The 288,358-nt window shown below is 36.5% G+C and overlaps 5 protein-coding genes across 10 annotated transcripts; 2 read left to right on the top strand and 3 right to left on the bottom strand.

The window, feature by feature from the left end:
• The first annotated feature begins 71,833 nt into the window (after window positions 1–71,833).
• On the top strand, window positions 71,834–106,224 carry CNGB3 (cyclic nucleotide gated channel beta 3). Its single transcript, XM_027659123.1, has 16 exons — window positions 71,834–71,841; window positions 74,247–74,401; window positions 75,829–76,017; window positions 76,587–76,795; window positions 78,636–78,686; window positions 79,145–79,231; window positions 80,904–80,968; window positions 85,594–85,716; window positions 93,056–93,197; window positions 95,050–95,209; window positions 95,569–95,666; window positions 96,708–96,791; window positions 97,247–97,365; window positions 101,787–101,933; window positions 104,339–104,519; window positions 105,636–106,224. Exons 1-16 carry the CDS (start codon window positions 71,834–71,836, stop codon window positions 105,867–105,869), a joined length of 2,052 nt encoding a protein of 683 aa, XP_027514924.1. The 3' UTR covers window positions 105,870–106,224.
• Window positions 106,225–108,934: 2,710 nt separating this feature from the next.
• Window positions 108,935–156,403, bottom strand: CPNE3 (copine 3). 3 transcript variants are annotated; one of them, XM_027659116.1, is made up of 18 exons: window positions 137,666–137,736; window positions 137,043–137,118; window positions 134,908–134,966; window positions 128,232–128,371; window positions 127,434–127,613; window positions 126,186–126,260; window positions 125,658–125,729; window positions 124,780–124,863; window positions 123,100–123,189; window positions 119,723–119,821; window positions 117,674–117,760; window positions 117,041–117,100; window positions 115,969–116,102; window positions 115,454–115,508; window positions 115,301–115,352; window positions 114,533–114,666; window positions 113,116–113,352; window positions 108,935–111,718 (listed from the first exon to the last, which is right to left on the bottom strand). In XM_027659116.1, the coding sequence occupies exons 4-18, from the start codon at window positions 128,361–128,363 to the stop codon at window positions 111,608–111,610; spliced, it is 1,602 nt and encodes a 533-aa protein (XP_027514917.1). In that variant the 5' UTR covers window positions 128,364–128,371; window positions 134,908–134,966; window positions 137,043–137,118; window positions 137,666–137,736; the 3' UTR covers window positions 108,935–111,607. The 3 variants fall into 3 exon arrangements, with proteins under 3 accessions (XP_027514917.1, XP_027514919.1, XP_027514918.1); XM_027659118.1 differs by lacking the exons at window positions 137,043–137,118; window positions 137,666–137,736 and adding an exon at window positions 156,385–156,403; XM_027659117.1 differs by lacking the exon at window positions 137,043–137,118 and having other exon boundaries at window positions 137,666–137,729.
• On the top strand, window positions 137,967–151,120 carry RMDN1 (regulator of microtubule dynamics 1). The gene is made up of 10 exons (XM_027659119.1): window positions 137,967–138,101; window positions 138,778–138,889; window positions 140,590–140,677; window positions 142,377–142,536; window positions 143,181–143,270; window positions 143,935–143,990; window positions 145,891–145,978; window positions 147,586–147,616; window positions 148,897–149,030; window positions 150,971–151,120. The coding sequence occupies exons 1-10, from the start codon at window positions 137,982–137,984 to the stop codon at window positions 151,007–151,009; spliced, it is 918 nt and encodes a 305-aa protein (XP_027514920.1). The 5' UTR covers window positions 137,967–137,981; the 3' UTR covers window positions 151,010–151,120.
• WWP1 (WW domain containing E3 ubiquitin protein ligase 1) lies at window positions 152,978–212,045 on the bottom strand. 4 transcript variants are annotated; one of them, XM_027659113.1, is made up of 24 exons: window positions 211,974–212,045; window positions 192,158–192,248; window positions 186,885–187,023; window positions 184,458–184,582; window positions 181,550–181,687; window positions 181,386–181,452; window positions 179,089–179,270; window positions 175,708–176,053; window positions 173,622–173,717; window positions 172,821–172,995; window positions 169,465–169,519; window positions 169,276–169,360; window positions 169,061–169,189; window positions 168,064–168,136; window positions 167,904–167,975; window positions 166,797–166,885; window positions 163,993–164,152; window positions 161,187–161,320; window positions 160,950–161,090; window positions 159,593–159,713; window positions 158,365–158,469; window positions 156,782–156,878; window positions 156,385–156,457; window positions 152,978–155,140 (listed from the first exon to the last, which is right to left on the bottom strand). In XM_027659113.1, the coding sequence occupies exons 2-24, from the start codon at window positions 192,225–192,227 to the stop codon at window positions 155,041–155,043; spliced, it is 2,772 nt and encodes a 923-aa protein (XP_027514914.1). In that variant the 5' UTR covers window positions 192,228–192,248; window positions 211,974–212,045; the 3' UTR covers window positions 152,978–155,040. The 4 variants fall into 4 exon arrangements, with proteins under 4 accessions (XP_027514914.1, XP_027514915.1, XP_027514913.1 ...); XM_027659114.1 differs by lacking the exon at window positions 211,974–212,045 and adding an exon at window positions 211,086–211,203 and having other exon boundaries at window positions 181,386–181,449; XM_027659112.1 differs by lacking the exon at window positions 211,974–212,045 and adding an exon at window positions 211,086–211,202.
• Window positions 212,046–232,796: 20,751 nt separating this feature from the next.
• ATP6V0D2 (ATPase H+ transporting V0 subunit d2) lies at window positions 232,797–251,332 on the bottom strand. Its single transcript, XM_027659176.1, has 8 exons — window positions 251,088–251,332; window positions 244,706–244,877; window positions 243,259–243,437; window positions 240,550–240,629; window positions 238,652–238,729; window positions 235,207–235,383; window positions 233,757–233,834; window positions 232,797–233,224 (listed from the first exon to the last, which is right to left on the bottom strand). Exons 1-8 carry the CDS (start codon window positions 251,215–251,217, stop codon window positions 233,063–233,065), a joined length of 1,056 nt encoding a protein of 351 aa, XP_027514977.1. The 5' UTR covers window positions 251,218–251,332; the 3' UTR covers window positions 232,797–233,062.
• Window positions 251,333–288,358: the final 37,026 nt, after the last annotated feature.

Here is a 288,358-nt window from a genome sequence, read left to right as displayed (position 1 = left end):
AGAACTGCAGTTCCAAAGCTCCCAAAGAAGCACCAATCCCTATTTTTTTGGGGTTTTTTTTGGCCTGTTAGTCAGGTTTGAAGGCTGACTTAGATGCTAAAACTGCTAGGGAGAGTCTTTATTGTTAAATATGTTTTATTAATTTATTTAATAAACTTTTTAATTAATTTGATTTGATGAATTTTTCTACATCTGTGATCTTAAATCTATTTTGGTTTAGATCCTGTTATGTGCAACATGACTGAATAAACAAGGCATTCCTCCATATTGAGTAGATCATTTTGTAAAACATCCTGCATCACCTTCTTCTGTTTCCCCTGAGTACTGAGTTGTAACAAGTTTTCCTGTCTCCCAGCTGCACAACCAGGCTCTGTACAGGCCCTACCATTCCAAGGGATGAAGAACCACAAGTTCAGTGTAAAAAGTGGTATCTCAGGGAAAAACTGTGGAAAGAATTGGTTCTTCACTACCCCATAAAAGCACCTAACACAGAAATACTCAGTGAATAAAAAATTTAATAAATCAAATACTGCAGATCTGCTGGCCTTTGCTACAGACAGCTGTAGGAGTGGGGCAGGAACCACACTACAGCTGACATAGAGGAGCAGTGACATTTCCAGTTTAGCCAGTAAACTTCCTCAACCTCCTAAACTTCCACGTACTACTGGGCTAATAAAATGTTTGTCTCTTCTTGTAATCTTTACACATCGTTAATCCCTATTCACACAAGAGTCTTAGCTCAGATCTCTCTTCTCTATGAACAAAGAGTAGTTCTGACAAAGTAAACGATTATAACAGAGAAGCTGAGATCATAATTAGGCTAATTAATGTGAGGGTTTCATAACTTTCATCAAAGTGCCAATAGTATTGCTAATGACTGGAGCCTCATTCTCCTATGTGTATATTTTTCTTGCCCCTCCCCACTTCCTTAGTCTTTAGTATGTGCAATCCGCTAAACTTCACCCAAATTTCTTAATCGCAATGCATCTCTTAATTGAACTTCATCCTAAAAAACTATATTCTTCTGTAGTACCTGTGAATACACTGATAGAACATTTGTGAATTCAAATACTTTAATCACATTGTTGCAGGGTGGATTCAGGGTCTAAATGTTTCATTTGAAAGAGCTTACAGATTCTCAGTGTTATCATGGAGCATCTCCTCCTAATCCACAACCCAACATCTTTCACCTCACATCTTCTATGATATCAGAAGCAGAAAAGGTTTCACTTTTAAAGTCTAAAGAAAATAGTTTCTCTTTTCAGGCAAAGGTTTAATGACAGTGTACTTGCACAAAGAAGTAGAAATATACCAATTTTTTAATAGTAAACAAATTTTGAAGAATGGAGTTGAATTTGTGCTTACACAATTTAAAAAAAAAAGCATTCTTTCAGCAGGAGGGTGGCGGTTTCATGTACTCTTTTTATCCCAGCAAACTTTTATTTTCTTTATTTTGAAATACATCAAAATCTTGTCCTAATTGATGCATTTGGCACACACTGAAAACACATATTATGACCTAGGTCAGGAAAGACAGTTGTCTAAGGCTTAGGTATCTAAGCTCTGGATCTTAACCAGACATGAAATGAAACTGAGTTTTATTGAAAAATAAAGTGTTTGTGTTCATTTCCAGACAAGTATTTATTAAAATTTGGTGCACCTAGGAAGCCCAAGTATCACAATCTAAGTTAAAAAAATCAACAAGTATTTTTTAGTCTTAACATTTTGATTTGAGATTTAAGTCATAGGTTGGTTGAGGAATGGCATAATTAACATCTAATTAGCTCCACAGAGAAGGCTGTTACAGATGAACAAGAGAGAATCCTTGACGTCAAGGACGATAAAATATAGATTAGTTTAGAAAGTTTAAGTGGTTTTTTTAGCTATTTTGAATTATAAAATATCTTATATGTGAGAGATAAACATTAATTAGTAGAAACCAGTTTCAGCAGAGGGTGAATAACAGTGCAATTATAGAGTTGCAGAGATCTAAATTCTCTTTATCTACTAATCTAGAAGGTATGCGCTATAGAATTGTCCAAATTATGTTTAATAGAAGCTCAAAGCTATTGCTATCAGAGGGGAACTTACTCTTTTCCAAAGCAGCTTATTATAAGTGAAATTAGTAGAACAGTGGAAGAAACCTGATAGGCTTTCTTTGGGGAGGAGGAGGATATGGTCTGGTGTGTGTCTTTTGGGGTTTTGGAGGGGCGTGCTGCATAAAAGTCAGGATAATTAAATTGATCTAATAAAAAGTGAAATTTGTTGGACAGATTAGGATTCCTTATGAGTGTTTTTATTCTGTGTTTGTTCATAAGTCTGATATTCACAGTCATCATAATCACCTCCAGCCAGAAGTGTTCACTTTTTAATTTCTGTAGTATCTCATGGCCAGGAAGACAGAGTTCCCGCATGGGTAAAAATGATAATGAAGGACATTTTACCCTGTGAAGTAGAAATATATAGGAGGCATATACTGCCTAAAAAGAAGCTATAAATCTCGTAAATTAATGCAAGAGAAGTAGAGGGGAAATCTAGGGAAAATAGAATTAGGTACTGGATTTTCAGCTCATTCAGTTTCGGGCCTCAAAGACCTTTTTCACTGTGTCAGCCACAGAAAATTATTATCCTGGACATTTGCTAGCATTTCAGAAGATTAACTGAAGAATGATCACAAATACCTTATCATGGAATCCCAAAGCTTTTTGGTATAATCCTAAAAGAGGTTCTAAAAATATACAAATATACTTCAAAAATTTACCAATAGCTTTGTGACTCATGTTGCATTTTGACAGAATAAGCCTGCTGTAGACACTTTTAATAATAGTTATTAAAATTTTACAAGCAAGTGCATTTAAATGAGCATGTTACTATGTTAATTATCTTAGTGAAGTAACTACCTTAGTCAAAGATAACCTACAGTTTCAAGATAAGGTCACAAGGAAGACTATATTCATAAGTTCATAAATAAATTTAGTAGATAATAAAATTAAATTTTTAGTTTAATGCCACAGGGCAAGGGATCCTGCATGTTCCTTTGCCTTTGCAGTGCACATTTTTGCATCTACTCTGCCTCAGGGACCACCCTTGTACCTTTGGATTAATCAAGCAAATGTGTTTGCAAAAAAAAAAAAAGAAAATAAACAAGCAAACAAACAAAGAACAAAAAAATCTCTACCACAAATCCAAATCCTCTTATGGTGTAAAGTATGTTCTGCTGATTAGTATCATGAAGTTTCATCATTTGAAAAAAAAAATCAACTGAGATTAAGAAATATTTGGAGAATACAAAATCTGAAACACAGCTTGGATACGCTCTTGGAAAACACACCTTCACCTTCTAGTTGACTTTAGTGATTGACAGTCAGTAGTAGTAGTTTGTTATTAAAAACACTTTAATTAATGCATTTTCTTTACACATTTTGAATATGTCTGTTAATGTGTTTTCAGCATTTGCCACCATGATCTGGACTTCTGACTTATGATGAACTAAGAAAAATAACCACAACAAATTCATTACTTCTCAGGATGGCATCTGTTCTGAAAATATAAACTGCCTTTTACATTTTATCAAAATGAAATCTGTACATAAACAATTAAAGTTCTTCTAGGTTTAGATCATATTGGACTCAAATTTCACAAGGGTATATATTAACACTAGAGTAACATATGGAACACCATCAGTCCCTGGAAATTTCAGAGAGCAACACTTCATAAAATTAAATGCAACACTTAAAATCCAACTTTCAGGAATGGAACTCACAAATACAAATTAGGACTCTCTTTCCCTCTTTAATAAATAAGAAGACTCAGACTCTTTTAAATATGGTTTGCAAAATACATTATCCTAAACAAGATTACATTTCCTGGTATGGTCTGGAAATGCTATAAAGCTGTCCTACCCTTTGTGTACTTAGAACATATTCTCTTTTCATGGTTTACCTCTGAAAGCCCAGACCTGAAACTAACTGAGAGATGGCAGACACATTTGAAATTAAATTAATGTTCACTAATGTTAGAATATATAGCATTTTTTTACAGGTTAGTTATATTCTCTCTTTAAAACCAGTCAAGAGAAACAGGTACTTACAAGCATGATTCACTGGACTCATTTAAAATGTTAGTATTAGCAATCAATGACCTATGCATTAAAGGTCAATCTAGTCAATTAGTTCCACTAGGAATATCTCAGGTTGGTTGAGATGAATGCTACATCACTATCAAAACCAATATGTGTGTCTCCTATTGTCTATATCCAAGTAAAGAAATTTAGAGAAGTAGCAAAAACTAGGTGATGAGTAATAGCAACTTTCTGTTTAGTAGATAATTCTGAGACTACTTTTCTTGTCAATTAACTGTTGTGTTAATTAGACTTCTGACAGATGTCAGAAAGCCAGTGAACGTATAAAAAGTTCCAGAAGGAACAAGTGAACCAAGGAGAATAGCCAACATTTTTTTTTATCCAGTCTGTCTTAATAAACTGGAACATATTAACTTTTCATATCTACCCACTAGGTTATGAATGGGGAATATGTATTTTTTTACCATATCTTTACCAAGTAAAAAGAAATCAGGTGAGAAAGGCAAGAGATTGGCATGACTGAGTCAGAACCAGATGGTCAAATTAAAGGGAAAGAAGCAATTGCACAGGAAATGGAAACAAGGACAAGGTGAAGCTAGAACTGAACCTGGCAAGGGTTGCAAGGAATTATGGGAAGGGCTTCTACAGATATGTTAACCAGAAAAGGAAGGTCAAAGAAGGTGTACTCCCCTCGATCAACAATGCCAGAAAACTGGCAACAATGGATGAGGAGAAGGCTGAGGTAGTCAACAACTTCTTTGACTCAGCCTGCAACAATAACCTCTCTTCCCACATCTCTCAAGTGGATGAACAGCAGGATGGGGACTGGAGTAATGAAGTGTGAGAGCAGAATGGGGACTGGGGAGCAAAGGTATCATCTTTTTATTCATATGGTAATCCTGTAGTTTAAGTATAATGACAAATACTTTGGGCATAAAATTTTATCTCACATCTTAAAATTTTAGTTATTTTAATTTATAAATTATTCATTGTGAATATTTTACCGCTTTGTTAAGCTGTTGGAATTTGGGAAGAATTTTTTTTTTAAGAAACTTCCTATGACATCTTCAACATTACCTTAAATAATTATGTTATAATCCATTATTTTTTAAGGTATGACCAGACCTTGACTAACTGTCAAGGTCCAAACTTATAATGAAACTACTCTTCATTGCTATTGTGTTATTGTGGTTTTTAAATCAGAGTAGAGAGTGATAATGTGGAAAAAAAGAATAGAAACATAAAGAGGGGAAAAAAGGTAGAAAATCTATATTCTCTAGCAGATGTAGTGAACGACCATAAGCAATCATATATCATTGATTACACTGCATGTATATGAAATCTTATGCAGCCATGGCACTCTCACAGACAATCTTAATAATTTGCTGTAGAGCTGAGACTATGTGAGTTATGCTCCCATAAACCAGGGTCAAACCGTAATTATTCCATATGACTAACCTGACAAACAGCTGTGGTCGTGGCAATTTTAAACACACACATGCACATACACCTGTGCACACCCCTTTTGTTTTTCTCAGTATTGTAATATCTCCCTTATGAATTGCAATGAGTCTTGGTAAAAAAAAATGAGCAGAGAAGAAGCATTAGTTTTGAAATGTAAAGATACAGGTACTTTGCTAGATTCTCTACATTCAGATCCTATTTTCAGTGAGAAGTCTATTCCCATATTTCCAGGACAGAATATAAAAAATAGTTTTGAAGCAGATGTAATTTCCTTAAGAAGTTCAAAAAATTGAAACAAAAGTGCCCTGAGTACCAAAGATCACTGTACTGAGTACGAAAGATCACTGTATTTAACTGTCTCTAACCTTGTACATTTCCTTGAAAATCAGGGAGAGGCACAAAGAGAATTCAAAGACCCAACAAAGAGCAGCTGAGATAGATAGTCTATTTTTACTGACTAATGTCACTACCTTAGATCCCTGCCATTAAAAATTCAACCTGTGTTGCCACCAGTCAAAAAAAAGAAATATAATGTGGGGTTTGAGCAATTACTTTGATTCAGCTGGTTTCTATGCTTGGATGTTTTTATGCTCTCAAAGAATTCCTGTTCACTTCTTGGTTTCCATCGGTAAGAATGAGATAACAAAGGGCGTTGCTGTGGTTTGTTTGGTTTTCTTTCTTTTATGTGCAACAAATACATTTCCACAAATAAATAACTCAAAAGCACCCTTCACAATTGGCTTTCAGCATGAAATAGCAGAACATACAAAACATTTTGGAACATTGCTTTCATTCAGTGCTTTTTAAACACTGTGATAAGAGGTCTTTTTAAAACTGAAGACTACATGCTGGAAGTTTATTGACTGAAGGCAAGGTCTGCCTTTTTTCTATTCCATATGTCATTACAAGCTTTAAACATCAGAACAAGTTTTACATAAATTAGGAACTATGCAAGAACTGCCCTTACTCTAAGAAAAATATCAGAAACCAGACAAGATAGCCAGGCAAAAAGCAACCTAATTTAAAATCTGTCAGAAATATAGTCTCCCTCCTGGTGAGAGACTCTGTGACAAGGTCTTAGATATGAAATCACATCCAAACCCCAAGTTCTGTATAGAAGTAACAGTTTCAGCTCAATTGCTTTTACAGCTCCTTATTTATACCAGAATGGAATCACATCTACTAAAGAGTAAACTTTATCAGTCTGTGTCAGAAGAAGCAAGTGCTTCTGGGTTATACAGAGACTTAACCAAGACAGTAACCAGGGCAATTCACTTATAAAGTGTTCACCTGGCAAAGACAGCAGAATATTGAAATTAATTCAATAGGATTACACCAGCAGTTACGACCAGTGAATTAGATTCTCTGCTAGGCTTTGCTTTCTATGATTTTGTACATCTACAGAATGTCTACATAGGGGGATTTTAAACACGATCTGAATAGTAGCATTTTATTTTGTGATATAAGGTATAAACGCCACATCACTCTAGACCATGTGCACCATCTGCAAAGCAGCTTGTCTCTTTTCTTTAGTGCTGTGATCAGAGGCAATTCCAGAATGTCCCGTCATTGCAAAGTTTGTTCATGGCCACTCTACACCTAACATGAGGTAAGATAACACAGAAAAAACAAAAGACGTTTAGAATTTGTCTTATATTTAACAAATACTTATTTCAGAAATTTTTTATTTAAATGAATACACCAAATTTCAGGCTTTACTTATTACATGACCTCCAAAGAATCTGAGGTTCATTAATGGCTGAGTCCTTCTACTCTTTCATGTTGGTATCTTATCATGTGGGTACCAGAGCCCAGAAGCTTCCTCTTCTATTGTATTGCAGAGCAGAAGTATTTTTCATTTGTCATGGAGAAAGGCAATTGTTTCGATGATACATTAAAGACCACATATTGAATGAGTAGCAGAGTTAAGGTGAGCTCTCCGGTATTCCTGTTTGATTGAAAGCTCTGGAAATCCCCACCATAGTGAAAATTCCTGATAAACCCTAATCTCATGGCACCATCTCCCATGAGGTTTACTAGGGCACTGGAGAAGGACATTCAAGACCTCCAGAATTATCTTACAAAATGACACTGTACTTTTTAATAAGAACTGTCCTTTCTCAGATTTCTCATTCATCCTCGGATTTCTCATTTTCCTCTGAACTCAGAAATGTTATGCAAATGGTATACGCCATTTGTCCAGTTTAAAAGAGTTGCCTGAGACCTCAGAACCACCCTTAAACAAAGAACAATCCCTCAAAGTATGACTTCCTATCTCTTAAAGTAGAATTAAGTCTTTAAGTACAGGAGATTCAACACTTTTCCACTTGTGAAGACAGAAGAGAAGGCTTAATAAATTTCCATGATGATTTCTTTTTGAGGAAGATGAAGTTTCACACATTAAATGAAACCGATGATGAGATTCATGTCAACTTACTTCATACACCTAGGCTGGTATGCACTCAAAGTCGTCTGCCCTGTTTTAGGACTTGAACCGGCCTGTAAAGGCACTTTTTTCTGTAATTATTTCCAAAAGAAGGAGCTGATATAGTAATCTCAGATTTAGATATCTAGGTTTTCAATGTCTAAGGTCTAAGAGGTGACTCATGGTCAAGCTGCTGTCACTTAGAGGAAGTGCCTGCAATGCTAGAATTCAGCTTATCTAATCACTTACCTTCTCCCCAGTACCCCTTTAAGGCTAACAGTAACATTGCCTCAAATGTTGCATATTTGAAGCCAGACTATCAAAAGGTACACCAGTGAATTAAAGGTTTGTAAAAATGAACACCAAATCTGGATTAAACCAGATTTATTTCTTTCTTCAGTTGGTTCTGTGCATACTCCTGTTGGTCTGCAGGCTTTTCGGCTGTCCCTAAGACTTTTTACAGGTCCGAAGATTTTAGTTCTTAGTTCGAATGTTTTCTCAAAGTTTCACAAATCTTCAGGTGACAAAAATCCATGTAAGACCTGGGACTGAAATTCAAATATCTGGAGACCACTGGCTTCTATGCTAAGTTTTACATCACCGCATTGTCATCACGGTCAGCAGCAGATACTGGGAAAAACAAGACCCTACTGTCTTCAATATTATGATTCTGTTCTCAAACTTAATAGCACAGGTACTGTCACCAAGTAATTTTAAGGCATAGAGTAAACCATAAACCAATACTCTGTCACTGGCAAGAGGACCCAAAGGAGATGTCAGATCTGAACTTAGATCTCCCTCTTTCAAGTTCTAGATATGAATGTGGTATGTCCCTGTATTTTACCCACATCAATTACTGATTTTTGTTCCAGCAGAGCAAAAGGAAAACAAGGAAGAAGGAGAAATCTGATCCCACTGTAATGAGACAACACCTTTCTACTTTCTTTTCACCAGATTTCTAGATCAATCCAGATCTCAACATCCAAATCCAAGAAATTACATAGATGTTGAGATGCATCAAGCAACCTGCATGACCATGTAATAGTCTCAGTGCATTTTGAATTAATTATAAACCCACCAGGAACTTGTAATGCATTGCACAGAACAGCAATGTAGGCCCAGCTGGCTCTCAATCTTAAACCAGTAAGAGTTTTGCTAATAACCATAGCAATACCAGAAAAATAAATACCTTTGCTCAACACAAGTATTATTTACTTGCATCCACCCCACTGATGTAATTTAACTTGGACTTTTTATTTCATCTGCTCTCCTCATGTTTCCCAGCCACAGTATGCAGGACAGTATATGTTGAATAACTGTACTGTTCAAACACTGCAGAAGATCCACCAACTAGATATGGGAGCACCAAATAGAAAAGAAACACAGGAAAATCTGTACAGGTCTCTCTTATATACTTAGTTTACCTCATTGATTGAATATAAAGATTGAATATAAATATCAATGCAAGGAATATTATCAGCAATGACAGAATTGGGGACTGTGATTTGTCTCAGGAAAGATGATCTCAGAGCAGGTCTCTAGAACTTAATTTTTATAAAATGAATAAAAAATAGAGTTTGTCACTCATAACACTAAAGTTTTCAAGGAACGAGAGGAAAAAAAAAAAAATCTGAGTGCAACTGAGTCAGAATGTGAAATTTTCATATCTCCAAACTGTTAATTTAGGAGAGGATGTAGACTGGCAATTGCTAGAAATTAAATGGAAAGTAAGTTGTGACATTCTGTCAAACTGCACTTCAAGTGCAGAATATTAATAAAAATAAACTCAGTTCAACCTTTCTATTTCCACAAAGCATGAAAAATAGAAGGTTGAGGCTATTTTCTCAGTGCAATAAAAATGAATCTGTTTAATAGATTCAAACTGAAAAACATGTTTTGCAATTCTAACAAGTGTATTAATTGCACTTACTATATTCAAGAATGTAGAGTAACATTTTCAAAAGTGTCCAAAATTTTCCACTGGCCAGACTTAGAGTTCCCTTTAAAAGTTTGGATTTAGATCAAATGAAATGTGAAGAACAGCAGTTCCCAGCCATCACTGGTCCTTGAGTAACAATTCTGTCAAAGCAGCATTTTCAAAGCAGCCCTGCATTGTGTCCATCCCACTGCACTCAATTTTAACCTTTGAGTTCCCTCTGAATGCGACATCACAGGATGTTATACAGCATTCCCCCCCAATGTACAAACTGTTGCTCTGAAACAGCTTCAAGAGCAATAAATGAATGTTAGACATGTTAGTTTTACTATAGATATCTTAGACTATTACAACTCTACTTTTTACTATATTTATTCGTTGTTCAAAATCCAGTCTTCCAAGCTGACACATGAAGATGTATTCCAGTTCTTCCATGAAACTCCCCTGATTTCTGTAAAGCTTTTTTCAAGCATATAGTCATATGACTAACACAGACTTACTGCTCTTGGCACTTCATTCTTTCTGAAGCAAAACCAGATAGGAAAGTACCATTTTTCTCTATATTTGTCTTTTATTGGCTCTAATGTAGCAACATTACTCTTCAGATTGATTGTACTACCTTATGTTTATTTACATGAAAAAAACATATGTAGTATAATGGAATTCTTCAAGATACACATCAACATGCTTCTCTTCATATAACACTTCTTTAACTCACTCTTGATCCTCCTTTGTGCTTTTTCCTTTAAAGATTTGCAAAGACATATATCGATTTTTTTGTATAATTGTTTGGCAGAATGCCACTGTAGTGACTTCTGCAATCTGTGAAAGATCTCTGAAAAGTATTATTAGCTCTGGAAAACAGGACTTTTTGTGACCCAGAGGAGTGAAGATCTCTTGTTTGTTTAAAAGTAAAACATATTTTAGAGGAAAAAAAATATTGCACTTTGTTTCTCACTCAGACTTGGGGAAAAAGAGCACACAGAAAGGATGTTTTTGAAGTTTCTGTCAGATGGTATGCACTTTGCAGCCATTTCTGGTAAGATGTTAATATGTGAATCAATTCTTCTCAGATAAGTTTTGACCCTCCTCTCTCTACTTGAGATTTTAATTTTCAGTAAAATCAGTCTTTCAGTTGTAAGTATAATGTACAGAATATGGGCACATCATTGCATTTATCTTACATGTTATTATATGTTTATAATAGGGGAAGAGAAATTGAAATGAGGGAGTGGATTGGTTTACCTACTGCACCAATTTTAAATCAGTATAAATTCCAAAGTAAGCAACTCTTTACCTGGCTTCAGCAATCACACTATAGTGTGTAGGAGCTTTTCACACTGCAGTAGGAGCCAGACTGTTCTAAACTCTTACAAGCTCTGAGAAGGCTTTGGGAAAGCTGGGACTGAGACTGAGAAAGCACAGCAATGAGCTATATGAGCAACCAACAAAACCCTGACTGAAAAAGGCCAGTCAGGGGAAGTAGACTATACAACTAAAATGCTTAGAAGGACTTTGGTTTTTTGTTTAGGACTAAAATCTATTTCAACGTACTAAAAAAGACAAACAAACAAAACAAAACAAATGAAAACAAACAAACAAAAACCAAACCAAAACAAAAATATTAAAGTGACTTGTATCCAAAACCAGAGATCTATCTTTGATTTACAACACAATGTCAGTGCCACAGCTTAGCTATATTCCTAAAGGATGATTAGATCAAATTGTCAGCATCAAGTGATCTAAATCTCTGTGGATGATGCTGGCAGTCAGAACTGCACTACTGAACAAGGAACATATCCTAATCATGCTAAATTTATGCGAAATTAGACAGGCAAGCATTCACTGCTGTTCCATTTCTTGAAAATAGACCATTAATGGCTTGTAAATAACAACTCGCCTCCCTTTAGAAGGAAAATTAAGAATAAAAATTTACATTAAAACACTCTAAAATAAAGAAATTATAGAATTAAGATTGTCCATAAAATCTTGATAGACCTCCCAGTGTATGGTGATAAGATCCCTTTGTCATCAGGTCATGTCTCAGTCCATCAAAAACGAGAGTACTAAGCGAATGAGCATATATACCGTGTCTTGTTTTGGCATAGCTGTGGGGTTTTTTCTAGCAATTTTTAATTCACTAACCTTAAAACTCTTATCAGAAGGGCATAATTAAATTATTCTACCCTTTCTGCAGCGGTCTTCCTTCTAATAGGTGTCTGAGAACTAATACTTCGTTTCCTTAAACTGTCCCTGACTGATCCTGAATGAGAAAGTCCCCATTTTTACAGAGAGAGAAGACAATGAGATATCTCAGCCAAATCTCCCCAGTTCTGCATACCGGGTTTGAGGTCCTAAATACTTGACTATCATCCTAGGGATCTCACTGAGGACTTGCTCGCACAGTCCGCAGCTCTCAGAGAGAGACAAGGGTCTGGAAACTAGAACCCAAGGCCTTCAGTCAGCCCCCCAGGCAACAAAATATGAGACATTTGGGTAACAAAATAAGACTGGGTTTAGTGGCTTACCTACTGTCAAAAGGAGATCTGTGTACCAGGCAGAATAAGTAGTCACTTCCACAAGGTGAAGTGCGTATCATTTGGAATAAGGCTCGGTTTGCAATGCCATCTGATTCAATACTTTCCTTATAATTGAGCTGGGGAAGCCATAGACTGTGGTATCCTTCACAGGCACTATAAACCTGAATCATGACAAAACTAGTCACAACCCAACACTACACACTGAATAATTAAAAAGCAATCTTAATCCTATCTTATTCTGTTTACCACTGTGTAACATAATAATATTCAAATTTAAGAGTTCAAGTATGAATGAATAAAAACACCTCAGACAAATCTCACTGTGTGACACCACACACAGCCTGTTGGTAGTGAAGAAACATTAGGACTTTCATGAAGTCCTGCATTAAAACAGTCTGTTTCCAACCAACCTAGTATATCATTCAGCATCTCTCAATGTATAGCAACAGTTTTTCTAAAAGATATATAGCAGTGATGTATATTGGTTTTCCACATCTGTAAAGCCCTGTAGCGACAGACGAGGGTTGAAATGGTAGGTGATAAAATGCACTGGAAACCGCAGACCCAACCCTGCATGCAGGTGGTTCATGGTCGCCTGAGACTGACCCTAGAGATGACAGTCTCTTTCGGCGCATCCTGAATGACCAAGCAGCTTTTTTCAGGGAGAGCACTGCTCGCTCCAATCTGAGAGGGGCCTAGAGAAGGTAGCCTAATCAAAGCTCATCTCCACCCTCCACCCGGTTGGTTAACCCCAGCCAAGGGGCATCTTCTAATTGTGGTCAAACAAAGATTAAAAGACAAAGGTACACACCTGCCTTCAAAGGTGTACCCAAATTAACTGTAACATGCTGGAACATCAGAACCATGCTTGATACTGCAGCTGGTGGACATCCTGAGTGTCATTCTGCCCTAATTGCCCACAAACTGTCACGTCTCAACATCGACATTGCTGCTCTCAGTGAAGTTCGTCTAGGCCATGTTGCTGAGAACACAGCTGCGCTGGGCAGGACACATCTCAAGGATGAAGGACCACCGCCTCCCTAAGATCATGCTCTATGGTGAACTTGCCACTGGTTACCACAAGAGAGGAGCCTTGAAGAGGAGATACAAGGACTCCCTGAAACAACATCTCAGCCTTGGCCATATTGATCAACATAACTGGTCTACTCTTGACCTCCAATCGGGAGGCCTGGAGACACACCATCTATAACGCTACTGCTTCTTTTTAGAATGCACACAGGATCACTCTCGAGGAGAAAAGACAACGCAGAAAGAATCATGTCTAGCCGATACCACCCAGGGAGTCCTTCTACTGTGCCTTTTGTAACCAGATTTATCTATCTCTCATTGGCCTCTTTAGCCACCAGCGCACTTGTAGCAAATGTGGGTAGAGTCCTTCCCAAATCTTCGTTCACGAAACCTAGCCATGAAATATTGGTTTTTATTCAATATAGGATTACCTAGTTGAGGAAATGTATTTTCAGTTCTTCCAAGCAGGTTTGGATTTAAGACTTTAAGGATTCATAGTCTAAAGAAACATGTCTCCCAAATTTTTCTCTGGCTGAGATATAATTTGAGACAAATCACGGGGACAATCACTTGAAATGGCCTCACCACAACCTCATGTTACTCTTCTGAAATATCCCTCAAGTATTTTCTTCAAGTCTGGCCTCTAAGCTTCTGACCATAAAAATCCCGTTGAAGCTCCACAGCAGGAACTGTGGAGTCTCACAAAACAGAAATCCAATTACTCAAAAGCCCATCAGTTAGAGGAGTAGGACTTTACAACAAGTCTGTAAAGCTCCATATGGCTGCTTTGTTTTCTCTCCATGCAGTTTTATCAGGTTTGTTTGTTGCTTATGGAGTTTACTTGTTCTGTTCTTGTTTTAGCACTAGATTAAAGACTTCTTAAGACCATTAATGATTTCAGATGGTCCACAGAGGTGCAGGCATACACTCTTTCATATACTATAGCAGATGCCATCATAAGAGTTGGACTCAACGATCCCTGTGTGTCCCTTTCAACTCAGCTTATTCTGTGATTCTGTGACAAACATTCCCCAGATCCCCTGCACAACACTGGATGACAGCTAAGTTGCACCCACACAGGCTTCTGCCTGAATATGCCCACACACAATAGAGGTGGTTACATTTTTTTTCAGAATCTTCTCTATCAACCTGTTAAACTGTGTGACAAGATCTCCCGGAGGCAGGGGTAGAAAGCTATACCAACATACAAAAGAGCAGATATCTTGTCTAGAACACAAATAAATCTATTACACTGAAGTAAAAGTTTTTCACATCCATTGATAAAAAACATGTCCCACTCCAGACTGACAATTATCTGAAGAAGTGGCAAGGCAAAATGAATTGATAAAATGTTATTTCTAATTCTTTTTGGGAATCAAATCTGTCTCAAATCATGTTAATGTAAATTACTGTGGCAAATGTGACATCTCTGTCTGAGAGCATGTTAATGTAATTTACTGTAGTGAATATCACATTTCCATCTGCTAAACAATCTGTTAAAATTCACCAAGATTATTATCTTCAAGAGGCAGAAATGTTTAATCTTTCAGGTTGTTGTTTTCAGGTTCCTTCTGATGGAAATAGTATCTAACATGTGATGCTGACTGACAATGTTCGATTAAATTAAAAATGGAGTGTGTAAATTCCTAGTTCTTACCAGCTCACTGTGAAATAGCAGCTAGTAGGAAGCTAGGGCCAGAATTTCAATAGTTCAAAGCATTTAATTTCAGACAGGATTTCTTCATGAGTGGTAGGTAGAGAGCCGTACTGCTAGATTAATATGATAAATTTCATATTTGTCTAAATTATGTCAACTTTTAACAAGTCTTTGCTTGCTGTCAGAGATTAGAATAACAGCTCCAAATCAAAATGTTTTACTTTAATAGGCTATGTAAAAGTAAAATAAAATCAGTGAAAGAATCTAACGGATATGTCTCTTTCATTATTACGGTTATGCATGGTTTAAAACATCAGAATGCATCCTGTAGGTACTACCTCTGTGTAAATCAGGAAAAAAAAGGCTGAAATATCTCAAGGAATCACTCATTTTTCTTGAGAGCTATCCGGTTTGTGCTCATAATGCTTAATCTATAGTAATATGGAAAGAAGAATATTTTTATGATTAAATGAAAAGGTTTCAAAACCGATTCTAGGAGGACATCATGTAACTACACAAAATGCTACAAGATTCCATTTCATGAAGGCCTAAAATGGGTCAAAAAAGACAGTACTTACACATGGTCATATAAATGCTGAAGTTTCACTTAATATTTTTTAATTTTAACACCTGACAAGTATTACAGAAAGACATCCATTACTATGTGTTAGAATAGTGCTTTTAGGAGAAAAATAGATAGGATGAAATAGTGCTTCAACAGCTTTGATTATAGTCCATTGCACTGACCAAAACAGCCAAGTATGCCACTGTTAGACACTTTTCCAATGTCTGGCTCTGGATCTGGTCCAAATGGCTAGGAAGCATAGAAGGGCTTTAAGACTGAAGTCAGAGAGCACAGAGCTTTTTGTGTGGATGGGGAATAAAAATACTATTACCAGGATCAGTAGGAAAAGAAACTAAGGCACCTACTTTAGGGATGGAAGGGTTGCTTAATTTCCCTTCTCTCTTTCCCCTCAGAAAATGGCTTCTTTCCTGGTGGTGACAAAGCACTTCACTAAGTCAGCTTTCAAAGTGAGACATCTGAAATACTTATACTCTCTGTTCCAGCCTCACTATTTCTAACTGTGTCTGGCTTCTGGGCAACTTCTTCACTTTGGGGTATTGACACCTGCTAGCCAGCATAAAGATAGCAAACTGTTTTTTCTCAGGAACACAGTCCCAGTGCTGGATGCATATGGTTTCATATTCTTTCTCTGCCATATGTTAGAAACTTTCAAATTGGTGCAAGTAAAAATCATAATTTTAAAACTATTAAATCTTTAAAATATGTCTGGATTTTGTTTTACTACTTATACCAACACACTCTGAGCAATGGAGGCATTACCAAGTCTCTCCAAGTTCTCTGATATGATATAAATGATAAAATTGTTCCTTGGTTTCCAATTTTCACAGATTCCAATAAATCCAAAGAACCATGTACTCTATATTTTGCTAGAAGACAATCTGAAATGAAAAAAAAAAAAGTTTCATATGTTGAATTTTAAATTTCTGATTTTCCTATATTTATGAAAAAAAAAGCAAAACAACAACAAAAACAAAAAAGTGAACCTTAGAAGTGTTACTTTTGTTGCTCTTGATCTTTAGATAAACTATTGTGTTCAGAAAGTATAAAAGTTAATTAGCCATGCTACTGAGGAAGACTGTAATATGATTGTCATCATACTTTCATTGCAGGCAAGATGGAACTACTCATTTTCCCCATTTCAACTCCCCTTATCTTACCCAGTCTGAGCTACTGCAAACTGAAATGGCACAACGCATGACTGAAAGAACATTGCAGTGCAGTACATTTGTAATGCCAGCTATTTTACATTTCAACTTATACAGAATTTTCTCCACCTTCTCTAGCATTAGACGACCAGTTTCCTACTCTATTTCATAAGAAGAAGGAGAAGGAATTATAGCCATTGCTAGACAACGAGAGGTATTAACCAGAATGAAATAAAACAGTGGATGGAGAAAACAAAAATATCTTTGTAACCTTCATAAATAATAGCAAAATGTTTAACTAAGCAAGCAATGTAAATCTACACTGTGAACAAATGAAAGTGTCATGTTTCTCATTGTTAAAAACTCATAGTCTAAGACAGGACAGGACAATAAAAATCAGTAATATCTGTGGAATATTGATGAGGTGGGGGAAAGCAGAATGCTAAGAAGGAAGACTGGTCAGCAGTGGGTGTGCTGACAGTCAGCAACCTGAACAATCAAAAACACTCTCTGTTCGTTGATGGAAGAAACATCCTTTCAATACCACACAGGGATTGAATAAGTTTATTCATCGTCATGGCTAAAGTAGGTTTTATATTTTATTCCCTTTTTCCAACATTGCTTTGGAGAAACTGTTCTTTGAGAGCAAGCCCCTCACCACAGCCAGGTGGAGGGTATAGGGGAAGGAGAGCGTATTGGCAATCCTGGTTCCCAGGGTGGAAGTGGAATTCTTTTCATCTGAAAGCCATCTCTCTTCCCTGGTACAGGCAAAATAAAAGGGAACAGCCATGTGAGCCCTGCCAGCCGTGCTGCTCCACACACCTCGGCCACTGTTGGAGACGAGAGTCACTGCTGCCGAGCCCGGATGGAGCTGAGCCCACCTGAGTGGTGCAGCGAAGCAGCCGCCACCACCTCATAATTCCTGCCCCATGAAATCTGTCTATGAACTCCCAGCTGAGAGGAAGCTGCCCAGAGCCGTCTGCTGCTCCAGGGCTTTTGCCCCACTCTTGGCCATTTCTGCAGTCCTGGTTGCTATTACTGTTGCCTCCCACCTCTGGAGAGAGCCAGAGAAAAGGAGAGAGAGAGCCTGCACCCATCCTTCTGCAGCACCAGGATCCATGCCAGCATCTCAGCAGCATAACTTCTTTTTGGACAAAATAGTCTTCCAGGTTTTTGCTTTGCCCCTGTTTCCCCACAGTTTTTGTGTCTAGCTGGGGAGGGTGTTAAACCACAGGAACTTGTCTGCCACAATACTTTCTTTGTTATCCTGGGGGAAGGGGAAGGGAAAGAGCACGTGTCAGCCTCATCTTCTCTGTTCACCAAGGGGGAAGAGACTAGGAACAATTTCTGCCTATTATTGGCCTAAATAACTTTGTTTATATTGTTGCAATTGTATTTCTTTTCAGTAAACTGTTACTTTTTCACTCATATCTCCTCACATTTTGTCTCTCTGTATTGGTGAAACAGGGAGAAGTTTTATTTATTGGAGTCTCCACCCCAGCATTTGTCATAATCATAAAGAAGATCTACCCTTATATATACTATTACAAATAAATGAAGAAATAAAACCCAGAAATTAACTGAATACTTGAAACATCTCCTCATGTGAAGAAAACACTGATTAATAGCTTAGCAAAAATACAAACATAAATATACAATGTTGGTTACTTTTCAAAATAAGTACAAATACAGAATACAGTATGTGATAAAAATGGCAGCCACTTAACAGGAAATATAGGTTGTTACTGATACGAATTACTCTGATGTTCATGATGCTCTACTCACTCATCTTAAATTGCAATTATTTTATTTACCTAGTCGACTATAACACCATTTCTCACACATGTTACCATCAGCTTCCAGGTCTTGCTGAAACCAACCAAAATTGTCAGGTTGGAAGTAAGGGAAAGTAAATGCATAACTATGACATTTGGGGAGCTAGCTCAATTTTCAGTCTGGTTTTAGAAACTCTCTGAACAGCCAAATGCTCTTGGTTTTCTTTCCTTGCTTCTTAGCTCAACTGTTCTTGCAAGAAATGGAGAGAAACAGCATTTGGTTGTGTGTCATAGCTGGTAGGGTCACAGATGACACTCAAATATTCACTGTTTAAAAGAAAAGAGTTCTACAAATGTCAATTTGCTAATGTTCCTATCATCCCTGTTACCACTCCTGAGACAAAGAAACGAGGTGTGAGCAAACAAGTTTAACACACTCACCTGATTCGAAGCTAACATACAACCTGAAACCTCGTAGCTTTCCTCTTCAGTTTGCAGCATATATTTCCACAACACTCTTTCACAATTGGAGAATAGTATTCCTCACATTACTGTACATATTCCTCAGAGTGAAAGCAAGCATCTGAATTGTTTGTAACTTGAAAAAAAAAATATATAAAGCACTGAGTGAAAATTAGCTGGTATGGAAGCCACTAAGTGAAAAATGCAAACTACTGACATCATACCTTACGAAGTATCTGCATACCTTAAGTACTGATAATATTTATGGTCCAATAAATATGGTTCCTATCTGCTGACAATTGTGCTCCGTGTTTCACATGCAGGCTTGTTTGGGGTTCACAAACTAGGTATCTCAGGCCTATAGAATTGCTAAATTTCAGCTGTTCCCATTACGTATATGAATGTAACCTTATACTCTAGACCAACACTTTTCTCTAGAGAGCAGTACAACTGGGTTTTCCAGATATCAAAGAGAAATTAAGTTCATATTTTCCATAAGAATACCCCAACCACCTGAGAGGTAAGGCTAGGGCTCTCCCCTCACCTCCAAAAGAATTATATGTTTACCAAATCTGTTCTCACTAGCATATGGGGGCTTTGTTCAGTAGTTGCTCAGTTTAAAATGCATAAAATACCCTTAGGAGCAGGGACTGGGGACTGGTTCAAGACCTTTCCCCACTATGTACCCTAATGTACCCTAACATTAATGCAAAGGCATACTCCTTCTTGCATGTCTTCTTTTACTACCCCTTGAATATTGTTCCTATCTGCATAATGGTTCAGACTTACCAAAAGACAGAAAAAACACCACCACTTCTGTCTACCTTGTCTGTGTTGGTACTCTCCTGTAGCATGGTAGGTCTGTCTAGAACACACAGTACCAAGGAGTGCACAGACCTTAAATTGACTGCTTTGCTTGATTACAATGAATCTGTTTCATGTCCCAAATAATATCACTTTGGTTTGCATTAAAGGAATCAGGGATGATCCAGACAGTTTAGACAGTCCTGCCCAAATGCATTTTCTCAGTACCTAAACTCAGGTGAGGCAGAATTTCAGCGGGTTCTACTGTGTGCTGCAGGCTGTTGACCTATTTAGGCCCCTGGCCCTTGGTATGTGCTTGTGAATCTCAGGTTAGATACTGACCTCACTCAGGGTTGAGATATTCATTGTTGGATCCAGCCTCCAGGCTGAATGTTTGAAAGCATGTGCATCACAGTACTTAAGCTTTTTTTTTTTATGCAGAACTTCTGAAACTTTTGTCAATGTCTATTTAGTTGTATCATCAAGTTGATTTAACAATCAGATATATTAATTTTAACTGCATTGTCCCATAATAGACTCTGAATTATCTAGTTTCAGTGGTTTGGAAGTTTAAAACTTGATTTTAACTACCCTTAGATTATAATTTTTATATCTTCTCTAATGTTAATAATTTGAAGAAATATGAGACAGCCAGAGGGGACAGAAGATTCTATTTACAAATGCAATAAAAGGACAACTTATGAAACAAGAAAGGTCTTTTGTTTAATTTGCATTTTATGTTTGATTACATATCTCTCTGCATGTAGGCTTTGCTTTTTACCTTTCTAAATTTCCAGGAGAATTTTGTTAATCTACACATTGACATTTGGCAAATAATGTAGGGAGAAAGATGGAAACATTTAATCAGTTTAATATTCATTTCAATCACTTCAAAAGTTTCACAAAATAGATATTAAAATGAAGGTTGTTAGTCTATATTGGTGACGTGTAAAACAACAGCTATATAAGCCTAATTTTTAAAATGTGGCCTTACACACACTATTTCTCTTTTTCCTGATAAAGAATACCATTTTAATGAAAGAGAAGTTTTTCATATTAATTTAGAGTTCTTGCTTTTTGAAGCACTTTACATTTAGTAAGAGAGAGAAGAGGAAGCTAAAGTTTACTCTGAGGTTTCAGTAGGTTAAGACAACTAAACCATTCTTGCAAAACTGTGTGAAGAGATGCCTGATGACCTTCATCATGTGATTCTTGGCTTTAGAAGTGTCGTAGGAGGTAAAGTCCAGTGTTCACAACAGGGTTGTGTTTACCTCTAGCTACGAGCCATTGAAATATTGCACAGAATCTGTGTGTGAAAATTTAAGAGATTTTTTTTATTATTATTACAAAGAAGCTTTAATTAGAGTGGAACCTTAACTTTTCACCTTCTGACATCACATAAAATCTTATACCTCTGGCTATGACATTTGGGGATTTGTGAACTCTGGTTAAGTTAAATGGTTGATATTTCTCTGTAAATGAAGTAGGACAGAATTATGATTATGTAAGTGTCTTGGATAAGTATTCCCATACTTTTACACAGCTGGATCTAAACTCATTCCTCCCTCTGAACTCCCTAGATAAATAACATTTGGCTTCCTAGCAACCCAATTTGTCCTCAGTCATTCGGACAAATTATTACAACTCAGTTCTAGAACAGTTTGATTTGAAATTTTAAAAAGTATTTGTTGCAGATGTACAATTTCTTTTGCTGCAAAGTTCTTGCACTACTCAGCAGAACTGAGGAGAAAAAGATTCTTCAGGTACCCTACTCTGTTAATTGCTCTCCTGCTCCTTACACTCAGTAAAAGGCTGTTGCAAGCATACCCTGAAAAAAACCAAAACCATTCCTTGACCCTTGTGTATAACAGAAACTTTAGGAGGGATACAGAGATGTCACAGTGAAATGAGCCCATTAGAGGCTAACCAGATGGACAGTGGGCTGAAGTTCATGGCATGCAGGGTGAAACTGAGAGCCAGGTTCATTCAGTTTTCAGGAGAAGGCGAATGGTGATCTAGCTCAAAATGTTGCCTAACAAGGCAGTGGAAGGATGGAGTCATACTGTTCTTTGTGGTACACAGCAATAGGATGATGGGTAAAAGGTGTTAGGAAAAAAATCAGCCACAAGAACAACTTACCCAGTTGATTAATCTTCCTCCTTGAAGTTATAGTCAAAACTTGACTGGACAAGGCCATGAGCAAATGCCTTAGGCCATCCCTGATTTGAGCAAGGGTTGGATGAGATAACCTCAAGAAGTCCCTTAATTATTCTGTAGTTCCAGCTTTTGAACATGCTACTGTTTCTGAGGCAGCTGTGTTTCAACTACATCGATGTGCTAGAGGATGCCTACTGTACAGAGCAAGTCCCCCATTCTCATCAGTAGAGTCAGTTTGGGGTTCTGCAAGTGACTTCAGCGGAAACAGGTCCTAGTTTCAGCTCCAAGTGGTTGCATTTATTCATTGGTGCAAGTTTACAAGTTTGGATGTTCATAAGGAAATGTTTTAAGTTGTTTACTAACTGTTCTACTTCATTGAAGACATATGTAAGAGCAAAGTAATCCAAAATCAAGTGACTTTAAACTGCCATTAATCTTTCTCTATGATGAAATAGTTTGTTTCATCTCAAAACCTCATTTAATAGCTTTGCTTTTCTGTCCTGCATTTGCCTACATCCCTATACTTCATTTTTTCCGTGTTTTTTCTCTGACACTTCAAAGAAGAAAAATAGAGCATGCAGTGTAAATCTGAATAAGTTTTTTCTAGGTACCTACTCTTCATTTAAAAAAAAAAAGAACCAGTACAGAATTTTACCATTTCCATGGCTGCTACTATCCTTTGAGTTCGATACCCCAAATGAACTCTTATAGAAAGCTCCAATAAATAACCAAATGCAGGAGTCTGTGCACTTCTAAGTCTGGGTTTATAACATTTGATAGTGCAATACTTGGGTTATTTGTTGATATTTTTTCATGTAGATATGCCTCAAAACTCAATCAGACTTAAAATGGTCTTTGGCAAGCCACACAGAATTTAGAATCTCAATTTTTTATGTAATGTCTTTTGCATCTTTTTTTAAGTCCTTTGCTTCACTGATCCTTAGAAAAGAACAGATGATAATTTAGATTGTAATGACACAAAACCACCTGAATTTCTCCCTATAAACATACACAAGGCAGAGAAGAATAAAAATATGTCCGTGACCAGCACAGAAGCATCCCCCAGTCATGCTGTCTAATGATATGAAACAGTATCAGTTTAGCAGGAGTCAGTTGTTGTTGCAGCATGTATAAATCAATGGGAATATGACCAATTGCTTTGGGAAGAAGAAAAAGTGGCATAGTTACACTGATAGTATTACACTCTCTTGTAAAGAACATCTGACTGGTTGCATTTGGACAGTGTAAATCAAAGTTAGCTTTTGTTTAAGCCCAGTATTATTTTCCATCTGAAGATGTCAGTAAGTAAGGCATTTCTGCATGAGTTAACAGCACTTTTAAGTAGCAGCTAATTTTTTCCTGGTTTGTTAAATCATATTTGGTTGAAATTTTACATTTCACAATTTCACGAGTTCACTAAAAATGATACTTTAAGGATATCTTTGTAAACATTTTCTCACTTCATCTAAACATCAGAATTTCTTGGAAATTATATGCAAACATCATAAGTGTAACTACAGTTATGGTTCTGAGTAGGCAATTAACATTCTACTGTCGAGGATTTAATGGAAACCAGATGGGATGGAGCTTTGTGACAGCAGATGAATAAGTGTGCCTTACGTGTGCAGATCCAGAGGAACATCCACGGTAGAAGACTGTAGTTATCTATGCATCTGTGTTTTCTGCAGTAACACCTGCTAAATTTTACTGCTTCAAGTAACTTTCTCATCCTAGTTCCACCACAGATATTCTGAGTATTTCTACATTGCTGTGGACAGATGCCAGCTTACCAGGTTCTCTGCATCAGGATCACATGCTACTAGTTTTAAGGATGAAAGTATTACAACTGTTTCTACTTACCCAAGCCTATTCCTGCACTGTGTGGAGCTTAGGTAGAAAAGAGAACATCAAATACTATTCTAGTGATAACTGAATTATTAATGGTGACAAATTGGAAATAGTTTTTTTCAGATGAGGAGGCAGAGCAATTACCCTACTCACACAATGTGAGGAAAATTGAGAAACACATGAAACCCTTAATGCTGAGGTACACAATTTATGCGCAAGACTACTGCTTTTCTAACCCTAAAAATTGGTAATAACTATCCTTCAAACGGAGTTACTGGAGACACCAAGGGAAAGTTGTCTTCAATCTGAGCAGGACTGATTTTCCCCTGATGTTTCATTCTCTTTTTCTCACTGAAATAAATGAGGAAATTCTTGTGTCTATCTGCCATCCTTTGGATCTCAGTATGCAGGGTTGCATACCTCACCTTTAAATGTTCTGAACACTGGAAACTCAAACTGCAAATAACTGTCTTTGGTAATTGTAATTTTCGGAACATGACCAGCGTATTTACTCTATTGACTGCACTCTCTGAAGTGCAGTAAGAAAGATATCCTGCAGAGACTAAAATAACTCTAGCTACCATCATCTTTTCCATATTGCCACTAACTGTCCTGATTACCCTCACAATGTAGCCAATTTTGCACTGAAACAATTCCACTATCTTCAAAGAAGGTTGTCTTCATTTATATTTAATCTGAGAAGGAGTGCTAGGCTCCAAGCATGATTTAATCCTCAGAAAATCATAAGAAACTGAAAATAGGTTGGTTTAAATCTTAAGGTATTTGATTCCATCTCTTTTAAAAGAAAAAAAAATCTTTCAGCACTGAAGAAGGTAAGTCAAGAGATTTACCCATCATAATCATTTGAGTTACATAGGTTGTTTTCTCTGCCTTTTGCTCCAATGTTATTAATTTTTTTTATCTTTCTGCTTTTTTACTCTACTTCAAGGGAAATGAAGTAGAATAGCACTACTCTACTTGTTCAGTAGCACTGAACAAAATCTGTGCTTTTCAGGCTTAAGGTCTCAGGGTTATAAAGGTATTACAGTAGTTTATCAAGGCAGAACTACAAAATAACTGATGTCGATCATTCAAAATAAATTAATGAAATTTAAACTGTAGTATTAGGATATAGCTTATATTAGATGTACTTATTAGTCTTCCAGGGTTTCCTTTCCAAAATGCTGATGTGCCTTTGCAATTGAAATCAGTGTGATTTTGAGCAATGAAGATATAACACTTGCTCCAAAACCCAAATTATTACAAAAATATATTAAACACATGATGAAAGTGCTAAAAATATTTCTAAATAGAAAAATGTCTGTATTTTTTTCAGGGGAAAAAAAAAGAAGAAAAAACCAAAAAAATAAATAAAAGAAAAAGATGTGGCCATCACTTGCCTCACACATTATTTTCTAAGCAGAAAGAGCAAAACTCAAGTGATCACTGTGTGTCACACAGCACCTCTCCTCTTACCCTCATGTCCTGTCAATTCTTGCCTGGGAAAAGAGATCAATACCCACCTGGCTACAACCTCCTTTCAAGTAGTTGTAGAGAGTGATGAGGTCCTCTGAACCTCCTCTTCTCCAGGCTGAACAGCCCCAGCTCCCTAGTCACTCCTCATAGGACTTGATGTCCAAACTGTTTATTGTCCCCTAGAAGTACTTTCATCTTCTGGTTCTGTGAAAATTTTTCATGATGTTCTAACAGCTTAATGCAATGCTCCATGTAACTTTAACCTCAAATGAAAGCAGAACAATGGAAATGCTATGTTTGCACTATTATTTATTTGACATGAGATTGTCTAGGGATTTATTGTAAATTTGAAGGTTGCAGAGCTCTGGAAGAAGCTTTTAGCAATTTACTTATTTACTGTCTTTGGACGTATCCTGAAAGGTAGAGATACTCAATTTATTTTTATTTCTTTGCTCAGGTTTGAGCTTACATTGTAAATGTATGCTTACATTGGCAAATATAAAACCACTTATAAGCAGAATAAAAAACAGTTTTCCAAGAAATTAGTGAGGCTCACAGATTGCATGCAGGACTATTATTACTTAATTTCACAGTGAGTGATGCCTTCAGAAAGAAACCCGGTTTTGCTCAGTATCAGAAAATAGAATAGTACACATTAAGAATTTTTAAATGTGTGATGAAAGGAGTACTGAAAACCAGCTACCCTTACATAAAGTATTATCCACCTTGTCCATGAGCATTTTTGATGGTCAACTGGCACATATTTCCCACGAGAACAGCTACCATCACTTCCTTAATCAATTCAGTTCCATGGTTGAGGCTATTTTTCTTGAAATTTTTTATCATAACTCAAGGAGACTAACTCATTTGAAAAAAAAATACTAAATTGATACTGACATAGCCTCTTTGCCTCCAGGTCTCTCTCCTGCTCTTTTTTGTTAAAAAAAATCTTTCTTCACTTAAATAGTATTTCCTGTCAGATTCTCTATGTGCTTTTCCAGCAAAAGTTCAGTTTTGTTGAAGCAACATGTTCTGATGTACAATGCCTTTCCCCTGGAAAATTCCTCACTAGCTCTAGTCCAATTCTGTTTCTTGAGGTCAGTAAAAGAGTTATAATAGTCATTCTTACTATGCTTTTACCATAATTTTAAAATGGCCATGCTGCTGTCCTGGAAGTTCTGGGTTCCTTAAATGGCTGTCTCAGAGGTATTTTGCCCATCTGAAAGTCAAAGATGAAGCTTTCAACTTCCCTGTATTATAAATACCTTTTCTTGAAGCTGATGTGAGCAGCCGCCACATGGTAGAAGTTTTAAGTTCTCATACGCACTGCACGTTCTTCATACCACCTCCTGCCACACAGCACGTGTGTAACTGTGCAGAGCTGCACAGGATCTCCTAGCAGCCACCCCATGCTCTCATCAGCCCTGAGAGTGCAGAGCATCAGCAATAAGGCTGATGAGACAAAGCACATCTGTCCCCAGCTGTGGTACCTCTTCCAATCCAACTCAGCTATTCTGTGGATTTGGGGGAAGTCACAGGGGTGAAGGATTCCTGCTCACCCTTACTTGCAGTTGTTCTTAGGGCAGAAGATGCTGCAAGGCAAGGTTCTGAAAAGACTTTTTTTCTCCAGAGCCTTCTTTCCCTCATACACTACTTCATTACAGTTTAATTCTGACTTTGTGCCAATACCAGCTCAAACAGGTTTGTGCTACCCATATACAATAGGTAGCCTACATGCCCCCAGGGGTATGCAGAAGATGGAGGGTGGTTAGGCTTTGTCTCTTCAAATTTGTGCCATATTTATAAGGAAGAGTTCTACAAGACACTTGTTCAAATTAATATTTTTTCATTATTCCCCATTCAAAAAAATTAAAAAACATCTAGTGTGAAACTGAACTGAGGCATATCACCATCCAAGTTCAATCAAAAAGACAAGAAATTCAGCATGCAATCAGTAGCGTTTTATCACTTTGCTTAGCTGGGACATATAAACCACTGTAAATATAGTACTTAATATATGTGGTATATGCAATAAAATGCCATGTAAAAGCTTATTTATTTGACAGGATCCTTAACGATAAATATAACAGACTTGACAGGGACAGACTTAATGAGGCAACACTCTCATTTAAACTACTATTCTGTCTCAGGACAATGGGTAAGAATTCATCCATTCCTAAATGGGTTCTTCTAGTAAGAACTCCTATTAACCTCTTGTGAACCTTTAATAAACAGAGGAGCATTGAAAATGTTCTAAACCAGTAAACGGTGAAAATGTGAAATAAATGTAGCAGAAACGCAAATCAGCTGGGATTTTTTCTTTGAAATCTTTCACCTTGCAGGGATTTGAAGAGAAGGACGTTGTTTCCTTTGTAATAGCTATAATTTGAATGATTGATTGCATGGTTGAAGATTGAACATAGTATTTTTGAAATATGTTTTGTTTAAGACCCTAATATATTTTAGCCTGCTTCTGTTTATAGCTCAGTAACTGTTCCACTAGCTTGCTATCAAAAATACAGTAATTTTTTCCCTCTGTTTGTTGTCAATTTCTCTAGAAAACTATCTTGTATCTTGTTTAATGATTTTCTTCTCAAAATATCTTTCAGGTAATTTAGTTGTTTTTCTTTTGAACTTACGTGAAGAAAATCTAAAAAAAATTCTTATCCCAAGGGACTGAAAGACTTATGTTTCTATCCAAATACAAATTCTCATCATGGACTCAGTACAGTCCATGATTTACAAATCCTATGGGATTATTGCAAAGCATTAAAAATACATACACACAACCATACTTCTAGTCAGTAAAAACACTGTAAGAAGAAACTACATAGAAGAGAGAAAGGATGCAATTTCAGAGTTCATGGCTTCATGGAATGAAACAGAATCCACAGAGAAATAAAGTCTTTTATTCCCTTAGTTTGTTCTTATTCCCAGGAAGACAATTACTGAACAATTAAACAAACTCCAAAACAGTGTGAGAACACACTATGGCTCGAAAACACAGCAGAATGGAGGGACAGTCTTTAAATTTAAGATACATTCCAGGATTAAGATGCCACTGTAAGCAGGTGAGAGGATAAAGAAGTTTCTTCCTCTTTTTCTCATTAGCAGACTTTGGGGCGTTTGAATCCATCATGACTGTGACATCGTTACATTTTCCTGTTTGTCCTAATGTGCAACCACGTATAATCATCATGTTCTCTACAGAAAAATCTCCCCTCACAATATGGAAATATCTCAATATTTTTTACCTTCAAAATTCTGTGAAAATTGCTCTCTTGTCTTGGATTTTTTGTACTAAACATCCAAATAGCCTCTTGGCTCTTCCAGTTTTTACAGTCTCATTTTCAATAGTTTATTTAATTGCTACTTCTATTCCCCTTTTAATCATTCATAACATGTTCAACTCTTGCATGGAACATAACCTATTCTCTTCAAATAAGTCTCTGTTAAAATCCTATTTCAAGTGAGAACACTCCATTAATTTTTCCACATATGCACATATTTCTTGAATTTATAAAAATACCCTGCCTCTTTGACTACCTTTTATACCATTAACTCTTCTTAGCAGAGACTATGTTTAATTTGTCTATTCAGAAGCTGAATAAATATTTGTACATCCTGTAAAAACACAACATCCTTTATATATCTTGGAACATAAACCAAGCTCAATATTTTATGTTCACATGGATTTCGTGTATTTTTGAGTTTCCAGTATGTATTTGGCACATTGTTAGGAAGTATGGGTCTGTTAACAGTCATGGTGACTTCTGAATAGCTCGTCAAATGAGAAGTGACATAACCTACCTGGATATTATGGGGATTTTTTTTAGTTCATGTCACAGACAATTACATTTTGGATGTCTGAGATAGCCAACCAACTGAGAGCTACATAAGCAAAAAAGGTAGTCATCTAAGATGGCATGGCACTGTCAGTTACCCTTCCCACACTAATCTATCCTGACTTCTCCATCTGAGGAAGCAATAAGGATGTATGTCAGTTACTAATGGGAGTGAGGAGAAATCATCTCCCAGCAATAAGCTCAAGAGCAGCAAACTCAACTATCTAATGTGCTTTTATTCTAATTCACAGCCTTGCCCTGGCAACATGGAGTAGATGAAGTAGTAAATTCAATCTTAACAACATTTCTGATAGATCATAATCCAACATTCCCACCCATTCATAATACATGTATCCAGTAACCAGTTCTGGTATCCAGAGTATAATAATTCATTAGATTAATCTAGCATCCAAAGTTAACAACCATTTTAGGATTTTTCCTCTCTACATAAGGAAAGGAAGACCCAGGGAACTACTGACTGATCAGTCTCAACTCCGCACCCAGCAACTTTATGGAGCAGACAGTCCTAGAAACTATGCTAAGGCATTTGGGAAGTAAGGAGATGACCAATGACAACCAATATGGTTTCACTAAGGGTAAATTGTGACTGACAAATTTGGTGACCTTCTATGACGGGGTTATGGAGTTGGTGGAAAGGGAAAAGCAACTGACATCATCTGCCTGGACTTGTGCAAAGTACTGGACACTGTCCCACATGATATCCTTGTCTCTAAACTGGAGGAGCATGGATTTATATTTGATGGATTGACCACCTAGTGGCTAAGGTATTGGCTGGATAGTCACTCTTAAAAGAGTTGTGATCAACAGCTCAATGTCCAAGCAGAGATCAGTGATGAGTGGTTGTGTGAGTTGACATAGGCAGGCAGCCAGAACAACCACAAAACCATGGCTGAAATGTAAACAGTAAATTTATTTCATTACCTCACTAACCAGAGGATCCCGAAGCAGCATTTGGGTGGAGACACACAAGTGGAAATGCAGGCACCATTAAGCTTAGTCCATCCTAGGAAGGCTGTGGACCTGCCGTCTTCACCAATTTATCAAAGGTTTGTGCACACATAGTTTACCACCATGCTGTGATCTCATCTGTGCTTTTTATGATCTCTGAGCTTTGATCTTCTCTCTTTAAAAACAGGGAGTTCGAGTATGTCCATGAGAGTGCCTCCGACGCTCTCAAAACACCTATGTTATCTCTACACAGAAGTTTTACTTCCCAAAAAAGACAGGATAAACAGCAGTAGACATAATATATGGGGTTTCCCACACTCTTATTCCCCAATGCCTTGGTATTCCCACTGAAAGATCACTTGACTGAATCTACTATCCTCACTATTCTTCCTCTTTTAACCCTTTCCTCCAAACAGTGGTGTTCCTTAGAAGTTGATATTGGGACCAATGTTGTTTAACACCTTTATTGGGGGCATGGACAGTGGGATTGGATGCACCCTCAGTAATTTTGCCAGGAACACCAAGTTGAGTGGTGAGATCAACACCTTGGAAGGAAGGGATGGCATACAGAGGCATAAAAACCTTGACAGGATTGAAAGGTGGGCCTGTGCAACTCTCATGAAGTTCAACAAGGTCCTGCACCTGGGTTGGGGCAGTCTTCAGTATCCATACAGGCTAGGGCATGAATGGATGGAGACCAGCCCTAGGGAGAAGATCTTGGATGTGCTGGTGGATGAAAAGCTGGCTATGACTCGGCAATGTACAATTTCGGCCAAGAAAACCAACTGTTTCCTGGGCTGCATCAAAAGAAAAGTGGCCTACAGGTCAAGGGAGAGAATTCTCCCCCTCTGCTCTGCTCTAAATGAGGCACTGCATTCAGCTCTGAAGTCCTCAGGGTAGGAAAGACACAGATCTCCTGTAGCAGGTCCAGAGGAGAGCCACAAAGATGATCAGAGGGCTGGAATGGTTTTGCTATGAGGAAAGGCTGGGAAAATTGGTGTTTTTCAGCCCAGAGAAAAGAAGACTTCAGGATGACCTTATAGCAGCCTTCCAGTACCTAAAGGTGGCCTACAGGAAGCCTGGTGAAGGACTTTCTAAAGGGCATATAAATGACAGGAAAATTGTGAATCACTGAAAACTGAAAGAGAGTAGGCTTTGGACTAGAAAGAAATTCTTCTGAGTGAGGCTGGTGTTGACAGGTGTTCCACTGGAACAAGTTGCCCAGAGAAGCTGTGGATGTCCCATCCCTGGAAGTGTTTAAGACCGGGTTGGATGGGGGTTTGAGCAAGCTGGTCTAGTGGAAGGTGTCCTTGTCCGTGGTAGAGTGTTGGAACTACATGATCTTCAAGGTACCTTCTAACCCAGACCATTTTGTGATTAGTAGTCTGTCTTTTCCCAGATAAGTGTACAGGGAAAACAGAAATCTCAACCCCATCACCGCTCCAAATTATTCTTTGAATTACCTTTGCAAAGGTAGCAAACAAGTGAACAGCAGCTGTGGTCTTACATGGTACAGAAGGGAAAAGGCATAAAAAGATGGTGCAGGAGAAATTTACACTGCAAATCATGCTAAGAGCAGGACTTGGTGACTCAGTCCAGAACACAGAAAAGCTGTACCTCTTCCAAGATGAGAAGGAAATAGAGAAGGACACTCATCCCTGAGCGCTACTGTGCCTTCTGTGCTATGACTTTTTATAGAGTTAACGTACATCCTTGAAGAAAACTTGTCCATCTGTTAGAGAAGAAATCTCTATATTTACATTCTTGTGGCTTTGCTTGCAAGACCTCTAAGAGACCATGTCAAGTAACTTCATGTACAGGCACTTATCTGCGTTATCCGGCTCAAGAATTCATTTGTCCTGATTCCTTTCATAATGTTGTTGGAAGAAATACCGCCTTTCAGGAGGTCTATAGCTCCCCCTTCAGATAGTCGAGATGAATCTCAGTCTCTGAACTGCTTTAAGACAAAGAAATGAGAATAAACATGTGTTTAGATGACCATATGCAGTTTTTGATCATAGCATTTATTGCCAAAAGAATCCTTTTCCACATTTTCATTTTCAAATTCATTGGTCAGGTCTGTGACAAAGAGTAAATCAACATAAAAAGGAGAGCAAGTAAAATACACAAATATATATACAAATAAAATACAACAAAAAGAGTTGGCAAGAAGGTGACAGATTATTTAGAGTGTGGTATTTATCAAAGGCTAAAGCATAGTAGATGGCTGAGATTATTGTATTTTGCTATCAATGGCATGTTTCCTTGGCAGATTCTGTAGGCAGTAAGCACCTCAAAGCCATTTTTAGCTTTGCATGTAGTTTGGCTGCTGAATCCAATGGGAATGCATAAACTCCTCTGTGTAGCTCATCCTACACAACATATTTATCTTATGTTACTGTGCTACAGAGCAGTACAGCAAAATTTACTTGCTCCTTTAAAAAACAAACAAACAAACAAACAAAAAACACACCAAAAAAACCCTTAAGAAACATCTATGTCAAAATGTCTGCGTATTTTGTATGAACTATTTATTTCATTTAGAAATAGCAAGATAGAATTTTCAGTCTACCTTAAAATAAACTGTAAAAATATGACATTTTGTCACCAAGTAGGCTGCTCCACCTGTGAGTCCAGGACCATACCTGCACACTTAGAAAATATTTGTTACTTTTTTTACCTCTTTCGGGCCATCAAAACCCATATAGTTGAGAGCATAAGAAAAAAATTACACTTTTGTCCAACTGACAGTGGTGCAATTATATGACAATTTTCCCATCACTTGTGCTTGAGAGCACCACTAAAGCAGGAGCAGTGCTGAAAGCAGAGCTTGGTTATTTGTAAGAAATGGCAGAACAAATCAGCAATTTGTCTGCAGGCTACACAGATTTTTTGAACAACTTTGAGATAGGAGAGTGAAAGTCGAAAGTTTGCCTAATGTCTAATTTCCAGAAGGTTGTAATACATACCTATCAACTGTAATAAGGAAGCAAGATGGGACAAGAGGGGTCATCTTATACAATATTATCTACTAGAATAAATTAATACATTAAGAGTCTTAAGTACTATCCAGCAGGAGAGTAGAGACTGCAGCGGGATCCTCTAAATTTATTGCATTTGGTTGCAAATTCACCAGACCCAGCACCTAAACATTCAGGGTTACAATCACAAAAGGTATTTCTAAGTGTCTTATACTGCAATAGTCATTCAATATTTATTGACTTAAAAAAAGGTAAGCAATGAAACTCCTTTGTAGGTCTAGTACTTAGCTCTTATCAAAGAGTAGAGCATTTCTAAAGTACTGGTATGAAAAGGATGTACGCAATCTTTTACTGGGGCTTTAGCACTACTTTCAAAACTGCTCAATGTGTGTATTGGTAAATAGAAGAACTCTTCAACTCATGATCTACAAACTAGTTTTGGTTAATTATCATAAAAACTTATTTGTCCCTATGACCATTGTCATCCCTTACTTTACCTAAACTAAGATCTCCAAACACCTACCTGAAGAGCTCTGGTGTGATTTGCTATGTACATTAGAGTTGTAAGAAGTTCCACTTGCCATTATAAGTTGCCATTGCTCTTGCTAATAGAGCACTAATTGAGGATCCCAAAAAAAGCATAACCATCAGCTTGTATGGGCTACTTTCCCTGTGACAGATTTGACAGAGCAAAAGTAAAAAGATTATAGAAGATTAACAAAAAATAAAGTAGAATGAGGAAGCAGCTGAAGGACACCTACCCTAACATCTAGTGTGATTTTTAAGCAGGACACAGCATTGGAGCTCTGACAGAAGAAGTCCGGTGATCTTGCAACAAAGTCATACTGGATCTCAGGATTCTCTGGCATTGGCATGGTAGGAATCAAGATAAAGTACCTAGGGAAGAATACATTGGTCAGTGGTTGTGGACAAGTTGAAGAGGGAACTTACAAGATTTAAGAGATATTTTGCATAATGAAAATAAGGAAAAAAGGAATTTTGGACCATTATACAAATAAAAATTAATAACCATGTGACTGATTGCAAGACTCCTGGGTTTTCTTGGTTGACATTAGGCTGGGAGTCAAAAGGGGGGAAGTTTTGCTAAACTAGTGAAGGAACATGTTTCTCACAATACCAAGGGGCTGTGGATGAAAAAGACCAGGGTAACTGCAGGTATGAGTAGATGACATTCTCTGTGCTCTTCTTACACATACACATAGAAGGAAGTAGAAGAATGGGATCATCCAGGAGCTCACAGCGATTTGCTTTTAATCCATCTCTATCAGTCAGATGCCCTTAAAAATAGGGTCTTTGCTAAAGAACAAACAGCCAAGTATAAATAAACCAGAAAGCTGTAACTAAGAACTTTTCCAGGATTTCAAATGAAGGAAAAATGACTACTGCTGCTTTACAACTCTGGAAAAACAATAATTTTAAAGAGAAATATAAATCTTCTCTTTTCCCTGATAAAATTTACTGTTCTTCATAAACTGTTTAATCACAAACTTACTAATGCTTTTGATTAATGACTGGGGAGAGAAAAAAAGTCATATTTTATCTGAATAAGAATTGGCAGTTTTGTAACAGTGAGAGCCATAACCATGCTAACTCTATAACAGAAAGGAAATGGCTTCTTTCCAGCTTTTACAGCACTGATTGAGTTTTAAAATACTAAATAAATCTATTTTCCTAAACTGCTAGAACATCATTTTTCCAAGAACAAACTTAAACCTGATATCAAATACACTAGCAAAGTATAATACACGGGGGGAAAGAGTGCCCTATTTTAACCATTCAGGTGTTCTTTAAGGTTTTTTCCCTCCTTAAATAGAAGAAGCCTTTCAGTACTAGTGACCTGAAAAAGCAAATGTTTTATTGCATCTTACTACCAAACATATTATACCACCATTGGAATTTCTTTATCTAGGTTTCTGTCCAGCACACAGTACTCTGGACTCTAAGAACATTCAAGTATAACTCCTAACACTTAAGATACAGTCTTTCAAAACTTGCGGACATGGTGAACTTTAAACAGATAAGAAATTCTATCAAATTCTTTTTTTTTCCTCACAATTTCATTGACGGAGTTCAGCTTTTTTAGCCATATGCACATATCTCAGCAGACCCAGAATCAAAGAACATGATAGATGATGGCAAGTAGAAGAATCACTAATGCAAGTAAGTGAAATCAGGTAAGTTTAAGAATATTGTTGAGGTTAGCAGGGCTCCAGTGGATGTTGTAGGATTTTCTTATCTATAGAATAGAAAAGTCAGAATTAGATTAATTATTTTTCATCAGGAAAGTATGTGTGAGTAACAATCTGTGAGCTCAAAATTTGCAAATAAAGAACATCTTTTCATTCACATTGACACCAAAATGCGTAGTAAAATGGGTATGTGAATTCTTCATAGCACTACCTGAATATATGTCAACCCATTCCTGCAAATATAAAGTGAATATAGTAGGTCAACTAAACCAATACAGAATATTTTTTTTACCATGAAATGCTCTTCCTTTTAAATCTACCTCACTATTTAGCGTGAGTGACTCTTAACAGTGCAACACTAGCCTTTACTTCTCTTAGATTTGATCACATGTTACCAGAAGTATAATCAATGTTATACCTGCAAACGAGAGGTCCAGGAGAAGCTGGAAGTGAAGCCTGACTTGCTCACAGAGTCATTACTCTTCTATCTTTTATTACTTCTGAATTACTGAATCAAATGAGTTGCCAAATCAAGTCCACCATTAAAACCTCATGAATTGCAAGTCAGAGAGGTCATGGGTGCTACTTATTCAAAGAATTTCCCTTTTGATTTTTCCCTCCTACAAGTTTTATGTATTTTATGCAATAAGTTAAAATGAAATTATTTATATAAAATTTCCTATCTTTACAAGAGAAGCTACCAACCTGCTCTGCTCTTCCCAAATGATGGAAGTGCCGGGCTAACATTTGCTCTGGTTCTTCTTCTAATTTTGTGTTACACTTAATCTTTGAGCTATAATATGTACAGCTATACTGACTCAACAGGAGATGTTGAGAGTATTTCTTTCGAGCTTTACTAAAGGTCAACCTAGTACTGCAGAAGAGTGTGAGTATGAATCCCTTTTTGTCCTAGGTCAGAACTGAAGATGGTTCCTGTATTTGAGTTTAGGATAGAATTCACTAGATAATTGCATTAAAATACTCTCACTGTTCTCTTTTTAAAAAAAGAGAAAAAAAGAAAGCAGAAGTCAGTACAACATCTGGAAGAATTTAATCATGTTAGACACTACTTTTCAGAATACAAAAAGTGATTGTTTGCCTAACATGAATGTTTTCGTAACAATCTCATCGGAGTGAACTGTAGTGTTAAGTACAATTAGTAATGGATTAAAAATAATAAGAATTCCTATTCCTTCTACCAGAGGTTTCCTCATCCAAACAACTAATTTTTCAATTATCACAACTACAAAAGTTAAAAAAAAAAAAAAGCTAGTATTGAAAAAATTAAATTAGTCTTGATCCGTGCATGATAGGGAAAGGTTCCTCAGACAGTAATTACTTTTAAGTGGAGAAAAATACACAAAGGAACAATTTGAAATTTCCATGGACTGGTTGAAACGGGGGCAAGTCCCAGTTCAATTTTTTATCAATTATATCAGACTACACCAATATTTAAAGAGATGTGTTTTTTCTTTTCTAAGAAAAACAGCACTGTTTCTGCAGTACTCACTTCTCAGCTTGTGGCTATGTTGTTGACAACATCAGGTAGTTTGTGTTGGTGGGATGCTTTAAATATTTATGTTTGCAAAAACATAAGGCTTAGCATCACTGCAATGGGAATAGGAAGCTCTGAGGGTACGTACAAAATATGATGGGTTTAGAGGAATACACTACACACTTCTGAGAACTTTCCTTCTTTTGATAACACAATGAATTTCAGCTTTCCAGAAGAGATTCAATTCATAACAAAATTTCTATTTCCCTCAGATAGAAGTGTTAATATATACAAGTGTTAACATTACTGACATGAAATATCCTAAATGTGTAACCCTCTCTTCCTCCCCTCCCTACAATGATCATTTGCTTGCAAAAGAGTATAGGAGCACAGTGGCCACAGATGTTTTCTCCCCACACTTATTTCTGTTCTTGCCCACAGGTATGTACCTTGCACCTCTGGGTCCTTTTTCATCTAAATTAAGCTATGTCATCATTTTCCCAGTCCCTCTTCAAGAACGTATGTCAATCTTTTATATCTAAAGTAATTGAGAGGCAAAGTAGTCTTAAGAAAAAAAATAGGGGGACTGCATCACTTAAGTTATCACATTTGTTTCTGTTTCTTAAATTTCTCATTTTTATTAAAAAGGGAATCTTCAAAAGCCCACAAATACTGATCCTGAAATTCCAGCTCTATCCTGATCACCTTCAGATATTTTTCAGTGCAAGAAAATATTTTTTTCTCTCTTCCCTCTCCACCTACCACTTTACTCCTATAGGAGAATGTAATTGAGGAATGTTGGGAAGATATTGGTCAGGAACCAGGTACCAAGAATGAGACTATATATTGGAAATATTCTGAACAAGAGACAATGTGTTTAATTGGTTTGGTTTGGGGCTTCTCTTTGTTTATTTGTTTGCTGCGAGTTTTGTTTGCTTTTCTTTTGTTGTGTCTTTTTTTAAAGAATAAAGTCCTTTTTATGGGGTCTCCTTTTCACCCCACATTAGGTGATTTTGAGTTACAAAATGCAAGAACTTAGACTTAAACCTTAGCAAAATTTGAAATTCAGTCACAATTCAAGAATATTTTTTCATGTACATCAAAGTTTCCTTTTCCTGATATGCTTACATGTACGAAAGATAAACTCCCCTGATGTTTTCATACAGATTTACTTAAGGGAGTGAAATTCCTTTCTACCACTCAGCAAAGATAAATGATACCATCCTTGTTCTCTGTGGGTATTCTACATATGAGAAGCAATGATAAGTGGTTAAATAAGTCAATGATAACCCGCTAGTTATGTGTGAAATCACACGAATGTAGTGACTAGACAATGACTCTTGCATTCTACTTCTGAGTATAAAGATATACGCAAAGCGGTGGTTCTGACCAACATCATACTATCTTATGTGAAAAAGATATTCAAATTTTTTACCAGAGAGATAAATTGCAGGTCAATGTTATTTTATAAGGCTAGAAAACAAAGCAGCAGAAACACAACTTTTTGGGTGTAAAGTGGGGTAAAATGCCAACAACTTGGCATTTTACCAAGCTTTTCGGCAGCCTACTATTTCAGTGTGTGTTTGCATGGTTCAAAGATCTTACTGCTCCTACTAGCATTTGAGGGAAAATAATTTTACCAAACTTTTCAACCTCTTAATGTAAATAGCCTTCAGGCAGAAAAACCAACTTGTCCAGTGGTTTCTAGTAAAAGTTTTTAAATTTGGTACAGAGTCAGTCCATGTAGTTCCTCACTGAAATATGGGTTCCAACCCAGGGGTTGTTTCCTCTTTCTGTATAACTTCTGAGGCTTCCTCCTGAAGACATTCAGTACAGGAGCCCTTGTCAACTTTCCTACTGTAAACAGCTGCAGTATGTATTCCAAAAAAAATGTAACAGTACAGAATGATGTTTGAGCTTCTCTCACATATTTTGAGAAAGTCTAGCACTTGAACTTCATATTTTTAACTACTCCACTCTCCCTTGAAGTGCCTTACACACAGAGGGTTTCCCCTGGAAAATATCTAGCAGACCACATACAGACAATTTCTCATCTAAATGTTGTGGCGGAGAATTTATTCCCTTTTATAGTAATCTATGGTTCTTCGTGGAGATGCATGTTCTTCGTGGAGATGCATGAAAAATGCATGAGATGTATGAAAAATGGGGGGAAAAAAAGGGGACTATGAGCTCAGCAGGATAAGATTACCAAATGGTTGCATGTGGCATGAGAGCTTTTTAGGTTTTTTGCTTTTGGCACAAGAATGACATTTTGCACATTCCAACACTGTACTGCTTACCAGTTAGGGTACTTGAGGAGACCTTAATTGTTGTTTTGAGATTATCTGGTCTTCCCAGAGGGGTTACAGGACACCTAAACCTTTCAGCGACCTAATCTTGGCTGAGAATCCTCCAGGTAGGTCTTGTGACTAGCCTTCTGGAGCATCTATTCCTTTTAGGCCCTAGCTCCAGAGATTCATTTTGGATAATCTTTTAAGTGGAAGAAAGATACTTTTGAGTACTACCTTAGCAAATAAAGCTTTCTCTTGTGACGAATCACATTTTAGGCAGTAACAATGTTGTTTCTAAAGAAATTCTGCCCATAAGAACATGTAAGAAATACAGGCATAAATATCCACTGGTGGTGCCTTTTTTGTTTGGAGAGGAAAAAATAAGACATCAAAAAGACAGAAAAAATAATTTTTAAAAAGTCAGAAATGTCAAGGTAAGTGTACCTTCTACGAGTAGACAAGAACCTTTCCTCATCTTTTATTATGCCTGCAGGTGAATGGCATAATTAAAGAAGCATAAATTTCTCTTCTGTCTTATGTCCCATTCCTTTGATTCATGTGTCACTTTCATCAAAACGGCTCAGTAACAAGAAGTGGTATCAGCCGGGATAATTTTGGCAGGCTGACCGTCAATTTTGTCACCACCTCCAATCCACCCATCCTGTTATGGCATGATTCTATGATCATACTCAAAGCCAGCCAGAATCTGGGAAAGGCTATAGCAAACGAGTCTTTGTGATATGGTTCCTAACTTAACTAAGCAACTTTATATAGAGGAATGCGAAAAGCAATAGGAAATATCAGCATTCTGTCTTTTTTCAGTCTATTGCCACAGAAGTGTTTTGATCTCTTTTTTAACTTTTTTTATAAGCTGAACAATCCTATTGATTGCATTTCACAAATAAAAGTGAATTTGAAAGGAAATGTTAGAGTTTGCATTTCTTGAAGGCCAAAGCAATCAAAATTATTGTGTATTTTCAAATTCCTTCAGACCATAAGACCTATTACTGCCTCAAACTTAGGATGCAGAGAATTTGTGCCAGTGTATAAACTGCAACCTAAGAAAAACATTATGAGCCAGTGCGAAATTAGATACATTAAAATGGTGAAGAATCATCTTTTAAGTAATCTTTGTAATTTCTAAAGATATCTCACTGAATTCTAGTCATAATGTATTAATCTGGTCATGACTGTAGATAATACACCTAAGAAGACATATTTCCATTAAAAGCAGGAATTAATTTTCTTTTTTTTAAGGTAGACTTAGTTAGATGATAATATCACTTCAGTTTAAAAAAGAAGACAATGAGTAGATAGGAACAATCTGAGCTCTGGAATGCTTTTCTTTCTGGGGAAAAAAAAATCTTTTAACAAAAACCTCAACATCAAGGAAGACAGATAAATTAGTTTTATAATTTTTGTTAATTCACAAAAATAGGGAAAATTGTCAAATCTTACACTGTGAAGAGGAAAAAAATCATGATGAGTGCTAGATTTGGCTTTTGTCTGGCTACTATCACAGAGCTCTAAATAAAGATGTATTACTTGTCATTTTCGAGATCTTTGAATCATGAAGATAAACTGAAGAAAGATACCTATGAAAAACATCTTCACACCCCATTTTGCCTCATAGGAATATCTGAATAGAAGATTCAGGCATTGATTTTTTAACCACGTTACACAGTATTTAATAAAAAAATAAAAATGTCAAATTATATCTGTTGATCTGTACATTCAAACAAATGGAGCAACTGACACTGCCTGCTGAGGAATGAAAAGCAATCCTTGGAATTCACTCTATGCCTGTTAAATACACTGATAGTTAAATCTGTGCTCACAGGACTTTCAAGCATTTTATAACTAGTATCAGCTAAAAAGATTAACACAAAGCAAACCACCTCGAAGAACAGCCCTGAAGAAAGGAATCCCTCCTCATTAGCAAGTGGCCTAATTATTCAGAAAAAAACTTCACACTTCCTTTTGTATATTCTTACGATTTAAGTACTGTACTTTTAAAGATGAAAAATAAAATCCCTCAAAGAAAAATGTTATCAAAAGTTTGGAAAGCTGATGTATATATCAAATTTTTTAATGGAGGAACAATATTTCCTTGAAGAAAAAAATGTAAAAGGAGGTACATCGTTAATAGGTATAGGATACACTCCAACTGTAGTGAGAGAATGTATGAGAGAGGCTTGAAATCCCTGTACCCTTTAGGGTTTACCACAAATACAGCATCTGATAAACACTGGTCAAAACCACTGTAGTTAAGAAGCTCACTGGACACAGGCTATGCTATCTTCTTTTCTGCTACTCTCTTAATCTTCTTACTTAACAGTACATCATGGTATTCAATTCACTGAAGTGCTCTTAGCATGTTCAAAGTGGGTAAAAATACCTCAATACCCATAGAACATAGAAGAAAAAACAAACATTGAAGAAGATTAATCATTTTACCAGGATAGGAGATGAACTTTTACCTCCATTTGTATCAGAATACCAGTTTTGTTTTGGTCTGCTTATTATTTACAAAATCAGATCATATGAGGGAGTATCGAACATTTATTTAATTAGTCACAAATTAAATGAATATAACATTCATTAACTGTGGATGCCAATAGTTATTAGCACAAACCCAAAGGCTCTTTCCTTTTAATGTCTGCTACTTTCCTTTTTCGTGCCTATTAATTATAACTTGAAACTGGCATAAACACTATATTAAAAAAAAAGAGAATTAAACCACATTGTTGCTTGGCATTTTTTAAAAGACGAATGTGCATAATTTTGCAGAAATTCTTAAATAAGATACATATTTTCCTTTGATATATATTTCATCATATTATGTTTTACACAGAACTTTACCATTTTAAATAAACAAGGAACAAAAGTACTTTTAGAATGAAGAGTTTCCTTTTTGTAATGAGAAAACAGTTGCCCTCAAAAAGGCTCAGTCTTCAGGTATAGTTTTTATGTGGCCGTTGTTTAAATTTTCCTGAATTAGTCGATTCAATCCCCTAAAATTTCACATAGAAAAACTAACTTGTTCTCTAAGATTTCTTGTAAGATTCTTCTGTTAAGAGACAATGTTAAAATTCACATCCTAAAGAAAAGTTACTTATCATCCAGACCTGCATAAACGAGGTAAAATACTTCAGATATTAATTTATAATTTAGTTATTCAAACACTAATTTTAAGAACAAAGTGAAAGATTAGCAAGAATTGTATTGCTTTTGAACTAAACCAGATCATAGACATTAATGAAAAGGGGAGGTTCCAACCATTTGCTACATCTAACAACTATGAAGTCATGTGTGGGAAGGTTCCCAGTTACAAAATTGAAGTCTGGTCAACTATTATAAAGTCTGATTCATAAGTGTCAGTGGAGGAAGACGGCTTGCAAACTAACAAAAATTGTTGGTTCATTCTTACAGTTACTAGTACAGTAGAATAAGGATTAGAAACCATTCTTGCCAGACAATAGAAGCCCCAAGGAGGGACATTTTCAATAGTTTCAATATGTAATATAAGGAATAGCTCAAAGGAGTAGGTTTCTGTATTTCTTGATGCCTTGATGATCAACATAAATTGGTTGTAAGATGTTAGCTCAAATTCAGAGCTCAAAGTGAAGGCATAGACTTGTAATAAATAAAGTGAAATTAAGGACAAAAGGAGACAATTAAGTTGTTAATATCATTGTTAAAAAGAACTTAATCAACATGGCACTAGAGGTACTTGAAATTGAATTTTACGTATAAACTAAACCATGCTTGATTTTATAGACTTACATAAGATGACCCAAAGCCTTTAGAATCTCAAAATCATATCTCAGTTATAAACTCTATAAAAATTTGTTTTACTAATTTATAGGATATTCACCTAGCACTTATTCTCATCAAAACTGTAGCTACCACTCTGCATAAAGTTGTATGGCCTGTAAATACATTGGAAAATCAAAGGCAAAATTTTTTCCATGTTTTAATAAGAAGGATGAAATAAAACAAGGTATAAAGTTGCTAAAACAAACCCCAACAGACTTTTTATTGTCATTCACTCAAAAAAAATACTAAAAAGAAGTTCGGGACTGCAAAGAAATTAAATCTTTTGAGATCTCAGGTACTGTAATGTTGATTATTTATGAATTAATAATTTTCATTTCCTGGTTAAGTTACAGGTATCCTAAGGACTTAAAACTTCATTTCTAAATATAAATTAAATCCTTAATATCCAATACATTAAAGATTAGACACTGGTTTACTCTAAACAGAAAGTGGTTCTTCTCTGAATTTTTGCATGAAAAGTTGAGTTGTATATAGTGTAACTGTCAGGACTAGAAATAACTTAGTCTACAATACAAAAAAGAAAGTATTAATGGTGACAAAAAAAAAGTCACTGAAACAGACTGTGCAAGGAATTTCTTTGAGGCACTAATCAGACCTGATCTGATTAAGTGTCTAATTGGCTTGATTACTGATGGCAACAAAACATGTGCTATAAACCTGTTCATGGTAAAAGAGTTATAAAAGCTTCAGTGCAGAAGCCTTGAAGAGGCAAGATGTTTAGAAAACTAAGATCAATTTTTTCTAGGCCAAAATTAGCACCTGAGATAACAGATCGCAAGAATGAAGAGACCCCTCCACCACCTAAGGCATCAACAGGCCAGGTATAGTTTTTGTTGTCTATTATAGACTCATTAATTCTACCTTTAGAAACTATTTATGTAAATAAATGCCAAAAGTTAGAATTTTAAATATACTGCATTTATTCTTCTCCTCCCTCTCATCTTTTCTTTATGAAGAAAATACAGATTTTCTCTATTTGCAAGTTGCTTTACTAACAGGGGTAACCTGAAATAGTACAAGTTTATAGAGGTCTTGATCAACATTGTAAATGGAGAATTAGAAGTACTGTTATTGCTGCTTTTCATATGCTGATGTATTCCTCTGCATTTTATTTCTTTCTGGCAAGAAATGTCAGCGTGTCCTGTCTGAATATTGCAATGACATAAAGGTATAGATCAGCCTGCTTCCTGATGACTGTTGGAAAGGCAAAGTAATTGAATAGTTTTTTTAAGAAGTATTTTTTTTTTCAGCTTTGTTTTGCTAATGTAACTTCTCTTTGAAAAATACAGAGTCATATTAGTCAACACTCTATATTTTTATTAAGTGTTTCTACTATAAAAGTTAATTAATTCTTTTCAATTTAATTAATGGAATATTTTAAACTTAAACAAAATATAGATACTGTTTCTCTTGTTGCCTTTGAATTTTTATCTTTGCCCAGTAATGTCCTAGAAAGTGTTCTGTTTTTTTCCAGCCTGACATAATCAAAATTTTACAAGACATAATGGCAACTATTTAGGGTTTCACCAAATAATTAGGAGAGTGAAACAGATTCTTTAGTACTAGCCTGAGCTATTAACCTAAATTCATGTTTAGTGAAACAATTTAAACTCCTCCATTATAAATTTAATTTTAATTAAGCAGTTTCTTTTAACACGTTCTCAACAGTTGAGCATACACAAAGACTCAGACATAACATCTAGGAGCCTTGATTTACATGTACAAGAGTTCCATAAATTTTTCAGTTTGTAGTAAAACTGATAGAAACATAAATATTTATAAGACTGAATCACTTCCTAGGACTGATGTTTTCCGAAGTTCACAGGTTTGTATAACCTCAAGAAGAAGTGCAGTTTAATCCAACCCAACTACAACTCAGATTTGATTTATCATTGTTATAAATAAGATGAACAGGCATATCTGCACTGCCATCCACACAAAATGGCAAAAATATCTGTGTTCAATAACCTTCATATGTTGCAGATCTACAGGCATTGTTCATGCTTCTTTTTACAGTACAATTTTCTTGTGTCAATAAAATGCTCTCTTGAAAGAAGAAAAATCCTGAATCTCAACAGGTGACTCCTGTGCAGGCTAATATCTCACTTGGCAAAGTGCTCTAGGAAAAGATCTCACTGGAGACATGAATTACTCTTCTGGTGAGAATAATTTCATACATCAGCGCAACACTCAGATCTCATCACCATCAGCCTCCACTATTCAAAATACTGTTAAGATAGAGGCAGATGAATGGATCAAGGATCAAGATATTTTCTGCCTGCAAGGAAATACTATCTAAAGAAAAAAAGAAGAAATTTACGTAATATCTGGTAACTGATTAGTGTACTAATTAATGCACTGATTAATTTACTTATGCTATTAGGAGGGGGCCCTGAAACAAAGAAAAGATCATATACAATAAAACATCATGCAAGTACCTCTAGTGTGCACAGAGATTTATTGGGATTTTAATTGTAATTTTTTATATATTGATTTTGTAGATACATATTAGAAATTCAGTTTCTGATTCTCTGAATAAAAATAGACAGGAAAACACAAATATTTTCATAGAAAAAGACAAACCCCAATTTAATCCCAGCAACGCACACAAAGAGAAGCTCACTGAGTTAGGAAAGGGGGGAAAAAAGTGCACGAAGACCTGAAAGCTCCTAAAGTCAAATAACTTTTCCATGTGTTGATACTGTCTTTCTCTATTAATCAGTATGATACCAGGAAAATTTATTTTATCTGGGATAACAAATGTTCATGGCCTTGATTAACACTATGCTAGTACTGTGAACACCTAAGACTTCCCATGTATTTCTCACTCCTTCCTCCAAAGATCACTCTGTCAAAGCCAAGATAAACCAAATTGCGGGTACAAAAGGATTTGATTCATGGATCTAAGTTAGTAAAAGTGGGAGAAAATTATTTTTTTGCAGTGAAAGTTGATACTGTCTCAGTATTTCGTTAAGATTGAGATCTGTCTTTGTGGTAAATTAGATCAAAACATACCAGGTGTATTTGCCCAACAGAAGATTTAGGCAGAAGTATGACTAACTCTGAGAGGCAAGTCAGCTCTGTGAACAGGCAGCAGCAGAACTCTGTGTAACTGAGTTTGCACAGAGGATGTGGAGATACTAGTTTTTGATTTCAGCATCCAAGTCCTTTGTGAATCCATTTGGAAACACAGACAGAACACCAAGGAGTGACAGTCAGTGTGTGTCAACTTGGTTAATCCAATTCCTACAAAAATGTTGCAGACTTCAAACCACCCTTATCATTCTCGACAAGAAGCATCTACAGTTTCTAATCCTGTTTATTTTTTTAAGGATGAAAATAAAACAACAGATGAACCACAGAAAGCAGAGGCCAATAATAAAGCAGAACCAGTACCAAACCAACAAGGTCAGTAATAAGCTATTTATGAGTATTCAAAGATTTTCTGGACAAAATGTATGTATACTATATAGCATTGTAAATAAAACTGTTGTTCTTCTAAGTGCTCTGGCAGGAACTCTTTTTTTTATTTTTTTGTGGAAGAAATTGAGATCTCTGAATTGTCATTGACCCCAGACCAATGATTTGTTACAAAAATAGGAGCAGTATCCAACCATAACAAAAGGCAACAAGCTTTTGAGCACACAGTCCCTTCATGAATTTTCCCACTTTAATCAGCTAGTCTGAGAAAATCTATTTCCTCTTATTGTAAGTTGACTTAGAAATCTTACTTTAATAGTAAAGGTATAAAATAAATATTTATAAAATAAGTATTTAGTAGCTTATGAAAGAAAATTGCATATTTGAAATGTATATTTTGGGTATATTTCTCACATATATTAAAAACCCACAAAGATGAGACAGACTTTATCTGATGTTCAAATATTTCACAGAACAGTTATTTAAAACTCTTATTAAAAAATCAAATAAGTAAAAAAAAAAAAAGGCATTAAAAATATTGACCATCACCATTCAGAAGACATTGAGGACTGGAACACAGGAACACAGAGCTCAGGGCAGTAAGGTCTAAGCAGCTGGTCATGGCTATTCTGCTCCCCTTTTCCATCACCTCCAACAACCAAGCCTATTTTGCTTATACCAGAGCCAAAATGACTGCTACAGCAGCTACCAAAAGAAAGGCTCAGGTGAAGCAACAACTATTGCTGGGCCATGTCCTCTCTTCCCTCCCTCACATCACTAGAGGTGCAGCCTTTTCCTTTTGCATCCTCCTGTACAAGAGAAAAACACAGAGTCCAGTTTTCCTATCACCTCATGCTTTTCCTTTGGAGAGCAGTTCATGTTCATTTCGCTGAAGCAGTAAAGCAAAGACGAGGAACCTCAAGCTTTCTGTGATAAAGATGAATTAAGGAGAGAGGAGAGATTGGAAAAAGACTACAAGGATATTTCATAATTCTTACTTGTGCTTTGTGTAATCAAAAGAAGTATCACAATTCCTTTCCTCATATAATGAAACTTTAAACAAAGTCCATTTAATGCAATTATCTTGTTATATAATGTCTGTAGCATGAAATCAAGGGAAGACAAAGTCCAACATGAATTAACTGTAGCAACAATGAAAAAAAATCAAATTTCATGTTTTGTGGCTTTTTAGTAACATTAAATCACAGATGCTATCTCATGACAGAATGAAGTATCCATCCAAAACCTAATCTAATTTTACAGATAAATATAACTCATTAATCTGTATTTTGCAATACTAAACTACTGTCCTGTGCAGGGCCAGGAGTTGGACTCAATGATCCTTGTGGATCCCTTCCAACTTAGCATATTCTGTATTTTTTTTACCTTCTAAAATATAAAATAAGTGATGGCATACTTTAGAAAAGTATAACAATGTAGTTAGGCTCCATGGTTTTTTGGGGTACTTTTAAATCCATAGTTTTCTGGAAAGTACTTTAAGTCTCATTTTCAAACAGCCATGTGGGTACTAATGAGTTAGATAGTCAACAGCTATACAAACCAGAGAATTTACACAGGCACTACACCTGAGGAAAAGCTTATGAATTCTTGTACATACATCCTTATCATCTGAGCTAAAAAAGGAACTCCCTTATCTCTGGGCAAAAAAGGGAGGCTGAACTCAAGCAGGTCACAAAAAAGGGTCTAGATAAAACTCCTGCAAAATTTTGTGGACTTTGTATCAGACCTAAAAATCATGTGGACAGCTGCTAGAAGAAGATAATAAGAATACCTGTGGGTAAGCAAGGGACTTGAGAAAGCATTTTGTGGTATAGGTACAAATTTGGAGAGAACTATTAAAAGCACAGCCAGGGCTCAAACAACATTAGTTAAGGGAGAACAGCTAAATGGAGAACTTCAAATGAGTTAGAGGAAAGCCTTTCCACAGTCTCTCATTAGCTTCTCTGGTATAATCAGAATGAAACAGACCAGTAAAGCCTTTAATCATAGTATCAGTTTGCAGCTTCATACAAATAAACAGCCCCTTCTTTTCATATGACCAAAAACAGCCATCACCTTCTCTCTTTCTCCTCACACTTCACAAAGCAGCAAAACGTTCCCAGTACAGATGAGGATTCAGCAGGAGGCACCATTGGAGACTGTTTGATTAAAACTTGGCCACTTACCTCACTCAGCAACACCTGGTACTTTTGGCTTCTTTGTTGGCTACTCATTGCCCCATCTCCACCTCCTCAGTTGCCCTCTCCCACTAGCTTGCTTTGTGATTAATCCTCTGCATAATGAGTTCATTCTTAATTAATTCTCTGTGCTTAGTCAGTTTGTTCCATAATGGTTTAATTTTTTAAATTTATTCCCTGCATTTTCTTATGTATTTAACAAAGTGTGATTCACCTAATTACAGGTTCTCTGTGATATTGGATCCAATTGGTATAATTTCTTTGCATATTTATCACTTCCCATAACTGGGAAATGTTTCCCTTGTTTTACGTACTGCTGTTCAATAGCTCTGTTGGTGGTTATACTATTTAGAAGGACACATCCAGCCTCCACCTGCTAACTGCATTATCACTCTCTGTCTCACAGTTTCTTTCATGCTCCTAACCGATAATTCCAGTAAGATTCTTTCCAACTCATCCCTTTTCTTTCCCTTTCTCCAAACATTCTCCGCACCACATTTAAGTACTTCTGTTCTGAAGTCTATCCTCATTCCCTTCTAACTTTTTCCTTACTAGAAAATAGTCTTTTTCCAATATTCTGGGTTTTGGTCTTGCTGTTTCTACTAAATCAACAAGTGTCTCAAAGATTACTTTCCAGAATCACAGTCACATTTATTCAACTTTTACTAAAGTCCATGTTGACATCGCTTTGTTCTTGGTAGGACTTGAGTGAGAAAGCTAAACCAAAACTACCGTAGGTATTTCTGTACATGCTACAATTGCATCTCTGGATCAAAAAATAGACAGAACACCCCACCTGGGAGATTACCATGTTAATGTTCAGTGATATTTAGTATTTTCAGAGCCTAGATGCTTTGGAAAGTATCTCAAGTGAACAGTGCAGTGCCTCAAAGGAAGGGCTGCTCAAAAGGAACTTCATTCTGCTCCAGACTCTCTCCCACTTTCTTTTAGGTATTCAAGGATAATTCACTAAATGTTTAACTAACAAAAAAACCAAACCAGAAGCTGTTGATAGCTGCCCCCTTTCACATATTAGCCTAGCTGCTATACCTTACCTCTTTCGTAATAAGAGAGTTCAAACCTATATCTCTCACATTCCCATAGAGTTTCCTAATTACCTAGACTAGAGAGATGTGGGAGGAAACTCTGTGTCCTTCCTAATCTCTGGATCATTGCACAGAAAAGAATGCAAAATGCTATGAAATGTAAGAAAATAGAATACAAAGTGGATCATGAAACCAACCTAGAAGTGAATTAAAATAGTAACCTTGTAGGGAGAATGAAGAACTTTGATTCAGTTTGGTTTCAACAACATTGTTGAATCATTAAAAAAAGGAAAAACTAATTCTCCCAACACGTATTTTGACCCTATTGCAAATAAATAAAGCCCAGAACTCAGATCTCCTCTTCTCAGAGGAAAGTTTTGGTCATTAGGTGTTGTATAAAAGATGGTCACTCTCTTTTCCTGTAGATAGAAATAAAGCAGATATATTTATTGAGGGTACTAAACTCCCGTTGCTGTAAAACTCTGGCTAATTCTGGCTAATAAGGTACTAACTAAATCTACATGGACTACAACTGAGTTATAATCCTCTGAGAAGGGTGATTTGAGTTAAATGTGAAATTTTGCAGCTAAAATCTCCCTTTGACCTCTTATGAATCTGACTCTTAAGCTGCTTTTTAAAACCTGTCCCCTAGCACCTCAAAATCCAGGGTTAAATAAGTAGTTTGTATTTCAAAAAATACAAATTAAGTATATGATATAATATGAGGCAGTCCAATGAACTAAACCTGTCAATTCAAAGAGATTTTGAAATAATCTTATTCCTTGTTGTCTTATCCTTTATACTCTTTACTGGCACTGAGAAAACAAGGAGCTATTATTCCCATAAAATGTTTTTTTTTAAAGATTACCAAGAACTTAAATATGTTTAATCAGCTTGCTTTCACTCCTGCTGATATGAAGTCTTTTAATTCCTCTCAGATCTTTATTTTTCACACGAGTGAAAGGTCTAAATGCTAGGAAAACAAACTCAGCTTCTTCATGCAATCTTTATTTCTTTACATAGAAAATAAGCTTATATAATACTTTTGTTAGCCACTGAAGTTGAGAGTCAAGATGGACCTACTTACTACCTGTTTCACTTCACTCCTGCTGATTTCTGAACTTTTTTCCCCTGCTCATAGCATTTGTTCAAAAAATTTTTCTTGTAAAGTCATAAAACTGTGTATTTTGTAATGTCAGAGCCGAAGTCTCTTCTCTCCTTCGTCCATAGGTTTCCAGTGTGTTTATTTTTTTCTTGACATCTTCATGACCCTATAGCCATTATTCAGACATTTATGGATAGTTCAAGAACACCTCTGGGAGGCAAGGACAATCAAGAAATTATTAACTATGTCAAAAGTATCACAGGGAGTTTGTAGACCAGTTCTCTCACTCCCATTTTACTGCTTCAAATGTAAAGTCAATCTTTACTCTACTTAAGAGAATCTTTACTCTACTTAAGAGAAACTTCTTTTGCAGGCAATAACACTGAACAGACAATTTGAGACTTCTAACCTATTTAGAACTTTTTAACACTTTGCAGTAAAAGGGAAATGCAAAAAAATCACTGATTTTAAGTGTTTAAAACTATGTTTCTAAAGGATATATGTCACTGCTAAAAAAAACCATTGCTCAAACATTAGCTGCTCTGTCTCCTACTAGCAGACTCTACCCATGTCTTTACATAGTGTTTCCTGTTCCAAACAATACTGTCTACCCTCAAGTATTTCCATGCACCATTAAAATTGCCAACGTGGTCCGTATGTTAACTAAAACAGTTCTATCATACGAGCATGTTGTGGTTTAACCCCAGACAGCAACCAAGCCCCATGCAGCCTGTCTCCCAACTCCCCCATTAGCGGGACTGGGGAGAGAATCAGAAGGGTAAAAGCTAAAAAACTCATGGGTTGAGATAACCATAGTTTATTAGGGAAATCAAAAGCCATGCACATAAGCAAAGCAAAATAAGGAATTAACTCATTTCTTCCTGCGGGCAGGTGTTCAGCCACTCCAGGAGAGCAGGGCTCTGTCACATGTAATGGTTACTTGGGAAGACCAACCACATCACTCCAAACTTTGTTCCTACTTCTTTCCCCCACTTTATATATTGAGCATAATGTCATATGGTCTAGAATATCCCTTTGGTCAGTTTGGGTCAGCTGTTCCAGCTGTGTCGTCTCCCAGCCTCCCATGCACACCAGTCTCCTCACCAGCGTGGCAGTACAAAACCAGAAAAGGCTTTGGCTCTGTGTAATGAAAACATCTTTATATTATTAGCCCTGTGTTCCACACAAATCCAAACCATAAGCACATACCAGCCACTGTGAGGAAAATTAACTCTACGTCAGCCAAACACAGCACAGAGCAGAAATACCAAGCTACACAAGGTTTTCAGGCAACCATTAAATCTATGTATTCAATAGAAGAAAAATGAAGTATTCATTTATATTTGTCTTTTTCTCTACCATGACTAATTCTGTTCTGTGTTTCTGCTAAGTCTTGAAAATCTGATCAAGAAAGTTCAGAGCAACAAGACTTTCAGGACTACTTTCATTACCAAAGGAACAAAAAAGAACAACATTAAATGTTCTTTAAATAAACACTGCCTTCATTAATCCTGGTCATAAACATCAGAACTGAGTGTTAATATTTACAGCTATATTACATACATAACAAGTCAATTAACTATATTTAGTACAACATTATCATTGTGTGATCATATAGTAGTTTTTAAGCATCAGTGTATTTTAAAATGCCTACATGTTTGTAAAAGCCACAAAGCAGCTAGCAGTAAAAGAAAGTATTTGACTATATATTTAATTTATATAAAACAGACATGATACTAGGGTGTTCTGATGGAAATACAGCTTCCACCAAAGAAAAAAAAACATACAAGCTAGTCAATATTTTGTAAATCATTCTGTAAAACAATATAGTGTGAATTCAAAATGAAGTGAGATTATGTCAGCCAACGATCAAGTTGTGCTAAAATGTGCTTTTGAACAGCCCAAGAAGAAGACCAGGAACTCCACTTTTTATATAAGTAGTTCCTAACCATGACAAGTTCTACCTTCACATATACCCAACCACTACAGATGTGAGGGGAAGCACAGATAAGACTACGGTCAGACTGCTAATACAAGGCAGTGGAGCTGGCTGGGAATTCCAGGGAAGAAATTCTTCCCTTCCTGAAGGGAAGAACTTTTTCTGTTCTGGACTCAAAAGGCTGCTATCTTGCTGCTGACACTTATTCATATCTTTATAGTTAAAAACTAATTTTTTATTGACATTTTGCTTTTCTTTTTTTTTTTTACTTTTTATTTTCAATAGGGCTAATACATTTCTGATGATACAGGCCAGTTACTATGGCTGCAAAATGTGTGCTGGACGTAAGTGATCCAAGAAATACAAATTTTAAAGTCAGTCTAGTGACTGAGAGATCTATGTTTTATTACTTTCTTGAAGAAAGTCCCTTCAGATTGTCTGACTGTTCCAGAGACATGGATACTGATGCTAAATTACCAGTAGGGCTGCTGGTCTCCACAGTGCAAAGTGCTTTTTCTTCTATCCCTAAGCGTCCTGCTGCTGTTTGCAGCTGCTTGCTCAGACAATCTCTTCCCTTGCTCTGAACAACAGGTTCACATCTCAGCACTTCAGTCTCCACACAGCCCTTTGGTGGAAATAAGAGGAAGGAGCTGTCCTAGTCAGGCTGGAGAGGTTGCAATTACCTTTTGCAAATCTAGGGCTTTTGAATAACGTCAGTAGCAGCAGAAATAGTGTGTCGGGATCCTTTGCAGAAGAAAGGATGAGCCACTCTCAGGAGATTGGAGGGAAAATGGCCGTTTTATTAAGAATGCACCTGCTTTTATAAGGTTGGGATGGAAGGGTCTGGAAAAAGGAGTGGAGTTAGGGAGGAGTATGCTAATGAAAACCATATAAGGAAAAAAGGGGTTGGAACATTTCCCTATTGGGAGAGTAACCGCTTCAATGCGGCGAATTTGAACCAATCAGGAAAGGGAAAAACAAGGGTATACATAACAAGGGATTTTTATAAAACCTATTTAAGGGTTCAAACAAGTAGTAAACATGAATTTAACTAAATGTCCATAACACATAAGTATAAAGCTCTCAAATCGGGGTGATGTAGTTGTCATCCGTGTCGAGGACGTCACTCATCTCCAGACGCCTCTCTTGTTCTTTCTTCCACCATTCAAATTCTGTCTCCTCTTCAGTCCCAACAAAATAGAACTGGAAAGTAGAAGAAATGATGAATTAGTGTAAAATGACAGACTTAGCCCTTCTTTTTTGCTAACTACTTACTATGGTAGAAAATAAAAATCTTATGCTCTACTGCTGGAAGGAACATGACAGTATTCATGGCCAAAGAATAAAATTATTTTTTTTCCTGACCTAATTCTCTTCTGGAAGAACCAAAACCTATGAAAAATGACAATAATCTGAAAGACTGAGAAAGGTAAACAAATAGGTCTCATGACTTGAGTCTTTTCCTTGTTCCTTGCTCTCCTGGACAGATCATTGATATGACATGGTTTCAGTGGGCCTCTAAATTTAATCAGATACCTTTTTGAGGGATTCCACTAAACATTGTTCTGCCCACAAAGTAATACTTCCACAACTGTCACTTTCCCCTTCCTTCTTAAAAGAGAACCAACAACACCTACCCAATTCAGTTTTAAAATATATTATTCTTCTGGGCAGGCCAAATATCTAGAATATGTAGACACCAGTGAGCTACATTCCTCAACTCCTACTACTAATACATTGACAACTTAACCTACCTTTATTCCAGTATAAGGAGAATGGAAATAATTTAGAAAAACTCTAGTCTGTTATTTTTTTGAGTAAGCATGGGTCTATTGTTGGTGCCTTGGCATGATTCCACCTCTTTTTTCACACTCATGATTTCTTTACCATGACCTAAGTTATGCAGAGCAAATAGAAGATTTCTTTGTTGTCCTGTAAACCTACCATCTACCTGATGGATCATTATCTATTCTGGAAACTAACTGCTGTATGCTAAATTTTCCCTAAAATAACTACCATGCTGTTCTTAAGGGTGTTCCCTTGGGCCTGGTCACATAAGTCAGAGGGCTACAAGCTAGATTTAAGCCACAAAGAGACTACTGTTGGTTTTTTTTAAATGTGATTATGCAGATAGCCCTCACAATTTTACATAGAAAGAGACAATTAAAAGTTGACACGTAACTGGCAGTGGTGTTAGGCTATGCTATTCTAATCCTAATATAAATAAACCTTGCACAGGTCCTAGAAATTTATAAATTTTTGTATGTGAAAGTTTGGAATATTCCTGGGACTATAAGGTTTTCCATCAGTCTGAGTCCAGTCAGCATTTAATGGTCAGTCTGGATTCAGATATCAGACTGAATTCCTTGAGAATATCTAGCAGGCTGAGGAGTCATTACCCTTCTGCAACAAAATTTTTATGTGCAAGCACCACATATTTTTTACTTTGAGGTCTTTGCTTCTCATACATGTTGTCATTCCAGAGGATTGTCTTATTCAGGAGCCCATTACACTAAATAATATGTCTACACTGGCATTTTATTTGAAATGAAGAACACCCTTCTGAAAATTCTGATTATACTCTGCTGTGCTCTGCTTTGTCCACCAAAAAACCTCTAGGAACTGGATTCCTTTAGAATAAAACGAAACCAGAAGAAACACTCCATGAGTCAAACTACTTTACTCAAGCTACTGATTGTCACTAATTTCAGAGGATCACAATAGACTTCATTTGAAATACATCTGCCAGATATGCCAGATATTTATATCTGACAGATACAAACTGGATGCCATGCCTTCAGTACCATTTCACTGTTCTGATTATTCATATCAGGTTGTGTTTTATACCAGTATAGATGCAACTAGGAGCAACTACTATAACAAAAAAAATTCCCAAAGTGATACGATTACAGAAATGTTGAGATTTGCCTTGCTTTCAATCTTGATTGAGTACATGGCTTTTTGGCTGGTGGAGTCAGGGCAGGAAGAACTGGGAACCATGAATTCAGAAAGGACCAGAAACTGCAGTAAGTGCTGAAATTTTTGGCTCTTGCATCATCTTTTCTAAATCATCTCATGTTGACCACAAAATCACAGAAGGATTGTGCAACAAGGAGAGCACAGTCACTTGCATGATTTGTAGAGATCCCCTGAGGAAAGGGTTAAATAGAAATTTAATGGGTTAGGGTTCAGTAGCAAGACTCACAAATTAGTCAGTTATAAATAGGTCCAATCTCCCTTTATTTTCTGTAACTTCAGCTCCTCTGTGATTTTCTTACATAGGATTCCATGAAATGCCAAGGAGAAATAAATTTTATTTTGCTGTGAGAATGTATTCATTATGTTAGAAGCCTGAACCCACTTCAAAATCCCTCCTTCCTAAAAAAAAAAAAAAACAGTCTTTTTGGCTGGATCTCCCAGAAAAGAATTTTGAACCCCTGAAATCAAACTGTAGAAATTCTCTCATGTGTTCTTGTACCTTCCTGGGGATAGGAAGAGTAACAGTCCTCTTTGTAGTCTTCATTTCCTTGAATGTATGCTATTCTGTATCTTGAAAATTCACTGGCAGATCCTTCAGGTAACGTTCATGAAACATTCAGTACTGACATATTTTCAACAGACTTTTCCTCAAGATAGTACTGCAATACTGACTGCTGCAGAAAGGAAACAATAATCTGCATTTTCACTAAGTGACCAAGATACTGTTTTCAATTCAAACCATAAAATTCAATTGAATACCAAAGTTTTAAATTGAATTCCTCAAAAAAATCTTTCCAGTTTACAGGTTATAAGTGATACAAATCCTGCAGACTGTCTTTTCATAATCAGTAGTGCTACATTTCTTCAAGGGATTATATGAAAATTAACCCCTAAACTTGCTAAGTCAAAACCCAGTTAACCAGCGTATTGGGGAACATGGATTTCTTTTTCTCACTTCAGCTGCTTTTTGGACTGTGGGCTGAGCATTTGTGGCATACACAGACACTTCTGCCTAGGTCTTGCCCTTGATCCTGTTAAAGAAATGAATTCCTGTAAGAGTAGCAGGGCTCACATAGGATACTTACTTCTTAACCTAAATACTAAGAAAAAGTTCTAAAAATGCCCCATTGGTCCTGTTGTCTGTGTGATAGAAGTCTGAAACTCAGCTCAAGAAACATAGTTAGTGTCCGTTCTTAATAGATGCCTGGAAGAACATATGATCCCAAATCTGAATTAGGAAGGTAGTTTGGTATATCCGGTGTTGTAAACAAACTGACCCACAGTCCTTCACAAGGTTTTGTTTCAATGCAATTTCAAGCAACCACCTTCCAGATAAGTAGCTTGACAGTTTAATGTTGCAATTGCCTTTACCCCTCTGAAATGAATAGCTCTCTAAATATGGAGTTTAACTATCAGAAAAGTAATCTTACACTATGTATTCAAAATAGTCAAGGTTTGATTTTCTTTGAGATATCTCAGACTTAAAATACAGAATAGAGAATACATAACAGGCTCCTGATTTATTTGCTGAGATGCTTTGCTGCCAAGATTTTTCCTCTATAATCGTATAGTGAAAGTATTTATGAAGGCTGAGCTTGTCCCTCCTTTATGTAAAGTGTCAGACTGATGAAAGCTATCAAATTATTTTTCAACATAAAAATTTAAAACAAAAATATAAGATCAATTGTAAAAAATCATCACTTAAGAACACTTAAATAGCAAAAGACTGTACCATTTGTTTCAAACTCTACAACCTTCCTACTTGCAATTCCTTTAAAAAACTTGATAGCAACAAAAAGTATGTCATACTACTCAAAGTATGATATACTCACATCCTTAATGTTATATTCCTATCATAATTTACTCAGCAACAAACAGGACTGTCATGGCAGCTGAAGCAACAACATTTTTAATGCAGTTCAAACTCTGCAGTATAAATAATGTCATTAGAATTTCTATGCATAAGAAAATAAGCTACTCTTCATTTTCTTCCTGTATTTCACGAGGCGTTTCTGGACAGATCTATCTATCTGTCATCTACAATTTTTTAAATAAATATACACTAAAATTCTATCATACTGCATGAGTTCTTGTCCCTCATAAATATAGAAGAGCTCTCTATTGACCATTGTTGAGCTGGCTATTGATGCATCTAGTTTAAAAACCACAAGTAAATTACATATTCTAAAAGATGTATTTATCATAAACAAGTTCTGTATAGCTGGCATTGAAATAGATTTATGCAGGAAATTGCTCAGAGGTCAGGTCCCAAAAGCAGTATCATGTAGTGCTTGTCCCCTACAGAAATGTCAGACAAAATGTGATCCTTCAAAAGTATTACTGTGATTCTTTAAAAATTTCTATTCAAAAAAGTAAAACTTTTTTTCTAGATACAGGATCAGCAAAAGCACCCGAGCCTTCAAAAACTGAAAACTCAACTGACCCAGCTAAGACAACTCAACAGGAAGAGCATCAACTCCAAGATGGGAAAGAAGATGCTAAGTGAGTAAATTCAATTAAAAAATTTGAAGCTTTTTCCCTTACATCATGACCTAATATTTCTGTGTTCCATATGTCAATTCTTTAATCTCCTGTAAGGATCTGAAGAGCTTTATTTCAATTCTAAGGCAAAATATATATGAGGCATTCATTTATTATGTTCATTTGATAGTTTGTTGTGTATATCATCCTAAATTGCAGGAATGAGAAAAAGGATTTGCTCAACTATGATTATATGTTAATTTTAACAGTGCTACTGCTCAATTATGATTACCCTACCTTAGCAAAGAACAAGGTCCCAGAATGTAACCCTGAATAGCTGGAATGTTTGTCACATCATTCTGACTTTAAACTTTTTACCCTGCATATTTTTTCTTAGTTCTACCATTAAATCAGCATTAATGTCCACAACCAGATTATTAGTACTACCTCTTTCTGAGAAGAGACAAATAAACTAAACAGTAATATTACTTCAGGGGAAAATCTAGGGTCATTCAACCTTTGGAAAAAGCTGAGGTGACTGTTTTGCTAAAATAGTGATAAATATGAAGTCTTGAAAACAATAATATTGCAATAGTCTACATTCATGACTGAATCACAGATTTGTAGAATCATAGACTTGTTTGGATTGGAAGGGACCTTTAAAGGTCACCTACTCCAACCCTTCTGCAATAAGCAGGGACAACTGCAACTGGATCAGGTTGCTCAGAGCCCCATTCCACCTGACCCTGAGTGTTTTTAGGGATGGGGTATCCACCTCCTCTCTGGCCAACCTGTACCAGTGTTCCATCACTCTCATGGTAAAAAATTTCTTCCTTGTATCCAATCTAAATCTACCCTCTCCAACTTTAAAACACCTTGTTATTCCACATGACCTGCTAAAATGTTTGCCCTCATCTTTCTTGTAAGCCTCTTTTAAGTACTAAAAGGTCACCAAAAAGATCTCCCTGAAGCCTTCTTTTCTCCAGGCTTGAAAACTCCAACTATCTCAGCCTTTCCTCATAAGAGAGATGCTCCAGCCTTCTGATTATATTTGTGACTCTCCCCTGGACCTGCTAAAACAGGTCTTTCTCTTTCCTACACTGACAACTTCAGAGTTGAACACAGCGCTCCAGGTAGAGCAGATTTGAGAGGAAGAATCAGCTCCAGCAACCTGCTGGCAATATTTCTTTAGATGCAGTCCAGGATACAATATCCAGCTTTTCATCCACCAGCACCCCCGAGTCCTTCTCCCTAGGGTCAGTCTCCATCCATTTATCCCCCAACCTGTATGGATACTGGAGGTTACCCCAACCCAGGCCAAAACCTTGTACTTGGCCTTGTTGAACCTCATGAGATTCCTGTGGGCCCACTTCTTAAGCTTGTCCAGGTTCCTTTGGATGGTAGCCCATCCTTCAGGTTTGTCACCTGCACCACTCAACTTGGTGTCGTCTGCAAACTTGCTGAGGCTGCACTTGATGCCACTGTATCTGTCACTGCTGAAGATAAAGATCTTCAGAGATCTTTAAAGATCTTCAGAAGCAATGAGGTCCAAACGCATGCTAAGAGCATTTAGAGGTTAGACTTAATTCCCAGTTAGATCAGGTTGCCCAGAACTTTGTTCAGTGTAATTGTGAATGTATATTTCCAAGAATGGAGTTTCCACCATTTCTCTGGGCAATTTGGTCCACCATTTGACCACCGTTATTATGAAAATTAGATAGAATTAAAGTTTCATTTGCTTTAACTTGCTTCTGTCATCTCTTTTCCTTTTGCTGTGCACCCCTGTTGCTTTTTCTAAATCAGAGCAAGTAGTTAGTCTTCACTGCAGCAAGAACACACTGTGGATTCATATTCAATTTCTTGTCTGTCAGGACCACCAGATCCTTTTATGCAAAGCTGTTTTCTAGTCAGTCAGCTCCAAGCCTTTCCTCTTACATGGGGTTATTGCATTCCATGTGTGGAAACTTGTATTTCCTTTGCTAAGCTTCATGAAGTTCCTGCCTTTTGAGATCAGTTTGAATGGAGAAAAACAGATACACTCAGCCTAGAAAGGGTAGAAAGTTCTCCTGCTTGTCTTTGCTTTCTCTTATTTTGATTATCCTGACAACACAAAACTGAAGTCTTTCCCTGACATGGAGGTAATTTATTACCTATTTCCTCTCCTTTGCCAAGACAGACTTTGTACTGCAGTGACAAAGAATAGTCAAGCAAAATGCTACTGCACATGCCTCTATAGAATAATGCATGCAATTAAAAATAGACTAGAAAGAATGGAAATGTTACAAATAACTTTGTAATTTGAATGGGAATTAGTAGGTCAAAAATTTAAATCTAGATAAAGAATTTTTTTTTTATCATTGTACAATATGTTATTAGACACAGTTCCACTGGTAAATCCTGTAACCATGGTTAACATAATTATTATATGCTTATGAAACAAAGAGATATGTTACTTATTAGTAGAAACAGAATCTGTCTGTTAAAAGGGAATTAAAAATGTTTATGTTAAACATTTTCTTCTCATAACTGTTCTGACTCAGTGTCATATGTGCATCCAGATAAATCTAGTCAGTCTAATCTGAGCAACAGCTCCTAAAAATACAGTAAATATTTGGTAAATTCTTCTGGCAAAACAGTTACCCACTAAATTCTGCAGTAGAGCTTGGAAGGTATGGTGCTGGTGTCATCCCATTGGCATGAAACTAAACTAAACAGATCTATTGTATGAGCTTGAAGGAGAATCATTTTTAAAATATGCTTTTGAGAGAATTTAATTAATTGCTTCTGAAGATTCATGGAAGTCTATTCAGACATTGTTCTTGATCAAAGTTACTGCTTTCTTGAGTCTATGTGTTCAGATCTGCTCACTAGAATATTTTTAAGGAAATCAACTGCCTTTATCACGTGAGAAAAGCTATGATAATTTGAGTCAAATAGATACATGTAGTCAACAAAAGTAGCTATAAATGAAACATGCTCAAATCACTGTCCAACACTGAGACCAACTAGAACAGTAAAAAATTCCTCCCAAAGAATTTGCTCATTGTTAATTTCTAGGTATTTCCATATCTGGGAGTTATTTGGAAAAATGCTAGTTTGATTAGTTAAAGCCATATCAAGAACTATTAGGATAGTGAGGATAGTCAACTAAGAGTCTCATTGGCCAGGAATTTTCCCTGTCATTGTTTAATCTACATTTGGATACTGCTCAAATAGAGATCAGTAATGAGTGGTGTCCCTTGGGGTTGGTATTGGGCAACACCAAACTGTGTGGTGTGATCTACACATTGGAGGGAATGGATGGGATTGGATGCCATCCAGAGGGACCTTGACAGGCTTGAGAGGTGGGCTCGCCATGAACTTCATGAAGTTCAAAAAGACCAAGTGCAATGTTCTGCACATAGGTCAGGTTAATTACCAGTATCAATACAGCCTGTGTAATAAATAGATTGAGATCAGACCTGTGGAGAAGGACTTGAATGCATATTGGTGGATGAAAAATTAGCTATGAGATGGTTATGTGTACTCAGAACCCAGAGAGCCAGCTTTACCCTGGGCTGCATAAAAAAAAATGTGTTCAGCAGGCTGCAGGAGGTGATTCACCCTCCTGTTGAGACTCCACCAGGAGTACTCCATCCAGCTCTGGACTCCTCAGTACAGGAAAGACATGGACTTGTTGTAGGGGGTCCAGAGGAGGGCCACAAAAATATTGAGAGGGGTGGAGCACCTCTACTACGAGGAAAGGCTTAGAGAGCTGGAGTTTTCAGCCTGGAGAGGAGAAGACTCTGGGGAGAACTCATAGCAGCCTTCCAGTACTTAGAAGGGGCTTATAAGAAAGATGAGGACAGACGTTTTAGCAGATCCTCTTGCAATACAACAAGAGGTAATGGTTTTAAATTTTATCAGTACAGATTTAGACTAGATATGAGGATGAAATTTTTTTGTGATGAGGGTGGTGAGACACTGGTTTGTCAGAAAAGTTGTGGATGCCCCATCTTTGGAACATTCAGTGTCAGGCTGGACATGGTTCTGAGCAATCTGATCTAGCTGACTATGTCCCTGCCCAAAGCAGATGGGTTATGGAAAGGCTGGGGAAAACACTGGTAGTCTTTTCTTAACTGGAATTTCAGATTTTGCCCAACTGTATTTCAGATTACAGTAAGGGCTCCCTTAGAGAAGAGGAGATGGAAGCCAAGGATAGACCCAGCACAAGCATTGTCCTTACCAACAAGGTTCAGTCCCATAGGGTCTGAATACAGCAAGCAGAGAAGGATCCTAGCAATAGGCTCCATCAACAAGGCAAAGGTTAAGGGTCTATCCAGGGAGTCAGGTCAAGAGCAAAAAAGACAGGGACAGAGACAGGGCTGGAAACAAGGTGGCTTCAAAATCTCTCTAGGAGACAGGACCAGAGACAGAACTGGAGCTAGACATAGCTAGGCATAGCTCAGGCACTGACTAAGGCCTGACCTTAAGGGGACAACAAAGCCAGAGAGTGTGGGTAGAAGTCCCACTGAAGGCTCTTCAGGGACATTAACTTTTATAGACTATTTTCTTATACTAACTGTCTTCCAAGAGTCAAAGTTTAATCAAAAGTCACTTGATCTGCATGGAAAGAAATCATCAGTATGCCTACAGACCACGAGTAATATATATAATAAAATGAGGTTTGTGGATACATATATTTATTCACAACACATACATCCAGAGCACCTCAACTTTCATGGAAATTTTGTTAATAAAAAAGGTTTCACCTTATCTGATGCTACTGTGACATTTAATTTTTTAAATGCATCTGTGTAGGTTCAGACACAGAGAGTAAGGAAGAGAGAAGGCAGTTGTCCTGTTTGGAACAGCACATTTTTCATTTGAATCAGATCCATGTCTCTCCATGCAGAATTTAAGGAGAAAGTAATGAGCTCTCAGATAAGGACTTTAAATTTTAAAATCTTAGGTAATACTGCTTTTTTAACAATTTTATTAATGTAATTATCAGAAATCAGTAAGACTACTTATATGTATGACAGTTTACAAGACTGTGCACCAGCTACATCCTTCTTTCAATTCAACTGTGTTAGGGCAACTTTTTACTCATGATGGTACACAGATTGTAGTATCTATCAACAGGAAAATAGTGTTTTGAACTTTCTCTAAAAGAACAAATATTTTTCTCTTGTTAAGTGAACAACAACTCTGACAAATACTGCATTTATTCCTAAAAATTCCAATAGAAACTGTCCACAAGAAAAAAAAAATCAGTCTTTGCCTCTCAAAATATCCTCATTTTCTAAAATATAGCAGTACATGAGGATAGACATTAATAAAAGGTAGACAGATGCAGCACTGGTCTCAGCCACCTGAACATTATGTCTGAAAGAGAAGACAAGAAAGAATGGACAATGTGCCAAGCGCTGAATTACGGCCCAGTGACAGAAACTTTTAATGTCTCTTTCCTAATGGCTTGGAAGGGATTGCACACAAATTGGTCCTGTCTGCCGATATATTGTTTCTCTCCTCCCTCTTTAATGATAATGTAACAGAGTATTAGGCAATTTTCATGAATAGCTATTTACTGAGTAATAATAACCTCTGGAACAGCGGGCTAAGACTATCCTCTCTCTTCACAATAAGAAATGCGGGAGCAGAAGAACATTTAGGACCTCATTTGCACTGTAATAGAAGATAGTGGAGTCTTATTAACAAGGAACTAGCACAAAACATCATTGCAGCCTTTATAACATGTGCAGATTCCTTTCTGTTGTGGAGGGTTTGTAAAAACACGTATGTGCACACACAATCCTTCACTTTTTTTGAGCTGCCACGCAAGCATTTCCTGTGAGGGACTGGGTAGCACATAAGCAAACCTGGCACATCACCAGGGACTCACGAGGACAAGTCCCTGGCCTGTGCAAGCAGAGGAATATAGCCATTTGTACACAAAAGAAAGTGACAAAATGCTTTGTGAGAATACTATTTGTAGTCCAAAATCTAACAAAAAAAAGATAATCAGAAAGCCAAGACTGAGATGATCACAAAGTGACACAGGAGAGGCTAATTTGAAACCTTTGCATGACTGCACACTGAAGACTAGGAGCAAATACAGAGCCTGTGGCATGATAAATCCGGTGAAGAAGAGGACTGCGCAAAGTCTTTTGGCAGGTAAAAACAGAGAGGAAATGGATGCCTAAGGAAAAAATAATAGTGGATGTCGGGTATCAGGGAATGAGACGAAGTCACAGCAAGTCCAGGAAAAAGTAGGAAGAATGGTGAACAAAGAATCTGAGAGGATAGATGGAGGGATACAAAGAGCTTCTGTGACCTTTTCTCTCCTCTGTGTCTTCTAAAAGCCTTTAAGCCCAGCTAAATTTGTAAGTGTTTCATCTTCCCAGATTATCAAAGAGATTACAATGTACTATTTATACTAAGTCAGTACTCTGAAACCCCAGTCAAAGATCATGAACCCCACTCTGTAAAATACTGTGTAAAATAATAATCCATATTTGCAGGCCAAATATCCAAGAACACATTAAGAAAAAAAAAATACAGCAAGTAACTGGTACTTCCTATGCTCTTAGGTTTCACCTCAAGTTCTTATACATTCTCAGTTATGATTAGAGAGGAACAAAATATTATATCTGATATACCACCTTCAGAACCTAGCTCTTATGAAAAAAATAAGTTAATATAAAACGCACTAAAGAAATTTTAATAAAATGTTAACAATTATACAAAAAAAACTTCAACATTCCCACCCAGAAAGATTATTCTTCTGATTTTGCTTTTTCAAATGCAGAAACACATTTTCAAACAAAAGTGAACTTCAGTGCTGCAAACTACCATATGAAAAGGGGTGGTTCAGGAAGACTGAATTTCATGCTAGTAGTTTGCCCTTTTCATAGCCACGTCCTATTACCTAATAGACTATACCAGTCCTTCTTAGGCCCATAAAGGAGATTTTTTCCTCTTTAATTTTGCTAATAGTGAAAAAGGAAAACACAACAAAGATTAAGAGGTAATTTTCTATGTGGTGCACAACCAGGATAATAAAGAGAACTCCTGCTGGTAGCATGTTCTTAGTGAGTAATGCACTTCATTTACCTCAATTACCTTGACCAAGAAAATTACTGTACTCATTAGTGCTTGCTATACACTAGTTACATCACATCAATTCACCAAGTAGATGCATCTTAGTGAAACGATGTCCTATCACAAGAACAAAATCTCCACACACTGGTGAAACAGACCCGGCAACAACCCTCTACAGTGTCCAGAAATCCTTGATTCCTGTAGGGACACAGAAGATGCTACTCATGGCACTAAACTCCAATTCAATTGAGATGAAGTAAAACAAGGTCAATGCTGGGCCTTCCAAAAATCCGTGTTAAAATGCAGTTGCAAACACATTTTATAGAGAGACTAATATATTTCCTCAGTTGTTTACAGCTAATCACTGCACTGCTTGAAATTGTAAACAGAGAGAATGCATCCAGTACATTTTGTAAGCTTGACTGAAAAGACAATAATATGTTAGAAAATAAAAATATTTTTCTTGGTACTTATATTTCTTCTGCTTAGGTATTTTTTTTTTCAGAACCTGTCACTTTTAGTTCTTGGATTTAAATTTCTGCAATGACTACATCGAGAATCTGCAAATTAAATAGAAAGGTGATGGTGTACGACCCGTACCAAAATGGATTAAACTTGCTGTAATTACTGCTGAGATGTATTTTCCTAGAGCCTTTAAATTCCATCTGTTCTGCACGATGCAGTTACCCATGTTATTTAATGCCATTCACTCTGCATGACAATCAAGTAGGTAGCCTGAAATTAAAAAGGTAGAGAATTTGGAAGTTTTTCATAGAAAACGAAATGAAGTGAGTAAGGGGATAGGAATGCCATTATACAGACTGAAATGCTGGTTTTTTTCTTCTTTCATGACATTATTTTAAATTATATGGTCATAATATTCATATATATTCATTTCTGGCAGTATAAATGGAAGAAATTGTTTTTCTTTTTAGAATATGTAAGAATTTGTAATATTTTGCCACTGATTTATTTCTTTAATTAAAAGCATTTTGTGTAAATCCTCCATTGACTTAATATTTTTCAAAGCAAGAAGTAACCTTTTTTGTAAAGGAAGAAATTATAATTTATTCAAAATATTATCTCTGCTATTATCTATTCTGTCATTTTCAGGGAAAAAACCACAAAGCAATGAGCATTGTGACAGGTACATTACTATATGCAATATAGATTGCAGTTATTTAAATCACATTTGTACCAAACATTTGCAAATATATCAGGGTTTCTCTTGATAAATCTAAGAGGCATATAAATCTAAGACATAATGTTTATTATTATTTAGTAAAAGAAAACTGGTTACTACTTCATGACAAGTGTAAGTATTCATGTCTATATTTAATTTTGTCCAACATGTTTTATTAAAGTACTATGTCTGCAGTGATTTACTCATTTTCCAAATATGAACGATTTAGGTTTAAAACATCCTATGTTGTACAGCCCAAGAGAGGACCAGAGGAAAAGTGACAAGTGGAGACATGAGGGTGAGATGAGAAGTCAAATCTGGCAGCCCAGTCTTATTCAGTACCCTGGGTAAATGATACTCAGGAGGAGAGGTGTGATGATCTGTGTCTGTAGGGAATATGCCTACTTTATTGCTGAATTTGGAAAAGAATGTATCAGACACCTGCAGAAGGAGAAAGGATGGCCTTAAATAGTGGTAACTGGAAATCATTTCAGAGGATTGGGTTCTTTCTCTCTCACCATATTTCTTTGTGATCCTGGAAAAGGTAAATGAAGTGAGTTTCTACACAGACTGCTGTACAACAGTTTACCACTAACAAAGGTAGAATTGCAGAAAGACAATTGCACCAAAGTAATTTTATATAATTAGCATAGGCAACAATAGTGCATGGCATGAAGTTCAGCATATTGTAAAAGTCTATCAGGGCTCCCAGTAGTGGAGTAACTTTAGTTGCCATGCATGCTGAATCTACACCACTACTTCTTTCTCTTTTAACTTTACTAGTTGAAATATAGATTCCTGAAACTTCCAGCAGCTAAAAGATTCTTATCCAGGTATGCACATCTCTGCACACTGAAAATTATAAAATTAACTATTACTCTTAGTCATCATACAATTAATACCTTTATCCCAAATCTTTTTCCTCTAAAAAAAAAAAAACCACAAAAGCAAACAAACAAAAACAAAAACAAACCCACAAACAAGCAAACAATAAAACCCAGTGAGAAAACAAAAATGTGCAAACAACCAAAAAGTGATATAAAAGAGAAGGGACAATATGTTTTATTCCATGTTCACAGTGCATAGGACAAATTGTACTGAAAGGGATTTACATTGAGAAAAAAAATTGTAAAACGAAGGTAGTAAAGTACTAGAATAAATTCTTTAGGAAGATTATGGAATAGCCATCACTAGACATGTTTAAGAACAGGTTAGACAAGAATCTATCAGGTATACCTCATTCTGCTTTGAGCTGTGGGGACCAGGCTTACAGGATATCTCAAACTTCTCTACAGTCTTATGATTTTATGATTATTTTAGGGTCTGTGTGGAAACAGATGAAAAATGAAAGCATCTAATGAAAATTAAGTTTTCCTTATTTGAGACTTTTTTTGCAATGTTTTAAAAAATTCACTACGGGAAATTTTTTGGTATTTTAGTTTTAGCTTTTAGTTCCCTGTATATTAATAAAAACTGAAGAATAGAAAATTGGAAGAAGGATCTGTGCTGCTCATGAGCTCTGTACAGCACTGGATCATGCTCTAAGACATTTTTTTATGTAGGCATAAATTATTACATGCTTATCTAAATAAGATATGAGTTTGCATTTGAATGTGTTTGAATGTAACAAACACTATGTGTATATGATAAGCAATATCTTTAAAATTCCTGATAAGTCGAAGATATCCCAGATTGATTTATTTACTTGCAGATAAGAAAGACCTAATGACTTTCTTAGAATATTATACCTTTGTTCTAAAGTAATTAGTATTAGAAATTATGATTTTTTTACATCATAGTAAAAATCTAGCGCAATTAAACAACTTTATATCACCGGTTGCCTTAAAGAAAGGTGATTTTTTCATAGCTAATTGATACCTTCAACATCCATACTACTTTCTTCACATAGTTCCTTCTGTAGAATTGTTAATTAAAATAAAAATCTTATTCACATTTTAATCTGGTACCTCAGTGAGTGTTCAGTATTGAGACAGACTTCTCCTGAGAGAGCAGGGTAAAGAAGATTAGAGGATTCACAGACTCTTGTGACATAATAACTAGGATGATTGTCAAAGAAGCTGTTGTGACAAATCTTTGAACTAAAGAGGAGGAATCTCATGCAGCCTAGATTATTAGATTTCAGACTTTACTCCATCAGGAAGTTTATTCTGAGTCCAATACCAGTAAATAACTCTGACAGACAATACCTTCCTTAAACAATGTTGTTTCCATAACTGTTTTGCTTTATAAATACAACATGAGACCTGGGAAATGGACAGTGTTTACCTTTTATTTTAAGAACATGTACTTAGGGCCCAAACAAGCAGGAATTCTGTACAGACTCTGAACTAAAGGAAAATCATGCATTTCAATGGAAAGTTTTATTTATATGTTGTTCACATGAAACTTATAAATGCTTATGACCCATTCTTGCTTATATATATATAAGAAAAACCAAAACCACCCAAATATTATGATATCACTGTGTTTACATTAATGAAATATGTAAGAAAGTACATAGTAGGACAAAAGTAACCAGTTTAAAATCAAAATTAATTGTGAAGAATAACTCAGTCCTAAAATAAAATTAAAATAAAAATGTAATTAGTTCTTTTTTTGTTGCAAAGAAAATTTAATATAATGCTAGTATTTCAAAATATGCAGCAAATAGAGAAAGACATAATCTTCTGGATCACTAAAGATGAGTCTCTCTCAAACATTTTCCCTTGTCAGGAGAGGTTCAGATTAGATATTAGACAAAAAAAAAATTCACTGAAAGAGTGTTCAGGCATTGGAACAAGTTGTCCAGGGAAGTGGTGGAGTGACCACCTCTGTAAGTGTTCAAGAGGCATCTGGATGCGGTACTTGGGGATATAGTTTAGGAATGATAATGGTGGTGTTTGGTTGACTGTTGGTGATCTTGAAGGTGTCTTGCAACCTTGATGATTCTATGACTAAAGGAAGAGATGATGGGTCAAAGGAAGATAGTTTTTTCAAGACTGTTAATGAAAATTAAAATTTAATTAAGAACTTTTTGAAATTCAGTGGAATCTAATGAGTCAACAACTTATTCCAAGACTTTAAGATAATATATTTATCGCAGAATCTCACTTTCTTAGCATTTGAGCTATTAAGATTTATGGTGGTAGTGGACCTGGTGGTAAATATACAGGTTAAGCCACTTATTCACTTTCCAAACCTTCTATATAATTCAAGTTTATTTGCTGAAAAGGGTCTCCTGTTAGGCTGCATAGATTCTTTTGCTTTCCTGTAAATCATAGCCTACAACAGTTTCTATGATCCTAACTAATACAATCTTGAAGTCTGTCATGCTTGTTTCAGTTGCTACTCACTCATATTAAAAGGCTGCCTAGAATTCCAGTCATTAAGGGCTTAGAAACTTTCTTCAGACCTTTAACTCATACTAATTCATTGTGTTTCTGTTCACATTTTTTCTTCTTATAATATTCTTCTTAATGTTCTGCAGCTCAAATACTTCTTTTCCCTAAATAGTTCTCCATCAAAATTTGAATTTATAGACGATGATTCTTCTGCCTCTCAATCTGCTTTGCTGTCATTTTTAAAGCCACATTCCCAGCCGTCTTGGCCATTCTAAGAGACTATATAGAGTCTCCTACATGAATTCACCTTTTGAATATAGCTGGTCAGAATAACTCTCAGATTGGCTTATATCCCAATATTAATGCTTCATTCCCTGGTAGTGTGTCATATGCATTCTAAAGTTACATTTGCACTTGTGTTTTTCATAGCCAGATTACATAGGTCTCATAGGCATCTTGCTGTTGACTAAACACTCTGATATTTATCCTTTTGTCATCTACATCTGATGATCCCAGCATCTACAGAAGAAATTCCTACAACTTGATTCTAAGTACATGTCTGCAGTATGGACCATTAGATGCATTTGCATTTCTATTACTTAGACTAAATAATTCAAATTTTCTGGTACAGGAATCATTCCTACTTTTTCATCCTCCAAATCCAATGTCCTATGAAACATCATTAGTACACAACTACGTTTTGTACCAACATCATGAAAGAAAATATTAAAGCTCACTTCTAAACTCCAGCAGCTTCTTGTGCAGGTAAAGCAGAAAAATGGGCTCCTTTTGTAGGCAATTCACAGTAGAAACTTGTCTCAGTCATTCTGAACCTCTCCTCAGGGAAGCCTTCCATTGACTATGAAGGGAGCATAATCAAAATAGTTAGCTTTTTGGAATACCTCTGTTCCTATGCCAAAAAGATGACTGACATGTTATTCTTCTACTACTAGGTTTCCTAGCAATTTCGGATATGTGAACTTAGGCTTGGAACTTGGGGTACATAGAGGGCTCTGGTTTCTACAGCATTACTATGGGATTGTCAGCACAAATTGAGGATATGTTTTTGAACTAAGACATTTCTCAATGCCTGGAACGACATTTTTCCATCTCACTGAAATCTTTCTCAGCCATACCATCATGTTTTGTGGACATCTGTATAGCTATGCATTGTCACATTCTTTTGAAAACTGATTTTCTGAATCAGAGATTATCCACAATTTATTCTGAAAAACCAATAATTTTTTTCAAGACACAGGTCATAAATACAACCATAAATCACAGTGTAACAACTCAATAAAAGCATTAAAAGCTCCATTGTAAGATCAAGAACTCTATTTACATGTAGTTAGGACAAAGTTTCTTAAGCGCCACAAAAAAAAAAAAAAAAAAAACAGTTATAGTGGAAATCAGCAAAAAGTGGTATGGACTTTTTTCAGGTAGCAGCATACATTTATGAAATACATTTTCTCAGATGCTTCCTACTAGACAAAAGGTTGAATCAAACTCAAGTATTTAGTGTTCATGGCCTAAAAGCAAGAACAGATTAAACTCTAGATTGCAACTTAGAGAGGGTAAGCCTCATTTATTCTGAAATAAGTATTACATTTCTTTATTGCTGTTTATTTGAACTCTCAACACAGAAAACTTTCAAGTCACAGTACTTCACAGCTGTTGCATACATTAGCACACTCAACACAGTATTTCCATAGCCCATTTCAAGTCCATATTCTTTCACTAGGTGTCTAAATCTTTTCTTGTGGCATGGAGAGAATTAAGTCGCTGTTATTTTATTCACTAAACAATCAAGGTTAGAACTACAAGTTAAAAAAATAAAACCTACTAGTGAAAAATATCAGAAAACTTCATTATTATTATCGTTCTCATGTTACATATAGTGCTATTGTTAAACAAAATATGTTTGAGGTAATAACAAGAATGTGTGCATAGTACATGAGTTATGGTCCTGACTTTCACTTTCTAGGCCACATGTAACTATTACTTCCTCAGGGAATAAACACGTCCACTCTGTAAAGGACTATATGGTGCAGTAAGTAATATAGGCCCAAGCCTATTGTAACATATTGCACAAAGGTCGGGGATAAATTTGCTTAAAGAATAACAACTTGGAGACAAATCCTAGCACCACCTGATGCGAGACAAGTAGTCAAGTTTATTAGAAGTGATTTAGTGAAGTTTGAATGGGCTTCATTAGCCAAGGCAATTTGAAGTGCACCTCCACACAAAGTGAATGTACATAAACATCTTCAAATTAGCTGTGTTCAACATGCAACTTCTTCCATCTGTACTAACAAGAGAAAATTTAAAGTAAGCATTTCGTTACTAGAGAAAAATAGAGGAGGAGGCAATGCAAGCCAGATGAGAAGTAGGGTAAGGAAAATCAATTTCTCATCAACTGTGGGGTGAATAGTTTTAAACTAAGTCACATAGATTCTAATCAGTACCAACAGAAAAATGGTTCCTCTGCACTACACTGAAAAGATACAGCACCAAATTCATGATAGAGGAGACTTTAAATTTTGTTGGAAATTCTGTAAAATAAGAAAATACCATACAATTTATAGGTCCCTAGAAAGCAGATAGAAGGGGTCTTTGGCATGACACTTGTGATAAGTGTATTTAACTTCAAGATAGCTAATGCCCTGAGCAAATATAGCAACAGCAAAGACGATGTATTATTTTAAATTCTTTGCATAGAAGCCGAAAAACTAATTGTGACATGTTAGCTCAAAACAAGAAAGGATTTCATTACATTGCAGATGGCCTGAGCAAAGGGAATATGTGACACAAAAGGAACTTGATGAGATTACAAAATGTATCAGAACTTCTTTGATTAATCTCGTCTGGGGAGTTTTAAGAAATAGACGCTACACTAGACTTAAATTAGAGGAATGACAAGCATGTAATTCTGAACTTCTACTTCTTCTGCTGCTTTTACAGCATATCTCCACTTTATCCAATAGTTTTATTGCTGAAGGATTTTCACATGCTTAAATTATACTTCCTTGGACATCGTGATGTGTGTTGTGTCTCCAGAAAACCGTGCTGCTCAAAAAGCTACACACATCCCACTCTGACACTGTCCTTTTTTAGTTACAACTCCTTCTGTTAGGAATTTCAAAGTAGTTTTATGTCTTGAGGAGATATGGTGTTTATTCAGAGATCACTTTGGAGTAGTTTTCATTTCTTCTCTACCCAAGGTGCTCTGATACCACTTTGGGAAGATTTTCTCAAGAATCTGGTCATTTCAAGCATAATTCACTCCTGGTCTGCCACTTCTCTTGCTGTAATATCCACATCCCCATGGCATTTGAGACACAACTGAAAAACTGTTAAGACAAAAAGAACAATTCTCTGCTATAACCCCTGTATTGGGCATAGATTTCAGGGGTTTGGTACAGGGATAGCAACTGTGACCTGTGTGGGAGGAGACCTTGAGCTGCCCTGTGCCAGTCACAGCCATTTCCACTCAACTCTTACATCAGTGTGGTATATCAGCTGAGAAGTATTGAGTCAAGGTATGGAAAAAAATTCCATATCCTGGTCTCTACATAGAGGAAGTCCAAATGTGTGGCCTGGTTGCCAGCTGAGTGACACTCCAAAGCAGCCCCAGTTTGCATAATCACACCGTAGCAAGTAATTGAGGATGAAATTTCAAATATGAATAAGACCAAATGAGTTGATCAAGAATCTCTTTCTATTTGACTGTCCAGAGTACACAAATCCTAATGAAAACATTTGTTTCAGCTCAGAATATGAGTTTGCAGGTGTTTGAAAATCAACAGTCCTCAGGTTTGAGGAAAAGCTGTGAGTGTTGGAATATCAGCTCGATGTTACTATGATCCAGAGTAAACCACTAGCACAAAAAGGAAGAAACCTCAGGAAAAACACCAGTGTTTCCAATGACAACAGATGCACTTTTTTAACTCGTTACCCATAAGAAACCATAAAAAACCTAGATGAAATCAATTTTCCCAAGCATCAATTAAGCATAGTCTCTCCCCCCCCAATTCAGTCTTTAGCTCAATTATCTCCTGTCATCATAAGGATATTACCATACAATAATGAGCATATTTTTATGCACAGATGGGAAAAGCATGCCTTGTCACTTAGTGAATACATCAGATTAGCTCTGGGCTTTACATAGCCACAGTAGAACTTGGTGAAAAGCAGCAGTGGGAAGTCATTAGTGTAGTGGGCTATACAGGGTACCCTGATCTCCTCTGCATGAAATAATATATAAACTGCTGCTGGCATAAGCAGAAAGCAAGAGCAGGTAACTTAAGTTCCTCTTAGGATGAATTAAGTGATGTGATAAAGCACTGTGCTCAGTAAAGATCTAAATGTCTGGCTTCAGCTCAGAAATAGAATTAGAGTTGTTTCCTTCCATTGATTTCCAGTACATAAAGCTTTATTTCTTTTTGTTTTAATTAGCACACAGAAGCCGACACCTTCAGGTTTCCCAAGAAATGAGTATGCTGAGGCCCAGCTTCAAGAGATTATCAAAAAAATGCGGGAAAGGTCAAATGTCTATAAGGAAAAGCTGAACGACCCAGTGCTGTCTTCACCTGAAGGCAGTCCTACAGCTTGTAAGTGATTCTCAAAATAGCTGTGAATTTATTGAGCTTAAAACCTGAAAATTATTTTGTGGGAACAGAAAATACTGTGATAAATTTTTTGTAAGAATAGTGTATTTATCCACTGAAAAGGATCAGTTTGTGCCCACTGAATACAATTTATCCATAGTTCTCTACAATGAGCCAGGTCCTTAGGTACAAGCTCCCTTTGAACTCCATCACTGAAGAATCTGGGAAAACAAACTTATAGAGGCAATATCTAGAATCATCCCTGTCAAGAAGCTCTCTGGATTTTAAAATAGCTCCCAAATATGTTTATTCACGGAGATGAATCAGAGACATATGAAGAAACATACATATATTATGAGTGGATATTAGTCACTATGATGAGATCTGCTGTGTAAATAAAGTAAATAAAAATCTTACCCTTGACAGCAATCTTCTGGACACACTGAGGACTTTAAATCCAGGCTTTGAATGGATCAGACTCAGCTGATGTTAATTAATCACTGATTTTTTACAAAATATGAAACATAAAACAAATCAATATTTTTCCTCTTCAGAGGAAAGTCTGGCTTTTTTTTCCTTTTCACAAAGAATTGAGTGTGGTGTTTCTATGTTCTGAAACTTTTTAGAAGCTGTTTGTAGCTTATATGCTTATTAAAAACTGTAAAAAAGGGTGCATGAAGAACTATAAATTATACCATCTGATAAAGGAATTATTTTTTTTAATTATTTCTTTGCTCATTTACCTCGTTTGTTCTCTTTGTAGAACTTAAAATCATTTACTTCCTAAATTATTACAGATCTAGTTTGCCAGTTTACTGTTAAGCATGTGTATCCTAACCAGAATTAATAGCATACATGTGTGGACAACATTATCCAGCCCAAAGAAGAAAGAAGTGGGCTCAAAGGAGTTCCACAAGACTTTTATAAGCCTAGAAATATACAAAACCATAGGCTTCCCACTAGTTTCACCTACTGTGTCTTGTATATCAGGTCTCAGGAGAGGGGAGAGATCAGCCCATGGCACAGGTGTCTTCTCCTATCTCCATTCTCACTGCATGCATTCTTTGCAACAGTCATGGAAAGAGAAATGCCCAGTTGCATTAATAAATGCTGAATTATGAACTAACCTTTTCTTGCAAGTCTTATAAAAGGCATAACTTGTGGGCACTGTTCAGGGAAATAGAGCAATATGGGTATACTCTGTAACGTAAGTGCCCTGTTCATGATAGCCGAAGCACACGTTCATGCCAGTGATTTTATTCTTCAATTCTTTTTCTAATACATTTAGTATAATAAACTGTAATTTTAGTCACAGCCTAGTGTTTTTAGAAGAGATTTTAACATGATGAAGTTCTTGTTCATGTTAAAACAGGGTGTGGTTATTGAACCATTATTAAAATGCCACCCTTTGTGGCATCCTATGTGTCTAGCACCAAAGAAACCACCCCCACCGAAAGAAGAAAAAAAAGAAGAAAAAAAAGAAGAAAAGAAAGAGGAGGCAGAAGCAAAGCCAGAGGAGGATCATTACTGCGATATGTTGTGCTGTAAATTCAAAAAACCCCCGCTGAAAAAATACATGGAGCATCTGCAGCTACCAGAGACCATAGACTCATACACAGGTAAATTAAAAGCTATGCAATAGAATGGGGTAAAGACGTATTGAAGTGACCTGATGTTACATAGCACCTGTGAGCCATTATAAGATACACATTCCAGTTTGCAACTCAGAGGGATGCAGAGGTCCTGCCCTAAACAACATCTCTCCAAAGAGGAAAAAGACGTGATAAGTGACACCAGCTGTAAAGATGGTATGCACAAAGATGGTACACAAACCAATCACAATTAGAATTCAAGTTTCTTGATCTAGAATTTGTACCATTAATTAGGGCCAAATAATTATTTTGTCAGTTATAACACACATGAACAGCATGCAAAATGATAGTATGAAATTTCTTCAGATGCATGAAATTCTGTATGCTCTCATTACCTCATCTTTTTTCCTGTTTGCAAATTCTTTATGTGACTCCTAGTTCCATCTATATCACTTTAGCAGTGTGTAGCCTTGAAAAACGGAGAATGCTAGTTTGCTCTGGACAGAATCATTCCCAGAGACTGCAATAAATATGTTTAAAAGAATGACAATAGACTCTTAAGTTCATGCCTGTAAGTTCAATGTTTTTTCTTTCAGATCGCCGTTACGTAGGATGGCTCATGCTTGTGACAATCGCCTATAATTGGAATTGCTGGTTTATTCCCCTTCGCTATGTGTTCCCATATCAAACCCCAAGTAACACAATATATTGGTTTGCCATTGATGTCATTTGTGATATTTGCTACCTCTGTGACTTACTGATTTTCCAGCCCCGAGTGCGATTTATAAGAGGGGGAGACATAATAGTAAGTACTGGAGGTGGGATTTCCATAGGTAGTAGATGTGTGTTAAAGTAGAATATAGAAATTCCTCCAATCTGACGCTTTTTCTTCTCACTATGTCAAATTATGTAACTTTTTTGTTTACATATATTCTTCTTCATTGACCTGCCATTCTTCACTGACCTTCCATTCTTCTGTGGGGGAAAAAACATAACCGTTGCCTACATTCTTAAAAATAGAAAAAACAGATTTGAAAGTAACAGATGAGAGCAGTTGAAACAAGCATATAGTCCTCAAAAGGACTAAATTCGTGAAGTTTAACTTGAATCAATGATTATATCACATGTACCCATGTATATATACATCTGTTTGTATGTTTGTGTGAAAGTTTGACCTTTCTATTCCCCTTATACCAGAATCATAGTCGAAGACAGTGAATATTCTGCTAGGGTTGGACAGGATAGGATGTTTTGTAAAATACTGTGAGAATGTGGATTTATTTTTTTCTAAAGTCAGAGAAAATCCTTGTAATTTTTAGGATACTTTGAAAATAATTAATTCGAGATATTATCTTTTGGGAAAATATGTACATTCAATTTTAACTCTTACTATTGTTTTTGGTTTATCTTTTTATAGAAAAATCAAAAATAAAATTTTAAGCAAGTATCTGAAAAGGGGTGAAAGTTTGCCCTTAACATACCAAAAGGACATCTAGAATATCAACTTTTCTTTAAAATCTTCCTTGCTTTTGATTCTCTAACTTCTTATAGAAAAAAACTATTTCAGAAAAAAAAATAGTTTTGATAACTTCAGCATGACATTACTGTGTCCAACAGACAGAAAATTCAAAATTATATATCCTCAAATGTAATTTGGAACTAACTTTGACAGTGTTTTTACATAAAATTTTATACATTGTACATACACAATATTACTGATACCTTTACTGATAAAGCTGTGCAAATATCATTTGAATAGATATTAAATGCAATGCAGTGTAATGTAGTTTCCAGACCAAGACATTCAGCAACTGACAATCTTGCCTAAATCCCACAAAACTCAATTTTTATGAGCAAAGTTAAAACTCTAACGTAGGAAGCTTACATTGTATTTCCCTTGAAGCTGTTTCTACAATTCATAGATTTTAGCACACAAAGAGATCATCTACTGCCTGATCTCCTGCATTTAGTTTAATGCTTAAACTGATAATAGTGAAAGCTGGCATGAAAATATGCCTAAGATTTTAAAGTTCTTTTTAAAGTGTCTCTGATATAAATACAGAAAGCATAAAAATAGATAATTTTTTTTAGATACTTGTGATTACCCTTTCTTATTAAGGCATTAGCCTCAGTTCCCATGAAGAACAGATTAAAAATAAATAGCTAATCACTGCTAATGAATGCAATGATGATTATTATAATGCTAATAATGCTAGCATGTTAATGCTAGCTTTTCAAGCGCTAATTTTGTACAACACCATCAGAAACACTCTTTGCATTTTTCTTGGAATCACTGCAGATAAATGCAGTTTTTCACCCTGAAATTGAAGGGGTTTGGGTCAAGCATTAAATGGTATAGATGGCTCGAGAGGAAAGTTTTGTGGGAAAAAAAATGTAAGGAACAGATTGGAAAATATCAGACAAATCCCAAGCCTCATTTTTTATAGTTCTAATAAAATCTGATCTATTGTAAACTGGACTAATAAAAGTACTACTTCTCCCACCATTCATACTTTTAGACTATCATTAATTTAACTGTCATCATCCCTACTATCCGTAGATAATTATTATAGTCGAGTAGCAGAGGCTAATTCTTGACATTCTGTTCTTGACTTTGTCTTTTTCTCCATTCATTATCCCTGTAGATAGACAAAGTGGAAACGAAAAAATTCTACCACAGCACTGTGAAATTTCAGGTAAGTAGACCTTGTGTTACTGATATCAATATGAAGTTCTTTGTGCTCCCCCAGATTGCTTCAGGCAGTCTGGTTTTAGAAGCTGAAGGACTTTTAAGATGCACTTGCGGAGTGGTCTCCCCACCTCCACTCACCAGCCACATGCCTAACATTTTAGTTTTATCAGAACTACAACTGAAATAACAGTATGTATTAATAATCAAATATATGAAATACTATTAATAATCCCCATGAAACAGATTAAGATCTCAAGCACAGAGAATCTAAAAGCAGGGCAAAGCTGTTGGTGTTTTCAAAGAGATAATCTTGCCTGTCAGTGCTTTGGGAAGCTACATGTTTAGCATGCTGACTCCTCAAATATTATTGCAGTCATGATTCAATCTAAGCAAGTTTTTGACAGCAAATAAATACATGATGATTACTATGAAGTTTAAATTGACCTCTCTGCTCTTCAACAGCTTGATGTGATATCAGTATTGCCATTTGACATTTTATACTTCTTCTTTGGATTTAATCCAGCACTTAGAGTAAACAGGATGCTAAAGGTAAGCTCTGTGTTAGTGATGGATGGCTAACCATGCATAAATGTTTTGCAACTCAACAGAAAGTTTTTTATAATATTTAGGAATATGAAATTTAGAAATTGTAAAATATCTTCAGGTTAAGGTAGAATATCAGTAAATAAACCAGCAAAAAATACAAGTTATAGTCTAGCCAAATTAAGTGTTTATTCTCTTACTTTTCTTCCAGCTTTTAATTCCTACTTTCAAAAGATATTTTGTAATTAAAGCTGGTTTTTTTACATAATTTAAATTAAATTTATCTCAAATTACCTGTTTTGTTTTCAAAGATTAAAAAAAATCACTAATTATTGCCAATGATTTTTCCTTTTCTGTTTGTTATGACTGGCGTTTAAAAGCAAAGGAAGGAATTTTAAGGATGATATAAACTATGCACAGAATATTTATCAAGCATAAACCCACTTTTTTTATTGAGCCAAAGACACCTGGAATTGTGTAATGAAGGGTCTGCAAAGGGATTAGAACATGGTACACAGCAGGCTTCTCCGCAGCTAAATACATTCTCCTTCGTACAATCAATATGTTGACAAAGAATCGTCTTTCATTTAACATTGTGGGGGAGACACAAGAACTCTGATAATAAAATGAGGGTGTTCTTCACTTTAATATTCAACAAAATTTCAACATTCCATAAATCAGAACTGAAATAATATGAAAGAATGGAAAGTTAAATAGGACCCCATATTAGGCAAACAGATGTGTATTGAACAAAAACAAAGAAAAATCTATATACAAATATACAGATATTAAAAGCTATCACTAAAGGTCAAGGACAAATACTTAATAGGAAGAATTTTATACAGCTGCAGTTGATACCACATAGAATCATCTAGTATGTGGCTGTTGATACATATGGTCACTTACTGGAGAATTACTGAAATTTCAGGAAAAGAAAAAAGGAGGGTTAATGCATGTAATTATCTGTGATCAAGTTGTCCAAGCAATTACATACATTCAAGGAAGTAGAAGTCATTTTATCTGCAGCAGTCTGACCAAATCAGCAAGGTTCTTTCTGTAGTCAGATTAATGGGACACTTAACACCCAAAAAACCATTTAACTCAACTTTTATCTTTGCTTTTCAGTTCACTGTTTAGTTAGATGTTTTTCATGGTTTAGGAATGATATTCTTCAATTTAGTATTCCCATTAAAAACCATACGCTGCTCCCCCCCCTCCAATTGGAGGTACAAAATGCGAAGATCACATGTTGAGATAAGAACAATTTACTGGAAAAAATGAGATAAGAAAATGAACAGCAACAGCCACAATATTAATAACAAAAGATATAAGAGAGAAATTATTCACATGGTAAAACTATAGGCAACACCACGCAGCTCCCCCCACCACGTTTTCTCAGTCAAAAGGAACCGCTTCTCTCTGGAATGGAGCCTCTTTCCCCCACCCCCAGCAATGAGGTGAGGTGATATAGAATAACCTCTGGGTCCTAGCCATACCCCCTCCTGGCTACTGCAAAAATTAACCCTGTCCTGGCTGGAACTAGGACAATGTTTAAAGAAAGCTTGATTATTGAAAAATCCATTTTCAAAATGTGTACGTGAATTAATATCTGTACTATTATAAAAAGATGTGTACTCAAGAACAGTGATTGGATTGCTTTCATTTTCTTCCCATTCAGCATAACACATTCTTTGAGTTTAATGATCGTTTGGAAGCTATTATGGAAAAAGCATACATCTACAGGTATGTGCTGATAAAACTTGAGTAACATGCAGAGTTGGGCACAGAATCCATTTCATATGATCCAAATCACATGATTTTATGAGTTGTCAGTTAAGCGCTGGATGGAATATGATATGTCTTTAACTGTTCAATTTAATTTTTTTAAAATATGTCTTTATTGTAATCTTTAAAATAATATATGTAAGGCTTCATCACATATGAAATCTAGCTCAGTTCAGTTGGCCTGGTTCAGACAAAATATTTACCAAACTGAGGCTCCTGCCAAAATTTAATTGATCAAAAGTATCAGAAAGAAGTTTCTTTAGTGGAAGAACTAAAGAAGTTTCTTTAGGTTGCTAGTAGCAGTTCCAAATCCTCAGTAGCTGTTTATTTGTACTTAATAAGAGTTATGAGCTTGAGGCTGTGTCAACATTTTTCTTCAAACATGCTCTCCCTATGAACCTGGCATGCACAGAAACTTGATCCTTCACTGCATTGACTACATTTGGAATGAGGACCAACTCAGCACAATTCTCAAATAGTGATTATAAATGTTGTCTGCTGAACTGCGTTCTCACTTTCTGCATTGACAGGAAGAATTTTGGATGCAACTCAAGCAGTCCATGGACATAGTTATGGCAAGTTTCATATGACAGGCCCCTCAGCTGTCACTGATGCTGCTAAGACCCAATGAATCCATTTACTCTGTCACCATTACTGTCATCTACTGTCAATGTCATCAGCCCTAGTTTATCTTGAGCAATTTCTACACCAATAGATTCTTTTCTCTGTCCCAGTTTTGGGCCATGTATTGTTCCTCTGTGTTGCTGATGCAGAAAAAAGAATATGTTGTTTGCCATCTTACTCTATTGCAGAGATTATTGCAATTAATGGTACACTTGATATTTATACATTTAAATGAGATGTTTTATGAGATTTTAAAACTAGTTAAATATGAAAAGGAGGTTGAAACATCATTTCTTTCATATTTTCATGTACCTGTGAAATAAAACGGAAGTTTGAAAGTTCTATGAAAGTGTTTTTGAGATGCTGACCTTCATAAAGCTTATTCTTATGTAAGAATATAGACATATTCTTACATAATGCCCTCTCTTTTCTGTTATGGAAGACTCTTTTGTGGTTTGGTTGGGTTTCTTTTCTTTTCTTTTTTTTTTAATTCTTGATGGTTCAAGAGAGGATTTTTCTGAATTTCCACAGATGTCAGTGTCTGAATCATTGCTTCTCTATCTTCTCCATTTTCTAATTTCATTAAAAAGAATGGGTTTTCTTCTGCTTATGGTTTTTAACTTTTTCTAATGTTGTAAGTTTTAAAGGTAAATGTTTTTAAATTAATTAAGTGTTTTCCATATTACGTCTTTTGCATTTTGGAGTAATAACTCAATGACTTTTCTATATCTCCTATAATGTTTGCCATAAGTACTAGGAGATAAAGTTTTTATATACAGATAATTCTGGATAAAGTAGTTAGTTTATATATAACAATAATGTTGTGTCTACATGGATTTCAAAGAAATGGGAACAAATTTGCAAACTCATTTTCACTAAAATAAACAGCTTTACAAGGGACAGAGTTTCAAACTATATAAAAGTATGGAATGAGAAATGATTGTTCAGAGGAGAAGTTGAGAAAGGGATGTGAGTAAGATTTCACTGGTCCTGTGAAATATAGCAGATGGAAAGACAGAGATGGAAAGACAGCAGATGGAAAGACAGAGTCAGCTACTCTGCAAAGCTCTTTACCTTATTAGACATTTCTTTAGTATGATATTGGTTGAGTTTCCACAACTGTGTGTTGCTTCTGGTGTCTTTGCTTCCTGGTCCCAGGCCCACTTAGATTTTCAGTATTAAATCACTTGCAGAATGTAAATTCCAGAATCTAAATATTACAAAATGAATCTATTTTCTACCTCATACTTCAGGAAACACCAACTCCTGGTTTGCTCATCAACAAATGGAGAACAGGGGTAGTTATACAGAAGAAGAACATAAGCGGGAGCTAAAAAGTCTAAAAAAGTCAGGCTTTCTGTGCAAACTACTGCATTTAATTTTAATGTAGCAATGTTGCTTTGGCCTGAGATCCCGGTATAGTCATAATTTGAGCAATAAGTCACCAATTAACTAAATAATATCAAACTAAACTTCTACAAGGCAAGTGTATGTGCGTGGGTAGATTCTCTTCTCGAACTAATTAGTTTGAGTTTGTAGGAATAGAGCTGGCAAAGGTTACTTACATTTTATCTATCCATTGTGATAGATTCAATGTGTGTCTAGAGAAATATAAAATATATTGTAGCAAAGGCTTCCAGAATCCTCACTCAGATCTCAGAAGTCCACTTGAATGGATTCAAATTTGTACACAAGACCTTGTATGGTCAATATTGCAATATTGATAGATCACAATGGCTATCTGCTGTTCTCAATAGCTTGCAATCCTAAACAGAGCTGTCCTGGAAGCACACCAGCTTTTAAACAGAGAAGTGGCATTCATTTGTCAGCATCACAAAGAAGAAGAGGACACTTAGGTAGATTGCATGGAGAGGTCAAGGAGGGCATGCAACGGCACCTGAAGAACCAGCAAAGGAGTGCATAATACAGAACCGACCACAGTAATGGTTGATATTATCTCCCATTAACTTGGTTTATAGACCAAACATATTTAGATCTTATTAAATTTTCATAAAACCACATACTCAGTTATTCTGCGCTCCAAATTGAGTTGAATTCTAGTTGTAGCAGATAAACTAATTACATACCAGTTTCTCTATGTTTAGGCAAGTCTTGTACTTTCCCTGCTTATTTATCCCCTGCTTGTATGAATATTTGAATGGAGACTTAAATCCAGAAGATCTTTCTTTTGATCCCCATTCACTGAACAGAGGATATACGATGAGATCATTATTGTATAAAACAAAAAGCTGCTTTGTACTTAAGTAGTTCATCATTGGTATTCTTCAAAGAACTGGCCATAAGCATAAGAACTGGGATTAGGAGTGATGTAACTCCTGCTGTAAACACTAAATTTGAGAGAATCTACTGCAGGCTTCCTAGCACAGCTCTTTCAAAGCAGTTCATTTCTGGCCTCAGAAATGAATTCAGCTTTGGTTCTCAAGTTTAGAGCCTATCTTGAAGAGAGTTTGTCAAATGCATTAGTTTGTACCCTCTAGCCTCATTAATGTAGCTTCAAATTTGTGTAAATATTCATAGCCATTTAAAGAAGTTGATTATAAACTCCTCGGGGAACCATAATTTAACAGTTACTCCATGTCAAATATTCCAGGAAAGACATTTTTTTTCTTTGGACAAATGTTAGAGATGGGTAACTGCCAGCTATTTTTTTCATAGAATCAATACAGATGGGGAACTACCCAGTAGACACGTTGTCATGGTTTGAGATAGCCCCAAAATCCAATTCCCTAGCTCCATCCCCCCTCCCACATCTCAACCTAATGTGAGATGGGTTTTTTTCCAGACAAAACACAACCAGACTCAGAATGGGGGAAAGGGAATATATTACAATGACTGTACAAATAAATACTATAACACATTATACACACGATCACAACTATCTCTACCATGACATATAGTATTTACAATGGATCAGATCTCCTCTCCCCTCCAAATAAAAGTCCAGGAGGGAAAGAAGGACAGATCCCTTCCAGTCTCTCAGGAATCTCTTCTAAGGCAGCAGGTCTCCTCATCTCATGCATGCAGCAGTAACTGGATTGTTGTAGCTGGATCTCTGTTCAATACACACAAGGAGGTCTCCAAGCCCCTCGACTCTCCTTCGGTCCAAGCGAAGGCCTCACCTGTGGGCTGCCAGCAGGGACCAGACTCGCGTCACCACAGGTATATCACGAAATGCAGGGGCATCTTCGTGAAAGTCCCTTCCTCAGGGGATTCAAATTCCCCTTTGCAGAGCTCCGTGCTCTGTCTCAAGGCTGCTAGCTTAGCAGCAGCAGCGAGGGGGGCCAAGGTCAACCCCCCCGCATTCCTTCTCCGTCCCGGTCCAGCTTCCCAGGACGCCTTTGAGCTTCTCAGCTCCTCTCTGCAAGTGCTGTAGCACTCCAAGGCTCTTTCAAGCAAGAGTCCATCATCTTCCTCCTTCCAGGAGGTCTCAAGGAGTTTGGGGTTTTGGTACAGTTCCTACCCCCAGAACTCCGAAGTTCTGCTGCGGGCTCTCTCTTCTGCTGCTTCCTCCGGTTCAGTTCTTATCTGTCCTGGCTCTTATCCAGAGTCTCTGGACACTGCCGCCGCTTCTGCTCTGTCTCTGTAGCCCCCAGTTGGGGCTGGGGGGGGGGCAGAGGCCCCGAGGGGCTCCGGTCCCCTTTCCTCGTGGCTGTTACATCATGGCTACTTCTTCTAACCAACCAAACTACAACCCCTTCTCTTCCGGTGCTTGTGATATGTTTACATTTCTGCAGGAGCGCTAATCGGGCAGAACTTCAAAACTTCCAGGGGTCTCCACCCCTGGGGGTTACCACTTTTCAGCCTCTGGGGGAAAACAAGGTTCAAACCACTACACACGTAATATTAACATTGTTGATGTAAAAAAGGAATGGGTTCTATCTATATTAAAAGGAAGGAAAAATGTAAGTTGTTTCACAGGAATCTGTTGACTTTTATAGGGTCATTCGAACAACTGGATACTTGCTGTTTATCTTACACATTAATGCATGCCTGTATTATTGGGCTTCAGACTATGAAGGACTTGGCAGCACCAGATGGGTGTACGATGGTGAAGGAAACATGTAAGTCCTTTTCTCTTGCAAGAGATTTTTGTTAATTTTGCTCCTTCCTGCCTCCCCCTCCTTTTCCCAAGCCTTTGCTTGCAGGGTATGCCCTTACTTTACAAGTGCTTGAACAGCAAACTTTTAGCACCATGACTGCTGATTAGCAGCTTTCATTACAAACATATTGGGAGGGCAGGTGCAGTGAATAATCAGTTTACCACTTTCAGCTTTTAAAGGTTTATGAGTCAGTGTAAAGCACCAACTTAATTAAACATTTAGAAAGTAACAAGGGTCATAAATTAAACTTACTTATTGCATATCACATGGGAACCATTTGAAGGATTATATAGCAACCCCTCAAAGGAAAGAGAGGAATAGTTTAGTGGGTTTTTTTGCTGCCACACAGCATTGTACCACTAAAGAGCAATATTTTAGTCCCTCTACACTGTGGTGATTGGTCTGAAAAAATTCCACCAACTTTCTCTCATCTTTTGGGAAGATCATGCTTAAAAATGTGGCAGAGTGTTACCAGTGGGAAGGACTGGATATTGGCACACTTTTCCACACTCTCCTTATGAGAACACTAGGTTGGGTACCAAGTAAGGGACATTTATTAAGATGATTAAGAGGAACTAAGAGAAAATAGCAAAGTCATTATATATTTTGTGTGTAGTTTTATAAAAACATATCTCATTGGTTCACTTCTATGAACACTTATTTATTTCAAAAGTCATAATATAAAGCCACAGAAGTTCAGTTTGTTCATTAATTACATTCTTTGCAAAATCACATATCTTACTGCTGTCAGAAACCTTCTTTTAAAGAACTTTTCACCTTTTCTTGGACATGTGCTCCTGTCTGCAGTTTTGTCATACTTCACAAGTTAAATGTGAAGTCACTATCTTGCAGGATAAGAAAAGAGGCTTTGAAAGCAAAACAAGCTTCATATAAAGCAGTACTGATTTTTTTATAATTAGGGTTATATCTCAAAAAAAATTACATGTCTGAAGTTTCCACACATCACTAAAATAGCTTCAGTACTGCAGTCAGGCATTTGAAAGCAGGGTCATGGAGCTCAGTGGGACCATTTGTGTAAATGAAGTTACAGACAGGTATTTATTTGCAGGATCAAGGTTTCCAGAAATCTGACAAGAAAAATGCGAAACTAATTTCCATTATAGCTATTTTTGTTAATGTCATTCCTGGGAATATTTTCCTCATAATTAAAAATAAGGTAAGTAAGATTAAAAAAATCTGAAAATTCTGAAATCAGAGTTTACTTGGTCTTCAAGTTTTTTAATGCTTCTTCAAAAAAGTCTAGGGAACAGGAAAGAAAGTCTTCCTAGTTTTCACAGACAAAAATCTTTGGCATTTCACTCAGAGAAATAATTGGTAGATGTTATTTACTAGTTTGATCACAGACAATGCATTTGTACCCAGAGGCAATGGTCAGGTTTTTTAATATTTTGTGATATCTCTTCCATGAGGAGACAAAAACATTTCTCAAATGAAGTCACACTGAAATCACATGGAATTTAGGGCAGATTTATTTTATAAACAATAATAATAAACTGGTAAATCAAGATCTGTATTACACTGAGATGCTTAAATAAAATACATATTAGGATATACATATATCTTAATACAAGAAAGCTGTTGACCTATTGGAATGAGTCCAGAGGAGAGTTACTAAGTTAACCACAGGAGCACTTGCCCTATGAAGACAGGTTGGGAAATTTGGGACTGTGCAGCCTAGAGAAGAGAAGGCTCTGAGGAGACCTTACAGCAGCCTTCCAGTACTTAAAAGGGCCTACAAGAAAGCTACAGAGGGACTTTTTTACAAGGGCATGTAGAGATAGGACAAGGGGGATGGTTTTAAACTGAAAGAGGGAAAGTTTAGATTAGGTATTAGGGAGAAGTTCCTTACTATAATGGTGGTGAGGTACCGGAACAGGTTGCCCAGAGAGGCCAGGTTGGATGGGAGTCTGAGTGAAATCTGTTCTAGTGGGTGGTATTCTTGCCCATGGTAGGGATGTTGATCCCTTCCAACCCAAACCATTCAATGATCCTATGATTCTATCATATATTCATGTAAACCTCATTAAGCCATTAATTTATCTCATCCTGACATTGCTTGGTGAATTTATGATTTTATTCTTTTGCCAGTATCTAACTCACACTTGATTATATGGTGCCATGTACATGGAACCCCAAAGAACCCAGGCTGAGCTGCATTTAATAAAGTATAGCTTTGTATCCCACTAACAGCAAATGCCTTCTGTATGGAATAATCATTGCCTTAGAGAATCAGGCATGATATATTATCTAATTGTCAAATATTCGGGGATTTTTGACAGAGAGGTACTGTGTGGACATTAGTTACAATTGGAGATGCAATCTGAACTTAAACCTATCAAATAAGATACTTCCAGGTATCTAGGTATTCATTTATTTGGAGAGCAGGATTTAAGAACAGTATGGGGAAAATCTGTCATGAAAATTGACCAGTGCTGGGGAATATATTATGGCACAACATAATTTCCTTTCACATAGCATTCAGGGTTGACAATATTTGAAGCAAAATAGTCTCACAAAGACTGGGAACACATTCAGAAAGAAGATTAGGCAAACATAGCTACCTAGCTAATTTTAAAAAATGACAGTAAATAGTTTGACAAATAAACCAAAATTCTAGTGGTCTCAGATTACATTGACCCAAAGCAAATGATCTGGCATTCATGTTTTATGAAGAATCCCTGCTGTGTCCATAAAATATTGCTTGTTATGGCTAAAACCAGTTCTTAAAAATGTCAACACTTCTAGGATACTTTTTTTTCTTTTCCAGGCTTACATATGATTACATATATGTTACTGAGCAGGTATACTAACTGATTAATTAAATCCATAACTAACAGCTGTATACACACTCAAACCATGAGAAAAATTATCAAAATAGCTCTTTTGCAAATCTCTGCTATCTCTATTCTTTTCCTGTTCTTGTCCAGATTCTAAAGTGCTAGTGTCAATCCAAGAAGACTTGAGCTTTTTTGCAGGGCAGCCTCCAGTCAAAGCCTGACGTGCAAAAGGCAGTCTTTACTTTACTTTACTTCCCTGTAACACACCCAAATTAGCCACACAAGGTGTTCCCAGCATTAAAAGTGCACTCCTGAGCTTGATATAATTAGGTAGACAGACCTCACCCTCTCCTAATGCAGAAGTGCAGCATCACTAATGCGACACCATGGTGTAGAGTCTATGTAAGCACAGCAGCATGATATTGAAAAGGCCTCTTAATTAAATGGAGAATTTGAACTGTATGTGTTTATTTACAATCTAATTTAACTACCTAAGTAAGAGATCAATCTCCCTAATTCCTGGGGAAAATGGACAAATCCTTTAGAAAAGGATTCAAGGCAGGAACGTAATATCATTGTTCCTAATTGTCCGAAGGAAGTATCTCTCTTTCATCACTGTCCGTAGAGAAACTAAAACTAGGGAGGTGAAATTCTCATGCAAACCATCCAGGTCAGCAGTAAATTTAGGCAAAACAAATAATTTCATTTTCCTCATGGTATGCTTCTGCTGTTTGCAAGTCATCCACAAGCAATCTGCAAAATTCTTTCAGGCACCTATTTGCATCTCAATTATGTTTCTCTGTAGCTTGCTGCCCTCCTACTCTGGGCACAGACTTAGTGGACATCTGTAAGTCCACTAAGAAAATGGTCACTGTATGTGTCTAAAACAACTCCACTTCTTTAGTATGCATTGTCCAATGAGCAGTGAGACTGGTAAATCTTAAAATGTGTCTCATGGGTATCAGCTGTACATTGCTCTTGCAATAGGTCTGTTGTGTTAGAATCACAGCACTTGCTGTACAAAGTTTTGTACTTCCAGACAAGCTGTGAATGCACAGCCCAACTCATATATCACACACCCAAGGCTTTCAGACCTGCTACCTGAAGCCATACATTTTAGGCAAAAGCTTTCTAGTTTACTCCATTCTGTCTGAGATCATCACACCCACAGCTACCTGATGGGCAGATCACTCTAGAAAAAGAGGTACCAAGGAGGTCATTAGATTACCAGTTTATAAAGGCCACTTCTTTACTCTGCTTAAACCCATCTTGATTGTAATGTGAAAGGGTCAAATGTGATAGCCCTGAAATAATGCTTCCCTGGGCTGAAATGAGCATGTAAATAAAACCCGAAAAACTGAGAGCCACGTGCACAAAGACTTGATTTACCCATATTAACCAAAACCATGTAAGAAGTTTAGTGTATTTTAAAATCGACTTTTATGTAAAAGATATTTCTATTGGCATAATATTATAAGGTAACTGATTTGCAGTATTCCTGAATGTTTTCATACCTTGGACTTATTTTAGGGAAAAATCTAATAGTTGATTGCCTGAAGGATAAACATACTCTCTATGATGAGCAGAGGGAAAAATCCCTTTCTTGTCTCATGTTGTTTGCTTCAACAGTAAATTTATAGCAGGGTAGTAAGCTGTACGGTGAACAGTGATGGTTTCCAGACACAAGCTAGCAGGAAGCAGAGCTGCTAATACTGTTGAAACAGGAGTCTGTTTTTCCTGGGTTTCCTTAAACAGAATTTACAATCTCATTTTTCCCTTTATTAGGGAAGAAAGCAAGCTGCTCTGTATTTCAACTGTGTAACTTTCAGATTAAAATAAAACCAAAAATGCATAAATGCAGAAAACCTGTCCCTAAGAGATAGTGAATATCATCTGACTTTGCCAGTATGCCAGTAGAAAGTTTCTTTTTAAGTAAAATTAAGAAGAATATAGTGTATTAACTACATCTTCAGAAAGGAGTAGGCAGATATCAAAAAAACTCTCACGTTTTGTATATACAACAGTGTAAAGAAAAATTCCTCTGAGGAGCTCCTTTCATTCTGTGTAGGCATTCCCAGAAATAAGATTATATTGTCTGTCATGGTGGAGTCAGCAAGCTTAGCATGCAGGGCCATTGTAGGTGAAGGAGTTAGTTAATTACTTTTGTTTCCTGTAGTAACTAGAATAGAAGTAATGTTAATTTCTTTACTTTTATATTACTAAATTATACATGTTTCAAGCACTACAGCATTCTCAGTTATGGCAAACAAATATGATATTAATATGCCTTATATGGTAATTCATATTAGCCAAACTAGAGGCCTCATTTTATACTCAAATCTGTCATTCTTCCAAAACAGATCTGCATCTTTTTCTTACTATTTTTTTATGCTACAGAACTCTAGGATGAAGTTTCAACTTATGCATACTTCACTGGAAACATGCATATTTGATTTTTTTTTTTAACCCAGGTGAAAATATTATATGGGTATAAGCCCAAGGTTCATTTTGCATAAAAATGATACAACAGCAAATATGTAATGAATTTTTTAATTTAAGGACTCTAAATGAAAATGGTCAGTTCCGGCTGTTAAAATCTAAAACTAGAAAACTGTGGTAAATATGATCATTATTACTGCATTTCATTATTCTGCAACCAAGAAAAAAATGCCTTGATAATGAAAAGCAGAAATCAATTGCTTGGTAAAGCAAATTTTAGGTGAAAAACTTGGAAAGACTTTCGAGTGATTTAAATAAAAAACCCTCATTGGAATTGGTTTTGAGATTATTTTCTCATATTTGCACAAAACAAACTTTACATTTGTATTATCACGGGAACCACTTATTAATAGTAGTGGAGTTCATATCTTAACAAGAGAGGAGTTTAAAAGCAGAGAGAAATAAACAAAATGTACACCCAAGGTCTCCAAGCAGATCAGGTGGTCTCAGATTCAGGGTAAGCATAAGAAGATGCATGCTAGAATTTCTATTTCAAAATGAACATCCCCAAAAGTATTTCTTCTGTGTTTTAATGTTTGGGAGGTTCCTGTTTGTTTTTTTTAATTATTATTTCAAACTCAATAAAATTCAACAAATAGAAGGAGTCATCATTGCTTCAAAAGCAATAGTCATAGCTGAAATAATAGAAAATCTCACTGTACAATTAAGGAAAATGAAATTCCACTCCTAATCTTCAGTGAAGCTGAAGTCTGATGGTACAGAAATGTGGCAAGTTAGTTTCTAATTAATAGGAGGCTTTTAAAAGTATACCTAAACCAAGACTTGTTTGCTCAGAAAAGAAGAAAATGATAGAATACTTCTGACAATGATTTGCATTACTTGTGGTGCCATGTTCTAGAATGAAATTTAAACCAGAATTTTAGAGATGCCAAGGCACTTTTCCAAAACATTTTGTCCACGCCCTTTGTTGCTTTCAGAAACTTGTGTTATCATACTAATAGAAATATTCGACTTGAATGCAATAGGCTCTGTCATGAAGGCTGTACAAAGAGGGCTGTACAAACAGAACAAAAAATTTTGTCCATACAGTTCACACGGTATGAAAAGTAACAGACAGCAGATGAATACCATGAAGGAGTTAATATAAGCCATTCATTGAAGCAGAGTCTTAGTGACTGACCACTGCTTACTGCTGTATTTATTTGGATTCTAGGTCAAGAGAATTCTGATAAAAGTCTTAAAGTGCTTTTGTAGCCATCAATGGACAGGTCTCCCCTGGAAGGAGGCAAAGTAGTGGAGAAGGCAGGAAAGTGTTTATTAAGGTGACAGAAGCAGTAGTGAAGGCCAGTAACTAGGAGATGTTAATACAGGAATCAACCTTTCAGTGATGAATAAGTCAAGTGTTTTGGAGAAGCTGGATAAACACACAGCTTGTGCAAGTATGTAACTTCTCTTTGACATAACCCAGGAGGTAGAGCCAATAAAGGCTGCTCTGAAGCAGAGTGGGAGGAAGACTAGCATGGCTAAAGGGGTAGGAATGGACACAAGAAGAACACCGCATTTGTCGTTCCCACAAATTCGTACTGGTATCATCACGTGAAAGCCATGAGAGAGACCTTCAGATGTCTGAGCATCTAGTATACTGCTACAGAGAGATTCTGGGAAGTCTCTAACATTTTTACACTGCTTTTAACATCATGACATCTTCACTGGTAGCATCCTAACACTGTAATGTCCATCTTGGCAATTTTTTACACGAGTCATCTGTAACACTACATAGAATGTTACTAGAAAACAGTAACACTAGAAAACAGTAAGCAAGTACTGCACTTCCCATATATTCTTATTTTGCTGTCAGTGAGAACATTCAGCTCAACCTGATTTATGTAACTGTAGCATTTGTAAATTCATAACCCTTTATAAAAATGCTGAAAGTCTTTTGAACTGAAAAGTGTCACTGAAAGGCCCAACTCAGACAGGTATATGTTTAACTTCACATAAGTACCTAGAGTCTCTAATAAAAGTGCTGTTTGTATCCACAGGTATCTGAGGTGTTACTACTGGGCGGTTCGCAGTTTAATCACCATCGGTGGCCTTGCAGAACCACAAACGCTGTTTGAGATAGTTTTTCAACTGCTGAATTATTTCATGGGTGTCTTTGTCTTCTCCAGCTTAATTGGTCAGGTACATTAAAAAAAAATCGATAACAAGTTACGTTCAAATTACTGCAATGTAGTGATAATATATTCAATGTAATGGGGTTTAGTTCTGGGAAAAAGTTTAGCTTCCATCCTCTATTCTACTGTCATCCCTACTTATTCTTCTGACAAATAGATGTGTTTAATCAGATACCGTTTTTGAAGCTATTTTGCACAAATGCTGATTTAAAGCCAAGACTCTGCAGGACACACATGATTCTTGAAACTATTTATAATTCCTTTTTTTTACTTACTCACAGCCAAAGAGACTGTTAATCTGATATAAAAATTATAGTTGTTGAATAAGTCACATTCAGTACTACTACCAATAGAATACTGTTAATGGAAATCCCATGATTTTTGCCGAACTAGAATTCTGGTCTCTTCCACAAATTATAATATATATGTTAATCTGAAAATTAACTGGTTTCTATTTCTCTTGATTTTCATTTGGCAGGAGGGTAAAAAAAGGACCACAGCATAGCAAATCAGTTATATTTCCAAATATTTCCAGTTTTAAATCCACAGGTTTTAAAATACCTTGCTTACAGAAAAATAAATGCTATGGTTCCTATGTGAGATTGTATCTTATCAGTTTCTGTAGAAAACATCCCAGACTTTTTGATTTGTATATGTCTGTTATTGAAAGAATTATAAAAAAAAACCAAAAACCTTGAAATTTAATTTTTATTTTTAATACAGTATTTGAAAATTTCAATCAAACAGTCAAAAATTGCATATGTCTCTTGCTCTTTAGAAGTGTAAGAAGAGGTAACTGTCACAAAATAGAGTCTTGCCTATAGGATTTTAGATTCATCCACAAACAAGAATTACCAAAAATAAAAGAAAGCATTCATATAAAATATTTCTTCTGGAAAACAAGTACATAGAATTAAACTTCAGAGTTTTCACATTTATAATTGATTCCTAAATTTTCGTAATTGCCAATGAAAGCCTCGTTCCCTAAGAAGATTTTGCAGATTAGTTTTTGCAACCAGTGTAGTCATTTGCAGACTCAAATTTTAAAGCTTAACACACAAATTGCTTCATTGCAGTTTGTTTGTTATAGTTCCTGTTTACAAAGAGCTCTTAAAATAACTGAGTTATTCCTGGTTTAGCACACTTCCTTAAACATTGTTATTCCCATTGCAATCAAATGCATCCTTGTAATAAAGAGTAACATTCAGCCCACGGCTGAATCCTTGACACTAATCCTTGGCAGCTGCCAGATGAAGCCATTCCACTAAAAACACATTTAAATACTTCAGCTTTTGAAGACAGAATATCTATGAACACTAAATCATCCACTTTCTAAAAACTGAATTACATTTGTGTTGAAATGTTAAATAATGTTCCTGCACTAAAAACTTTTAGGTCAGCTTTCAGCTCACAGTACTTATGATTGATCTCTTAACTACTTAACCAGTGGCACAATCTCAGTTCTAATGGTGTTAGATGATGTTATTGGAGAAATTCAGCCCAGTTTGCTTCACTTCCGACCTGAATTGCATGCCAAATGCAGAATAGCTTTATTATGGATTTTTAAGAAAAGCATTATCTATAATTTTCATCCATGTCCAGAAATATGAGACAGAAGAATAAGCTAAACCCCAGGAATGATTCCTCTAAAACCATAATTACACTTTCCAACACAATCAGATTAAATCTGTAATGCTTCTGAAAGAGTGGATGAAGCACCTATTCAAAACATGCAGCTGAATGTATTACTATTCAGTGATTTTGCAAACAAGTGTTTCATTATTTTTATATGTTGTTGGCAAGATATTAAAATCAAGACTATTTTTGCTGAAATGTGTAACAACAATTTATGTTTGCAGATGAGAGATGTAATTGGAGCAGCAACAGCAGGACAGAACTACTTTCGTTCCTGTGTGGATAACACTGTCTCCTATATGAACACTTATTCTATTCCAAGACTGGTCCAAAATCGTGTTCGAACTTGGTATGAATACACATGGGACTCTCAGGGAATGCTGGGTAAGGATTTACAATTCCAGTTACTCAGCATGCCCAAGTGAAACTGTATAGATACAGATATAGGGTAAAATTCACATTTCTCCTTTTCTGAATGGCATGTGGGAAGTGAGAGGAGGTTGCTCAACTTACTTTGGAAAAAAAAGAAACTACAAAGCAATATGACACTTACTACTTCACAAATTCAATTCATTAATATAATGTTCTGGTAATAATTTTAGACAAGATATATTAAACATCTTTGTAAAAACCTATTAGCAGCTTCCTCACGTGAACTCATAAATAGCTCCATTAAGTTATTTTTCTGTACAAAGCTCATTTTTATGGACATTCCTCCATTCTTCCTTTTTTTTTTTTTTCAGATGAATCAGAATTACTGGAGCAGATGCCAACAAGAATGCAATTAGCCATCGCAATTGATGTGAACTTTGCCATTGTCAATAAAGTGGACTTATTCAAAGCAAGTAATTTTACAAGAGAATGCAGAAATGTGTGGTATTCCTGAGACAGAAACCTTGTTCTGTGCATCTTGCAATACTTAAGGACATGTTCGTAAATATGCAAGGCAAAATAAGTCTAAGAAATGTCTCAAATAATGGCAAATAAAGCCAAGTGCCTGCATTAGCATGTGGTTTTTTGTCAAGGCAGTGATTTTTAAAAAAAGCAAATAAGATTAAGACACAGTCCTGTTATGACAACATATTAAAGCTAATGGTATGGTCAGATTGAGTTCAATAATCTGAAGAGTCAAACATAGAATAATCTAATTTTTAGCACATTTCACCTTGTTCTATGCTGCCCAGCTCTGCCTGAAAGATCTCCCATGCTATGTATTCTGGTAACATAACTTTCATGTAGTGAATGCTGCATTTTAGTAAGTTTTTGTGCAAAGGAGCTTTCTCTTTCTTTATAGCGGTAGTTTTCCAGAGCTAAAATTTAAATGTGTACTTAAAATTGGCTTTCTGAGACAAAACTAAGAAGACTCTGAATTTTTAGAAGTAGTCTTTACATACGGAAAATTTGCTTGTTAGGATATTTTTAAGAAATCACATGAAATATCTGTATAAATATTACATGACTATATGGTTTTTCCATATTTCCTGAAGACATGGAATTCACAGATTTATACCAACATTTGATGTGATCTGTTTTTTTCCCCTGAACCAGTAAAAAAAAAAATTCCCATAAGATTCCCATAACAGACCCATAAAGCTCTGATCATAACACTAACAGCTTCCACAGCAAATTTGGATGTACAGAAGCTCACTTTGTAAAAAATGAAAAGATGTTCCAGTCATAGAGAACTTTATAAGTATTTGAAATAACAACTCTCAGTCTTTTCTCAGCTCTAATGAGTGATCTTTATGATGATTTGAGTTTGCATTCCACTTATTAATCCTTTGGTCATTCCTGTATTGTTGGGGTTTGAAGCCAGTGTAAGGACTAATAGTCGCTTTTGCTACTGAATTAATGGAGCAATCAACTCTAACTATTTTAACAGGGCTGTGATACCCAGATGATATATGACATGCTGCTAAGGTTGAAATCCATTGTGTATTTACCTGGTGACTTTGTCTGCAAAAAGGTGAGCACTTTTGTCTTGTTGAAATAATAATTATATTACATAAGAAAGAGTTCATATATTGGTCAACAATGTCCTTTAAATAAAATGAATCCTAACTGAATTAAGACAGCATAAAAGTAATTAAGGTATCCTGTGTAATAACAAATGTGCTCTCAAATTTTACACACATAGTAGGGAGTAAAACCGTGTTGGAACCCCATACCACCTGGATGCATGTTGCATCTCATCCTACTCTACCAAGGAGATGCTGCATACAGGCTTGGAGGACCAAGTGAAGAGACAGGAAGTGCAAGTCCAGACATTTTCAGTCCTGGCTACATTTTTGCAGCCTTTTGACTTTTAAAATGAAATTGCTGCTTTGCCTCATAATATTGGTAAACCCGGAAACTGTCATATTATTATAACAACAAAAAATACTGCTAAAACATGGGCTCTTTATGTGTTTGTGTGCCCAGGGAGAGATTGGCAGAGAGATGTACATCATCAAACAGGGTGAAGTTCAAGTCCTTGGAGGTCCTGATGGTACAAAAGTCCTGGTTACACTAAGAGCAGGAGCTGTATTTGGGGAGATCAGGTACGTTCATCACTCTTTTAATACTTTCTTTGGAACTGATCAAATAATCAATGGTTGTTTAACTTCTCTGTGGTAAGCATGACAGCTACCACAGAGAGGCTCAAAAGTAAGTAGGATCAACAAAGAGGACACTGAGCAAGGAGATACAGGTACGTGAAGGAAAATCTAAGCAAAGCATAAGCAATAAATATGGCAAGATCTGAGATTAATGTTTTGGTCAATGTACACAGGGATATACAGACAAATTTCTTCTTTGGCATTTTAAAGATTTGACACATCTCCCTGTTACACTGTCTGCAATAGAGCAGGATCAAATGCATTTTATTGCCTGTATAATGAGCTGAGGTGCCCTTAAACAGCAGAAGGCAAAGATGAAAATTAATTTCCAAAAAAATAAATAAAAAAACTAAAACACCAAATAAAAATAGTTCATTTAGAGCTGAAGTAGGGATTAAATTGATGAAAATCAGGCATCCTAATTTGAAAAAAAATATTTATTTAAGAGCATACAACACAAGAAAAAAGCTGATAGACCATTTTTTTTTTTTTGTCTCAGTTTATCTGGAGGAGACATTTTTTTTCTGGTGGCTACAAATGGTTTTTATATTCTCCATGTGCTTGCTATGCAAAATCCATTAACTCTTATGCACTATATTCCCCAATGAGCCAATCAAGTGCTAGTTTTCAGGCACTGCACTCCCCTGCTGAGGTTGACCTGAGGAAAACTAATAAAATACATGTGCTGCCGCATGTGATAAACTGGATCCTTGGTTTCTTCCAGCTGCTTTCCTATTACTGTTAATCCTCTTGCTAGTAGATTTAATCTGCCTTTTGAAAAGCGGTAATCAGCTCTGTGTCAGGTTTACATTTGTCTTCTACTTGTGTCTCTGTTTGTAGTAGGGGAAACATTCCTGTTTATCCAGTGATGTGTGTGCAGAACTTGCATAGACTTCAAGTGGAAAACATCTGATATATCCAATAGATACAGAACTTCTTCATTGAGTGGGAAAGTGAAATTATACCAGCTCTTTGAAAGAAGGTTATTTGGAGGTTATTATATCTCTGTGTGACAATATACTACCTGAGCAAAGCCTCCAAACAAAAGGCTGTATTGTAAATTATGTGGAAAGGTTGAGAATGAAATCACCACTAAGGACTGAATAATGAAAAGACAAAAGAAAAAACTAAAGCAGCCCCAATATTTAACACACACATGGAGTGAGAACTTTATATTTCAAACTGAGAAATTATAATGATTGGTTTTAAAGCACGGAAGGGATTTTCACACTTTTGATCCGATACAGGTGAGTGCTTGTTTCCGTGTGAAAACCACACAACGACTTTTAAAGATTCATTTCCCAATATCTGTTACTCTTTACATAATTGCCAATATGTCCAGGAAAACCCTCAGCAATGCTATAACGCTACACTTCTAGTCTCGTTTTATTCATCACTGACCTACTGCAGCAGTAAACCCATTCAGACACATGTAATTTGCATATAAAATGTCAGGCAGTGGATAAACTTGAGGAGAAAAACCACAGTAACTGGTAGACATGAAGCACTAAACACATTGGTAGAGATATACTCTTCCTTGTGGCAAAACACTAGAAAATAATGAGTTTGTATTGTGCCTTTCTATGTAAGTTTTGTCAAGGTCTTCTGAATGCAGAATACCAGAAGAAAATGGAAAAAAATATTTTTTAATGGAAGAAATACTTACTTAGGACATAGAAATTTTCCCCTCGCTTCATAGTGTGGTTATAGACTGATATCAGGCAGATTTCCTACTGATTTCCAATTCAAGATTTGTTTAGAGAAATACATCAGCTTCTTTCTGAGTGGTTTAAGTATATGATTGATAAAACACTTGCTATTTAATCTCACTCTGTTAAAAATGCATGTAAATGATGCTCAAAAAGTCTCCAGTGGCAAAGGAATTGAAGAAAATAAAAACCGTGTACTTCAAAAAATTCCCTGAATTATACTAGACGGCCAATGGAAGACTAATAATCAAACACGTCCTTTGCCAATTTCGTCCTTGAAAATTATTACAGAAAGAGATTAAGTAATAGGAGTTCCAATTAACATCCTGCCCTCCCTGCAAAGATATCAGTTTGGGGAAGCAAAATAATTTCAGAATCAGAAGCAAACAGACTGTTACCTTAATGAGAGCCTGTCAGCACACACAATTCAGAAAGAGAGAAATTCAGTTATAACAACACTTCGTTAGCCCAAAGAAAGTTACATTTTAAGCCAGATGTCCTCATTCATCCATTTACTGGTATTTTACTAGAGCTATTTCCTATCAGAAAATGGTAACTCTGGAAAAACTAAAACATTTCTCCATCTTATGTAAATTTTTGACAGGAAGATCCCTAAATGTTTGATCTTAGCTTTAGCTTTCAGCTGTTTTGTAATTTTAAACTTTATTTAAAAAATCAAAACTACCAGGAATATTTAGTTCTGTGAAAGATTACATTTTCCATCACTTTGGTCCAGGATTTCCCTCAAAGCGGTAGCTGCTGCTTTTCAATGAGTTTGCTCTTTAGAGCTTGAAATCCTGCTCAGAAGCAAGATCCAGACCTACTCCTCTTTCCTGACTTACCAGTTCTCTTCACAGGCACGGACGTGCCAGGTTGAGCCACCACAACCCTACACGTTCAGCTGATAACACACGCCATTTCCTGATCTGTTTGCTAATTTCAATGAGCACCAGCTTCCTACAGAGATCAGCTATAAAAAGAAAATAGATAAGCTGAGTCATCACTTGACAACTTTATAGCTTGAAAATTAATTTGCTAGCATAAGAATTCAAAAGTTATTAACTCATACTAATATTACAGCATTTCAGGCTAAGAATTGAAGTAAAAAACGTTAGGTAAATAAAGCATATTTCACAATTAATATAGATATTACATTTCCAACAACCATTGCAAGGCAAATGTATCTATTTTAAAATATTTAGTCATGTAACTATTCATACACTAACCAAAAAAGATTCAGTGCTGACATACATAACACTGTCCTTAGTCAAAGATGATTCTTTTTAAGTAGAGGCTGCTTTACTTGTAAAATTCACCTCCCATCATCACCATAATGAAAAAGCTGATCGCTTTAGTCCTTGTCTACCTTGATAAAATAAGCTTTCTGTTAGAAAAGCCTAAAAATGATTTTTCAATGACTTGTTGAGAAATAATTCATCAGAGCTCAAAAGCTGTTTGCAATTTTCTTTAGTTGCTTTTCGTATTATGCAAAGAGTTTTATTCTATCCGAGGAATTGTACAGAATTGTTTAAAGAGAAGACATTAAACTGTATTTTCAGCTTGAATTCATATACTGATTGCTGTCTTGGCTTGCAGAAAAACACTCTTTGTGTGCATGTAAAAACAGCCTTGCACACACAGTTGCAGAGGTCTCCTACTGTCCTTTATAAATTAAATATATTATCTGTATGATGCAATATTTAGAAATATGTTCTAGAAATATATTTAATATTAAAACAAATACTTACATAACTTTAATATTTTAGATAGGTATCAATTCTTGTTTTATGGGGCTCAGACCATTTTTATTAATAATTTTAAATTCAGAAAATACTAAAGGTTGTCTAAAAATATTAATTCACTGGGAAATCTTCAAGGGAAAAATTTTAGGGTAGATCTTGAATATAGTGATAGAGCAATTTTAGTACTAAGAGTAGAATGCAAATTCTCTTGCTTATCACCACAGCTGAGAGGTGAAGTCTCTCCATTTGTTTAATGCAAGATGAAAAATTTAATTGTTATTTGGACATATTTTTTTTTGTTTTAGGTATCCTTCCTATGACCAAGTGCTGCTGGCTAAACTGGTCTAATGCCTTACTTTCAAAACAAATCCCCCTCTTTTTCTGGCAGACATATTTGTAACTGTCAGTCTGAAACATCTTCCTAATCTGTATCGTTCAACTTGCCAACATTCAAACATGAGATATGTTATGCGAGAAAACTGAAAACCAGAGTCTGGTAGAAATTATTTACTCAAGAAAAATAAAGTTCTTGGAGAATCATTCATTCACTGTAAATAAAGTTGGCCTACTTCTGATGTAAATAATTTTCAACAATAAAATTGAAGAAATGCCAAGTTCACATGAGGACTAAAACAAGTGCAGGCCTTGCTGTGGGTGTCTCTTAACAGATATGTCTCTGTGTAGCAAAACTTTTTACAGTCCTTAGCATCTACCTGACTGGTAGTGACAATTTGCCTTCCTGAGACAAGAACATATTTCTAATCCAAATTGTACAGGGCCTTTACAGAACATCAGATTGAACAGCCAGGTACATAAGTGAGCTTTACAATGACTGTAATGGAGAACTATCAGCAAAGAGGTTCCTCACTAGGGCAAGTAACAATGTGACTGATGATGTTTATTTTCATTCCAGCCTACTAGCTGCAGGTGGAGGAAATCGAAGGACTGCCAATGTGGTGGCTCATGGTTTTGCAAACCTTTTCATTCTGGACAAGAAAACACTAAATGAAATCTTGAGGCACTACCCTGACTCAGAAAAGCTTCTCATGAAGAAAGCAAAGTATGTCCTAACAACAGTTTTTAAGTCATATCATTTAGTTTAAGCAGAATGGACAGTTGTGACTTCTAGACAAATTCCTTTCGTGGAAGAGTAAGAGATGTAAACACATTTGTATTTAGAGGTCAGATTAGCCTGGTATTTTATAGTGGAAAGCAGGGTCTTGGCAGGAATCCCAAGGGTTGTGTAAGCGTGGTAAGCAGAATGAAATCCTGAGTGTAGTTGCCTTCTGCATCGTATTTAAGGTAACAAAACAAATAGGAGATAAGGATACATACCAGGACTCCTTACATAGTCAAGAAAGGAACTGTAGAAGAGATGTCAGTTAAGGAGTAGGTTTTCAAAGATGCAATAAAACACTTACAATTAACTCTACAAAGATATGCTTTAATGCACCCGCAGAATTGTATGCATTTCCAAAACCTTATGCAGCAGTTAGGAATGGATTTAAAGTAAGGTCCAACAAGATGGGAGTACACAGATTAGAAAGATGTGCATTTTGTTCAAAAGCATAAAATTATGACAAAATTAGTACCTTGCTACCTTGTAAAAGGTCTAAAAACACAAAACAGTTTGTCGTCATTAGTATACTTCAGCACTCCTATTGTTCTCAACTGTTGCCTTGAATTGCTATCAAAGGTTGGAAGGTTGGTCCCAGAAATTTCATCAGAGAAGACTAAACATAGCACAGGAGTGATATTTTGTTTCATGGAAGTGCTAGAGATGGTTGCATTCAGCATGTTGCAACAGCCCTGGTTGTCAAACAACAGTACCTTGTGAATCATGATGCCCCTGAGGAACAAGGATCCTAGACATGGAACGTGCTTATTGCCCAATTTTCAAAACCAGCATCAAAAGGTAGAAAAGTGGAACAAATCCAGTGCTCGATGGTCCGCAGAACTTATCTTTCCTGACTTTTCTCTAGCTTCTATTTAAACAGTAGTACGACCATCATTACTTGTTATTTCTCTCTGCCCCACATTACCTCTTCTGACTTCTTGCCCACCCTGATCATATTTTGCCAATCCATTAAATTCTGCTTCCACTAAATAGTCTTTCTCAACTGCAGAGCTTAATCATCCAGCCTTAGTACGTGCACTCCCATTTGAGCTCACAGCCCTCTCTAGATATCAGACTAAATACAGGATATTCTGTTTAATTTTAAACATATGCAGTACCTGCCCTGTGCTGAAGGCCAAGTATTTTGCCCAGTTGTCTAGGTGTCCACTAATTCTGCCAAAACTAGGCACCAAGAGGAAATGTGTGCACTGATTTGATAAGGATTGCAGTTATGTTCAGTTTTGGAAAGAAGTTGCCAGTTGCTTTGCCCTGGTAGGTTTACATTAGAGTTCTCTGGGGCCATCTGACAACTTTAAAGGGCTCCTGAGTTTATTTCAAAACTCAAAAGATTTATTCAAGCAAGAAATTTGTTCTGTCACCACCTGCCAGATACCCATGTCTTTACATAACAAAGCCATGCAAGTTGCTGAAGTGTACTTTTTTAATTTATGACAATAAAACTGAAAAAAAGAGTAAAAGCTCCACTTCTGAAATTACTCAAGTACTAAAGTAGAAGATGCTGGAGAAAATTATAATATTATAGGATTTGCTGTATGACAGACTGCAGGTATAGTCCTTGTTCATAAAGAGCCTTAAGCCTTGCAAGGATAGAGAAGTTGCCTTCAAAACTGTACAGTAACCTAATAGACACTGAAAGCAGGGGAACCCTCTGCTTTTCACTGGTTTCATCTATCTCAGATCTGTCATCTAATCTTTACCCTCGACATTCATTCTCACTTCTTGTCATTATGACTACAAACCAGTACAGCTACAGAACAGTGTTAAAATCTATTCTGTCATATGATTGGCAGTAATGTTTATATCTTCAGGGTGTCTTCTTCTACTGAAGAAGACCAAAAATAAGTACCACTGTCTAACCTGACCCATGAGAGATGAGCCATGCTGGAATTTAGTTTGGTAAACTATTACTTCCACAAGTATCAGCTGGACTCCCAATGGTGCATTAAATGTTCTCTGAATTTGCATCCAGAAGTCCAGGCAAGAGACTGATACCTGAGGTATGGGGCACCCATCCCCCTCCACACCTCTTTTCTCCCTGTAAAACTCTCATCTGCTTTGTGACACCGTAATTTGAGCCAGCACCTGTTTATTCTCCAGGATATAGATAAGCAACTCCAAATTTGAACAGTTTCCTCCAACTCTACCAGAGCCTGGGGTAAAACCCTTACCATTTCCAGTTTTGCTCTTATCACTAGACCTGGGAACCAAATAAAGTTTGTCTGTAAAAGCTGCCAGATTTTCATGCATGAATGTGGCATTTCAGCTTAGCAGGAACTTTGCTCATCTTCACAGCACTGTTTTGTGTCCTCATTCCCTTCCATCTCCAGGGTGCTGCTGAAACAGAAGGGGAAACCTCCTCCAGGACCACCAGTACAACAACCACGAGGCTTGGCCAGTCTCTTCGGGCAGAAACAGGAAACTCCAAAATTGTTCAAAGCAATGCTTGGAGCCAGAGGAAAAGATGGCCTTGCTAAGCTGCTGCAGCTGAAGAGACAACAAGATGCTGAGGTAAAGCCACAGAAAATAGAGTAGAATCTGCCAGGTGCTGAAAGATACTGGGAGGGCTTGGGTAAACAGAGTAGATGAAAATTTAGACTTACTGCAATCAACAGCAAAAACTCCCAGTAGCTGAGATATAACCACTTCCCTAATCTCTCTAAACACTGATTCTAAAATTTGGCTCAAATCTTTGCGAACCTGGACTCTATGTAGAGCAGAGAAAAAAAAAGCAAGCAAACAAAAATCCTCAAAGCCTATAAAATAGATTTTACAAAGGCCACGGGGGCATCTGATCTTTTAATTTTATGTAAACAACAGTAAATATAGAAATATCTTAACACAGTAATCTGATCCAGCTGACTCGGGCACACGGTGAACTTTCCAATTCAGTGTCAGATCTCCGTTTTTTACAAATCCTGAAGACAAAATGTAAAGCATAGCCCACACAGACAAAACTGATTAAATCTCTAATATATTGCACTTATGAGAAAACTGTTATTTTAACTGATAAAAAATAATTCCAACATTATACTATATTCTGAGAAATGTTAATGTTAATAAGAACCTGCTCAGTTCTACATATTTACCCAAAGTTGACAGAATCCTTTTCTTTATAGCTGAACTGGTTGGGTTTTTATTTAAGTTAAATAAAGAACTCACACAAATAATTACAACACTATGATTAGAGCAGAAACATTGCTCAGTTTAATGTTACTTGTGAACTTAATTGCAAATAGGTTTGGCCAAGGAACTGGGGCTGTGGGTAGTATGCCAAGATTTACATAACACTTTTTCTTTCTCCACTAGTGTAAGCACATAAAGGAAGGTAAGACCTGAGGCAGGGTTCTGTGCCCGAAAATGGGCCTGTTTCACCCCACTATATTAGTAAGAAGCAGATACTATCATTACCCACAAACTTTTCCTAGGTTTTACACTGGTATTCTAATTCTGAAATTAGATTTCTCATTTAGAAACTGATTCTCAAGCATCTAAATAGAAATTTACATATGTTGCATACCATTAATCACAGTCGTCATGCTGTGCCTTTCCATGGTATATACAAAATAGAAATACTTCCAGAATTTCTTCTGCAGTATTGGAAAACATTAAACTTCTTATTTCTAGGAAGCTAAAGCTGAAACAGAGACTAAACCTAAAGAAGAGGAGAAGACGTCTGAGAAGCCCGCAGCCTCCTCTGCACCCCCTGCTCCAAAGAAAGAGCCAAAGGCAGATGCTAAGCCTGCAGTTATGCAGAGAGGAACCAGTAAGGAGTCTCTGATCATTAGTATGTCACCATCCCCCAGAGCAGGAGAAGGAGAGATCCTTAAAGTTGAAATTAGAGAGACACAAAAGAAATAGATGATGCTTTGGGCTCTGGCCCCATCTATTGTCTTGCTGAATTCAAGCTTCTAAATTCAGGGCTGGTGTGACTTTGCTTTTGGGTACAGAAGATAAAAGTAGAGACTACTCATGAGAAAAATCTACTTCAGCTCCTCTTCTTTCCCTCCTCTCCTGGCACAATGGGTCAAATCATTTACATTCTTAACCTTGAGCCTGAAGAGAGAACTGGTGTCCTAGGAATTAAAGCTTAGATTGTATTTCAGGGCCACCTATTTCTTGTTTGATCCATGCTCTCCCTTTTCTCTTCCTCCATTTTGTTTCTGCTTCTTCTCTTCCCTCTCCTGTTTATCCTTGCATTCTTATTGCTGTTCCTGTTGCTCAATTTGCTCTTAACTGTTGCATGTACTCTTTTCTATTTTTTCCTCTGGTTTCCCACAGTTATCCTTTCCCTTGTTACTGCCCTATTGTTGCTGAGGGTCCTCATGTTTTTCTCTACCCTTCTCTCTCCTACCCTTATAATTCTAATAAGTGACCTGGGTTTGTGACCAGCATGGCTCAGAGCAGACAGCTGTGGTGCTGTGTGTTGTGATGTTTTAGCTTGGGACAGGGGACAATGTAACAAAACCATTGTCAAAAAACAAAATCACAAAATCCACAAGGGGAAAGCAGATTACAGAATTATTGCCAGCCCTCTGAAAGCATAAACATCTGCTCCAGTTATCTTTGGCAAATAAACATGGGAAAAACTTAGATAGTCCACCCCACTGGGCTGTTGATCTACACACTTGATCTTCTCAAGGGGTTGGGCACGCTCTCTGAAGAGTAAGCAGTTGATATAGCTAACAATCTGAAGAACTTTGGTATCTAAACTAGCCACTTCAAAAATAAAAGCTTTTATAAAAAGCAGTATTTACACTTTCTGGCTCTGTGGTGTGTACTTTCAACCAGTGCTCCAACTGTTCACCTACATCACAGATCTTGACCGATGGTGCAAAGTGAAACCCATGTCTTTTGGGGCTGAGCTATATCATACCTGTGACCTACAGGTTTTATGAGTGCTACAGCTGAGAGGGATACAGCTTCCTAACAATGAGCTCCCACACTGTCAACCTTCTGCATCAACTCATCACAGTGCCAGATGCAGTATTAAACAAAAGGCTGAAGATATGTTTAAATTTAATTCTCAGTTACTTTTTTCTCTTCCATGGGTTCGCATCTCCTCTCTCTCCCTATCCCCTTTCAGACCTCATTGGATGAACAGTTTTGTGAACTAAAAACATTATGGAGAGGTTGAGCCAAGAAATTGTATGGCCAAGGAATGCACCATGACAAAATTAAGCATTCAGTTTGCATGTTATATATGACTCTGCAGGCTACACATTCTGTACATCTGTACTTTAAAGCCTTTCAACTTCTCTAATCAAAGAAAAGGTTGGCAGCTCAACCAGAATCAGCTGGAAGTTTGCCTGAGTAAAAGCTGGGTGACTAAATTATGTATGTTACTTATTCCACAAATGCAGTATTTGACATGTATATGACAAAAAAGTATATGACAAAACCCCAAATCTCTTTCAAAAACAAAGTTCTGCTGCATTAGCAGTGAGACGAACATTCCACTGCTATGTGGGAACATCTTTATTTGTATATTACTTGTTATTTAATACATAAAATGACATCAAAACAGGGGGAGAAAATTTAACATTACATCATAAAGAATTACCCTTCTATTGCACATCCAGGAATGACTCAATGAAATCTCAAAATCAGAAATACTGCAGAACTGTTTCACAAATGAGGCCCTCCACGAATAATAACCATCTATGAATTGATTACAATATATAGTTTAACTTTTTTTTTTTTGAGATTTGCCAAAACATCATGTAAAAGGGAAAAAACCAAACTTCTCATATTTTAACACTTTTATATTAATGAGTAAAGCTAGCTCTCATTGCAAAAGAACTGATTCCCTTCTGCCTACACAAATGCTACCAGGTAATTTAAATATTTTCTCTGTGGGTGTATTTAAGTTCATCAGTTCCAAAGTAAGGGCTGAGGCTGCAGCAGTGAACGCTACACTGAAGTGACAGAGCATCCCACAAATTGCTACTTTGCTACAGGTCGTAACTGCCCAGGATGGTAGGAAAGCCTGACAGTTCTGTCTGCATGATTACCAAGTTACACAGCTCTCGAGTTCCTTTAGACCCAAAATCAGTGCAGAAGATTGTGGCCACACAGAAGTAACATCCCTCTGGTTTTCTCTGACATCCTACTTTTCTGTTGTTGGAGTATTTTCCCCTTCCCAAAATTCCTCCATTTTTAGGGGGTGGGTAGGGGTAAGAAGGTTCCATGAATCCAAGTTGCAACTATTTGTAGTGTTTTTTGCCAGAAGGAATGACAAGAAAGGTCAAGATGTAAGCTGTAATAAATCCTTTCAGAAACTAATTCTACCCTGTAGATTCCTGACTGGAGATTCTTGACTTGGAGAAGCCAAGTGAATTACTCTAATGCACTTAGAAGACACAATTCCCAGTTATCAAAATTGATTCAGGCTCTGTACAGCATCGAATTCTGCTGCAACACTATGTATCCAATATCTCTGTTTCCCAATAAAGTACCTCAGACTTGACTATACTTGAATGTAAAGAAACTGAAGGATGGAACGGGATGATGAATACAAAGAAACTGAAGGATGGAATAGGATGATGTATTTGAAAAGTACAAATAATCAAATCTCCATGCCTCTCCAATTAAAATGTAGACGTTGTTCTGAAAAATTTTTTTGAAAACCTGATAATAATTGTATGAAATGGCATGCATGGGAGAACTGTAATGTGGCACAGAGCATGAAACAGTGACAGCTAAAACTGTCCAGTTTCAGAATACCTTCTTGCTAAAAGCCAATATAAGATGCTTTATAAAACAAAACATACACTGCAGAGTCATAACGACTAAATGAAAAGGGATTTTTCCTCATATCTGGTGATACTTGTTATAAATCTGTGGCATAGTCACCACAGGAATCACAAAAGCAGCATTTAGCATTACACAGAAAATGCTGAAAACAAAAGCACAACAACACAGTATACTGAAATTATCATTTTAATGCATAGGGTATTGTAAATCAATTAACTTCATCAGAACTGAAATACATAGAAAAGTAAAAAAATTCTGGTTACAGGTTAGCTCTCTGCTGTACATATTTATAATATGATCAATAAATGGCGAAAAGAATCCGATGACAAAGACTGCCATACACCACTTTTATCACAAGGTGGTGCCAGTGACCTACAAGCACATTCACTTTACAAAACTGATAGTATTTTGTCATTTAGTTTTGTCATTCTCAAGCTAATAACTCAGTTTTTACACGTAAAAATACATTAAAAATAATAAAAAAAGGCAAAACAATACAGTAACTACCTTTCCCTTTGACTCACTCTGCTGCATTTTTTGATTCAGAATATTGCTTCAGTCTACCTTGGAAGTTTTCAACAGGCATTAGCTATACATCTCTAAGAGAAGTTATACCTGGAAAATGGTTCTTGCCACTATCAGGTCTGAAACACTTATTTAAATGCACTTCCACGGCAACTTAAAAGAGAATTGATAACAGAACTCAGATGCAACATTACATTTTTGGCAGACAGCTCAGAGGAACTTCAGTAGTATCCTGTAATTCTATCAATAGTACCCATCCACTTCAATTAATCTAGATAAAGCATTAATACTGCATCCAGTTATCTCTGTATGGAGCAGGTAGTTGTGAAACAGTTTACTGTTCCAAAATCATACACTCTCAATTTGCAGCAGTGTGATTTACGTTTATTATAACATCTTCCTTGATCTTAGTATTTTGTGTTGCATATTTGATATGGCACTTCATTATAATTTATATATAAAATAGTAACAGATTTGCACTACACTGATAAAAAGATGATTATAGATTTTTTACATAAATACATGAATTACATTTTTTTTAAAAAGAGTTTGGCTTAATATGAAACACAATCTCTTCCTTTGTATTCCACTATTGAAAGCATCTAGGATCCCCTTCCACCAAGGAAAATAGAATGGAGGTAACATATCCATTCATGATTGATTGATAACTGTCAATTATCTTGTATAAGACATTCTCAATACATATATCTTTCATCCATCAATGTTAATGTGAATTCAGATTTTTACAGGATTATATGTGCAAAAAAAAAAAAAAAGAAACAAACAAAACCTACACAAAGCAGGTCCAGCAACTAAAAGTCACATACACTGTGAGCTGGTAAGTCACATACATGATGACCTGGTGCAACCTTGAGTGTCCAAGTGTGCTAAATTTAGCATTAGTCCATTCTGTTCTTACATGAAATCAGTTGGATGCCTAACTCTAAACCACTTCAAATGTGAAACTGCAAAATTAACGTTCAAGACTGGCATTTCAAAGTGATAAATGTGACCTTTTACACCCACTTATGTTACACGCAGTGACAGGATCAGAAGAAATCCTCAGCAAGCAGTATGCAACTGGGGGACAAGAAAGCTTCCACTAAGCAAACAACATGATTTACAGTTAGTATAACTGATGAAGAGAAAACTCAAGTCAACAAAATGAACCAGAAATTTGTTTGCCCTAGAGAAATGCAGTATGATTATAGGATTAGGGCTTAGAGACTTGACTTTCTTATGTCTTCCTAAAGGGAGGAAAGAGGGAATATTGGCTTTTTTGTAGGTACTTTTCATTAATAGGCTCATGAAAAAGCAGCATGATTCAAAATATGACAAAAACAGATATAGGTAGTACTTTGAAGAACTGCCTTTGCCTGAAAATATACAGTCATAAATCAGATAAGAAACTTTTTAAGCAAAAAGTGGATTCCTATTTAACAAAAAGTCTTTTGAAGATCAATAGTCATGACTATTCTTTGGGGGGAAAAAAAAACAAAAGAAAACCCCTACCAAAATAAATCCAAAGTTTTCATTTTCCACTACACTCCACATTAAAACACATCGTACAGCCCTTACAGTAGCAGCCTCTAAGGTCAATAGTATTCTTTTAAGATGTTTGAGGTTTACCTTGATTCATCCTAGTTATTCCCATACTACCGTTAAGAGAAGGCATACTATTAAAGAACATATACTTTAATGACTTCTTTGGTTCATGTTCACATAGCCCTGAATCCCAGGCACTGGCCAAAGGCACTGAAGTGGCAAATGTGAAACCAGTGTGCAAGGAAGGCTTTTACGCTCTGAGGCACTTGTCTGATCATGAAACTCCCATGACAAAATTTTGTTATAGACACAGAAGCCTGAAATATTCCAGATTTGTTCAAGCATGTTTTGGTGGGGATATACCCTCTTTTCTATTTCAGATTGGTTTTATGATCACTGAGAAACAGCAGTACTCAGTGCTGACTCCACACAAAAGTAACTGAACACTCCCACTGGCCATATTTATCAAACAGGCAGCTCTTCCACTTTCAGCCATTCTCCCTCTTCTCTCTGCATAGTCAACCTCTTTTTTCCACTCTTACTTTTCAAAATAAAATGCATCCATGTAAGCACTATCTCTCAAATCAACAGCAAATATTAACACCATTATAATTTTGGCCCCTAAAAGGCACACTTGGCAAAGTGATTTCTAGCTAACAGACATTACCATACAGAGGCGTGTGTACATGTACACAGAAGTATCTTGAGAACCAAAGTCTGTAGATACAGCAAGCAAAGCAAGCATAAAGTCTCAGGTCCTCTGCTCAGCCCATTCACTTTGAAGCAGGATTGTTAGGAGGTTGCAGTTTGTAGGTGCTGAAGTAGTTCACCACTTGCTGAGGGACTTCTGCCAGGACACACTGTGCCAGTGCTTCTTTTGGAGACTTATAAAAAAAGAACATCAAGTTTCAGTTTCCACCAACTGTTAACAGAGATGCTAAGACAAGTAATAAGCACCTCCTCAGCCAATTTAAAGTCTGACATAATACAAAGGACTCTACACAGTGCCCTTGTGTGACAGATCAAAGCTTCTCTGACATCTTTACCTCCTCACTCCTGTTACCAGAAATCAGATGGCTTGTTTCACCAAAGTAACAAGAGCTGAGTGCACAAAAGGCTGCCATGCCTGAAGGTATCTTTTTTTCATATGAAATATACAGTGCAGACATGAGATTCCAGCCATGTAAATACATACTTCCAGTATCTGATTAAGATGACCCTTCAGGGACTTGTCTAAATCTGCAATTTTTCACCAAGTTTCATCCACAGTAACTGTATTTTTTATCAAGCAGTTCTTCTGGAGATACTGTTTTTACTGTAAGATTTAAGTGTATGGGGGAAAAAACCCCCTTTTTCTAGAAAACGAAAGCATTTGAATATATAATTTTATACTGAATATGGACACTAGTTAATCTTAACCCAAGTGCATTATTTGGTAAGCATATTCTATATTGATTTTGCTCTCCTTCTTCGTTCAGTTTGCCTTGAGTTGCTCTGAGATTAAACAATGAATGTGTATCAAAAGTAAAAACAAAAACACAAAGGCAAAATAAGATTTAAGGAGTATTAACAGGGTTAGTATTAAGACACAAAACAAAATTAGAACATATTACTATGGAAATAAAATTATTGATCTTCCCTATCCTGAGGAAATTTTGGTGTTTTTTATTTTAATCAACAGTTTCAAACCATATGACATTTTAAAGTAGTCCTCAGTTAGCCTTCACATATTTTAATGACTTTTACAGAAATTAAAAAATGTCAGGAGCCCGTTCTTTCATCACCTTTTTTTTTTTTCATATTTGCTTCAACGAAAATGAAAAGCATCATCACTACCGATTATGACCTCCCTGATTCAGTCTTGAATTTTAACACTGCACTAAAATGTGAGACTAAGACACATTCACAAATGGGCATCCACTAGAAAAAAAAAATTACCATAAGAACAAAACTACAGTAAGTTCTTTCTCCCAAATTAAAAACACATCCATTTGTTTAATCAAGTCTGAGAGAGGTCATTTGCCTGCAACAACTAGTAAGAAATGCACTGCTGGGACCAGAAGCAGAGTCTTTTTAAAGACAAACCAGCTCACCTAATGGAAATTCTACAGATGCTGAAGTCTTCTGTTCTTTGTTTGTTTTTCTTTTTTACCATTTGATAAAGATTTATTTCAGAGTTCATCTTCGAGACACTACAAAAGCTTAGGACTATATGTAGGATATCCTAGCAAACTTACATACCTCTATAATATTTATTAAGTATAACATTAAGATTACTTACATTTTGGAACTTCCTGAATGGCACAAACTGAACAATGTCTCTGACAGCTGGTTCTCCTGATGAGGACCTAAGAACTCCATCGTCACCATCAAGAAACTCCATAGCATCAAAGTCTGCTCCTCCAACACCGACAATGATAATGGACATGGGTAATTTTGAAGCATTAACTATGGCAGTTCGAGTTTGATCAAGGTCTGTTATCACACCATCCGTTATGATCAGAAGTATGAAGTATTGCTGTCAATCAATAACAATGTGTTATGGTAAAGAAATAGCAAACATCTAGGCAAGTACACTTAGAAAAATGCACATACAGACTACATACTGTTGTTACTTCAAGCACGTTCAATGAGCTCACTGAATTTTACAATCAAGCATCTAAGTTGTAGTCAGGTTTCATCTGTACTGTCTGAAGAAATTTTTAGGGACAACATAATCAATCTTTTAAAAGAAGTCATTTTTAAAAAGAAGTCATCCTTAAACAGTCACCTCCCAAAAACCCAATGGTATCACCCTTCTCCTCTTCAAAATCCCCACACAAACCAACAGTTAACCTCTTTTCCAATTATTTTTCCTGAGATAGAAGGCAGTTTATTGAGGTTTTGGACAGATAACGCCTGTAAAACTTGTTTCCTCTCTGGTGTATCAATACCTTTATGAAACGCTATCCTTGACTTCATTATAGCATCCTGAAAATACTAAATCACACCTTTTTGTGCTGAAAAAACATCATGGCCATTTTCAAATTCTTTCAATCACATTTTCTAGCTGCTTTATGAAGTTTACTACCAAGGCATCTGTCTGAGACTGAAATGGTTAATGGTTTAAACACTGTCATGATCACCCAAAGACACTTGTCCACTGTAGAAAACTGCAAATAAACAGCTGCTCATCTACAGAAGCCCACTCCTCCCTGAACATGCTTACTGATTTGGACAGGGAAAGGACCTAAAGCTTTATAGTGCAGACAGTTAATTATCTGTGTTGGTACATAGGTGTCAGGAGCTATATCATCCATTTCTTTACCGCCTTAGTTAATTCTCTCTCTCAGCTATCTGATGTGAAACAAGATCTAGCTGATTTTTCTCAGCTGAGATTAAATCACTCTTTTGTGTGTAAAGGCTTAAATTAGACTTTAACACCTGTATAGTACTGCAAGAACTTTGAACAGAAGATACCATAAAGATATTGTGTATTTTTAAGTTGATATTTCAATTCTGAAGAGTTAATTTAGTTAATTTATGAGAGGGCTATTGTGTACAATCTGAAAAAAACCAGTAGCTTTCATCTTGTTTTAAGGGTAACAAACACTAATTCACAAGGCAAATGACCAGCTGTTGAAACAAGATTAAAGGAGAAAAATAGAAGGGAAATAAAAAAGTAAGAAAAAATACACATGGTATGATAAAGAACTTACAGATGCTGTTTGCTGTTGTGTAGCTGCAGCAGCAAATCTTGCCACATGATTTATAATTGGAGAAAAATTTGTTGGTCCATATAACTTCACTTGAGGAAGACAAGCCCGATATGCATCAACAATGCCTTGGATCCCTAGAGAACAGAAATGGATCATATTATTTTTTTCATATTAAAATTGGGATATTTTGAAGCATTCAATCTACCTAAAGCTGTATAAATTACTTAACTGAAGAGATAACACAAAGATTTAAAACTAACCATGATGAAAAAAATAAGTGATTCATGAACAATGGAGACTTTCTGCTTAACCAATGATTAAGGACCATATATAACATGAATGGCTTTACGTGAACAGAAAGGCCAAATACTGTACACTGAACTGAATTACAACAGTTCTCTTTGCCTGGCAGCTTGTGGTAGTTAGTAGTGTGACCAGAGACACCACACTGAACAGGCATTAGCAGCATCACACTCAAACCAGAACACTCCACACCAGCAGTGAAATACAGTAGCTTGACAACACGAGAGAACTGTTCCCAGCCCTGTGCCCCAGCTGCTTGAAACACTTCTTTCACAAATCATTACAGAAGACAGATGCAATGCTATTTCTCATAACTAGGAAATTGGTCATATAATTGTTTCCTGCCACATGATTAAACTAATTATGTAATTAGAACTGCATGCTTCTGTTCACTTTTCAAGAGTTTTTATCCCTTCACCTCAGCCATTTCATTCTCTAGGTCTGATGTTACTTTCTCAGACTTACCACTACAGAATGGGTTCGAAGGATTAAAATTGATTGGGAACTCATGAGACACCTGTCAATACACAAAAGACATAGTCAGGACTGTATATACAGTCTCCTCCTGAAGTAAGTTCTTTCAGCTGTCTTAGGTAGTGCATTTACATATTCCATTACCTGAAAGGAAGGAGGAATTTGTGCACCAAACCCAAAGGCTGGAAACATCTTATCTCTAAAAAAGCAATTTTAAAGAAAATTAAGTCAGTGCCTTCCTTTAAAAGCTGCCATAGTTCAGTAAGTTTCACTAACAGTGTTACTTTTCATCACTAAAAATGCTTTTTATTAAGAGGCAAAATTAAAAATGGAAGTTCCCCCTTCTAATTGTTGCTAGGACCAAAACTAGTCTTTAGCACCAAATTAGCAAGAATGAAATAATTTATTTAAATCAATCCTGCTCTTTACATCACAGACAAAAAGCCTTGCTTGTCTGCTGTAAACACAAGTTTATGCCTGTGATTATATGACTGTGCAGTGATCATTATTTTTAGCTCTATATTTTAGCTCAACAGTTTCATTCCAATATATCTGCAGGCACCTTCAACACTGGTTTAATAAACTACCATAAAAATCTATACATACCTAAAAAAAAAAAGAAAAGAAAAAAAAGACCTAAATAAAAACTTAACACTTACGCATCATAATCCTGAATGACCATTCCTACAGACCAAATGGCTGTTAGGTATTCATTAACTCCATTAGGGCTGAGGTAATGTAGAGAGTCCGGAGAGCGAGGGTCTCCATTGGAGCCTGTAAAATCTATCCCCACCTGTCAAATGCAATATTTAAGTCTGATTGCTGTTAGAGCTAAAATTATTTTTCATGCCTCTGGCAAAGCCAAAGTGAAAATCATGGAACAGTTGAAAACAGTACGTAGGAGGACATCTACAAATCTAACAGGCACAACACTTAGAGTCAGTTTTCCTGAATATTAACACTCTTAAAACAATGCCACTACAAGACCAGCAAAAGCTCTGCATCTCTTCAGAAGGGCTGAAACAACTTTCATCTGAATCACAGAATCATAGAATGGGTTGGGTTGGAAGGGACTAAAAAGATCATCTAGTTCCAATCTGCCTGCCATGGGCAGGAACAGCTTTCACTAGACCAGGTTGCTCAGACCTCCATTCAACTTGCCCTTGAACACTTCCAGGGATGGGGCATTTAGAACTTCTCTGGGCAACCTGTCAGGTTTTCACTGTGTTTACTTTCAGTTACTATTCACGACAGCTCTTCAAAAGCTGGTAAATTAATTTCATTCTGTATCTTGCTACATACATCTTTCCTCTCAGAAGTACTACTAGTCAGGCACCACAGAAGCCTAAAGTTCTCTCTCTGACTTCAATGGGTCTTCTCTGCTTTGGTGATGAGGCTTATTACTAGGGTAAAGACATCTTACTGTTATTCGTGCTACATTTGGTTCACAAATTACGTAAATTAAGGGTCCTAACCCATATGATGACCTCTTTATGTTGCTTTCAAAGAACTGTAAATTTTTCCTTGGTCTTCATCCACACAGTTTAGCTAGTTCCTAACAAACATAACTACAGGTACTTTGTGCCATATGTAAAGAAAACATTTCTCTCTAAACCCAGTAGATGCACTCTGGTAAAATACAGACATCAAATGAAGAGCACAAGCAATCAATTCTGTACTTCAGTCTGTACCAAAACCCAAAAGCTACTTCATATAAATGACTTAACTTACTGTGAAATTCAGCTGACACCCCCCCATGATGTAATCAAGGAATGTGCATTCTACGATGATCTAAAAATAGAAGAGAGAAATTTTGGGTTTTCAATGGGAAAAAAACAGCAAGTATTATTGCAACAATTTCTGAGGTTCTAGATTTGTTATCTTTACCATGAAAAGCACTAGTTTTGCTCTATAGCTATCCTACCCATCTGCTGCAATGAGGATATCAGCAGCACGTGCCAGCATTCACTCAGTGCATCAGAATCAAGCCTTTTACAAAATTACAGGCAGACAACAAAGCTGCTCCAAAAAGACTATCATTTATAGAACAACATATGACAGAGTTACACAATTTTAATTCACCATAAAACAGTGAGTTGGGAAATGCAAAGGTTAAGGAATGACCGTACAAACTGGCAAGTGATCTTCACCATAGAAATGGCATCTTCAAGAGAAAGTGTGTGATATGGAAAATATGTGATTCAGTTGTCAGTTTGTCTCCTTATATCAATCAGTCCCTCAAATACTTACTGTGTCTGGAACTGACAGACATTTTAAAGTTTCTTACAGTTTGAATGTGAAGAGATATTAGATGAGAGTTGTTATGCTTTAAAAAACAGAGTCATACCAGAATATATTACTGACCTCACAATGCTTAACGCTCACAATGCCAGAGTTTTTATAGTTTTTTTTCTTCTGTCTTTTCTTTTCATTGATGCATTCAAATTCAACCTGTATGAATGCAAATAAATACAACAAAGGCGTTATAATATCATTTATGCCACAAATTTAATAATCCTTTATTCTAGGACTGGTACTTTGGGCTTGTATTAAAAATGCAGTTCATTTTACAATCAAGTAAAATTAAACCCAGCCTGCCCAATATCAGCAAGAGAAAAAAAAAATCATTATCAGTACAGATATCCTCTCTTACCCAAAAGGTTAGTAATATGCTTATTTGGACAAAGAAATTCTGTACTATTTTCTCTCTGAGGATTCTGCTAACAATTTTCCACTTGATAAAGACATGGCAAATCAAGCAAAGCATCACTGTTTCCAGCAGCTGTGACAGTAACATATGAAATAAAAATTATATGTTTAAGTTTTCCAAAATCACTTGTCAAGGCTTCATCAACTAAACCAATACCTTAACAATAGACAGCTAGCCAGGTTAAGCAGCTCCTGCCACCATCAAATCATGATGGCACAACGCAGTGTGTCTGGTTCATGAGTCCGAAGCAGTATTCTAGACATGGCTTCTGGCTCACTGACAGGAACAGGTTCTGCTGCTTGGCTTAAGTTAATTTTTTACGAGGAGAATTTGCAACTGGTTTCAAGTGAAAAAAATGCACTAACAAGGTCAAGACTCGAGAAGTCTACATGCCTCTGCTTACCCTTTTTTAGACATTTCACCACCAGCATCACTTCTATGTGATGGAAATTGTCTTTCAGGGACTTGCTTTTGTACTATGTCATTTGGTGAGGTACTCACTAGTAACAGGTACACAGCAGCATTGAGAATCCTTCAATTACATTTTATAATCCTCCAACCAGAGCTTGCTAACAGGATGCTTGGGGAAAAGATACACCTTACAGGAAAAGGAAAAAAACTCCACACCAAAACCAGCAATTCTCCAGATAATTAAAAGCTTCTCATCCCTTTCAGGCATACAAGATCAGTTTTTTCAGCAACTGAGGATACAGTCACATCTATGCTTGCCTCAAGTAAACTTGAAGAAAGTTGTGCCAAATCTCCCATAGGTGCAACTGATGTCAGACTTCTGGGAGTAAACAAAGATCACACTTGGGGTATATAAAGTCAGTTCTAATGTGCATTAGAAATATTTTACAGACAACAAATTAATCAGATCACACAGGATTAGAGTAGGTATGGCCAGTTCTTATCAAAACAACTTTCTTAAGTCATTGCCAAAAACGGCACAGGCACAGATTATAACTTAAAATATCTCCTGTTTAAATTCAAAAGAGATTGCACCTATTATGGTATTAGGGGTGCAAGAAAAAAATCAATATTTGTATTCTTAAGGAGTCTTTACACAACACACTTCACACTGCACAGGAACTCACTATCACAGCTTGAAAACAAGTACATGCTTTTGTGTTAAGGTAGTTATGCTAACTTTTGTCTTCTGCATGTAAACCCTGCCTATTAAAAGGTTTGCAAATTGTTATAGTCTGTAGGATCAGGAAAAGCAATATTACTTTAAAGAAGAGCCACCTAGACTAACGCATTCAGTTGCAGTGGCATAAATACTGATTTTTTTCATAATCATCAATGTATGCATGATAACTGATAAGTGCCACACTTTTAAAACAATTTTCAGTAAAACCTGAAAATAACAGTATAAGCTTCGGTCTTTTAACAGTAGTTAAATTTGTGCTGCATTCTGTCTTTTGACAATCTAATTTTTTTTAATTTCTGTGTTTTTATGATTAGTGAAATTTGTATTGATGGTTGGGTATTTAGCCGTGTAATACAAAAACCTGTAACCAAGATATTAATCCTAGGAAAACTGATGTATAATGTAAATGATGATTTGGCCTCAACTACAATAGCAGTAGTAGCCTAACACAACTTCAACACCTGCAAGTCAGATGACATAAGTTTTGCTCCAAAATAACTAAAACATCTTATCAAGAACACACAGGCAGCTTAGACCGTGTAAGACTTACAGGTGAGGACCGAGATGCTTCCTTTAGTTTTGACATTGTCGTTTGAAAACTTCCTATGAGATCATGAGACCCATCATTATCATAGTCATAGCACTCAACCTAGAATGAAGCAATATGTTAGTAACAGATATGGCCCTACACAGCCAATAAACACTGCAAGGGCAAACCTGAACATTCAAAACATTCTTATATTTCTTATATCACTGAGTTTTTCCTCGCATTGAAGTCTAAGAACTGCACAGAGCTGCATTTAAAAAGCACAGGTTAAGACTGAGTAAAAGCCAATACACTCAGTTTCAGATTTAATCTTCCACTCAAGTGAAAGACAGACGAGAAAACTACGTAGCGTCGTATGAGCAAGTAACATCAATTATATTGAACTATGCTTTGAGAGTGATGGGGTGTTGGGAAGAGTAGAAAAACAACATAGGGTTTTTTTTTTTACACTTATCATGCATCTGAGCATCCAGCTAAAAAATTAGTAAATCAGTTCTTTAGCAATCATGAGAGTTTTAGTAACACTTTTATACTACTTTATTAATCCACAAAATAACCCAGAATTTATAAGCATATGAAGGTTCAGCCCTAAATCTAGAAACAATATTTGCTTTTTTTTTTTTTTTAAGATTAGCAAATTTAAACAGTGGATCTGTTAAAACTATGATCCCCATTTCATGTATCTTAATATCAACTAAAAATGTCTTTTCCTGTGTTAAGAGTTTAATGCTAAGCTTTACTATTCAATCAATGTATCTTTTAACAGCCCAATCTACCAAAGAAAGCAGAAGAAATGAAAAGTAGACTTTTTTCCTCTTAAAGAATGTGATCCAACTGCATTTCTATATAAAAAGCTTGTTATTTATCTATAAAAGCACATGCTAATTCCACCCACTTCTGACATTTTATTTCAGTTCAGCAACACAGACATGCTAGTTAGTCACAGAAAAAGTACTAAAATAATTGAATAACGATGATAAATGGTAACAATAATAAATCAAGAGTCAAAGTAGGAATCCCACATTATTTGGAATCTAAACAAGCTTCAAGAAAAATTATCAGAGTATGTACAGCTTAAACCAAACAGTTATTTTCATGTCCATGTTCCAAGACTGAAAATATTGTACCTTATGTTCAAGTAACAATTGAACCGATTACTTGAACATTTTGGTTAGAAATAAAAAAGTAAAACAAACAACTTCAACATACCCTTGAGCTTCTGAATAAAATTAAGTTTCTGAAAACAAACAGTAATGCTGAAGTACAAAACATGATGTATAGATTGGGAGTTCTACTGCACGGAACATGCCTGTTGCAGTTTGCACTACTCCTACAACATTTTGAACGCACTAATAAATAAATGCATGCACATGCACTGAACAGCAACTTAAATCTCATAAAAACAGCTACACAACCAACGGACTAATTAATGTTCGTAGCAGATGCTATGTAAATTCTTCTGAATGCCATAAATTATGCCCATCAAATATTCAGCCAACCTTTTCAGAATCTGAAATTTAAAACTGAAGACATTTCCTGAGCCAATAGTTAGGATACCTGTTAGCACAGTTAGTAGTTATTTCTTTTTTGTTTCAAGGATGTCAAAATTTGTTTTGCTTGACATATTTGACCCATCTAAGCCAATTTTTAATACTTATTCCAGACAAGAGAGAAACTTTTTTTCCATGTATGTTCCCCTGGACACACAATAGTGCTATGGAACCATGTGATAAAATTGCACATATATATTTTTCCCAGTAGAACTAGGCAGCTTGCTCCAGATGAAAGGGTCACATTTTCAACACACAAAAACTTCACTGAGTGCAAACACACTCACATGGAACATAAAAATGAATCCAGAAGATAAAGAATTACCTTGGTTTGTGCATTGCTGGGGATACACAAATTAAGACATTAAAGAGGTGAAAAGCCACTCATGGAAAAATTGCAGGTTTTACTTACTATGACAAACAGCCCATTATGCATGCAACTGTGTGCACATAAAAGTGTTAAAAGTACTGTTTAATCCTTCAATAACATTATAATACAATTCTGCATTTTAATGTTTGAAGTGATAGTTCCTGCATTTCTAAGTCAAGGTATAATCCTACTGCTGTCTGCAAGTCCACTATTCCAAGTCAAGTCTATTTCCTCCAGACATAAACCTACACTTCTGAGGTAAAATTTGACAAAACAGACTTTATTAAAATGATGGTAGAGCTGAGAATAACTCTTTATACATATATTTAGATGAATGGTCTATACTTCTAGTATGGCTGCTTACTGAAAAAGAGAAATATATTTACAGTATACAGAGATTTAAGAGCTGTCATAGCTATTCTGGGGAAAAGGGAAGTGGAAATGAATGAGTGAGAAAACACGGAAGCAGTAAGGGAAGGAGGTTCTGGGCTTGTAAAGTTGCTCATTAGTCTCCTCTATAAATATGTATTTAAATCCATCTAGGTGCTTGTAACACCCAGATCCCTGTGGTTGCTAAGCATTTTCCAGGACTGCCTCAAGTCATATGACTAATATCTGCCACATGCAAATCATGCTCTCAGTTTTCCTTCCCAGAGGAAGAACAGCAAGTATAGTGATTTGTTTCATTTGGGTTTTTTGTTTTCTTTTTCAAATGCTAATATATTAGATTTCTAACATAAAGAGCTTAAATGGCATTTTGATTCGTTATTTAGCTTCAATTCCACCCATAAAGGGGATTTCTGAACAGTCAGAAGCTAAACACAATTTATTCGAGATAAAATTTAAAGATACAAAGCACTAAAGACGAGTCCTGGTAGAACTATCACTTCACAGGTTTGGTTCATTTCCTGACAGAAAGTCCAGTTTTATATGAGGAAAAAAAAGTTGCTAAAACTGGTATTCATAAATTATATCTGGTCCACATCTGTTATGCCTGGTATATTAGGCAGTAAGTATATTAAGAATTTCATTAGCGTTACCTGTTGCACCAGTAACAAAGTATTACAAGATCCATTACATAGAATAAAGCATATACTAGCCTTTACCATGCATCTTTCAGTATACAGTATCTTAACACCACCAATATTGGTTGATGCAATGCTACAACTATACAACCAAAATAAGAAACTGAATCGGAAGTTTCAAAGATACTTGTGTTCAACTCGTTTCCCAAACTTTCAAAGACCAACTTCTACCAGATAATGCATCAGAAATGCACATTGTTTGCTTTTTTCCCCCCTAAATCATGCATGTGTATCTGTGACTTACAAATAAGAAACCTAAAACTTTCAATTCAACTTGAAACAAAAAGAAGCAATAACCAGAATAACACATTTCCCCTTTATTATATATTCTCACATTTAATGCATTAATTTATACACACATTTAATACACATTACCTTGATTGACTTATCCATGTCACTGTAACATAGAGAATTGAGAGAGATTTTAAAGGGCCTCCAAACAGGATTCAGGTTATTTTTAATGACCTGTTAAAAAAAAAAAAAAAAAAAGCCAGAACAACAGTGTTCACAAGACTGGAAGGTAGTCATCAGAATGGGTCATACCTTCATGCCATGATTTTTGTATGCAAAAAAGCAGTTGACTAATGCTGCTGTCAATGCACTCTGAATCCTAGTATATAACATATAAACAAACTACTCTTAACATGCAATACCATCATTCAAAAAGAGATGGTCTTTTTCAGCTCTGTATTTTTCTAGACTTCACTGTCAACCACTGTATCCTTCAGACACTACACTGAAAAAAAATAAATTTATCTTTACACAATTAGATATTGGTTGTTTTCTTTTAATAAACACACATATATACATATATACACACACATATAAAGACATGACTTACCAAAAAAAGTGTGGAACAATATCACACTGGAATTTCTGAATACATCAGTGCACTGGAGGTTGCAATTCACTTACTATTTATTCTGAAATGCCATTTATGGAAATATTTCCTCAAGAAATTCATGGTATAGTAAATAGAAAAGTGCATGAGGATAAAAGGCCTCTCAAGCTGAATGCTAAATAAGTGTTAGGATCGTCAAAATTTATCACCTGGTAAGTATCTGTAAATATACCCAATACACCAAATAATGATCTTATAAAGAACCAGAAACTACACACAACATGCACTACTTGATTAATAATACCTAACAGTAGTAATACTTCCAACACTGTAGGAGTGCTGAGAAAGAAATCTCTCTCTTGAAAATGAAAATAATAAAAATAGTAGTTAGTACCAAAAAGAGGGTTTTTAAATCTGTAACATAAAGAACTAATCCACTAGGCTAGAAAACAAATTCTAGATTTATTACTGAAATTGGTGACTGAAATTCTCATGGAAAAGACACAGCTTAAACAGAAGAAGCACCTCATGAGAGAAACTATTTTTAGAAGTCTGACACAAAAAGGATTTATACTTCCTCAATATTCATGCTTCAAAATGAATATGGTCATCACTTTCAATGTATTTCAGCTGTGACTAGACCCTGAGCTTCCCCTACAGTCAGATATTTTGAACCTGCTCTTACCCTGACAGTTGTCTCTGGCCTACTATACGTCCTCCTGGGTGAAGGGCTGCTGCTGCTCAAGCACATTTTTCCTCACCCAGCATTCTCCTTGGCTTGCCCTTGCTATGCAAGCATTCAGCACAATTACTTTCATTAGTAAACTGTACAGCCAGGTGACACTGGCATGAATGCCTAAGTCCTACCCCAGCACTGGGTAGAATGGAGACAAATATCCCTGTGTGAGTGTGCAGTACCTTTTCAAAACGCTTGTTTTCTCCTAGACGGCAGAAAGTTAAATAAAAAAACCAAAGTATTTTCCTTTCAAATAGGATGGCATAAATCAAAATCAGAATAATGAGAATAAGATAGATTTTTTCTATGAGAAAAAAAACAAAACAAAAAACAATGAAAGAGCTAATGCAATTTCTAACTGGTCTGCATGTCAACTCCCAGGCCATTCATTTATTTATGTAAGGCACTGTATCTTTAGTGCTGTAACACACTGGAAATCAATTAACTTTAGTTTCTTGGTTAACTGAAAATATCCTACCTCTGTTCTGTGAACCATCACCCAGCTTCCATCTCCAGTCTGCTTGTGGAATTCCAGATAAGGATCTGACTTTCCAAAAAAATCCTATATTTAAAGAACATGCAATTATCTCAGAATAGCCTGTAGAATGAATATCATTAAATGCTAGTTAAAACACACTTAGGTTAAGAAAAAGTAAATTCAGGGAACAAAAGCTTTAGATGAAGAAATACAAGTCTGATTATATTACCACTTGAGAAAAAGAGAAAGAAAATGGGGTATGTCCTTCAATTTAGGATAAAAGTCTCCACATACCAAATACTTGACAGTTCAATTAAAAGAATACTTGTAACTATTACAATGGATAGATAGGAAATTAAGGATTTCATCCACTTCGAAAGAAGTATAATCAAATCAAAAGGCAAAAATAAAAACATTTTTTTCAATTTTCTTTTTAATTTGGCTTTATAAGTCCTTCTAAACACAGTAATTTTAGCCAGCCCCAATATATTTAATGTAACAAATTTATACACACCAAGTACACTCTTTACCATTTATTTCAGAGACAGGTAACCATTTATATAGCTACTAAAACCAATGGATATACCAAAACTCCCTTATATTTATGAATAAATGTAAAGATTTACATCTAAATGGGACTATTCATGGACTATCCCTGCAATGCACTTTTCTTACTCAGAAATACATTATAATTCATTTCAAAACAGTCAATGAAATTACTCTGTAGCAATCTTTCTTCAATTTTGTTTTTAGCCTAAGAAATATCTTAATGGATTTCATTATTTAAGCAAAAATGAGAATGAAAACTTAAACATTTCCTGCTTTGACAAGATTCTGATTTTACTACTTTATCAAAGAAACAGCAATCATTTAAATACCTTATTGTCCAGTTTCCTTGCTTCTACTTCCAATACAACCACCCTGTTATCCTTCACTTCTTCTGCTGTAATCTAGGTAGGTAAAACAAATACTTATTTTTCATTGAGGAACTAAATAGTTTTATCATATTCAGAACATTCCTATAACAGGTCCACTAAAAAAAATAATGTTTTCTCACAAATGAAGCATAAAAAAAATGGGAGAGAGGAACAATTTCATTTGATATTGGGATTCCATGCCATTTATTTACCATAGATGATGGCACTGACAAAGATATTCCCCAAACAGTAGCAGAGCAGATGCCCTAATCATTTTGATGTATGCAATGGGACTTATAATAGAGAAGGTGGGCTGCTGTTGGATGACAAAGTTATATTAATGGAGGGAAAAAAACCACTTTACGATATTTTTTACAGCACTATAGAATAGACACATGGTGTCAAAGTCACTAATCAACCAACTAAAAAACAACCACAAAAACATTTAAGGATAAAATCAGAAGATATTTATTTCCTTAATTGTCTTACCATAATGCTTCCTCTTCCAGCAGGTTTGCCATTTTTAAGTACTAACGGTTTAGTTAGAGTCCTGCTAGAAACTATCTGCCAAGACAAAATTTCAGTATCAAGCATTACTAATGCAACTTAATAGATTTTCAAAGGAATGAAATGAAGTAGTGAGGTATTTTCATTTTAAGAATTTTTCCTTTATCCTGAAGATGGAAGCATTGCATTTACTTCCCATAATCTTCTATAAATAAACAGGTAATAGCTGACACACTTCAAAATTTTAAAATACATGTGCAGATGAACATACGCAGAGCTTCAGGAGTAATATGAAATTAAATATTTTCTGGGAACATGATACAAATACATGGACAAAGATAACATCCTAAGTTCCAATCTCAAATTGTTCTTAAGGTTTTTATACATACCCTTCAAATACATTCAAGGTATATCTCATAAATGGCTTCAGCAAACAGATTTGTAAACACAATGTCTGTCATGCAAACAAATAACAACCTCTGCCCTGCACTCTTTCTCGCAGATTTTATTTTACCCTATTAAAGTAATTCTTCTTCAGAAGTATGTCTACTCATTCTGCAGGTTCTTCTTTACCTTAAAAATGATTGATTAATTTTAAGTTGATACTGAATTGCATTTCACAATTCTTCCATCTTCATAATGCACTTAAAATAAAAATACTTCAGACACAGGGCAGGAAAAATCCCAAGACAACTCTCCCAAGAAGTGCCTTCAAAGAATCTATTCAAAAGAACAAGTTAAAAAGAAGCTGCCCAATTCTGATAGAACCAATAGTAGAATATGGTTGGAAAATTGGAGTAAAATCTGCAGCTGGCAGAACTAGGATCACTGCTTGCATTGACTGGAAAGCAGACTACAAGGATAATATGGCCCTTGTGAACACTCATATGTTCTTCTACACCAATTCTCTTTTTATGGAGCATAAAAAAAAATAGAATTTGAGTATTAGAGTAAGTAAACAGCAATTACTACTTTGTGCTGATTGACAGTCCACTTACTTTCAGATAGCAATCTAACAATTTCCATCCTAGAATACATTTCAGGGCATCATCTCAAGACCTTTTGCAAATAAAATGTATATTCACTGAACTGAGGCTTGAAAAAATAAGTTAAGGGAATCCTATTCAACTTAAGAGTACTTCAACTACACAAGAACATAGGTGAAAGTTGGTAATGATTTTTGATAACTCATATTTTCTCAATTCTAAGGCAAACCATCCCCATACTTACTTGTCCCAGGGTACATTCAAATTCTCCTAAGAAGTCATCATCACTCAGATCAAAGGTTTTGTTGTCAATGTCATATATTCCAAACTTAAGTTTCTGAACAATCTCAAAATAATAATCAATTAAAAATTTCTTGGCAAACTTTGGGTTCAAGGAATTCTTAATTCTTTCTGTGCGATCAACCTGCAATTAGAAAGATACCAGTTTTTCCAGGATTTCACAAACTAAACAAACAAGCATGCAAATCAAACAGCATTTTATTAAAGATGTTCAAAAGTTCTTACTATAAAGTACAAAGCTATATCTTCCTACAAACCTTTCATCAAATACAAAATATATCACAAAATATTATATTTTATATACACATCATATTACAAAAACCACTGCTGTAAGTAAGGGATATTTGAGAACCTGTTTTTCATCACTCCCTCCCTGCAGGAATACCTATTCCTGCATAGGGAAGACCAACATAGAATTGCATATTGTCAAATCCAGGATGAGACCCTAGTTTTGGAGTACCGTATTTACAAAAGCCCACCTACTCACTTAGAAAGCTTTTCTGTTGGGCCACATATGGCTGGGGGAATGGTGTTAAAAATCATACAGGTGTAAGTATTTAATAGAAAACAACCATTAGTGTGCTGCCTGTATAACTATTAGAGACATAATCTAATGAAAAGTATTCAGAGGTGCTGGTGTAAAATTAAAATATTTTAATGAAATCATACGCTACAGCGTTTTAAAAGCTCCAACAAGTTAGAATGTGTTTTTAGCAGATTCATGAGAAGCATCAGATTGTACCTCATACCACTGCTGACCACTTGTGTTCTGGAGAAGCACACACAGAGGGTCTGACTTGGAACCAACATCTTTATCCAAGAGATTGGTGCAGGCAATACTCAGCTCCACCTTTGTCACGCACTGTGCCGCCATCTGTTAAGCTGGAAAGCAGCGACAGAAATCATTATTTTTTAAAGTGACTAAAAAGTAAACAATTGAATTGTCACAATGCATTAATTCTCTATCCGATCACTAGAATTGTTAGCTTGTCAGGAGTGATGATTTGAGCCTAAAAATGCAAATTTAAGGACTTATGATGTACCAACATTACAATATTATTAACATCTCACTCTTGGCTTTGCCACACAGGTAGAAAAAATTAAATTCAAAAATCTGTACACAAAAAAAAAAAAATATCAGGTTTCTTAGAATGCTTGAGGAACTAAATGAAAAAGGGGATACACCTCAAAGAAAGCACAGTGGTTTGAATTGCTGACAATAAAACTTTACAGGATTTAATTCAAAGCTTGTGAAGTCCACATGAATGCCAGTATCCTATAATGTAGATATTAATCATAATTCAGTGAATAAGGAAAAAAGTCATATGATATACTCCTCCATCAAACTTTTAAAGCAAAATGCTGAAACCACGAGCACAGTAGAATCAGAAAAGGAGTTTAGTTGGGTAACAGGTGATCTCGCTTCAGTAAACCTACAAAAACAACTACAAATTTTTATAATAGGGATAAACACTTTGAAGTCAAGTAGTAACTGAAAATTAAGAGGAACTGCTCTTTCTGGAGATTCATTTTAAAAAAAAGAACAACAGAAAGCCTTCTTACATTTTCTCTTTAAGTATCTCTATCATTTTCCACTGGAACTAAGACCAGCAAATATTACAAACCTACAGAAACGACTTCATTCCCATGCTGGGACAACCTGCATTTGCAAGCCCAATTAGGTCTGAGCAGCAGATTATTTTATATATATATACAAATATATAAACATATATATACCTATATATAAATATACATATATATATATATATATATATATATATATATATAAAAACCCCTCTATAATTATACACTTCAAGGATACAGGCGAAGCAGACTATCTTGGAAGTTCCCAAGCCTCTTTAGTTTCAGGTTTTCCTTCTCTCCAGTAAGTAAGTCTACAGTCTAGACAAAGTATCCCTCTGGATTAACTTATCTTGAAGTTGCATCAAACACTCAACAGAAGAAGGCAGAAGAAAAGGTATTTGCCTCTATTTAGCCAGTTTACTTGCATCATATACATGGCGTATTTGAACTTGAAACTATAGTTAACCCAACCCATTTCTCTCCCTTTCATTGTATTCATAAGACTTTTCATAAATAAGAATGGGTTTTTCTAGAGGCGAAAAGGGAAAGGAACATAGAAAATAGGAAGAACAAACCTAAAACAGGAGAAAAAACCCACTGTGGGGTCTGAGGGAATTTTCCAGAAGCTTCTTGTACTCCTAGGGCACACTTCACATGGTGCCTCTCATCTCTGTTTTGCTCTTAGTGATGGACTTTTTGAGACTGAAGTACATATAAATTATCTATAATAGAATCACTCAAACATCCACAAACATTTTATTTTTAAGATTCATGGAAATTAAAGATTAATGGAAATCCTCCTGCATCTCCCAAACACCTAAATGTGATTTCATCTTTGAGTATCTTTTGTTCCCAGTTTTAGTCATTGTCCTTGAGGGGAAAATGAAGCTCTAAGCATTTGAATAGTTTTTAAATCAATGGTTTTTTAGGCTTAGAAAGCATACCTCTTAAAAGCAGCCTGCCCCTTTTTTTCTGGTTTTCTTTTTATACTGGTATTTTCCATTCCCTATTACTTTCCTGGCTGCCAGGCTGAGCTCTTTAAGGCAGTGCCTTTCCCACAGAATCCAGTGCAGACCAGGACATGACTCCTTAATGGCTGTTTCCAGGAAAACAACTTTCTGCTGACAAAATGATGCTTTAACACCTGCTGCAACAGCAAGTAAAATAGGTTTTCATGAAATTCAACTGAATTCAAACTTGAATTGAGAGCTATTTCTCAAACCAGTTAAAATTTTCTTGCTTCAACTTGCCTGAAACTTCTCATTATTTGGAGTCCTTGAAAGCACTTGCAGCCATATTTCTTTTGTCAAGGTAGTATTTCCAAAATCACTGGTAAATGGATAGCATCCAGTCACCCTAAAAATATGCTGAGTTTTTTCTTCTTTGCCTCTGTGTGTGTGTGTGTGTACACATGCCCTACTTCTCTTATATATCAAGTATTTTCTCACATGAACACACTGATTCTGTTACTTACTCTCCTCCTCCCTGTCATCAATTCTCCCACTATGCATCTCATGCGGAAAAAGAGCAGATTTAGCAAAAGAGGTGCTGTGCAAAAAGCATCCTTCAGCACGGAGAGAAGAAAAATAAAAAGGCTGCTTCCCTTCCCTGGAACACAAATGCTCATTTGAGATGCAATAATTGTATCCATATTAGATAAAAGACAACTTGTAACAAGAACATGCATTTATCCAGGTGGAGGATACTCTACTTAAAACCCAGATACCAAAGCAAAACTTCCCAAATGCAAAATATTCTAGATACCTGACTAGACTACTTGCACATTTGGGATTCTGGAATAACTTTATCTGGACAGGTTATATTGTTTGGGCTCTGGTAGGATGAGTTTTGACTGCCAGTAAGTTACAACACATAACAAGAGATTCACTTATTTAATTAGTTATTGTTATTAAAGTAGCTATGCTCCCCATTGGCCAAATTTAATTAAAACCTCTGCTTTTCTGAAGCTGTCAACTGTTTGTCTTCCACGCAGGGTACACCATAAAGGGAGGTAAAACATGCCAGAATGTGTCCAGATGATGGCTTAACAGTGCTTTGTATAGGAATAGCTTTTATGACAGTAAGAGCATATCAGGTTTTATATATATTACATATACATAAAATTCTGGGCAGGAAAAGATTGAAAATTACTACATAAATTGTAAGGTGGAACTTGTGACATTCAGACTCTGAACTGCAGCAATGTATGGTCACAAGGGAGATAAAATCCTATGTCAGGTTTGGGCTGCTCAAGAGTACCATTAGGTCAACTAAGTATATGACAAGTCTTTCTGCTTGAGTTGTCATTATCAAAGCAGAAATGTACGTCAAGGACTAGTCTTGTCCTGCAGTTCTACAGATCATAATGTTCTCTGAATTCCACGGATGATTCTATTGAAGATAAGTGGTAACGCAGCCACTGCCTGTTTTTCAACAGAAACTAGAAACATGGCTTTCTACCTGGAAAGGAACAGATCTATTATCAGAATAATCTAACAGCACAGTTGGGAATTGTCAGACTGCAGCAATCCTCTCAATGCTGCAATGTCAGAGGACAGTACTGGCTTGCCCAGATAACTTTCCAGAGCAGTACAATGACACATTCATAATTACAGGTGCTTCCAATCTGACAAGCAGACATATATAACTACAAGAATACAAAAAGACTAATGAAGTGAACACTGCTCTGGTTCCATTTCGCATCACTGCCTTTAGTCACAAACCTGTTCTGATGCAAGTTATGATCATCATACAACATTTACTAGTTCCTGTGAAGTGCTAATGATAATAGACCAAAAATCTGTAATTTGCAGATACCTCAGGACACAGAAAAGCCACAAGAAACGTGCTAATAAAGTCTATTCCTCATTAGCTAATCTTCTCACTGTGACACTATGCTTAAGCATTTTATGTCAACTGTGTGCTAGACTGAAAAAGGCAGTAACATATACAATCAGTGCTCTGATCCTTCTTGGATTATTAAGTAGTTCCCATGAACCTGGGCAGATAACAAAAAGGAAATAGATTAATTATTCAGACAGACTGTAAAAACGAAAGCCTTGACCCAAGCCTAAACCTGAAATAATGCATATGAAGCTTTACTGTCTTCAACATTCAGTGCATGCAATTCTTCAGTCTCTGTTCTTTCAGACAGGACTAAGATAGCATATGTGCAAACAGAAATTTTTGTGGTAAATATCTCTAGGCCTGTATTTCTGAGAACCTCTTCTATTGCATCTCAGACCAAGCAATAACAGTACTCCTTGCAACAGCCTTTCACAAGAAGGGTTCCAGTAAAGAGCTGGCGCAAACATGAACAAGGCAAGATTTGAATGAAAGTAACCTGGGAGACAACATCCATCTAACAATATAACCTGTTCTATCCTCTATCTCAGCACAGACCTCTAACATCTCTTGATAAGAGATGCACATGCAAAGAGCAGAGAATGACATCATACTCCCAGGAAACACATCTGCTGCAAGAAGCTGACAATGAAATCATGGCAAACAGATGCTTGTTCCACTGATGGGGCTAGTAGTGACACAACTGCTAGTGATCTTGGACTACTTATATATAAATATCTCTTTTTAAAAATCTCAAGATAACCCTTCAGTTCTCAAGGAAACTGACCACCCCACAGGAAACTGACTTTTTATACAGTTACAAAGGCTAAGACTGTTTCACAACCCAATTTCAACACTGCATTTGAAAAAAAAAAAAAAAACACAAAACCAAAATAACCCAAAAAACCCAGCTTCTCTAAAAATCATACCTCTAAATCTGAATTCTTCCCCCTCTTTTTATTTTGTTTACAGGGAACAAAGCTGGTAAAATTGTCCTGTGGCACTAGCTGATGTGCTGACAAGATGAGTAACGGAAGCACCTCAACTTGCGTAATTTTGTATTTGAAGAATCACACAAAACCTGGAGTGCAAGCTGCATCTTTTATCTACTTCTAGAGTGACAGCTATATCTATCTTGGAGGGTAGGAAGGCTCTGTAGAGGGATCTGGACAGGCCGGATCAATGGGCCAAGGCCAATGATATGAAGTGATAACGTGAAGTGCCAGGTCCTGCATGTGGGTCACAACAATCCCTGTAGTGCTACAGGCTTGGGAAAGAGTGACTGGAAAGCTGCCCATCGAAAGGGACCTGGGGGTGCTGGTCAACAGCAGCTGAACATGAGCCAGCAGTGTGCCCAGGTGGCCAAGAAGGCAAGTGGCATCCTGGCCTCTATCAGGAATAGTGTGGCCAGCAGAACCAGGGCAGTGATGGTCCCCCTGTACTTGACACTGGTGAGGCCGCACCTCAAATGTCCAGACCTGGACTCCTCACTACAAGAAAGACATTGAAGTGCTGGAGTGAGTCCAGAGAAAGGCAGCAAAGCTGCTGAAGGGTCTAGAAAGTAATTCCTATGAGGAGTGGATGAGGGAGCTGGGGTTGTTTAGCCTGGAGAAAAGGATGGTCAGGGAGACCTTATCACTCTCTACAACCACCTGAAAGGAGGTTGTAGCCAAGTGGGGGTTGGTTTCTCCCAGGCAACAAGCAACAGGACAAGAGGACATGGTCTCAAGTTGTCCCAGAAGAGGTTCAGGCTGGATATCAGACAGAATTTCTTCATAGAAACAGTTGGTAAGAATTAGAATGGACTGCCTAGGGAGGTGGTGGTGCCACCATCCCTGGAAATGTTTAAGAAACGACTGGATGTAGAACTTAGTGCCATGGTCTAGTTGACAATGTGGTTTTCAGTCAAAGGTTGGACTCGATGATCTAGAAGGACTTTTCCAACCTATATGGTTCTATAATTTTCATATTCACTATTTACTATGCATGAAGGAATTAAAGCATTCTGAACTGAACAAGGGAGATTATGCTGACAAAACCCTAATGACCACACAACTAATTTACTGGGGATTATGCCAAACAAAAATAAGAGCTAATATCTGAGAAATCTGAGGTATATGAATGCGTGAGAAGGAGATACAGTTTTCTCTATGAGAAATGAATCATCTACTTTTTATAAGCCTCATGATACTCAGGCAGTGCAAATATTTATCTACTGCATTGGTAGCACAGTGGTATAACAAGTCGGACAACTATTTGCAGACTTTCCTATATATAAAAATCTATCATTAAGTTACATTGCCAAACAACATGTTTAGAATTCTATTTTTAAGAAATCCCACTACTCAGAAAATACTAATTTGACTTCTAGGACACCTCTTCACAAAATGACTTAGAAACAGTCATTTCTAAATATCCTTCTGTTGATTTTTTTTTAATTCCTGTATATGCGTGTTCACCCTTTAGGCACATCTTTAATGCTGAGGGATCTTCCCAGCATCTTCCCCGCACAAAAGTATCACAAGAACCTTAGGTAACATTTTGATTCAAGTGAGCTAAACTATAAAAGGTAGTATTGAGCCTTTAGCAAGAAAATTAAGACAGATAGATCTCCTGACTTCAAAATTTAGTTATTTTAAGCATACAGCAGCCAACCAGGGCAACATGTATTTCCTCCATATATGTTCTATGCTTTATCAGAGTATCTTAACACCATAGAAAACAATCTATCGACTATGCGATGTGAATAGCATCTTAAATCATGTATTCTTCATTGCAATTTCTCTGTGTAGAGTCACCGACTGACTGAATACATAATTAACATTACCCAGAAGAAAGAAAAACTTTTATCTCACTAAAACTTGTTGTGTTTTATATATTAAGATGCAGGTGACCACACGTTTCAGACTACTCCTTCTCACACATTGTTTTTTAGGCATGTTGTGACACTTCACTGTTACAAATACCAGTTCTTAAAAATGGTAACTTACCTCAGAGGTCTGCCTCTGGGCCTCTCAGCAAAAGGCTAAAACTTCAACCAACAGGAGCACTAAAATGTGAAGTGAAAGGAAAATAAAACTAAGAATTGTTATTCCCATATATCAATCAAAGTAAGAGGGTTGAATGCATAGAGTTTTAGGAACTACAGTTCCTCCTAAAATAAATAACCTGTCTAACAGTTTTATGTCTCCATGACAGCAGCATTGAAAAGATTACTTATGGGAAACTCAGAGTCTTTGTCACAGAACCGTATATATTGGACGTTTAAAAAGTCCAGCAAGAAAAGCCCTTTAAGATTTTAAAAACAAATATCAGATTACAGGTTTTGTCCTATTCATTTAATATGTTTTTTTCCAATAAGGTGACAGTTGTTTAGAGTAAGTAGATCAAATTCAGTGGCTCCCAATGTGGTTTATGCTCTAAGAAACCTAAGCTTTCTTATACTGCTAAAGGATGCCTAAGAAAAATCCATAAAAACAGTATCCTACAATGGTCCAGCATATTATTTATCTTGCTATAAACAACATCTTGAAACACACACTCACAAAATTATACTTTTTTATAGCCCAGATGTATTTCAAACCTTCCTATATGCAAACCAAGAGCTCTCCAGTCAGCTGTCTTCAATTCTGTATCACAGCAGCTACTTGCAGTCAGCATTCCCTGTGCCTGGCAGGCATCACACATGCTCTGTATACCCATAGGCAGTGGCTCTGAACACAGGCACACAGCAATCATGCTAAATCCTGGAACGATCAGATGATTGCACATATGCTAATCACCTACCATGAGGACTTTGGAACAACCCCTCTGGATATGGGCAGCATCAGAACCAAATTGCCATGACTAGAACTAATTCAGCTGTGCCTTGTATAAAGCACTGAGTGAACATGTGCATTTTATTCCACCTCCGGGGTGGAATGGATCTACAGGATAAAGTCTTCTTTCAACCACAGTAGAAAGTATTAAGCAAGTGATCCAAACAACTAAAGACTATTTCTTAAACAGAAGGTTGGATCCAGAACCCAGTCCCAAAATTCCTATATTCAGAGATCCTTCAAACACTTAACAATGCCCTTTTTCACATGCCTGAGCAACAGCATCTCAACTAAAGATAAACCACAGAAATCAAACAGAATTACAGAATTGATGGAAAAGACCTTTAAAGTTATAAAACAATAAAGAGCACTGTAATTCCACTTCCTACTTGTTTGCACAAGCCACACCACAATTTCAAACGTGATATTAGAAGGGGATATTATTAATCTTTGCCTAACTGATCTAAGAACAGAAGCAATTTTGTTGGGTTTAACAAAACTAGTATCTATAAATACTAACACAATCATGTATTATTTATGTTGCAATAGGATCCTGGCTTTCACAGGAAAATAAACAGGAAGGGAAAAAATGTATCTTCCTCCTTCACTTTGCCCCTAAAGGTATTTCCTCTAGGAAACCATGGTAATGACAGCACCTGTTCCTAAATCAAATAAGATTAAAAAAAAAATTAAACTCCATCTCAGGTATCTGTGGAGTTGAGATTTTAGTTTTTGGCGTTGTTTGGACTAAAGAGCTACTGTGGCTTCCCTCTGCCTTCAATTCTGAAGAAATGTTAATGTCCTGGGCATAACAGAAGGCTGTACAAACACTGCAATACCGCACTGCTACCTTGGCATTCTGGTAGATGACATTTAACAAAATTAGTTATTCAGCTTACCAGAAACGGACTTTTGTTTTCAGCAAAACAAAAAATTAGTCCCAAAGTCATCTATAATGAATCTGTATCTATTAATTTTGAGATATTTAACACAAACATACTTGTTGCAAAAATACTGTATTCTTTCTAGCACCACAACAGAAAAACAGAAAGACCCCTTTCTCTTTCTCCTCGTATATCTTTCTTGCTCACTATTTCTTCTAATTCTTGTTGGTGTTCTGCATCCCTTTGAAACATCTTACCTCTGTGATTATACATCTACAAAGTTAAAATTTAAAGCTTCAACTCAAAAAAGAAAAATCTGGGATTAAGTTTGACTCTACTTCTACTAAACAAACTTTATGCAGCACCACAGAAACAAAACTCCCAAGGAAACAAATGTTTTGGAGGCAGGGCAATGCATATTACCTTGAAGATACTTAATGGACTTTGAAGACAGGAGTACGGAAGCAAAAGTGAAGAGGTTTCACATTTTCATTTTCCCCTAGTGGAAGAGCAAGTTATGACAACATGAACGTCATCTAAGGCTTGTCTTATATATATTATGCAATTGCAATGAAGCAAGAAAACAACCACCCACTCAAACAGCAGCTCAGGAAGAACACCATGTGGTTTTCAGGAACGATGCTGCATCTCAACAGACTCCTCACTAAGAGGTGAGGGTGCTTTTCAGAGCGGCGCTTATAGCGCCACAGAGATCGGCACTGCGGACTCAAACCTTCCGGCCTAGAAGTTCAGCTTCGCCGACTTTCGCTACCTGCGGGACGGCGGGTTAAGGGCGATGCCCTGAGCCCCGCAGCAGCACCGGGCAGCGCGCCCGTGTCCCGGCGCAGGGAGCAGAGCCGCACCTGGGGCACGTTCCACGAGAGGAAACGGCCGCAGGCGCCTGCAGCCCTGCCCTGCCCCGCAGCCCCAGCCCCAGCGCCGCACGGCTCTCACTGGACAAGGCTGGTGGGCCGAGAGCGCAAACCCCGCTGCAAATGGGCCGGCACACAGCCAGGGGACGTGGGCCGAAGCCGGCCCCTCCTCACCTGCAGCGGCGGCGCTTCCGCACCCCGAGCCCCCAGTCCCGAGCCCGCGGCGGCCCCGCCCGCTCCAGCCGGACACGCCCGCCCCACACCGGGGCGCAGGCGCAGAGCCCCCCGCCCCTCCCGCCCGCCCCGCGTCCCGGGCGGGCGGGTCGAGGCCCGGTGTGGCTCCCGCTCGGGGCCGTGCAATGCCCGGTGCTCGGCACAGCGGGCGGGCCGGCGGGCCGGGCGGCCCCTGCCCTTGTGTGCCCCCGCGCCTAGGCAGGGCCGCGGGGCGGAGCGGCTCCTCCGGAGGCGGGGGGCGGTGCTGGCGGCGGCGATGGCGACGCTCATGGCGGTGCTGGCGCGGCCCTTCCGCCGCGGTCCTGCCGGCCTGGGGCTGCGGCTCCGACGGGAGGCGACGGGCGGCCCGTGGGGCCGGGGCCGGACGTGGAGCGAGGTAGCCGGGGTGCCCCTCGGGGTGGGGGGGGCGCGACCGCTCCCAGGGGCTTCTTGGAACGGGCTGCCATGAAGGCGGTGGAGTCACCGCCCCTGGGGGTGTTTAAGAAAAGACTGGACGCGGCACTTCGTGCCGTGGTCCCGTTGACATGGTGGTGTTCGGTCATGGGTTGGACTCGATGATCTCAGAGGCCTTTTCCAACCTGATCGATCCTGTGCCGCCGCTCGCCCCCGCGGGGCCGCTCCGCCGCGGGCGGGGAGGCGAGAGGAGGCGGCAGTGGGGAGGCTCCGGCATCGCGGGGCGCAGCGAAGGGCTGGTTTCGTTTTGCAAAAGCTGGGAGCCCTCTGCTCGTTTGAAGAACACTAGTGCGCTTTTTCTGCTTCTTATCTTGTATTTGCTCCGTATCTATGGTTTATTTTCAGTCTAGCGCTGTGGTCGTTTTAAAGCGTAATCATGAGCTTCTGTTGAATACGCTTAAAATGCCCTCTTGATGAACTGTTTTGTCTTATGAAGGTTTTTTAACATTTAAAAGTTTTTTCTTTGCTCAAAATCTGAAATATAACCGGTGCTACAGACAAAAAAAAATTTTAAACTCAGAACGTCATCATGGCTAGGCTTCGCGAATGAAGATTTGGGAGAACGATAATGTTAATATCTATCTTATGATCCCACACAGGTGCTTAGAAAAAGCCTTCAAAGGGGGCTTGTGCTTTCAACAGGGTCCTTTTTGGCTTACGAAACTCATAAGCTGATTTTTGGCTTTGCTGAGGTTCATGCAAGCTTCAAAGGTAATATTTTCAAATTTTGAAGTATGTAGGATATTCTCATGTGAAAGTTAAAATTTTTAGTGCAAGAATTATAGAGGAAAATGGTGTAATGCTTTTTGATTTTCTCCAATAAGACTGCATGCAGTGTGATTTAATGGCAGGATGCTTTTGAATCGTTTATGGGTAGCCTTGTAGCAGTTTAACAAGTGATTCTTTCAGCTGTCACTGAAAGGAGATCTAGTAGCTCGTCCTGACAGGGATAGAACACATGTACAGGTGTATGACACCTAACTTGCTCCCCAAGCTTTAAATAAATCATACTGAAAAGTTCACTTAGGAACACAGACCAAAGCTTATTTGATTTCTAGAAATTTTAGTTAGTTTAGATTTTCAGTATGAAAAAAGTGTGATTCCCATTTTATCTAGTTGAGCAATACTGAGATTGCATCTCAAAGAGAGTTGAGAAATGCCTTGTATTTTTGTGACACTTCAAAACCCTGCTTTCCCTACCAGAAAATAATATAACAAGTGATAAAATATCCTTTTCAAATTTGAATAAGGATAGTTTCACTGCTGGAAGAACAGTAACAATATCTTAAAAGAGGATATTGTTGCAGACTTAGAACTTGTCTATCACATGTAAATTAAGGATTTTGAGAGTAAGCTTAGCTGAATAGAGAATGAGCCTGACTGGCTATATTCATACTGTGCTGATGCTTATAGAAATAAAAATTCAGACAATTTTTGAGCAAATAAAGAACTGTCTCATTTTCTATAACAGAAGAAGTGTCAGTGAATAGATTTGAGATAGCCACTTGGTACACAAATAAGAAATAGTAATAACAAGGAATAAGGAATTCCTCATTTCTCATGAGGAACATAACACTGTGTAGCCACCTCTGATCTTTTCAGTGCTCCCTCTTGAATCTGGCATTTACATTGCCAAGAAAAGCAATGGTTATGGGCTTTCTTTGCAAAACAAGTAATAGATAAGGTGAAAATAAGGGTAAAATAGAAATACCTGAAAAATACTCCAAAGCAATAAAAGTATAATAATTTGCTTAAAAACACCTCGTGGGAAATGTGTTCAGAGTTTTGAGCATTTAGTCATTAGATATGTTAGTAGTGTTCAGGTCAACAAGCAAACATAACAGTTTACTGAAGATAATACTGAAGATGTACCATGAAGCTCATTTTAAACACTAAGATCTAAAGTCCAGGTAGACCGTTAGCTTATCTTTGAAAGATAAGACAGCGAGGTTAAAAATTATCTAGATTTGTAGTGTAGGATCTTTTTAAACTGAAGAGCAGGCTTTTGTGTTTAATAACCTTTAATGTTTTCCTTCTTCCATTAAGGAAAACTCTGCTGCCGCTAAATGTGTCTACCCTATTTACTAGGTAACGTCAAAAAGGAAAGCTTATAAACACAATTAATTTTTATGAAGGAGGTTAGAGCTTATGTTTTGTTAAGCATCCAAGCTGTCTTGCTGAAAGCCGTTGTAGTTGCATTAGAGAGGCACTGATTCTCAGCCTAGTTGAGCATTGTACATGTTGCTTATTCAATCCTGCTGTACCTGTAAGTTGTTTGGAATGATGGCCTAAAAAAGAGCTATATCATTTTCAGCTAGGTCATCTTGCTCTAAAATATTTTGTTTATGCTATAATGTGCTAATTACCTGTAATTTGTTCTTCTGTTTCCCCAATTTTAATTTCTTCTTAAGTGGAAGAAGTGTTAGAACAAGCAGACTACCTGTACGGGAGTGGAGAAACTGAAAAACTGTATCGGTTGCTGGTTCAGCATAAAAACAGGTACTTCGTTGCATTGAGACATTACGGTGACTTTTCAGTGCTCTTCTGTATCAGTTTTTCAACAAATATTCTCACTGGAGTATGCTGGAGAACCTTGCTTTCACCCTTATTTAAGTAGGAAAGGATTCCTAATCTTTTCCCTCCTACTGGAAAAATGAATAAAGAAAGAACTGGTAGCTGTAGAAGATGAAAGTTAACTCTTAAGTTTTTCAGTCCTGCAAAGGAGAGGTTTTTGCTTGTTTGCTTTGTTACTCGAATTTTAAATAATTTTAAAATTACTGCAAAAACTCATAATGTGGCTATGTATTAGTAGAGGATCAAGGTACCTAAAATTCAGGTGTTGAAAATTTGAGTCACTGTTTCATTTCTTTTTCACTGCTGACCAGCTATTCTTTTTGTTTTCATTTGTCTCATGTTAGGATTTGACTCTGAACAAAAAAAGGCCCTTGCTCATGTAGTTATGTCTTATGTGCACAAAACATTAAGTGAACTGGGATAAGCCGTTTAAAGAAAAAGCAGAAAAGGGATTGCAAACTTAAGAGTCCATTCCCTTGGAGGAGACAAAACATCTCGCTCCAAAAACATTTTGGTTCTTTTCAATAGTTTGCAGATCCTGGGTTTGTTTTTTTTCCCCCTTATTTCTTTTTTCCTCCCTTGTTCTTGCCAGGGGTGCAAGTGTAAAACCTGTGAAATTAAATGAAGTTCCCAGCCATATCATAAGTGAGATGTAAGCTTGTTACTAGGTGTATAACAACACTAACTATTCTCTGAGGAGTAATGATTCCAGTAGCAGTACTTAAGATTTTTGTGACTGAAAAATGAGCCTTCTAGGTCCATGTTACTCTGTTGAATAGAGCAGGACTGCTGTGCTGCGAGAGCAGTGACTCACTGTTACTCCAGATAAGAACAGAAAACTGATACTCTGAGTTTAGCAATAATTCTTATATGCTTTTAAATATTTTTAGTTTCTGGTAGTTTTGACTTCAGTGTTCTGAGGCTGGAGGTTTATAGCCACACAGACAAGACCTCTGAAAGACTCTAAATTTAAGTCTCTATTAAAATGGAAAGCCAAAATTAAAATGGTTGTGCTCTAAAAGTGCAAGTAGTGTTTCATAACAATGTGAACAAAATCAAATTTTAGATCCTTTATCTTTGGCTATAACTTACCATATACCATTTGATAAAGTGATATAAATACATAAACATAAAGCTTTTTGTGCTGGTGGTGTGGCTAATCTGTGTTTTTTCACTGTTGTTCTAGGAAGAATTTAATTATTTAAGTATAATTATAGGAAAAAGATTGATAGTGTTTTAAATATTCCGAGTACACATCAATACAAATCAGTGGAATGTTGGAAAAAATACCATCTAGCTAAGAACAGAGTAGTCCTCTTTTCCTTCCGGTGTGTTGAGTGGTACCATTATTTTTTTTATCTTTGTTTGGGTTTTTTTTGCGAAAACAAAGACCTTTCCTACAGACCTATTTGCTTTGCAGACCAGAAGTACTGTCAGACAGTCTGTAATGGTGGGCTTTCCTTTTCTATTTGTAATCTTGGGGTTGTATATAGCATAATAGGACAGACGATACAATGTTGTCTCATCACCCACTTGAGATACATTTTGAAAGACTGGTTTAAGACTTTTGCTGGCTTTGTTTCCATTATTGCTTTAAAATGTTAGTGTTTCTCTTCCTAACCAGTGATGATGCAGAGTTGTTGTGGCGGCTGGCACGGGCATCACGAGATCTAGCTCAGCTTAGTAGTACTTCTGCAGAGGAGAAGAAACAACTGACTTATGACTCCTTTGAGTATGCAAAAAAGGCTCTTGAAAAAAATGAGTCAAATTCTGCAGCGCACAAGGTGAGCCATGCAAAATAACTGAAATCTTGTTTGTTGATTTCTGCTAGTAGAAACTGGAAATGTCACTGTGCTGCGTTAGCAAACTTCAGCATAATTTAACTTTTCAGTTGAGAATGAATGAGACTTCTGATTCTCCCTAACTTTTTTGGAAGATCTGAGTTCAGACTTGTCCAGCTAAATTTCCTCTATACAGGAAACAGAAACTGGTTAAATGTATGCAGGACCATGGAGAGAGGTGTGACTGATGAGGTTTATTACAGCAGATGTAATCAGCTCCTCCTCTGATGTAGCCTTAAAAATGTTGTACATGCCCCACATTCAGCATGCTATTTCTGTATTCTGTAGGGCTTCACTAGAAGTACTTCAGGCCCTGACTTCGTTCTGCTTTTTTTTGGTGCTGCTTCTCTCACAGGCAAAGTATAGTCACTTGTGTTGACATCTAGGATCAGAAGAGGACATTTATTTCCTTACACATGCAGACCAGCAGGTCACACTGATGCTGCCTCAGCTGTTCACAACAAATACTTCTTGCTCGTTTGTCATTTGTGGTAGTGGAAGCCCTTCTGGTTGCAGGTTTTTAAAAATGTACTATCAATAGCTATAGTGCTGTATTAAATGTTTTATTTTTGTTGTTTGAATTACAGTGGTATGGAATTTGCCTCAGTGATGTTGGAGACTATGAAGGAATCAAGACTAAAATTGGAAATGCTATTGTTATCAAGGAGCATTTTCAGGTAATGCAAACAGTTTTTTGCATATGACAGCATCAGTGTGTCCAGTGTATAGATTGTGTGACAGCTGGTAACTATAATTTTTGGCAAAATATTGAAAGCGTACTTCTGTTTATATCTGTAGTGACACTTTGTTTTTTGGGGTTCTTGTGACATATGCCCCAGAAATGCTAGGGAAACAAGGAGTACAAATTATCTCCTGCAGTAAACTAAATCCCTTTAGAAGAGAGTCTTGAAATAGCTGAAGTACTTCAGACACCTCTTAGGACTAGATAAAATATAACAGTGATATTGAGAAATGGCTCTGTGGCCATCCTTTGAATTGTGGATTATGTAGTGGCAAAGGACAAATACTGAAAAAGATAAGGGACTACTAATTTTATATCACCAGAGATTATATCAAAATCTGAACACACCAAGTCTCATATGCAACTTTTAATGACCTACTAAGCAGAAGTGCTTAGAATCTGTCAGTGTTGTCAGTTTTTTGGAGGTGAGCTGATGTAGTTATGTACTGAATAAAAAATATATTGCCTTGAAATTCTTTACCTGATGAGGCTGGTTTAATTAACAGCAGGATAAGAAGTCTACTTTTTATATGTATTTTAATCCACATATGTCAGAACAACTTCTTATATCTTGTGTTGTTTTTTTCTCCCCTCAACAGAGAGCCATTGAACTAAATCCAAAAGATGCTACAACAATTCATCTTATAGGGATTTGGTAAGGCATATTTTCAAACAAAATTTAGCATTTAGCAAAGAAAAATGCCAGAATATAAAATATCTTACATGAATTGCAGAACTGCTTGTAATAATTTAGTGACTTGTAATTAATGCAAACATGAAAACCTATTAAACAGGTATGGAACATCATGCCCTGAAAAAGTCTGGCTGTTAAGCAGTTCAAAAAGATGAAAAATAATTGTTCATTTAATTTATTTGTATGGAACTATTAAACACTCGATTTGCAGACATTAAGTTTGCTTCATAGAATCCATAGCAGGCATCAGCAATTCTGAGTGCTGCTCATTTTGGTTTACTGGTGTGAATGGAGTCAACTCAACACTGAATTTCTGTTGAATTCCAGGGATGACTGCAACTTAATACAGTCTGTGAAAAACTATTTAAGTGAGATGTATTCCTAAAATACTTCTCTTGTTATCTGTCATGATACGGTATTTTCAAAGTTATATTAATAAATGGATTTATAAATTCATATATATTAACAAAAAATCTTTGAAATTTAATTTACTGCTCAGTGAAATTGGTACTTAAAATTACTGTTACATAGCAGGCAAAGGGACTGGAAATACAACTTTCCATACAAACCAGAGCATTCTGTGGAAGTGGTGTGATGGAAAGCAGTATTTTTTATGTGTTGGTGAGAGACTCCAGACAGTGCTTTTGATTATTTGTTTCAAAAAGACCAAAGCTGTTACACTGTTTTACAGGAAATCTCTGCTGTGAGATTGAAAATAAAGAAAGCCAATATATTTGCAGTTTAAAAAAAATACTAAAAACCACAGTTACTTTCTGTATGGATTTTTTGGACTCTTGAAAATCAGAGAAAACTACAATCTGCTGCTCCAGAGTTTTTTATTAGTTTACAAACTTACTTTGGTTTTTCAGCATCCACCACTCATTCCCATATGATGTAACAATTGCAATAGTCCAAATATCTAAACAAAAGCATATGCTACCAACTGACTGAGCCTCAAGGTCCATTTTGAGATAGGAAGCTTGTTCTGGAAAGTACTGAAGACACTGTTCTCAAGGAAAATTAGAAAACATGATAAGAAATGTGAAATTATTGCTGCTTTTGGCTCTAAAATATTCCATGTTGTATGTTTAAATATACTTATTACTGAATCCCAGAGCATCTTCATCTGAAACTGGCATTTGGTATCAGCCAATTCTTGAATATTTATTAATTTTTCACCTCATCTAGAGTACTCTATTTTACATAGTGTAATTGTAAACTCATTGTGGGAGGCTACTAAACTGAATGTTTAAGCGTTGTTTAATGGACCTGGAATGTTCTGTGGACTTGAAATGCTTCACAAATGTTTTCACCAATAAAAAGGTGACTGATTGATTACCTGTGTTATTTAGTAGATAGGAAAACAGTGTAGCATGACCTAGCCTAGAACACAGTGGTTTGATTCTTGGATTTATTTTCATTCTTATAGATCAGAGTCTTTCAGGAATGTACTGCAGATCTGCTTTATATTAATAATTGAAAAAAGCAAAGTAGTGTTGAGGTAAGGCAATGACATTACTCAGTTGTGCCATTTTTACAAATATATTAGAACAAAATACACACATTAAAATCATTCAAGCTCAAAAGCTGTCTCATGCTTAGTAAATGTCTCCAGTTTTAGCTAATGTAATTAGTTCCCAGTAAAAGACACATCAAAACTTCTTTAGTAGCAGTTTTGGACATCCTGCTATTTTCTTGTACAGATATAAAAACATGGTTTTAGAACTTGCAGTGTGTCTGGAGTTTTGACTCTTGAAAACAACATTTATGACATCCAGTTTTCAACAACAATTATGAAAATATTTCTCAAAAACAAGAGAAATATGGGAAGGGTAGATATAAATGTTTCTTTTTGCTTCAGGTGTTACTCCTTTGCTGAAATGCCATGGTACCAAAGAAAAATTGCTGCAACGCTGTTTGCCACACCACCAACTTCCACGTTTCAAGAGGTACAGTAGGAAAATGTTTCATAGATTATTATTTTCCCCACAAAGCTGTTGATATACTTTTACTTATTTTCCTGTCAAAGCTGACCTCTGCTTATGGAATAAGCATGGACTTGGGAGTTTACAACTATCAATAATAAAATAAGAATACAACAGGAGGCTGAGGGATAACTAAAAACTTAAAAACCTTTTAATTTTTTTCAGCTGTAGCACACACAGAATAGTGAAAATTATTCCATGTAGATTATGCAGCAGAAAATAACAAGCTATATGTAACTTAGTTTGTATTTACTGTTGTGATCTGTTGCAGATAACTGTCTGTACTAGTGCAGTGCTGATGGTTTATATGGTGCTGTTATACCATGTATTTATTTGATAGGACTATTTAGAATTTGTCCCTTTAAATGATAAAAAGCAACAGGTTGCTTTGTTACTTAACATGAGCAAATACCCTCTCATTCCTTGGCCACAAAGGGTGGGGTTTTTTAAGTTGAAAATAATTTTTTCACTCTTTGCTATGAAAATTCCTGCTGTCATACGCCCTAAAACATACTGTCCAGGTATTTATCTTCTAGGGTGTCTAAAACAGCGTGCAGCTTATTTAAACACCTGTACATATATAGAAACTTGAAAATTAAATTGGTAATAGAAAAGTTTGCTGCAGCTGTTACAATCTCTGGTTGTTTAGATCAACTAATAACTGTTTTTTTCTTTTATGGTGGGGGGGCAGGAGTCACTAGGAAGTAATCGTAGAAGACTGCTTGCTGTTACACAGAAAGTAATTTAAGGTCTGATTGAAAAAGAAATAAAACTTTTTAATGAAAAGTCAAGCTTGTAAGTTTTGCTGAAAATCACTCTCAGAAGAATACAAAGCATCAACCAGGATTTCAAATACTGCAAAATGATGCCAGTCCCAGCATCAAGTTCTGTAGCTCTTAAAGTGGCTGAAGAAGCAAACTTGTACTGGAAGGATTTCTGCAGTTTCAGTACAAAATATGTTTTGTATATACATCCATACTTTTACGTTCTCTGAGAGTGTTTTCCCCCCAACTAGTACCATTAGGAAGAGGTAGAGTTGGACTGAAATTTCGTATGTGCGGGATGGGAAACTGATTGAAAAATATGTGGATTTCAGAAATGTTTATCCTCATGTAAGAGGGTGCTAACTAGTGCTCTGTGGGAGTTAGTTCTCTCTCTAAAGCATTTGTCAACATTAATGTCCTAAATCATAAGATTCATTTCATCTGTTAAATTTATACATGAGAAGCATGTGGGGAAAACTGCAGATGTGCTGGATGGTACAAATAAAATGCGAAATTATCTTGACAAGTTGAAATGAAAATACACAATCTGGTTTGCTGGGGACAAACAGGTGGTACTGTACTTAATGGAAGAATTGGTAGGGGGATATTTTGGATAAGTACTAGTTCTGCTGAAATAATGTCAAATCTGATTGTACATTGAATAAGAAGCATCACAGCATGTTGAATTAATAAAAATAAGATCACAGACAGGAAGTCCTTATCCAGCTATTTTAAGCATGCACGTAAGGCTTTAGTTTGTATTTGGTTTATTCTCCATTTTAAGGAAGACAACTTTGTCTTTTACAGGCGCTACGTTACTTTCACATGGCAGAGGAAGGTAATACTTCAAGCTTGTTTTGACTGAAAAGTATCTTTCGTGAATGATGACTTGCAGTAAACCTCTAGTTTTCGGTATCATCTGAATAGCTGTAGCTATTAATAGCCAGGTAAACCAAACAGTAGGGTATGATCAGCTGATAAATGTATCAGCCTGGTGTGCCAGTCAGCACACTGGACTGTTAAGTTGGCACATTTCTTCAGAGATACTCAAAGTATGCTACACTTTCTATCATCACTTACAGTGTAATGTGAAGGTTTTTTCAGAATAACTATTAAAGTGAAATTTGTACCTTCCTGAGTAACAAAGTACTCTTTCCCAAGGAATTCAACTGGAGTGCAGAAGAAAGAAGAAATCAAAAAAAGAGAACTTTATGTTATTTTTCTCAAAACTTAGTTCTCTGTATTCTAAATAGAACAACAGAAAAAGCACACTTTTTATTATTTCAAAAGTGATTAGGATCAGAGTGCCAATCTAACTGGCAGTAAAACTGTCCACATGATGTAGAAGAAAATATGAAGCTACTATTTCTCCAAGAGTGAAGTCGTAAGCAAAACTGATTAGCTGAGAGATAAAGGAAGACAAGGAAAGACAGTGTTTTATGAAAGACTTGTACATAGTTAAACAAGTGAAGTTTAAAGGAAAAGCTCATTGTGTTCTGGGTGTCCCGTAAGGCAGCTGTGAGCTGGAACACTGAACTTTGTCTCAAAATTTGCCTTTAAAACACCTTCATATGTTTTGAATCCTGATCTTAGATCCAGCAGCAGAAAAAGCCTGCATTTATAAGTATGGACTGTAGGCAAGATTAGCCTTTAATAATGATTGATAGCCAAGCTTGCTTAGTAAAAAGCTTTAAATCTCTGCTTAAAAATGTTGAATGTGGGTACAAATAATTTTAAGTTTTCTTTCGTGCAACAAAAGCTAAACTGGTATCTTTATGTGCTAGGAAATGTTCCCTTTTTTCCTTTGCCTATACTTGCTCAGCTGGTTGCATTGCCTGCTAGGTCCAAAAAAGCCCAAAATCTGCAAAACAAAGCTGTTATGCATTAAGCTCACTGCTTTGCTCTTTGTGAGGAATCTAGTTTTGTTTAGTATATTAACTAACAAGCTTCTAGTTAATATACTTGTATATAAGACCAAAATCTAGTAAGTGAAAGTTTTACATTGGCTTTCTTCTGATCCAAAGCCAAAAGACTATATGTGTTTTCTGAAATAAGTATCAAAGGGCTTTGATTATACACTACTCATTCTCATGTAAATCTTTTCTCCTGTCTATGCAGCCGATCCAAATTTCTACAGCAAAAATTTGCTCTTTTTGGGGAAGACATACTTGAAGTTAAACAATAAAAAGATGGCTCTTCTCTGGTTAAGCAAAGCAAAGGAGTATCCTGCACAGACAGAAGAGGACAAACAGGTAGGAAGTTAAGAACTGTAATAGTACAATCATGTATTGTAACCAACATGTGACATCATGGCAGTGAAATGTTTTATAAAGTTAACTCAGATGAAATTGTAGTTCAGCACCTATTATTCGGAATCACATCAGCACCAAAAAATTCTAGTATGTAGCTAATCACCCCTGAACACAGTGGTTGGAAATATTCTGTTTATTTATTGTAGAGAACTGTTAAATTTCCTTCTCCACGATGTTTTTGTAGTCCTTACAACAACCCAGCCTTAGCTGTGTTGCTGAAGTTCAGGCAGGCACCCGGGCTAGCCTCTGTCTCTGTGAGCAGATTGACTTTTCGTATGCCTAAAACTGGAAAGGTAGGAATCACGTTTTGGAAGAGCTAAAAATCACACAAACATGAGGAAGAAAAACCCCCCACATATATGTGAAAAACTTAATACTGCAGTCCATTCCAAGCCCTTAGGGAGAGATTCAGATGGTCTGAATTGACACAAATGGAGGTAGTGTATCTTTGACAGCAAACCTGCAGTGCAAGGTGGCATCAGGCACTTAATTACCCTTTGGAACTGCTCAGAAGGATCCTGGTTTGGATGGGTAGGCATCTACTTCCTACCTAAACATATACAGAGTACAAACTCATTGTTTTTTCTTATGGTCTATTGACCTCTAATTTGTTAAGCATTAAGCTACAGCATGAGATGCTTTAACTGTTACAGAAATCATCCATATGGGTTGTGACATTCTAATATCCTAATTGTTAGAAATACTTTGGTAGGATTTTGCATTTCACACCTCAGAAAAAAACACTACTGAGGTAGTGTTACAAAATCCCTCTGTAGATTTGCTGGTAAGGCTCAAACTGTTTCTTCCAAAAGTGAGCTCCTTTAATAACACCTTTCAGTAGAAATAGGAGTATTACGTTCCTCCACTGCCTTGTAAAATGTATAGGAATTTAATAGCCTAAAGTAGTAGTGGTCTCAGGTCAATTCTTTTGACAGTTACTAGTAGCTAGAGGCACATGTGAAACCAGTGATTCCAAAAGCTTGCCTTTTTTTAAGAACCACAGAAAAGGAATAGTCAGGAGTGAATTCTGTGCAGTAGCCAAGTTGTTAAACCACTTATCTGCTGCAGCCAGTCGTGGCCTCCTGGTACAAACATCCATTTCCTGATCTCCTAAGGGGTGCAGAGCTGCTGAACTGAGAGAGGTGGTATTCTCTCCGTTCTCTGGGTGAATGTGTAAAGTGCAAAATTTATTGGGAGCTAGACTCGGTAGTCCAGTATGAAGGAAAGTGGCCTGTGCAAAGAAATTTGAATTCTTGTCTCAGCATAACTAGGTTTTCTGAACATTTGTTACTACAGATAGAGGTATCTGGCTTATGTTGTCTACACTGCTTGCTCTGTCAGGAGAAGTTTGTTGAGTTGGAGGGGCTGTTTGGGGGGTGGGGGGGTGGTGCTGGGATTTTTGGGATTTTTTTGGGTTGAGGGGGCGTTAATATAAATGTTAGAGGTCATATTAAAATCGTATTAGATTTTACCCAGAAGCTCTAGGCAAAGGGAACCTCAGAAACTGTCTTCTCACACTCTCTTACCTGCTGTCCAGAATCTTGAAAACTCTGGGTTGGTTGAGTATGGTCAGAGGTAGGACAACTCCCTACATTGCTACTATTGGACTACAGCAAATAAAGAGCTAATCACCTGTATCCAACACAAATAAACTTACTATATGTAGAATGAATTACACTGAAGACACTGGCTTAAGTGGTTTTATTCTTATTCATGTTTCAAGTATTGAGCACCTTGAACTACAGATGAAAAATGACTAGTCTTAGGAGGATTCTGAATATACAGAACTGTGGTGAAGTGTTTGGGTGCTTGTGTGGCAAACTTTGCTACAAGAGCCTATAACTACTTGGCACTCTTTTGTTACCATTTATTTCTTTCAGGTACAGAAAGAAGCTTTGGAGCTGCTTAATTCTATATAAGAAGAAACAAGATAATGGGAATTCAGTGCCTCAGATTTGAGCAGCACAGGAAAAAGGCCCCAAATACTACTTTGGTTTATTGAAGCTGTTAATAAAAGTACAGCCCTGACCTTCTATCTCCATATCATTTCAATTACGGTGTCAACTAGAAGATATTTCATTATGTGATCGTCTCTGCTGATTTGTATGGGAATGAAGGGCTTTATGGACAACCTAGGAATATATATAGGATATATTAGAGGGAAAAGGCTGGGAGAGAGGTTGCACAGGTTTTTAATTAAGTTTTTTACACTCTTAAACTACAAGTTGTGTATGAGGAATAATAAGAAACATGATTAGCATAAGTTTAAAAAAGGAGGGACAGGGCCATGACAATTTTAATTCTGCAGTTTTTTCTAGAGCCTTTTGCTGTGGGGTTCAGTGGTCTTCAAGAGTAATAGGTGTTCACATTATTACCTGCTCTTAAAGATTTCTCTTTAAGCCTGCACCATCTTAATTCCAATACTCTTAAATGCTAGTGTTTGCAAAAAGTGCTGTGGTAAAACAAAAAACAAACTAACAAAAAACCAAACAAAAAAACCCCCACAAGTAGGGAACATCAAAGAAAATTTATGGGTGATAGCAGCAGTGATCTGTGAAATATGACTACTTACTTTTCTATTTAAAGGCTGTGAATTCTGATGATTTTGTGGCTGTAAATGTTTGCTGGGTACACACAATTTCCCCTAGACTGACAACAGGAGGAATACACACTCCCAATACATTAGAAAGGAATGTCTATGTGGAAGCATATGGACTTCTGTCTGTAAAGATAAAGTTTTCTACTTGGTCTTGCTACCATTTTAGCAGGAATTTTCACCAGCAATATAAAGTAACCTAAGTTACATATCCAGCATAGAAAACATTTACAGACTTTCCAGACAGTGTATTTGGATTACCCAAGAGAAAAAGAGGACCAAATAATGAAAATATGGTAGGCAATCAATTACATGTAGTATTGTCAGTAGAACAATCTAGATCAAATTGACTATAAATACCTAATGTTTGCTTTACTAGAAAATCTGTAGGAGGAATATGAAGAACAGCATAGTTGCTAAGACTAACAAACCAAGCCAGATCTAAGTCAGTAGTAAAAATTAACAGCTGAGAGAGAACTGAGGCTTTAATTCTAGCCTCAGATTATGAAACTAGTTACAACAGGGGGTTTGTCCACTAAAGTAATTAAGTAATTTAAAGTAATTTTCTATTACTATTTTCTATTATAAATATTATAAATATTTCTAATATTTTCTATTAGTAGAGCATCAAAATGAAGTCTTCAGTGTGGCAGCGTCTCAGGGTGGATGATATGGTGTTTAGGAGAACATTCTGCATTCATGTACTACAAAAACATTTGCCATACACAGATTTGCCTCCAGTAGCTTTGTGGCACAAGCACCTTACTTAGGTGCCTTTTCTGCTGCTGCACAAAGAGGAAGGATATCCAGGTACTGAATAACAACTGTTGAGTGTGTAGTGAAAACCAGCTGAGTTGCAGGAAGAAAGGAACCAACAAAACCCATGAACTACACAGTAGCTCCTTCAAGTAGTGGTACCTCAATGGTTCCCTTGTCCGAGCTCCAGCCTTTGCTGTCCTCCCTCTCTTCAGTCTTACTCACTCCCCCCAAGTAGAGGTGAATGATGGGGAATTCAAATGGGAAAAGAAAATATTACAGTGTAGTATTACTGAAATTCCCTGAAAGTTTAAGTTACCTGTACACATATGCACATGAGTATATTAAGTGTTGTGCTTTTTTTCCTCCAGAGCCATGCTTTCAGTCAGTCCCTTGGCACCAATTCACAGATCATATACATGTACAGAAGGCTACTGGGTTTGTTTTTTTCTTGCTTACTAACCCTTACCCACAGGAAAAACTACTGCAGTTATGAGACAGCTAAAGTTATCAAAACAATAAACCAACTACATTCTTGTGATGTGCTGTCTTTATTATTATTTTGTTCAGTTACTCAGAGATTCACAAAATTCAGCAGTTGGTAGAGGGCCATTAAGTCATTCATTAGTGCAGATTCATAAAATTTAACTGTGACATTTAGCTTTCCTCATTGTCTTTTAGGCAAGTCACACACACTTCTGGTCTTGGACTTTTTTTTTAAACTTCCTCTATTCTAACAAGTGTAAGTAATAATTAAGGTGGACTTGCACTTGAAACTGATGTAGTGCTACATGAAAGTGGTTTCGTAGAGGATATTTGGTGTTGTATGAAAAACCCTCAAGGTGGTTGAAATTCTTGAAGCTCTTACAGAAAAGTTCATGTAAATAGGCAGTCTGTTGGGGTCATTGCACTACCAGTATGACCAGAGCTATGCACAGATTAACAGCTCCACTTTAGGATGTGCATATTGAAAACAAAGCCTCGAGACAATCCAATATGTAGAAAAATAAAATTTTGGCAGAATTCAGTTGCTGTATTGGAAAGATACGTGAACAGATACAGCTATTTTTTCGCATGTACACTTTTAACAGTGCAGTATGATATGTTACACAAATGTGTTTAATCATATTCTAAAATCATTTTCATGTGTATACAAAATTCTGTATAATTTAAATGTAATGGAATTTACAGTTAATATTTAAAGCATAATACAAATGGTGATTTCAAACATGTTTTTACTCTATAATAAGGAAGCACGGTTTGCTAAAAGTAGCATTTAATATAAATCACATGAATAAGGTGTTAAATTTTAATATTTTTTAAACACATCCTTGCAGTTCAGCAAATGCCCTCCCTGCCAATACAACTAATTTTAAAATGCTTTTATGTTACTGTGGACTTAGGATAATCTCGACCTACCTAAAAGAATGACAGGTTTTAGACATACTTAATTCAAGTACGTCTAAATTTCTGTAAGAACTTTAGAGGAATGAGAGAATTTAATACTAAATAATATTTTTATCTGTGCAAAGCTTAAGTAACTTTCATTTTATTTGGGTTTACTAGATCCAATAACTGAAACTGAACATGAACACAGAAAGCAGCAAAATTCACATTACCTTTTGTATACCTTTTGTATACCCTTATAGCTCAGTTTACATTAATATAACTCTACAGTTACAAAAAGGACATCATGGATTGAAAAGGGAAACCAAAACAGGAAAAAAAAAAAAGAAAAAAGAAACCTGCAAGACACCAGACCAGGAAGAGAATGGGTAATATTTTCTATTTTATTATTTTTTCTTTGAAGATTACCTAACATCCTCATGGTAATAACCCAAGGTACTATGTAAACAAATTTCAATGCTGCTCAAATGAATTAAAATACTCTGTTCAGCTCCTCCAATAAGTCAGAACAGTGGCACCAACTTCTTTCAACATTAAATCACATTCATCTTATTGTACATGACTCTTGTGCAAGTAGTAAAGGCTTTATTCATGACCTTGGCTACATCAGTAGAGAGGGATATATCAGCTATTTAGGTATTAAAAAAATTAAACTGACAGAAGAACAGATTCTGTCATCTCAAATACCAGCAGCATCTTTCTATATATTTAGGATACGTTTGGCCTAAGCCTTTAACACCTTTTAGAATAGCCATGCAATAAAACAAACTTGGAGATGTTTCTTAAGAGAACACAGAGCAGTTTAAACATTTTTCTGAATGATAAAGCCAAGATAAAGCAAATCCAGGCCCTTTTAAATGGCTGCAACTTTTCATATCCTTACAGCTCTATAAAACTAGAGCCCATTAGTATATATATTTATATTTTTTATATATATATTTTAAATAAGTCTCTTGTCTGCTTTCAAAATTTATGGAGGGGTTTTTCTGGTCTTTTGGGAGGGCAATAAATAAAAGTAGAAAAGGCTGAACTGTTTTGCATATATTTGTGGAAGAACGGAGAACAATTAAACTTTTAGAGTTCCAGAAAGATCACTGTACAGAACAAAAAGCTTATATACAATTAAGTGTGCAATTTTAGTTGGCTGGGCCTTTTATTATGCAAGATATCCATTTTGACTAGAAGCTGCTTCTACTCTTGACCAAATCCCTCTGTTTCTTCAATGGCAAAAAGCAACTTCTCTTTTAGTTGTTCATAGCTTTTATATGGTGGCAAATCCAAACGATTAAAACTGAGCAGAAAAAACATAAAATTTTGTTAACTTTATCTAAACCCCATGTAGAAGTCTACAGAACTTGACTGCTATAGTAGAAGTTACAAATGTTCTGATCTAACAATTAGAAACAAAGAAAAAACAATCAGCACAATCTCACTGCCTTGACATTTCTACAAGCAGTAAAACCAAACAAAGTTTGAGACAAATACTTAAAGAAATAAAAGTCTGTTACCGGATAAAAAACCAAACCTTTGAAGACCGAAGACAGCCCAAGATTCAGAGAACTATAATACTTAGCAAAAAACATAATATAAACATAACACTTAGAAAAAACCCTATAATACTTAGAAAAAACCCTATAATACTTAGAAAATGAAAAGGAAATTTTCAGCATGAAGTTTAATATAATCCTAGTTTGATGCATCTCCAAATTTTAACAACAGTATGAACAAGCTGAACTTGGCTCCCTCCTACATATGCCTGGATATAGGTTTTTCCCCCTAAACTTTCCCTAAAAAGTTTCTGCCAAAACTGTCTCATTCCATGTCTTCCCCCAAATTATCATAGATAAAGAGAGATGTTTAACTCTTGCAAACATCACTTAAAAAAAATCTAGTAGAGAAAATGTGAAATGGAGAATACCCTAAAGTGGTTTAAAGGTATGACAAATATTGTCACAAGTTGCCAAAGGAAAGTGTGTCCATTTTGCACACAGGATATATGAGAAACTGATCTGTGTACCTGTTGTCACCAGTTTGGGACAGGAATGCCAAGCTAATATTGGCCCATCTGAAGCCTAGGTGGGAAAAAGTATCAGCATTCTTGGCTAAGCATCCTTGTTTCGGATATTTGCTGTGATTTCTTTCACACTGCTTCTTCTCGTGACTGCACATTTTATCTTTTATAATGTTACTGCATAATAACTGTATCTAATTACTGAATGTGCCTAATACTAACATGACTTGTTTAGGTATTTAATATTCTCTAAAATAAAGAATTAGGGAAACATCTCTTAGTCCTATGCATGAAGGATATTCTCATACTTTTGACAGATACTGACAAACTGTGTTCAGCCCAGTAGCTAAATTTAAGAATAGGGCAACTAGAAAATTTTTCAATACTAGCATGTCAGGGCAATGAAATGAAGCTGAAGATGGAGACAGAGAACTGATTCAAATTAGATTTCATTTGACTTGGTCAGTGCAAGACCAGAAGAGAGAACCACTAAAGGCACAGGAAGTTTACATGTAAAAACTCACCAAGTGTGACTTCTTGGTAACCAGGTTTCCTTACCAACTTTTTCAATGCAGAATTTCTGAGGACCATTACTTCCTAGAAAAAGAAGATTTTAAAAGTGTAATCTGTTCCTTTTAAGTAGCACACTTGATATATACATGACATAAGACACAACTCAGATACACCAGACAGAGCTCATTGGGTGCTACTCATCGTTACATGAGCATGAACATGCTTCTCATACAAATGAGCCATTTCCAAATAGTTTATAAATATATTCATGGGATTTCTGACATAAAAAGCCCTTCTAGATCCAAGGTGATAAACCTGAAGTTCCTGTTATGTGTACAATTGCAGGATGGTTCATTTGCAAAGGAAACAGTTACAGTATAACAACAGTTTTGGTCCCCTTTTACTTACCCATAAGTTCAGCAAATCCACCCAGTGGTAATCTGCAAGTGCCAGTGACAAACTGCAGAAGCCTCATGCGAACCTCGTTGTCTGTTTCTTTTACAAACTAGGCACAGAAATTCAAATTACTTAATAAAAATCTTTAGCTGGAGAAAAACAAAAACCCCACAAGGTGGTTGAAAAAGTATAGTTCCATTTAAAAATACACTGCCTTGGCAATAGTTTGCATTTCTTGATTTTAGCAAAATTGGTTGGAGAGAGAAGACAGTAATTTCAGATTTTATGCAGTGTCAACAGTGTTGACCATTAAAATGTGAAGCCTGGGAACAGCAAAAAAAAAGGAGACTCCTTATCTATTTTATATTACACTAAAATATAAATTATGCCAATGTTTTATATGTAGGCTACTGCCATTTTGATTAAACACAGCACTAGCCTAACCATAGGCTCTGGGTATTTCAAGACTGAAATATTCCATGCGTATGGAAGTCTCAGAGAAAACCTATCCATAACAGCTGCATCACTTTGTACAGGAATTCACAGGGAAGGGGAGAAGAAGAAGAGAGGGGGCATTGATACACCTAGAATTTTGACTCAGAAAAACTTGCATGTAAATGTTGATACCATATCCAAATTACTTAAGCTTCTGGTTAAGATCCTTTCAGTATCAAGAATCTTAAAGAGAGATATCAGATTTTACAATATAAACAAGCTAGGAAGTAATTGATTTGCATCATTTTCCTATAGCAACTTAGTCAAAAGCATCTCTAAAATGGTGATTTATCACAAGATAGAAACTGCCTGGCTCTGACTTCTCTGTAGAAAACTTCATAGAAACTGTGAACCTGAACAGCATTTTGGAGTGTTTTTCCTTAGCCAACTTCATTAAAATTAATTATATTAGTCAGCACTAGACCAAAATAGTAATTATGACAATAATCATAAATAATATGCAGCATTTTAGATCATAAAATCATAGAATGGTTTTAGTTGGAAGGGATCTTAAAGGTCATCCAGTTCCAACTCCCCTGCCATAAGCAGCAAACCTTCCACTAGACCAGGTTGCTCAGAGCTCCGTTCAGCCTGGCCTTGAACACCTGCAGGAATGGGGCATCCACAGCTTCTCTGGACAACCTGTCCCAGTGCCTCACCAGGCTCACAGCAAAGGAATTCCTAATCTAAACCTACCCTCTTTAAGTTTGAATCCATTGCCCCTTGTAAAAAGTCCCTTTCTGTCCTTCTTGTAGGCTCCCTTCACATACTGGAAGGTGAAGATGTACAGGTCAACTACACATAGGAACATTTAGAAGGAAGATCACTGCTAAGAATATAAAAAACTCATTGTATTATCAGTAAGGACAAGATACAGAAAAAATATCCATGACCCAGCATCTAAATGTAATGTATGTATCTATCTGCCATTTCTCACCCTAAAGTATGCTCCCTAAAGACCAGTAATCCTCCTTTCCTTCTCTGAAAAGAAAAAAGAAAGGAAGCACTAAGAACCCTCGTTTGGATGGCATCTCTCCTCTCCATGTCATTTGTGTTACAGAACAAAACAAAGAAGTCAGAAATTTTACTGATCAACACACCTGCCAGAACCATATGATCTGCTTGCTATTCCTTGTATAATGACGATAAACAGTGTTCCTCTGCCAGTCTGCTAAATCAACTTCTTGCATACCACAGAGCATAACCTAGAAAAGAGAATGATTACTTCACATTAAACACATAAATTAAAAGTATTTTCTATCTTGTATGAAATATGGTAACAAAAATGGAAGTTCTTGCTAAGAAAAAAGGACTTGTAATTTTTTCATTTTACTCCACAGTTAGGTTTTTCTTTATCCTAAATTTACAGAACTCCTCCAAATTTGTTTATGTATTTAAGTGGTCTGAAAGACTGAATACCAGAAACTTGGTATCTTCCAACTAATAATTCATTAATAAAAGTTATTACCTTCCCCAAAAAAGTAATTTTTATATTGAAGAGGATATTTCTCCTCTCATTAAAACTTTGCCTCATATTCCAAGATGATGGTGATTACATTGCTGCTACTGCTACTACTAGTAAAGATAAAACACACTGCAAAAGTATTCATTACAAGAGACAAGGAAAACTGAAAGTTCTAAAGGCAAAGCCTCTTATAAAACTGAACGCTGAATAAGACTGATCAAAGTCCTTTCTCAGAAAAAGCCTCCCATTTAACTTGGGAAGCTTTCAGAAAACTGCTGATTATATACAGGGAACCTTGGCAGGTCTCACAGAAATAAATAAGCATAGCAGTACAGACCCTTTTGTCCCTGCTCCAAATCACAACCCCAAGAGTGAACACAGGCCAGGTTGATTGCTAAGTAAACACGGTGCATGCAAGTAATTCCTGTTATGTAGCCATATTCCTTATGGCTACATCCTGAGGATCTGCAAATTTCAGTTTCAAACCTTGTTGGTTCCTCCATTTTTCTTTCCTTAAACGAAAGAACCCTAGAACCTATCCTAGATTCTGTATGTGACACTAAGCGATCATTATACACCAGAATCAAGTTCTGTGTCATCTGTTACACACTGATTCTACCCATCTACCACAGAGGAAAAGGTTTTCTGTGACTAACAGATCTATCAGTGATCTCACAAAACATTGATTCAATAGTAATGGCTTTTCATCATGATTTAATCCCAATGCTCCTATTAAGTTCTCCATGTTCCAGAATCCACCAAATGCAGCATGCACAGAGAGAGAGTTAAGCTGACCTATCATTTTTGTCAATCCATACGTATTACCTTTGCAAAAGGTAAAAGTGTTGAACAGAAAACCTCACCTCCAGTTCCTTTTCATCAAAATAGTGTAGCCACTGTAGAGGAACTACTTCATTAAAACCATCAAGAAAAGCTTTGGTTTGTTCTCTAACTCCCCGAGAAAATCGCCACTCTGCCATTAGCCTGGGATGGAACAAAATCAAAGGTGAATTAAACATCAATCAGCATTCAAGGTGAAGTTCAAACATGATTGTGTGTGTGTTCCCACGAGGTAACACTCCCTCAAATTTTACTTCTTACACTGTATGATTCCATTAACTATAAAGAACCTAACATACTAATGTTATCACAAATCTCCAAACTCGGATAACAATGAAAGTAGCAAGATGTACTTAGATTACTGTTCCAGTTTAGAAAAAAAAAATAAATTATTAACCTTTCATTAATTCAGCAGCCTTTTCATTAAAATAATGCTACTTGAGCATTATGACTTTGTTATGAAAAAAATTTGATTTAGCTTAAAAAACGCATAATCCTAGTATTTCAATGGTAGAAAAGAAAAATTTCCATGGATTTTCAAGTATTCTCTTACAAAAAACACCATGTAAGCAGAGAATAGTAAGAAATACTGTTTCTTGTAATACTTAAAACTATCATTGCCCAATACTTCTAGCATAAGACTACTTCCAGCTTCAACAAACAGAAGTAATTTTCTGTTCTGAGCTCATTGACACTAAGATTTGGAGGAAGAGGTAATGTGTTCAAAGTTTCAACTAAAATGATCAAGCCACTTCTGAATAATAATAATTTAAAAAAAATTTAAAAATAAGACAAGAAATATATTTTTATATATATACAAACTATTTCTCTGACAAACTAAAGACTGCTAATTTAAGTGGAAACTTTATGAGCAGCACTGGACATACACTGATTCACAAAAAAGGATCCGTGTACATCTTCTTTTCAGATCACTGAATAGATGGATCAGAAACACATGTTCCAAAAAAGAAAGACAGTGATAAAATTAGGAAATACACCATTCTGAATTTCGGTTGCCACACTGACAGCAAAGTTCTGAACGATTTTAGAATCTTCTGTCAAATACATGTCTTTCCCTCCACCTGGATTTGTCGCCTGCAGTTACCGAAAATAGGCTTGCTCATTTTCAGTTTGACCTGTTCTCTTATTGTACATCTAACAGCATGACAGGTCATCTTCTCTCCACATGGCCTCTTTTTGTACTAACAGATCATGTGTATGGAGATAGCAACATGTACCAAAATACTGTTTCAATAACAGTCACAAGAATTACATAGTAACATGGGAAGGAAAAACACAAAACCAAAAGCAACATTGTGTCAAAAAAGACAAGCGACAGCAGAAACACAGAACACTTTTTCAGCATCTACATCTTCCTACCCAATATATTCTTCTTTGTTCTCCTCAGTTACCAAGATATTTGAACCTCCTGATTTCAGCTCATGAGAGGTTACTTTTCCTAAGAGCTCCATATCGACACAAAAGTACATTTCCAAGTTACACTCTTCGATGTTATTATCCCTGGATAAAAAAAAAAAAAAAAAAAATATTGCAATACATTTTATATAAAAGAAAAAATCCATAAAATATCACACACACAAAAAATAAACTACAAACCTTATCCAAATTAGGGAGTTGTAAAATTCAGTATCAATAGATTCTAGATCCTTAATAGTAAGTTTTTTGCTCAGCATTCGTTTGTAGAAAGGCAGAGAAAAACCAGTGTCAATAAATTTCCCATGAAACAATGCCTGTTGAACAGAAAAAGTCTGTTTAGCTTCTATTGAACTTTTATTGAAGTGTTTCTGGACTTGAAGTCTTTTTTTCCTTTCTCCTTCAAATAACACAAAGCACCAAATAGCAGTAGCAGTTTGGTATTTAAAAAGTACAAAACATTACATTAAACGGGAAGCAAAAAAAATATTTGACAAAATTTATCCAAGCATATGTTATTACAATTTAGAAATTCTTTGATTAAAAAAAACCCTTCTCATAAAAGGATTTCATCCTTTCTTCACTTTATGATGTGAATAAGCATAATTGCCAAGTGTTATTTAATCCTACCTGATCATAATATTTGATTCTACTTGGTACTACTGCCATTTTTTACTACATACATACATCCAGCAAAATCATCCTTTACAGAATGCTACTGCAGCTTGTAAGAAAGAGCTCTGGGAACCACATTTTTTATAGGTGAGTAACAGAACTGAGAAATTAGGTTCTCCATGAAACTGAAAAAAAAACAACCCAAAACATGGTCACACTTGTCTCATCACACATGCACATAGGTATAAATTAATTTCTACTACTGAAGCACAGCACTACACACACACACACACACACATACACAGTGTTAACCTCTACACTGATTCAGTGCATCTGAGAGCTAATGGAGCACAGCTATCATCCTAAACATAGGCCATGGATTGCATTCATTGTTCCTCTTTCCTCACAGCTGAAATTCTATGAGCAGAAGAGCCAATTAACAGCCCATTTCCTCTAGGCTCCATCTTTTTTCCTGATCTTATTTCCCCCCTAAGGCTTAGGCTACCATGCATTTTCTTCTGCTTTAGGAGAGCTTAAAGAGGCTCTCTTGGAGGTCTTTATTTATGTGTTTATTTATCTATTTATTTATTTTAAACTAGTCTCTATGTCTTACAGTAGAGTGAGCTGATAGAAACTGAAAAATTCAATGTGAAGTGCAGCATCTAGGCATATGATTTTCTCATTTTTGCAAAGGTAAGCTCATTTAATGTGTATGATAACAGCATCATCTCATTTAATGTGTATGATAACAGCAAAATATAAAAGGTGCCTCAGCCAAACTTCATTTAACAGGTTTTTGTTACAGAGTTAGATGTGTATTCTTTGTGTTTAATCCTGTTTCAGTTAAAAACCTCTGTGGTGACTTCAATACGTAAAACTAAAAGAAGTTACAACTATTTTTGAACTGTGAGAAGGTCAGAAACTGTAACTGCACCTAAAAAGCCTATCTAGACTCTTTAAAATGACTCCCAGTTACATTATTACCTGAGCTATTTTAAGCCACTGGAGGGTATCCCAGGAAGCACTGCAGAAAGTACCATCTAGTATAAACCATGACTACACTCACACCTTGAAACAGACCACATTAGGCACCATTCCACAGCTCTCTCTCTTGTCCAGCTGAGAGAATTTAAAATGCAAGCACATAAATACTTCAGGAAATAAAAGGTTGTCTTTTAATTCCACTAATTAGTTTAATTAAATTCTCTACTATGATTTGTATTGTTATGAATTAGTTTTCCTAAAGTTAACATTTCAAGTATGGATTTATCTTACACACAAGATCAAAAATCACCAACTAAAAGAAACAAAATCTGGCTCTAGCACCTAACTGGTTATATCACATATTCCCACTAAATGGCATTCTAACTTGCTGAGGGTTCTAAAAGTAAGAAAAAAGTTGGTAGCCGATTGAAAGCGTTAACCTAAAGAGATAAATTGTCATGACAGCACAGAAATGGTGAAATCAGCCATAAAATTCTTGGAATCAGAGGTGTTACTGTCAAAACTAAATAAATATCTCAGAAAGCGTCTATAAGAAAAGCAAAACCAAGAAACAGCCCAAACCTAAATTATTATAAGTCTGATAATATTTTTTCATTTATGTTACACTTGGCTTGTATTTATTCTAATTTCATACAAAAAGCCTGAACATCAAAAGACAACATTCTCTTCAATATGAAAATGTACTTTTATCTATTCTTTTTGGTTTCACTATTTCACCATGTTCAGGGATGTTACTGAGGACTACCTGTAGACATGATGATTATGTGGAAAGATGACTGTATCACTACATGGAAAGAAAGAAATGTGACAGAACAGGAGTCACTATAGAAAACCAACACAGTGACACCAGAAGAAGTGACACAACATGTCTCTCCAACTTCTAGTTTACAAGACTAGATGGCAGAGAACCAGCTCCCTAACAGCTTCTGTTCTCCTCAGTATTTGACTTTTGTTTCCAAGCATATACATTTAAAAAAGGCTCAGTGTACTCTGCATTCTAATTTTTTCAAATACAGTAAGGTATACCAAGTCTAACTGAGGAGCCTTTTTCACAAAATACTTGTCACATTTTTCAGAGCATCGGTATTCAGACACTCAATCAAACAGTGGTTTGCGTGAAGCACACACATCCAATTGATGAAAATAAAATATTATATTGAATGTCATATTAACTTTCATCACTCTCCCAGGAGACATAAATGCATAAGAGACTTAACTCTCAGGGAATATTTTGGCTCAATAACCTTATATGCTTTTAATCTTCCATTTCTGAGAGATTAATATAACCTTTAATAACTGTAAAAACAAATACTATTCAGGAATAAATGTATAGCTACAGCAAATATAAAACCTTAAAAATCTAACCTACCATGGCAATAAAGCGCCCAATGAAACAGAAATATGAAAGATGGTCAGGATTGATTGTTGATGCTGGATTTATCTGCAGGCAATAGTTGCTCTTGCCAGCATACTCAAATAGGCAGTACATAGGGTTCAGTACTTCATGGGAAAGCAAGAAAAACCATTCTCTAAGGAAAAAAAAACATGTATACACATAAAAACCATCAAATACAGATGTTTATCATCATTCCCCTTAGGTAACTAGCAAAATGGTCAAAATATATGCAAACTTTGAAAAATAATATAAACAGTGTTGTATTAGAATCACAGAATAATATGTGGTATTATATACTTCTTAAATATAAAAAATTCATTATCAAGAACAATAATGTTAGAAAGTCATGGGTTTCAAAGTTTAGAAATGATAGTTAAGGCTGTCACCTTGAACACACCCTCACAGCACGGGTTTTAGATGCCTATTAGTAACACTTTTTCTTACAGTCCTTGCCTCAACCAGTACACAGCATTTATCCTCCTCACGCCTGCTTTACTGTCTACAACTCAAATCTTTATTCAAAAAATCACAGATTATTCCAAGCTTATTATAAACAATTTAGATCAAACAAAACAAACCAAATAAGCCCAAACCTCACTACACCTTATTTGCTTTCCCAATCTGACACTGAGTTACTGTGGTTTAACAAATTACCATGCATTAGTTAAGCCTGCAGAACACAACAGTGTGAAAATGTCTTTGTTGAGATTAAATGAATACATGTTATTCACCGCTTTAATAGTTTCCGGCTCAGCTAATCTGAAATAATACCAGAATCTGGTATTTAGTGTTCTGATAGGTGATTTTTATATTTGTTGCTTTATAATATTTATATGTAATCAGAGATCTCAGAAGCAGTCATATAGTCTCAGGAACTTCTGTATCAGGCACTAAGTGTTCAGTACTAAACAGCTAGGCTTAGGGAAAACCTATAAAAAAAGCTAGAAGTCTATCCTATAATAAGTGCAGGGACTGAATTCCATTCTAACTACCTTTCAGCTGTCACATTTGAGAGGCATCTTTTCTACCCCTGTATTTACTTGAGATTAGGGAATAGAAATGAGATTCGCTGGCATGTTTCTCCTAACAGTTCTATGAAACTCAAGTCATGGATCATGATTCGCTATGATACATTTCCAACTCAAAGGCTAAGAAGAAAGAGTAAACAGAGAAAGGCAGCCAGGATATGATAACCCTAACAGGGTTCTGTGTATCTTTCAATAAGTATGAGAATGTTGTACAGCATTCTGTGCAAGTTTTATACTAAGACAATTATATTAACTCTATATAAAAGTATAAAATTTAATAGGCATTTAAATTAGAACAAAGTCAGATAACAAGGGAGGAATTAAATAAATCAGTCATCAACAAAAAGTTTGGAGAAGCAAAGAATTTTTCACATCAACAGCTAAAACTTGCCACAAGACACAGTGTCAGATTGGTCCTGCTAAATGCAAGGTAAAGTCTGGAGGGAGCACCAAGTTTAGCCTGCTGCAAGAGAGCTGATAAATCGGGGCATCAGCTTTTTATATTTGTATTAATGCAGTAGTAGTCAGTACATGAACATTTACTCAGTGTCATTTAAAAATTCTCAGCTCAAGTCACAATGAGATCCTTGCTGCTTCTCAGTATCACATAAAAAATCTTAGGCAAGACTTAACTAACTATGAAACTATGCTACTTATGTATTTATTATTTATCTATTTATTCTGCTACTTTCTGTGACTAACACACTTTGGTTAAATTATTTTAACATCACTTCTTTGGAATACTTGGTTTCTATGGAACAGATTACCTGAACTCGCCCGGTTCCCATCCTACGCCTAGGGACATCACAGTAGGGACACCAACCAAACAAAACCTATGTAAAGCAAAAATTCAATTCCTCCCTGCAGTCACTTCCCAAAAGCCTATCAGATACTGTAATTCAGAAGCATAACACCTCACATATCCAAAGAAGCTAAACCTTCAGAGGCAAGCTTCCTTATTTATAAATATTATATATTTTCACTGAATTTCATTTTAACACAGTAAGCTACATAAAACCACAACAAAACCAAACCAGAACACCTTTACATTAAAAAATCCCAATCTAACAGGAAAAATTCTATAATCTATAACCACTTCCAATTCCCTGGATCTACAGTAGTACTGAAATTTTCATCCTAAAAGTATCATTTCAGTCTGAAAGTAACTGGCTGCAGTAGGGTGTGGTTGTATTCTACATGGACAAGAGATGAAACATACTTTGCCTATGGTTTTCTTGTTATCAGATTTTTCCCTCTGAGTTCCACTTCAGATCTTAGAAAAGCCAGCAGTTCAACTGGTTTCCATTCCTGTGGAGCCTACATTGTCTGTCTGCTCTTACTTCATGCCTGCAGTACTCTCCTATTGTTTATACCCTTCCTACTCATAACAGCTCCAATCTGGTGTCCGCTTATTTTTTTCCAAATAAGTAGAACATTTTTCCACAGTCCCCACTTCTAGGAAAATGGAACTTTCTGATAGAAAGTTTCTGAAATAACTCGGTCCAGAGCAATTAACTGGCATTAAAAAATTCCAATTTTTACATCAATCTTTGACAAAGAACTTAACAACTGACACCACAGTTTTAGCAATGCAAGGTTATAACCCATAACAATAGACAGTGCTGCCAGTTCCACCTTCTTCATACATTTAGGGGAACTAAAAAGGTACCCAGGGTCAGACTGCAAGAGAAATCAAGGTTAGAGTGCTATTAAAAAAAATAAAAATTATTTTAAACAAATTTCTTTTACCTTGCCAAGCCACCATAATCCAATCCTTCTTCTCCTCTGAATATAACATATAGTCTTCTCCTCAAATCATAGGGTTTTAATGCCATAATCTATTAAAAAAAAAACCCACAAAAATAATTAATAAGTTAAAAAGTATGAATTGTCACTACACCACTCATTCAGATTTAATTTTATTTTGATACAGAAATGCTACATATGACAAATGTTACACAGGTTTGACAAGTAATTAGACCATCTCATGGAAAACGCAATCAATGAACTACACACAAAAATACCAAACTGGACTTAAAATCCTTTAACAACAGACTGCTAGCAAGTGGGAGAGAATATCTGGAAAGTATTGCTATATGGTGTCCTGTTCTTACACTCTTCCTAAGGCAGTCATTATTAAAGGAAAATAGGCAAAAAGGCACCTCATCTGATATATATGATTTTTGGTTTTAGGCAAATCACTTAAAGAAGTAATTTAATCCAGAATAAGTGTAATACACTTTCATTAATATATGCTCTTTACTTATAGAGAATCCCTCCCAGAAGGTTTTGATGTGGGGACAGCAGCAAGAATTTTCATTGCTACAGAGAAAGGAGGAATATCTTACATTGGCTGCAGACTGTAAGAGATTAAGAACTGTAAGCTTCAATTACACAGATTTAACCTTTGAAAGACAAAGCAGAACACCAGTTCTAACTGGAGAAAGCAACATATTGTAATGTATCTAGCCACACACAGGAATCAGAAAAGCAAATCTGATGTGGTTGATACAGTAGGCAATGTGGTTCAGCTACGGAACTCATTATCACAGGAGGCTGTAGATGCAAAAAGTTCACAAGAGGAACAAGCTCACTGAAGAGAAGTCCCTTGAGAATTATTAAAATACTCAGAAACCACATCAAACTTGAGAGGCATTTCAATTGTAAACAGTGGGAAGCTGAAAGATCATTTGGTAAAAATATTATATACAATACTTCTGTTCTTACAGTCCTACCTAAGAATTTCTCACTAGCTAATACCAGAGGAAGATTACTATGCCTAAAGGACCATTAGTCTGAACTGGCTATGGGCATTTTTGTCTTGATAAACAAACACAGTAATTTTTGCAGGCTTACTTGCTGGAAGGAATCCTCAAACAAAGTCTGTCTGGATACATTGATTTTCACATGACTTGGCAGCGCATTGGACTGCAATCATAAGGCAATAACATTAAAAGGCAGTATATACACGAGTTTTCATGTAGTTTCAATAAATAAATAATTACTAAATCAGTACCTGACACAAGTAACGGAAATGAGCAAGTTTCCACCTAAAGCTACGCTCGTAAGCAATCTGTGGCCCTTTATTTCTGCAAGGAAATATATTTGAGATACATTAACCACACAGACATCAAACAGTACTTTCAATGCTAAACAACAGTATGTAGATATCAAAAATACACAAAAATTTTTATTGCAATATGCAATCAGAAACAAAATGCAGCTGATGGTTTGGTATGCCAGTCTTCCTTTCCACCACCCCTTCCCCTTTTTGTTTTTTTTTGGTTTAAGATGCAAGTCAATTTACTAAATTGAGAAAGTTAGAGCTCAAGAGCATATCAAATCCCTATTAAACTTGTAAAAATTACAAGTCACCTAAAGGAGAGACACCATCTTCAATGAGAGAAAGACAACTAAGTTAGGCTTCATAAATTCAGCTGCTTGTGGAACTATGTGGAACTTTCTAGTGCAACACTATAGGCTCTTTGAATGAAAGGTCATTCAGAAGCCCTACCCTACACAAAAGACATAAAGACAGCCACTATAGGTTGGGTCAATACTTCTAACTGAACTATTTTAAAGTTTTTTAGGCAAACTTTTTGAGAAGTATTCAGAACTACTTTGTTTAGACATTATCGTTGCTAGAATGTGTATAATTATAAGCAACACTCATAATGATCATTTGTTGTTTCTTTAAAAAGTGTAACTGTTACTTCCATTAGTTCAATATTCAAGCTTACCTCACTTCCCCTCCCTATTTATAAAATTATTATAATCTTGGTATTTGAAAAGTGTATAAAAACTATTGAACATCAGAGCAGTACAGCAAAGGGGGTCAAATAAATTGACAATTAAAGCTTAAAAGAAGATTAAATTTATATAACAAGAATTTGTTCATAATTTTGTGTGTAATTCCAGCTAAAACTGTAGATTGTTTTATAGTATGAGAAAACTTCACTATTAAACTATAACAAGGTAAAAACATTCAAAAATATATTTAGTTTCTCACTTACACAGAAGATTTCCCAGTACGAGGATCATTGAATGTGGTCGTTCTTGTATTATGATCAACAAAGTATCTGACACCTTCTCTGGTATATCTGATTTCCCAGCCCTCTGGAAGAGGGTCCTCATTTTGTAAACTGCAGAAGAAATTTCAGACAGTGTGGTTTCTCCCATATCAGGATAAAAAAGAATTAAGCATGATCTTTTTTATATACACACCTACCCTTGGGTTCGAGGGTCTTCCCACTGTGTTGTCTTTGTGTTATGATTTACAAAATACACCCTATCATTTGAATCCACTCTCCTTTCTAAGGGAGAAAAAAAAAAGAAAAGAAAAAAAGCCAGTATAGAACAACTGCATTCCAAATTTCTGTAACTGTCACTTCCTGCAATCAACAGCTAATTAACTTACCCCAACCTGGTGGTAAAGGCCCAAGTGGATCATTTTCTGCTGACAACATCGAAGCCTATTTAAAAACAAGAGGACTTTCTGTTAGGCCAAATATTATTCCTACTTTTTTTCTTAATGTGTTTTAAAATTATTGCTAGCTCTGTAAACTATTCATTCTGGAAAAACAATCATGTAATTTTTAATCTGGTTTTGCAAAGAAACATAGATTATATGATAACAAGATATGATTTGCACACTTGCCTCCATTGTTTCCAACCCAATGTATCCCTTTCCCTTCCTACAGCAAACTTGAGAGGTAAGGTCTCACAAAGAGGTACAGTTCATCGAAGGTTTATGGAAACATGTATCAGCAGATAAGCACAATGCTGTTGCTTAAGAACACGTTTTACCATAATAAACATTTGCAAGCACAGAGAATACTGCCAACATAAGGGGTTTTGCTTCCTCAATACACGATGACTTCTCTGGATGTTTGGCTATTTTCAGACTTTATCATTTTTTGAAAATGCAGCTGCATTTGTTAAAATATGCTGATGGGTAAAATTACACCAACATATGGTAAGGTTAAAAGGAAAAAAAAAAAAAAAAAAAAAAAAAACGGATTAGGTTATTATGTAAAACCACACTAAGCTCATAATATACTGTAACCTTGTAGAAGTCTCCCAGTAGCTCCCAAAAATACAAAGCATAGGGAAAAAAAACCAAAAGGCAGAAATCCCACAGACTGTAGGATCCATGCTCTGATTTATAACTAAAAGCATCCACCCCTAAAATTTTGTAAACACAAAATTTTTTCATGTGTATGTGCAGAATGGAATTTTAATACATGGGAACCAAAGAGTATCTTAGGAACACCTTGCTACTAATACCGCTTTATAGCATTTGCAGTACAAACAGTCAAATCCACTTAGGGGTTTACAACAGCAAATTCAGGCAAAACAAATCTATGATATTTTTCCTGTGAAAGAGAAACAGAGCAAGAATCAGAAGGAAATGCATTAGTTACACTCAAAATCAAGCTGCGTATTTGTTCCAACCACCAGCTACTACATGTGAACAGAGAATTATCATTATCTCAGCAGCAAATGCAGTTAGCCTTTTCTGCTTTTGAGACTACACAATCACAATGACCCTCTAACTTCCCTGTGGTGAATATAAAAAAAGAATAGTGCACAAAAGCAAAATGCTGTCTGCCAAATAACTGAACAGTGGTACAATTTAGAGATTTCCAACCTTCTTAATAGGCCCAAGGATTTGTGTGTGGCTGCTGGCCACACACAACAGTAGGCATGGGATGAGGCAGATTCAATACTGAAAGGACTACAATAAATTAATCCAGGTAAAAATGAAAGTAACTAAAATAACTACAGCCTATCTACTCTCCTTCCTTTACATAGTTTAGCTTTGACCACTCAAGGTGATTGAAACATTCTCTTACTCACTGAAAATATTCATCTACTTTTTCCCAAAAAATAAAATACAATCTCAATCATAAACTGCTAGATAGGCAGAGTCTTGGTATGTCATCAGAGGATGAAAAGTTAGCTAGAGTCTGACCCGAACTATTCTAGAAGAAAAGTATACAGAAATGCTAAAGTAAAAAACTTACACTTTTTTCAATATAATTTCATTTTTTTTCCCCCTAACAAACTGTGAGTTCTATTTATGCAACTGATATAATACTTAGAAAACAGAATTCTAAAGAGATGCAAACAGTCACATTATCTTTTCTCTTCCTTCAAGTATATTCTGCCTCACAAACAAATCCTCATTTAATGATTCTAAGGTCAGATGGAACATTTTAAGAAATGAGTCTGTGGTTTTCAGTGAGTTATCATTTAATGAAGGAAGAAACATAATTTATTTTTAAAAATGTATTGTTCCCTGAAAGAATAAATCCAGCTCAAAAAAACCCACACTGGCATCAGGAAAAGCGGGAGTTTTCTCTTTATGCAACTGATCAAAGGAGTACACAAGTACAAAAAGTTGGTCAGGAAGAGTTCTTGGCTGGATGTGTTTCAGCGGTGATTCTCGGATTTGCATTGAAAGTTACCAATGTGTATAAGTACCTGAAGGAGGGTGCAAAAAGGATGGAGCCAGGCTTTTTTCACTGGTGCACAGTGGCAAGACCAGAAGCAATGGGCACACATAGAAACACAGAAGTTCCCTCTGAACATCAGGAACCACTTTTTACTGTGAGGGTGACAGCACTGGCAAAGGTTTCCAGAGAGGTTGTGGAGTCTCTATCCTTGGAGATATTTACAAGACATCTGGACACAGTCCTGGACAGCTGGCTGTAGGTGGCCTTGTCTGAGTAGGGACATTGGACCAAATAGCATTCAGAGGTCCCTTCCAGCCTTGATCATTCTATCTTTCTCTAATTACATAAAACAAATTGACTTTGATGCAGAGCTCCAGGAGTTAATTAGTGGTGATGCATGTTTCCGCTATTGCTAGTGACAAGATACAATGTCCAATTAGATAATGAGAGGCTGAGAATTCTTCAGTGTAAGAATTCTGCAGCATCCTTTACTTCAGAGGTGTATGTGAATAAAATCCATCAAATTCAAAGTTAGATCTGCAAATGCATAGAGTCCTATTCCAATGAAACTGTTTTAGACTTGTACTTCAATGGTTTCTTCTTTAAAACACTCCAGCTTTACTACATATCACTTACAAAGTCTCTTGGACTGGATCATTTTTTAAGAGGCCAAGCACAATTCTTAAAGTGCACTGTTTAGAGTGACAGTGACATGCAGGCACCATCATTCTTAACTCTGAAAAAACAACTATCCTATTTATCCAGTCACAGATGGGAAAATCTGGCTCAAGAAATATCCTCTTTGAAGCTACTCATATTTTCTTCAGGCAGAAGTGAGCAACTATTTGAGAGAAATGGAAAACCATGTAGGAAATTCCAGAGCTGAATCAGGTGCATAAGCTTCAGAAGTAAGCTCAAAGTAAAAGAATTGCCACTTGTATTAATGAATGACTCCTAATCATTAAAAAAGTTTTGAAGGCCATTTAATGTTCAAAATGTCCATAACTCAGCCTTTATGTTCCTTTTCAGTTTAAGGGACTGCTTTATTTTTACCTCTTATTACTGTAATGAAAAATCTTAAGTAAAATGCAGTACACAAAGCTCCATTAGGGAACAGACTCAGAAGGGAGTATTTTCTGCCCTTGCAGACGATTTCCGTTAGCATCTTTCAAAAGAATCCGAATCTGAATTACTGATGCTGAACGTCTCATAACACATCTGGTTGAATAGTTACAAAATCACTTTTTCTAAAGTTAAAGAACAAAACGTATACCTATACCTCTCTACTAATTTCTAAATTTTATGTAAAAGTTACCGAGTAGAGGTATCGTTGGTTGAATTGTTGCATAGCTCCCTGCAGTTGATTCCGTTGAGATTGCCACTGCTCAAAGTTCCTGACTGATTCCATTGTTGGTCGCTGCCACGTTGTCGTTCTGGTGTTGTGGTCCACATAGTAAACTCTCCCACGATCATCAACTCTTCTTTCCCAGCTTTCAGGAAACGCAAATGTTAACAGCTAAATTTTTCAGTAATGCTACTAGCTGATATTCTTTTTATGCTTAAATTCCTAGGCAGTGCTTGAATGAACTACTGGAGTCACAGGCATGATTTAAATTTCTAAAGGACACAAAAGTACTCCCCAACTTAATTGGTAGAAGAACAACTACACAGAGCACATACTTCAAGCAGTAGCATGCCCAGCTCTCTGTCACTGCATTTTTAGCTTTGTAAATTTCTGTGACTGCAAGCAATGTTGGCAGATTCCACAGAAAACACTTTGTTGGGAAATCTGAGGTTTGGAATCAGTGCACTACACTTAGTGGCACCACCTAAATAAAGGTAGTCAAATGTGCATTATTTTATGTTTAAGTTTTAAAGGAAGAACAAAATACTTTAGTAGCTGTATTTGAACAAGTGCTCAGAACAAGCGACATATACAGTACCAACATTCCTATAACAATAGCTACAATTATTATAATTCCATATTAAATGAAAGTTAGAATTTCTTATTATATGATGCACAATACAGTTTTCATGAGCTGCTGTTTGTGTCCTGTAACAAACAAATAAAAAAATAGTATATTTCTCATATTGAATTCAAAAATGTCTACATTACCCAGGAGGTAAGGGCTGTGGTCTTTCCCACGTTGTAGTTCGTGTGTTGTGATCAACATAATAGGTTCTACCATGAGGATCCTTTCTTTGCTCCCACCTTCAAGACAAAGAGACTTTCACATAAATCAAGGTGAAAATACTTGCTTGGGACATCCCATTAAGACAAAAAAGTACCTTGGTATTGAATGAAAATATCAGGATCCAAAACTCTTTCTAGAACTCTGAAGAAAATTCACACTAGAATGTGTATCAGTTACTTCCTAATGAACTGATATCATAAAGACTTCTTCAAAGACCTTGGCACATAAAATGAGTATACATCAATATTCACAAGCACTTTCAAGTTATATTTAAGCTATCTGAGAACAAAGTAATTAATTATCTGCTCAATATTTGGATGATAAAATAACCTCATTCAAAAAGTGCTTAGAGATGCATTCTTTGCATTTCCAAGTTCATGCCTCTCTCAAAAAAAGAGGGAGTTTACATCTTGAAGCTCTGTTCCCTATATCCAACAAACAACAGCATCTTTCAGAGTGAGCCTGAAGTGTGTGCTATCAGATGGTTTTCCTATGTTTCTATTTCCTGTCCTGGTAATCCCTGGGGATTATTTCTTCTGTTTAAGTTTTGCAAAGCAAATTTACATTGAAGATGGAGTTAGGACCAAACATTATCAAGAACTAAAGTTGCATGATGCTGAGAACTACCATAATGCAATAAAAATCTGCAGTCGATACATGATACATGTTTGGTTTTCTTACATATATACATAATTAGTTCCTCAAAACACAGGCAGAACACCTTGCGTCCTTCTCACTGGTCTGGGTGTGCATTTCCTCACTATTACAGTGTATCCTATAAAACTCCTGCAAAATGTTTTCTGCAGTTTAAGAGGTTACATGTTAATATTTCAAGAAGAGAAGAGAGGAGAGGAGAAGCACCGTTTTACAGAGTTACTATGGCTAGACATAATGGAGACTCAATTAGACTGGGGGGTGGAGTGGAGAGGGGTATGGGGAACCACAAAAAAAACCCCACACACAGAAACGTGATCAGGGAGGAATGATGAAAAAATGCATTTGGCCATAGTGTGTACTATGCCTGGAATTCATGATCCTGTCCTCAATGGGAAAGCATGTAATTAATTAAAAAAAAAGTGTGTGAAGGGGGGATACACACAGGAGTTCCCACCTATAAAAAATTTCCATTGTCAGAGTTAAAAACAAGGTAACTCTTCCCCAACAATTTATATATAAAAATATATTTCTATATTTTAAAATGTTTGTTTTCATGTTTATCTAACTGCAGAAACTCAAGTGAAGTGTCACTAATAATTACTGAACCTTCTTCACAGGGAGCAGGTACATGAGAGGCTCTCTGAAAGATCAGCTACAATGACACAAGGTGTACACAGTCTGGGTTAAGAAACAATTTCTGGGATCAGAAAATGCTAAAATAGTTAATATTTACAATATTATGGAAATGTCAGTATTTCCAATTAGTTACTGAAGATATTTTTTCACCCAAACATGAAAGCATCTATAAAAATATGTTGTTATATATATACACACTTGAGTAGGTACTATATTTTCATTTTTAACTTTGTATTTAAGACTACAGAAGAGGTTTCTAACAGTCTAGTAAAATTAAAATATTCTAGCTATCCTTACACGAGAAGCACCTAAGAGGATTTATAAACTAGTTTAATGATTTTCACTTCTCTGTGCTTTGGTTCCTACAACATTCTCACAGTTTAGGTAATAAAAGAGTAACAAATTACAGCCCAAATAAGTTTGAATATATGAAATGAAAAGTCTTCACATCCATAATGCCCAAGAGTTTGTCTATTGAGATCACAATACCATCTCAGCAAACCAGTTATCAGCTGTTATTTTCTGGGACAAGAGTAGCCAGTTATAGCATCAGCACAAATCCTATTTTAGATCAAATAACCCCGTCTCAGCCACCTGACCTGCATTTGACAATTCCAGTATAGAATTGGTTCCTAGTGTAGAATTAAGTGTCTGTTTCTTTATACTCACATTCAGATGAAACATAATTATAGCATTAAAAACAAAATCACATACCCTGGTGGCAAAGGCTCTGTACTAGCACTACCAGGCTGCTGTCTTACAGGTTCTGCAGATGCACTTGAGGTGGAGGAGGATTCCCTTGGTTTTGCTGCATCTGCAGCTATACTGTTTCGAGCAGTAGGCTGAGCACAGTCTGTTGCAGCTGTAGGTTCTAGTCCAGCAGACACAGCAGGTAATGCAGAAGTGTGGCTTTCAGAACTAGTTGCTTCTGTTGCTGACTGAGGTTCTACTGTAGTGTTAGTGCAATCTGAAGACATGGGAGCTTCAACTGAAGTGGCTGGAGCCTCAGAGACAGAAGAATTACCTGCTTCAGGTGCAGAGGAGGATGACTCGCCATTAACTGAGAAACAGGAAATAAAAACATTTGTGTACCAGAATCTGATGAGATTTATTTTTCAAATCACCAACTTTTGGAGTAAAGAAATTGGAAGGACTATGTTTTAGTTGTACCTAAATGCCACAAGCGGCACTTTGTCTAAGACGACAAAAAGTCACAATGCATCTGCCTTCAGTTAAAACTTACAGTCTGCAAGCCATTCTCTACGCTTCCCTGTTAAAGTAATTTCTTAATTTCTACATATCTTGGGCAACTCAATGTTACACCTTACTCTTGATTAGCAAGAGGCACTCATCTGCTTTCCAGAAAACAGTTTGGCTTTTTTTTAAACTTTGCACTTATATCAAGTTCAAAAAAGAATTTTGATCGGTATGACACAAAAACCAAATATTATGAGATTACTCTCTGAGATTTGGAAAGCTAAGAGGCATTTCTTATGGATCATTTCTTTCCTTTTTCAGAGTTGACATACAGAACCCTACAATTAACCCTACACCTCTGTGCAACTTGGAAAAAATCTCCCTCCAAAAGCACGATTAAAATATAAAAATTATTATTGGCTAACACATTTTATATAGTTCAATGACTGAAGAAAATTACTTCAGAGTCACAAAGTAAATCAATTCTATCTTTTAAAGAATAATACAAATGTAATCCAACTCAAGCAAGCATAACCTCATAAAAGGTTTCAAGCAGGCAGAGGGTGCTAAGAAGGCTTTATTATTCCCAAAACCACTTGGCCAACAATACAACAATACCAATCATCTGCAGAGATTAACAGAACAGTAACTCAGCACAACAAGATCTTGTCTTAGACAAGCAAAATCAGGTATGGCAGTCTGTAGGACTATCACTAAAAGCCAAGGCCCTACAAAAAGCAGTGCAACATCATTCACAACTTTCATTTTCTGTATCACTAATTGACATCATACAGTGACAATCGTATTTATACTTAGCAGCTTGTACCTGTTTTGGAGTTGGAATAATTCTTCTACAGGACTAAAGATAATATGCAACATAGACTTCAAACAATTTTCTACCTTATAGCATATTATCACCTTACCATGCTAAGGACTGGGGTCAACACAATTGCTCTACACTCATAACCTTAATGATATAGATTTGCAAAATTTAACCCTACGCTAGTGTCTATAAAATGCTGTTCCATTATTTTAAAGAGTTCCTTTGTTTTAATGCTTGACACTCTTAGAAATAAAAAAAATATTCTATTTATTACTTGCAATATGTATATAATGGCAGTAATTTTTTGCTTTCACAGACGGTCAGAAAAGCAGGTCAAAGAATTACAAACAATAAAACTGTCCTCAGGAATTAATTTAAATCAGTGAATCAGTTTCTTTAAGGAATTATCACTGCCCATATAGATTTTCTTGATATGCATAATGATAAGCACGATTTTACAGGCAGCAACAAATTTGTAAAATCTTTAAAGGCATTGTTTTTTCAGCACAGCTATTCCAGGGTAATACATCACTACTTCCAGATGGCAGAAAACAGATTAACTACATTAAGACTTGTCATGATTTTATATTACTTCAAGCAAATGGAAAGCACGACATGAAAAAAAAAATCATAACCACCAAAAATTCGACACAATTTCCTCAAACTTTCGCTTAAACTAGCAACAACTTTACTTACACAGGAAAAAAGTCAACTGAAATTTCAGCTTTTGTTAAAAAAAAATTCAATTCATCTATATTAAAGAGTGAATAGAATTACATAATAAAGTTAGAAGTAAAATAACTGACAAATCATCTCCTCTATTAGTAAGTTGATCCCCAAAACAGATCTATAAAACATTACATCAGGTAATTACCTCACCAATTATGCCTAAAACAGCAATTCTGGCAATATCACATAAAATTACAATCCTGCTAAGCACAACAGTGGGGAAAAGAAAAAAGTGTCATCAACAAATGCTGGAGACCTGCTTTATGCCTTGCCTTAAAAATATCTCCACCAATTGCTACAGTAGTTGAAAAATGTTATATCAGTGCCCCAGTAAAAGCTCAGTGATGATTACATCATTACCATTTGAACAAACCAATTATTTTTCAATTATCCTATCCTCATACAGATTTCAAATGGATCTCTCCACTGTTGAAGAAAAAGGGAGAAATGCCTAAATAATATATATGCCCTCTAGCCTCAAGCCTAAAAGAGAGGGGAATCAAATTAAACTTCTCCAAATAGAGAAAAGCTTCAGAGAAGGCCTAATTTAATTATTACCTTTTAAAGTTCATAATTGTTTCTGCTGTCTTCCAACTGTACTCACATTTTCCACTCTATTACAGAAAGTTTGACAGTCTCCATTCTACTGTTTAGTAACAGCTTGCCTATTTCTATTTAAGGTTATCTTTTCTCTCTGCTATCACTGTAATCTCAAACAGCTGAGAAAAGACAAAGTGCTTAGAAAGCACAGTCATTATTAGATGCAAAGTTTTGCCAGAGGAACAAAAATTTAAAAATACTTTATTTTCACTTGTTTTACTGTTTTAAATGTTAATTGTAGTCAGAATCAACATTAAATTAAATTCAGTATTGCCACTACATGTTTTGAAGCAGCACATCTTTCAAAAAAAACTGAAGGCAAGGAGAGCCTGCAACACATCTTAACTAAGAGCACAACAGTTCACTGACTAAATCAGATTTATGTTATTTAACTACAGTTACTCAAATTAATTGCCAAAGAAATCTTATTTTTCCTCCAGACAATCAGTAATACGTTTTTGTTATCTGGGACAGAGACAGGGAAGTTTTTGGACACTTTAATCTTTCTTCATCAGAAAAAAGAACTGATGGGAGACTGTGAAACACAATACATTTCAGAATGAGGTTAGTGCAGAAAAATTTACAAAAGTGGACACACAAGATTATAAACTCTAGTCATAAAACATCCTTTCAGTATTTTTGAAATCCAACAAAAATTGTACAGAAAAAGTGGCCCAACTCCAGGTATACTCCAATCAGACAAAAAAGCCTTATGGAACATGTTCTCTTAACTCTCCCATTCTTACCAGTGCTGTTGACAGGCTGAGCTTCAAGTGGTTTTGGTACTGGTGTATTTTTAGGTCTGGCTGCAACATGAGTAGGAGATGGTGTGCTGTCTCCATTAACAGCTTCTATACAGAATGTATTCTGTACTACAGAGTTGGAAGGTACTTGATTGTCTATCCCATTAGAAATGTCACAAGCCGATCTTGGTAAAAATAAAAGATCATTTCAGGTTATTACAAACAACAGTTATGCAACTAAACCAAATCCTACACTAAATCATGCTATAGAAACAAATAAAGAAATGGCAGTAGTCCATAAATCACAACAGTTTATGGAATGGTGTTTGCAGCCTGGGTAACAGTCAAGTGCAAGACCAAAGCAATTAAGAAAAAGGCAAAAATTAGTTTTGAGTATTTTAGATACTTATAATAGGTAAGATTTGCCATTTTCACTTCCTCTTTTACTTGTAATGACATATTGGAATTGAGTTGAACAGACTGATGCACCTGCCACATCTTCCAAAAAGGCCTTAGGAACTCTTCCAAGGTGCAGCTATGAGCAAGAAAACTTTTTCTCTCATTAAGCAACAGGAAAATTAGGTTTGTTAGTCATATCACGAAAAATAGTTATACCATAAGAAAGCAACAAAATTCTCCCTCAGTAAAAGGAAAATAAGATGAGCTTCTCTGTGCTCATCATTGGCAGGATGGGACATTATGATGACAAATACACACAGGCAGCTCTGTGTTTACAAGGCCACATGGAAATAAATGCAGTTTGAGGGCTTGTGAATGGAGTTTTGTTCAATTACACTGGTTTCTTACTTAAATCTATTCCAGAATGTTTAAAGCTACATATTGTGAAAATTACACTCAGTGCCAACTCCCTATCTTCTCGAGGAATAGAGGTTAAATAGTGAAGAAAAGTTAAACAGATGACAAAAATGTTAGAACAGTTAGAAGTCCAACTTTGCAGACTAAGAAGGGAAGAAGCAGCATTCCCATGCTACCTTATCCAACTCCAAACCAGTAGTATAAACAGAGAATTAAAGTATTATCCCTTTTCAACTCTGTACTACAAACCCAATTTAGCTTCCGAAAGACATGCGGAGAAACTACCTTGAAACTTTTCTTCCTCTCTTAATTTTAAAACTGCAAATCAAAAGTGTTGGATAGTTGTATTGAAAACTACTGTAAATTAAAACATCAACATCAAGAGTAGGATCCCAGTAAAAGACCTATCTCCAGCAACAACAGCTGAATGAAAAGAAATTATTGTTACTACTGTTTCAAAACGGTATGCAGATGAATTTCAAATCACTTGTAGCAGTCCCAAACCTTTCTAATGAAAACAAAGGATAAGCAGCTTTTTATCCTCACTCCCTCATATTGGGCACCCATCGGGGAACAGAGACAAACCTCCATGTATTGAAAAAAAAGAATCAAGTCGAGCATACAAGGACAAATGTGTCCTTGTCACTCAAATGCATAGCAACTGTATGTTTTTTCACTCCAATGGGTGTCAATAACTTACACAGCAAGGGGTTCATGTAGGGTACCTGAGCAGGGCAGTAACATTAAATTGTTGTGAATGTTGACCTGTTTGTCTTACTAGTGGTAAGGGAGCAAAAAAACTACTCCTACTTCTCTCCAGTCAGTCCTTGAGCTGGTATAACAACAGAAAAGACAATAAAGAAGTTCTAAATTGGTCCCAAAGTCTTTTTCTTGCCACCTCAGGGTGGAGCAGGCAAAGCCTTTGCCTCAGTGTTATGAATACTGCTTGTGAAACTCGACAAGTCTCTTAAACAGTTCCTGATCTAAACCTTAAAAAGGGTGAGAGGGAAGTAATTCAGGCTTTTTTTTTCCTTTTCCTTCCGTCCAGATGCTACATTGCAACAAGATGGTAGACGTTAACAGAAATAGTTCTTAAACAACAAAAGAAAACAAATGGAATACCTACATAAAACCACACTGAACCACTGCTCCCTAATTTCTTCTGCAGCATTCAATAGATTTTCAATCAGTTGACAGTAAAGAAGTGTCAATTTAATTTTCTCAAGTTAAATTATGTAACTATCAAACAAGTAATGTTTCTAAAACCTATGGCAACATATTTTAGACCTTAACAGTTAAAATCTATTGCCTTCAAAAAAATGAAAAGAAACCCAACCAAACAAAAAAACAACAAAACAAAAAACCAACCAAAAAAAAAAAAAAAACCAACATCAAAACACAAAACCACAAACAATCCAAACATTTCAACTGAAAAATTTGCTAATATACCTCATATATCATAAAACACAAAAATAAATTCCAACCTGGATGAACTTCTTGCTGAAGCATCTCTGCTTTCATGCACAGCTTCACCATTTTGCTGAACTTCTACTGAACAGTAAGAAACAAATTCAACAGAAATATTTTATTATATCTGTTTGAAATCTTAATCCAAATATTACCATTTGATTTAATTGTTTTAACTTACTGGTCGCTGATGAACTGAGATTTGTAAGAGATTCTTGTTCAACAACCAAACCATCTAGCACAACTGTCAGTTCACCTGTTTGCACCATGCCACTCTTGTTTTCCAAAGAGAGTTTCAACTGTTCTTTCACCTTCTCCACTAAAAATGGAGTTGGGGTGGGTAGGGGAAGAGAAGGAGAGAAGGGATAAAGGAAATATTAAATTCTAAATCATATTCATATTAAAAGAGACTTTCAACACAAATGTGATGCATATATTTAGTTCTATAATATATATTCAGATGATTCAAATCAACACAGTAATCAGTATGGAGCTGTGTACATTTACATCTGCTGTGGATAAACACACAGTTTATTTTAAAAATGAATTGGCCATTTATATAGTATATTCTATAAATATGCTACAGAATTCATGTGGTTTCAGTACTTGCTTGTCAATGATTTCTCAGGTTTGCTATTTCCACTAAGCCCCTTTGAAATTATGCACTACTTACACAACATGTGATGGCTTAAAGTCAAACAACTTCTGAAGTACACATCCAAATACTACAAGTCACTGGGAACTTCACTATACAACCAAAGCTTATGTTCATTTCTTCTATCACCTTCCAAAACTAATTCTAAAAGACCATGAAGAGAACATGTTTTTGAGGAAGAAGTAAATGCAAAGACTGCATAAAGTGCTTCCTGATTTTTTAAACCTATTTTTAGTAAATCCTTACTAGGATTTTCATAGATGGTGACTCCAAAGATTAAACAGTAACAGAGAGGATGCTTCCGGTAACCAAAAATTCAATCAGAAACTATTCTCACCAAAAGAAACTTTCAGATAATTGATATATGGTGCAATAAAAGAATTCAATCTGACTGACAAGCAATGGTCACATTTGTAGAGAGACATAAATAATCCAGAGGTAAAACATGCTGTGGATGCTGCGTAATTCTCTCTAAATCAACTATTACTAGTTCAACAGTTAAGCTACATGTCATAAATTCGACATGGTAAGCTATGAGTTCACATTAATCAGGTTAAAATTGTTAAGACCTTTCAATAATTGTGGTCTCAGATTAAAAGATTAGTTTTTTAAGACATACTACCATATTTCTTTCCCTCCATGTGATAACATTCCAAGTTAAAGTTAAAGCTCATGCTGCACTCCTGTGCATTAAACTAGTATTTCCTTATTTTTTTCCTCTTAACATGTATTGTAATTGAACAGTAAACATGAAAACAGGGAAGGCTACCATAACTTATTGCCAGATACCTTCAAGTTGTAACTCTGAAGAGCAGGTTCAACAGTGTAGCTGGGCAGCAGTTATTAGCAGACACACACTACTATATTACAATGGATTTCAAAGGACTTTAAATCTCTGGAACAAGCACAAAGCTCTCAAGTCTACCAAACTCTTGATCTAGCAATGTGCATTTTGGAAAATGGTACTACGTCAAAGAGGAGAAAGAAGAAACTAGCCTACCTCAGAGTTGTTAAATTAACATATTTATGAATCCTAACTTTTGCAAAGGCCGGTTGGTTTAACTGTTGCTATTTTAACAGGTTATCTTCCTAAAACAGATCAAGAGTTGGCTGTAGTTCAACTGAATTGGCAAGAAAACTGTGAGGTGTGTGGGCTGCAATTCAATACTGGTGGTGTTTAGCAGAGAAAGTAACCACACTAATTCTAATTTCTGCATTTAGTGGACTTCCCCTTTCTATCTTCTTGAGCAAAGATCCTTTCAAGTGCTTCATTTTAGATTAGGTATCAATAATTGAATGACTGAAGTCTACGAATCAGACTATTCTACCACTGAATTCTTGGATAATCTAGTATGTGTCAAACTACTGACTTGCCGAAATCAGAAACACTGCACAGAAATTACTTTTGGTGCAATGTGCAACAAACTCAATCAACCATTCCCTGAAAGAATTTGTCAAGTTGTTATATCCTACCTCCCCTGGATCTACAGTAAAAAAACATTAACTATTTTGCTAGAATTATTTAAAATACTAACTAATCACTTTTTTTTTTGCTAGCATCATTAAAACCCAGTTTTTTTCTGATACATTTTTCTTATTTAAAAAGCAAATTTTCTTCTTAACTATGGAATCTTGTGCAGAATCTTTATAATATTGAAGAAGCCCCACTTAATTTTGGATTGTTTCGATTTTCTGTGAGAATCAGAAAAATGAAGCTTTTTTTTTTTGGCTCTCCTTTCCCCCCACCTTCCTAAACAAAGATCTCAGATTTGTATGTTTAACTTGTGAGAAAGGTTAAGACTGGTTTAGCTGGAATTCTACTGCCACCCTGGAGTGGAATTTAAAGTGTGGATTCACCATCTTCTTGTACTAAAGAAAAAAATTTTGAAAAGCAAATTAGAAGACCTGTTTTAATTCTATTAAAGACATTTAAAATTAGAAGTTACACAGAACAAACAATCTCTGATGTACTAAAAGGAAGTTCTCAATTGTTTCATTAATCAATGGTTTATACTGATTGCTGGTCAGCTAAATTATGAGGGAAAATATCCAGCCTTTTTATTAGTGACTCCAGAGAAGGAAAATATGAAAAATTACATGGCTTTTCTAAAAGTTTAACTTTTTGTGGTACCAAATCTAAAACAGATCTTCTAGAAAATTAGTTATTAGTTTGCTACAAAACATTGTATTTAATCCCTTCTGCTTTTACTTAATTTGCAGTAACTCATACTCTGTTCGTTTCAAAAGTATTATATCCCATTGTTACATTTAAATTGCTCTCAATAGCACAGACATCTCTAGAAGAGACAAGTAAAGACATCAACTGAAAGTCAGTTGTAATTACGTGTGTAGTTAGTAGTCTGGTTTCCAGTTTGATATATAGATTAGTAATAATAATTCTACTTTATTCAAAATATCCTTCATGATAACTTACATTTTCTATTGTGTATTTCCAAAGCTTGTCTCAAGTCTACAGTGGCTCTTCCTAATAAAGCATCTGCTTTTAAAGTGTGATGGCTCCACACTCTAAATTCCAGCGTAGTCTGTGGAGTCACATTCCTGCACATAAAATACATTTTTTTAAAAAATATATACATATTTTAAAGTATTTGTTTTTGTAATTAGTAGTATTTGAACTTAATTCACTTTCTCATCGTATTTCCTGATACTTAGGAACTAGTTTTCGCATTGTAAGGGGAAATTTTTAACTAAGAACTGCAAACGCTATGGTATTTATACTTAGGATCAAACTTAAAGTGCATTACTACAATAGCATAAAGTATTTGAGAAGTACTAGAATAACCTACACTAAACTCAAATCTCAGTTATATAAAACATATCTTTATTTATGAAAGGCATATTTTCCCATATTTCTTATTATTCCAGAGTTCTAGCTAAAATCTCACATTATTAAAGGAGAAAAAGGTGGGAAGCATACTTTTATGTCCCTAAAAATAAAAATACTAAATACTTTTTAAAAAGGAAAAAAAGAACCAAACAGCTACTTGCAAGCATGAAGAACCCTCTTAATGGGTGTCAGTTTGCCATGAAAGTATTTTTAAAACATCTTTTATGAATCCACAAATATATATGAAACCATAAGGTATACTCACAGAAATCAGAGGGGAAAAATCAAATGATGAAGCTAAAGCAAAAACTGGAGGGAAGCAGAGAGGTAAAGGACCCAATTACAGTAGTATTATGATAACCTTTGGCATTGATCTCTCCCCTGCTCAAGAAGGAAAATGGGAATCTATGCTAGGTCCTGAAGAGTAGTTTTGTAGTACAGGGTCTAGTACTGCAAGGGTGCTCTGGGCTGTGAAAAATGGGAGTAGAAGTACTTTACTGCAAAAAGTCAATGCCTGAACATCCATCAGTATTGATCTAATATATACAGAAAGTTATATCAGTATTGATGAAAACAATAAGAACAACCCCCACCCTCCCAACAACGAGACTGACTCTACAGTCACTTGAACATGTTGGACAACGTGGATCATCTTTGCTGAAACAGATGAGCAAATATATTTTGCGTTTTGAACAGGCTTCCTTCTAATGGAAGTCTTACTACAAGACCAGCTCAACAAAGAAAAGAAAAAAAAAAAACAACTACACAGAGAAAATATACTTCTGACCCCCAGAATTGAGGAGAATTTGGTAAGTTCACTTATCCTCAAACAGACTGGGCAACTGAAGCAACAATACCATTCCATTAGCCAGAGGAAGAGGCGGCCAGAATACCTTAAACGTACATATAAGGGTAAGATCCTAAGTAAGTAACACTGATGATGGAATAAGTCTGCTTGGTTGTATTATGCATTGCAAATTACCTCACTTCTATCAGATCACCAGATCCTGCAAATCAAACCTGCCTCCTCAAGCAAAACTCTGGTCGCTGTGAATATACCGGTAGCTCGGTACTTGTTCTAGTCATAACTCCTGGAAATCATCGTCAGGTCCAATACTGTATTATTCTCTTTTGCAATACCGCAAGGGGCTAATAAGTTCACTAAACCTGATATACTGAGAAATGTGGCACATGAATACCCTACTTGCTTCAGCTCAGGTCTGGAGTAAATAAGTAAGTGTTCCCAAGCAAAGAGTTTCCCAAAGTTTGGTAGATTGTACCACTCTTCCCTCTCTAGCACTATTAGTTATGAGAACCTAGCACGGCTCCTACTATTAACACAGACACTTCACGTGCTGTGATATGTACCGGCCCAGGCTCAATGCCACTTGATAGTAGCTATCTTGTTTCTAGACCCAAGTCTGAACCAGTACAATCTTGCTTCTATAATAAAGCATTCTAGCCAACTGCACAGTGCAAGATTGCCAGTTTTTCACGGTGTCATATTTAGATATATCTACAGCCCTAGCACAGTTAAACCAAACTAAACCATAAGAAGATTAAAAAGGTCAACTATCAGGAAAAGTTGCAAGGTCACTTTGCAGTAAACTGCTTTTCAGTGCATATCCCTTAATATTTCTTCCTCATCAGAGGAAGAAATTAACTTCCTCATAACTACTACTAACCCAGCTGAGATTCTTTTCCTTTTAAAGCTGAGAATTACATGGTTACAATTAGTAACTCTTTCTAGCAAGTTGTGCTAACACAGCACTAACAAATATCAAGACTAAAACCTGTACAGCAACTGTATGCAAGTAACACTCTCTGTACAAAAAATATTCTCAAAACATTGTAAGAATTGAGGAAAAAAATTCATTTGAGATAAATATCATCTTATGTCTGCATTTAGACATCAACAGCCAGAGCAAACTACGTAGGCATCCAAGTTTAGTAAATATTTGCCTGCAACATCTGCCTAATAAATTGTATTAAACAACCAAAAAATCTACTTACACTGTCAGCTGCTCATCCCATTTGGGATTTGAAGAACTACTTGATTTTGCTGTTTTCTTAATTTCTCCATCTGCAGTTAATTCCGTGTAGAAAGTCGTTCCAAACCAATTCTTTTTCCGTTTCAGTTTGGCACTAGAAACTAATAAAACACATTGCTTTATCTATAACAGCACACTGTTACTGAAAAACAGATAATGTACTGCCTACACATTGTAGGAAATGCATTGCATGGCAATGTTATTTCTCACCCTCTCTACTTCTGCTGAATAGAGAGAAGATAATGCAAAAATGGTAGCTTTTGTTTTCAAAAGCCACTTTGTCAGATAGTGGAAACCAAGTGTCACATACTCTTTTCACCATATACTGGCAGGATTGGTTGGAGAGGCGGCACAATTATTTTAGGGATAAACACTGAAAATAATGTGGGTTATTTTCTTACTGTTCTTCCCATTCTTACCTTAAATGAAAAATACCTAAAATATGATACATCTTATGATGCATCTGAGAGATTAGCAAACCTTTTTTTTTGGTTATATGTTGTTATGAAAGCGTATGCAGTTCACACCTATTTCAAAATGTCCCCGTATACCAAACCCTGTATGTAGAGCTTCATTTCCTTGCCTGTATTATCCATGTGGTTAACCTGTGGTTTTACACATCAGATTGTCAAAAGTAAGAAATCAGCTCAGATTTCCCTTATTTAAACATCTTTACAGATGAACATAAAAGTTTCAGCCAAATATTCATCAACTAAGAAATAACACTCGATCAAAGAAACTATTTTTCACCTCCGAATCACTGGTGAGTTGCTCTGTGTTCCTGAACATAAATCTGTTCTCCCATTTCCTTGCCCGGCTGAGGAAGCCACTGTAAGAACAACAGCAACTTAACTGCCAACATTTTAAATTCTATTTCAGGCAGATGTCATCTTCAGAATACCACAACAATGGACTCACAGATGTACCTATCTGCCGACTATGCCTTCTATCTAATTCCTCTCATATTTCAGTGTGATTCTTGTTCCCACCACTTGCAAACTAAAGCAAGACTGAGTATTTTCAGACAGAAATAATCTTTCCCCGTTGGTTTTCTATACAGTACTTGCTAACTCAATGATACATGTGTGCTGATTTTGGCTGGGGTAGAGTTAATTTTCTTCACAGTGGCTGGTATGGGGCTATGTTCTGGATTTGTGCTGAATACAGGGTTGATAATATAGAGATGTTTTTGTTATTGCTGAGCTTGCACAGAGACAAGGCCCTTTCTGCTTTTTGTACTGCTGTGCTGGCAAGGAAGTTGGGAGTGCATGGGAGGCTGGGAGGAGACATAGTCAGGACAGGTGGTCCTGACTGACCAAAGGGAAATTCTACACTAGCGGACATCATGTTCAGTATATAAGAAGGAGGAAAGAGGGGAAGTTTGGAGTGATGCTGTTTGTCATCCCAAGTAACTGTTACATGTGATGGGGCCCTGCTCTCCTGGAGAAGGCTGAGCAAATGCCTGTCCATGAGAAGCAGTGAATTAATTCCTTGTTTTGCTTTGCTTGTGTGGATGGCTTTTGCCTTCCCTATTAGACTCTTTATCTCAACCCACAAGTTCTCTGGCTTTTACCCTTCTGATTCTATTCTTGATCCCACTGGTGGGGGAGTGAGCAAGTGGCTTCATGGGGCTAGCTGGGGTTAAACCAACAACAACAGAAGTTTAGTAAACTATCTGAAAGGGAGACGTATCATAGAATCATAGAATTGACCAGGTTGGAAAAGGCCTCTGAGATCATCAAGTCCAACCCTTGATCCAACACCGCCGTGGTTACTAGATCATGGCACTAAGTGCCACATCCAGTCTCATCTTAAAAACCTCCAGGGACGGTGAATCCACCACCTCCCTGGGCAACCCATTCCACTTAGAGTCTGATTACTCTCTCCGTAAAAAATTTTTTCCTAATATCCAACCTAAACCTCTTCTGGCACAGCTTAAGATCGTGCCCTCTTGTCCTACTGCTGGTTGCCTGGGAGAAGAGACCTATGCCCACCTCACTACAACCTCCTTTCAGGGAGTTGTAGAGAGTGATGAGGTCTTCCCAGAGCCTCCTCTTCTCCAGGCTAAACAACCCCAGCTCCCTCAGCCTCTCCTCATAGGACTTGTGCTCCAGTCCCTTCAGCAGCCTCGTTGCTCTTCTCTGGACCTGCTCCAACACCTCAACATTCTTCCTGAACTGAGGGGCCCAGAACTGGACACAGTACTTCAGGTGTGGCCTCACCAGTGCTGAGTACAGGGGAAGAATCACTTCCCTGGTCCTGCTGGCCACACTGTTCCTGATCCAGGCCAGGATGCCATTGGCCTTCTTGGCCACCTGGGTACACTCCTGGCTCATGTTCAGCTTCCTGTCAATCCAAACTCCCAGATCCCTTTCTGCCTGGCTGCTCTCCAGCCACTCTGTCCCCAGTCTGTAGAGCTGCGTGGGGTTGTTGTGGCCAAAGTGCAGGACCCGGTACTTGGCCTTGTTGAACTTCATCCCGTTGGAATCAGCCCAACTCTCCAGCCTGTCCAGGTCCCTCTGAGGAGCCCTCCTGCCTTCCAGCAGATCAACACTCCCCCCCAGCTTGGTGTCATCTGCAAATTTGTTAATGGAATTTCTGGATTACAGTATCCTGAGACATATACATTAGTTACTTAAAAGTTAGTGGGATGCAACCATTCAAGATTATAATGGCATTAGCCACAGATTTTACTTAATTTCAATTAAAAGGTGCGAACTTAACTCCCTCATATTTGAAAAATCCAGTCTAAGTAATGCATCATGGTTCATAAAAGGGAACTGCTGCCTTGATAAGGTGAAAGCTTAAATGTAGAAAACTAAAAACATAATTCCATACACCGATCATATTATTTCATCTGAAATCATTATATATTTTTAAGCTTTGACAACCTCTACTTCTTCCACATTTTTCGTCCATAATTTGCTTTCTAAAAACAAATACATTTATTAAAACACAGGTATTTATTCATGATATTCAAGCTTCTTTATAATTTTCCCCCCTTGTATCTGGTTATGTTTTAAATAAGCTTTGAGTTGTTAAACATAGAAGGAAACAATTATCATTTTTTGGTTAGGACATCCCTTAAAAAATTATGAATAAGTAATAATACTAGTAAGACTTCAAAAAGAACTAACAAGACAGGATATCTCACCAAGCATATTTGAACAAATCCTGATGGCAGAGCATGCCTGTAACCTGATGTATCTATTCGAACTCAAACAAGCCACCACTCCATATGAATTTCCTTGTCTGCAAAATGACTTTATGTTACTTGCTGCCTTTATAAAAGTGTTTTAGGTACAGTTCTTGAAATACAAGTCTAGATTCTACAGCAGCATAAACAAAACTAAACATAAACATACAGTGTCAGTCAGCAATACTACAGTCGTAAATTCCTTGTCTCCCACTCCTTTCTCTGTGCTGCCACTGGCATTCCTGTGATCTTGCAATAAAGACTAATTAGAAAACTAAACCTTCAAAAACTAATCCTAAATGTTGTACAGACTTTTTCCCGTTTGATCCTTGAACCAGATTGCTTGAAGTCAAGAGACTCAGTGCCAGAAAAATACAAGACTATTTACGTAAGGAGCAGTTCAGCACAGCACACAAAATTATCATTTCTGTATACACATATCTGAAGTTAGCGATCATTTGTGAAAGTCAGTTCGTTACTATATATATATATTTATATATATATGTATTTTCAATCTACAGGTGGCTCCATCTCTGCTGTTAGTTTTTGCCAGTTTTGATGACTCATCACATTATTATGTGATCCTTACATAAGGTTAGTCAGTTTTAAGGTTCCTGTCTTATCTAATTTCATAAAATATTCATTTTGGGGGACTCTCCAACAATGTACTTTTTCTCAGATAACCTAGCCACCTTTGGATCACCCAGCATTATGCATCTTTCTTGAGATGCAGCTTTCATTAAGACGTGGTATCTTATTCGAGTTTTGTCCAAATTTTGTTCAGGATAGCCTTAATATATTCTTGGCTATGCATTAATTCTTACTTCAGAGTTCCCAGATTTCTTAAAATCCCTGGAAAGTTCAAGTTAGTTACCAACAGAATACTTATATACATACATACATACACATATATTTATGGCAGATGTATTTATGCATAGTATCTTAACTATTTGGTGGTAACATTTTCACTTTTAACTGCTGTAACACTGTGATAATTAGCTGTTTATCTAGATGCACTTTGCTTATATTCAGACCACAAAGAAGTCACAGTTCTGCTCTGCCATCCCACAAAAAGAGCAGCTAAGACTGAAACCAATTCTCACATCACTGACCACTTCTTATCCATGACCAGCAAAGCAAATAATCTACTTGGCCTGTTCAAGATCTATGGAAAAAGTGTCCCCATCACAATCAGAAATTTCCAGGATTGTTTGTAGCCTTTTGTGTTTACCTTCCAGCAGATGGTTGAATTCTGCCTTAAACTATGAGAACCACCACAGCAAAAGCAACAAAACTAAACAGTCACAAGAGACAACACAGTAAATTCTAACTGGATAGAAGGAAAAACATTTTCACAGGAATGTGGTTCATACTCAGGAAAGTTCGCAATCTATAGCCTTTGAGATACTGGACAATACCATGAGCAACCCGATTCAACTTCAAAGGTATCCCTGCCTTCAGCAGAAAAATGGACTAGGAAATCACCAAGGGTCCCTTCCAACCTAAATTATTCCACTTGTCTGTGTAATCCAACTTGCTGCCCTAAAGATGTTATATAGCAATATTATTTTCAACAAACATTTACCTGACATGTAATGAAAGACCTTAATCTTCTGCAGGGCTAGAAAATTTTGTGATCTTCTCCAGTTCTTCTCCACCTTCATTTATAACATTAGATCCATTTCCAGCTTGGGGTTCACTACAATTGCCAATCTCTTTTGTAGGATTTCAGTAATATGTGTTCCCTCTTCAGAATATGTGTCATTAATTATTTGATCCCAAGCAAATTTCCTTGCAATTGTCCCTACTGCTGTACTGAATATCTCATGGTTTTTATTTTGAAGAGAAACTAAACCCTGTCATCCAACTCACTGTATAATCTCTATCTTATAATCATCTACATGTCTTATAGTCACATTTTTAACTGTAACATTCACATTATTAATTAAAATATTAACTATAGTAGTTCATTTTTATACCCATTTCCAAGATTGTTTTTTTTAGAATACATGTGTTTTCCTTTAAAAATCACTACTTGCCTGTTACTTGCATCTGTAATCTTCCATTATGGGTGTTACTTGTATCAGATCTTGGTGAGGCTGTGGCCATGTCAGAGGTTTAGGCTTTAGCCTAGAAAGAAGAAAAAAAAAAGCAAACAGGTAGCTTATTAAAAAGTACTTATCTTTGCATGTTAGCTACAGCTATTAAATAAAATGTTCAACCAATCAACAAGTTACCAAATGTTTTTTACGTATGGCAGAACACATTATTTCATAACAGCAGTTAAAAAAAGCAATCACTTTGGAAATTTGTCCCACGTTACATCTCTATGGATGCATATGTTACTTCAGGAACATATACATTTACATAGTTTAGAACAACTGTGTAAGGCAAGAATAGAAATTCAGCTATGATATATCAATATTCCTCTCTCTAGAAGATATTCTTATGGTCTGATTTCAGATGAGCAAAGCACCCACAACTTCAAATGAACAAAATGTCTGAAACATTTACATGCTTGAAAATCAAGCTGTCACCAGAACAATACACTCAAGCAGTAACGCAAGTGATTCAGACGACAAACATTTGCATTCTATCCCTAGATTTGCCATCAGCTTTCTACACCACTGTTATCCACCCACAAATCACTTCCCTCATCTATTGAGACAATAAGCCCTTTACAAGGACTACCCCACTCAGTGACTAAAACAGTGTGTCTCAAATCCCAGCTGGCGCATCTCTTGGTGCATTTGAAGCACATGCAAACAGCATCACTCCTGTCCTCCTGAATTACTACACCTGACACACATTTAGAAGTAAAATATTCTGTTTCTATCAGACAGCTATTTTTTCATGAGGAAAAATACACTTTTCATGATCTGGATGAACTTCCAGATATTTATTTTTGTGTACACTGACTGGTTTCAATAATAATAATATGGGAACAGTTGTCACTAAACCTTTTTCATCATGCACCTCTATAAGTAAAAATATTTTGAGTACATACTTCCAATATGTGTGTATTTATTTATAAATTACATGTATATATACTACTGCACTGATACATTCTGTATATATTAAAACAGATGAGATAAAGATGAAATAAACAGTATTTTTAAACAATTTTTAATGGTACACAAAACCTTTACGCTATTGCTAAAAAAAAGGAGGGTTTTTTGTAAGAGCTATATGATTGAATATGCTTCAGCATTTTTTAAAAAGTTGACTTAACACTTTATAATACAGTGATTTGAATGTCTAGTTTTAAATTCAGTTTATTAGCTGTCATAGCCAGAAAAACAATTTATAAATATATGAGCATCTAAGTTAAAGTGCATCACTGGCTACACTTTCTAAATCATGACACTCATTTTTCATTCCCATCCACTAATTATACAAAATTTTTTCTTGAAGTATGGCAAGTGGAAGGTGTTGCATTTCTATATTTTTAACAAATTTTCAGATTCTGAAACCCTTAATTGAGAGAACTTTTAAACTGTTCCCAAGTTTAAGTGTACAAATATGTCAGGTTTTATAGATGACATGCATCTTTTCTGACAACAAAAAAATCCCAATGTAAACATTTCCAAACATCTATTTTCAAAATGCTCTCTCCATAATATCAGCTTATTTCAAAAAGCAGTCATTTTCTTGCTCATTGTTAAATGTCACCTTCACTTTCAAGGGAAGGTGTCTTAAGGGTCTTTATTTTCTTTATTTTTTTTCAAATAACTGTTAGTCAGCATACTGCTGACAGTCACCTGTTATCACTGAACAGGTCAATTTGTAACACTTGTCTTTTTGTGAAATAAAACACATAATCAAACATAATAATTAATAATAAAAACATAATAATTAATACATTTTGCAGCTCTTCTAAGCACTTTGCCATGATAACCAGCAAATTTCTGCATGGTACAAAAGATTTTCCTGGTCATTCCCCATGTCATTACAGATTATTGTAAAGATTCTACTATTTAAAGGCCTTGTTTTCATACAATGAACCACAATTATGACATCCTGAAGCATTTTATACACTTATGGCTCCAACTTCCTTCTTGCTTACCTATTCATGATGCAGTAAATAAATTCCACATGTGGTGCTCACCTTGTAAACCTTCCCCCAGAACCTTTTTCAGTTCAGTAAAATCAGCCATTCCATCTGTGGTTACATTTGTACAGTTTTTCCATTTAAAAAAAAAAATGCTGCTATTGAAGAAGATACTGTTTAGAATCACTGTTAAGAACTATCTTGTTTGGTACATCTTTCCCTAGGGACTTAGTTCTTTGTGAATTTCATTATGGACACAGAATTTAGTAACTACCCTTAAACTGAGCCCCATTACAAACCAAACATCTATACTTTCATCTAGCTGTCAGTACAGCAAGCTTCTCACACTGTGCAATTTTTTCTAACTTGTTTCTTCAAAACTTTGGCAATGTTTTCCAGACATCTTCCAACAGTATCTGCTGACAAAGGAATGCATTTTAGTTTGTCACCACATTGTTTTCCACGTATTATTTCAGACACTTTTACTGCGGCAGGAAGACCAAGTGTATTCCCATCACTATGTGGCTTCTATGCCTTCTGCTACTGAAAAATCTCAAAAGAGTTTTCTATATATCTATCATTAAGTTTAGTGAAATCTTGTAAAGTCTTGGACTGAGTATTGACTAGATTGAGCAATGACTAGCATTGCTGAAAAAAATTGTAGATGTCTGTCTTCATGTTCTGGGTGCTTAGTTTTTAAATGCCTTGCTAATTGTGATGGTTTCATGCTATCATTAGCTGATATCTCAAGATACAATGTTCTCTTAGGGTGAGGTTCATCGTTTATAGTAGCGGATATAAATCCATATTTGAAATACCCTTCTTAATAAACAAAATTTTTTGGCTGACTTCTTGTCAGATCTAATTGCCAAATGACAAGAGCTCATACCAGGAGTAGAAGCATCAGCTCTGACATGTTCTTAGTATTCACATTATTAGTATTATCTACAATCTATGGTCTCTTTGTAGGATATTTTTATAAGCTGCTTGCCTATTTTGTTAGGGTTTGTTTGGTAAAATCTAAATAATATAATCCATAAATCCACCTAACTGGTCACAAGTAAACTGTATCCATTACAATACACTGGAAGTGAATGAAGAAATGAAGGTGCTACTGCTACCTCACCATACTGCGTAATACTAAATCTGCCTTCAGAACACCTCATGTACCAAATGTGACACAGGACTACGTGACATACAGACCAAGCGAGGGTGCCAGAGTAAATATGAGTACTAAAAAAAGCTTTATTCCTTTCTCATTTTTCAGATAAAATATGAATCATAGATTTTCTTCCCACATCTCACTGGCTGGTCTTGTACATCTGACTTTGGAGGCCACTGACATGGAAGACATCATAAGAGCAACATATGCAATCAATTCTGAGGCAAGTAAACTCAAATTCTTCACAAGAAACCAAGATCTAGTTCTAAACGTACATTAAAAAATCAATTTAGGTATACTTTTTTAACTGACAAATTATGATTATTTTTACTGGTGTTTTTTTTCCTGCAACTGTTCAACCTGCATAGATCTAATGGGGTTTGTTTATTTGTTTGGTTGGTTGGGTTTTGTGTTGTTTTGGGTTTTTTTAACTCTATTCCAAGCATGCACAAAGCAAAATAAATGCATAACTAAATAACTAACTAAATAAATAAAGTGTGTCAAAGTCCTCAGGTAGACAGTTTATTGCATAATCTCCTGAGACTTCAGGGTTCAGGTGCTGATTTATCTACCAGGCATACCACCTGCCCTAACCTGAGTTTCTTGCTCTGCTTGCTGCTAACTGCATTTGGCAAACACGTTTGCTAATTTTCTGATAACAGGGAAGTGAGAATTCACTACATTTAGCTTTGCATCTTTCCCCTTGAAGAAAAAAATGACCAATTAGCAATTATTACAATGGACAGCTGATGGAGATAAAACAAAGTTAGGTTTAAGGGTTGGCTGAAGGGCTGTTTATAACTACATGATTGCATCCCATGTCAACAGTTCCCTGATCTGTTCTTCCCCTGTAAGTGGAACATTCTTCTCTAATAGAAGTCTATTTTATGTTCTTGCCAATATGGTACATCCAAGTGCGTTTACACAGCAACGATTACAGTTTCACACTTCCTTTATGTTGTAAAAAATACCGACATGTCTGTCAAACACTACAAAGTAAAATACATGGAAGTTCAAAAAAAAGCATTTAAACTTTTTTAAATAAACATAACTTTTTATCAACAATACACGAAGAAAGTTTTATGTCTTGGTTTCTATTCAAAAGGGCTTTGCTGAACAGAGTAAATTAGTTGAACTGACTAATTCTGTTTTCATCATGTACCAAAGATTCCAAAGCTGCAGTCCACTCATCCTTGCTTAACTGATTAGGAATCAAGAACTGGTTAGGAATTAAGAGGAAAGTAAACAGTAAATTTTCGCTGAGTCAAAAGAAAACTCATCAATTGTTTTTTCTAGAAACTTCTTTGCCAAGGATATGTCAAAAAAAAATTATTTAGCCTTCAGTCATCAGTTATTTTCACTAGTAACTATCCAAACTCAGCTACTGACATTTTTAAATTGTTAACCTAAATTATTGCCTAATTTAAATTTAAACTATTGCCTAACCAGCTCAGATGCAGGCTAGTTCTCCTGAGAGACAGCCTGCTCACATGAAAATATTTGTCATTTTCCTTCAAGATTCCTTCTTACACACTGGGTCACACTCACTTGCAGTCAAACACATTTTTACTCCAGGTAAACAAAGCCTTCAGGAAGTTGGCCAAGTTAGATGGTACAAGATGAACTATCTTATCTAGAGTTTTGGACACTTGTTACTTCCTAAAGGCTGGTCACACACATGTCAAACACTGCTGCAAAAAGAAGAGAAGCATAATCCCAAATTTAGCCCCTCAAACTTTGATAGGAAAATTACTGATGCAGACATAGCAGGGGGCAGAGGTGAGGTGGGACATGGGGCAACAACTCTATTTATCACATGGACTGCAGTGGTGATAAAAACAGTATTAATGACATTGTATAAGGTACTAGTACCGACTATTCAAGAAAAGGACAGGACACAAAAAGCTCTACTGGGAGAACAGAGTCAATGAAAGAGCAGTCTAAAATTAATAAAGACTGGAAGTAAATGGTGTTGACATAAATTTTTCCACATATCTCAGGTTTCTGGGGGCAAGGCTGCTGCAGAGAGAGCAAGTATATACTGTATGAAACTAAGCAGGGACAGTAAAGAAGTCACATAGCAGAAGGACTGACAGACTTGCACAAGGATGGGACTACCACCTTACCTTTTTAGAAGTAAAACCTTTAAGCTGAGAAAGATTTTTATAAGTTCTACTAGAGATTTTTCAAATACTGAAAATCTAGAAGCTTTAAGGATTAGCAACCTCCTGTCTTTATGATCCAGAAGAAACTATTCCTGCATGGCCAAAAATAAACAGAACTTCAAGCAAAGAAGTTGTCTTCTCTTGATGAAGACAACTACATGGCAACAAGTGAAGTGAAGATATTCATTTGGAGTATTGAGAAGTTTTCATGGCCAGTTGTTATGTCTAAAGCAAAATACTTGTACTTTCTTGATCTAATTTGCAAGAAAGTCTACATGAGGGGAAAAAAAACTGAGTAACAAATTATTTTCTGTGGTACCCCCTGCTAAACTTAAATCAGAAAAATACTGATAGACTGAAATGCAGGTCTCCACCTTAACAAAATTCTGGGATCGTTTATTAAAATTAAAAACTAACAACTTGAAACTATTTAACAGAATAGTTAGCTACTTTTCAAGATTATAAGATTCTTCCAGATCCCTTCAGTACTTACTTTTTACTAATAGTTTCTCCAATTCCTTAGTTACTGATGAGTTTAATATATATATATATAACTATATATACATATATATATTAAAAAAAAACAAACCAATGGTATTCCATGAGATTCATAAATATTACATATGGAAGTAAAAAGATCTGGAAAACTTTAAAGGAGAGTAATATGTACTGTTCAAAACACTTGTAACTGTAAGACACATCTATGCTAATAATGAATACTGGAAACTTCTTTTTGAGTCAAAGGAGAGGTGCTCCAGTGCCTTAATCCTCTTGATAGCCCTTCAGTGCCTTAATCCTCTTGATAGCCCTTCATTAAACTCTATCCATCCTATCCATGTCTCTTTTGCACAGAGATCCAAGTGTGGCCTCACTAATGTTCAATAAAGGGGAAGGATCATCTCCTTCAACCTGATGGTAATTCTTTGTCTAATGCAGCCCAGGACACCATTTGTCATCACTGCCCCCATGGGTACACTTCTGCATCATGTTCAACTTCATGCCCATCGGGACCCTCAGATCATTTTCTGTCAGCAGAATGTCTTGCTTCTTCCTGTTAAAACTCAAAAGTACTACCAAGACCATCTTCAACTGACAGTGTCCCTTACTCCTTTACCTAGGAATAGTTTACAAACATTCCCCTCACAAAAAAAAAAAAAAAAAAAAAAAAAACCACAAACCAGAATTACTTGATGCTGAGAGGACTGGAAAAGGAACCCAAAATTGTTAATTAGTACTCCAACAAAACAAAGGACAAGAAAGCTATGAGAATGTCCTCATACTTTTCATTTTCATCAACACACTTTTGAGAGTGAATCTTCAGACCAGCCAAAACAGTCAGGGATACAGAAGCATTTAATTTCCCATCTTTTCACAAAGCCCATAGCACGTACTTGTGGGTATAGATATAGTAGTGTCTTCCTTAGGATCTGCTTCAACATTAGTAGAATTTCAGCTTAAGCACTCTCCTTCTGCAAGGTTTATAAGGTCCTGACAATAAGGTAAGACATTAGCTCTTCCTGACAGTTAACTAACAGATTCTCCAGAGATATTGCAACATCCCTGATACATTGCAAATATTTTGTTACTAAGTTCCAAGTTAGCAACCCTACAGCAAACCTGCAGAGAAATTAAATGGAAAGCAAACTGTTACTCTTCTTAAATCACAGAACATCCTGAGGTGGAAGAGACCCATGAGGATCATGTCATCCAACTGCTGACTCCACACAGGACTACTTAAAAGTTAAGCAATGTGTCTGAACACTGAATTGGAAACATCGGTCAGTTCCGAGGGTTATGATATCATTGGTATTAGTGAGACTTGGTGGAACGAATCCCACAGCTGGAGTGCTGGGATGACAGGCTACAGGTTGTTCAGGAGGAATAGGTAGGGCAAGCAAGGTGTAAGATATAATCATTGATGAATTATTCTCTAGACAATTAGGGGAAACCCCTGGATTTGTAGCCCTTGTCCTTATTTCAACTAATATCGACTGGAAGCACTACACCACTGTGATGAGCAAGTCTTGAAATTCTTGCAGTCTGTAGGTGATAACTTTTTGCCACAAGTACTCAGTGATCCAACTAGCAAAGATGTCCTCCTGGACTGGCTATTTGTGAATACAGAAGGACTCATGAGGAATGTGATGGTTGGTGGCTGTCTTGGCCGCAGTGATCAAGAAACAGTCTTGTTTAATTTTATATCCTTCTACAATAAGGCCTCCCACCTCACCAATGAAGGGAAGGTGGCTGATGTAGTTCTTTGGATTTTAGCATGGCTTTTCACACTGTCTCTAACAGCATCCTTCCAGACAAGGTGTCCAGCTGTGGAATGAGGTTCATGGTATGCTGGGTGAAGTACTGTCCGAAGGGCAGAGCTCAAAGTCAAAGGGTTGTACTAAATGGGACTACATCTGGCTGGTGACCTGTCTCAGTGGTGTTTCTCAGGGCTCAGTTCCAGGGCAGTCCTGTTCAACATTTTTATCAATGATCTGGATGCTGGAGTTGAATGCACCATTAGCAAGTTTGCTGACTGGAAACTGGGGAGGGAGGTGCTAATTTCTTCTCAGGGTATTCAGTGATAGGACATATAGGAATGGGTCAGCATTGCAGCAGGGGAGCTTCAGGCTTGACATTAGGAAACATTTCTTTATTGAGAAGATGGTCAAACACTGTAACAGGTTTCCTAGAGAGGTGGTCGATGCCCCAAGCCTGTCAGTGGATAAGAGACATTTTGACAAGGTCCTTAAAAACATGCTTTAACTTGTGGTCAGCCCTGAACTGCTCTGGCAGTTGGACAAAATGATTATTTTAAGTCCCTTCCAATTGAAATGTTTTACACTATTCTATTCTGACAGCTTGGGGCCATGACCACTTCCCTGGGGAACTTGTTCCAGTGCTTGACCACCCTTTTGAGGTCCTTTCCAACATAAACCATTCTATGATTCAGTGAAGAACTTTTTCTTATTAACCAACCTCACCTTCTATCACTGGACACTAGAAGAAGATCAAAACCTCTGTACCTGCTCCCCCTCATGAGGAAGTTGTAGACAGCAATGAAGTCACCTTGGTCTCCTCTAAGTTGAACAAACCAAATACGCTCAGCTGCTCCTCGTAAGTCATGCCCTCTGCTCCTCCTTTGGACAAATTCTAATATTCTTCACACTAGGTCTGATATAAACATTTCTATATTTATCCTTCTTAAGCCAATCTATATGCATTTTCCAACCCTCCACCTCAGGAAATAAATCTTTGTCTACTCGCATTGATATGGAAACCAAGCTACATACAAAACTATTTCATTTTCTGTATTTTTCATACGCATTCTCTGACCATTGCTACAAATGCTCCAGTATTGATCCATGCATTATCTACAACGTATTGCTATCCTTATAGTAGAGTCTAAGAAAAAATATAGTACCATTACTGAGGTTTACAAAAAACTGTATTTCAAGGTGTTATGCAAGAGCTCCAAACAAATGACAGACTATGATTGCATTGCACACATCTGCCTGTTCTGTTCTGACTTATACTTGGACTAGCAAGTACCTTTTTAGGCTTTTTTTTTCCCAAGCAAATGTCACATGCGTGACTCATATTGTCCACCTGCCTCTTCCCCCTCTTCCTTTCATCTCCATCCCTCTAAGTGAATTTGTTCACCACCAGATTCAGTTAAAATAAACTGAGAAGTAATATCCTCTGATACACTAAGTTCCCATGAGTTTCACAAAGCTCAGAAGTGCAGCAGAGGAAAGGGACACAATTTCATGTGCTTGCTGAGCAAAGGGCTGCATTGTGAGCTCAAGCTATCTAAGCTGCTCACTCAAAGGCTACACAACCACCACAGACCGCTCTGAATCAGTCTGAGCTGGAGTGGTGCACAGTCACTTTTTTACTACAAGTAAGAAAGGTCTAGAACAGTAGATGAAGAAGAGAATTGTAATGGTTAAGAAAAATCTGAATGGAACCTAGTTCCACTGCTCACAGAATAACTTAGAGTAAAATATTTAGGGTACACTTTGCTTGTGAATTTTAATCACAATGATGATCCTAGGTTCTACCACAATATCAAATAATGAAAAATATCCTAATGCCTCCTCTGTGTATTACAGATAAGATCACACACACAGTGAAACAAATGGCATAAACAATTCTGAAGCAGAACAACGGTAGTTAAAGGCCAACAGTCCAATACACATGTCAAGAAATCAGGGAAGAATCTTTTCTCCTTAATTCTAATATCTAGCTGAATAGTCCTCATATCTTCAGAAATATATAATATGCTAATTACATGAGTCTTCAGCCTCTCTGAGTTGTCTTCTCTTATGGGCAATCCTAATGCTTGGTATAAATTATTGTTCATCAGACTTGCAGCAAGAGAAAGGTAAAGTAAATGTATTAAGATAGATTGTTAAAATATGGGCAGATTTTAGTGTACCTACACAGCAAACAGAAAATTTTACCCTAGTTACATACAGTAGCTCCACATTAAATTCAACTCTATAGGTAACACATTACAACAAAATTGAAAATGGAGGAGTGTGAGCTTCAGAACAGGCAGGCAGCCTGAGCACATACCAAGAGTGCCCAGAGAGCTTATAAAATCCACTCACAGGAATTCGTGCCTGTCACCACCACCTTATTAGTTACAACAGCCTCGACTAGTGTGAGCACATCTCTACTGTAGCCACAGCAAAATTAGCAAACATAAAACAACATCAAAGATGTTAACCAAGAGCGCTGCTGTTAGTGTTACAGCACTCCTCCCCCTTGTTTTTATGGGGATATGAAGAAACCATGACTAAGGAATACCAATAATGGGAAATACATTAATACTGCCCTACAAAATAGTCTCCCAGCCTCCCCATTGTTTTGGTAAGTCAGTAAGAGACAATAATTCAAAGAGGGAAAGAGAAACCTACTCAGTGTTATGAGATAAAGTGGAAGAAGGGTCTTTGCACACTTTTTGTCAGTAAGACATTTGATGTGATCCACCTCTCACCAGTAACTTTATCTCAAAAAATAGCTCAGAGAGGTATAAGTAGAATTCACTGCATGTTCTCACTCTCTTTTCTCTGAATATTTGATTTTTTAAAAGTGCTATGCAAGGCTCTTTCCAGCTGTCAATCTCAGCAGTGTTAAAACACTAAAACATGTCTGTCCTACTTCCAATCACAGACTGCACTAATCTTACCAATTACTACCTGAGAGCACTCACCCAAGCACTGTCACTTATTTTTTCAAAAATAGCCCTTCAGTCTCTACAGTTCTAGAAAATTCAACTTGATCCTTACTAAGGCTCCCGGCGGTTAAATAATACTCACTTCTTAAAACAGTTGCCTGCTTCTGCTTATTATTTTCTAATGCAATTCTAATTTGAGTTTATCTGATTCCAAAATTAACTATATAAAAATGACAAGTTGAGAACATGAAAATTAATAAAACACAAGTCTTACCAGAAGAATCCAAAGCTTGATTTCTCAAGGGCCAATACTGGACCAAAGTAATACATTGCATATTAAGTTTAACACAACATTACAAAGGAAACAGTGGGTTATAAGAAAACATAATCTCACAAGGGTCAGTATCCTTTCTAGTGAAAAGCTAAAGCCTAAGTTATATAATTGGAAATTATTAACAGTTTATTCTTGAAAGCAACACTGACTAGAAACCAGGTGAATACAAAAAGTGCACAGAAAAGACCATCCAACTCCCCACTGAAGGATATCAGTTTTCAAAATTATTCCCTTATTCATGTTGATTTTCAAGGGACTTTTGAGGGTAGATATTAGAGACAGAGGAAACACAAGCAACAGAAAAGCACCTTCAGCGTCCTTTACCCAAAAAACATACACTTGCATGATATGGTCAACATACAGGTCTTTCAGTCTGAAGAGTACTAAAAACCCTTAGTCATTATCTAAGTCTTCTTCCATATGAATCTGTCATCCTTGCTGTCCTTTTTTGTACCTTCTCCAGTTATACTGAAGAGCTTTTGAGACAGGGCAGTGTAGCATTAAACCTGCATTATATGGGAAAACTGTGGTTTAAACAGGTTTTAAAATGGTTTTTGGTGGTCCTCTTTGCAAACACATGCTTCTTCCTCCCAGCACCCCCTTTGTTATCCATGCAGGAATGTCCCGGGAAGGTGTCCTGAGCCCTTCCTGTGATTGGGTGTTCCTGTAAACCCCTTGAGACTTCTAATTGGTTACTCTGTGAATCCTCCTAAACCCTATAAATGTAACATCCCCAACAATAAACACTCTCTTGCCTCCTCTCCACGCCCAGTGTCCTGTGTCCTGTCTCCCTGCCGGCCATGGGGCCACGTGCGGGGGGGGGGAGGGGGGAGCACCTTTCCCCTCCAGGCTCGGGGCCTGAAAAGACCCCTGAGAAACCCCTGGAGTTCCCTTTCCCCATCCCTCAAAGCGTCGCAATGGTTCTTCAGATGGAAACGGAACTAGAACTGGGCTGCCCCACGCCGTGGATGGGGAAAGGGATCCAGAGGGCAGAATATGGCAAAGATTAAAAAATGCACAAAGCATTCATTCAAGCTAGGAATGCACTGTGGATATAGACAGCGGTACGATGATATTGCCTGTTTTATTCTTTATTCTATTTCTACATCTTCTACATCAGCCTTTGAAACTACCACTTTTTAAGCTGTGAGGTGTCAATCAACATCTGGAAAAATGTTTTTATTTCCCCTCTGTTAACAGAGAGAGACTGAAACACAAAATTTTCAAATATGTAGGAAAATAAGCCCAAAGTATATGTCTCGGCTAATACAGATTTATTTAATCTAATTTTAATTTCTTATGGCCTTTAAAGTTTTGAAACTGAAGCAACCAGCATAACAGATTTATACAATGCAGACAAGAACAGCAACCAACTCTGAAAGCAAGATGTCTCTCACAGTTATATTACAAAATATATATCTATGTATATGTGTGTGTATATATAAATATATATATAAAACCATTAAAAAAAAAACTAACAAAGAAAGGCTTTACTGGGCAGTCTAGACTAACTTACACATAAAAAGTATTTAAAAATGCACTTAAGTTTATTCTCTGAAGTACAATCTGTATGATCTTTTTTATTAAAATCCCTATTACTTAGCAATGGATTTTCTCATTGTCTGTATAACAATCTATTCCTTCTTCTGAATCATACATCAGCCAATCTCAATTGAATTGTGTAATAATTACTTCTTGATAGACTACTTTCCTCACTTTTTCAAAGTGTGCTCTAAAGTTTCCTTGCTTAGTTTTATGACACAGGGTTAAAAGCACAGGTGGAACTTCATACATATTCATTTCAAGGTTCTGTGGGCCTCTGCTAGAGGCCTCTCTTCCTTCATTTTTTTTTTCATTTTGCACAGGAGCAGTACTATTCTTATAGTTTTCTCCTCAATTAGTTATTTTTTCCTAATCACAAATGGAATACAAACAACAAAGAAACCAAACAGTACAAAGAGCTAAAGCTGGGAGATACCCAGAACCATTTGCCATAGAATAGGAACATTTTCAAATATGCTTGTGTAAGTAACATAAAAATAATATGCAAGCTAGTATATGTTATATTCTGAACACATTCCAATATTCAGTTTTTTATTCCACTCCTGATGGGACATTTTCAGAAAACAATTCATAACTATTTACACCTCATTTTGAACAATGGTTGTAGCTACTCCTTCCAACACACGTTGTCTCCTAAGTTAACACAAAAAATGTAACTACCACCAGATGTTAAACTACTCACTGGCATTTCCATCAGAAGGTTCAGCTTCCATTACTCAAAAAATAATTTCACTATCTACAGATTTTGCCAGTTCATTAGCAGCAGACATTTGTCATATTACAAACTAAGATTCCAGTTAGTTTTCTTCTGCATTGCAATTCCTTTAACAGTGCAGTTTAACTCACCATCCCATGACAACACATTTTGTCAACAACCTCTCACAAGACATTTGACCAGGGATTTATTTTATTTCATTTTGAAATAACACACTGATATCAGTCTTCCATCAGATTTTTAACTGAATTTTTCCTGTCCTTATAACTGACATCCACAAGTCAAAACACATTTCTTTTTTTCCCTTCTTTTTTTTTTAAAGCCCAAAATCTTTCCAGCTACTACAGTAAGACAGTAGTCATTTTTAAAAAAGATAACTCCGTAAGAAGATAGCTGGAAGTGGAAATAAATTATGCCAAGAACGGAGGAATAAAGGGAACTGAAATTTAAGAAAAAGCAGCTTCCACGCTTCTAACCCGAGGGGAAAAGGGAAGTTTGGCAATCATATTACTCTTCATCTTCTATTGAGCTTTCCTCATATATATTTTATTTTGCTTTTTGATTGTTACAAACAGATACTCTTATGTCAGTGTAGATGCTAAGAAATACAAGAAAGCTAATTTTGGTATACTAGTTAGTAAAAACAAGGTCATCTTTTAAGACTAATATATCATAATCTGTTCAGCAGTTTTAGTTCATCCCTACAAACAACAAAAAAACTTACTGAATTTCTCAAGAACTAGCAGAGCACTGTGTTTCAAAACTGAACATGTGTTATTTTCTTCAGTTCTAATGTCCAAGAATATTGTGCAATTTTACAGATTATCAACTTTATCTTCCCTTTTTTACTTTACCCTTTTGTAAAACTACAGTTCCTTTGGTTTGATCTATACTGGGAAATCGTTGGCTACCTTGAAATGCACATACAATCCAAATTCTCTCATATTTTTCACCCACCCATATGAGGAGCAGATAAAACTTTTTTAGTTGTTTCTTTTTTTAAAGGCCTCTCCTGCTAATCTCCTGCTCCATTTAGAAGCTTATAGCAAAAAAACAGGGTTAGAAGCCCCAGTAACTAGAAATGTGCACAGAATATCCTCTGTATACTTCTGTCTATGCTGACAGTAGCACAGACAAGAGCTCTCCTCTGCCCACTTCAGGCTGCAAGGCAAAGATCCTTAAATTCATAAACCAGAATTATTTTGCTGTTTATCTTCAAAATGTGACTTCCACTTCTCATTGGTTTTTATATCACTTTCTTCCATCTCCACAATGATTTTCTGCAAAAAAAAGTCTAAAATCCTAATGGAATAAAAGCACATGGGAATAATTTTCTGCCATTTGAACTACTTGAGAAGGTCAGTAACTAACATGCATTTATATTCCCAAAGCCATTTACACATAAGACAAATCAAGAGACTGTTCTACTGTGTTTTCATAAACAGATGATTATATTTGAAAAAAATTATTCCAAAGTGATTTGGGCCAATGAAAAATTCCATGTATTAGACATCAGAGGCTGAATTTCATCGCAAAAAAAAAAGACTATTGGCTGTACTAGTACATCACTCCAAGTTAACATCCTCACTGATATTAAGAAGTCTTCAGGTTTTGAACTGGTTACATTTAAGTATGCTCAGGTCCTAGCCACTTAAAGCAGAACATAAGCATCTCTAACATATTCCAACAAAAAGAAAAGGGTGATAAATAAAAGCCGAAGAATTTAATCTGCTTTGTTAAATACATGCTTCACTCCAATTTTTATTGAAGACTTTATTTTAGTCAAAAGCCCTTACACAGTAACACAACCAGCACAGCTAATTTCAGTTGATTTTTCAAAATCAGCAGAATTCAAAAGTTAAATCCAAAGCCATATTCTCATTTAACAGAATTTTAATGCTTTTTTTTTGGCAATACTGAATTATCAAACTGTACATTATATCATATTAAGAATTTACACAAACCTAAACATTGACTAAGGGAAGAGGGAATTAAAAAAATTGTTTATTTGCCATACATATGCTGCTAGAGCAACACAGTCATGTAAACCTGCAATGATTAATTGCTTCATGCTATATGTGTAATAGTTATTAAGTCCTACATATAACAGAAACCTAAAGGTTTCCCTGACATACTTTCCCTGCAATGCTAAGAAATTTAAAGTAAAAAATCTAGCACACTGTAAATAATTCTGACATATTATAGCCACTCTGACAGGTGATCACTTCTCTGGAATCTCCAGTGTTCCTCTGTAAAGCAACACCACATTTGCAAAACAGAGCTAAACTTAAGTCTGCTTCTGGTTAAACTAGCAGGTTCTCAAACATGGCAAACACATATCCCAAGCAGAAGGAATTAGAACTTTTCACTTACAGAAAGCAATTAAAAACAAAAACTCCTTCTTACTCCCTCTTAAAAAGTATTGGAGTAAATTTTAGCAAGAACCATGCAATGTCACTGTTCTACAAGGGAAAGAAAATAAGCAGGTGCACCACTCCAGGACCTGTTCTTTTCTACAAGCCTTCGGAATGCCTCTTCTAGACACTCCCAACTCCTGCTGATGGGGAAGAAGAGGTTTCTCTCTTGAGCCATATTAAGTTCCTTCAAGAAAACAGAGGTTATACTTCCAATTGTCCTTACCTATGGGCACTTTGTCACCATAGGAAAACGTCAGCAGATTATGATAAATCTGAACGAACACCTACACAGAGAAATGGGCTACTGATGCAATGACAACAAACTCTTAAAGAACGACCCAGATGTAATCAGCTCCTACCCTCTGCATTTGGACATAGACCAAAGCAATATGAAGGAATGTCACTAAGCATCGCTTAGCTCCGAATTCAAAGGAAGAGTTCAGCAGTTCTGGTTTACAGGTTTCATAAGGACAGCAAAAATGACAAGATCTTGGTTAATATGACACTACCTGCCCCAGTTGACACACTTTCATACAGGACTGGAACAGGCACACTGGAACAGCTCTTCTGATTTTGAGTTGCTATGCAATTGCAGGTGAATGTTATCCTGTGCAGGAGCAATTAAGTGCAGTACCAACCTAACTTAAAAGATATGACATTTTTATCAGTAGCTTCACTCCTTCTCTGCAGTCTTTATGAAAAAAGAGTAACTTACAAGAATCACTTAAGCACAGCTTGCAGCTAGGACTTATTTTTGTTTATTATTCCATCCATTACCTCACCACGCCTTCACACTTCATTATCTATAAATTCTAAAATGAACTTGAGGGGTTTTTTTAGGGGGGATTTAGGTTTTGGGGTTTTTATAAGCTAACAATGACTGTTTCCTCTAAGTGCATAAAGAGTAGTTATTTCCAATTAATAAACATGGCTTAGGCCATAATTTTTTGATTATGGCACCTTAGTTTTCAAATCTACTGTTTTAATGGCATAGGAATACTGAACATGAGTAAACTGAATGCAATACCAACTTCCTGTCATAGATCCTTACCTCTGAGTCTTCTTTGTGTCCAAGACCCAGGAGAAATGTCTTTTCACACACATTGTTTTATGAGAAACAGCAGAGAAGTGGGTAAAAATTCTAACTTATCAAAATTTCCAACTTCATATGGAAAGATAAGAAGGAAAAAAGAAAAGCAATAAAACTAGTAAACATATCACCTTCTTCCAAGGGTTCCACAGACTCAGGAAAAAGGGTTGGCTCTGAACTCAATCAGTATTCCTGTGATTTAAGAAGTACTTGAAGACAGGTGATTATTTAAACTTTAGTGCCAACACTTAAACAAAAACATACTGGCTGACTTAAAATGTTTTTTTCATTGATGTTTAGTAACAAATGTAAACTATTCTTCAAAAAAAATAATCCAAATTCTTTTGGTAATGAAATGTCCCATGTCGAGATATTAAATCAGTCCCAGGTATGTAAAACTACTCCTAAGTTTTTAAGTATAATAGTGAGTTTAAGGGAATTATTCTACAGTATCATTGGAGAAAGTCTACTGACAGTATTAAGTTGGTGAACCTAGAAGCACTTTAAAATACAGCTCAAAATACATATTGAAGAGGTAAAAAAGGGGTTCTAAACCCACAGTTTTGCAAGCAACATCAACTGAAAGTATTTCTAGTTGCCCCATTTGAAAGCATCTTTATCAACAGTCCAGGTAAATCGTGCTTCTGCAGCCCTAAGATTTTTCTCAGAATGATGAAAACCCCTTCAGATGTTTTCTCTATGCCAAATTTCTTTAATCTTTATTAGTATTAAAATCAACAAGAAACAATAATTCAGTTTATACCCTGACCAACACAGACTCACATAAGGCAGCATACAAAATTTTTAAAAAAATAAACAACCAGTCCAAGTTAGTAAAGTATTATCACAGACAATAATAATCAGTTTGTTTCTATATCACAAAGGGATTAAAACAGAATACCAGCTTTAAGGGGAGACTCATTACTATGAAGGCCATACCGTCTTTCACATGTATGATCCTATATAACCCAGCTACCTGTAGTGGGTGACTGCATCACCTAGTAAGTCAGTATTATTAGACTTGCATAACCTGAGTTTTTTTTCAATGCACAATATCCTGATGACTTATTACATGACACAGGTGCCCTGTGAAAATACGACTGAAATATAAATACCTCTTTTTACTGTTTCACCCAAACATCAAAGAGCTCCCATTAAAATGATGAGGTGGTGTTAAGTCCTTTTCTTTCTTTGATACATAGTTTAAACATTTACAGATCTAGAAGCAGAGCTCCTAGTTAAACTGGGATGAGAATTGGTATCGTTCCAAATATAAGACAACCACAAATAAAATCAAGTAAATAAACAGTTGGATTGAGTTGTAACATTTTCCAACAACGTAAACAAAGATAAATGACACAAACAGGTCTTTTGAGATCTTGAATTCACAGTCTGCTCAGCCAAACACACATCATGAGGGCCCCGAGAGACAAGCAGACACCTATAACCTGAGCGGTGCCCGAAACCACTTCGCGCCCCACCGTGCCCTCTGCCTCTGAGCCGAGGCACACTTTGGCACCGTGAGGAGCGACAGCAGTGCACTGGAGAGGGGAAACGGCTCTTCACCTCCTCCCTGCCCGCTTCACCAAAGGAAGGTGAACTGAAACAATATCCTTCTCCTGTTTTCACCCGGCAGATAAGCAAGCGGGGGCCGGCCGTGGAACTGCCTCACTGACTCCCGGCCACTAAAGCCTCTCGAAATCCACTCAGCGTTGACACAGGTCAGGACTCAGCCCTCAGTCACCCTCGCAAAGGCCGTAGACAGGAATAAACAAGGTTATTCGCCTGACACCGGACACCGGCGACACTCTCCCTCTCTCTCCCCCCGCCCCACACCTCCACAGACTCAACATAGCCCCGACCCTCCCTCCCATCGTCAGGTGCGGGCCCAGAGGCCCTGAGCCCTGTCCAGACTCGAGCCAGGGTGGGAGACGGCAGGGAAACACAACAATCCTCCGGGCACCATGTGGGGCATCGGGAGGGGAGAAGCAACAGCCGCCGCCCCCCGCCAGCAGAGCCCGAGGGGTGCGACGAGTTGAACTGCCGGAAAAGAGAGACCGAGACCTCAGTAGAGCTCCCTTCGCCATTTTAGCCCCCACGCCCATTCCCCTCCTCCCCGCCCCTCGGTGACAGGGGCAGCTCGCCCGTCCAGCGCCCACCCCCCTGCCCCTGTCGCCCCCGCTCCCCCACGTCCGAACGGCGGCGAAGAGCGACGAGAGCGGCAGCCGCGTTTCTGCCGGGCCAGACCGCAAGCCGAACCGGCTGCGGCACAGCCGGTTTTGTTCTCTTACCGTGGCTCACAGCCTCACAGCTGCTGCCGCCTCCTTCTCCTTCCTCCCACCTCTTTCTTCTTCTTCGTCGCCTCCTCGCCGCCGCCGCGGCTCCTCACCCCTCCGCGCCGCGCTCCGCCGCCGCCACCGCGCAGAATGATGCCATCTCACAGCGGCATCGGCGGCTCCTGCATAACAGCCCTCCTCCCGCCGCCGCCCCTCCTGGTGCTGCTCCTGCTTCTGCTGCTGCTGCTGCTCCCGCCGCTCCTGCTGCTGCTCCCGCCGCTCCCGCCGGGCGCCCCCGACGGCCGAGCCAGCCTCGTGCGCGCGCCCTGGGCACGGGTATCAGGAACTTGTGGAGCTGGAGCTGGAGCCGCCGCCGCCCGGGCGGGAGGGCCCAGTCGGCACCGAGCAGTGCGCAGCGGCGGTGGGAGGGAGGAGGCGAGCCTGAACCGAGGCTCTTCAAAGGGGACAGGGCTTATTCCTAGCGCCTGCCCCGGGCTGAACCAAGTCGGGCGCCGCGGCGGGGAGAAGAACCGAGAGCACGGAATCGACCTCGGGGGAGGCGGGGTCGGGCTGCAGCGCCGGGGCGCCGTGCGCGGGGCAGAGCTGCTGGGGCAGGATAAGGAGGGTTCCCGGTAGTCGCTGCCCCCCGAGAAGGCTCCTCTGCGGCGGCGGCCACGAGAACCAGCACACCCCGGTGCTGTGCGAGCGATAAAGGCGGGGGGTGTCTCCTCCACCCGCCTCCCGCCCTCCCTCCCTGGCCGCGCAGGCAGGGCGGGCTCCTGTGGGAGGCTCAGCCGTCGCCGTGACAGGAGCCGCTGTCCGGCTGGCATCGGTTTCCCTCCGGCTGGAGGGATCCCTCCGTCCTCCGCTGCCGGACCTCTTGTCCCTCCCTAAGTAACTTACCCTTTCCCGTTCTCGGGCGGGCGGATGTAAGCGGGGGAGCGGCAGCTCTCGCAGCCCTCGACGGTGGCGGAGAGGCCACCCGGGTGCCCCGCTGCAGGGCGAGACACCGCCCGCCCCACGGCACCTCCGGCAGCCGAGCACGGGGACGGCTTTCCCCTTACAGGAAGCTGAGGCATTCGCTGCGGATTTGCAAACCTAGAACTACTTGTATGCACAAACATGTGAGGCTGAAGCTGTGCCTTACACTGAAGATTAATGAACTTTGGCTTCGTACCATACCACATAATACTGTGTAGGCAGTGATAGCATGAACTTTCGGGCATAAACAAGGCCTTTGAGTGGTTGTCACAGAAAGTCCAGCACCACTGTTAATTGAAAGGAACAAAAGCTAATAGTATGAGACTCTGGAGCAACTTCCAGCCAAGTCTGGTATTTTATTATTCGTCGAAAACAACATGGGGGCCAGCAATCTGATTTGGGCATGTAAATTCTTTCAAGAAACAAAAGGAATGCTCTTATAAGTACTACTTTTGAACCTATTCATTCTTCATAGAAAATATATAGGAAAACCACGAAGTTTGGAAAAGGAAGAAACCTTATGTACAGTTCAACTTTTAAAAGTATCTTAGACTCTTATAGAAGAAAAAAAATACTAGTCTTTTCTTGACTGGTAATACTAGTACAAGTGCCTGAAAACTGTGATGGTTTAAGTTTTTGCATGCAGCAAATATAACAGAATATGTGAACTCATAAAATCCAGCATGAGAAGTAAAACTAGCTGTTTACAGTTAACAACCTAATTAATCCATCTGATTTACAGAATTCAGGAAATACTGTTTTCTGTACAACTAAAGCTTACATTTAAAGAAAATTAGAGTCCCTCTTGTTCAGAGATTGTCCAAAATTAGGTACTTGCTTACTGCATGGGACTACTTTTACAATCTTTTGGTAGCACTTTGAGAGTCTACCACTAAGCTTCATCTCTCTTTCCTGCCTATTTGTGTTTCTGACATAAAGCAGCCTAATTGAAATGGATGCAGCATTACATTCCCAGCCACAAAGGGTGGGTGAAGGTGTAAATGGCAATATTTCTATCTCTGGTCTTTGCATAAGATGTTAATTTCTCTACTGCTAGGCTTTACTTGTTACTAATGTCAGTAATCTGATACTGATACTTCATGAGAAATATCAGTATTATTTCTTAAAATATGTGTAAACTTTCCAAGTGCTTCTTTCTTGCCATATGAAGTTCAAAAGTGTGTAGTGACTTGAAACAATATACACAAGTTATAGTCTTCTCTGGTTGCCTCCTCCCTTTTTCAAAACAAATTTTTTCATACATTTGTGTCATTCGGGAGAACAGTGACATTCCAAGCGTTCTTCCCTCTTAAAAGATATTCGATACACTAATAAATGCAAAATGTCACAAGTTTGGTTTTAGATGTCTTACAAAACCTCAAGATTTTTTAATTTTTCCAACTTCTTTTAGAGCAGTAGGTAATGGAAACATAGAATCATAAAACGGGTTGGATTGAAAAGGACCTTCAAGTTCATCCAGTTCCAAAGCCCCTCCATGGGCAGGGATGCCTTCCATTAGACCAGGTTTTACTCAGAGCCCCATCCAACCTGGCACTGAGCACTTGCAGGGGTGAGGCATCCACAACTTCCCTGGGCAACCTGTTCCAGTACCTCACAGTAAAGAATTTCTTCCTAATATCTAATATAAACCTACCTCCCTTTGGTTTGAAGCCATTCCCCCTTGTCCTATCACTATATGCCCTTGTGAAAAGTCCCTCTCTGGCTTTCTGGTAGGCCCCTTTAGGTACTGGAAGGTGCTATAATCTGTCACCTTCTCTTTTCCAGGCTGAACAATCCCAACTCTCTCAACCTGTCTTCATAGGAGAGGTACTCCAGCCCTCTGATAGTATATAAATACATAATGGTTAAAGGTCATACCTTGAAAACTTGCTGAAAACATCTAAGTTATGCTTAAGAGTTATACTTGTACACTTGTATCTGAGAAAGTGCAAATACAGTTGTCTTCATTTTGCAGATAAACACCTTGTTTTGTTTTCATCTGTGCTTTGGCCAGTAAAGATTACATATTTTATCATATAGTGCTGAAGGCTAGGAGGGATTAATGCAGGTTTGGTGTCCTCATTACCTCAGAGCTTTGCTCTTCATAGGATGAAATACAGAGGGTTTATTAACCCCTTGGTTACCCCTTTGGAGGGTTAACCTCGCAGAAGGTCTTATAAGCCCTGAACTTAACAAAACAAATCAATCACCATTGAAACTTTGCAAAAGGCTCTACATGGAGATTTTTTTTTTTTTAATAAATATGAATATCTTCTATACACAATATTCCTGAGATAGTCACTTATGATACTATTGAAAGTTTTTAACGGCGTCTCCTTGTGTGTGTTTTTGATATTCCTTTTTTCTTTGCAAAGTAAGGAGAGTTTTGGAGAACTTGGATTCAGAATATATATCTATAAAATAGACCGCAGAATACACTGAGTTTATCCTTAGATTTTGATAGATCTTTTCTGGTATGCTGGAACAATATACATTTGATAAGCATGGATTTTAGGACTGGCTATTGCAAAATCTAAGTTTTAAAAGACTAGAGCATCCACTGACTGCACTTGAATCTTACCTTTTCAGTGATAGTTTCTGCTGTTGTAACTGCATGCAGAGGATTGACGGTGAGAACTGCTGGCCTGAAAGTGGAAGGTCCAAGTGAATGGCAGTAATTTTGCTCAAAATATACCTCTGGAGAACTCTTCTAGAACTTAATAGGGAGTGAACCAGTAAAACTGTGAATTAACGCCTTTATTAGCCCATAAAAATACTAACAATCATATCTACTTGCATTTCTGTTTTTCTTTGATTTTTCTAACATCTTAGAAAAACAAAAGTTTTAAAACTTCCATAGAAAAGTGAAAGTGAAGTGTAATAATTCAACTTCCTTAACAGTAATGCAGTAGTAAAAGATGAGGCTGAAACTAAATCTTTCTGTCTTTAATAGATTCAAATACAAGCTGATTTCCCCTGAGCAGAGGCAAGCAGAACTAATCTGAATATATGTGTGATTTCTGTTTGAAATGATCAGTTTTATATAACAAGTCTTAAATGCAAGTGATTAGGTTGGTTGCTTATTTAGCCCTAATGTTCCAAATGTTAAAAATTCAAAAAGCAGTATCTATGGAGAGTAGGGGGAAAATTTCCCTGGTAATTGTTGAGTTTTTACATTACTATTACAAAACTCATACAGAGTAATAAAACATTTGGATAAGTTTCTTTGGACAATATTAAAAAAAAAAAATCTAAACCATCTGAACTGTGGTTTAAATAGTACTTAAATTCTACCTTCTAAAGCACAAGCCGCAAAACCTCGTAGATGTCGTCACCCAAGTCTGCCAGTGGATGTAGTCGGTGTCCATAGACATGTGCAGTGGGCCCCTAATATCTTCACTGCAGCAAAAAAATTGCTGCTTAACTTAAGCCTGGTTTCCTTGGGGACTGGGTAGTGCTAGTAGGTTAAGGGTGTATCCAGTGCAGAAAAGTTCTGAAATCAGTACCAAGTACAGAAGTTACAGAGAGGACAGAGCAGAGGGAAACATGGTAGCAGTGATCACCAGGTGTTACAGTATCATGATTGTAGAACTTGGGACCTAAAACACTTGTCTTCTTGCCCTCCTAAACCGAAACCAATCTCTCAAGTCAGACTGTGACCAATTAGTGCTCTCTGATTTGGGACCAGGATTATCCCTCCTGTGCCAGTTCTGTGCAGCTTTACAAAAGCACACTGAAGTAGTGCAGCAGAGTAATGCCATAAAACTCAGCAACTAGGGAGCATAGCTAGAGCAGCTGGAAGTTTTAGTTTCTGGTCCTGCTTCCCAGCAGTGTTCAGATGTTTTAATCAACAGCTTTTCAATGCACAATATTGGCTCCTGTTACAGGACAATAAATACTCCCTACAACAACTGAATATCTGCACTGTTGGCATTTGGTCAGAGGCTTCTCATTTTTCTCTCTCAGATTCCATTATTATTATGTTCTGAACGCAGACTGAGTATAGTTATGTATATGTTTTATTTATGTGCATGTTTGTGTCTGTAAAATTATATGTGAAATCACGGTAAGGGGCAAGGGTTTGTCCTTATGTTGTTATATGGGGGGGTTTTTGACATTACACTTAAAGTAGAATCCTACCTTAGTAATTTTTTACTGTGTATAATTAAAAGTCACTAGTTTTACAATGGTTGAGGAACTTGGGTACTGCACGTTCCAATTATTTACTCCTATTTATTTATTTCCTCCTATCTGTCAGAGGTATGCATATGTTGCTTCTTATTTAAGGTATGAGATATGGATTTTACTATTATGTATGCAATATTTGGCACAATCATGTTCTAGTGTGTAATATAAGGTTTTTTGCATATGTAGTAGTATAATACATAAGAGTAATCACCTTGGGCACACTCAATTTAGCTTGATGCCTCACAAAAATTTGGAGTCTGATTGCATTAAAATGAGTAGGTTTTAAAGCAGTATTGTGGAGAAATTAAAATAGGACAAATTGCAAAGACTTGAGTCTAGTTAGTATAAATCAGTAAAATTACTTGCCTCTGATTTTAGACAATATTAGTTTCTTTATCTATAAATTTGAACTTATAATAAGAATCTTTTTCCTACACCTTTTTCCATGACCAAAAAGTATTAATTCAAAAGTTTTAACTTTATAAAGCTTGAGTGACTTATTGAGGGGGTAAAAACAATTGATTTTCATTTACAGTTCCAAACAATGTATTTTTCTGTGTACAAATGTCTTCCAAAATGACTCTATGTTTTAAGAATACAGTTATTTCAATACCTTGACATTGTCATCTTTTCATATCTGTTTTTCAGCATTGAAGCACAAGTGAACCAGCAATCAGTTTATTACGTTTTTCATGTAAACCTAGAGGTCTGTGTGCCTAATCCTAGAAAACTATGAAAAAATAGTCAAATTTTTGTTGTTTCTGCTGGGCTATCCCTTAGCAGCATGGTATGTAAGACTTATTTTGTTAAAAAGAAAAAAATTTACAGACCGGTACATCTCATCTCATACTTGAATGAGATGTATTACAATACATTTTATTGTAATTTTCTTTAAGTCTCGTGCTGTAAGGTGTTCTCTAAAATCAGAAACCTCAGATTTTATGTCAACATAATATATTTGAAAGACAGATAAACATATAGTTATCTTTTCATCGGGTACTGTTTTCACACTGCCAATAGCATGAAATGTATTAATGTAAATTCACTTATCTTTTGAAATTGTATCACATGAATGTTGTACCTCTGGTTGAAGTCTCTTGCTTTGTACTAGATTACTTTTCTGAAGCGTATGTGACCTTCTGGCTTGGAAACAAGGCTGAGGTGGGGTGAGGTTGGGAGCAGATATTAAGCTGAGTGTGGCTTAGATGCCTGAGATGAATATAGAGAGAGGTAATGGAGAATGAGGGGCTCCAGTTCTATTGTATGAGGGTAAGTGATACGCCACAGAAGAGTGTGGGAGCATAGCAGCTCAGTTTGGGGCTGGAGAACAGAAGAGAAAAGGATCGAAGCCACGAGATGGGAGGGCATGTAAATAAGAGAAGTGAAGGTATTTGGTTTCTTCTGTTCATATTCCAGTAGCAATATTTTGTATTTTTTCTCATCAATAAGTGAACAATGAGTTTTGGGAAAAAAAAACAGAGTATGGCAAGTTATTTTATCCTCACTTCCAATGGAAGCAAGATGCATGTTTACCAGGTCTGTGCAATTACCCTTACATCTCCATAATAACTTTTTTGAGTTAAGTGGCCAACTTCAAACAAGTCTTACAAATCTGATAAATTATTTTTCTTTGAGAAGATACATGGCAGAGTATAGAAGAAAGCTTCTGTAAATGTCCTCTGGAAAGGCTACAGACAAAGAAAAAGCTACATCATTAAATTGCACACTGTTAACCACTGGAGAATGGGGAGCATGGAAAGAGTAAACAATAAACCAGCCAGCCTTTATAAGTGCCTGCCATAAGAGAAGGCTTCAGTTGGAGTTTACGTTCTTAGGCACCAAAGTCAATCAACCATGAATAACAAATCTTTAAGAGACCAAGCTTCATTAGTTCCAGTACTCACTGAGTGATGTGATTTAATTGCAGCACTACCTAAAACAATGCTATGCAGCCCATAGTCTGTGGGTAATTGATGGTCAATAAAATATCAAAAGGGAACTCAAAAAGCAAGTCAAACCCAGACATTCCTGCACAGCCATATTCTTCTATACCTGTGAGCAAAATGGAAGAGGAGAATAAAAATTAGGTTAAATTGTTTACCTTTATTTTTTTTAGCCTCTAAAAGAATGTCATTGTGACTACTGTGACTGCTTCAGCGCAGTATGCTCAAGATGGTCTCTAAGTTTGCTTTGCTTCAGAAGTTAAGAGTTCCTTCAGTTGAAAAGATTGAGTAATGTTGCAGTCTAGAGACCATAGCCAGAGAATCAAGGTTTTGGTTATTGTAAGAGACCATATGTCTTCTTCCTTTATTGCCCTTTTTAGGTAGTGTAACTGAAAATGATCAAGTAATTTCTGTTCATCCTTTGTCAGAGCACGGCCTAAGTGAACCGGAGTCATCCATCAGTTTGAGCTGCAAATTACTTTTGTCTTTTCTTGATCCATCTCTGAGCATTAATCAGTAAAACTAAGAAATTGAAATCTTGATATTTTCTGAGACTTACCCATATATTTATTCTTTTAACATTGTAGTGATTCTTAGAATGTTCATTCTTATTTAAGAGCTGAGAGCTCTCTCTTCCTTTAATATTGATCTCTCTTCCTTTAATATAGATCATGTGTTTATTGCATTTCTGAGCAGAACTGTCTCCATGACTTGAACCTCATCTTTTTCCTGACCTGTGTCTCTGACCTTTCTTGGATTCCCACTCGTAGGCCTTTTTTTTCTCAAGTCCTAGAACTTCTTTTGTCTCTGAAAATCCCCTCTTCTTTTCCTCAACCAGACATAAGAATTAGATCATGGTACTGTATGCATATCACTAAATAAAACAGACTTATAAATACATGTATGTGTTTTAACAACTTGGGAATGTCTTTTTTTGTCAAGTATTTACTGCATAGTACTGTTTGTTTCTTTATGAATAATTCCAATGTTTAATGTAATTAAATACATTTCAATTTTAAGACAATACACATCCTTGGTAGAACACAGTAATCTTGGTGAAAGGATCCTTCCGTGACTATTTCAACTGTTAATAGGAATAGGTTAGAGAATGTTTAACCTTGTCATTTTTGATTTTCTTATTATTCTCTGTTTTAATGCAGCTATGACACATTGTCCTCAGATCGTTATTAAAATTTCACTAGCAATTTGTGCATGCTGTGCATTTTAAAATAAGATATAAAATTTATACTTATTTATATGTAATTTGCTATTTAAAATCTTGTTTTTAAAACCTCATTCTTCTTATTACTTCTACAGAAGTGTTTTAACCAATTAAATATTAATACAGAATAACATTTGCATGTTTACTGTAAAAATCAGTGTAGTGCTGCTTTTTAAAAGCATTTAAAAATGCATTACACTTTTTCTTCCATATTCTGCATATTCACTTTAATGTGTAAATTTTTTAACATAGATGTGATGGAATGACAAAAGACACATTTCAAATAGAGCTGGTTTTGTGCACTCTTGTCTTCTGCAGATGACATCTCTTGCTTTGATGGGCCCCTTTGTGACATAGTCACTAAAATATTGGCAATATCAGAAGTAATGCAATTAAGTCTAAGTCAATATTCCCTGCTATAGTCTCAGCTGTTTGAGATATAGTGGGGGGAAGTGAGGTTCTGCCGCAAGTAAAAGCCCATGGCTTTTAGTTTAAAAAACGCAGGGTTTTCCATAGCTCTTCCTCTACATGATGTAAGACCTTGAAGAAGATGCTTAGTTATGAATTTTCAAGTGCAGATATTCCTATATGCAAGGATATGTGGAAAATGTATGTGAGAGGTATGCTCAGATAGATTAGTTGTGTTTTTAAAGGGTGAATCCTATCTTGCACATCCCTGTTTATGAGCTGTAAGCATCTCCTTTGGCTCTCTCCCAAGTACTGAGTGGATACAGAACTGACGTGAGACTCTGTGCACAAAACTCCTTTATGAATATGGCCTCAGGGATGGTTCCTATTTTCAGAAAATAGTACTACCCTTCAGCTTTCTTATATTCATTGGATTGTAGGTGGGAGAAAAATGGAAGCAGAGTTGAAAGGAGAAAGGTGATGGAAGATACATTGTTTGGAATAACAGAAAACAGAAAATTAATATATTATTAAATATGTTGTTATTGTTATTATTATTTTTATCATCATTATCATTGTCATGATTATTCCTGCTAACAATTCTAACTATTCCTGTGAGAGAGATACAATATATAGAATACAACAATTAAATATACACCAGAATAGTTATTTTTCAAGTGTGTTATTTTTCCTCTCTAAAATTTAAAGACAAATACTGCTTTGGTATTCACAAAGGAATGATTAACCAGATGGAATAGTATTTGTATGGAATTTGTTAAACTTAAAAACAGTTTTGCCTACAAAAGCATAAAAATTTTGTAACCCCAAAACCGACTCATTTTCATCTCTGTTAAGAAAAAAATTATTGGGAAAAAAAGGTATATTGACTGATATAACTCTTTTCACACAGTTGATTACTCTATGTCAGCACAGTGTTAAAAAATTATTTTCCAGCAATATCAAGTGAAGTGTCTTGATATTCACTTCTGGTAAAAATAATAACTTATTTGAAAATGCTGAAACATTCTAACTTGTTTTGAATATCTATAATAATATAAGGGTGTTGGTTAGCAAGACCAAGTTCCCTAATGATAAAAATGTTATTATGAATTAAAGTAAAAACTACATAGGAGGAGAGAGTTAACCTGCATTTCTCAAAAATAAGTATTTTGTTTTCTCCCCTCTTTCCCAAGATGTATCACACTAACTTTGTTAAGGAACATGCTAGTCTTGCTATGTTGAGGAAAGCCACAGACCAATTTTGTTGGTTTGTCTTGGCATACAATTTTATTTTCTTATTTACTTTATGAAAGAAAATACAAAGAAAATTAGAAGTTAAAAAAAGTGGAACTCAATGGAACAGGAGGGATAAAATATCCATATAACAACAAAGTGAGAACTCATATGATTTTGGATACAAAATATTTTTGATGGTGTCTCACCTTGGATCTGATTGATTTTATAGTCCCTTGAAGGTTCAAGATCAGTCATTAATTGAAAGGGAAATGGTAAGAAAAGCACAAGAAAATGTGTATATTTCTGCAAAAGTAATATCCCTTTAAGGCAGAGGTAATTCAGAGTTATTCTAAAATAGTTAGCTCATAGCAAGCAAGTTATTGTTTGGGTTTTCTGCAAAGCTATGGAAATCCATACTTTTTCAGTTACATTGGCTTCTTGCTAGCAATTAAATTAGATTTCTTTCCTAAAACGTTATGTATAAGAGTGATCCACATATTTAACCTTTGCTGTTTCCAAGGTATTGCTTTTATTTTTTCAGCAACTGTGCCCGCTGCACTGACAGTGGCCAAACAGCAAATACAAGACTTGGACAACAGCTAAGATGTAGTAATTGCATTTTCAGTCAACCTGAATTACATTCTAATGGAGATGAGAAGACATTTTCTTTTAAAAAGAAAAATTTGAACATGCAGGTCTAGTGTAAAAATTATTTTTTTAATATATATCAAGGGATTCCAATGTTTCACTGTCATTTTTAATATACTGAAATACCTACAAATAAGTAATTGATAACAAAACTGAGCTGCAACCTATGTGCCTTTTTTTTAATTGCAACAAACATAACTGACAAAGCTGGACAGGCTCCAATCAGAAGACTCAAGTCAAATGATCTTTGTGAAGCAGCCTAATTTTTTAATCATTAGATAGTGGAACTGACTCTTTGTCCCATGGTGGTCAGTTATTAAAATCTCTTCTGGTCTTTAGCATTGTCAGTATTTTGGTTATGAAAGGGCTGTTTTCCTGTGCAGCTGGGCTAGAAGGTCTGTGTGAGTTTAATACGTTATTCTTCTGCGTGGTTTAATGCAAAACCTGCCACGAACAATTCTAAAATTGTTATTATTTTCATCTTATAACTAAAAAAAACAAAAAAAAACCCACCAAATCAAAACAAACAAAAAACAAACCACCAACTTCTGAAAATCACTGTTAGGAGACTGTAGAACAAGTGGAACATGGATCAGGCAAAGTCACTGTGTAGGGAGTTTTTCCACTGAGTCATTCACATACTGAGGAAAAGAACTGACAGACCTGGCCAGACTTGAATATTTTTATAAGGAATTATCAAGATATGCAGCAATAGTGTTGTTTTTTGGTTTGTTGATTATTTTTCTTTTTTAATTTTGCTTTTAATACAAAATTAGTTTATTCTCATTTTTTGTTTTCCTTCTCTGCTTTTTCCAGAGGATTCTTTCTATCACTAATGTAGTTCTCTTGGACAAGGTAGTATAGTTCCTGAGCATTTAGTTTTCAAAACTCAGGGAGGCTTTCAAAAGTCAGAGAGGTTAGTTGAGTTTAAATACATCAATCATTATACCTTCCTTGGGTTACATACATTTCTAAGTTTACTTATGCTCAGTGCTCTCTTTGAGACAGAAAGGGCATAAAATATTATAAATTTAATTTTTCCACTTACAGCTTGGAAGCAGGTAATTAATTAATTTCATATGACTTGAAGCCTGAAAGAAAGTGGGAACAAATTATTGTATTAGTGCGGCAAAAAGCAAGTCCAACTGTGTTTGTTATTATTGATAATGATGATTCATATCTTTTTAAATGCCATAAATATCTGAATATCTTATATAGGGAGAAGGTTAACAGTCTTTGCTATTGTTTTAAGAAGACAAAAAGTGGTTTGGTTTTTGATTCACTACTTAAGTTTCATCTTGACAGAAGGGTTTTTTTGCCAAAGAACAAGAGTTTTTTCAGCTTAACAATAACTTTATTACTGTACTACCTTCTTTCTGAGGTAGGAGTCCTTCACTGTTCAGTATTTTCTTATCCTAGCAATGTAAGACCATGTCCTGATTGCAAGGCAGGAGTGCAACTATAACACACATTATGAATGTATATACATATACATGACCATTTCAAACTGTCAAAACTTGTATTAAGTTGGTGGATCCTATTTGTAACAGGGAACTGACAGATTATTTTTCTTAAATTTTGGTACTAGTTATTTTACGATTCATAAATTACTGTTAGGATTCATAAAGTACTGTGTTAACAGGTAGAAAAACCATTGAGCTGAGTGTGAACATCATTTTTCTGAGCAAAGGGCAGACTGCACCCAAGCACATTTGGACAAAATATGACTTGGTCTGCACTATTCCTTATCTTGTAAAAATCATCCTATTGCAACCACTACTAACTTTTTATAAGGTAACAGATTCCTCCTGAAAAACAACATCTTTTTTTTCCTCAGATTCAGACACTTTACTTGAGATAGATTGTCTTCATCCAAAATTTCTGTAAAGTTAGAGAGTTTGGAACTGGTATCATAGAACTATTAGATCAGGTAATGTAATTTTTCAGGGTTATGACAGGTGTTGGTATTGGTCTATATATTTCTGAATTTCTAATTAAGTAGAGATGGACTGCCTAACTGTTTTTCTTTCAGTGGAATTAGATCATTGTCCCCATTCTGGAGGCCGTGTGACTTTGCCAGAATATGTCAGTTATTTGTTCTTTCTGTAACTTCAAATACTGTCTGAGTAATAATCTGACCTTGTTTATAAGCATCCTTTAGTAGGTGATGGAACTCTTTTGGGAGACTTAAATTTCTGAAAGATTTCATTTATTTTTCTTTCTGCTTATATTGTGTACTTCTTAAGTTCAGAAACTGAAATGTTTTGAGAGAGTTTTTAATAGTCATCATTCTCATTAATGTGCCTGGTGCTGTGCCCAAAACTAATCTTAATTGGTGCACTTCAGAAGATGTGTACTAATTGGAAAGCGTCCAGAGCAAACAAACAGATTTTGTCAGACATCTAGAAAATGTGATCTAGAAGGAGAGACTGAGTTTGTTTAGGTAGTTTAGCACAATGAAAGAGAAAACAGAGTCTGTTCAGGATAGTTATCTTTAATGATAGTTTGACTTACTCTTAGGGGGGTGAAGTATGCATTATTGGTAAGGTTAATTGGGAAAAAAGTCTTTTAAAAAGAAGTTATGGAAATGCTGGGCTAAGACTTGAGAAATATGCACTCAGTTCTTGTCTCTTGCCAAAGTGTCCTTGGGAAATCACTCTGTTCTTTGATCTACCAGCACTAATGTGTTAATATTTTTCCACTCTGTTTTGTTTATAGGGCTTAAACCAATTAGGACGTTGGCACTGAAAACATAACTGTCATGCTTGGAGCTTTTGAATCTAAAATTGCTCCAAGCAAGCCTCGCTCAGCCTCTGACTCTTCAAAATGTCTAAATTCACCTGTGATTCGATTTCAAAATTTTCCAGTTGATTTGTGGGGTTTCTGCCTGTGTTTTGCCCAGCATTGTCTCAGTCTGAACAAGTTAGTGACTAAGTCTTACTTAAACACACTTAGGAGCAGGAACTGGTGCAACTCCAAGTTGTTTCTTGTCATGCAGAGTCACTCTGTACAACTGCAAGAAGTCTAGAGACCTAAAATTCATAGGTTTCAGTGCTCACTTTCATCTGGTTTTTAGTGTCTCAGGCTTGCAAGTTCATACCTTTAAATTGTGCTGGTTAGGACATTTCACTGAGCTGCCAGCCAAAACTGCTTCAACTCTTTCACTGTTGGCTATAGATAAATAAATGGTTCTGACAGCAGAGAACAATCCCAAGATCTCTCTGCTGAGCGATTTAATTGATAAGTTAATGTAGTTGTTGGCATCTACACCTAGAAGCATCCTCCTGTTCCAGAATGGGATAGTCCTCTTATGCTCCTGAGTAGTATATCTGTGCTCTGAGCTTAGCATTTGCTGTTGATCAGTGATGTATGTCTCTTTGCTCAGCTAAGTGCAGGATTCATTTTGATTTGCTTAAGCTGTCCAGACAGTACACGTTAGTGATTTGGCACCCTATGAAATGACCATGTACCTGGCAGTCTTTAGCTCTTAGTTTGTGTGCTTTGATGGTGGGTGAAGGGTCTCGTTATCTTGATTAAGACCTATAGGCCTTGTAATACAAATTAAAACATACCTACATACCTACTTACTTCACCCATTTTCTAGGTGAAATCAAAGAGTAGAACATATTTAAAAGCATCTATGTTCTAATTGCTATCACCTCATTCAAATACAGGTGAGTATTTTTTGGTAAATATACTTTGTCTGAAGCATTTCAGAGGCTCATTATTCATGTGGAACTGGATTATAACTTTTATTCACTAAGAGTTCAAAGCTAAGTAGAAGAAAAAATGTTGCAGTACTTTAAACCCATTAGAAGGCAGAGAGCTGGATTGACTTTGTCCTCTATCATTTTACTCAGATGGTACATTCTCCCCATGTTATCAATCTCAACATTTGAACAAAAGCAGCAGCTGTCTAAAACTAACCTAACCGTGATTAAATAATGCTGATTAAGGTTGCATGTGCATGGATCCTGTACCTTCTTGGTTGTTATTACTACTTTAAACTCCTGTTGCCACCCTTTCCAGAGTGTACAGCCATAGTTACAACTGTAGCAAACTCTTCAGCATTAGAGGTTTTGCTTAAAAATACTTCAGGATATTAAACCATATCTGTGTATTTCACACCCAAAAATGAAGGGACTGTATTGTCCTGAGCTGCCATTAAAAAAAAGGTCTGTTATTTCTCAAAAAATGGTAATTCACTGCCTGTACTGCCATAGCAACATAGTTTGCCAGATTATGTGTACTGTTTAAGTCTCCTGTAGGAGCAAATAATGTCTGATACGATTCATTGGGTGATATTTAAAAGCAATATGGAACTTCCCATAGGGGTGATTTTCTTTTGGAATTGAAAGTCCTGGCTATCACTAAAGGCACTTCTGAGATTAATCCTGTATGTTGTTTCTTAAGAAGTTAGCAGACATTTAAATATCCCACCCTGAAAATGCATATACCACCTATAAAGTTGTTCCAGTGGAGATGGAATACAGCAACTTGCATCCTAGGCAATGCTTATAAGAAAGAACTTTCTAGTTCCTTGATGTCCTGTTCACTATCCTGTTTTCCTGCTAGATCTCAAATCCAGTTGAGGTTGTGATCTGGTTTAGTAACTTTTTTTTTTTTTTCTTACTTCCAAGAAATGTGGCACTGCCCACTTCAAGAATAAGACTGGACATCTGGACATCTAGATGGAATGTTTGTTCGAGGTCTGGTCCAAACCTCTTGAAGCCTTGTGCAATGAAATATTTGATTTGCGGGACACTAGGATAGAATAGCATGTAGTGCACATGTGATTAGAATGAGTAGAACTGATTGGAAAGGCTGGCATTTTAATTCATGAGTTAATACTTTTGGCAAGGGTTTGTTTCAATGCAAGAATTGGCTTGTGTTTTGGTAAGGATAAAAACCAGAGGGATGAAACTACAAACTTTATAGTTTGTCATGATTCAGTTGCAAGGACTGATCTAAAAACCATAAAAGAAAAAAGTTAGAGTGCTATGACTACATTTAGAGTGACAGCCTTGGTGTCATGGTAGAGGTTGTAAATTGTTACTTCTGGTTTTAAGAGAAAAACATTAAAGCTCACACCTTTAAATGACAAACTCTTTACATTGGAATGACAGAAATAAGACTTTGATATGTAAGTCATGACATGATTTTATGCAGTCACTTTTAGCAGCATGCTTTAAAAGGAGTTGCTTTCCCTGCTTTCAGTGGCTTTCCCTCATTGGTTTCTGCATGTTTACCTTGAGCAAAATGAGGAAAGTTTATGCAGCTGGATCCCAATATGTTAAATTAAATAGGTCTGTTTAATTAGCCAGATGGACAGACCTCTGAACCTGATCAGAACTGCTCTAACTGTAGATCTGGAAGACCAGGGAGGAAAGTGCTGATAATAGTATTGGCAGAACTTCTCAGTTACTGTCTCCTACCAATGAGAAGTCATCAATAGGAATTCATCTAAGTGTTCTCAGAAAATGTTATCTTTTTCAGTCAGCTGCTCAGTGTGTTGTGACCTGTGCTGGGCACAGTGACCATGCTGGCTACCTACCTAGCACAATAGTTCTCTGAGCGTCCTGGTGCTGCAGGACACTGTGCAGCAGTCGGCCACACTGGGCAGCTCTAGGACAAGTTCAGGTTTTTCATGTAAACCTTGCATGTACAGCTCTCACGAAGACAGTCATTTAGTCATCCTGGGCGTTCTAATCCTGCTTCAGCTGATTTCAGTAGGAGCATTGTAATTTTTTCCTGCAAGAGCAGATTAGTGGACTGTTACGTACAGTGGCTTTTGCTGTATGTATTTATATGCTGTTGTTAAGTCCTTTGTGGTTTGTTTTTTGGGATTTTTTTTGGTGCCATAGAACAATTTCATAACATATTGTTTAGAGTAATTTGGAATTTGTTTGTGAGTTTCATAAGTCTATGAAAGTCATAATATTTGCTATAAATAAACTTCATCTGTTTTATTTTGGCTCCTTTGGCTTCTGCACATTTCTAACAGTGTTAGTACTCCCTCTTCATGTAACAGATGATAGATAAAACACTTTGGTTTTGTAACAGTTATGATGGTTCAATCCTGCTATTTGCTAAAATACATATATACAAATATATATATATATACCTCATGGAGCCAAAGGGCTGGTTGTGGGGAGAGATTTTTAAAAGCATAATTTCAGCCTTTTGAATTTTTAAAATTTCCCTACTAAGGGAAGAGCACATGTGGTCTCCTTTTTTTCTTGGTTAGTCCACGTAAGGGACAGCTTTTGTCCTCACGCTCTGTAATGCTGAAGCTTGATTGGGATTTTTTTGGTTGTTCTTTACATTTTCACTCAGAAAAAAAGATGTTGTGAAGCAAGAATTTTTAATTTGTTCTAGACTGATTTACCCACTGGTCTCTCTCTCAATTTCCAGCTGGTGCATGACTCATTAGAAAATTTTGTAGTTGATGCACCTGTGTGTGTATGTGTGTGGGTAAATGTATATACATATAATAAAAGAAGTTTAGAAGAGTAATACAACACAAAGGAAAAAGAGTATATACACTTTCAATAAAATATTATTTAGATAAGAATGTTTAGTTTTTCTAGGTTGGAAAACAAGAAAATATGTCCGTTATCTTATCAAGGATCTTGCAACTTCTACGTGTTCCTTTTCAAAGTCAGTCTGAGTTGCACGTTACGAATAACACGTTATAAATAGCAAGTTAGAATATGTAATGAACTTCCATAGAATACATTTTTGTTAAGTAATGCTTAAAAGCGCTGTTGAGTTCCCTGTGTCTGCATGACACAACTCAGTGCGGGTTTCATTGGCTGTCCTGAAGGTGACAGAGATGAGCATGTAGCACCTTGGGCTGTGTGAAAAGGGGCACGTATGACAAAGATATCATGGAATCACAGAGTGGGAAAGGTTGGAAGGACCACAGTGGATCATGTGGTCCAACCTCCCTGCTCAAGCAGGGTCACCCTAGAGCAAAGGATTGTCTCCAGTGAGGGAGACTCCACAGCCTCTCTGGGCAATCTGTTCCAGTGCACAGTCACTTGCACAGTAAAGAAGTTCTTCTTCATGTTCAAGTGGAATTTCCTGTGCATCAGTTTCTGCCCATTGCCTCTTGTCCTATTGCTTGGCACCACTGAGAAGAGCCTGGCTCCAACCTCTTTATGTGGAAATGACCATTTTCTTCCATTTCAAAAATATAGCCATTAATTTCTCCTTGTTATTATTTTCTTGGTAAGAAACATCTTATACTACATTTTATGATATTTTCCTCTTAAACTACACGGCTACATGTCAGTTTTAAGACAACAGAATAGGATTTCAGCAAGCTTTTAAAAATGCTGGTGACAACAGATTCCACCATGACTGAGAGTAAGAGCCACCCCAGGATATACCATTTGATGGTAGGCAATAATTGCAAAGACAGAGGGAATTAAAAAAAATTAAACAGAAATTTTGTGATAATCGCCTTCTTGCAAGACTGGGTTTTTTAGAAATTTTTAAGATTAATGCTTCAGGACTTAATCTTCCAAGAGACTCAGAACTCACACTTGCCATTAGGATTGTGGCTTATATTTATTTCAGTTATCAGTTGTATACTTTCAGAGCAATTAGTTTTTCTTCTTTTTACTTGCAGAGCAGCTCCAAACTAATAGAAATTAGGGCGTTCATTTTCTGGCTCACACACTAAGATGGGATTGTCAGTAACTGTGTTCCTCATCTGGAATGTTTGCATTAACAGTGCCAGATGAGTTATGAGGGTTGGAATTTTTTTTAATTGAAAATCTCGGTAAATATGGATTCCAAATAGCCAAGTGTTTCTCATTGTGTGTCTTTGACATAAAAATTTTTTACCTGGGTTCTTTTACAGATTTGCCTTGCTATTTCTTGAATCACATTTCTTATTTTCGCTTTGTCATTTAGGAGATATCCCAATATATTGACTTTCTGTTTACCTGAGAAGATTTTTTGTGTTGTAAATTGTTTCAACTGCCTGGTAGATATTATTGCCATTTAGCACTTTTTTTTTCAGTGATTTATCTTAAATTATTTCTCCACACTCTTTGGTAAATCAATCTAATTGTCTAGCATGTCATTGGACTTTGTCTTATTTCTTTTTAAACTATTAGAGTTATATTCATCCTAACAACTTTATAAATCTGATGCAAATCCAAATACTGGCCAGCTGTCATTCTGTTCATATACTTTGGATCTGCTGTTTAGGTGTAAAGTAGTTACTGAAAAGTTAAATATACTCTAACTCAGGCATACTTAGCAAAAACAGAAGGCATCCTATTGTCATGTGGGAAAGAAATTTAAGTTACACAATATTAGCTTCTTTAATATCCATAAATGTGCAGAATAAACCAAGTATGATACTGGCTTATTCTTTGTGTTTCCTGAAAGTCATGCTGGAATTGACAGAACAAGAATAATAGAGTCTACTGTTTCCACCTGTTTTCAAGTCTAGAGCTAGTTTTAGGACCACACTCTAATATGATTAAATCTTCAGTTCCTAACACAGACACCTAATGCAGTAATTTGTGCAGGAGGGAGGGATTGGGAGTGGAAGTCCTTCAAATGCTGCAACCCAGTCCATCCACAGCTCTGTGCTGCTCAGCTCTTTGTGAGCAGATGGCAAGCACATCAAGCCTGAGATACAGGCAATGATGAAAAAGATTCACAGCCCCCAGAGCTCACCAGAAACTCATTCCGGGTCCTGCTCTCCATTTCTCATTGAACACACAGGACAAGGGGCATAGTCAACACACTCATACTGGATAAATTTATCTGGATAGGCTTAGCCATTAAAGTGTGAACATGAGTTCCTACTGTTCAAGAGGTAAAAGGGAAAGCAAGAAAAGTAGCTTGTTGTCTCATGGTCCCCTATCTTACAAGTTGATGTTATCATTAAGAAGTTAATGATGCTTGTGGTAGTGATTTTGTGATCTGGACTTCCACTATAAGATCTTGTTAGAGATGATACATTGCCTTCATACATACATACATATATATATTTGAATATGTATATATATGTGTATATATATATATAGAGAGAGAGAGAGAGAGACCAGCATGAAGACTACTTTACTAACAAAGAAGTAGTATAAATTGTATTAATTATAGAAAAAGCTAGGTGTTTGAAGACTTATAAGTTTCAAGTCCTAACTTGCTTAACCTTTAATTGGGTATAATTAAGGCCTAGTACCTCCTGTCTTTATTTAGCAAATAGGTAGAAATTTGTTTTGAAAAAAACCTCAGTCAACACTGATGCTGTCCTTTCCATAGTATAAAGACCCGTTCTGCTGACAAGACAGTCATGTAAGCTGCAATTCCTGCTCATTTGTTTCTGAGCCAACAGTATCCAGACTGTAGCAATAGCAGCTGCATATCTTCCCTGGCACAGAATGATTTAGGGTGGAGAGCAGATTCTTTCCCTTCCAAATCACTTCAGAAAATTCTTGGCAGGAAGCCAGCTGATTTGTTTTGTTCAAGTAAGGAGGCTTGATTTATCAGCACAGAAAAAGTATTCATGCACTGTACTGAATTGTTTTAATTCAGTTTCTGTGTCACAGACCAGCTGAATTTGTTATTCTTCTGCTCCCAAAATTTTTTTAAAATGCAATTACTAAAAAGTATAGAAAAAATCTGAAAATTTGTAACAATGTAGTTGTATTTCTTTCTCCATTGCAGTTTTTGAAAGTTTATGATGCAGTTTGTGATATGAGCATGAACTGGAAAGCATTGACCACAGATTAGACTGGGAAATGCAAATTAAGTACTCCAACACAAAAGCAGTGCAAGGAAGCAACTACACCTGGCAAAATAAAACTGCAATCCAGAAATATTCAGTTTCTTTTTTAATTTCTAGTTAAATTTTCTAAATTCCTACTAAATTACTTCTAAAGAAAACTATGAATGTATTTTTTAAGTAATAATATAAGGTCCTCTGATATTCCCAATACAACAAATACTAAAAACTTCCCAATTTTGCATTAAATGAGTATGCAATGTTCTGGGATATAACCCTTTGATGACATTTACCATTTAAGAACTGTGGTTTTAGCTATAAAAAAACCATAAATTTTTCTATTTTTTATGTATGAATGCATGTGCAATTGTACATATTAAAGAGAGCTATGTTATATCTCAGTTCTTAAAACCTTGATATGTTAATGTTTTCCATAAGTCTGAGGTGTTGACAACAGATATATTTTATTTTTCTGTCTACTCAGCAGGCAATGGATTGTATTTCTGTATCATATTACTGGAGGAACAGTCAACTGAAGACTGCGATTTGCTGTTGTGCAACCTGAAATTGAGTAGTCATGCAGAAAGTCAAGGTATGGCCTATTTCAAAGATAAAAGGGCAAATTCTTTGAATGAATTAGGAAGGCAAAATGTTGATACGGCTTTCAAAATCCTTCCTTTTTCTTCAGCAGAATTAATCTTGTCCTGCTACAATCTGGTTTCAACTGTTCGCTCTATTTTTAGTTACTGATCTTAGCCAGGTCCTCAAATAGCTCAGAGCTGGTGTTGTTTGTGTCTGATGTAAAACTGATACAGACAGGGTTGGTATTTTCATTCATGTTTCATAATCTTTCCTAGTGCATACATAAAGACAGTGTCTTTGGTGTGCTGGGAGGAGATATTTGTATTGCTGTGGAGTAGATCAGAGGCCCATTGTTTGACACTTACAGTGCTCCTCATTTGACCATAAAGGAATAAATGAAAACTTTTCATTGAAACTGGAGTTACTTATGGGCTAAGCATTGGCCTCCATGATCCTTGTGGGTCCCTTCCAATTTGGCATATTCTGTGATCCTGTGATTTACATTTAGTTGCAGAGTGGTGTTACAGTTAGAGTCAAGAAGCTCCCTCTTAGGATTTGTTAAGGGAAGTCTCAGACTTTCTCTCTTATTAGTGTATTAACTCCTTCATACAGTCTTGCATGCCATGAAAAAGACCATAAGTGTGAGATAGTAGTGGTTCAATTTGCCCTTTGAGAAAACCATTAATTCAAAATAAGCCATTAAAGAGCTTTTCAAATGTCATTGATACGAAGCTTGCTTCCACAAAAGAGAAAGAATATGTACATGAGACCTTGCAGGAAGCTTTTATTGATCAATTAAATTAAAATAGGAGAGTGAGGAACAAATCTACCAACAAAACTATGAATATTACCATGAATATTTCCTTATGAAGTACTCATATCTCTAATTACAAGACTTTTTTCTTACACTGGTATGTATAAGGAGGCTCATTAATACAATTTAAAACTTGTGGTAAGAGCTAACTTTTGAAAACATATTTTTCTTATATTCTAAGAAATGATGCATCTTTTCAGGCATTATAAATTCTCAGATTTAGAAAATTGGAATGTAGTTGTTAATTTTGGTTCTGTGTCTCTGAGAAATACATTCAGCAATCCATACAATATTCCTGCATTCTTGTTCCTTTAACTTCACATAGGCATAAAATACTCCAAAATGAAACTGGTTGTTGAATGCAAGCACGTTCATCTTTACCTGTAGAAAAGATAAAACACGTGTTATGAAAAAATATCAAAAAAAATAAAAGTGATTTTTTATGGTAGCTTTTCTGATCAAGATTTCTATGTAACTTTGCAACAGTGACTATATTTAGCAGTCTCTTGAGTATACATGTAATTGGAATGTCATCTGTGGATTAATTTTGGACATAGACTACAGTAACATTACAGGAAATAAAGGATAGTGGTGAAATACCTTTTTCAGTAGACTACTCAAAAGAAATGTCATTAAGTGGATAATATGAGATGGCTTTTGGATAGTCTCTTGGGTTTGACAACCCTATAAGTCGTCTTCAGAAGAATGTCCTAGGATTAATTTTATTTAAAAAGGTAAATCCTTCTATTTTGGCTCAGCCATATGTTGGCAGCCATAGAAAATCCATATTCTTGAATACAAAGCTGAATGATGCAGTATAGTATAATCAAAAGCCTAGTAACTCATTCTTGTTTTAAATATTATTTCAGGCAGATAACTTTCATTTTGTTATTTTAAGGTTAGAAGCTCTTACCTCATGTTCAAAAAATGCATCTTCCAGTGTCTTTTCTCCGCTGCCACTCCCTACACCTTCAAACACAGCCTTGTATTCCTAAAAGCATAGACAACCACTCCATGGAAATAAGGTACTTTTGCATTCTGTGCAGCACAGATACCTTACATTACTTTATGAATTAATCTATGTTAAGTAATCTTTCTGTATAGAACTCATGTATAGATTACAGTTCTTCATAAATCAAAAGTTAAAAGCATATAATCAGCAAAAGAAAGAAATTCAGATTTGTTCTTCTATTTCTTACTGTCATTTCCTACAATTTAAAGTAATTTACTGAAGGCACTAAGGGAGACTTATTGTAGAATGACACACGACCTTTCACTCCTTTGAACAAAGAGCACTGAACTTCTTGTACAAATTGTACAAATAGCCAGAGCTGTAAATGGAGCCAAAACGATGAACTCTGATCCTCACATGGCTGTTCATTTTATTTCCAGTAGTCAGCTGGATTTGCTTTACCTGCATTAATATTGTCCCCAAATCCATTAGTCTGATATGACATCCTAGAACATCCTGTGCAGATATATTTGATTTGATTTCTTATGTGTTACATTTCTGTGTAATTTCCTCCTCTGTGCGTTTGGTTTGTTGTTCCAGTAAAGTAGGAGTGCAGTACATGTCTACTACAATGGTTTCCAAGTTCATCTAAATATCCCACCGTGGCATGAATAGTCTTGTTTTGTACCAAATTGACATGGTGACTCATGATTCAAATGTTCTTTTCATGTACAACTGTATATCAGATGTGCAGCTCCATCTTTTTGGGGTTTTTATGGAAAAAAACAGTTGATGAGACAACATTTTGTTTTGTGTACCTACTTAGGGGTAGCACAAATGTTATAGACAGAGTACAACAATTAATTCATAGATCAAGTGTTGCAGGTTGATTAATCTTTAGTAGCAGTACTGTTTGCATCAATATTAACAACTTCATCTACTTCTTTGAGTCAATTAGTAATTTAGAGAAAACTTTTCAGAAGGGAATTTTTACGGTACAATAGCAATAAATCAGCTTTGCACAATGTTAAGTGTTTGGCCTGCTCACTTTAAAATGACTCATGCCTATGTTCCAAAATCTTGGAGGCAGCAGCTGTGAAGTGAAACTCAATTTGGGGAGGGTTAATGGAGTAGGAAGACTTTTATTTATTAGGATGGGATTTGGTCTTATTTAAACATCACTGTAAGGGGATCTCTGTATTGCATGAAGGTAATAATATATCTAATGTCTTCATATCAAAGACCTTTGATTCCATATACATCTTGATGGGAACTTTAATATCTTTGCTGATTTTTTTCTTGCTCAAAAATGCTTTTAATTTAAGTGAATACTCTTTAAAATTTTGCTGACATCAAGAGATGTTAAGTATTTGTGTTTTGGCTCTTGGTTTTATTAAATTAGTTTACGTACTGCATAGTATTCTGCAACACGCTTCACTTGCTCGTAGTCATCTGCATTGGCCAACAGGTGTAAGCCTTCTGGATAAAGTTTTCCACAGGTTGGATACAGCTTCTCTCGGTCATCTTTACTCAACTCAGTGCCAAATGAATTAATGGTGATGATGAAGGCACGTCTGTCTGCCTCAAACTTAATATGCAAAACAAAGAATAAAGAGGTATTATTAGACATCTCATTCTAAATTGTGGATATTTTGTGGTTTTTTAGTAAGTTATACTATGAAAATTAAAAAAAAAATGGACTTGAGAACATTGGAAGCCTACTTTATTTTAGAAACCGTAAATCCTTCTTTGTAAGTATATGTTAAATTTTAACTAGAAAATCAAACAGGGTTTTGCAATCATAGCTTTTATTCTGTGATTTTTGTACTAAAAATATCATCACTGCTGCTTACTCATTTCCCTGCTTAGTTACCCCGATGTTGACAACAAAAAATCTCCTCACACCCTTGTGTATGAAATAATACTCCTATAAATAATAATAGTACAGGAAAGGACTGAGAATCAATAGTGCTGTTCTAGGGTAACTCAAGGTGCTGTTGATAGTAAAGGTTGAATGAAAATCCTGAAAAAAAATAGTTTCTGAATGCACATATTTAAAATGCTAATTTAATACGGTGGAGGAAGCTTTCACTCGCTAAGTTAAAGTTTTAAGTGTTTCAAATACCAGTTAATTTTTAATACATAGAATCAAAGGCTATATTTCTTCTGCCAAGATTAGGTGCCAGTAGTATCTGTATTTTCAGTGCAGCAGTAAACCGAAAGTCATTCCAATGTCTAGATCTCACATTGTTCTTTTGTACAAGGCAAAATTTCACTTGCTGTTCTTACAGTATGAATTAAAAATGCAATAGTAAATAAAAATAACCTTACTCAGTTCTATCTGATTTAATTTTTTTCTTCTGTCTTGAGAACTAAATTGACTATGGTTTTATTTCTTTCCTTTATTTCTTACCTTCATGTTGTAAGAACAGCAGATTCCTTGCTAATTGCAGGGATTATGCAGGGAAAATCTTCCAAGTATATACAGCATATGCATATTTTAGGCGTCTTACAAAATTTCTTATGCTATGAATATTTGAACTATTTTAAGCAGAAACGTACTCTTTTCTGTTGAATAATAAGGCTGCAGTTACAACACAAATCTACCACTTTAGCCATTAAACACATATTCACAGATCTACTCCTGTGTACTGGCTCACACAATTACAGGAACCAGCCACCCTCTGGCACTGACTTTGGAGTGAGTAAAATGAGTAAACAATAGAGAAGAAAATAAGGGCACTTGAAAAGATTTCTAGCTAATGAATAACAGGGCCAAATTTCACTTGCCTTTTTAATACAATCAGGCATATCAGTCCTGGTGAAACTGTTTTAGAAGGACAAATGCTTTCTTGTTTAACTCAATAAAGTCATGTAGAATATAGGGTCTAGATTTGTAATTTTCTTTGGTTAAAAAACATTCTAGATGCAACTACTAGCAGGTTTGGGTTCTGCTTCAGGTGGCTCCCAGTTTGAGAAAATTTGCAGGATCATTCAGGTCCATACAGACCTCTCAATTCAAATTATTAGCATGTGAGGTTTTCCATAGTGAGTGAGGCCATGAGGCAGTTACTTGGCAACTTGCTGAAGGTAGAGGTGAAGTCAGAGGATGACCATTTACAAGGTGGTTTAGTTTCCATATGGGAGACAGAAGTAGCATGTCTGCTAGTTCAGAATTAGCACGGGGCCCTGATAACAGACACAGCACTGGCTGCAGTGCAGTCCTGCAGTTTCTTGACAGATTCAGGGTTAAACCTGCAATGTGTGTTATCCAAGGCGGAAGAGAGATAGTCAGTACTCTTAATGTGGAAGGTTGGTATCATGACTGGTAGTCAAGGAGTTGGGGAGCTAAATGCCTCAACCTCATTCTGATAAAGTCAGGTTGGTAGTCTTACATATAAGATTACAAAATAAATAGCAAGTATTCTTTTGAATAATTAAACTTCAGCTTTTTGTGAATCCAACCATTAGCAATCTGCTCTGTGTGTGTCTTCAGATTATTAAAATGTTATAGAAAAGGAAATCTTCCATAGAAAAGTTTATCCTCCTGGCTGATTGACATTAGATAGGGATTTTAAAGAAGCTTATCATAGACTAAATTGTTACCACTGGTATAAAGATAGTTTTGCAACATGCTTAAACTAATGTTGGTGGGTAATCTGCTCTAAGCATGAATTTCTAGCTAAAAATGAACTTTCTGAAAAATCTGAATCAACTGCAGGAAATATTTTTATCTCTGCCAGCCAATCTCTTGATTTCTATTTTTCAGAAAAGAATAGACAAAATTCTTAATTTCTGTACAATTTAACTTGATTAGGAATACTTTGTTTAGAGTGTAAACTGAAACATTGTGACCTGGTTAAATAAAATATGAAATTACAATCCCTTTAAGGATATTATTTTGTAAAATGTGATTCAGAAACCATTCTTCCTTCAGGAATGAACTGCCATGGTTATTATCTTTCTCCTAAATGCAAACTTTCATTGTGATGTCATCAGAGCTCAGTGAATTTTGTTCAGCTTCCAGGGTGTAAATTTTGCTCATCCAGAAAAAAAAGACTCCTGGAAGCAAGTGGGTGATTTGGCTTTCAACCTCTGCAAAGAATTGTGATAGAGCACGTGGGGGAAAAAAAAAAGAAAGAAAAAAAAGGAAGCTGAATGCTGAGAACTCAATTTTAGAAATTTCTGCATCTTTTGTTACAGTAAGAGAGACAAAAATATCATTCATTATGATGCAAATATGCTTTAGGGAGAAGGACATTAAGAATTTTGTATGTTATGGAAAAAAAATATTAAACTTTTCTGAGTTGAGAGAAAAATATAACATAGAATGCTGGACTTTTTTATATGACACTAGTTCCAAAGGTCACTCAATTCTAACTTCAACCACTGATTTTAATAGAAGAGTAGACAAACATAACAGTGCCATGAAACTTAAAGATTATTGATTAGTAAATATACAGTAATGCTAGACTTTAGCTATCCCAAATTTAATTTTAAGCTGTAGGAAGTGTAAGAATAATAGACTTCTTTAGTTTTTCTACATAATGCAGAAAAATGTTAAAGGGCAAAAGTTTGAGATTAGTGAACCATTTATTCTGTTCTACTCTTTATTATAGAAAAATATTAACTGAGACTGGCTCCTCCCTAGTAATGATCTGGCTGTTTCTCTAGTCAAGAAGTAAAAGTCAACCTAGAACATATTATATCTTAGAAAAACAAGTATATTTAGAGGAGAAGTAAACATTTGACAGAGAGCTTCGTAAATGGAGAGAGAAAGAACAGGAAAAACAAAATAAGATAAATATAACAACATTGTGGAGTACTTTAATGTATAAAGACCAAATTTTTCTTACCTCGAGAATAGGTCTCATTATTTCTGCTGTAGTGCCACCTTGTTTTTCACAAAACTTATAAAATGCCTCAAGATAAGACTTCATGAAAAAAGAAAAGAAATATTTTAAATACTGCTTAAGACCTGGACTAGGTTAGCACATAGTCCTGAACCTCATTTTTAAATACTTCTGTTAACTCTGATAATTCCACCTATGAGTTCACATTCAAGTATGTGCTTAATTACTTAGTTGAAAGTTGAAATATTAAAATGCAAATGTCTCGTTATTAAAATTTGAGTTCAAATGTTTTTCAAAAACTGTAACAGGACAAATATTATGATTTACTTGATCTCTAAAGAAGGAACTCTTTGGGCTCCATGGAGTTTCCACTACATAATAAGCAGATGGCTGAAGGGAACTCTTCATTTATAGTGTGTGGAGGAGGGGATTTGGGCATATGCCACGGCTGTTAGGCCAGCAGTACGAGGATACACAAATTAATCCCCACTGCTCTACCCTAAACCCTGGATTAGGAGAGAACAGCAGACGAAGCTCCTGTAATACTGGTCAGCAGAGCCCTCTGATCTATTAAGGATTCTGGCATCTGCACCCATTTCAAACTACCTGTGCAGGAAGGACAGTAAATATCTCAGAGATGCTGTTCCTCCCGCCTCTCCATCCCCCAATACTGTTTTAGGGTTGTCAAAATGTATTTGCTGCAACTTCACACAATCTTTTTAGAAGAAGCTGTCACTAAGTATGCAATTAAGTGAATTTTAAGTAGAGACATCTCAAGGGGGATCTACTGCATGGAATTATAGTAGAAGTGAAGCATAATTGATCACACTGACAGGTGAAGCAGAGGAGAAAGGATATATTAATAATTTAGATGTTTTTGCAGAATGATCCCCCTAATACTTAGATGAGCAAGAAGAAAAATAAAAAATAGATTTAATAAATGTAAATATGTTAATGTGAATATCCACACAGGATATAAGAATAAAACATACATGTTATCAAATTGAAAAAAAGTGTCTAGTTTAGTAGAACTGTGAAAGAATTAAAATACATGAAAAAAATTTAAATACTTGGGTATAATTGATGCTGTTTTGAATGAGAGAAGTAGCAAAATGTTTAAGAATAAAGAATTGGCTTGGGAATTTATAAATATCATTTGTAAGACAAACAAAAGATTTTTTTTCTTTCCCCCTAATACAATCAGATCACTGTAAGAATATACTTCCTGCAATCTGGGGCATCCACTGTGAAAGAATGATAACAAAGAATTTGGAGAAAATGTGCCAGGAGGAACCATCAGTGGAATGTATAGTCTTTAAAGAGAGCAAAGACTAGTGACCTGTGTGCTAATATTTGTAAAGTATTTTGAAAATGCAAATCACGTTGGATGCATATCCTTACAACATTGTGCTGTAGCACTACTAAAGAGGATTTTAAAAGGAAGAAAATAATACAAAATCCTTAAGTAAAAATCATGTTAGCTAGACCCAAAACAATTAGACCTTTTCAAATCAAATCTTCCTTATATAAATAAAAATAAATGTTAACCAAAAGCCTGTCTAGGCTCACTTAGGAGCTAACGTTCTGTGGCATTTGGTGGATAACTGGGTTATTCATAAGCAAATGGATCTGGAAATTAGCCTGACATCTAAAGCATTTTCATTAATGAGATATTAAATTAGAATTTGGATGCAGAACTAAAATTGGAAAACTCCCCAAAGAGTGGAGTAGAAATGAAAGGAGCTGGATTTGATTCCTGGACTTGAAATCAACCAGATGATCTCAGACAGCTTGCTTTATCTCACCATACTTCTGTTTCCCCCTCCATAAAACAGGATCCTGACCTTTTCTGAGAGGCTTTGAGAAATCCCGAATATTATTGTTATGTTGCAAAAACTTGCCTTGTAGAGTTTGTTGCGCATTATTTCAATGTTCATTTCGTCCAGGTCATTTTCAGACAAGCAGTCTTGAAAGAAAGCAGCTGAAAGCAGAGTTTACAATATTGCAGTATAAATCTGCATGCTGATAATATGCATCTCCTGTCTATTGCTCACCAGTGTGTGAACAAGAATCTGAGGTTTCTCTTGTACAAGAAAGGCTGATATAACAGAGGGGAAGAGAAATTCTCTTGATTTCCCCTTATCCTCCTACTCCTTCCTATTTTAATCAGAATCAATCAGTGCCACAGCCAGAGTCCACGTCTCCAAAGAGAATCAGATGGGAATGCTAATGAAAGCCCTAATCTTCTTTGAAGTATATGGTTTGAGTATTATGGAGATTTTTTAATGAGGGACATGAAAAAGAATTTTTGTCTTAAATCATGTAGGTGTTCTTCAGTTGTTAAGGAGAATCCTCTTTCCTATTTTCCTTCTTCTTCTTTGAGTATGTCTGTAGTGGGGGAAAGGCAACAGGTTGCAATTGGTAAAGGGCACAAACTTTGACCTTGACCATCTGTGCTTCCGGCTGCTGCACAAAACTGACTAGAGAGAAAGCTTTTGAACAGGAAGACAGTTGGACAAAGTTCATTTGTGCAACTGGACTGTTTAAAAATACTGTATTCATAACCAACAAAAGTGTGCCAAACTCTCACTGTTCCTGAGCTACGCCAGTGGGACAAAGTAGTGCTGCATGTCAGTGTTGTCTCAGACTGTGTCAATGGAAGATGGTATTTAAGGAGAGCAGGTGAGCCTGGTCACGTTCTGTGGTCTTCTCCCTTCCTACTCTTGCAGCATCCAGATTTTGGATGGAGAACATCAGAAGGTGTGGCCCTGAGAGTTCCCATTATTATCTCCTCGTAGAGCTATTCCCTGCAGACTGTTTTAAAGACCTAATACTTTTACAAACTTGTTTAGTAAAAAAAAAATTCCAGAAATTTACTACCAGCTGTGTTATTAAAAAAAAAAACACAAAAAAACCCAAAAAAACCACAAACAACAAGATGGTTTAGTTTACCTCTTTGGTCTTCTGAAGAATTTGGTAAGCAGCAGTTTGCAGCTTACTGTGGACAAACTACTGCCTTTAGGACTCTGTAAACCTTGTCCTTATCTCTTTGTCAGCCTTGTCCACTCCAAAAGCCTTTTAGTCTGTCCATGCATGGCAGCACTGTTCATTCTAGCTGTCCTACTCTGTCCCTTCTCTGATTTCACTGTACAGGTTGCTAGTGCCTGAGCACCGGTGGGGATGTGCTGCAGGGTGTCCTCTGTGAGGGAAAGCCAGGGCTGCCCATTGCTGGACACAGCCAGTTCCAAACAGGATCCACCACAGGGCACAGCTGAGCCTCTCAGCCAAGCAGGTGTATCTAATGGGGGCCTACCTGAAAAATGAATTCGGACTTTTTAGAGCATGATAGAACAAGAAGGTGTGGCTTCAAACTGAAAGACAGTAAGTTTAGATTAGATATTAGAAGAAATTCTTTACTGTGGGGGTGGTGAGATGCTGGAAGAGGTTGCCCAGAGAAGTTGTGGCTGCCCCACACCTGGAATTGTTTAAGGCCAGGTTGGATGGGGCTTTGAGCAGCTTAGGCTAGTGGAAAGGGTTGGAACTAGATGATCTTTCAGGTCCTTTCCAACCTAAACTGTTCTTTGATTTCACGTCTCTAAACTCCCCCCCACTCCTTGTGACACTCACTGCCTCTCTAGAGGGATGCAGTGTAACTTGTGGTGATAATTAAGGGGGAAAGGGAGAAGAGCCTGGAATGAAGGAGTGGAAAAGGCTGGAGGAAAGGTATTTTCCCTGAGTGTCTAAGTGTTTCATTCATTTCTGCTTGTTTCCTATTGTCTGGATCAATTATTAATTACATCACATATATATTATCAATAATAAATCAAGTTAATTTTCCCCGAGTTGAGTCTGCTTTGCCTGCAACAATACTTTTTAGGTGATCTTAACTTGTGCTGGGAGTAGGGTATGAGCAAGTGGCTGGGTGGAAATCTGTTTTCTCTCTGGGATCAACCTACCACACCCTCTTGAAAAGCAGAACCCAAAACCATTCATGGTCTGAAGATGAGGGCATATAAAGGTTTCATATACGTTTAGATCCATCCAGTTCCATCTGACCCTCAGTAGCCTTCACAGTAGTGCACAACAGCTTGTTAGTTTTTGTTCGTATTGGCTGCAGCAGCACATTGAGCAGAGTTTCATCTTGATTTCATAATGTGACATTCCCAAACTTTACTCTGTTTTACTTTTAAATTTAGTTCTTCAAAGTAGGACTTCTCTTTATGTTTGAACCATGCCCAAATCTCAAGAAGGAATCTGGGTTCTACCACAACTATCTGCTTGACCTTTAGTGAGGATATACTTTTAAACTGTAGATGTAGCTGTTGAAATAAAACCCTAGATGCTCTAAATCAGTGACTATTTCAGATATAAAAGACATACACTACCCTTCTTGAGTAGCATGTCTTCTTTGTGTCTGCTATCCAAGGTGGATATAGAAGCTGTTAATAAATGTTGCTAGAATATGTCCTGAACACCAATTCAGAAGTGCTTGATCCACACTTCATGTTTTGTGTTACCAAAACAACATATCCAGTAGGAAATATGTTATTCTTAAGAATACAGGATTAGTAGTTTCAAGAAGAAAGTAAGAAATAATTTAATGTTTCTACCTAATGGTGTGTCAACCAAAATTGCGTTGTAGAGCTCAGTGGGGTTTGAGGCAATGCTGACTGCTTCCATTTGCTCAAAGCTTCCCAGTGGATGGCACTTGGGAACAAGTTCAGCTATGGGTCGCTGATGTAATGTGCCAGTGATTAAAAGAATTACGTTGTCAATCATATAGCTGTATCTGTATTTGAAAGAAAAAGTAAAGAAAAGAAAATCTTTGTAATGACTTTTCACTTGAAAAAATACAAACCTAAGATTTTTGAAAATTGGCAATAATACTAAAAAGTATTATTAGTGTGTATGTTCACTCTGTATCAACAGTTCATCAAAAAACAACAGAAATTTTTAAACAACAAGTAACACCACAAGTAAATAGTAAGTAACACCACATTAGTTTTAAACAACATGACTGATTTGGAAAAGAGACTTTTTTAAAGCAGGACATACGGGACAGAGAAGTGCATGGTAATCTTTGCACTAAAACGTCAGAGTTCATGCGGCTGTCCAGTCTTAGGCCTTTCTTCTCACTCACCTTTAAATATCCTCCCATTAGGAAACTAAGGACAGATTCTCACATATTTCTTCTCTATCAGTAAAGTACTCTTTTCAGTAGAAGTTTTCTCTCATCTTACTAGTTTTATTGTCAAAGAGGCTGATAAGAGTTTTTGTCAGTGACTTGGAAATGGGAGTGCTATTCCATTGGGATATTTATGGCATTCCGCTAATCCATGTTGTTATACTGTTATAAAGCAGATCCCTGTTCTTAAAGTTGTTTAAGCCAGTTATTTACAACTTTGATCTGTTTATGATGGTATTGAGATCAGAGCTTTCTCTTCATCTTGCATCAAACAGCAGTTGAACTTTTAAAAATAGCTACTTGGATCTAAGTATCTTGCAATACGCAACATAAAATTCTGATTTTGATGTTCAAATAGTATAAAAAGTATGGTAGGTATGGGATGTGGTGTTGTTCCCCTTTTTAAAAAAGGTCTAGAGGAGGATGCTGAGGAATTAAATCACTGCCCTGTACATCATGAAATTGTTAATCTTGCATGAATCACCACCCCAAATTTCAGTTTTGCAAGTTCTCTAACTTAAAAGGTGTTTGAAAATTATAACCATTTCTTCTAATATCTACTACTACTCCTGCCACTGTACACATAAAGAATGTGATTCTGTTCTTTAAAATAAATAGTTGCAAAGACAATAGTTCTTCATATATATATATAAAGTATATTTATATACATATATAGATAGTAGTTATACATATACATGTATATGATGAACTTATATTTGCAAATAAAGTATGCAAATGTTGCAGTATCCAAGTAATTTCACTGGGTTTGAAACTTAATAGAAATTCCAACACATTGCATTTACACTATTTTAACTTTTAACTGCTTTTTTATTTTGAGTCTGCATGGTAATCTATGTGGTAATTTTACTTACGTGATAAAATTCAGAAAAGTGGCAAGTGGTTCAAAAGCATGGTTTCTAAAGTAATGAAATTCCGTGAGCAGTTTTGCTTTTAGTTTATCATCGATGGTGGAAATAGTGAGAGGCCCAGTTTCATTAGCCAAGAAGTTGCCATAGTCTGTAGTCTGTAGATGCAACTTCAGGTCTGGAATTAGATTCAGGGAAGATCATGAGAATAAACTGTTATTTTATCGTCTGCAAACCAAATTAAAAAAAATTAAATGTTAATTTCTTACATATTTTCATACTAAGCATCTGATCATACTCTATTGAAAAGGTTTTTGCATAAGTTTAATATATAGTGTAAAAGCAAAATTAATGCAAACTTGTACTGTCTTCTACCAGTAAGACTTACTGCATGCTACAGGAAAGAACAAATAATTTACACCTTTGTCAGAAATTTCACCAGCAGCTTTGCTTTTCAGCCATACCACACAGAGTGTGACTTACTACTGTCTCTAGTCCCTTCCTCATCAGGATTGTTCAATGTTTTGGTTTCGCTGATTTTGCACAATTAAAGTACATTAGTTGTTTTGTCTGCTGCACTCCTATGGACTGTTATGCATCAATAGGAATCATTCTTTAACTTTGTTAAGATCTTAAATTTTTGTATGAAACATTTAAATCTCAGGTAAGATTATAATCTTCTGTTATCAGACTGTTTGAAGAGAACACATCTCGCCTGGCTCACATTCTGGACTCCAAATGACTTCTGCAGTGGAACACTTGGGAGGGCAGAGTTACACTCTTAGCATTTCTGCTTTGGCTTTGTATGAATTATGACTGTGACTAGAAAATCCTAAGAAGCTGTTCCAGAAACTTGGGTTATTGTGACATACTCCATTTGAACTCTCAACCCTGGTGACTGAGGAAAATGAGTTGTTTAGACCACAAAGTTGAAAGAAGCTTTCATGATATCAGAGAATTTGCTTGACAAATTTTCGCTGCTATCCATTTTTCACCATGATGGAAAAGTAAGAATTTGAATCAGTTCTTAGTGTTCAAAGGAGTTTAACATTTCCTTTTAGAAAAGCTCCTGCTGCAATGCATAATTATGTTCAAATGCTACATAAAAAGTATTGTAAATTATAGATTGGGATATTGCTACATGATTTAGGCATTCATAATTATTAGATTTCCATCTAAAATCTGAAGTGATAGTTATGGAAAAGGACAACAACACTCCCACTGACTGAAATAAGAGTGTACCTGTAAGGGAAGTTAATTTGCAATTAGCAGGGTATGCATTTATCAGTACAGTAGCTACTTTTGCCTATTTCCCCATGCATTTCTTAGTATGCAATAAGGTTGCCTTCACCGAGACTTAAAGCAACTAGTACAATTGTGAATTCAAACTCCTACATCTAGAACTCTAGCTTAATGAGATAAATCTCAGAGTTGTCTATGCAAGTTGGCTGCCACTCAAGGTTGTTCAGAGCCCCATCCAAACTGACCATGAATGTTTCCAGCCTCTCTGGTGAACCTCTCCAGCATTTCACCACTCTTCTTGTAAACAATTTCTTCCTTATAACTAGTCTGAATCTATTCTCTTTAAGTTTATAACCATTACTTTGACCTATTACTACAGGCCCTACTAAAATGTTTGTCTCTATCTTTCTTGTAAACCCCCTTTAGGTACTGAAAGTCTGCAATAATGTCTCCCTGGAGCCTCCTCCAGGCTCAAAAATCCCAACTCTCTCGCTTTTACTCATAGAAGAGGTGCTCCAGCTCTTCAATCATCTTCAAGGCCCTTCTCTGGACTTGCTCCAACAGGTCCATATCCTTCCTATGTTGTGGACCACAGAGACAGATGCAGTACTCCAGGTGGTGTCTCACAAGGGCAGAGCTGAGGGGAAGAATCGCCTCCCTCAACCTGCTGGCCACGCTTCTTTTGATACAGCCCAGGACATAGTTGGTTTTTTGGGCTGTGAGCACACATTGTCAGCTCATGCCTGGCTCTTCACCCAACAGTATCCCCAAGTCCTTTTCCACAAGTCTGCTCCCAATTCCTTCATGCCCCAGCCTGTACTGATACAAGGGTTTGCCCTGACCTAGGTGCAGGGCCTTACTTTTGGCCTTGTTGAATCTCATGAGGTTCCCATGGGCCCAATCAGTGAGCTTTTCTAGGTCCCTATGGTGACATCCCATCCCTCAGGTGTGTCAACTGCACCACTCAGCTTGGTGTCATCTGCAAATTTGCTGATGGTGCGCTCAATCCCACTGTCTGTGTTATTGAAGGAGATTTTAAACACCACTGGTCCCAGTACGGACCCCTGAGGGACACCTCTTGTCATTGAGCTCCATCTAGACATTGAGCCATTGACCACCATTCTCTGGATGCAACCACTCAGCCATTTCTTATCCACCAAATAGTCTAACCATCAAAACCGTATCAAATCACATCAACACACTCTTGCATAGTACAGCCTTACTCAGCTAGCACTCTGGATCTGTTAGCATTTCTCTAGATCTTCCTTCAGTAGACTGAACTTATGCTAGCAGTGTAAATCAGTTGCTTCTTAAAACTATACAGGTGATCACAAAGCTTTACAAAAGAAGGCAGAGGTAACTGGTCTCTCAATAGTCAGAGTCAGATTCTTGGAAATCATCATAGTTTTGGCATAGGCTTCTGTGTAGGAAGAAGAAAGATAATCCAAATATAAACAAAAAAGAAACCTAGCTAACTAAAGAAAGAGAGAAAGATAAGCAAGATTAAGATATAAATAAAAACAGAGAGTTATACCCAGAAATTAGTCTAAATATGTAAGACCAAATTTTTAAAAAATCATTAATATTTTGATTTCACATCCACATTTCCTGTGAAAACTATTCATTTTTGCTTCCTCTTTTTTATTGCAAAGAATATAAAAATACTTGGCCTATAGTGAAATTAGATAATATTACTTATTACATGCAGAGAATTCCAACTTTCCTCAATTCTTTTTCAGATGAACCACAGATGAACCGCAGTGTGAACTGCTCATCTTAATTTATAGTTCTCTATTGTTGGCGTAAGTAAGACCTGGGGGACTATTTCAGTCAGATACTTTTGCTAGTAACATGACCTGGTGACCCAGCAGGATTAGATGGCTGAGCACTACAGTGGTTTCAGACATTCCTATCTACCAAAACTTTCTATTGATTATATCTTTTCCTTTTCTTAGGTCCTCTTGGAGACCTGCACTGTACTGGGTTTTTCAGCATGTCCACAAGATCCCTAGGAAAGAAAATTCCCATATTTTAGCTGTCAGTATGATTGTCATCCACCTGCATTGTGTGTTTCCTCACACAATTATATACAGGAAAATAATATGTAGGAAAATTATGACTTTAAATAATATGATTTTAAATCATATGATTTTACTCACAATTGAACAGCAACCAAACACAATTAAGAGTATGTGTAAAGGGAATTAATGCACAGAGGGAGACTAATTTTAGATGATGCAGTTAAGATAGGAATGATCCTGATCAGAAAGAAAGAGTATTGTGAGAACTTGAACAAAGTGTCAACTTGTTCAACTCTTGGCATCAAGTACATGGGAACTTGTCTAACTCCTCCCTTTGATAGCCAAATTGCCAACTAACTGCAGGTTTTTTTGAGTTACACTGTTATTTCAACCGCCACATGCTGGTGAGTTCTGGCTCTGGCAGAACTTATTTCAGTGATGTGTTGGAAGGAGAGGTGGAATGCTTGTCCTTCTATGACGTAGTCTCCTTTCTACAGAGCAGGAGTCTTTCCATCACACAAATAAGCAAGGTAGGAATAAAACACCTAATTTAACACACACTCATATTTCTACTTCAAAGTCTACCAGCAAGATTGCTCTGGGAATCTCATTCCTTTGAAACAGATAGGGCCAAACTAGTAGCAAGCTGCCCACAAGGTAGCTCCATGGAAATTATAGTAATTAAATCAAACCCAAAAGGATGTCTAAGATGAGCTGGAAGCCTGTCTGTATGGCCCTGAATTGAGAGGACACAGTGTAGCATAAGTCAGTTAGTAGTCTCTTTCTTTTCTTTCCATTTCACTGTTATGCTTGCTCTGTGATTATCAAGAAGATACAACAGAGTATATAATTAATCTACAGTTTTTCCTGTGGCTCTTCCATACTGACATTATGGTTTCCTTTCTAGAGATATCAAAACCACTTTGAAATTAAAAGTTCCTTTTATTCTATTTATAGGTTACTTTGAGTGATTTCGATTTTTTCCCCCCTACTTGTTTGTTTTAGCATATTTATAGTGGTTTTAACTAAGGCCATTTTTTGTGGTGTGGTGCTATGCCACAGAATACAGAATACGGTAAATTTATTACCTTTTAATGTGAAGACATGAAGTGATGGGGCTATTGGACACACATCATAGTACTACATCACAAATCACTGCTGAATCTTTTCAATGGAAACAAAAGACAATGTATGAAATTTAGAGGTCTGTGGTTTTGGTGTACTGTACACTCATGGTGCAAGTTCAATATTACAGCATCCAATATGTGCAGAGAAATAAGAGTGTTTAGTGTCACGTAGAAATCCAGTATTTCTCTTATTTACATTATAAATAATGCATTTGGTAGGCAACTGTTAGGAATCTGCTAGCTGTCTATAATAAGTAGAAAATATTACAATGGAGAAAAAGATGCAGCCGAATAGAGAAAAAAGCAAAGTGATAGTGGGTAGTAGAGATGTACTTGTAGAAGGTTTATGAAGGTTGCTGCCTCTGTTGCTGAAATAATTTACATTTTAAAATGGAATGAACACCAGAAAAAATAAGGTTCAAAAATAAAACTTTTTGTTCTTTCTATTATAAATCTTAGTTAGAAAAGGATTTTATCTCTCTGTTGTTATTTGTTGATCTGCTGAGTGCTTTTCATAATATTGAAGGTTTATATAGCTCAGAAATGTTTGAAAACTATTTCCTAGTGGTAATAATATTCTTGTAATGTGACTTAAAATTTAAATTTAGATAGTTTTTCTTAACTATTCTTATCATGAGCAAAGATTCTTCTGGGATGGGTGTAGATAATTCTTTTTTCTTGTGTATTTTTAAACCTTTGTATTTTCTTTTTATTCAGAAGTAACCAGGATTTTTTTTTCACTTCATGAAGCTTTGAACTCCTCTGGAGGGAGAAGTGAAGTGAGAGCAAGGTTTAATAATCCCACCATTCTTTCCTTTGTGCCTTTTACAGACGTTTACTAACTCTGTTAGCTTTTTCTGAAGTCTATACAATACAATATGAAGTCTAATACAATATCAAGAGTGTCTGTGACGTCTTAAAATTGTGTAGGTCACAACTGCTGGAACCTATAGGATACAGAAACTATTGTTTTTGTCCAGATGACATAAGGAATAGATTTCAGTTCTCAGAGTGATTTTATACATGTGTTCTCTGTGTCTGAACTGCCATTACATGAAATGGAGAGCTGATACAGGTCTCCAGGTTATCAGCTGAAGTAGGTACGTGCACTTGGACGATTCAATATTGCCTAGATCACGTTGACTGTACTGACAATCTCTTCTTTAACTATCAGAGGAATTTAATCCTGCTGACAGGTAAATATCTATGTGCATTTCTATGTGCAGTTGTTTTAATCTGCAAGATGAATCATAGCTTTCATTTTGGAGCCAGAGAAATGAACTTTATGTTCCTTTAGAAAGGAGATTTTTTTCTGTTGCATTTTTTTCCTGCCAAGTGTCTGGAGGTGTGTGATTCTTTGTACAAGTCTGTCTTCATCAGGTTGTAACCAGTCTTGGCCATGAAAAGCTGTTTTGGAAACCACTGTGTGTTCTCTTTATTACTGTGGCAAAGTCACCTTGGAAAGAGCTTTTTTTTTTTTTTTGTATTTTCTTAAGTTTTATCTCTGTGGAGTCTAGTTTTCTCTTACTGGTAAGCAATGTCTCTCACTACACTAAAACCCATGAAGTAATAAATTACTAAAATTATATCTTTTATAGAGAAACTCAGAACCAAATGGTAAGCTTTTAATAAGATTTTGGAAACTATTTTATCCAGCTGAAATGATATGAAACTTCAATATCTGAACTGTTCTATAGTATGGTTAAAATCTGTGAGAAGGTTACCCATCTCCATAAGAACTCCATGGATGAGATTTCCAAACCTTATCAGTAAACCAGAAAATCCCATCCTCTGTACTGCTTTACAAATCATAGTCTGTACACAAATCACAGTCTGTGGAAAGCTATTAACTTAAATATAAGAACAGTTCTTCAGAGCACATCAGGGTTATCTCTGGGTTTTCAGATAAGCTCTCAATACTTCAGTCTTTTATATTGCTTTCTTCGAATGTCTAAGCAAGAGCATTTCTTTCTAAATAAAATAAAACATCAGACTTACCTTCAAGCGTCTCACATTGTGCTAAATTGACATAGTCTGCACTTGTCAAGATCCCAGCTTTGAACCCTCGGACCAGACCCTCCAAGTAGCCATGGTCCACATTGAAATAAAACTCTGAGTATCCCGGCATGGAGAATAAAAGTTTAAATCTCTCTGCTGGATACTTGATGGTACTGAATATCTACCACCAACTGTTTCTCTCCTCTTTGGAAGGAGTGACAAATAGTCACTGATTTCCTGCCAGCCTATGATTGTGTTTTACCAACTGGTTTCTTCCTGTTTCTTGCTCATATTGTAGTTCCAGTTTAGTTGATGGAACAACAGCCAGCCAGAAAATCCAACCCCCTCCTGTCAGAGCCAGAAAATGAACCTATTATTTTTGAAAGAGAAGCCAAAAAGGAAGTACAGGTTTTAACTACTTCTTACAAGGATGCTCTGCACTGATTGAAGAACAAGAAGGCACATTAGAAAGCTTGAATAACATTTTTTTATTTCTTATATGTATTATAAACAGGAAGTTATCTATGAGCATCTTTTGGAAAAGTATTTCAGCACTAAAATAGAGGGCTGTGGCAGAACATAGTCTATTCAAGGAGCTTAGAGGGTTTTTTTAGTGTGCCTGCATACCTTTTGGTTTTTTACAATTTTGCTTGCTGGAAATTTTCTGCTCTTCATCTCTATAAAGAAATAAGTATACAAAGTATAAGAGCCTCCTAATACTTACTGTGAGCATTAGATCATGCACATAGGTGAAAAGTCTTTGAAGGGTTTGACTTTCATTGTCCTTGAAAGTCAGTATCCAGAATTTGCCTCAAAACCAGAGTTTGTCCAAGTTAAAATACTCTGGCTGTATTCAAATTTAGTGCTTTTTTAGATTTCTTGATTTTGATTCAATTGAAATTCAAAGTTGCTAAATCAATCATTTTTATACTGAACAATTAAGTCTTCTGCCTTTCAGATTTGGTGCCTTGAAGGTGGCAGCAAAAGTGGCTGTGCTTCTGTAATCAACACAGAAAGTCTATTTTTTCCCTCAATTCACTTGTGTAAGAAACACTTTTCTTCAAGCTTTACTGGAAGGCAAAGTCTTGTGTCACACCAGGTACTGTTTAAATAAGTAGTTAACTGAAGCTCGGGAAAGTTGCAGTGAGATGTCTGAAGGCTGCTTTATGGTTGGAGGGTTAACATCAGCAACACAAACTTCAACGGCTGCCTGCCATCTACATCTCAACACACAGACTCATTTTTCAATGTTTTGAACATGTTTTGTGTATTGTGTCAGCTGAAGACATGCACCATGGCTTCTCTATTGATCCCTTGTGCTGAAATGTGGCTTCAGCAAGAATTATGAATCAGCAGCCACTGAGACAAGGTTGTGACTATGAGACCTTCTAGCCTATCCTGTGAGGGGGAGAGACTGGTGAGAGCTTGGTACTCATCAGGTGATTCCAGTCTATACCACCTTGCTCCTGGTACAGGTAATAATAATTATTGTGTACAGTAAGAGCAATGTTTGATTTTAACCTCCAAAGATCTCCAAAGTGTGTGTTTCATAAACAAGGCTTTGCAGGCTACATGATGAGGCACAAGGTGCCTGCATATTTGCTGCCCAAACAGCCACCCACTCCATCTTCTAGGAAGGTCACTGGCTGGCTGGCTTCTTGGCTGGCTGGCCAGGGGCCTCCAATGGGCAAGAAGTGGCCATGAGCCACCTGGCAGCCAGACTGAGAGAGGGGAGATACTGCACCTTGAGAGTCAAATTAAAATTGTCTCAGGCTGGTTATTACTCCACCTGTAACCAATGGCAGGAGAAATAATGACAGCATTTAGATATTTTAACACATCACATGCTCAGATATTCAAACTCTAGTTACCTGAAGTTCAAGCAGGGCCTAGAGTATTGAAGTTTGCTCCTTGTAGGTTGGGTTTACAGTCTTAAGTTGGTCAATTCTTAGCACTGCAGAGTTAACCCAGTTAAAGAAGAATAAGAGAGATTAGGCCTATTAAACAACAGAAATAAAACATCTCCCTCCCCCACACAAACAATTTGGTTTTGTCTCCTAAGTCTGCATGTCATCAGTGCTCAAAACCTCCTCATGCAAGAAGTTTTCAGAAGAATTTTGTTGATGGTGTTTCAAAAGCCAGGGATATTCTTCAGGATACATGACCACTGTCAGTGCTTCCTTACTGACACATGAAGAAAACCCCATTTTAACTTAAACCTGCTCTTTTTTTGCTGCCACCATTTTTTTTCTAGCATGTTTTGCTTGACGGCCTCTGTTTTTCTTCTTTTTAAAGAAAAGAAATGGGGAGAGGTAATAATAATTATTGTGTACAGTAAGAGTAATGTTTGATTTTAACCTCCAAAGATCTCCAAAGTGTGTGTTTCATAAACAAATAGCGTCTCACAGCAGCTGAACTTGGACCTCCCCCAGCTGCAACCACAGCATATCAGAATGTGGCACATATCCAGCTGGTGGCAGTCCAAGGTTATGCTGCCGATAGCTTCCAAAGCTTCAGACAGCACAGCCAGTGCAGAAGTGGCTTTGCAAGAGACCTTAAATTTAGTAAGGTCATGTGAATACTGCCTGGCAGGTGCAAATACCACCACTGGTGATCCTTCAGTGAGAAAGTACCACCATGAATCAATAAATACTGACAGGACCACTGGAAGTATAATCACTCAGCAAAGTTTTTTAATGAAATTTGTGTCATTTTGAATGATTTCAGGAAATTGCAAAATCAGGATAAAGTCTTGAGTGATTTTATCTGTTAAGGGATAAGGTGTCAGAGGATTCCAAGTTGATGGGCTACATTCAGCAACATCAGAAAAATCCTCAGTTCTCTGATTATCGTTGCAAGAAACCTTGAGGAGAAGAGACAGCTTTAGCAACAATTTAACTGTTATACATTTAGTTAGTTAATGCACTAAAGTTTTATATAAAACTATATATTCATTATCTATGGTTGTAATCTATCACTATAATGTCCATTATCTATTGTTCTAACTTCTTATAATGAGTAGCTAGTACTATATGGTTTCTTTTACACCTGTAGTGTGTAAGTTTTTATTAAATACTATCGTTCTTTATATTAATGAATTTATTTAAATAGAGTAATGAATTTGCCTTAACAAATTACCACGTGAGAAAGTACGATGATCTCACTTGTTAAGTTTATGGAGTGCAAAGGTTGAGATATTTTTTAAAAGAATGTTTTAGCAGTGAGCTAAACAAATACTGATAGCATGCTTGGGAGGAGAAGTTGTTTCAGGTTAAGCAGCATTAGCAACATAAAACTCTTCAGATCTAAGGGCATAATTTAACCTTGATACCTCAAGTTTTCAAGAGACTTTGAGCCAATATGCATATATTATTAACCACAAGAGGTCATCGTAACACTGCTGTAAGCCACCTTACTTCAGTTGTTTTTATCTCCACTGAGACATAAACTTGGAAATAAACATGAAAAAAAAGTTATGTTTTTAAGGTTTTTTTTTCAGCTAATCTAAAGTTAACAATGAAACCGACATATACTGATTACTTACTCAGAAGTGACAAACAAAATATTTCCACTTTACTAATATTTTTGCTATATGCGCAGGTCTTCTCTGAGCTTCCTCTTTTTTTTTTTTTAAACGGTGTTGACAGCTCTTAGCCACGAGGTTAATACTGAAGAACAAATGACAAAGAATCAGCAGGAGAATGAGTAAGTGATGTTGACTAAATCACATGAATTCAAGTTTACTCTTTTTTTTTTTTTGTTAGACGTATATAAAGATGCTATTTTTACATCTTGGAATCTTAATTAGAAGTCTATTTATATCAGCTTTAGGCAGGCAGATCTCTCCTTAAGTTTTGCTCGTGCAGAAACAAAATTCACTCAAGTCTTGACTATGCAATGCTTACAAGATGATTAGCATTATGAGTGACATATTCATTCTTAGCAGTATATAATCCTGCTTCAATGCATAGGTGAAACAGAACTCTTCATCTGTGTGTATGTTGACTCTCTTGTTTGGCTGTGGGAGATTTTTTAACCTAACACTGTACTTCCTATCCTGTTAGTGGAAAAGACACCTTACTTACTTCCAAATCAAAAGTGTTTTTAACAACATGATCTGTTTTTTCAGAGGTTTCTCCCCTCCCTCCCCCCAAATGGATTTTTTTTAGGTAGGCTGAATAAAAATTATGTGTGCACTATTCAGATAAAAACTATTTTAATTTTCTAACAGAATATCATCTACACTAATTTGGAGCTTTTGGAATACAGTGTTTCCAGTGAGTGTTTTGTTATATATCTTTTTGCTGGCATTGAAAGGCAATTATATCAAAATTCTTGAAACTTAGTAAATTCTGGAATGTTCTCTTGTAAATTTCTGATGGGTGTGGCCCATTCCTAAAAATCTTTCCAAAATGTGATCTGCTGAAATACCTCAATTTCTGAAATAATAATAGGACAATACTGATTGCAAGATGTAAACTGAGATTCAGCCTTTCTGAGGTGTTAAGTACCTGTAACTCTCATAAAATGAGTATCAAACAAATTTAGATACTGTATGGACCCTAACATTCTACACAGCTACAAGTATGCTACCAGGGGTAGCAGAAGTGTAGCTCAACTACAGTGAACATAGTTATGTTTGCCCCAGTTTCTGAGCTTTGCTCGACTGCTCTCAGCAATGAAGAAATAGTCCAAATACAGTTATATCTGTGACTGCTTAAAAGTTAAAAGGTATTCAATGAATAAAATATGTTACATTTTCATAAAATATGTGAAGATTGAGAACGATAGGCTGTACCTGTATAGGCACAATCCACCTACCACGCTTTCTAGATATTTTTAAATCATGACAAAGTTGCATTTACACACAGGTCATCTTGATAGCTAAACCATCTTGTGCCAAAAAAAGTGTTATGCCTAGCTGACACACCCAGTCCTAACCTGTACCTCAGCCAATTTTCTCTGTCTTTGATGAGAGAATTCACAGCAAATATGCACTCCTAACTTTCTTATCACCTAATCAGCTTTTGATTGAATTTACATAAAATACATCTTTTACTTCTGTTCCTTGTTAGCAGTGCTATTTTGATATTGGGCTCACAAATATCACTCACTGGTGTTATAAAATATCAAAGAGCTCCCTTTTCCCCCTCCCTGGTATTCAAAAGATAATCTAGCAGCTTTTTAGGTCATCGAGCCTTTGGGGTTTTTTGGTCTTTGTTCAAGGAATTACATGCCAGTGTAATAAAAAGGATTTTATCAGAGACTTAGAGTGGTAAGTCTATGGAGACAAGCCAGGAGAAAATCATTATCAGTAGATGTAAACCTAGAGAAAAGCAGATTTGAGCAAACTAACACAACTCTGGAATGCTTTCAGAAGTGAAGCTGGAATTTTACAAAGTTTGTACACTCCCTTATAAAATTGGGCCACTTTGATCGGAATAATTTGTACTTTTAGTCACTGATATTCTCAGTAGCCTTCAGCTTAGACTCATGTTCTGTCTAATTCTACTGAGAGTGGCAAGAATTCAGATCCCGTGTTTACCATTGGGGTCCTTAAGCCTTTCTCTGCACAATGGCGGTACTTTTTTTTCAGTTATCCTAATTTTCAGTCATCTTCTTGAAAAGATTTCATGCAGATGAGCACCCTTTTCTCTTCTTCACATATCAGTTCTTCACTAACTGTCACAAAATTCACAATCAACAGGTATTAGCTTTAAATTCCTTCAAGGATCAAGGAAGTTATATCCTTGATACACCCCGGAAACAAAATAAGGATGATAAAACTTCGATATAAAAAGTACAAGCAACTCAATATGACGTGCAAATGGTCCATTAATTCTACATTTACAGTTCTCTGGGGACCACAACTTGAATAGTTTCCTCTCATTGTACAGATTTCTAGCACAGACGCAAATTCTGGCAGTTTTTTCTGCAATAGACCAATTGGCAATTAATATATCTCTTTTTGACCATCAACTTTATCTACTTCATAAAACAGCCAGAAGATATACATGACTACAAAGTGCAACATTTTGTTAGCATAACACTAAAATACTTATGGATTATATTTCTTACATCCTATTCCTTGTAATCTTCATTACAGTTCCATTTTCCATTTATCATTTCTGTTTCAGAAGATTATGAATAAAGTCCTGAAACGGAGATGTACTCTAAAATCGGAACTCAGTTTCAACAGGGGGATGAATAGAATTTAACTCGACGATTAATATATTTTATTTGGCTCCGTGAATTGGTTAGATTCAAAACGCATGTTGTTCAGCTTCAGACTTAAGCCTGATATGTTACAAATTTTTCACTAGGTGGAGCAATAGTATCTTAGTTAAGAGGCTAGTACTACTCTGGACTCTTGCACCAGGAACTCGGAATATGCAAGGATATTGACTGAACTAAATCAGTATATATTGTAAATGGGGCATTTAACTTGAGAATATATTTTTCTTCAATTTGAATTTATTGGTTTTAATTTCTGATAAGTGTTTTGCTAGTTCTGATATATTTTAAGAATTACTAAAATGTAGAATTGTTAATTTTACTTCTCTTTTTAGCCTCATAATCACATATGTTATATAACTGATAGAAAAGGTAACATAGAAAGCAGTCCAGATAACAGCTTAGTACTTGTTGTTGTTGTTAGTTGGTTGGTTGTTTAATGCATGTAGTAAGAAAGAAAACCAGATTCTGGATCGTAAGTTACATAAATACTTGCCCAGTTAAAATTCTTCAGAATGTCATTTCACACGAATGCACATTTTTGCAGTTGCTTCTTTAGATTTTATGTTAAAACATTTTTTCAAGGTATATTGTTTTAAAATATAAGGATACTTACATTAAGAAATAAACTAAGAAGCTTTCCAATCACTGTCTATCTTCTTAAAATTATTAATTTGAGAAATACTGGTGGTGAGGTTTAGAATTTTTTAAGACATGGCATTTTTGTTAGAGACCCTTCTCTTGATGCCTGCATGAGTAATGAATCTTTATCAAAAGATTAATTAATCTTTTTTACAGGGTTACGTTTTCAGAAGAAAGATTACATTATTTTGCAAAAAAAAAAGTCAAGGTGACAGATTTAAAATATTTATTAAATTATATCTATTTTATATTTTAATCCATGTATTTTAGTTCATGGCTTGATTTGCTCCTGGTTATGCTATCCTGGTTCTTTGACATCAGGCCTAGAAAGGAACACCTGAACATGTGTTATTCTCATGATTTATGAAATGACTCTTAGTAATGGCCAGACTTAATTTATAAAATTAAATCAATATGTCAGATTTTGATTTGCATAGAGGAAAAAATATAGTCTGATGATGCATTTGTTACCTTATTTCCTCTACACATAGCAGAATCAAAATATGTTTGTTTAATTATATAAAGGGATTAGAAAATAAATAACCATCAGATACAGTAAAGAAAACTTAGGATTGCTACTGGAAAGGCTGATAAAATAAATCCTAATTTTGGAAAGAAAACACACAGAAATCATATTCTGTTACATTTTAAGTACCTTAATAACTGTTTAAGCCCTCTTCTTGATAGATTCCTCTCTCCGTGACACACTGGAATCTCATTCATAACTTAGTCTCTAGTAAAATGTCAGAGTTGGTTTTAAACACTAGTTTTGTATTTTTGAGATTTGGATATAGAGGCCCTTTTTTCATTCCTGACTAAACAAAACCATAAGTCAGTACTGCAGCACCATGGGTGACTGAACTGATAGAGCCCAAGATCATAAGGACTTAAAACACCAGAAGAAATGCTACTCAGGATGGTACGCAGGAATCCAAGTACTGAAGGTATTCAGGTATTCAAGTACTACTCTGTTAGATAAAGTTCTTCATATCACATTTTTCCCACAACACAAATAAGTACCTGAATCATGGCAAAGGTTATTTGAGAACAATGACTTCATTTTTATTTTTTCTAATAAAGAGTCATATACTTTGACCAAAAAATGGGGAAAAAAATAACAGTAATAGTAATGAAAATGCAGCAAATATTCTGACACCACATCCTTTACTGAAAAATATAGATGACAAACCTTCTATAAAGCCAGGGTCTGATTATCCAGATGCAGAGGGATCCATGGGGACAAGTGGGATAGAGAGTACAACAATTACTTGGCAGTAAGTAGGATCTGATTTAGCATGAACAAGCACAAATTGAGATCTCTGTGGCTCCAGTTCTAGGAATATCAAATGAAATGTTCAGAAGTTTTGCATCTCTGGCTCTCCTAATCTCAAACCTGTTGTCCTGAAACAGGTTCAGATCCAGTGCATGACAAAACATGATATGGATGGTGTGAATTTCAGCAAACAGATCAAAGTTTTGTCTGACTTTAAGTAGAGAAAGATACTCTGAAACTTAGAGGTACTTCTCTCTTTCTAAATATCATAATTTTCTTACTCAATTGAATGAAGTAGCTGATGTTGTCACAACACTAGTTTGTAATAAATATGTATGAAAGCCTTTAAATATTTTGCAAGTAAAGGATCTGTTCCTCACTGTGAAAAACCAACACATTTTTGCCTGTATATATAAAAGCAGATTCCCCGACTTCAGACTTTAAACTTTATAACAAAATACGATAATTTTATGCAGTCATAAAAGACAGATGAAGAACTTGTTTGAAAATAATACTGTGAAATGCTTTGTTAATTCCCTAATCTGCTTGTACTTTATATCTTATCTTGAGCAAACTACATTTACAGTTCCTTGCCTTTGATTTATAAAGAAAAACAAAATACAAACAAAAAGTGAATGTTTAAGCTGGTACTGTACAGTTTACTGTACAGTGTATTTTCGCTCCAATTGGTACATGTGTAGAATTGTATAGAATAAAAGAAAAAAAATCTAAACTCAGGTATACCCAACCTTGACTGTCATCTGCAAATCAGCATATTTACTTGTCTGCCTTTTAGTATCAGGACAACATTTTCTTTGGGCAGAGTATGGTTTATGTACATGGCCTTCTTATGAAATGAAATATATTCAGATCTCAAAACTAGGCTGGTTTTGTGCTGTGCTCTGATTACCACAGGAATATGTGAAAAATGGAGAGCCCTCTTTTGAGCCCTTTTGGTATCTAGGAGTGCTTTTAGTTTCCAATTTGTCCAATTAATGCTAGTTTTCCACAGTTGTGAAAGTTGGTTTAGGTTTTTGTGAGTTTGGTTTTGTTTTGTTGATTTTCCTTCTTTTTTTTGTTTTGTTTGTTTTTTTTAAGTAACACAAAATAAACATTCATCTTTTAGAATTACAGCTTTTAAAGAATGGCTTACATATTTAAGTATCTAGATGGGGAAAGAGAGCAAGTTATATTGTTATCTGACTTCTAAGATTCAATGAAATGTCTTTAGCGAATGCAGCTGAAATTACGGCTGTGCAGTTTGTTTCCTTGCCTGTTCTTCCCTTGTCTGCCATTCTGTACATTTGTTGATCAGTCTCTTAGGCCAAAATTATGTTTAGATACTAGGGCAGAAACCTGAGACTTCAATTCCATCATGTGTATTTAATCCAGTTGCACAACAGGTAAAGTGTGCTGAATTAACAATCCAAAACATTATACCTTGAGTAGTGTGAGAAAAATAGCTGAAATAAACACATAGTACAAAATATCCTCATATGTAACAGTTCATCTTTTCATCAAATCTATGGAAGGTTTACTAAGTACTCAAAAATTTTAGGACAGAGTATCAAATATACCTATGCCACCATAATATCCCTTGCACACATCATTCCTTCTTCTGAAAATGCAAAAAATCACCTTTGATTAAATCATTATAAAGATTTATAATGATAATTTATAATTATAAAAACATTCAAAATTGAATGTTCATTTCTAGTAGAGTCCTATTTGATAAAGTACTTCTATTTTACTCCAGAAAACACACCACCACATACCTGCATCCTCACAAAATTCCCTTTTGTAATGGTGCAGAAAAGCTGCAAGAAAGCTGGAAAGATCATCTGGACCCCTCCCTGTCTGTGGTAGGGTTCAGCTACTTGTGACTTCTGACATGTCTGCTTTATTCCTAAAATTTTCATAAGTTGTTTGCTGCAGTGTTTCACTGTTCATAATGAAACTCTCCATAGAAACCTTTTCTTAATATCTAATACAAATTCCCTTTCTGCAATTTGAATTTATTGTTTGTTTATCTGGTACAGATATGTAGAATAAATGTTTGTATTAATATTAAGTAATTATTTATATTTTATTGTAATAAATGTTTTTTAGACCTCTCAGCATTCCTTTTGCTTGTCTTTGGTTTCTCTCCAGTTGCTTCTTATTTTCCTTGAACTACAACAGAACTTAAGTAAATGCTTTGCCTGTCCAGATCCCTTTGCAGAGCCTCCTCACCCTCAGAACAACACTCCCACCTGGCTCAATGTCACCTGCAAACTGACTGAGAGGGCACTTTATCCCCTTGTCCAGATCACTGATAAAGATATTAGACAAAACTGACCACAATAGTGAGCACTGGGCAACACTACTTGTGACTGGACATCAACTGGATTTAGTCCAATTCATCATAACTCTTTTGGCTCGTGACATTTGCATTGATGAGTTGAGGCCACAGTATGAGATTCAACAAGGCAAAGTGCAGGTCTTGCACTTCAGTCACGACCATCCCAATGCAGCTCTACAGGCTTGCGGAAGAGTGACTGGAAAGCTGCCCAGAAGGAAAGAACCTGGTGGTGCTGGTCAACAGCCAGCTGAATATGAGCCAGGTAGCTAAGAAGGCCAATGGTATCCTGGCCTGTATCACAAATAATGTGGCCAGTAGGACCAGGGAAGTGACTGTCCCTCTGTACTGAACACTGCTGAGGTCACATCTCAAATCCTATGTTTAGTTTTTGGCCTCTCACTACAAGAAGGACATTGAGGTACTGGAGCAAGTCCAGAGAAGGAAAACGAAGCACAAATCTCATGAGGAACGGCTGAAGGATCTGGGCATGTTTAGCCTGGAGAAAGGGAGGCTCAGGGGGGACCTTATCACTTTCTACAACTACCTGAAAGGAGGTTGTAGTGAGGTGGGGGTCAGCCTCTTCTCCCAAAATACAAGTGACAGGACAAGAGGAAATGTTCTCTAGTTGCTCCAGTGGAGGTTTAGATTGGATATTAGGAAAAGTTTCTTCATCAAAGGGTTGAGAAGCACCAGAACAGGCTACCCAGGAAAGTGATTGACTCACTGTTCTTGGAGGTGTTTGAAACACTTGTTGATGTTTCAGTTCAATGTGTGAGTGAAATGAGTCCCATTTTAGGCTACTTACATTCTAAAATAAAAGAAAAAATTAACCATCATTGGAATTGATAATAAATCTAAATTAAATCAAAATCCATATACCTTTGTTCAGATTATGAGTTACAGAAAAACAGTCTAATGTGGACAGGGGACATTACAAATGTTTTGCGTAGTCAGATTCTGGCACTGCTGGAGGACTAGGGAGACCATAGATCTCATTCAACTGCCATGTTCCTAGGGAGATAAAAATAATTCTCTGAAATGTTATTTTTCTATTTCCAGGAGTTGAATAGACTGTATTTCAAATTAATTTAAATGTGTTTCAGATTAGTTTCTTTCCTTAGCTATCTCCATCTAATTATGGTCCTAATCACTGTCTGCACACTCAATCATGTATTACAGTATAAGTTGATTAAAAACCAATAATTTTATTGCTTTAATTTATTGTAGTTATCAAATTTGTTGATTCAAGACATAGCTGCTTAGGTATAACCCTTTTGATCCAATGTAAAACTTTTCCAGTGAAGGGTCTCTTTCCATATTCTTATTCTTATGGAAATCCTGTGGCTTGTTGTGACTTGTCTTCAGAACTGCCTTTCCAGGTTAACTTCGCACATAAACTTGGCTTCATTACCTCAAGCAGAAAAAAATTGTATTATTTCTTGCTGTGAGCCTTAAGGTTTAATGACAGAGATAGGGAAAGATAGGGTATTTTGCCTATAAGTTTATACTTAGCACTTAAATGGCAACCTGTTTTCAAAACTAGTGAATGAACTTCAGTTATTTATTTCTCTCAGTGCTACAGTAAAGTAAGTAACTATCAGCAACCTTTTTTACAATGAGAGAAAACACTTTGTAGGAAGTTTGATGAGGTCACATGGGAACAATTATCATATTTGCTGTACATATAAGGCTTCCTACCTGTAAACAATTGCCTGTTTTGCTTCCATCACATGTTAGCAACCTAACTTCCATTAAACAGTAAATTTTGAAAACATCTGAAAAACCTGATGGCTACAGTAGTCTAATGTTTCTGGCTCTAACTGACTGTTTCAGGCAGATGTATCTGAGTTAGTAATCCTTTCTATTGAAATTTCAGTCTTTTGCACTGTAGCAGCTGTAGAGAAACCAAAACCAGACTCTTCTCAGAGGTGCACAATAAAAGGCAAGAGACAATGCTACAAATTACAACAGTAGAAATTCTCTCTGAGTATAAGGAGAAAAAAAAAAAGGAAAAGCCAACAATTTAAAAGTGTAAGAAAAATGACTGCAAAGAGGACCTTGACTGCCAGTGCCCAGCGCTGGTTATGTTAATCCAGTATGAACTGGAAAACAAAGAAGTACAGATGAACCTTGTTATATAACTGCTGCTTAGCTTCACACTTTCTGTAACATTTGGTAGCAGGAAACCAGAGGGTGACGGAATCTCTGGGGACAATCAGTAATTGGTCTTAGATAATGAGAAAGACAAAGTGATTTGCCTGGGACTATGTGATTAGCATGGCCATTGACAGCTTATGTTTGCAATCTAAATTAGAAAGCAATAAATATTTAAGACAGTGGTCCTTAGTGGCTGGGTAGAGGGAAATATCATGAAAGAATGTCCCAAGATGTAAAAGGCAGAGCCTGAAGTGGAAGAGTTATGACTAAGCTGCCATACTCCTGATACTGAGTGGGCAACCATTGCCTGTTCCCCCTGACTGATGGTGCTGGCTGGCTCAGAGGAACTGAGACCTGATTTGTGAGTGTGTGATGGGTGTGTGGGGCAGAATAGAAATCTTCGAACAGAAATTATTGGTCATCTGCTACATCTGTTTTGTTTGAAGAGTGCTTTTCAAGAGAATGGAGTACTGATAATATTTTTCGCATAATACCTTTGCCTTTTATTAAGTCAAAAGTTTTTCTGCCTTACGTGAGTAAGATTACTTACACAGTAAGCTCTCCAAGTTTCTTCTTCTTTAATGTCTCTGATCATCCACTCTGGGCTCTTTCACATTGGATGGAAATGTAGGTACACATACATTGGTAGTGTATTGGCAAAATAGTACCAGGACCTGGGGACATGAGGACATGGAGAGTGGATCTAGCACATCTTGTGTATGTCAGACAACTACACATAAACTGCCAGAAGAATCTGATATGTTATATGTGTGTCCAACTTAGTGCTTACATACAAGTGACAGATGCTCAGTAAGTCCAGAGAAGTCTGAGCCTGGGACGCAGCATCATCACAGGTCTATGACTGTTTGTTAGTCTAAGATTTTAAGACATTTTATAGCACCATCAGAGAAAAATGCTCCAATCTATAGCGTCTGGCTTTCCTGACATATGAAGTCCTCTTTTATTTTATGCTCAGACAAAATTCTCAGATGGAACCAAAAAGGAACCATCTGAAGAAAACTGGTTGTACATCCCTAACCAATTTATTTCATATTCTGGGAGTGAGTAAAGGGTCAGTGTATGCATCCCCCCCGAGAGCTCAAAACCAACATGGTTTTTGGGACACACAGAGCAGTGTGGCATCACCATATAATCTGTTCCAGAGCTTCCAGGAGTACATGAATTTTGCTGAATTCTGACATGGAGCTTGGTTGAAGGCCTGTGAATCCCCAACACAGTATTTGAAGTTCTTTATTAATGAATCCTTCTGATAGTTTTTGCACAAATTTCAACTTGGTTGGTGATCATCTAGAGTACCTTCTCCAGTGGAAGGAGCTCTAAAGCAAGGATGAAATGCAAATCATGCTGTTTTTCTTTGTGCTTTGTTTTTCTCCCAGCTAAACTTGCTAACATGCTCTGCACTTTGCTTCATAACATAACAAGTAGCCCTCTCTGTTTTATTTATATCCAGTAGTTAGCTAAAAGACAGTAAATATATGGTAAAGAAAAAGAACTAGAAAAGGAAAAATAGGTAATTTCTGACCTTTTTTGGTTATGACTGGTCAGAAGATAAAGCAAGATATAAAAACAAGGAAATAGGAGTAACATGCGTGATATAATTTTATTGTTAGGCCAATCCCTCTCTGTGTGAGGAGATCAGGAACTCTTCACAAGGCACTGTCCAGAAACTTGCATGAATGACAATAAAAAAGGGCATGAAATACCCATCTGTGCAGATCAGGGTTTAAACCATCAGTGGCCCTACACTCTCTTGGTGTCATGGTTTCCTGGTTCCAAGAGGTTGTGGATGACCTGGGGCATTTTTAATAAGTATTTACCCCATTACACCTCCTACAGTGACATTATGGTCTTACATCAGTGTCTGATGTAAGAATATTTCTAAAGAGTCTATGAACTACTTGCAAGATAAACTTAATAGTTTAAATGGAACCATGATGAGGGACAAGACTTAAAGGAAATTTCCAAGTGATTTATACTTAATGCGTCTTGATGACAATGAATATTCTATGAAATGAATTAAAAGGCTTGTGGGATGATTAAGTATCATTACTGGTAACAGAAATTTTAAAATTTCATATTATATTCAGTATTTAATTAATTGTATGGTATATTATGTATATATCATTTCCTTCATCTTTAAAAGAAGCATGAGATACATTTTAGGGGCAAATGTTGACTGAGTGTTGCTTTGAAGTATCTTACTTTCAGATGTTTGTCTTAACCTTGACCTTCCTATCACTTAAAAATTTTTTTACTATGTTCTATTCATGTTCCCATGGGTTTTTTATGGTACTGAATTATTTTACTAAAAATACTATCTTCCCACACTACCCTCCCATACAATTTAGGTTAATATAGGATTGTGTGTTGCATTAAAGATTTTATTAAGTGATTTTTCCGAAATCCCATAAGATAAATTTGCTTCTGCCACTAGTCAGCTAAGAGAATATGAATGAATATGGACCCAAAATCCAAAGATGAAGTGACTGGTCAGAAAAAAACTTATTTTAGACTCTGTGCACGTTAATACTTAGCAAAGCATAATGTCCACGTAGCTGTGGAAAGTTTTCAAGTAAACAACCTAAGTCAATATTAAGCCTATTTTAAAAGCTCTCTACTGTTTGGTCAGCTGCTTTACAGTAAAATTACTAATTTCTAGTCCCAATTATGCCCAAGTACTGACAGCATTACTGCCTGTCAAATAAAAGTATTTGTTATTAGAAGATCTATCCACTGTGAATGATTCAATTTTCTGCTCCTGAAATCATCTTAAATTATGTTGTTCATAAGAAAGTGAATGCAGACAGAAAGCTATTATTTAGACAAGCCCCTATGAATGAAAATTCAGTAGACAGACTCTCATTTGTCTGTCTAAAGACGTTGTTACATTTTAGGTTCACTTCATTTTGAAAAGTTTGACGGTAACAAAGAAGGACAGTCTTCACTGGAGCTTGTCTGGTGTAAGAAGGTCCAAGATCCATCTCCTTCATCTAACCTAAAAGAGAAAAATGCTAAATCCTACTGAACAATGGCAATATTGAGCTTCTCTGCAGAGAGACTTTAAATAGGGTCTTCACAAAATTGTAATGAAAGTGCATCATGCCTGACTGGTGTTCAACTGCTTTTCAAGCTGCTGGTGGGCCCTTCACCAACATATATCTGATTTTGGCTCCTACATGTTTCTTTTCTATTGTGTCAGGAAAACCTTTAGTACAGACTTAGTTTTTGGTTCTTCAGTGGCGAGTGCTGAACTAAGCTTTTCAGAATTGGACATCTCTGAAAGCAGAAATTGTGCTTTCAAAGGTTAAAAGCAGGAAGCTTTTATCTGCTGTTGGAACCCATGGCCTTACAAAGGGATGGTTTTGAGCAAATATAGTTGAGATTTGAGCTGTGCAGGCACTAGTTCTGCAAGCCACATGAGAGCTTATTAGGAAACATGACTTTTATGCATTTGGTTATATAAAGCAACCAGGCAAAGTTTTGAGCTACTGTTACAGATATAAACTAATAGCTGGAGACTAATTCTTCCCACATCCTTTGTGTGTGTGTTTGGTCTATTTGTGGTGGAATATCATTTTTCTACTAAAGGAGAAGAAGAAAAGATACCAAATGCTTCTCAAATACTTGCAACAGAATACTTTCAAATCAATGTCATTTATTAGAAAGAATTAAGAAATGAGGAAATTATAACCTATGTTTCCTGTCTTATACAAAATTATATTTTGGAAAACTTGAATGAAATTAATACTTATACATTATATGACAGCAAATATTTAGGCAGAAATAATACACATAGAATTGTAATAACCTTCGGTTGTTTTTAACACTTCAATTTTTGGGCATCTTCAAACAGCAGATTTCTTTTTCTGGGCTTCTAGATTGCTGCAAAAGGGCAGAATGCTGCCTGAGCCACAGCAGCAGGAATTAGTGCTAACACTGTGTACATTGCTACTCAAAACAGAGGAAGGGGTCGATGTCATTGACAATTTGCCATCAGTTTGACTTTGTATTAAGATCTAGGGGTGGCACTGAATTATTTTTTTGACAAGCAGTAATTCATAATATTCTGCCCAAGACACAATGATCTTCCTGCCTAATGCTGTTAGCAGATTTATATTGTCTGGCATTAGGATGTTGATGTACCTTTTTTTTCAATATACCTATGTTTTTTCAATATTTGATAGCCAATGTACACCTTCTTAATGGCAATTTATATTTTCTATGACTTTTGCTAAGAGACATTTTGAATCTTTTAGGATTCCCTCTTTATTAATTTATTTCCAGTAATCATTACTGAGACATCATCACTTTTTTTTTTAATTGAACAAAAACCTACAAACAATTATATATTGTTTCAAACAGAAAACAAGACCAGTCATTCTTAGCGTGGCATCAGTTTAAGAAGTTTCATCTAATTTCCTTCATTCATCTGTACTGTCACTCCAAAGCAGATCCTAAGTGGGATGTACGTGCCGCTCATCACACAGTGTGGTGCAGTTGCAGTATCTAGGTCTCTGAAACATGTGACTCCAGTGAGCACTGTACGGGTCAGTTGGTGTTTAATTTCTGTTTCACTAATAATCATAAAGTACGCCATAGGCGCTTTTAACAAACAGCAATAAAACAGGGCCTTTTGAAGATCACCTCTCAAATCTGAATGAAAATGTCTGATAAATGAATTTAGCTATCTCAAATCTTGGCTTGGGTTTCCTGTGTTTTCCTAGTGACATTCCTCCATGCTTCCAATAACATGACAATTTCTATAGAGTGTGTTTGTGTGTGCAGGCAGACAGCTCCCTGATGACACTTCTCTTTTGTCCCTCCAGTACAAAGAGGGATATATTACTCTGCCGAATACAAAGGACTAATTCTACTAAATCAGCTTGTGTGCTCATTAGTGGACATAGCAGTTTGCAAAATTTAATCAACAAAGATTCATAATCACCTTTACTAAATATTAGTAATTGTTAGTTTTCTTTATTATAATCCATTTTACATCTGTCTAACTGCTACAAATGCATGCGTTTGTAGAATACATGGTTTTCATTATTATTACTTTAATATGAAGGACACTGTGATGGTAGATCTTTTTAATAACTTCAAAATAATTTTCTTTCATGTGGATTCATAAAGTTTGTTATCACAATTCTGTGACATTCTTTTAATGAGCAAAATACGTGCTTTCAGGGACATGAACACATACACATTTTTTGTACACTATACTAACTTAAGAATATCAATAGCTAATATTAATAACTGAATTATTACAAAACTGTGAAGAGAAAGCAGAAATGGTAATAAAATAATTACAATATTCCTAGTCCAGCAGTGAAGTGGTGAACTATTTAGGATTCATGGTACACTGATTCCAGTTACTGCCTGGTATATAAACTAAATTGTGTATAAGTGCTCTTCTATCAAAAGTGAGATAAAAGCTACTAGATATGTTTCTATACAACATACCAGTGATCCCAACTCTGTAAAAAACAAAGTACTTCAGATATTTTGAATATTTGAAAAAAATCCAGATTACAAGTGTTTAAAAATTGTGCCTGAGACATTGTACATGGGATAGGCAAGGCAGAGTATCACTTTGGGATGGAGAAAAGTTCAAAACATAAAAGTATTTGCAGTATATATTAAAAAGATTTTTATGTTTGTGATTGCAAAGTCCTCAGGGAGATTTACCACAATCTGCTGTTCATATGCCACTTTGGAAACAACTTGGTTGCTTGAATCAGATGTGGACCTTCTGAACAAGTTTTAGAATGGAAGCCCAAACACTTTGCAGGTTACGAGCTCCTCACCAAGATGTTTACCAGATTTTCCTGTCTACAACATGGTGTTGCAGCTCATGGTCTCCTGTGAGTATATGGCTTTGCAAAGTTATGCCTATACATAAGTAGAGTATATATTTACTATTTGTTTATTTTCATTACTAATGGAGTTTAAACACTTTTGAAACTGATGATGACTGATGATAAAATTCTTGACTCACTTTTGAATATATGATTTTTTTAATATATTCTGTTATCTGTCAGTCTTTTTTGTCATTTAATCCTCCGTGTTAATACATATTTCCTGAAATGTTTTTCAGTAAGGTAGTTGTATGTTGTTGCTTGCCTGTTCATGCAGTTCCAAGTAAAAAGAAATCTCTTTCATTAGAGTAAGGCCCCTAATGTAGACAGTAGGTTTAGCAATTGTACCTGAAGGCTCAATGTTACAATTTATGGCTCAAAGTAGAGGTTACAGATGTGCAGAACCACTGAAGCTTGCACCTGGACATTGTCAGTTCCCAAATGCACATGAAAATAAAAATCCATGTCCAAACTATTTTGATAAAAATAATTTAATCAAAATTCTTTCACCTCCTACATACTGTTTACATTACCTGAGATAAATGTCCTTCGTTCACAGAGTAGGCCTTAGGGCATACCAATGTTACTGAAACAAAATAATTTGGCATAATTCCAGCTCTAGTTTCTTGCTACTGGGTATTTCTCAGACTGCTCTGAACATAGTAGACTATATTTTTCCATTATGGAAACATTATTGCAACTCCCAAATTTTCTTCAGAAAACACTTTAAGTTTATATAAGAGTTTAAGAACTTCTCAGCAGCCTTTCCTTGATAAGAAATGTTATTTAGCTGTAGAAATAGATTTTTACAATGAGGGTTATTCAGTGTGATCGTAATTTTTTAAAAATATATTTATTTACATTTTATTAGTACTTTTATTAATAATAATAATAATATATTAAAATCATAATTCTTAATAAAATATTATGTGTTCATGCATACTCAGCACTTTACTCAGTGTCTTTTTCACAGTGAAATAAATCAATCAAAAACATATTAAAAGGGAAATAAAATAAGGCCACAGCTGAAAATATTTTCAAACCTGAGCTATAATGTCTGAGCACTTTTATCTTTCAAATTTGTGTAACTGGAATAACTGACAGAACTGACGGAACATGAGCAAGCAGTCGAAGAGTCTTTTTTAAACCTAAACTCATTTAAATTTCTCCTGCTCAGATCCAAACTGACTACGGAATTCCAAAGTACTAGTGGGGCTTGGACCTGTGTTTTTATTTGATATTAATAACTCTCAATTCTTTTCCTCTGCTTCTCTCCTCTTTCTAGACTAGAAGCTTGATAATATTCATGGTACGAAGCCAGCACCAAGTTTTGCTGCTGTGGGAAGGGCAGCATGATGATCCTGGGTAGTACACTCAAACCAAACTCCCTCAGTGAATCTAAAGCATAAAATATGTGGAGAAGGAAGAAAAAGACCGAGAATTTGTCTGAACCTCCCCTCCTACACAAGTCCAACCAGGTGCCAGTGGTTAGTGTGAAATCATGGAGTGTGCAGCACCACTTCCCGATTTTAGCTATTGGAAATGCTGTGCATTTAAATTTAATGCATTCCAAGGCTTGCTAACATATCTACTGCAAAACAAATTTTATTCTATAAATGTACATCTTTCAGTTCTGCCTTCACACTCTCAGGCAAAGAAATACACTCAAGGGATCCAGTAAAATGGGAAGATATATGAATGTAAGTTTATCCTATGGTTTTATATTTCACTGCATTAAAAAAGAAAGGGTTTCTTCCATGACTTCAAGATATTGAAGTTTTAGTATGTTGTACAAATATTTTAATGTGGAATTTCCACTAATTGTAACGTACTTGCTAACACAGCAAATTAAACATGTATTCATTCCTGTGGTTGTATGGGGCTTTGAGAAACCTGACCTAGTGGAAGGTGTCCCTGCTCATGGTGTGTGGGGGTAGAAGTAAATGATCTTTAAGGTCCCTTCTAACCCAAACCATTTTCTGATTCTGTTTCTTAAGGAGGAAGATACTGCATAGGGGTGCACATGCACAAATCCTCGTGGATGATGCACCACTTCTACCATCATTGCTGCTACCACACATGGCTGGCTGGAAAGGCAGCCAGCCTGTGCCTGTGCTTGTAAGAAGCCAGACCAAGAGGACTGGGAGGATCTCAAAGGGGAAAGCTGCTCCTGCCTGGAAAGGATTGCAGGCAGGGGAAGACACAGGCTCCCATGGGCATGGTTCATGGCTGCTCTGCATCTTTGCTCATGTTCAAACTTAGGTAGAGTGCTTTTGTTTTGACTGAATATGACTTTGCATCCTCCCTACACTCCACTGAAGTACAAATGACTTACATAAAGTATAATATCACTCTGCTGTAGAAAATTTATTTCTACATGAAGTTTGCAATGAATAGACTACTCCATAAGTTATGGCAGTCAAAACGTGTAGAAACATCAATAAATAACAGTATTTAATAATATTTTAAAAATCATAGTCATGCTGCCAAATAGCTTGTTTTCCAATAATTTTTGGTTCAAAAGAAGTAATTCATCTGAACCAAATTTTTGATTCAGAGCTCTGTCTTTAATCAGCAACACACAGTCTCACTAATAGTGAGAACTACTGTTACAATGAAGTTAAAGTGAAGTCATAAAAATCTTGGAGAAAAGTTCTTGAGCATCAGTCGTGATGGCAGTAGGTGGGATGAGCTAAGTTGCAGAATATGGTTGGTGCTAAGAAATTCTGTCCATGTTGGACAAAAACTTCAGTGGTGGCATTACTGGCAATTTTTTTGTTGTTGTTTTCTTTATTTTTGTTCCTTTTTTTTTTTTTGTGTTGGTCTTGTGATTTTTATACCATTCATTTTCTTCGTCACTGGAAAAAGACGTCATTCTGGTGGTTCACTTTTAGTACTATGTTTGTGCCACACTAACATACATTCTGTTTTTTATATCTTAGTTGTAAGTTCATGGATAAGTACAAGAAGAAACTGCTGCAAAAGATTTTATGAGGTACTCAGATACTTGGGCTCTGCATTTCCTGCTGAAATAGGAACTGTTCAGACCAGTCACAATAACCCTGTTGTGCTGTGAAATTCTCTCACACTGTATTTGTATTTTGAATCAATAGCTGCCCTGTAGCCAAGGTTACTGTGAAGCATCACCAAAGCCCGTGGAAAAGCAGAAACTCAGGACTGAAGTTTGTTAGAAACTGCTTAGACTTATGCTACATCACTTATCATCAACAACACGATGTGCATGTGTGTGTCTACAAAAGAAAATAGGGATGAAAATGTGATGTGTAAGATTCAGGCATGGATAGGAAAGGGTAGTGCTAATCATATTGCTAGTTCTGATTTGTTTTTTCTTTCAGAATTTTTTTCTTACTCATATTTGTTTCCCGCCATTCCCTTAATCTTCTGCTCTTGGTCCCTTCTTCCGTGCAGACTCCCAAGGCTACCTGAGGCTTTGTTGCTGTCAGTGTGCCATTGTTGAATTTCTGATGCTTTCTTTAGCAACTGGAACAAGTCAGTGTTCAGATTAATGGCTACTTCTTGGTACCACCATGTTGCACAACCCTTTTCATTGCCAGAGTTCCAGACTGGACCCTGTTTAAACAGTCCTATTACTTTTTTATTCTTGGGATCATGAGACGAGACAATGGTAGTATTGCTGTTCAAAAAAATTACCTACTCTAAATACTTGAAAACTTTGCATATCTGTTTCTACCTTCTCAGGAGGTAGGGCTGGAGCTTTTTGTGTGACCACTGAAATATATTTTCAACAGATTTCATTTTATATTGAACATGGACTCAATAAATGTTACATTGCTTTCCAGGCTGGGATGTTCAAAATAATTCTTGGTAACTTTTCAATGTGACATTTCAATTCAGTACTTATACCTTCTGGAAAGCAGAAGCAGATTTCTCTGGAGGTAGGGTGTTAGAGGAGTTTGGAAGACAGATTTTTTCCTTCTCGTGGAACATGTGGTACAAAATCATTCAGAAGCTTTTTAGAAACACAGTGAAGATAATTATTCTCCTTTTTCATCAGAATTTTTGGAAAAACATCTTCTTCATTATGAGATCACTTCTATGGTTGTTTCATACTAATTTTTCCCAATCATTGATGTTCTCTTTCAATTGCAACTTTTTTTAACTGATTCTTGGAGGAGGAAGATGAATGAATGATGCAAAAAGATCAGCTTAGTTGTGTACCCTGATAGTGTATGAGGCAGAAAGAAGGAATATCAAAAATCTTGGTATCTTTGAGTTTGACTGAATGAAGACTGTCACTCAAACTCTTCTAAAGAATTGCTTTGATGCCAGGCGTAGGTAGTAGAAATGACCAGTCTTTGATCGGATAAGTTTCTGACTTTGGAATTCAGTTTTCAGCTGTAGCAATTTTATTATGGCTGTTGAAAGATGCCAAAGAATGACACTAGGGACTTTAATCTGATTTTCAGTTTTCAAATTTGTTAGCTGTTGAAAAAGAGTGGGATTCTGTATCACATGGGGAACACAGTAGTGGGGGTGAGGGGGGAAGATATTTTCATTTTTTTTTTTTTTCATTTTACTGAGGAAGATAGACACATGCATGAGAAGTATATATCTTTATCTAAAATCAAGTAAACATACCTGGTTACATCCCTAATCCTTCCAAAAGGCTGTAGGATTCAAGCAACTTGTAAAGCCTTTGAGGTATTAGAAGACCTGACAAAAGGCTGGTATGTTTTTGACTGTGGGAATGGAATTACAGTGGCACTGGTTGCTTAAGTTCTGTAAATTTCATTTCTAGAAATGTTTATTTATAATTGTCCTGAGTTTTCAAAACGGCCAAGGCCACGAACTTGTGTTGTATGCATCCTTTTTGGTATACAACATTAGAAGGTACATATTCAAGTAGACCAGATATTTTTGTCCTACGAATAAAGGAAGTATGTAGCCTTTAAAATATTAAATTTGATCTTAACAAGATAGGCCTGAAAACTGGCAGAAAGGTAGTCATTAAGTATACTGTTCTCCAAGGTCTAACAATATATTTTTAGTTCCTGTCTGCTGTGACACAATTGTTCCCAGTCCTAGACCTGTATGATTCCAGAACAACCCACAGAGGCATTGTAGAAAGTTGACTATTCTCTCCCTCACGAGTGAGGAGTGACACTTGTACACAAAAGATTTTTTTAAAAAGTCTCATTCTCCTTCATATTTCATGAGACTTCCTTGTAAATTTCTCCCAGTCAGCATCTTCAGTGATCTTATTCTCAAATCCAAACTGAGAAATGGGTTGGTAATAATACCATAAAGTATTTCAAAAAATGTCTTTGTTTTTTCATATAACTCTGACTCGTTGTTTTATTTGTAGTCCATTTATTTATTTTGACAAAACAATCACATTTTGTGGTGTCCACCAATAGAGTAATGAAAAATTTCCTATACCTGACAACATGCTAGGAACTTTTATGTAAGGAAGTGTGAAGATAAGATAAGATAAGATTTGGCTTATCAGGTCTTAGGAGAAAGTTCTTCAAGCATCCAGAGCTGCAAAGTGTTTTACAGCTGTAACAAACACCTTGCAGGATAAGAGAAAAAAAAATGTCTTGACACTTCACTGATGTTTGTAGTTCATGTTGTGAATTCAGTAACTTCTAAATCTTTTCTCAGGTAAAAAAGTGGGGAGTTTTTTGCCACAAAGCAAACAAAAATCATCTGTCAGTTGAGATCATTCTTGGTTTAGTTTCTTGAGCCATGAGAAAAGGTCTCCAACTTTTTTTCACATTAAACTGCATATATAGGAATATTAATGGCTTTTTTCCTTTACTTCCTATTCTAAACTTTAATCACATTAAATATACTTTTCTGGCTAGGCTGCTGAGAGAAATGTTGAGTACATAAAAACATATAAGAAAAAATCATAACTGATTTGATATAGCAATCATCTAAACTTCAAAACTTTTCTCTCATGGGACTTACCTATTGTATGTGCTGTTCTATTTGGTTGGAAGTGTGATTGCAAGTTAAACTAGACAAAATGATTTAAAATATTTTTGTATCCTCAGTTGGAAGCTTCAACCCCTTCAGTGTGCAAATACTGAGGCTCAACTAAAAGATGGTAAACGACTGAGCATCTGCTTCCGAAATGAGGTAGATCAGGTTCACTTCAAACAGTGTGGGAAAAAGACACAGTGGTGTCTCAAGTCCGTCTACCATGACAAAAACTATCTGGCAAATCATATGCAATATAATTAGCTTTGTCTTCTACAGTTTGATTGAATTCAGGGATGCAGAAAGACAACAGATGTAATTTACATCATTATTTTAGTTTCTGCATTTGGTCCACTTTCAAGAAAGTATGCAGTGTGTTAAGTATGTAAAATATCATACGGTGGGGTAAAATGAAAAAGTGATGTATTTTTTTGGAACCACACACCAAGCATATTCAAGACTTTAAAGTTTTATTATGTGGGCCGTTCCGTGCTCCTTCCAACTAAGTATACATATGCTCCTATAAGAAAAGTAATCCATTATTTTCGAATGTCACAAAATTTTGGAGCAAGATCTAAGCAGTAGCTGATTATTCTCTGCATATGAGTAAAAAAAAAAATAAATTATTAATTTGTTCCATATAGTCAGTCCTCTCCAGACGCTATAGTGCCATGATAAATGCATTCTTGTTAACAAATAATTGTAAACTGTATCTCTTTGAGACTTAATCTGTTTAAAGCCACTAAAATTAAACTTTGGTAAAACATAAGTACACAAATCTTGTGGATTTGTCTGTTTCAACACTTTCATGTCTAATTTGGAGCCTTAAGGTTCCTTCTTTAGGTTTTGCAGTGAGATACCCAGCAATATTGCCTCTGTTTCTAGTTTTGCATCTCCTTCTTCTCATTATTATCCTTAGGAACCGGAAAGACCTCCAGCTTTCCAGGAGCTGGGAAAGACCATTGCAACCACGATGGTTTAGTGCGCTGCCACCCAGCCTTCACAGAATCGTCAGGCAATACATCTTCTATTTTAGGAAATATCAATTCATCCTGGATTAAGAAGAAAAGCATTTTTGGACAGATTTAGGATGTCAGTACACTAGCAGAAATAGTGCAACAAAAACAACTTCAAGTAGAGGTACTCTCTGAAGGAACTGGGACAGCCGTACCAGAATAGCTCCTCTGAAGTACAAGGGGATACAAACAAAGGCTTTTTGTCTGCTGTGCAGAAATGGAGCCTGAAAGTCATTATAGGTAAAGAGTTTTAGAGCAAAAAGAATAAGGAAACAGATGTAGAAACCAGCTTTATATCTATAGTTTTAATGACTGACAACTGATTTAAATTCAACTGTGCTAAGGAAATGCATATGAAATTATTTCCAGTATGCCATGGCCAAAAAAGAAACACTGTGGTTGATCTATGTATGTACGTACATACAAAATAGAGCTAAATATATGCATTAATTGTTCTTAAAGCCAAAGGCACGATGTACCAGATGATGCACTCTGTGAAAAAGGTCAGTGCCGCTGAAGTGCATTTCTCCAAATGAAAAATATCTTATTGCTGTTACAAAGGCAAGGCTTGTCATTGTTTATATATTTATTGATGATCTGGATGAGGGGACTGAGTACACCTTCAGGAATTTCACAGATGACATCATGTTGAGTGGGAGTATTGTTCTGCTGGAGAGTAAGAAGGCTCTACAGAGGAATCTGGACAGGCTGGATCAATGAATTGAGGTCAATTGTATGGAGTTCAACAAGGTGGAGTGTCAGGTCCTGCACTTGAGTCACAACAACCCTGTGCAGTACTACAGGCTTGGGAAAGAGTGACTGGAAAGCTGCCCGGCAGAATAGGACCCAAGGGTGCTGGTCAACAGCAGCTGAGCCAGCAGTGTGCCCAGGGGGCCAAGAAGGCCACTGGCATTCTGGTCCGTATCAGAAATAGTGTGGCCAGCAGGACAAGGGTAGTGATTGTCCCTCCCCATACTCAGCACTGCTGAGGCCACACCTCGAGTGCTGTGTCCAATTCTGGGCCCCTCAATTCAGGAAGGAAGGAGTAACTGGACAGTGCTATTGTGGTGCCGTTGACAAGATGGTTTTCAATCAAAGGCTGGACTTGATGATCTTGTAGGTCTTTTCCAACCTAAATGATTCTATGATTCTAACAGTTAAGGAAGAAAGTGCTGTTTTCTTCTCCCAAGTTCCTAATCTTTTCCGTAGTGGCCTGATGCCAGAACTTCTTTTGCTCTTCCAGTCACGGTGCTTCCTCTCAGCTTCAGCTATTTCACCCGGAGGCAGTAGATGGCACTTTTCAGCCACTTTACTTGGCCGCTTCTCAGTGCAGCCACAATGTCAGAAAAAAAACTCACTCTGCTTATAGACAAAAAATGTTAATATATTTATGAAAATACTTGACAAATAGGAGATTTAGAAGAAATTTCCTTTGCACTTGACTTTCAAATCGACACCATCACAGCAGGTTGAGGTCTGGAAAGAACCAGGATTATTTTTTCTCACAGAAAAATTTCTACATAAATGAAAACTGAAAAAGGTCCCTCAAAACACAAATAAAATGAACAACTAATCTACTTTAATTAAGAAAATTTTATCATTATTTAAACCTCACCAGTTTTATTCTATTTCATGTACAACAGTGATTCCACAGAGAAAACTTGTTGGTGTTTATTTGCTACCAATGCACTCATCTGGAAAATCATTTTAAATATGGGATAACAGAATACTTATTTTTGTAAAGGAAAGATTAATAGTGATATATTATTACCTATTAGAAAAGAATTTGGGAGTGGGGGGAAAGAAAGAAAAAGGTACATTTTGTTCCTAGTTCTGATTATCAGTGTGTGGAGATATTGGGTCTATACCAATCCCCCTGGGAAAAGAAAAAGGGAGGGGGAGGGAGATGTTAAATGTCAGCTCTTACTTTTAGGATGTCAGGAATACCATGTTTTCAGATTATTCACTTTCTGAAAGTGAGTACCTTGGATCTAAATGTGTTCTCTTTATGTACGCAGGTTTAAATACCTGTTAAAAATACACTGCTTATGAAGGTAATGGTAAATTGGCATTGGTTTGTAAATCCTTGCTGCTACACTGGAAGAAATATTCTCTAATACATTCGGGTTAATTAGATAATTCCCTAATTACTATATTGTCGAGTACTGGCTGTTCCCATGCAGCACATCAGAAACATTCTCTAACTGCAATATTTTGTAATGGTTAACTCCAAGGTGAAGTCAAACAGACTTAATGTTCACTCCATTTCTTCCAGGCTCATCCTGCTTCCACAGGATATCTTTGTATAGGATATCCGGCACTGTACTGGGAAACTGACTTTGTAGTTCAGCAAGTGATGATTTTTCATCTCAGGGAGTAGGGATTTCCTGAATGGAACTTGCAAAACTATTGAGAGAGGTACCACTCCATCCTTCCCTGCACAGTCAGATTGTTATCACTGTAACACTTCTGCTGTGACTTCCCTATGACTCAAGAACTGGTGGCTAAATATGGCTCCTATTCTTTTGCTTTAGGGTCACTGAGGACTGTCTCTCACAAGCCACTTTTGGAAATCACATTGTTTGTTATCATTGCTTTAAGAAGTGAAAAAAGAATAGTTCACCAAAATATGTGCTAGGCAAGGTAATACTTCACAGGTTTTACTGGAATATAAGGGTAAGATAACTCTGGTGATTCAACCTCATGCTGCCATTCCTAGACTCAGTTCTAATCACCTGAGCTGGGGACTTATTGTGAATTCCATTAGCAGCATTTGCCCAATAGTGAGTATCATGTAGACTGAGATATATAACTAAGATATTGTGAAATAACCCTCCAGCTGTAACACAGTAAACCATTTGCATTGATACATCAATTCCCAGGATCACTCAGTTTCATGTTGCTTTTGATATTTGACTCGTTACAGTATTTTTTAAACAGAGCATTTATCAGTGAATTTGATTTTATTTAATCAGACTTTTCTCCAGTAGGAAACATTGAGACAATTAATGCACTATAAACACTGTGACATAAAATCTTGCATTATACAGAGAAAACACAGCATTTCTTAACTGCTTCTGGTCCTGGTGGGAGATATGAGACAACTTTCACAGACGAATCTAGGAAGAAAAAACCATTATTCTGATTGGATTCAAAATCACAGAGGAGGGTTATTTCTCCTATGGTACATCTTAGCCCCCCCCATCCCCTGTTTGCCCACAGCACTTCAAGGTTCCACTAAAGATCATTATTTTTTCCTCTTTTGCCTTTTTCTGATCTTGTCTTAAGCAAGTCCCTATTCTCTACAGATGTCAGCATTTTCTCTTTCAGATTGTCTATCTAATTAACATAACCTAGTTAAACTCAGTGCAGGGATTTTGGGGTTTTTTTGTATAATTTGTGCTCAATCAAAGGTTGCAGTTTTGCCTAAAGTATACCTGTTTGGTTGGTTGGCTTTTTTCTCCCAGTTATTTCAGTTGTCTAAAAGATGGATATCTGTCTTCAAATCTTGCTTTGCTAATGTAGTCACAACAATTTGTTGTCTTCTGGTAGAATAACAGAACCACTAATGAAAATGATAACATTATTCTTAGCACACCAGTCTGTATTAACGCTATACCTTTTATTCTTGAGAGTTTACTTCGTGTTACCACAAGTTATTTAAAGGGCATTAAGAACAAACTTTTTTGCAAAAAAATTTTTTACATGCATAATTTCAGTTAAAGCTGTGAAACTTAGTGAAATAGCGGGTCCTTTGGTTCTGTAGACATGGCCAAATCTACTATATCACAGAAATAGTTATTAATTGCCCCTTTAAGCTGTATCTTAATTTGCTTCTCTCTGTAAGGTTTAGCTACCTAGAGTCAGACATCACCAGCATCCCCCCTTTAACCAAGAGAAAACCTAGATTAAGTTCAGTTTTCTCAAAGCTGAATGTTGGTGTGGATCTCAGGTTTTGTGGAATTATAAGTTGTTCTCAGGAACAATAAGTGTAAAATGTCTGTATTCTTCTCTGCAGATGTAACTATAGTTCTTCCTGCTGAGAGAAGAGATTTTGGAAAGACTGCAGGGCAGCAGACCGGAAATTGCTGTGTCCTTTTCCACTTCGGTACGATAGGTACAAATGTTTGTCAGCAGAAGTTTCTCTGTTAGCACTAGCACCCAGCTGCACCACACTGCTGCCCACCCAGACAGCCTTCCTGATCCCATTGCAAAGCTGTGCTATGTCAGCTCTCTGTGAAATGCATCATGCAAATTTGTAGCATTGTATGAATATTTTGTGTTTGCCAGCACCTTCTCCTATGTTTCAGTTTTTCTCTCTTCATGGCTGATAGTATCTCGAGTTAATGCATTTTGTCTTTGCATTAGATAAGAGTAACTCATCTGTCTTAAAAGTGCTGAACATTCATTACTCTTACTGGAGCATTTCCAGAGAGGTAAGAGGAAAAATTGAGGTGAATAAATGTGGAAGGAACAGGTTATTACTGTAACCCTTTACCAAAGTTCACTGCAGCCAAAACAGGGCATGTAATAAACTTTTATAGGAATTTTGTTTGTTCTTCTGCTCTTACCACACTCCTACATCTTCAGTATACATAGGCCTAAGCCATGGACTTTGGAACAAGAACTAAGCCTCCCTCACTGCACATGCTTGTTGTGTACCATGGGGCATGCTTGGAGGTGGTAGATTCAAATATTTTCATATGATTAAAATGTGCATGTGCCAAAAGAGTTTATCCACTTTTTTCCCGTACTAAAGTCCACCGCCTATGAGTTAATGAACACAGTTGAGCAAAGTCTCTCGTGTTTGATATGGGGAAAATGTAAATTTTCTTTTGTGGAATATTTCTAGTCACCTGTAATTACTTGCCAATAGGAAGACTGAACACAGAAATTATTCTATTCTGATTCATTGCACAGTCCTTCCTTCCTCCTTCTCTCTCTTCCTCCCTATGCCTCTTGCCATTGATCTTTATTTTTAAGCAGCAGAAATCTGGCAATGAGCTGTAGCTACTTCTGAATTTTTAACACATGTAACAAAAAATTATGAGTAGGTTTGGAGCTCTGAACATACAGTACGTTTTCACCTCTGTTTATATCTCTGGTGTCTAGATACATGAAGATACATAAAGTAGGGTAAGATGCTGTTCAGTACTTTCTGGACTGCAGTATTGAAGCATGTGTCACCAGGAATATATCTGAAGCATGGTAGGCAATCTGGATTTTAATTTTCTGAGGCTATTGGTAAACATTAGTGTTCAAAGTAACAAAATTAATTTTTAGTGGACACAAGGCATGGGAGTGGTCGACAAATTTCTTCAAAGACTTTAAATCTTGGACAAATATTTCACTTCTCCCAGTGAAACTATGTATTGATTGAACTGATTTAAACCGAACTCTCATGACACCATGCAATATCGGAAGTATTCAGGCAGTTGATTTCACGGTACAATGCTGCAAATAATGTAGGTTATATAAAGATAAGAGATTTGTTGCTAAAATGAATGTCTACGTCACTCTGTTGAGAGGGGTCACTGTTGACCTGAGGAGGTAAGGAGTAAATAATAGAAATCATACTATTAAATAATATGTATTAGGTTCCAGAGACTAATGCAAAATTATTTTAAGCCACAAAAATCTCATCAATGTTAAGAGAGCAATTGGTATGCTCTCACTATGAAAGATTAAAAAAACAAAAAAGAGGTAGGGAACCTGTGCTGGAGTCTTGCAATTTAGAAAATTATCTGAGTATATATTTGTTGTCCAGCACTCCTCAGGTTTGGCTGGGCAATGCTGCTGCTTTCACCATGTAGCATACTGGAGAACATGGGAGCAAAGCACAGCCCCAGCTAGTTCAGCTGTTAGGGCAGCCAACATACAGATTAAAAAAACAAACCAAATGACCTTCAGATTGTACCTGTGAATGTGCACATGGTTGATGGCGTGCATGTGTTGCCTGTTAACATTTTCTTTAAAACCTTTCTAAATAATAGTTGCAGCCACCCTTACGGAGAGCTGCACAAGTTCATTGTCATAATTAGAAGGCCAAATGCAAACCTTCTGGAGAGTTATCTTCAGTGTTTGTCATTAAGTGACGACTGGTTTTGCAAATTACAACTAAACCAGATTAATATTCCATTAGAAGGAAAGCCTTACAGTTTAGGCAAGTGATAGAAAGATTAGAAGGTGACCTGCTCTTGCAGTAATGTGGTCAAACTAGTTATTTTTGTTCTGCTGAGTTTGACATCTGTTTTGGGATTGTGTTTTAATCTAGACCCTTGTTCTCACTAATTTTTCACTCTTCATTACGTACTCTCAGATCTTTCCCCATCCTCTGGTTAACACTGGTGTGCTCATTTCTCACTAAGGCTGAAGTGTTTGCACCTGAGACAATTTTGTTTAATAAACATATCCAAAGTAATTTCAACTTGGTGAAGAGAATGTTAGAGCAAGAAGTGTGCAGGATAACTAATAACTCAGTCTGTTGCAACTCTATAGTATATTGAAATTTGCAACTTAACTGGACAACAAGGACAAGACTGTTGGAAAGGCTCTGTATTAGATTATTCTAGAAAGGACTCTGGGGTCAGTATTTTTAAACTAGTCTTTCAGCATTGTTTTGAAGCTTTTTGAGAACAGATTCCTTGGAGGGGATCGGTTGGAAGATCTCTCTGACACTGAAGATCACCAAATTCAGAGATAAAAATGCACAGTTATCTTCTGAAATGACAAATAAAATGTGTTGGTTGTGACTGGATGTGCTAATTTCCCTTTTGCTGAACACTGGAGAGTCCCTGTTCTAGCATCTGGTTTCCTACTTCCTTTGGCTGCTGTAGAGTGAAAAGTCATGCCTGGACTCTGCACTACCACCTGGTAGACACTTCAAAACCTCGTCTTAGGACTGCACTCTTGATAATTACTGTATTTAAACAGGATGGAGGCCTTCATGTGATGATGAATCAGAATAGCAGATTTCCATTGGCAAGAAGTGGCCTGTTTCACAAAGCCATAGATGCTTGCCAGAGAACTCACTGTAACTATGATGATCTTTCCAAGTTTCCTTCTGTACCCTAAAGACCCAAAAGAACCTTATTTTTAACGTGTTTTTTTCTTTAGACAGTCTTTTTCTCATTCTCAGGTATATCATATTTGGTTTTGTTCTTATCATGGCTGGGCTTCATGAACGAAGATTTGGGAAGGCTCTATCCACATTTGTTACAAGCACGCTGATGGCTAATGAGGCCAATACGAGACAGACATATCCAATTGCAAAAGGCACAGCAGAAAGACTCCTTAGATGGTATATTGGTATTTGTTCTCAGACAACTGCAAGAGAAGTGTAGGGAACAGAACAAAGGTCTCTATGTAACCTTTGTCAACCTCACCAAGGCTTTCGATACTGTGAGCAGAAAAGGTCTATGGCAGATTTTGGAACATTTAGGTTGTCCCCCCAAGTTCCTTAAAATGATCATCTCGCTCCATGAGGATCAGCATAGCCAGGTCAGATATGGCAATGGACTTTCTGAGCCCTTTCTAATAACTAATGGTGTGAAACAAGGCTTCATTCTCGCTCCAACCCTATTCACAGTCTTTTTCAGCATGATGCTCCAAAGGGCCACGGTAGACCTCGATGATCAGGATGGTATCTACATTTGATACCGTACTGATGGAAGTCTATTCAACCTGAGGCGACTGAAGGTCCACACCAAGACCTTAAACCATCTTGTCTGGGAGCTGCTTTACGCTTTCGTTCTCAACCCTGCAGTTTAAATATGTTCTATGGAACTTTATATCCTTACTTCTCCCCTTCAGACACGCATACACACCTTGGTATTTCTTGGTACTACTTTCGAACCTTTAGAACCCTTTATAGACAAATTAATCAAAAACCATTAGAAGCCCAGTCAGATATCAAAGCAGGTCTAGAATCCATCCCATCCTGCTGCCTTCCAGGAAATTTAGCACACTGAAAGTCTAGTTGCATTTAGGAACTTCACATCTTACAAAAAATATAATAATCAATTTTGCAAATGCAAGTACAAAGTGTTATCACTGTCGTCCTGAGATTGGATCCTTTAACGATGAACCTGAGAGATTGCAAGATTGGAGTATCCTTTTGGAGTTCCCTTCCCTAACCAAAGGCTTTGGAGTTGCAGATGGGCTTCAAGAGAAGGAATTAAGACTGAGCTTTTAAGAATAGAAAAATTGGTGGGACACAGCCATGTCATTTCATATTGCTTATCATTCATTAACAAAGCTATTTGAACAGTAATGGGATCCTTGCTTAGTACTAGTTTTGATGAGAATCTGATAAGACATAAAGCTATCAAAGTCAGGCTTCTTTAAAGATCACAGTTCACTGAGCAACTTAAAAGCTTCAGAAGAACAAAGCACAAGCAGCCCTCTGTTCTGGTGTTCTGCACAAGATAAACTTCAAATAGTGTCTGCAGAAATAATGGCTTATTATAACAACTATTCACATCTAGTCACTGGACAATACTGTAGCTAAAGTAAAATTCAAAATGTTTTATTTGTGGAGAGGAAACTTAACAATTAGCTTTGTCAAGTCAGCTGGTTCAGAACCTCACTAAAGAGAAGTGTGTGTTTGATCAAAGGTTCAGCTCCCACACACAGATACTAAGGACATGTGTATGTTTGTCCTGACAGAAAGCTGAATGCCCAAGTCTAAGAAGCATATGAGTTCTGGCATGGCATTTCCTTTCCTTAGGTGGATGAAAACATAATCTGAAAATACACAATTTCCAGAATATCTAGAACACAGAACAGATGTTTGTATTCAAACCACAATATGGTACATGAAGATTGTAATTAATTGGTAAATAATTAAAGGCCCAAACATCTCCTGAAAATGTGTGTTTTACTGATTCATAATTAAACTGTTGGAAAAAATGCAGTGTAGGTTAATAGATGTGATCAATAGTGTTGTCTGTTACGACATGTGAGAAGTCACCCAAGAAACTTGGAGTTATTCATCTTCAGTATCTGCTGTCATGGCTCACAGCTGCAGAGTTCTTACTGAGATCAGACTGAGATATTCAATTCACAACCTGCATTAGAAGGGCAAGTGGCCAAAAGGATGTGTTTAGTGCTTTGTAACTTTCAAACCTGTAGAGACTTCCAGCCTACAGCACTGGGTGAATAATTAGATGAGAATGGTTGAACAGAAGTGGGAGCAAAGGTGAATTCTGTGTGTAAGTATTGAGCTAGGAGAGCACTAAATAATGTTTTATCAGGTTTAGGAGGAGGATGCATCAGTCTGAGGATCTCCAGAATGGATAAATAGGCATTGTAATACAGATGAGCTTGGGAGCATCTTGTGTTATTGCTATTTAGGAAACTGCACAGAAATGAAATTACGGTACAAATACAGGGTTGTTTCACACAGTGTGACTGGGTTGGATCCTGTAGGCATTGTCTTGGTTTCTGCTACTGATGTCCTGTAGTAAAAGTAGTAAATTTTGGTGAATAAAATCTAGAAAAACCTGATGTTCCAGGAAAGTGAGAAAACTATGTTTACATAAACTTTTCCTCCACTACTCAGGATTCAATATTATGTCCCTTTAAATCAAGTAAATATATCTACACTTAGGTAAATACATACAGCATTTACTCACATTTATTTAAAAGTTATTGAGAATTGCAAAGTCTAATTTTTTTCTTATATACAATTGTAATCCAAAGAAACATTAAGGACTTTAATTACATTAAAGACATTAACAACATTAAAGAATGTTGTTCCTTAATTTACTTTTGTGCTACTCTGCTATGGTTTTGTGCAGGTTTGGGCAAAACCTTACATCAAATAGGTGCCACTGCTGGTAGTAAGTACAAGCCAACATCAAAGTGCATGATATTGTAGCCATGGTATCTGAATGGATGGCAATATTAGATATAAGACAGAGAAATAAAAGGTTTTTTATTATCTGCTTGAATCTTTTCAAGCAGTTTTGTTACATTTAAGTTCTCAATCATGCTGGCATCTTTTGACTATGTGTGTTCAGAATCTACAGTACTGCCCTTGTAGTTTTGCCATCAGTTTAACAAACGATTTTGCTTCCACAACAGCTGATTACCTTCTATCATCAGTTACAATCCTATAATACTGTTTCACGTTCCAGAAGGTACTGTTTAAATACTCTCTTGCTGGAGGAAAGAACAAATACAAAATACAGAAAAGTCACCAACATAGTAGTAGACTCTACATTTTCTGGTAATCCGCCTGAAAGTCTGAGAAGAAAAGATTAGATCAAAAGGGCTGGGACCCCAAACTACCCTTTACTCCTTTCTCTAGGGTGAGCTAATCTCTACAGGTCAAAGTTCAGCACTGTGGTGCAGCAGGAAGGAGTTGTTGATGGAGTGATAAGGTAGGCAGTCAAATTGTGAGGTTTGAGCATGCTAAGAAATGTGTGGTGGTAAATGCAAATATCTAGCAGAAGGAAAAGAAATTTTACTCATGCTCTTCAACATCAACAACACAAAGAAGTATTAAAAGAGTCATTCCTGTACTTCTCCCTCCACAAAGTTTGCTTCTACATTACTTTTTTTATAAATATACAAAGGATAATTAGTCATTTGTAATGAATTAAATACCAGAAAAAAAGCTCAGTTTCTGTTGAAATCATTGAGCAAATTTTTCAACAAAGGGAAGAGCATACTAATAATTGAGAAAAATATTTAAATGTCAACATATCTTATTATTAACATATGTTACTGTTAGTATTAATAGAGATAAACATAATGGAGAGAAATCCTTAAATTTAGCATTTTAAATGCACACCACCAAGCCAGAGAAAGTCTTTAACTCACATATGTCTCAAAGAAGATTGCTAAACCCTGAAATTCTCGGTATCATCAGTTATGTTAAACTGTAAAACATAACAGAGTAGAAAATTAAGAATATGTTTTAATATTTAAAAAAAACATATATTCAGTAAAATGAAAAGACAGATATATATCATTCAAATCTGTCCAAGTTGAATGTGAATTTTCATTTAGAAAAGAATGGCTGCTATATTGTGTGATATACTTAAGAAGGCCTCCAGTTCAGGTATGCTTTCTTCCTGCCTGTCCTCCTCTGCTTTCTCAATCTCTTAAAGGCATCTGAGCAATTCTGGAGCTATACCAAAACTGAAGTTGGGGATGCCATGGAATGACATGATAGACCCAATGCACAGTCTCTGGTCACACAAGGAGAAGATCCAGAGACCTTAATAAACATAAGCTAAATGCCACAAAAATACACTTTTTTTTTTTTTTTTTGGTGGTACTGCCTTCTAAATTCCTTTCAAAAGCATGAGAAGATGTCAGAAAAATAATATAACATTTTTACTTGTTATATGAGACAAGTCAGTTGCTGCGTAAGCATCATAGAAATAAAATTGAACTAATTTTTTGAATGAGATGAACAAAAATAAGATGAAGAAAGGTGATTAAGATTTCAGCCCCTTCAAACTGGGCCAGAGGTAGTGGAAGCTTTTGGGGAGTACAAGGGAGAAATGTGTCAGGGAGAATGAGGGAAGACTTGTTGCCAAAATACACGTTTGTCACTCTAGCTGTCATGCTGCTATGGATGCAGTTGGGTTCTGACCTTGTTGCAGAAGTATCCTTAGGGGTTTTGGTCAGAATAGTTTCAGTGGGTTATGAGAGACAACTTCATGCTTTTGCAAAGGAGTTCAGGAACTGCTCAAAACACAGTGGTAAGAGAAGTACTCACTAATCACACCCAATCACTTCACTAAGTT

Source organism: Corapipo altera, unplaced genomic scaffold (genome assembly GCF_003945725.1).
Source record: "Corapipo altera isolate COAL_440 unplaced genomic scaffold, ASM394572v1 52, whole genome shotgun sequence".
Classification (NCBI taxonomy): domain Eukaryota; kingdom Metazoa; phylum Chordata; class Aves; order Passeriformes; family Pipridae; genus Corapipo; species Corapipo altera.
The sequence above is the reverse complement of the archived record's forward strand: the minus strand, read 5'-3'. Positions and strand labels throughout refer to the sequence as shown.

Excerpts from the sequence above, each read along its gene's own strand:
- CNGB3 (XM_027659123.1), top strand. Across the intron at positions 78,687-79,144 it reads ACAGCACTGTGAAATTTCAG|CTTGATGTGATATCAGTATT; the intron begins GTAAGTAGACCT and ends GCTCTTCAACAG. Across the intron at positions 93,198-95,049 it reads TCTCCAGCTTAATTGGTCAG|ATGAGAGATGTAATTGGAGC; the intron begins GTACATTAAAAA and ends TTATGTTTGCAG.
- CPNE3 (XM_027659118.1), bottom strand. The coding sequence starts at position 128,363 with ATGGCGGCACAGTGCGTGACAAAGGTGGAGCTGAGTATTGCCTGCACC. Across the intron at positions 115,509-115,968 it reads GTCATTCAGGATTATGATGC|AGATAAGATGTTTCCAGCCT; the intron begins GTAAGTGTTAAG and ends TTGCTTTTTTAG. Across the intron at positions 111,719-113,115 it reads CATTCAGGAAGTTCCAAAAT|TCTCCAAAAGAAGCACTGGC; the intron begins GTAAGTAATCTT and ends TTTTTTTATAAG.
- RMDN1 (XM_027659119.1), top strand. The coding sequence starts at position 137,982 with ATGGCGACGCTCATGGCGGTGCTGGCGCGGCCCTTCCGCCGCGGTCCT. Across the intron at positions 138,890-140,589 it reads GGTTCATGCAAGCTTCAAAG|TGGAAGAAGTGTTAGAACAA; the intron begins GTAATATTTTCA and ends TTTCTTCTTAAG. Across the intron at positions 140,678-142,376 it reads CTGGTTCAGCATAAAAACAG|TGATGATGCAGAGTTGTTGT; the intron begins GTACTTCGTTGC and ends CTTCCTAACCAG.
- WWP1 (XM_027659113.1), bottom strand. The coding sequence starts at position 192,227 with ATGGCCACAGCCTCACCAAGATCTGATACAAGTAACACCCATAATGGA. Across the intron at positions 187,024-192,157 it reads ATTACAGATGCAAGTAACAG|TTTCTAGTGCCAAACTGAAA; the intron begins GCAAGTAGTGAT and ends GTGTTTTATTAG. Across the intron at positions 156,879-158,364 it reads AGATCATATGGTTCTGGCAG|TTTGTAAAAGAAACAGACAA; the intron begins GTGTGTTGATCA and ends TTCTGTGCCTAG.
- ATP6V0D2 (XM_027659176.1), bottom strand. The coding sequence starts at position 251,217 with ATGCCGGGATACTCAGAGTTTTATTTCAATGTGGACCATGGCTACTTG. Across the intron at positions 235,384-238,651 it reads TAATGAGACCTATTCTCGAG|TTTGAGGCAGACAGACGTGC; the intron begins GTAAGAAAAATT and ends TTGCATATTAAG. Across the intron at positions 233,225-233,756 it reads ATGCATTTTTTGAACATGAG|GTAAAGATGAACGTGCTTGC; the intron begins GTAAGAGCTTCT and ends TCTTTTCTACAG.